The sequence below is a fragment of the Myiozetetes cayanensis genome, unplaced genomic scaffold, assembly GCF_022539395.1.
Source record: "Myiozetetes cayanensis isolate MyiCay16 unplaced genomic scaffold, myiCay2020 scf7, whole genome shotgun sequence".
Lineage (NCBI taxonomy): Eukaryota > Metazoa > Chordata > Aves > Passeriformes > Tyrannidae > Myiozetetes > Myiozetetes cayanensis.
This window is the reverse complement of record NW_026087964.1, coordinates 20,092,029-20,380,386: the sequence shown is the minus strand read 5'-3', so window position 1 is coordinate 20,380,386 and position 288,358 is coordinate 20,092,029. Positions and strand designations below refer to the sequence as shown.

Here is a 288,358-nt window from a genome sequence, read left to right as displayed (position 1 = left end):
AGCAATAATCTTCTTTCTTGTTCTTTTTGTGGCTACAAACCCCAAAGAAGGAATTTGTGTGCCTACCGATTTTAGCTGGGGTGTTGGCACCTGAGTTGAAGTTGCCACCTTCAACACTCAAGCTCCCATTTCTGCCATCAGTCCCTTCCCTTTGCAGTTCTCCAGGGATGACCCTGTGTGCTGTCAAGACCGTGGGGAAGCCTGCAGGCACTCTGTGACTATAAAGTTTCTCAAACACTTGATTTTCCTACAACACAGCAGCTTTGTTTTGACATCATGTCTTCCTCACACCTTTCATCACTCACCATCCAGAAACAGGGTGTTCCTCTGTCTAAAAGCATGGGCACATAAAGGAATTTAATTGATGGTGTGACTTTACATCATGTCATTTTTTCCAAGGTAACTACCCATGCATACACACTCCTACTCAACAAAACATAAAGCAAAAAGGTGTAAATGACTTCAAGTTTCATGAAAGAGCAAGAGCAATCACCCAGAGGTTTTTTAACCAAGCAGCTTACTCCACAGTAAGGTTTGCCTTACTACTGATCTAATCCAGACTAGACTGTGTCTCTTCCTTTCAGTCAATTAGCTCCCTGTCAAAGATAAAGCTTTCATATGTCCTTTAATCAAATGATCTGTCCCCATTTTGAGGTGTCATATTTCTGTTCTGTGGTAGAGGATAAAGAACACTTTGACTCCTTTTTAAATGGTCAGGCTCCCAGTGAACAGGACCTGTTATCTCCTATTAAATGGAAGGTAAAAGGACCCAGTAGCCAAATACTTTTTAGTGCAGGAGTCAGAGTCACAGAGCTATCTAGTGGTTTTACTTATGTGATGGTATTTCTTCCCATCCTAGGTAAGAACCAGCATTTAAAATTCAAAAGAGGAGTGAGATTACACAATCAAGAGCTCTTATCTTGAGCCAAGAGCTTTATCTTCAGACTTGGAGTTGTATACTTGCAATTGATCAGGCTGCTAAGTCAGAAACTTTCCAGTCGCTTTAATTTATGTTAAGCAGCCAATGGCATCTCACCACATTCCTAATGGTTTTGGCTGTGAAAGAGGGGTGACAAATGCTAAGAATGAAGATTACAAACTCTTCTGTGAAATACTTTTTGTTCTGAAATTGTCATCTAAGGAATACTCCAGGAGAAGGTTTAGGTAAGGACTAGTGAATGTTAAAGTGGGAGAAACTATTTGCTGTAGGAGGACAGCAACACATTGTGAGGAGTGCTGATCTGCTGGAAGGCAGGAGGGCTCTGCAGAGGGACCTGGACAGGCTGGAGAGTTGGGCTGATTCCAACGGGATGAAGTTTCAACAAGGCCAAGTGCCGGGTCCTGCACTTTGGCCACAACAACCCCTGCAGCGCTACAGGCTGGGCACAGAGTGGCTGGAGAGCAGCCAGGTGGAAAGGGACCTGGGGGTGCTGATCGACAGGAAGCTGAACATGAGCCAGCAGGGTGCCCAGGTGGCCAAGAAGGTCAATGGCATCCTGGCCTGGATCAGGAACAGTGTGTCCAGCAGGATCAGGGCAGTGATCTTTCCCCTGTACTCAGCACTGGTGAGGCCACACCTGGAGTGCTGTGTCCAGTTCTGGGCCCTTCAGTTCAGAAAGGATATTGAGGTGCTGGAGCAGGTCCAGAGAAGAGCAACCAGGCTGGTGAAGGGACTTGAACACAAGTCCTGTGAGGAGAGGCTGAGGGAGCTGGGGTTGTTTAGTCTGGAGAAGAGAAAGCTCAAGGGAGACCTCATCACTCTCTACAACTACCTGAGAGGAGGTTGTAGCCAGGTCTCTTCTCCCAGGCATTGGGCATTGGTCTCTTCTCCCAGGCAACCAGCAGTAGGACAAGAGGGCATGGTCTTAGCTCTCCCAGGGGAGGTTTAGGTTGGATATTATGAAGAAATGTTTTACAGAGAGAGTAATCAGACACTGGAATGGGCTGCCCAGGGAGGTGGTAGATTCACCATCCCTGGAGGTTTTTAAGATGAGACTGGATATGGCACTGAGTACCATAGCCTAGTAACCACGGCAGTGTTGGGTCAAGGGTTGGACTTCTTGATCTCAGAGGTCTTTTCCAACCCAGTTGATTCCATGATTCTGTGATATGCTGCATCCCTCTGAACACCTTCCCTGTTCTGCTGGAGACCACAGAGCCCCTGTGACTGTTGATAGGTTTTTTTTGTATAGATAACAAAGATGCCAAAATTAATATAATTTGTAACTGCATACTAGGCATACTTTATAGTTAAAAGCATTCCCAAATCATAGGGAATGATGCTCAGCACAGTGATCTACAGATGCACACAGTAAGGGAACAGGAAGTTCATCTGCTATTAAAGGCAGGACTCTGCATCTGAGAGCTGCTGTTTCTTCCCTCATTACAGCCTTCCAATAAAAGCACAAGAATGTGCCCTCATCTCCCCAAACATTTTATGTAGCAAACATTGTCTGGTACACAAACAGCAGATGCCTCTATTTCACTGCAATCTCTCTGAGCAGTTTGTGTGTGGACCTCAGAGGACAAGACCTAGTCCTTTCTAGACCTAGTCCTTTCTAGGTCTTGTCTTCTTTTTATCCTGCATGAAAGTGGGAGACCTCAGCTCCTCCCTGAAGGTACTATGGACTGAATTATTGCTTGAACTCTAAGCATGATGCCCACTGCAGCAGCTTCAGCTCTCCTCCCCCACAACCTCAAATAAAATTACTAAGTGCTTAGCCGGGTAGGAATAGTATTTCATTTTGATAATTCAGCTGGCATGCACTTCTGTAATGAGACCACATCAAAAAGTGAAACTGCAGTCTCATGCGGTTGTTTGCAGAGTAGATGAGTCAGAGCCTCCCTGTTTCCATGCTGCAGCTTGCTAAACCTGTGCCAAGTTTAATAATTTCCATTCCCTTCAGGAGAGAGGGCCACATTCAAGCTGGATGATTGCCCGAACACTCTGCACCATGTAATGAAAGATTTTAAGGTCTTAGCCTTAACTCGTAATTGATGAACAATTCTTCATTTAAATGGTTAGATTTATCACACATCTGCTTTGGCAGAAAAACATCATAGCTAAAAATCCAAGAGCAGACAAGTTTCACTGTTAATTTGGTGTCAAAATAAACTCTGGATTCCTCTCTGGATTTAATTCCAGCTGCAAAGTTAACAGGGACTGGTTTATGAGAGAGCACAGCTAGAGAGGGAAGGCTACTGGGTCCTTTTACCTCCCACTTAATAGGAGATAACAGGTCCTGTTCACTGGGAGCCTGACCATTTAAAAAGGTGTCAAAGTGTTCTTTATCCTGTACCACAGAACTATGACACATCAAAATGGGGACAGATCATGTGATTAAATGACATGTGAAAGCTTTATCTTTGACAGGGAGCTAATTGCCTGAAAGGAAGAGACACAGTCTCACGAAGGCACAGCCTGATGCTAGTGCTGCACATCCCTCACACTCCATCAGTGTCTATCCCTGTCTCAAAAAATCCTGACATCAACTCATCACAGCTGACTTTATACTCCTTCCAACTGGAAGATTGTGAAGTGGTTGATGTGAGATGCCTTAAATGTGCAGGGTAGGATATGCCTGACTTGATGCAGAAGCTGAACTTCAAACCTTTAGGTCCATAAGCTTATCTTTGTCTCTAATTCCTCTGAGTTTTATTTGATTCTACATCAAATATAGATGATCGTACCTTTATGCTGCTTTCTTGCACAAAGTCATTCCTGGCAGTTTATAGTCCTGCCTCAGGTGTGACAGGTGGGGGATAAAACCTTTAAAGTGCAATTAACTTCAGAAAGACAAACAATAGCTGTGACAAGTGCCTCCATCCCTCTCAACGGCGTCATAATATAAAATAAGGTTTAAATGCAAGTAGAAATTTGTTTTGTTATATCTCTGCCCACAGTTTCAGTAGCAGCATCTCAGTCATGTGTGTTATGTTGCTGAATAGGCTGTTTGTTTGGAAGATTTTTCCCTAGGGATCAGAATAAGCACAGAAATAAGGTGATCACTCTATTTGCCTCAATTCCTAAGAAAATGAGGATTATGTGATTGCTTTCTGCTTGTTTCCAACAATTTGTTCACAAATTGGCAAATTTCAATTAAAGTCAATGGAGGAGTAAAAACCTCAGGGCTACTCAGGTCTTAAAAATGTCTTGGAAATGCGAAAAAGCTGTGATCTGACTTGGACGTATCCACCTTTGAGGCACAGATCCCTGGGAAAGACAGCTTCACCTGTTCTGCTGGGATGTACAGGCACCACAGCAGCAATAGCTGCAGCAGGACTCACCAGACCCGTGTCAGAAAGGGCACAGAGGGGCCCACAGCTGTGCTGTGGTCTGTACACAGTGTCTGCAGACAAGGGTGGAATGACCCCTCCCCATCTTCAGCTGTCACAGTATGGCTGAGCACCTGAACACCTATGGCTGACCAAGCTGTCTAGACTCCTTTCACAGTCGAGAGCGAGCAACATATTTTCCTGGGGCATGGTTCACCTTACCAGTGTCTGGAACAGACCAAAGGAATCATATGTCAGAAGTATCTATCTCTGCTATGCTTCTTTTTTTGGTTTGCTTTTTGGTAGAGTGGGTGGGAGGCAGAAGCAGACTCCTTCCCGCACCGTTGTACATCTGCAAACGGCTGGCACTGATGGAGCCCGTGAGAACGCTTTTGCAAGTAGAGAACACAGCCCACAACCACGTTACCTACAGCTGTTGATTGCTAATCTTTCGTTTGTTCAATTCTGTAAACGCTTCTTTCCTGACAATTCTTCTGCAGTGCCACACAGATGGGCACATGGATCTGAAACACTTTGAAATACCAGCTGTTGGTCCAACAGCTCTGCTCTAAGCTATGCTCAGAGTAATGTTGTGCCAAAAGCAAACCCTGCCAAAACCCATCACTATGCAGAGTTTATAACCCAAGGGAACTGTGTGCCATCACAAGCCACTTGGTCACTAACATCTGCAGGACTTCACAGGAGAGTGCAGGTCCCACAGCACATGCTCTGAAGTCTTCCTTTCTGTGTCATTTCATCTTAGCACTAGATGATTTTTTACCCCAGTCACTCAACTGGCAAATGAGATTATGCAAACTGCTGCATGCTTGGAAGGCTGCTTCCCTGGAAACCCAGGCAGCAAACCCACAGCTCGAGTCCCAGCAGAGTGAAAACCTCCCTAAGTTAGATGCAAAGCGTGGCTTGCATGAGGTTGTATCTTGGAAACCTTTTCTTTAGCAACCCAAGTTCACCAAGCCTTGGGTTTCCTTACCAGTTCCATAATGTTTGTATTAAGTATGCAGGCTGCAAAGCACCGAGGGAAATATCAGCAATTTCATTGCCACAATCACAACTGCACCCTGGCTACAACCACTTGGTGTCACTGGGTGTCGCAGATCTGGTGCGTCCCCACACCACAGGGCATTCATAGATGCTCTTCTGCCCTCTCCACAGCCCTCCCAACACAGCACCTCTGAAATAGCCACTCCACTTGCTCCTAAGCCCAGACTTCTCCTTGTGGGCACAGGACCAAGCTCCTGGCCCTGGGTAGAGCTGCACAGGCCAAGGGGCAGTTTCCCCATCCCCTGTGCCACAGTTCCCTGAGCCAGGGACATGTGGCCTGAGCCCTGGACGAGGTCTGGGAGAGGAGCAGGTGGTGGGAAGGCATGCAGAGGACCGTGCACAGGTGTCACAGCCTGCTGCAGCACAGGCACAAAGCGAAGTTGTTTTTTAAGGGAGTGTATTACTTTGCCTTTAACTGCCTGAGAGCTCTGGGTTGAGGGTGGCCTTAGCTGTCCTTCCACACTTTTCTGTATGATAGAGACCGACCTCAGAGGAGAACCCTTCGATTTGACCATCAAATGCAGATCACACCTCATGCTGCCCTTTGATCAATGAATTCCTAGTCTGGGATATCACATTGCTCTTCTGACAGAAGCAGCATCAGAAAAAATTGTTCAAATACCTTCCTGTGCTGTAAACCACACCACAAACAGCTTTTGAAAAGAGGATCACAGAGCTGAGGAAAAGATTCCTTCAGCCACATGGTCTCTTGTCCAATTTCTTCAGTTCTCAGTAACCTTTTTCACTTTTTACAGCCTCAGCTATTTCCTTTAACTACACTTGAGCTTCTACTGTTCTGCTTAAAGCAGCCCACCTCTCTCCCCTCCTTCCCCCTCCTGCCTTCTTTGAAGACCTTTTTGAGAGCAAACCACATCCTTACATTCCTCTCATTGTTAGAGCCTCCACCAGTGTTGCTGTTATTGTTCTTCACTACTTTTTGATAAAGCAGTCAAGCACAGCTCTGAACCTAAACTGCTCTTCAGATCTTCCCATCTGCAGGTGTGCAGACCATCCCAGTAAACTATATTTTACATATGTTTGAACTAAGTTCCCCTTAACTACACCATATACACCTCAAAACTGTAAATTATTCCTTGCAGTAAGTGCACTAAACAAACTGCTGGGAACCTCAGAAAAAGAAAAAAAAAGATTATTCCTGTTTGTGCTAGTTACTGTGGGCTTAATTTTGTGGCCAATAATGATAAATCTGTGCATTGTTGGATCATTCAGAGATTGACTCAGACTTGAGCTTATTAGAGCACTGGCACACAACTGGATCCTTGTTACACCACTGGCAGCATTTGCACTTACCTCCAAAGACCATAGGGAAGTGATCACAAAACAGAGCTGATGTCAGCTTTTGCAGACTGCATCATCTCTATCCTTCATCTTGCCAGTATTTTTCATTCTGTGACCCCGACTCTCCTTGCACTGTAGAATGTTTGGGTATATATTTGTCTTAGGGGATTTGCCTTGCTATGATCAAGCAGCACCTCTGTCACATTCAATTGGTTTTGCAGTTTGATCAGCATTTGCTATATCAAGACAGAGCTTTCTCATTGACCTGGGACCTACTAGAGGCACAAGATGCAGACCTGTTACTTAATGATCTTGCCAGGGTTGTACTGCATATGTGGAAAGATCAACAGTGGAGGTCTTTGGACTGAAATAGATGGGAATCTACTGTGCTAAACTGTGCTAAACTGGGGAGCAACAAGAAAAATGTATTGCTTTTTTGACATCTAGCAGCTGGCAGCTTCTAGTTCATTGTGTTGCTGACGGGTTCAAACCCAAGAATGTGGTCACCATATCAGCAGGTGACACTTCAGGTCTTGTCCCAGAGAACCTTCAGAATATGGATGCAGAATAATTCACAGTGGAGTTTTCTTTCCCAAGTATTTGGCATGGTCAATGGGAAGCATGGTCCTACAGTCTGGCTCCCTTGGTTAAACTCCATGCCTCATGAAGAAGCAAAAATATGACCACATTTTTGAACACAGTGGATGCTTTACACCTCCAACTGGTGTAATGAGGCACATGACAATTGTACTCTCCACATCACCAGCCCTGTGCCCTGATCCTCAATCCACAGAGAAAAACTGAGCTCCTGCACTGCCCTCTATAAGTGACAGTCCTACCCACCCAGCTGATGTTCTGAAGTGGTTACCAGATCCCTTCAGTCATACAGCCAGTGAATAAGAAGTAGTGACAGAAAGCCTATTTTTCCAGACTTGAATCTGACCCTGCTGGACTGTGATTCTGTCTCCTGCTTGCCCTCTGTGTCCTGCACAATATTTGTGAGGTCAAGAATGAGCAGAACTCAGTCCACCACAGTCACTGCCTGATCCAGCTGTGGCTCCTTCACTTGCATCCCACTGGGAGCACCAAATCATGAGATGTGTGCAGGGATGCAAAGTCCCTCACAGCTGCTTGCTGTCATGTAAAGCTGTGCACACACTGGAGGCATACAATGAACTTGTCATTATTTTACTTCAATTTCTTTCTTTTTTTTTCTTTTTTTTTCTTTTTTTCTTTTTTTTACCTCTTGCTGTGAATGCTGTATTATCCTGGCAAGCTTCTCGTGCAAATTCTGGTGCTCCAAGCACACCCAGTGTCTTGCAGCCTGATTCTGAAGCCAACTGCACCCTGTTAAACCCAGGCCAAAGCGGCACCTGGTGTTGCGGCAAGCCCGTATCTCAGTGTCACATCAACAGAGGCACAAGCTGCCTGCTTCAGGGACTAGTGACTTTAGCTCAGGCACCTCTGCCCATGTGGGCTACAGAAGTCCCTCAGAGGCCTGTCTTCTACACCCCTTATCCTCAGCCAAGCCATGCTAGGGAACGGTAAGAAGTAGACTCAGTCTTGCTGTCAGACGTGGTCCTGCCACAGCCCCTGGGACATCTACGGAGCCTTGTGGACCTGTCACTGCCACCCTGAATGTTGACACAGCTCCTCTCTTTTTTTTTTTCGTTGTACCTGCAAGTCCTCAGGGGCTCTGGCACAACTTTTTTTCCACAGCTCAGGGATTTTTTCAGGAGTTACATAATTACCTTTAGCACCACAGTCGCTTATGTACCTCCACCCTGTACAGAAATGAATGTAAATTCCATTCACAATCATGTTGACTTGGTCCATCTCCGGCTGCAGCTTTGTTCATTGCTCTGAGCTCCCAGGCTTTTGTCTTCTCCTTTTCCCACCCCGGGTGTCTTCTACCAGCTCTTGCAGACTACAATGACATGGTGTGGTTTGCTGCTGCTTCTGCATCTCACTCATTGTGCCTGGCACACTCAGAGCTTCTCATGTTCCTCACAGCACACATAGCTCAGCAGACTGATTTTGTGAAGGTAAAGGCAGGGTTTTTTCAAGCCACCCTGCCTCAGGTTTCAGCTTTTCCATTGTTTTGGTTCTTCTGTCATATGTACAATATCAGGGCACTACCCTGCAGACATCTAAGCTCTTCTGCTTGCCGAATACTCTGTTAATTCTGGATCATTCAATAGCATCCCTGAGTGATTTGTCCCAGATTTCAATCAAAACTTAGTCTTCTAACCCAGTTAACCAACCCCTTCTGCCTTGGATCTTTTCAAAACCCATCTCTGTTTTCATATGCTATTTGTACTCTCAGCTTAAAGCTGTATCACTCATGTATGTAATACACAAAGCAGTGATATTTCTCCAGTCTCTGCTGTGCAGTTTCACAAAGGTTTAACTCCATCAGCATTGGCTGTCACCTGTTGCAAAGACTGACTACACCAGAACTACCTATTCTTGATGGGTTGTGGGGTGGAAGCAACTTCCCAACTAACTTTTTGCTAGGCAAGGCTCATTGGATTTCTTTAATCTGTAAATTAAAAGTTAAATTGTGACATATGTGAGAGTCAAAAGCATGTGTCAGCTATGAATGCAACAGCGAAATACCTTCAGTAAAGATGCCTCATTTTCTTTAAATGTCTCTGGATATTCAGGGAAAAATAACAAAGCTCTAGCCCTACACAAAAATAGAGAGCCAAAAACTTGAGAATGCTCCAGAGCAAGGACAGTGCATCTGTTTTCTTGGCAGCCAGATGGAAAGTTGTGGAAGACATGGAGCAGAGTCAGATATTCCTCTCCTTGATTTAAGATCCTTAAGTTGTGTCTTGTACTGCATCGTGAGCCTGAGTTTCTATATGAGTACCCCTGACTGTTCCCACTGCAGAAAAAAAATCTTTACTATCACGAAGGAACAATTTGGGGAACACTGGTGATTTCTCTCCAGTATTTTATCATGGAAGGGTAAAATTCTAAGGGTAAAACCCCCATAGTTACTCACCTCACAGCTACTCTCCCAGGTCACACTAAGGCTAAATTCTTGCTGAGATTGTGTTCAGCCTCTTTTGTTTACCGTAGAGGAAACAGTAATATTTTCAAGGTGATGACATTTCAGTGAAACCTCTTGACTGGGGACTAAATCTTTACGGTAAGAATGTCCCTGTTGCATACATTGAGATTGGTTCATGCCGGAGTGCAGTAACTACTGGGAATGCAAGAGCAGGCTCCAGAAAGAGAAACAGGGATAACTATGGAGAGACCTACCCTCTATTTTAGCCTCCCAGCATTCAGCATAACTCCCTCAGGAAGAATTAGATTTCTAAATCACTGATGAAACAGGTGCTAGCTCAGCCCCCATACCATGTTTTGTGCAGTTAAAAAGATCATTATATTGATTACAAGCTGCTAAAATAGTCAAGTCGTTAATGCATCGTTATATATTCTCCCTTCTCTTTCTGTCCCTTATGCTCACCTACACCCTGTGACTTCAGTGAATTGAAATGCTGGAAAGCCCTAATCCCATAAAGTGTGTTACAAATCCATTCAGAGCAAACTCCTCAGGCCAAACCTGTCAGCAGGAACATTTAGCAGACCTGACAAATGCCAAAGTACCCACCAGCACAAAGATCTTCTATGACTGATCTGAAAGTACTTTAAAAAAGGGTCACTGCCATCTGCCCATATCCCGTGGGGGGCCAGCAGAGCCAGGGCTCAGTGTCACCCAGCTGTGGAAATGCGGCCAGGGACAGCCAGGGTGTCTGTGCAGTAGCATTTCATGCCTGCAGTTCATCTGCCTGCCATCCACCAGTCAGCCACGGGAGCAGGCTCAGGCAAAGTGAATTGATTTGGATCAAGCTGATCATGAATAGGTCAGTCAGACCACCAGTCTGTTTGGAGTTGTGTATCTAAAACTTATTTGTGCAGGCTTACCCAGGCCTGGTCCAGAGTCTGGTGAATCTTGAAAGCGTCCCATTAACCTGATCTAGCCTTGCCAAGCTCTGCACAATGCAGGAGGAACTGAACAGCAAACATTCACTGTCGAAGCCACTGCTCTAATCACAAGCCAAGGATGCAGCTCTGGTTTAGTTGGTCAATAATTCTGTGACGGATCAGATACCAGCACAAATCCTACATACTAGATAATAATTTAAAATATATGTATATATTTTAATGCCCAAGATTCATTAAAAGTTCTAAATCAGTCTCTTAGGGAATCCTGCTTCACAGTGATAGATAAATGCAAGAGTTAAGGTAATAGCCAGAAAACCACTTAGCATTTTACATATTAAAAACCCCGGAATTTTCTGAGAAAGAGAAAATTCATAGAGAGAAAAAATAAAGAGAAAATTATGTGTTGCAAGTGGTTTGGCATGTAAGACACTTAAGTCTCCCTCCATTTACTTCTACATATTTAATTCATATACGAAGTTGAGCAGTATCAGCTTTGGGTCTCTCCCATCACCCCCTGAGACCGGTTGTGCATCTTTGGCCACCACAACCCTGCCTGTGGCTAGCAGATACAGCCTCATCCTGGGCAGCTGACATTTGCAAGGGATCTTGGTTTTCAAAGCAAAGCCAGCACTTGAAAATCTCACCCTTTTGTGGTATCTGAACAGCGATGGAGCACTTTGGGAAGGCAACCCAGGAACTGAGAGGAGACTCCCAGGTCTTGGCATGAGAGCTGCCCCAGGAACTTGCATCCTCCGAGGCAGAGCTGGGAGCTGCTGGGCTGCCCGTGGGAGCCAGTACCTGCTGGAGACTTCTTAGAAACGCTACCAACGCAGGCGAGCGAGCACTTCACACTGAGTGAAGACATCAATCATCATTTCCTTCCTCTTTTCCAGAGACAGAAACAACCATCACCAGGCCTATGCCCTGCTGCTCCACCCCTGCATGAATCATACCCAAGGTGAGAGAAGGGATGACAGAAACCCCCCTGCCAGCCTTGTGTAATGTGGTTGTGAAAGACCTGAGACAGACATGTCACTCATTCACTTCTTCATAACCAGAAAGACAGCAATAACTATTATTTTGTTAGCTACTAACTGATTCACAGCTCATGTAAGGCTGGAGGCCAGCTCCCCACGCTCAGGAAGGGATGTGCACAGGATTTAGCTTGGATTTAGCTTTAAGACCCCAAAATGCAGCAGCTGGAGTCCTGCAACATGCTACCAGCACAACAGAGCCTGGGTAATGTCTTGGAGATTGACACTGATTTTAGAAATGGCACACAAAATAAATCTGTTACTGCGAAGGCACCTGCAAGTGACAGAAGTCTGACTGTGGCAGGACCAGCTTGTTTGCAGAGTAGGGCAGTTGCCTATGATGCAGGTAAGAGGAGCCCTGAGGAGCATCTCTTCTACCCTGCTGAAGATGTAGCATTGCCTGGTAGTGATGCTCTTCTGCCTTCTGGGTAACAAGGACCTGCTGACACACAGCAGCTGTGTTATTGCACAACGATGGAGCAAGAAGTCCAGGACAGGGGAAAGGTCCTCACAGCAGTAATGAAGCACTTCTACAATATAAACATCTAGATATGTAAAAAAGGTTGTTTTGACCTGAATTTTGTTTTCAATAGCTGGCTGCTCAGAGCACAAGATGAAGGGCACACAGGTCAGCTAGGACAGGTACACACAATGAACTCTTGCACTGATGACAGTGAAGGAAATGTCTGAGACATAAAATATGTATTCTCACATCCAGAGACCAAAATTCATTACTGTCGTTTCAGAGCAAGGAAGTTTGGCTAACCTGATTGTGCTCATCTCTGGCTTGTTTCAGAGGCTGAACTGACTTTTCATTAAGTCAAGATAGTTAACTTGCTAACAAAGGCAGAGCAGACAAGTGTTTTGATGTTCTGAAATGAAGCTTTATATTCTTTGTACATTAACCTGAGCCATTAGGAGAAAGTGTTAAAAAGACATGAACTGCTCCATTTATTAGAAATTATTTTAATGGCTGCATTCAGTCGAATGCCATAGTAATACAGGAAAGGCTGAGATGTCAGAGTGCTGACATTTCTTCTTCCTTCATGTCTGATCCCTGTGGTGACTTCTTTTATAATAGTGCCATATATAGTGTCCTTTAGACACATTTTCTTTATCAACATAAGCATCACGTGGTATGTGTTCATACACTTCTCATACACTTCAGGAATCGCAGAGTACCCACAAAAATTACACAAATATTTGCAAACTGTTGATTGCAAATGTCAGGCAAAACAGTACCAGTTATATTTAACAAGCTTGAATAGTTTTCCATATGAAAAATTGGAGGGCAAGATGGAAGATCTGAAACATATTATTTAATCTTACAAAATATTTATATTATCTGATGCATATCAGTAAGTTTAAAAAGTCTGGGAAATCTGTGTTTAAAATAATGCAATTTGTACTCCTCTCATTTTGCAAATTACTGAAGGAAAATCCTGTTCTTTTCTGCTGTAAAAATATTATCTAATTTTAATCATAACAACATATATATTCAACTTTTTTTATCTGACTTGCAGAATTCATTAAAGTGATCCAAAATTACTTTTTCTGTCAAAATGAGAAGTCAGATAGTGATGACTTGCTTCTCTCATTTTAAGTTCCAAGTATTCTCTCCTTTACATTTTTTTTAACTTTTAACCTATGCTAATAGCAAGTAAAAATAAGATTAGCAACAGAGTAACAAACTGAAAGCAATTGGTTAGAGAAAAAAGAAGGAGAATATTTGGACAAGGTCTCTTCCCTCAGCTGAAAGCTTGACCAGACTAAGGCAAGGCTGCACACTGTTTCTGTTTTGCTGTTTTTCAGAGCAAAAGAAGTTGAAACGTCACATGTCATTTGAATGTATTTTGAATTCCAGAGCTGGATTTTAACCCCTAAGCGATACCCAAGGACACTGCTGCCCAAGTAAACATAAGCAAAACTACCCCTACCCTGGTAGGGTTTCACAGGAGACCTCAGCAACACGGATGCAATTGTGCACACGACAGGCAACATTGTTCCACGACAGGCAACGTGGATGCAATTGTGCCAGCCCCGCACCTCAATAAGCCATTTGGCCAGATTTTCATCTGAATTCTGGTGCATCCAGATTTCAGCCTCTGTACTGGGGTTGTCACACCTTTCTAGCCCATCAGTTGTACAGCTGCATAATTACAGGCACTAAAATATGTGTGCTTTACAGTTGGTTCCCAGTGAAAAGTGTGTTTTAGCTTTGAGAGTTTGAAAATAACCAGGCTATGAAAATTTGAACGGTTTTTTTCACAGAACACCTAACCAAAGTCCCCCTGTTACTTTATACTCTTTCCAATTTGATTTTAAAAATCAACTGGCTTTCAGTGGTCTTACAGCCTCTAGGATGTACAATTAAGAGTGTATCAAGCCACCCTAAATTCCCTGTGCATCCTGTATCATCAGTTGAAGTGACTCAGTGAAGCTCTCCACTTTGCTTCACTGAACTGCAACAAACATTGAATTCTAAATTTCGTTAACACACCGTAACAAGTTTTGTGAAGCTTGTTACAGTGTGATTTTGGAGCGCACCTTTATCTGGCTTTGTCTGAGACAGCAAGTCTCTGGAGCCTTCTGGTCCCTGAATCTGGCACCCCGTGGCAGATACCACAAAGCAGCATTCTGACCTAGCGGTTACTGCTCTTCAGCGCGTAAAAACATGAACTGCTCTTCAGCACATAAAAATATGTTGTAAACAAACCTTAACCCCCGAGATTAAAAAAAAAAAAAAAAAAAAATCATGCCACAAAAATATGTCTCAAACAAAGTTGTAACCAGGTATTAAATCCGTTAGCAGAGTGGGGAATATAACAAAAATGTCCCCAGTAGCAACAGGCTTGAAGAGTCACAACATGACATTTTGCATGCAATCTTTAATGTTCGAACAGTAACAATGGATACTTTCAAATTAAGGTTGTAAAACCCAGGACTTTCAGTGAAGAGGCACTGCAGAAGTTGAGATATAGAAACATATTTCCCCCACAGCCAACAGGTTTTTAACCAAGGATAGCAAATACTCAGCAACTTGCGTAACTCCACATAAGTTCTACAGCATTCAAATTCTTTTACAAATATGTCAGTTTTAGTGTTTCAGGGGCAAAGGATTTGCAATCAACACCTGAAGAGAAAGAGAAGCAGGAAAGAGGAGAGTTCAGGAAAGATGGGTGGCGGTGGGAGTCGTTGTCTTGTGTGCACAGGTGCTTGTAAAGATTTAAAGTTGATATAAAAACCTCACATGAGACCAGTATATTTTTATGACCAGAAGCCTCCCTTATAATCAGGTTGATGAGTGGTAAATATTCAACAGTCTAGGAGCTGGTGGGACAATGACATCAGGTGTCCTGTGCACCACCGGTATTTGAGGTGCCAGCAATGAAAATACTTTCTCACCTACATCACAGGTAAGATAATCCTACTGTGCTATGCACCATCTTTTATGGCACCATGCTATAGGGCCCTCAAAGGTCAGTTCTATAAGCCCCTCAAAGGTCAGTGAACTAGTTGAAGGACATGGAAAGGGACAAAGAAAATCTTGCTGTACTAAGAAATCCCCCCAAGGATTTCCTCTACAGGTAGCAGAAACCTTGGGATGAGACAGATCTGCAAGACCTGAGAGATGGTGCAGGGCAGAGGGGACAGATAATCTGAGGAGGAGAGTACTGTACAGGAGTGTGTGTTCAGCCCACTCCATCTTCTAGCAGAGTTCTCTTATATACCTGTAAGCTGTTTCCACCTGCTTAGCCTGACTTTCTGTGCAGGAGGGTAACTTGGCCTGAGTAGGTACGTCAGGATTTGACTCTTAGACTTGACAAGCTCCCCAGCATACAAAGCCTGTTTCAATCTTACTTTGATACAGCCCAGGCAGTTAAACTTAGTATGCAAACTCAAAAAGAAGAATATTGTTTAACCATTCTAAATACACAAATTCAACATTGCCATGTACTTATTTTTTTACTACTGTAGATGACTGATTTCACTAAATCCACTGTTTTGAAAAAAAAGTGTACTAAAAATATGTGAAAATTTTAGTGCTCATGGAAAAATAGCTTTCATCCCCAGAGATTGAAATCTTTTGTGTCCAGAATTACAGCAGGGACAACAGAAGTGATGGTAGGTAGCACAGATTCATCTCTGCCACACAAAACACATCTAAAACAGCCTTGACTGAAAGCCCTTCTGGGGTTGTAACCTGGTGAAGTCTAGGAAGAATCAGATTAGTTTCCCATGTTTGACCACATTGCTGAGGAACAAGATTAATGTTACAACATAAATCTCACAAAGCTGCCAGAGGGCTGTCAAATGCCACTAAGTTTTGATTGTTCCTGTGCTGGATGTACTGGATTTGATGACTGTTATGCAATGACTCGGGCATGCCTAAGAAGCGCTAGGCTTCTCTGCAGGCCACTTTTTATACGGATAGGACAATCTGCTTCTGTGGTTAGCTAAAGGGAAAACCTCCAAAATACTAAAACAAACTTTCAGGATTTCACAACAATGTATACAAGAGTCCTTCAAATAGAATACACAATGGTCAGATTTTATATGCCAAATTCTTAAGGAAAAAAATCCACACGGACAAGGTAGGGGTTGATCCAGGCAGAAGTTTGTCATTAAATAAATGCAGATGAAGACAAACCAACAACTGAGGAACATGAACAGAAACAACAGCAAAATCAGCACAGCTGTTATCTGCAGATTTCCAGGCTAGGCCTGCTCCAGTCCATGCTAGCAAAGTCCAAACACAGGCTTGTGAATAAGGGCACGTACCTGCACCTTTTGTTTTTCAAGATAGTGCTCATGTGTGTTTGGGGGAGAGAATCAGATAGAGAGCACATCTGTCTCATGAGGCACCTGCACTGTGGTCCTGCCAGGAGGCCTCCTTTGATTCACCTCCTATTCTCTCTGCTGCAGTATCTTTGTGTGAAAACAGAAAGACCGAACGTGAGCAAAACCACTGCTGAGAGTCCTCAAAAGATTTTGCACTCGTTAATGGAGAAGAGCTTCCGTCTGTTCCGCCTTTTGTCTTGATTGACTGCTGTCCTCACGGCATACTCAAACACCTGCTGCACCCCTCGGTTGCTGAGGGCAGAGCACTCCAAATAGCCTTTGGCTCGCACATCCTGGGCAAGCCGCTTCCCATCGATCGAGCTGATGCAGGAGGAACGGTAGGGACCCGTTTCACGCTGGTCAGTCTGAGTGGCCACCACCAAAACGGGGATGCGGGGCAAATGGCTGCGGATCTCACCGATCCATTTGTTCCTCAGGTTCAGAAAGGAGTTGTGGTTTGCCACCGAGTAGCACATTAATACCACATCTGCCTGTTGGTATGAAAGGGGGCGAATGCCTCTGAAGGCATCACTGCCAGATGTGTCCCACAGACCTAAGCTAATCTGCATACCATCCATGAAGACATCCACTCCGGTATTTTCATATACAGTGGGTCTGTAGTCATCTGGAAAAGTCTCAGAGGTGAAACGTACCAAAAGAGATGTCTTCCCAACCGCAGAGTCTCCCACCAAGACACACTTGACTGAATCCAGCATTTTATTAATGTCCAGGGCCCAGAGCGCCGTCTCTGTGCAGCAGAAGTGCGATGGAGAGATGCAGTGGTCTCAGAGGCTTTCTACATAACTTCCATTTAGAGAGAAACCATCCAAATCTCTTTACTTCTTATGACTTGATTCTGCCACTTGAGACTAAAATCCCCTTTTGTCCCACATGGCTCTGTGGTGCTGTTGGTTTTTAAATCTTCAGTGAGTCAAACGACGTTTCTGGAACAGTAAAAATAAAATGTAACATTTATAACCCACAGAGAACAAACCATTCCTCAGCAAGATAAAGGTGCTTGGACATGTCTTTGGACAACCATGAGGATGATGAACCTTGCCATTCCCTCCCAGTCGGCTCTGTGTAAAACAGCCACTCACATAAATAACCTGCTTGCTGCTCCACAGGGGCTAGCAGTCTTACCACCATTGCCATTTTCCACTGACACCGACTATTTTTCCCCTCCAATTGTCTAAAAAATAACGAAACGAATTTAACTTTGGTTTAACTGCTACTAACCTGCTTTAAGTGAGACATTTCCTGTCTCTGACCTTCACCAACACCGACAGAATCCTGAATCCTTAAATGATCAATTCAGATTCTCTTGAAACTGTACCCATGCTCTCTAGAGGTAGTCAAGATTAAAAAAAGCCCTTCACTAGCCAATTTGACTGTTTAAGCAATCCTATGTGGAACAGTAACACAGAACCGCTTGTGACAATAAGGAAGCAAAGACTTCAGGTGTGAATCTCAAGAGACATGGACCTTAACAATTTTCAAAAGCAATGAAGGATTCACAGCAAAAATACATCAAAAATTTAAATTTTTTCTTACAAATCACTTTCAACAAGCAAGAAGCACAAGCTATAGAAAGCCCCATTACCTATGCTTTCCCTAGTCAAACCATTTCATTTGAAGAGGATTCAACTGCCCTGACATTTACTTTCTTGTAAAACTGAACTAAGAGTACCTCTTCAGAGTATGTAATTGCTTTTGAGCTCCTGCCAGCATTCAGTCAAATTTTCCTATTTTGAAAGTGTTTGCTTCTTCCCCACTAGCTGTGTGCAAGACTCACTGCTCACACAGGGCGACACACAAGATGCTCCGAAAATCACTAGCGGCAAAACTGAAGGCAAATTAGTTCTGCTCAAAAAAAGTAATTTTAAAAAGTATCACTGCATAATTTCAAAATGTCACGTGTATGTTACTTAAATAATATATTTCTGTTTCCTTCATATATGAAGACAGACATCACAGCAGAAGGTTATTTGCACAGAAATTAATGATGGCCACTGTATGTTACTGTAACACTCCCCAATTTCAGTACCCTAACGCCACCGCCCCCACCCCTCACCCACGTTCCTGGTACACAAAAGCTTTGGTTTACTCCACAAAGGAAAAGGAAAGTGCTAAATGAGCTTAGAGAGAACATTTTACAGTCACTGACACCTGCCACTGGCAACTGGTCTGCTTTCATTTTGTAGTGAGGCAGCGCCCTACCTCCTCTCGTGTTGCTGGCACACCTGCACCTCTCCGCAGCGATGCGCCGGCTGAAAGATGTGTGGCCAGAGCATGCTGCTTTATAGAGGAGGCACCAAGCCCGCTGGGCCCTCCTTGTGCGTGCTTGAGTTACCGACAGCTACGGGAGGAATTGCAACACAGGGCGCTTCCTGGCCTGCCTGCGCGACCGCGCTCTCACCATCTCAGCTTGCTTCGAGGAAGTGGGATGCAGGCCGAGGCTGCTTCGTGACATTCCTGGCTGCCGGGAAACAAGCTGCTCCATGACTTTAGGTTTTGGTGACAGCAGCTGAAAATTTGCTCTTAAAGATTCATTAAGTCTGTCTCCACTCTCTCACCTTCTCTGTTCTCTAAACAAGCTCTCAAGGGAATTAAATAAGACCTTGACAAAATACATTTATGAAAAATTCAAAGAGTGTATGTAGGATACACAGTCCAATTGTTTAAATGCATCATCATCTCTCCTTCAGGGTATTCTACTTAAAAATTTTGACAGCAGTATAGTTTGAAAACACCGCAATTCACTACAAGCCATTAGCATATTATTCAGACAAAACTGCATGTTCCCAGGAGAAAGCTTCCATGTACTAAGTCTCCTTTTCAGAACAAACATTTCTTTGGTGCAAATGGTCCTTAGTGCCTTCAGATTCATTATTTTGAGTATATTGGAATGTGGGGGAAAATAAGGATGTCCAAAGCGTGACTTTTGTGATTTCTTAAATGCCAGAACAGAGAAAGACAGATAAAAGGATTGTTCTGGTACTCAACTTGTTGATTACCAGGTTTGATTATACTGTCTATTTTGAGAGAAAGTATATAAATCATAAAAAATTGAAAGAGATATTAAGGAGTAGTGAGTATGGCTAATTGATAGACAATAACAAAAGCTGAAATATTCCACTGTGACAGTGTGGAATTGTTTCCAAAGCCAATGATATTGTTCTACAATCCATTGCTGAATAATAAAAAAAATCCCCAGAATATAACTAAGACCATATTCTGGTCCTGTGGACAAATTGCCCTCAGTGGCCCTGATCTTGCATTTGTTCACAACTATTTGGAGTTCATGTGCTTCCATATATAATTGGGACTACATATGTGCATATTGAAGAATTATTTTTAATTAAGCACATAACAGGTCCTTGTTGCAGCCTCAGGGTAAGAGCAGTATTAGTGTATTAAAATAAGTACACAAGAGTTCACCTCAACCGACTCTTGATTAAACATTTTTAAAAAATAGTGTCCTTTAAAGGACAGGCCAATATTGGGTACTCCTACACCTCAATATTCAACAAGTTGTGTAAATATTTGCAGAAGTTTTGGTCCCTTTCTCTCATATTCTGTCTTGGTCTGACAGAACAGCGTGCTATGCCCATTACAAGACTGCACAAAACCTTCTGATCACAGATCAGAAGTAGAGTCTAAGGTGATGATGGTTTGGGGTTTTTTTCCAACAATTTGATCTTCCAAATTTTACAAACTTTATTAAGTTCATTCTGTATCTGGAATTTCAGATATAAAGCTGTATCGTCTTTTTTTTGGTTTATGCTTTCATCACTCCTAACAATCGAAGATATTTGAATAATAACATAATAACATCATTAATATAAGAATGCATGTCTTATTCTTGTGTAGTCATTCTGAGTAGTGACTTTTAGTAAACCTCAAATTTTGTTCCCTCTGTCTTTGGAATACCTAACCCTGGCGCTAGTACGTGGTTACAGAGCCCTCGGACTTCAGTGACGACACGAGCGCAAGAAGCCATGCAACAGTCTCTCTCCAGGCACTGTCTGACCTGCACCTCAGCAATCTCATGCACATAAAATGCTTCAGACTTGATTGTGGCTGAATATGACACGGAGAAGGTGAGTGGTGCTACCAACCCGCAATGTGATGGGATGGGAAGAGGAGCACAGCAGCACCAAGCTCTTTCCAGGTAGAGGCTTTATGGGACTGGACATCCCATGAAAATCTAACGTAGTATTGGTTGAAACCATTCTACCAACAAAGGAAAGCTGGACTGCTGTATCAAAAGGGTAAGTTAACCAGCTGAAACAAGCAGGATTTTCATTTATGCTAAGAATGCCTCTGGCATCTACTATAAGATCATTGTGAGCACAGCTCGCTATGGCTGAGCACCTCCATGGACAGCATCTTATGATGGGAAAATAAAAACAGCCAGGAACTTCTAATTTCAAAACCTATCTCGGATGATAGTGCAGCCTCAGGTAGGCTAGTATTTGAAAAGAATTAGCTCGTACGTAAAGAAACCCCTTTCTTTAGTCAAGACAACAGGTTTTTTACATCAGGCAGTCACAAAATGCTTAAGAGAGTTAAAGCAATTAATATGCTAACCATTATTGCCATTATCCAGTCCCTACCACAATTACATCTCAGTGTAGGTCCTGTTAATATCAGAATAAAAGCAAGCGAATTTTTCAGTTTGAGCACCACATATACTAGTTCTTGAAGACATCTGACACTGCAAGGAAATGAAATATTTATACTAACAGAAAAGGTTAAAAACCACTGGAGAGACTTCCACTTGCTGTGCAATGCTTGAATGTACATCTTGTCTTTCCCTGTTTACACTACTCCTGTAAGTCTCACCTCACACAGAGGTTGGGTCTGCAAAACAGTGCCTACAGTTCTCCAGTGTGCTGACTGTAACCACTTCTCTTTCTAACTGCTCTACAGATATGTCAGAACTCCCCTTGCATCTCTTTGTAAGAGGCTCTCAAGGAGAGAAAGGACACATGAAGACTACCCTCACTGACCAGAACAGTGTGCACCTTCACCTCCACGGATGCAGTGAGCACTGCAGGGCACAGAAGGGGCCTGAGAACAACTCCCACAAGTAGAAGGAGAGGAGGAAGGCTGGTAGGAATCAAGATAGGACAGAGATGCTGTTGCCTGGTTAGTGACAGCAGATGCAGCCCCTGTGACAGAGAAACCATGGCTGTTGTGGATGCTCAGCTAGATTACCAGGTTGTCAAGGTCATGCTACCTTGTTTTCAACTCTGTGGATGAGGTGTACTTGCTCCATTCACACACAAACCTCCAGACTGCTGCCACAGCACAGGGCTCCTGAAAACCAACACCTCAGCTGCAGTCCGTCCGGAGGCTGAGCTGGTCTGCAAGCAAAGGGCCCCTTGCTGTGAAGTTTCCCATCATACATTCGATAAGCTGATGCTCTGACATTTGCATTAGCTGCCACCTGCTTTTTAGATTTCTTTTAAGACTATTTTGGCCTATAGCAGTAAGAGGCCCTGTCTTGCCGATCAGCCTCCCACCACCTCAGTGTCAGCGTTCAGTCAGCACTGGCATTCAGTTGTGGTACCACTGCTATGAAAACAGAGCCTGTACCTTTGCAAGATGCTGCACCTTTTCCACAAACTACTCCACCAAAAACTCTGCATTCAACTCATTTGCTCTCCAAGCAGGCTACCACAGGGGCTGTCTCTACTCTCTGACCCAAGAGTAAGATGGCAGAATGCTTCAGCTGTTTGACATATTTCTAATACTGATGGATTAATTGCCAGACTATCTTTCAATATGGTTTTGTATTTCAAAGAATTGAAAGAATGTTTAGAAGCTTGGGTGAGAGGTTTTAAATGGATATTTTATCCTGAAGTACAATCATCTCTGCAATGGCTTCCTGAAGTTAGAAGAGTAAGCAATATGCAGTGAACCTCTATTTTCAAAGTCAACATGTCTTTTCATCTCAAACACAATCTCTTCCAGCATAAAAAAAAAATTTCAGACATAAAAACTTAAAAAAATTTTTTCAGTCCCTTATTCACAACAGTGAAACACTGTTCCTGTTCTCAGATTTCAATGCTTTGTTTTGAAAAACTGCAAAACTAAATTTTGCTTCTAATTTCTAATTTGTGAAATTTAGAGAAAATAGACAATCACTTTCTTAGGAGCCTTGGCAAAAAATCACTTCTGGATCAAGACAACACCTGTAAACACTTCAGTTTCTTTCTTTGGTAGTTTTAACAATTGAAACTGAAGAAAAGGATTTATTGTCAAATATTCAGTAATCTTGTCAACTTTATTACTAGCAAGGAAATTCAATTTATCAGACTTAAAGGAAATTCTCTCATATTGAGAACGTGAAATCTTGCTATAAAATAACAGCAAACACAGATCAATGTCATTTACAAGATGAAATGAGACATGAAGTCCTAGTAAAGGGATGAAAGCTTTCCCTTTAACAAAATTTACATGTTTACACACATGCTTACACACTGCCCATATAAAACTGATTAATGACATATCTTAAATAAAAAATTTCTATTTCATTACATTAGTAATAGTACCTCTAATAACGTATATATAAACAATGGATAAAGACATGTCTACAGATCTATTCAATTTACTATAGTCACTGAGAAAAATTATTTAAATCTCATTTTAATTATCCAATTAGACAACAGAAATATATTTTCATCTTCAAGAACTCTCTTGTTGTGACTAATCACACCCTGATTCAGCTGCTTACAAATTACATATGAACACAAATTATTAGAACCACTCCAAAAATTAACAAAAGCCTGTTAAGACCTCTCAGGTAGTGATCCAAGATCCTAAATTTAGTAGAACTCAGTGAGATCTGGCAATGCTAGGTAACTGCTTAAAGATTCAAGCCACGAAGTAATTTTCCTCCACATGTTTATGGCATGACATGGTAAATTAAGGCCTATGTGGTATTCGTGGCACTATGGCGCATTTTCAAAAATTATCCATTTTCAGTATAAATGCTGTATCCTCTCCAAATTAAAATTTGGGTAAATCAAGCGTAGGAAAGTAATCCTTTCACAAAGGAGCAGCTCATAAGCCATTCTCAGTCTGATCCAGTATCTTCCAAAGTCATCAGAAATGCAGCGGCATGTCGCGCCTGAAGTGTGGCACCCGCCCTTGCGTTTACCTCGTGTTTTCCTTCTGCAAGATACTGGATGGATATGTCACCTTTCTTTTCCACCCTTCTCTGTGATAATTTTTCTTCTCTACTTAAGAGCAGAGAAGAAATTCCTGAGTCTCATCACAGATAGAGCCGTACACGGAGCAGCTGGTGTGCAAATGTCACACACGCGTCTGTTCGAACACAGAAGTTCGTCAACCATCTGTCCGTCTGCCTTCCCTCATAGTCTCTGTACACACACACATGCCTATATATATGTACATACATATTCACCACTGACATGGTGGGGTCCAGATGGGGATACAGATATGCTTGCAGATGAGCACGGATAAAGTGCTCCACAGTGACTATGGCGCTATCACACGTACCTACGAAAAGCCATGCTACGAGAATGGACTTACAGGTCAAAAGCAAATTTCCAGCAAGTCTAACTGCACTTTAGCCAAACTGAAGGACTAATATTATAAAATACGTTAGGTTTAAGTAACTGATTTCAATCAGACAACTGTGTGTGTAGAATTATTCTCATGTGGAGTTGTTTGCAGCTTTGGGCCACAAACCACTTCAAATTTTTCATGCCACATCCTCTTTTAACACAGTTCACTTTTCTTGAAGTTTGAGATGACTTACATTTTTGTAGGGATTTTTTTTTACAGATTTAAGTCTTCAAAATCTCCTCAGAGTCTTTTGGCTGACAAAATGTGAGGTACTCGTTTATTTACAACCTTCAACAATAATTGCATTTTCTTTCCAGAAAGCCTAACCTTTTCACTATTTCTGTTTGGGGTTTTATTTACCATCTGCAGACACAGGTATAATCATAATGAAGTATCCATTTCCTTTTCATACACTACTAATATTTTTTAGTTTTAAAAAAACCTTGGTAATTTCTTGTAGAATGATGCATTATTTGCTAGACTGGATTCATAAAAGTGTATATGCATGCATATACACACATATATATACACAAAAATATTGAAAATAAATCATTGTGTATTTAAAACAGAACTATTTCAATAAGGAATCAATACATTCATGTACCAAAAAATTATATCCATATGTATATGCATGTCTGTCTGTCTGTATGTATTTATATATATATATAATTTAATTATATATATATTTATATTTATATATAGACACATTGAGATTAATTCGTTGCAAAAGACATTGCTACAGATTGATGTACAAAACAGATATATATTGTCAGAAAGATATCTGACAGTCATTTGAAAGTCTACATACATATTTTACATCAAATGGATGCACTACTGAAATGACAATGGTCTTTAAATTTCTTTATTTCAGTATATATGTATGTGTGTGTACTTACATACGCATAAACAGAGATTACTGCTGTGCTTAATGTGGATTTGCAATAACTTAGGTATATAATTGATAGAGTTTTACAATTAAATTTACATAGTCACACATTGTAAACAATTACATTTCTACTGTGGATGCAGCCATTAAATGTTTTAGACACATTTTTACAGCATGTTACAATAATTTGTTGTTAAGGAGACACATGGATTTATATTGAATCCCGCAGATGTGTAGCATGATAAAAGGTTAAAACAAACTAGCAACTCCACATACACACTTGCATTTGCATGCAAAAGGGCTTCCTCTCTTCCAGAGCCTGTGCCAAGGACAGTGGAGAGGGCTGACTTCTGTGTGTTTTGGCTCTAACCTGGGGTAGGCACACACTCCTCTTCCTTGTTTGTACACTACCTGATCTTCTTGACTGGGTCCCTTAAACACTACAAAGTAATCAATATTAACAGTATAGCTAAAAGCTAATATATGAATGATACAGGTCATACAACCTCCTCCTCAGTGTTAAAAGGTGTTAAAAAATTGTCCTCCCATTTCTCCACTGTCCTCCATGGATTCCTTACAAGATCTCCAATGTTACTTTCAGAGGTCTCTTCAGGTTCAACTTCACTCTGGTTTTATAAAATGCCTACCACAAAAAAAAAGGAGTCTCAAAAGTTCACATCTTCTCCCCCCATTCTCAGGGGGAGGGGAAGGCAATTTTCCATGTTCATTAAGTTATGTATTTGCATAGGTTTGATTTCAGTGGGAGGTAAAAGTGGAGGAGGAAAATATTAGTTAGAACAAAATTAAGTAATGTTTAATGGAAGATTATTTTTGCATATTTTGTGATAAGGAAAATATGTGTTGAATATACAGATGTTCTGAACAGCAAACAATGATGTTTCAGTTGACCAAATAATTTATGATAATGCCCTCTTGCTAAAACATACTGATTTTTTTAAATTATTATTTTTTTTATTTAGGAAGACCTGCATGTCACTGTTATGTTTTGCTGTGATGAATGTTAAACTTCTGGAGTTAATGAGCAAAGCTAATAAAGGAAGCAACAATAGTTTGGTTGGTTATTTACTTTATAACATGGAAAGGTTGGCCAGGGGAAGTTTAGGTTGGATATTAGGAAGAAATTTTGTACAGAGAGCATAATCAGACAGTGGAATGGGCTGCCCAGGGAGGTGGTGGATTCACTGTCCCTGGAGGTTTTTAAGATGAGACTGGATGTGGCACTGAGTGCCATGGTCTAGTAACCACGGCGATGTTGGATCACGGGTTGGACTTGATGATCTCAGAGGTCTTTTCCAACCTGGCTGATTCTATGATTCTATGATTCTTTTAGCTTTTTCCCTTAGTTTTGCTAACAACAAAAAGCTTTTTCTTGTCTCTGTATATACCAGTGTTTAAAATCATAGTCTACATTTCAGCCACAGGGAAATGGCTATCTTTACGTTCGTTCTTAAATTTCGTGTATGCACACACGTACATTAAAATGTTAAAAATTTGGAGGGTTTACTCAGAAATAATTTCAATTATTTTTCAAGTAGAAGGTGCAATACAAAACATACAATTCTCATAACTTTTTCTGCATTTGTAGATTTAAAGTCTTTATCCTTCTGATTTGTTTTAAAAATTAAAAATGGAGTTGTCTTTCACAATCTTTCCCATGACTAGTATTCATGCACTGAACCCAGCACAAGAATAAAATAAGAGATAACATGTATATACAGTGCAAGTAGGTTTTTTTTTTCTCACTATGCAGCCTCTCTAGAATTCCTGAATTGTAGCAAATTAAATTAGACAAAATAAACAGGCATGCATACTTGCCTACATCAAACTGCCTATGTCCTATGCATAGTAATGATTAAAGCCCAGTTTCAAAGGAACACGCTGTCAAGATTTCTTCTTTTTCTTCTGGAATTAGCACAAATTATACCTGGTAGCTCAGATTTTACATTGACTTGTATCTTACATCAACCATATGCCAGAGTAGAATATATATTTTAGTGCCTGTTTTCCTTTACCTTTCTCTGATTGTAGTGCAACCTTAATTTCTTGCCACTTTTATATAATACATATAATACTGCAGACAGCAGTGGGTCATATGGAATAGTTTAAGGGGAGAAAAGACTCTATTCTTACCACTGAAATTAATACATAAATCCTTCTCACTCATTCTTCAGCTAAGCATTTTGAGAAGCCATTTCATATACTTATAGCTGACATCTACTTGGCTTTCAATTGGTTTAACGATCATGCAAATCCCCATGCTACGACAAATCTTAATGCAGAGTTCTTCAGTGGGAAGCATAGAAAATTTTCCTTGATTTTCTTGATTTTTACATATTTTGAATGAAAATGATGACACATGTGAAAAGAGAGATATTTTAGGACAGCTATGTTTGAACATTACGAGAACATTTCCCATGCTTTATTTTTTGAATCCTGGTGGACTTGATTCAAACTCAGAGATATTTTACCCAACGGCTTTTCATCCAGAATTAAAATTCCACTGAAAGATATATGAATTAAAAAACTTCCATTTAAACATTTAAACTGATGGAAATGAAAGAAATCACATGAAAGATTTTTATGACAGCTGTTTTATAGCATACTTTTATAATGAAAAAAATACAAGCTCACAGATGATGAGAAGAAGTTAATAGATAACTGAGTATGTTAGTAATTCATTACCTTGGAACTCCAAAGACTTTACAATAACTTTGTACTTAATAATTTTGAACTGTCCAAAGACAGTTTTTAAGCACAATCATTTGATGAAAAAAAAAAAAGGCAAGCTGAAGACTGCGTGTCCACTGGCATGCCTATCAGTGAACGGAATGAATAATTTTCTTACAAGAGCGAGAGGTTTCATATTGTTTCAGTGACCATGGCATAGGAGATGACCCGAAGAGGCCCCCTGCTACCTAGGGGTCTTGGTCTCAACTTTTATATTAGGAGAGCCAGTTACATCTGTGGTTTGACATAAACCAGGATAATCTTCAAAAGAAACTCACTGTCACTCATGAGAAGAAGAGATATCACCAGATGGTACAGCAACCTCCAACTGGGCAAGTGTCGGCTACTGAGATTGGCACTCCACACTCACACTTGTATGCGAGAAGTGACACTGTGCACAGTACGTAACCGCAGCCCTTCGTGCCAGCTTCTGCCAGTAGAGGTGTTCGTTCCTTTTCCAGCATATGCTGAGTCTTTCCTATGTGATAAGTCACCCTGGCCCCCTCAGGGAAACCCCCAAACCATAGCAGAATCCTCCTGTTGTTTCCAGAAGGTTCATACATTTCATCGGGTAAAGACAAGCCTGCCAAGTTCAGCCCTGCCTGAGGAATTTACACTTCTCCTTGGCTTCTGTAACTGAAGAGCAGCATTACAGAGGCTTCACTGGCTCCAAATGTCTCCCCTCTCACTGTAGACTGACACTCCTGGTGGATTAGGAAGGTTTTCCAGTTCTTCACTGCCATAAGAATTGAAGGACAACTAAATTCTGCTAAGCACATAGGCAACTCTATTTGGTTTTGTGGAGAAGAGCTAGTGGTAGATGCAGCCCACAAATTTTGTTGTTACATTGCTTTGTTGTATTTCTGTGATCCTGTTCAGTATTTTAAGGCCATAATGCTGTAATAGTGGGCTTGAGGCAGCTGCAGCCAACTTCCTTTCTTAATTACTATGCCGGGGTTATCCCAAAACATTTTTCAGCTGTAAGCTGTGTCATAGCATGAAAACTGCTGATTTAAGAAAACTACACACTGCTGGTCAAAAAAGCGAGAATCTAATTTGGAAATGATGTCAAGCTGTATGGCATGGTGTCTGAAGTGTCACATTAAGACTTTGAAAAAGGTAAGTTTTACAGTTACTTCTTTTATCTCTTTTCAAACAATAATCAAAAGCATTATAAAAAATCTGCAAATTTTCACTTTATGATCCATGTCAATCAAAATTAAACACTTGAATGGTGCATTCAGTAAAATTCTACTGTTTCTTAATGAAAACTATCGAATCACAGCACCAACATTTTACAAAGAAAATGGGAAGGGTGTTTGCTTTAGAGAGAAGAGGTCTTTTTCACTGAAAATCTTTTTCATTTAAAATGCCTAACCCAGCTGCTGCTATGCACCTAGAACTGCACAGCAAAAGCAAGAGGAGTAACAGCAGAATTTCATCTCCCTACCTCGGTGTCCTCTTGGCTGATTATCAGAAAGCAACACAGAGAAAAGCTCTTCAGGAGCTTGCGATGGTGCAGACTCTCTGTTCAGCGGGATGGGCCAGAGGCTCAGCCTGTGAGACCGCCACTACAGTTACTGCTCATTTCCTGTGTGCTCTGGGTATACTGTAAATCACCTACTTACATCTTTGAGGATTTATATGGCTTGCCTCTCATTGTACTAGAGATTACCTCCCTAATATTACTGGCACCAGCAGCTGTTACCAGTGATGCAACTTCAGCGTCAGCCTCTCGGTTGCTGGGTACATGCAGCAGGAAGAGTGCTTCCATTTTCTCTCCAAATTCACACTGCCACTGCAGCAGCTGAGCCAGAATCTGTTAAACTGGCCATCAGGTTGGAAAAGTATTTTTAGTATTTAATATTTGTAGTAACTTTGTGGAAGTACAGCTACAATATCATGGTTTTACTCCGCTGTGTGTAGATACAGGGATTGTCCTCTGATACAGGCAGTCATGTGAGGCCTGATGATCTTCTGCTATGAGCTGACTTACGCTGTTTTCGCACAGTAAAAATACCTTAATATGGGATTAAATGACTGTAATTTACAGCCATGTTGCCCTGCTGATGAACTATGAATTTATTATATATGAAAATCATGCCCATTTTTAAATTTAATTCTTTGTTCTGGAACTTAGACAGTAAGTACAGGTTAGGTATAAAAAAAGCACAGATTCTCTACAAATACAAAACTACCATATTTCCTGGTTTGCAGCACCTAATCTAGGAAATATATAACTTGGCATTATGCCTCATCAAGGCCTACTCTTTAAACTTAGCAGGAAGCAAGTGCATGTGCGGCTTTTTGACCCTGCAGTTACTGCCCAAGTCTCAAACATGGTATGCACATCACATACCACTTTTTCTGGTATATTGAACTTCACTTGTATGATACATCTTTAGACCTGTCTCTGAAAAATAAGATTAAACCCCATCTAAAGTCAGGTAAGCTTACACATATGGTCCTTCCTACTGGAATATCCATAACCACCCACTGATCTAAATGGTGGGGGTTGGAAATGTGAAATATGAAACAGCACGATAAAAAGCACAATCCCACCTTATTCCAACAGCAGGAGACACCAAAATTTGCTGATAGATGTGCCTGCTAACAACTAACTAATCTCATTTACCCTACCTTTTTCTTCTGCAAGTATTTTCTTCAGGTTAAATCCCATGCTAAAGCTGGCCTTCACAAGACACCACAGCTCCACTTCTGCCCCATCCACAGGTGGAAACACAGCTGAAAGGAGAAGTTAGACAATCTTAAATCCACATTCAGACTTTTTGTGGAGGTCTGTGTCAAAGGGATGGTTCTAGCGTCAGTGTGCTCCATTCCTCATTCATCTTTTATATTAACTGCATCTCATTGGCAATGTGACAAGACCATCCCATTGCCTCTAGAGCATCGTAAGACGAAGGTTTTGTAAGCACAATCTAGAAATGGGTGTACACAAATGTGCACACATGCCTGCACACTTACATGCACACACAGACCGCTCTCTAAGGGGACCCCACACCACAAGCATGACACAGTTGACTCAGAAAGCATAAAAGAAGCCATGGGGGTGAGCTAAAAGCACAAAGTTGCAGACATGGCCATTGAGACGGCAATCTTCCACCTCAGATGGCGGCACACGCACTTGTTAGACCCAGCAGGACCAGGCAGCCACTGGAGCCAGAGACAGATATCTTGGCAAATTAAAAATACTTTGAAAATCACTCCAGAATTTCTCAAATTCTCAAAATAAAATTTTCACTTAAATTTGCTTGAGAACTTCAAGATGAAACAGGACAGTTTTCTCATAAGCATAATGTATTTCACAAATGGGGAAGAAAACCATCCTTTGAGGTGTTGCAGGTTTACACTTGCCTATCAGTCCTTGGTTCATAGTTCATACAACGGCAAAGAGCACAGGAATCAGACCCACCATCTTTAGAGTAATTCCCATTTTCTCTTTTTCTTCCCTCAGCTGACATGTTAAAAAATTGGCATGGCACAGCCCATCACATCCCTCTTTTTACTTTATACAAGGCCTTTTTATGCTGAAGTGGAAACAAACTCTGGAACAAATGAAAATTCAGAAAATACACAACCTAGACCAGTGTTCAATTCTGTATCACAATACTGAGTAGTTACCAGATGATATTAAAAGACTGATTATGTGAACCAATTTCACAAACTTACTAATAAAAGTAATTAACAAAAGTAAACCAAAAGATACTGAATTCAATTCAGAATATCAATTCACATTAAGACTTTTGGGGGAAAAAAAAAAAAAAAAGAAAATGCAATGAACTTACCAGAGACAGGAAGCTGAAAGTGGCTGTTGAAAATAAACGTTACGGAAGTCAAGTATTCTAGACGAGACGGGGGAAGAAAAAAAGAAGAGTGGTGTTCTGTGTTCTTGGCTTTTTCAGATAGACTTTTTTTAGTAGATTAGAAGAATTATATTCTTGAAAGGACAAAAAAACCCAAAATCTCAAGAGGTAACCAGAGACCACTGCACATACAGGCTAAATTAGTCCTGGCAACTGGGTCTAGCTCATCTGGAGGCAGCACAGACAGCAGACCCAGATGCAGTGTGACGAGAAAGAGCGGAGAGGTTTAGCGTAAGTCAGCTTCCTGGGGAGAGCTCCTCAGCTCTGCCTGTGTGGGCTTGTTGTGGGTTGGTATATGAGTGTATCTTTCTCTCTTTGGTGACTACGGGAGCAGATGTAAAAACCTTGACGATGGGGGAGGGGGCCAAAACCTCCAGCCTGCAGAAAGCTTTCTCTTTGCACTCTGCTGCTCCTACAGCTGCCTCGTCTCTGCTACAGGGGCTACTGGCACAGGGCAGCCCAGCAGCTCCAATACATGTGAGGAGAAACGGAGCAGATCAACAGCTGCCTGTAGTGTTACATGCAATTCACACTCCAGTAGCATGAACGAGACTTGGGATACTTTTCTGCAAGCTGAAATATGGCCCTGCCTTTAAAAGGAGAGTATACATATTTAGTTGACTTGGTGCAAAACCCAAGGCAGGTGTATATGGCTTTGTTGTAATTCAGTGAGGATCCCTCTCAAGCGTTGGTTAGGACTGATCAGTAGTATCATTTTATCAGCATGTATGTCCTCTCTTCTGCCAGTATAAGGAGGCTGAGCAGGTGGAGAGACCACAGTCATTGAGACTCCCACCTTTCCCAGCACAGAAAAATTGAGCTGGCCAGGTTCTCATAATTTCCAGATTTCCTACCACAACACTGAAAGCAAAGCTGTGATGATAGTTTCAGGATTTCAAGTGCCTATGGTCTACACTCCAGGGGCTGTCAGCACAAGATGCTGTCCAGTTGGTATGATCAGGCAATCAGACTGCAGGGAGGGCATTCCTGTCCCATAGTCCTTAAGCAGCCCAAGCACACCAGCACAGCAGAAGAGCTGCCCCAGAGCTGAACACGAGGTGCCTGGATGACCAGCCCAGTGCACTGTCTGGTCCTCAGGCAGACTCATGAGCAGAGGGTTCCCACAAGCTTTGAAACCCAGAGGCACAGAAATGGAACCCAAGTCCTTTTCAGTAAATATTTTGGGTCAGTAAAGCCACTTCAGACCATCTCCAGCCATGAAACAGTAGGAACAGGCTGCTTGATCCAGATTGAAAGCCATGAATTTTATGTTCCTTGCAGGATGGGAACTCTCTGAAGACAGCTAATGGATTTTTCAACTTTAACATTATGACAGTTCATTGCATTCCAAGACAAATCTTGCTTCCAAGAAAGATTAAAAACCAACAGAATAATTTACAAGATAAAGCAAAAAGGAAACAAAAAAGATAATTTATGTGTAGATGAAAGGCAATTGTGCCAAAAATAGATGCTGAAAGAACACAACCTATGTAAACACGCTGTAAACCCCTGCTGATACAAAGCTTGCAGAACAGTGCTGCACAGTTCGGATGGAGAATCAATTTGTTTCTTTCCCTAAGAAAGGAAATTGATTCAGTTAATTACCAACAGGGATGAAGGTAAGGAAGGATGGCTTAGAGAAAGCATTTCTGGAATTCTATCTTATTAAAATCTTCAATCTTCCTTTTAGTTTGAGACAAGATTTTGGATAAGTTGTTTTGTTTTTTTTTCAGCGCACTATCAGCTTGCATGAGAACTTGTGTTACTTAATTTTCACATTAAATATCTATTCATCTGGTTTTGAACTGGGTTCGGGTTTTCCAATACCAGCGTATGCAATCAGGCAGTAAGTTTCCAATGCAGTTGTGATAAAGACAATCAGACACCCAAAAACTTTGAAATGTTTCCATCAGAAACATTCAGAACTGTCAGAAGCAGAGAAATAAACACTATTCACAAATTTTACTGATATAAATGTCTTTGGTGATCATCACCAATTATAGGTCTGCCACAGAGAGCAGATACTTAAAAATGCAACTACTCCTTTCTGTTTCGTGCTGAGACTAATCCAGATGTGAGGCCATCTGGCTAAGTAATTTGCATTTTTGGAAAAAGAGTGCATCCATCTGTAAAATACTCCACAAACAACTTTTGAACCGAGTGAACTCAGCAAATGAACAAGACTGTAGAATAAGAAATGTGATCTAACATGTCCTGATTTCCACACGTTTCCCTCCACTGTGCTTCCTGGAGGATCTTGACAGAATAACTTCCAAAAAAAAATTGAATTTGATTAATTTGAGACCTTTCTTAGGGATACACGTGCTTCACACACTTGCACCATGATTTCACTTCCAAATGACCTGAAACTCCAAGAAAAGACCCTCAGCTCCACGGTTTCTGCACAACATGTAGGCAATGCCAAAGTTAGGTGTAATATTGCACCCTGACCTGTTTCACTTGATCCTTGCTTGGTTTGGGCTTTTGTGTGTGTGTGTGTGTGTGTGTGTGTGTGTGTGTGTCTTTCTTACTGCAGTTTTTCTGCTCCCTTTCACCTCTTCATGCTGTGCAATGAAGGGGAACATCTGGCTGTGAGAAAATAGTTAATACATTAAAAAATAAATCACTTCTCCTTTTTTAAAACTCATTATGAGTCATTATCTGCGATTTTCAGAAACAAACACTTTGTTGTGGAAAATATTTACGGGGCAGGGTGGAGGATTGCAATTTGCATTGAAAAGTAAGCTGAGAGCAAAAAAAAATAAAGTCTTAAACTGCAAGTAACTAAGGGTTTGTAACAAATTATCTAAAATTACATGACCCAGAGTTTTGACACGGTTGAGTTTACAATGAAAGGTCACATTTGATCATCATCCACTGATTTCTGTCCTTCTTGGAGAAACCAGCAAGCTGCTGATGTGAGGAAGGTGTTTGAGATTAAGGAAGGAAGCTGCTCCTGTCCCCCCTGCCTGATTTCCTTTTTGTTCTCAGATTCATTCAGCTCTGATTTTGGTCTGCCTCAAATAGTACGGTATGTGCAATGCTCAGGAAGTAAACCATGACACTCTTGATATTCACTGTATTTTCACTGATATTCACTTTCACAGAAGAAAGGCCCTACAAGCCTTTCTCCTGTCCTAGAGGATCATTATGTTATAGAAAATAAAGCTAATTGTTGCTTATATCTAGTCATTGCACAGAGCTATAAACAAAACACAAGAAGAAGTGTGCTTACTTTGTTTAAAAAAGAGCCCAATTCTCTTTTTTTGGTATCCTTTTCAAAGAGAGGCAGGAAAAATATATGTGGTCAAGATGCCAGCTGTGCGTTGGGAAAACTGGGATGTGGCTATTTGCTTTCCATCAAGTTTAAATCCATACACTTGTGCAGGTAAGGAAGCCAGAGATTTCTCCATTTTCTGAGATGAGAGCTTTCTGCTATCTTAACTACAGAACTACTCTTTCGGACTTTTATGTGTTTTCCCACTGTGTACAGATTACTAATTAGCTATTTCTCTGGGATATTTCTGTTGAGATCATATTGTCAGCAACACGTGCTGTGACCAAACTAACTTTTACACATTTTTTTTCTTGGAATCTGATACGCAGAAGCCAGTGTCCTAACTTCCTAGCACAATTCCTCCTGTGACGCCAGCACAAAACTGGCGGTCAGCACAATGTACAGGAAGTGCTTTCCTCCAGAGCAACATGAAAACCTACATCCTCTTTCTTGAAAGTGAAGTGTGCTTAGGAACTGTGCTGAGGGTTACTTAACTGCCCCGTCTCTCATTCTGGGACAGCCTGTGAAAGCAGTCCCATCACAGAATAATAGAATGTTAAGGGGTTGGAATGGACCTTAAAGATCATCGAGTCCCAAGCCCCCCTGCCATGGGCAGAGACACGTCCCACTAGACCCGGTTGCTCAAGGCCCTGTTATCCAACCTGACTTTGAACACCGCCAGGGTTGGGACATCACAACCTCCCCGGACAATCTGTTCCAGTGTCTAAGAACTAATTTAATCTTTCCCCAAATCAGGTACTACTCCCTAAATATCCATCCACTCTACTGAGAAAAGAAGATTCTTTCCGTTGTTATCCACTTGGTTTTTTTGTTTGGTTTTTCGTGTTTTTTTGTTTGTTTTGGTTTTTTGTTTTACTGGAGCTCTTCGGAGACATTTGCTCCCCACCGGGCAGCCCTGTGGCTGAGGGCAGCCCTCTCCAGCGGGCAAACGCTTCCGCACGGAGAACGTGCAAGCCCACATCTGTTTCTCCGAACTTGTCTGACTTCTGCAGTTTTCTCTCTCCCGGGGGACATTCACACTTCCTTCCCCCATCTGGATTCAATACGAAAATAATCCCAGTGGCTTTGCCGAAACCATGGAGGAAGCTCCAGTGGTTTCCTCTGCGAAATCACACCCAACCTGAGGCTGCCCCGCGGCTTTAGGGCCAGCCCCCTGCCCGGCCGAAGGCTCAGAGCCGCTGAGCTGCTCCCGGCGCGCCTGCCGGGGCAGCAAAGGCTGGCGCAGTCGGGCAGCGCTGGGAAACGTTCGGGAGGCGCTCGGCTGTGTCGCAGCAGGGAAGTGCCGGAGGGAGCCGCTTTCCTCAGCAGCCCCGCTGCAGCCGCCCCGGGGCTCCCCGTTCCTCAGCCCCGGTGCCGCGGAACCGCCGGGCACACGGAGCCCCCGCACTCCCCGCTCCCTCCTCCCCAGCGGCTGCTCCCGCCCCAGCCCCCCTCCCGCAGCCTTGCCTTGCCCTGCCCCGTTGCTGCTGCTGTGTGTGCTGTAGCCTTGTCAGGAGAGGAAACGCCAGCGCAAACCGGGCCTCCTGCCCCAGCTGTGTCAGAAGCCGCTGGGGTTCCTCTTGGGAAACTCAGCGATCTGAAGGCAGCAACTGGTTTTGTTTTGAATGTACTTTTCCCACTTGCTCCTGTTTCAAAGAAGTGAGATGGGGTAGTTACACTTTGCTGCCTAAGGCTCTCTGCTGCACCAGCTAGTTTCTTCCTTTCTAATCCATGAACACGGAGATGTTGCCCCAGAATAAGGCTTGGAACAGGAGCCTGACATACGTGCCTCGAACTTCTCTTGTGAAAGCCTCCCTGCCAGCCAGGGTGCATCATCCCTCTGGGGATGTTCTGCTCTCCCTACAGCATATCAAGATAGCTACTTTACATGGTTATCTTGATAAATGCCAAAAAGCTGAAGCTCCCAGTCACCCAAGACTTGTCTATATGGCACTGCAAGACAGCAAAAGGAGATAATCTGGAAAGGCAAGAAGGATAAACAGGGAAAGAAGACTACTTCTGCCCTGATGTTGAGGCAGGAATTCAAGGCAATGCCTTGAGAGTTAGCTGACATGGAGCAAACACCACCATGCCGAACTCCCACAGGCCAACTTGACAGGACTACCATTCCTCCATTTACAGATCAAACTGATTAAATCTGTGGCACAGGCAGATGACTTCCACTGCTTGCTGTGCTGGGCAGTGTGTATGACTAGCCATGAAAGTGTACACAGGAGGAGAGTCCTGTTTCTCAAGATAAAACAAAAATAATACTGATCCATACAGTTGCTACCAAGCTTGTAGAAAGAACAATTGTCATTGCAGCACTGCCACACTCAGATGTTCTACTGCCCAAAGAAAGTTGTAGATATCAGATCCTGATCACACAGAGGAAATGCATCAGCATTTAATATTTAGCTATTCTTTTAGCACTTCCCAAGTCATGTGAGATTTCCGTGGGCAATGTTCCCTACTCACAAGGGCTACACAAATCTCGTTTCAGACCCAACACCATGACAGAGGACACAAAACAACTTGGGACAATAGGGAGGAGAGAAAGCAAGATGGTGGTTTTTATCTTGTGGTCCCCCGCGCAGTCCTTTCTGTTTCCACAGCTTGACTTAAAGGTCAGACAGCTTGACATTACAAGGGTCTCAGGCCTCTAGTGCCACTGGGAATACATAGGTTATTCAACCCTAGAAGTGGCAGCTATTGCCAAAATGTCCATTGTGGATCGGATGCCAAAGCCCTATTTGTTTATCAAAAGCTACCAAAACTGCAGGTCTTCCCCACCACATCCCCATATTTTTTTTTTTCTCAGTCAAGACAAAGATCTGTGTAGTATTCTAAAAATATAAGTGTTACATAAATAAAGCTAAAAAAGGACCTCAAAGCTGAACATGGGACAAAACAAGGATGTTGAGCCCTGTCTACTATATTCAATTCAGTAAGACCTCTGAATGTTGTGTGGCAGTGACAGCCTGCTCTGACAGGCTGGTTTGGATATACCACCACTGCTCTGCTGGAGCTGAGGGAAATGGGCTGCCCCAGCAGTAGTGTTCCATCTATGCATGGTACCCTACTTCATGATCCTGCAGCCCCTCAGGGTCTCTGGGCACCTCTGCTCTGCCCACTCACCACTCGACACCCTTCCCTATCAGGTTTTGCAGATCCCTTCTAGTGTTTGCCATCCTCTCAATTCACTGCCATGTCCTTACTGGTGCCACCATCCATCCTGCAGCATAAAGTCCCTCATGTTGTAATAGGCCTTTCTTCATCATCTCAGCAGTCTCTTGATACTGGTCTGGATCCAGTAGGCAGCCTTCTCCACAGCTCTTTCAGGGCCTGTGCCTGTACCTGGCCATGTGGCCCCTCAGACATGGCCCATCTGCATGCCTCCATAGATCTTCCCCACAAGATTCTTACAGCTTCAAAGGCATCTCTGTACTCTGTAGGCTCCCTCAACATTTCCCTGATGAATTTTCAACCGAGATGTCAGGGAGAAAGGCTGCAGACCTGATTCTGCATCCCAAAGGCTCTCCAGCAGTGAGGGACACAGGGCAGACTGGCCTGGAGAGTCGATTCTCTGAACGTCTTGTTATTTGGGACAAACACAGGCCCCCTTTATAGGAAGGGTTCTCTGAGCTTATCCTTAGACGACAGTGCCTCCCAGCTCCATGCCGTGTAGAAGCCACTCAGGCTATAGGAAAAAGGAAACTTTTAATGATGTCAGCTAAGGAGAAGCCACTGCTAGCCCAGCCAGGCCCCCATGATGCAGAACATCAACCAACATCAAGAGGGTCCACACCCCCATGAGGGTTTTCAAGATGACTGTGCCACCAACAACATCCACAGTGGCACAGGACTTCACCAAAAAATGCCTTTATATCCATCTCCAAACATCTGTCCAAGCAGAAAACCAACCTACAAAAACCAAGACAGGGCGGCCAACAGAGAAACCCCAGTATTATCATCTTCAAACCTGAGTGCAAAAATGAACCTGACTTGCCCATCTTTAGCACAGAGCAGCAAGTATATTTTAAAAACAACCTACCCCACCCACCTGTAAAGGAGAAAAAAAAGTCACCGAAATAATGCTCTGAACGCAGTTTTCTCCCCCTGAGGAAGAAATGAGCAGCACGTGATATGTAATAACATCCTCTAGTGCCTGTCATACAGAGAAACAACAGCTCTGGTAAGGGCACAGTAAAAACTGCTGCCACCATCACTCTGTGCCATTGGCAAGGGCACCACCTATTGTCGAGCTACCTGATATGTTCCAACAGCAGACACAACATTTAATTATGCTTTAATAATTTCAGCTGAAATTTTCTGTTTGCCTCAAACAGTATTTCTATTCAATTTACAGTCTTAAATTCAAATTATTTCCCTAAGTAAGGACACAGAAAAATATTCCATTTCTCATATTTAAATAGGGAGAAAGACTCTCAGAGTCTTTCTCAGAGTGCTGTTGAGGAGCATCTCCCAGCTGGAAGCAGAAAGGAGCTCAGGGCTATTCCAGCACTCAGAGGAAATAAGGGCATGAACTGAGACACAGACCAGTGAATCAGGATAGACTATTTTAGCAAGGGTAGAAGTTAAGCTGGGTCTCCTCGTTGAACTATGGTCCTGTCTCCAGAGAGAAGGCAAGTCCACTAGCAGTACCTCCACTTTAAAACCTCCCAGTTTGACAGACTAATCCCGAAGCTGGTCCTTGAGCCACACTGCCAGAAGAAAGTCCTGTAAGGAAGCAGCATGCAACCAATAAGGCATTCACCAATGTTGTGGTCTACTAACCATGGCTTGGGATCAGCCATGTCAGATCTAAAACCAGATCTGCCAAGCTTTCATGTGTTCCCAAAACCTGCTTTCCCTGCTCTCTTGAACAGTTTGTGAATTAGGGCTTTGCTGTGGAAATGCACAAGCCTGACTTGTTTCTTCAGCAATCCAAGCTACAAGGCAATTAGGTCATAGGAACAATTCTGCAGGAGTCAACTTGAGTCAAAGCCAGTTGTCCTGAAACTGAGCTAATAAAACAGGCTGCACACTAGCCAGCACTTTGGTCTCAGGTGTCTTTCCACACTTCCAGGACAACACAAAGGAATATCTGCATCTGACCAGAATAGAAGCAGCTTGGGAAAAGCCAGCCAGGCTTACTTAGCTCTGAATTCTCAGTGGTACAGTTGTGCTCCCTCAGGATTCAGCCTGTCACTGGCCCTGACCTAAAGGGTGTTGCTAACTCAGGTCTATCCAGAACACTTCCCTCCCCCAAATTCCCATGATTCCTGTGGCCTTATTGGCCTCTCTCCTTAACATACACCACTGCCTTCACTCTTCCACGTAAGTAAGCAAGGCTAGAACAGCATCTCTTCAGCTACTTCAGGCTGAAAAAAAAATCTGACACCATGACCCTCATTTTCAGTAATGTGAGCATTCAGCTCCCACTTGCAACACTGAAATTCAGGCCACAAATCTGTTCCTTTTTATGCCTGCAGATGGTTGCTTCATCTCCCTACAGATGGTATCATGAAGCCAAGGCAAGTGGCTTTCATGAAGGCTACTATTTCACAAAATTTGATACAATCTGAAGTGTGGTTTTCCAAGGAAAGACAGAAGGCTGTAATTGTGGCAAAAAAATTTTTATTAAACTAGATTTTGTAAATTCCTTTTCACATTAGAAATTCTAAATGCAGATTACAAAACTATTTCAGTAAAAAATGAAAGTTATAGTTAACAGCAAAATTACAACTTTATACAAATAAAAAAATCATTTTTCATTTTAATTTAAAAATAGAAATTTATATCTTCCAATATACTTAGTGGTCCTAGCAGCTCTTACAAGTGGTAGCTGCAATACTAAGTCTTTTCACATGCATATTCACATATAGTCATTTAATCCTCTCCACAATTTATTTAGCTGAAATAGCATGAACAGTTGGGCTTTAGTTGGGTTTGGGAGGGATGTACCACGTGATATTAAAAGCAAAAGCCAAAGTATCTTCAAATATTTTTTAATATAACATTTTCTTCCTACTACTTTCACAATTTTTCAACAGTCACGTTACTTCAGACAACTTTCCACATTGCACCTCTGGGCCTTTTTTTTTTTTTACTGTAAGATCACCCATCAATGTTAGCACAAGCATTAATTTTGTACATTAAAAAAAAGGATAAATTTTCCTAAATTAAAATTTGGGATAACTATTAAAATGTTTTGTAAAAAAGACACCAAAAGTCATATATTAAAGTCATCACAATCACATGCTGTTGAAGAACAGAATAAAAAGTGTTACACAAAATAGGTATTTTAACAGGTGCACGTTATTTTAGAGTGCTGGTGGCAATACTGCTGTTTTAATTAAAAGTGAAAGATGATACAGAATTTACATGATACTTCAAGATTCTCACTGATGTAACTGTAAAAGACATCATAAAGGTTAAAACTTCTAAAATGTAACCTACTTTAAAATACCATTTTGAAACAATTATATTTCATAGAATTCATCACAGAATACATTATAAAAATAGTCAGAGAAATAAAACAACTCCAGTGTTGTTTTTCTGGAATACTGGCAAGTAGCTGAAAGCATGAAGATCCTTACTGATAAAACTCTGCTTACTTACTCACTGTGCACTGAACTCCTGCTCCATTCTGCATCAAGCTCAGCACACCTTCTAAGCACATGTTTGAGATCCTACAGAAGAAAAATCCTGAGCTCACTGTATTTTCTCTTGAGTTGGAACTGCAATGCCTCATCTTGAGTTGCTGAAGCTGACAGAGGCTCTGTCACTATTTTCAATAGAGGAAAGACTGGTTCTGCCCATGTTACAATTTTAAACCATCATCTTCCATCAAAGTTCAGCTTGCAGTAAAACAACTTATACTAGGTGAATGATCAACCTGTAACTAGACAGGGTATTCAGAATACTTTAGTGAACCTCAACCTGTACCCAAAAGGACAATTAAAAGAGGAAGAGAGAAAAGTACCCCAAATGGCTCTTAAGCTGTGTATTTCTCTGCTTTGACAGACTGAAAAAAAATTCTCCAAGCAGTGGGTGAAACAATGGAGGTTTTGCCCTGAACATTTTAAACCTATTTATCCAAGTAGGACTAAGAGATGGAAAAATAATATGGAAGGACACTGAAGCTCAGCGAGGACAGCTGCTTTTCTGAAGAGTCCTAACCCACTTTCAGAGACTGTTTATGAACTATGAAATTCTTCAACCTCATTTGTCCCCTTGATCTCCCACTCTTAGCTTGCAGTGGCGATTTTGAAAGATGCTCAGGAAGTGGTGACTTCAAAAATAGCCCCAAGCACATTGGTCAGAGCATTTTCTGGGGAAGTGAGAGTCAAGTGCCATCATTATCATCCACTTGTGAAGCCAGAAGGCAAAAAGCTGAGTGTTTCTTATCTCCAGGGTAAAGTTGTCAACTAGATTATGATGAACAGATGGGCAAGACAACAACTTTTTCTGCTCATCTTTTGAAATAAAATCTGAACTGTTTTTGTTCATGTCGGGAATGGTATGAATATGCTTGAATGAATCAGGCTCCCCCCCAAAACAACCAGAAGTGTTGGTACTTTCCTGTTTACAAGCACATCGCTTGAGCACCCAGAAGTTCAACACTCAACAGCCACTCAGGCCAGTCAACTGGGTTGGTATTTCAAAGAGCTGTCCCAGAGAGCTGCACCCTCATTTGTTATAAACAGTAGCACTACGGAAAACCTGTTCAGGAGCATAAGGAAGTTCCTTGGTCAACAAAAAAGATCCTAGCTCTGCTGGGACAAGACAGCTGGTAGTCTGAACTGTCGTCTTGAGGCCAACTGCCTAAATGGCACCTCCGTCCATTTTAGGCACTGTCACAGAGGATGAAGTGTGGGCTTCATCACACAGGATGTCGTGCAGTGGTAGAAACACCTCTGCTAGTGCTGTTTGGGGAACACAGGTCTTTTGAATTGCACCACTGGTTACCAGAGCAGCCCCAAGAGAAAGAAACAGAGAAAGGACACAATTCAGATGAACTAAGTACCCACAAAAAAATATAAAACTTGTTATGGTAGACTGTTATTTTTAGAAAGAGTCCCTTTGATTAAGTATTACTCAAGCTACTCTTCCACTTGAAATCACCATGAAAACATTATTATATCTGTTGAAGCACGACAAACTCATTTTTAAGTCTACTGTGCATTATATTCACTGTGTATGTATCACAGTAAACAGGGGTACTCAGGAAACACCATGTTTTTCAGCTTGTCAGCAACTTACACAGACACATTTTCAAGTGAAATCTATTTCTGTGGACAGCTTTTCTCACAGAAGTTCCTTGCTTATTAATACCCATGCACACAAATGGCAGAACTTGCACACACATATGGATTCATACACAAACTCTTATGTGTGTGTAGGTCCTGCAAAAATGGTTAAAAACTTTAAAAACGCTCCCATTAATCTTTAACCTATTAATATTATTCCTAATACACAACTCAGACCTGTTCTGAAAAAGCCTTACAACAAAATAAGTATTTTAAGAATATGAATATTTCAAGAGGCAAAGATGTAAATAAAAGTAGTAATGCATTCTAGAAGATATTTCTATTAAAAAAAAGTGTTCTGATTGTCTACTGGAAATACTTGCAGAAGTACAGATGTTTATATTTCATTGTTGGAGGGGTTTTGTTTATGGTTTTTCTATGTTGGTTTGTGGTTTTTTTACACAGATATTTCTTGATGCTGATGCAACACCACCAAAACCAGAACTTTTGTACTCCCAGACTTTCCAGTTAGGCAATTACCAATGCAGTATTAGTATTCACTTTGGTGTTAAAAATACATTTAAAATGTCTCATGATCATATTTTCTACAAGGAAATCACCAAACTTAATACACAGTGAATGAAGACATCACTATTAGACACTTATTAAGTGAAACAGAACTCAATTTGGTTCTCTTAAAAAGCCATAAAGGTAAGGGCAAAAATGTAAGGGCATTTCCTGCAAAATTACAGTATTAGCCATGTGTAAGAAGAGACTGAACTACAGCATTGTGGGTTTCCCTTTAACAGATCACATTAAGTCTGCACAATTACCAAACACACAGCTGGTCTTAATGCACAGGCCATTCTATGCAACTCCCAGACCTGGGAGAAGTTTAGAATGGAATAAAGACCATAGAACAAGTCAACCCATCACAGCAACATAACCACTAAACCAGGTTTCTTTTGAAGAAACCTGGAAATATTTAGCACTCAGCTGTAACTGTATTTGAAATATCAGTAGTTACCCAGTTTCACCTTCTCCTTTTGTTCTTCTGAAGGGTTTAGCACAAAGTTCTGAATCACAAAATAACTGCACAAGGTACTATGTTTTAAAAGCACAGAAGCCACGGCAATCAAAATGTGTGAGAGTCAAAAGAAATAGATTAGGTATGCTGAGAAGACAGTAATATTTAAAAGTTGTACCTTAACTTCCCTTTAAAACATCACATATTTCTCAGCAAAATTCTTGATCTGCATTTCTGAGACTTCAAATCCTTTAAGCATCTTCTTTTTGCACGTTCAAAAAAGGATCCATTTCACACAAAAATTTTATTGGAAACATTTTGACAAAACCACTTACTGTAAATCGAAATAATTTCTAATAAAATATCATCCTTTAAAACAGATTACAAAATACTAGTACAGTTGTTCAAAAAACATCGGTCTTTTTTCTACAATCCGGCTGTAATCCAACACCTCAGTTTCTATATTCCTCTTCTCCACAACTCCTCAAATGAGCATGACTTTCAGGCAGCCTGGTTTTATTTCTGTGAACCTATAAAACAAGAAAAAATGAAGCTTCAACATGAAAGCTACGTGCAATGCCATCTCCTTCAATCTTCAAACATACGGAAAGTGGTAAGATTCTCGGTCAAGTATATGGGCATGTGAGTCAGGAAATCAGCATCATGTCCTCAGATGTGACAGTAAAGGAGGATTTTACAGGATCTGGAGATGCAAGGAGCTGGAAACACCAGAAACTAAGATGAAGATTTAAGAAAAAGCTGCCTGATGTTCTTGGTTATATTAATTTTGCTCCTCTATTCCTGCTCCCCATTCACTCCCTCTTCTTTAAGAATGGATTTTCACCCTCGTATTCTGTAGAAAGTAAGAAGGAAATCAGGACAGAAGTCTGTTTTATTTTTGAGTCACCTTCACACTCACCTTCACATACAGCGCTCTAGAGAAAAAGCAGCAAACACACTGATGCTGACCTAGACTTGCTAAATTGCTATCCCCCGTAAACTGAGCACTAAGGCAGGTATTGAGAACCAATAGAAAGCAGGATTAACAACTTTTCATAGTAAAGACAGCAACCTCGAATGGAAATATGTAGTTGAACTATCTCAGAGGAAAGGATCTAACATTTAATAGGTGCCCCATATGAAGTGTTATTGTGTCACACAACTGCACTGGATTTGTGAAACAGCAAATTTACTTTAATCTGAAACAGACGACCTGCCTTAATCTCTGTAGTCGCTTAATAGTATTCTAAAACTAACTTCAATTTTCAGTTAGTTAAATGTGGGTTAAGAAAAAAAAAATGTATCAGTAACAAAAATCTAAACTCACCTGAAGTTGTGGGTTGTGAGGTATCTGATAGCTGCTGGTCTGATGCGAGCAACTCCTCCCTGACTATGGCTTCCTCTTCCCGTGATGACAGTGAGATATGGTTTACCACCAGTCTGCTGGTGCTCTGTAACAGCAGGAATTGTAACGGTTAAAATTTTCCCTCAGCAGAGACTTGGCATTCAGTATACACCTTCCATGCATTCTTCTGAAAACTCTCACTCTTGATTTAGAGCTTTGTCTTCCCATGCTGGCTATGCATGTTTTACGTAAAAAGAGCCATTTTTCCTCTGTTCTGATAAAGATACTCTGAAAAAACAAATACAGTCAATCTTTTTAAATCTAGAGTGCTTGTAATATGCATGTTGTGATCATGACAGAATCCTTCTAATTTCATAGCAGCTTTACTGTTTCTAGCATCTAATATTTAATTGGAATTTACATCCTGTGATATAAATTTAAATTGCAAAATTAAAAGAGGTGAGTGTAATTTACTCAATTTTTAAGTGACACTGCATTGTTTCACAATGTATCTTATTAAATTAACGTGAGTAAAGAAATAACATTTTATTGAATAAAGAATAAGAAGAAAGAAAACATAAATCCAGCATTTTTGACATTTAAATCACGCTTATTTGGACTATCTTCTGCTACACTGGAGCATGAGAATCAACAGATCAAAACATTACATGAGCTGTATCTAGCCATGAAAACAAAAGAAACTGCTCTCTTCCCAGAGATAACATCAACCTCAATTGATGAAGTGTTTGAAAAAGAGGAAAAAAATAAATTAAACTGGATTCTCAAAACTAGCCAAGATTTGCCAGTTTGGAATTATCAGTTCACATGACATCTTTCCTCAACTACCCCCTCTCTCTCGCATAACTTTATTTAGGTTTTATATCAGTTTACTGCCACCAGAAAGTTCCTAGTATTGATCCCTTTCCCATGTCCATACACTGAAATTAACCCTTTTTTTTTTTTTTTTTTTTTTTTAAGATTTAGGTGAATGGACTGCACAGAGAGCCACTACTATCAATTCCAGGACTCCTGACATAAATGCAGTTCTGGAAATTTAGCTCTAAAAAGCATTAGGTTACAGCTTAAATTACACAAATGTAATTGCAGGAATAGCACAAGATAATGCAATTTACTGCATATTGAAAGTAAAAGGATTATCTAAGGCCCCATGAACACTTTTGTTTATACTCTGTGGAGTAGTGGATTCAGAAAATCAGGTTTGTGCAATAGTATCTTGCGTAAGAAATACTTCTTATAAAAGCATTCTCAGTGTGCTTAAATTTACAGGGTAAACTAGCAACGCAGAAAACGTATCTTTTTACAGCAAGCACACTCATGAAGTACTTGAACACTCCACTGCAAGAAAAAAATGAGCCCTCAAGCAAAACTGCACAAAATGACACATCTGGGAGCAGCAGTACTCTGATCTCACGAGATCCTGCTGACAAACTGATAAGAGAATTTTCTGAAAGATGGTTCAAATCACACACTTTAATGTAAAAGTTAAAGACAATATAATCATTGTGGTTAGAATTCCAACACAATAATTTTTCTTTAAAGATTAAAAAGCAACATAGTCCTGACAAAGTAAAGCAGAGATGAAACAAATGTTTGCATTATCACCTCGGTCAGAAATGTCAGGAAGGACAGACCAAGTGTTCAATTAAAAAAAAAAAAAAGCATAAAACAGGAGGAATATTTACAAAGAAGTACAGGGTTGGGAGTAGAGTGCAAGACAGAAAAAACCAAGAATCATTGTCCTGTCAAAGATAAACAAACCATGGGGTACTTTGAAAATAAGACAACACAAAGCCTGGTTGTTTTTAACAGACGGTATTAAATTAAATCCATTCCCTCTAATATTGACATGTATCATGATTTCTTAGTAGAAAAGGAGGAAAATAATTCTTAGGGAGCAAGAATTATTACCTAAACCCTACCTTCACTTTTTTCCTGCAGCACTCTGGACAACTGATTCACAGCTTCATCCACATGGAGACCATGCAAATCCAACACATTCATAGGCAGCAGTGAAGTATTTACTCTCTCAAAGATTTGCACAGCAGCAGCATGGTTGGCTTCCTTCATCTTCTGCTCATGAAGGCGACTCTTTATTCATAAACACAGTGACTGTTACACACCAAGACATAATCTAAGCTCCACACTGGTCATTGGTTTCAAAACGACAGGACTGGCAGGGTTCTTTTAGCTCACAGTTCGAAGCAGTAAAATTTATAATCGCAACAGAACTTCTGCAAGAGGCTCAGTGAGACCTACTCACAAGGAGATTTCATGAGACCTGTTCATAAGGAACTACTCAAAGCTGGCACAAAGAAGGAATCATAACAAAAGCCTTACAAGGAAAAAAAAAAGCCAGAAAAGGTACATAACCGTAAGCTGGATGTTAAATAACATAAGCTAAAAAGTTACACTCCACGCTGTTCCTGATTTATTTTTATAACAACAGATTATTTTCTGCAAGTATTTTACTAAGATTGTAATGAAACAATGTCACAGAAACTGCCCAATAGCTAAGGAAAAACCTGTTGACTGTTACATTTGAGGTTAAGTCTTCTGAACGCATTCCCTAAATTTCAGACAAGCCAAGGGTAAACACTTTTCTTTTTTTTTTTTAATAGTTGCCCATTATCTCTCCTAATACTTTTCACAGATCTTTTATGACTGACAAGGTCAATATAGCCCCTTCTGGAACAAGGGGCAAGAAGCAGTACAAAATTAGTCATCTTACAGAGTGAACAACTATCAACTACTTCCCACGAAACTTGCAGTGATAAAGTCTGAGAGATCAAAGCTACAAATTATTTCCTTGAAGATCTGTAGGCACAGCGTGAAATGGAATGGAAGACTTAACTCCAGGTATTAGACTGACATGGGCTCAAGAGAACAAAAGTGACAGTCTGTCTTACACTTTATTAAAATGGATCATCTGAAGTGTAATGGTGTCAGAACCAAGACACCAGTTCTGTAACTCTCACTTGCAGAGGATTCCCAAGACAAAGGCCACCAAGCATAAAGTATTTTTCATGAATAAAGGTAGCTTAGTTTGCCTTTTTGTTACCTAGATGAAAGTATATAATAACTACATTTCCAGATTGTATTTGTTCAGATGGCTGAGAACAGTAAAAAAGAGAGGACTTTAAATTAGATTTCAATTTAAAATCATGCAGACCTTTGTTTAGAACCTCTCAAACTTCAAGAATGCATGAATTAAGAACATAAAAGTTCATTATAAAGACTGATAATCAGTATTTTCTGCATGCACAGTAACAATCTAAACATTTAGAATTATACCACTTATGTGAGAGTTTTCTTAATAAAAAAATTCAAGTGATTCATTAGTACATCTTTGTTCTGTTATAATGCAGTTCATAGGTTAGAATTAAATGACTCTATAACGTGAATTCTTACCAAATTTTTATATGATATTAGATCAGGGAAATACTGTTGCCTTTGAAGACATTTGTAAAAGAATTTTTAAGAGTGGTGTGAATAGAAGGGTGTCCTGTGAAGGCACTAAGAAACCAGTTACAGGAATGCTGGTTACAAGAACAGTTGATACTTAAAATCAAGAATATGATCAACTGCAATGATCAGCAGTAATCAAACTGGTATATAGAGAGAAATGGGGCTGAACAAGACCAGAGAGCCTGTGCTCCAAGGCCAGAGCACACAAGACCGATCAGCAGCAGATCTACATGCCAAAACCAGATGGATCGTGGAAAGCCTGACATACCACACCTCCTTTATCCCAACCCAAGACAGACTGTAGCCATAAAGATAGACAAAAAGAAGAAGCAAAGACAGCAGGCAGCAACCTTGCCCAAGATTTATGAGGATGAAGCAAGCAAGATTCTGTGCCAAAAGATCACGTCTTAATACCTGTCTGACTCCTAAACAGTACAAAAGACTAAAAACAGTTCAGCACCAATTAAGAGGAACCCAAGAGATATACAGAGGATTCACAAACTGATGTTTGTTGCAGTACATGTCACACCCCAGTGAACCTGGCCAGACCACATGGACACAAATTTTGGTGCTTACAAGTTTGTGGATGAGAGAGATCTAGGACAACAGAACATGTGTGACTAAGCACTAAGTATCACCTTTTGTGAGGTCTCACACTGAAACTGGTTACGTAGCTTCCTGTACCAGTATCAATTTTATGAAAAGGAGTTTACTAATGATTGTCACTATAACAGTTACATAGGGAACAGTAATTGAGCAAATATATCAGCTCTAGCAGGCACAATGTTTTCCTCATCACTGCCAATTCAGCATTTAAGTACCTCCCTAAATTCAGACAAAAAGCACAATATTTAAGTTTACCTGATGTGCATAAAATGCTGCCACAGGCTTCATACCCATCCGATAGGCCTCCCCAGCCTTTTTCAAACATTCTTTTCTCTTTTGCTGGTGACAAAAAGCTTCTGCTCTTAAATCATCATATTGTGGGTACTCAAAGTCTTGAAATATTTCACTCAAAGGATCATCCTCTTCCTTACTTTTTTTTGCCTGTAGGAATTTGCAATGTTGAAGGTAAGTATGCATTGCAGAATGTTTTCATTAACATAGCTTTGGATATCCTTATAAGTACTATTTAGAAAAAAATAAAAATACCTTCTTCTCCCGATTCTTTGCACTGTAGGAAGTAACAACTTCATTTTGCTGAACACTTTCTTGAGCTATAACTGTTTTTACAGGATCTGCCTCCAGGACACAGTTCAGAAACTGTTCAGTTTGTTCTAAAGAGTAGCTGTAAAGGATAAGTAAAATCTGTGATCTCACTGTCAGAGACTGAAACAGTTAATGATTTACACATTCTAAGATCACCAAAAGACTTTTGCAAACTGAAAAGAAGCAGCTGCTCACCCACCAAAGCCCACCCCTCCCTGAATACTGCCAAAGGACCTTCAGATCAGATCAGTGGGTGCCAGCATCTGCTATCCTGGGTGCAGATGCCTGTCTGAGGAAGGGAAGAGGCTAAGAGGCAAGTCCTGCAAGGCAAGAAAATCCCTTTTCTCATGCCAATGTCCTCATCTAGCCGATTCTTCAGTGTCATTTCACTCTAATCCATCTCAAGGGATTTATTAATAAGAACCTGGGTTACCCTCCCTTTCTGGGGCGGGTCACAACACAAATATATAACAGGCGCTACATTTAACAAAATGTATATTACAAACCTTGATATTGTGTAACAATGGATTACATTGGAAATAAAGCCCTGGAATGGAATATTCCACTGGAACAGAATATTCCACCCTATTGCAAAAAGGCTTGCAGGCTTCCTGGCATTACTGGCGTCAACACACACGCAGTCTTGGTTGACTGAATCGTAATTGAGGGGCACTTGAATATTAAAAGGAAAATGACATACTAAAGTAAATTGCATCCTACCTTGATCAAAGACATATAAGTAAATGCTGCTTTTTGGGTTGGATAAGATACTTTATCTGAAATCTTCTCTGGTCAGGGTTAGATAATACATACTAATTTAAAACTAGCTCAAGTTTTCTGAAACCTTTATGAAGGAAAATCCTTGTATTTTTAGTCAAGCTTTGTTATCAAATTTAATTAAATTCTACATCAGTTGCCATCAGCTTTCTAATAAGCCCTCTTCCTTCTTTATTCTTCTTGCTGTCCAGTAAGCTAACAAGAAAAAGACTGATCAAGAGTAAAGACCGATTTTGCAAAATGCAACACTATAAAGAGAATTTAGAATGTGAAAAACAAGAGATGGTGAAATGTTTGAGCTACAAAGATGGATGCAGGACGTATTCTAAACAGGAAAGATTTTTATAACGACCTGGACAAGCAGAATGACTGAAAGGTAGGCATGCAAACCCATGTGTAGAGACAGACATTCAAATGGCTGAGGATAAAAAAAAGACATTTTTCTCCAAAAAAAGTTCAGTTCTCAGAAACCTGGATTTAAGAATGTAGACATGTACCCCCAAAATATATTGCAAAAAGAGAAAGAGAACATCAGCAGGAAGAGATGGAGAGATGGCTCATTCCTTCAGAGCTCCCGTAGTAGCCAGGAAAGTACTCACAGCTAACATCAGGTGATGGTACTTTTCCTCTTGGGCAGATGCCATTTTCTGTGAACTTATTATTACCACACCCACTAATTTATTCCACTTGATTTAAATCTCAGTTTGAGCAAATATGCAGTTACACTGACAGTCCAACAGGGGTCAATAGCCAGAGACATTCTTCTCCCAATGAAAGAAACTGTCTATTCTCCCCACACACACAAAAAAGGAACAAGTCTATATAGAGAGTTTTTAATGCCCTTTTTGCCTTTAAGACCACCTAATTTTACCTTTATTTAAATTACTAAAAAGTGTGCTAGTTTGGAAAAAGCCAGTTTTTAGCAGTATCTTAACTCTTAATATTTAAGACAATAACTCAGCACTATAGAATGTTACTGAGCACCATTTTTACAAAAACCTGTAAAGATTTCTTACTTGTTGTCCCTGAAGATATCCATTAAGAAACTCTGATTAATAGTTGGAAACATCTCAAAAAGTTGCTTCTCCTTTAGTTTAGCAGCACAGTCTTTTCTAGCCATAGAAGGAACACGATTCTACCCAGAAGACAAAAGAAAAATATTGCAAGTTCTTGATTAGAACAAAATATTGTAACAGGGAGCCAATCAACTTTAGTGTTATTTGTTAAGATTTAAAAAATATCTATCAGCTGGTATGCACCCACAGCAATGACAACATGCCAGTATCAGCCTGCCACACTGATCAGCATAAGTAAGGACAGGTGAGTTCTATTATACACCACTGCAGTACTCAGCAATCATTTGAAGTTATGCAGCTGGAGCTCCCTCATAACTTGGACAAAGTAAGAGGAGGATTTTTTTAGGAGGAATTTAAGTTTTAGAATTTATTCCCTGCTAGTCTATCTAGTCCACTGCTAGGCTTGTGCAAAGTCCACCTCTCTTCACTATACTGAAGGCCTGGGGTTGAAACAACATTTTATTATTAAGCAGCTTAAACAATTTTGGCTTGCTGTATCTGAAGCTCTACTGTAATAAATATTACTTATGAACTCATCTGAGAAGGTGACATAGTTATAACCCAAAATAAATCGGACTCATCATTCCGATATTGACAAAAAAAAAAAAAAAGTGGTCAAAATAAAGCCAAGCTCCATGAATTCAAACTGAAAATAAAGCTGCGGACATGACACTTGTTTTTATCAGTAGGCCACATACATGCAGTTCAAAGAAAGAATCCACAAGCCATTTTTCAAAGTATAGGCTAATCCATCCAACTTTCTATACCAGTTCAAAGCTCCTCTTTTTTAGGACAGCTGCTTATCAGAGACAATTACAAATTGAAACGCCTGTTCTGAACACCAGCAGGGCAGCAGAGGGCAGTATTAGGCATAGACCAACAGGCAGGGTATGGGAACCATACAGAAAATAAAGATCCAGTAAAAACATATTAAAAATTTACTATTTTCTGACAAGGGGGTACAGAAACTTGTTTGAGATTAACCTCAAGTACTTATTTTAGTGTTTCATCTGCTAGAAATGTTGTGGGTTCTCCTTACAAAACATTACAATCAATTCAACACACTTTTAAACAAACAAGGCATGGAGCCAATTAAGAACTTTTTTTTGATATTGCTGTCACAATAAAAAGCCTGGCAAATCACACTGATCTTTGCTTTTGGGTGAGCAATCAAAAAAAATTCAACCAAACACAAATGCTAACCTGTACAGCGAAATGCACCATGATCTGTTCGTGAAACAATCAAAATATTACTTCCTAAATGAGACTGTATTTTTCAAACAGAACCATCTATGAAAAGCAAACTCCTGTATTACAGTAATCAACAATGCTAATTGGCATGCATTTGTCTCAGAAATTCAGGCTGTAATCAGCAGCACCAATATGAGTCACCAAAAAGTCATATTCTGTTTTATTACTAGTAGTAAATCTAAACTGCATAAAAAACAGGCACTATCCATACCATGTCCTGTTTCTCCTGCATAGCTAGTTCTTCAGAAATTATCTGCCTGAGAGAAACTTTCTGAATCTGAGCATTCCAGTGATCCATAAAAGGGAAAACGTCTGATGTTGCTGTTTTTTCATCTGTATGTCATTAGATGTGCCTGAAGCCCAGCTCATTTTTTTCTTCTGTATTTTACTCTCTGCATTCTGAGATAGCAGCATTTCTGAGTCATCTGTATCTATTTGCTGAATCACAGTAGGACCTTCAAAAGCAATAAAAATGAGGTGACAAATAAAATACTTATTAGCTTTTATATACAAGCAATGCAAAATAATTAAGACAAGTTTTCTAACCTAGACAGTTTAAGTTTTGTTAAAAGAAGATTATTAATGCTAAACCAGAAACCAATTCATTGTTTTCACCTTCCTCACTTCCATTTTACAGACTGTCTGATCATCTTTATCTACATTGTGAAACAAAAGCAAAACTGTCATAGTTCCTCACCAAATTTTCAAGTGATAGGATGTATCTTACAGCTGTAAACTACCTTGTAAACACCTTTAGTGTGTGTGTGGAGTTGTCTGCTTTTATAAGAGAATCTCTACGAGTTAATGGCAACAGCTGAATGAAAACTGGGGTTGCCAGAGATGTTAACACTTTTTGAACAAAGCAACCACCTTCCTGCTATGATCATCTTTGATAAAAACATGAAAATATTGCATTTCTGACCTCCCTCCCTCATCTGCAGGAATCTTACTCTGCTAGTTATTCTGTGACCACATCTTTTGTTGTCACAGATATTACAGAAGTCACCAAACAGCTGTCTGGTTCAGCCAGAGATCCTTTTTAAGTTGTCTGAATTACACAAAATTATAGGCTTTATGCTTGCATCTACCTAGTAATAGTGATTCTGCTTATAATTAACCTCTCTCCCCTCCCCCACACCTCCATAAGAGAAAGGTAAATGGATCCAAGGGCAGTAAAGTTTAGCTTAATAAATGAATCCATCATTTTTCAGACAGAATATTTGCAATCTTATTTAAGATTCAAAGAATCAAATATTTTTATAAGGACACTTAAGTATTTTTACAATTAAAGAGAAATACACAACATACTTTCTGCAAACAACTTACATGATTCATCTCTCCTCTGACGTTTCTAAATAAAAATAGTAAAATCATTAGTTATAAGTTATAAATTTCACAGCAAAACTTCAAGTAAACTTTTAAGTTTCTAAGTAAGCCAGCTACAAAATAAGATCTCACAGTATTTCTCAAAGATCCAATATTTTAAAATAAGTATATTTAAGAAAAGTAATTATGAAGTGGAATTTATAAGCTAGAACTATTTTTCTGAAAACACAGACTAGAGGAATATGCCCCACTGCTAAGACTTCAAAACCTTAATTAAATAAACCAAACAAAAACTTTGGCCCAAAACACTCCAAGTTTCATATAGCTATGGAGGAACACAGGTTGGAGAACTCATCTCAATTATGCACATGGAGATGTTTTGTATATGGAATAATTAATAAAAGGATTCTTTTTATATGTAAAAAAAACCCAGTAATAATTTTTGGCCAGTAGAATTTTTGATCAGTTTGGAATGAAATTGTGCACTATCATCCTTCTTTTTAAAGAATCTTGGTTTCAAGATGAGGTACTCATGACATACCTTAAACTTTCAACAGCTCTGATGGTTATGACATAATGATATACTCCATATATTTTAAATTACTATTATATTTTATCACTGTTCTTGCGAAGATCTTACACATTTAGACCAAGAAATATGGAGATGAATGGTCTGACAAAGCACAAGTGTGCCATACCACATCACAAGCAAGAAATCTACTAACCAGAATAGATTCTTTCCATTTTTCATGAATCACTTTTGCCAAATTTAGATCAATGTGAACCACACAATCCTCAACAGTCAGTGATCCTTGTGGGACAAAGAAAATATATTCATTAAAGTATTCTATAAAGACTTATCTAAGCAATTAAAGTACAATAGCTAGGACTTATAAATTCTAGTTTTGGAGATCCTGCACAAACTGTCATGCTTGAATAAAACCAGAAACTGCCAAGTTCAACAATAACAAAAAAAGCATTCCACAGAAATTGTTATCTGGTATTCCAAAACTCAAAAAAGGTAGGAAAAAAGCAGATTAACTTTAATTGTATATTGTCAAAATGTGACTACCTGAACAATGGCATTTTTTCCTTTTTACTATTTTTCTAGCAAAATCTTCTTTTACAAAGCCCTTGTTAATTTACAACAACAGTTTCATTCGTGAAACTGTGACTCCCCCTATTCCACTGCAATCCACATGGCAACTGCTTTTCTCTACCTCATTATACCCACCACAGCCCAACATCAGTCACATCCCTTCTTTCAAACACACAAACTCAGAGAGGCAAATTCCAAATACCACCTCTAACTGAAAAGGAAATGGCAGGAATCACCATGGTATCATAATGATACATCTTTTCCCTAAAAGATCTTTCTGATACTGTTTCTCATCCTTTAAAAAATAAAAAAGCAGAAAGTACTTATGTGTCAAATAAAAATGCAGGGCATATTTCAGACACAATAGAACACTATTCTGCTACAGGAAACAAACTGTTTCTTTTGATGAGGTAGGCATGGAAGGTAAAGAGGTCAGTCAAATCAGTCTGTAACTTTTGAGATGCTTGTTCAAGCTGCTTGTGGCTTCCTTAATCATAATCTCCCAGCAGCATAGTCTGTTTTCGTCTTTTAAGTATAGCCACACTTCATCTTCTCTCTAAACCATTTATCTTCTCCTTCCCCAACTTTACTGATGCCTAAAGCTTTCTTTTTTTCTTTTTTTTCCCTAATCGACCACAATTTGCAAATTCCTCATCATCTTAATATCTCTTCAGCTTGAACAAAGGCTCAAAGGCCTGTTGCTCAAAATGCAAATAAGTCCATATATTTTCTTATTATTTTAAAGGATGTACATGTACAAAAAGACAAAGGCAAAAGGTAGCATTACTGCTACCTGCATTTATATTTTATGCCACGCTTAATTCAGTTCCACTTTTGGCTTAACAATAGCAAACAGTATCATGAAGAATTACACAAATCTATTCCCTAAAACTGAAGTATGAAGGAAAAAAAGCACAGGCAAATAAAGAAAGGTTTTTTCATAAAAACATGGATATAATTATGCCCATACCTGCATCAATGCCAACAGGCCCAAATATCTCTTTCAGCTGGAGTGCCAGTTCAGGAGGTAATGTTAGTTCTAGACAATCTATATTGAAAGCTGCATGTGATCCTGGGCTTTGTCTCTTGGCTTTAGCTGCAGACCAGCTTGGACTTTCAATTTCTTCTTTACCACATAACTCCTCAGTACTTTCCTGGGTTTCTTTATCTACCTCCATTTCTTTATCGCTTCTAGGACAGACCAGAAGGGCATGATCCATCCCCAGTAACGAAGCAGTCACTTTGGAATTCTCTGCATTGCTTTCTGAAGGATTAATGTCACTTTCATCATTTAATTCAGTACAGAAGCCTGCATCAAGTTGTAAAAGTGATGGCTTATTTACAGTTTCTTCAACAAGCCTCTCGGACTCTACAGTTTGCTTTCCTGAAGTGGACAGCTCAGTGACACCAGCTGCTGAGTTGCATGTGTCAGTTCTACGGGCTGCATCCGTGGAATTTTTCAGTTCCCCTGAATCATTCAGTGAGGTAGCAGTGAATGAGTCAGACACATCAGCATCTGTCACAACTGCCTTGGCAGCCCTACTTTCTGCAATGCTGAGTGATGAGTTCTTGTCTTCTGAAGCCTCAGAGATACCACCAGCCCCAATTACTTGTGTCGTTTGTTCACTGTCTTTGAGATTCTCATCATAGTTTGTACTTGCCTTGAAATCAAGGTCTGCGTCAACTGGCTCAACTTCTCTCACTTGAAAGCATTCGGTATCAACAGCTTTGCACAGCTTTTCTTCAGAGTCTAACAGCAAACCTGTGGCCCAGTCTATGTCTTTGTTACATCTTTCATAGAGATCTTTCAGAGCTTCAAATGAAACAGACTCAAAAAGCTTACACAGCGTATCCAGCTTTTCAGAGTCATCAATACTGGTAAGTTCACTTTCTTCTACAAATGTACTTTTATCATACGTAACTCGATACGGTATTTTTTCCTGAGAATCTGAGGCATTATCTATGTGTTTGGGTTTGAAGCCATCTAGTCTGCCATGCAATACTTTGGCAGTCTCAGGAAAAAGCATTTTCTTTTCTAATCTCCACAGAAGAGCAAAGTCCTGTGATTCAGTCTGTGAATAGCTGCTTTTTTGTCTACATAAGCATGTGTCCTGTTTCTCTTCTGTTGCGTTAAGGTTAGACAAGAGGTCCTCTTCTTTGGGATGGGGCAAAATGTTGTTTGTAAAAGTGAGGGCTAACCTGTGATGCTTCTTTGTTCTCTTATTTTGCTGGCTTTTTTCCTCACCTACTGTTTCACTGGCTACTATTTCATCTTGGTGCAGAGGAAAACTCTTTATATCTGGTTGCTCTGCAGGTGTCCCACAAAGCACATCTACAGTCTCAAGAGCATTTATGTCAATGTCACCTTCAGTATTTCTACCTTCATCGGACTGATTTGTCGTTCTCATTCTCCTTGACCTTTGTTGTCTCTGTTCTAATGAGGCTGAGATAGGCCAATGTCCTCCCATTTCCAATTCCAGTGTAACTTTATCTGAACTAACAGAGGAGCAGCTAGAGTCTAGATTTTCTTCCTCATGTCCTTTCTCAACACTACATGTCTCAGGCAGGCCCACTTGCTCTTTACCTATCTCAGTATGCTGCCGACTTTGAGTTTCACCTTCCTTATCACTCTTCAGAGAAGATTTTTCTAGTCTTCTAGATCTTTTGACTCTCTGTCCCATTGTTTGTTCTACAGGCCAGTCACCCAGGAAATTCAGTAGTTCGGGTTTTCCTGATGTGTCAGCAGCTGAACTGCTTGGTTCCACTGTGTTACTAGTTTGTGTTGATTTTGGTTCCACACATACGGAACCCGATTGTTCAACTGCAGTTTGCACACTGACAGTGTTGTTATCACTGTGTTCCTCAGCTCCTCCTGTATGCACAGTCTCTTCAGCTGTGATCACAGCAACTTCATCTATTTCTGTTTCAGGATTTTTTTCTGCTTTTTCTCCCTTTTCTTCTTTCTTCTCCAAGGGCAGCTCTTTTTCGATGCACTCTGATAAACAGACTTCCAATTCATCTTGAACAGCGCTGTTCTCAGAATTGTGTCCCACTGAGTTATTTTCCATTTCTTTTTCCTCTTGCTGAAAATGTTCAGGATCACAGCTACTTTCTAATGTTAGAGAAGTACTGGGAGAAGTTTTATCAACTTCAGCTAATTCAAGAGGCTCCACATCAGAAGCAAAAGGTGGTTCTTCCTTTGCATCAGAATGCGCCTCTCTCTTTCTGAAACACAAAGTGGAATAATAGTGGAATAAAAGATAAATTTGTCCACTTTAACTCCAGTTAGAACTAGAGTAAGAGTTTAACTCTAGTTAGAACTCTAGTGAGAGGAAAATAAATTTACAACAACTTAGCCCTAACTTCAACACTCCTCTACAAAAAAAGAAGGAGCCAAGAAAAGATTAACTTTCCTTGGTAAGTATACCCTTCTTACTACAGCAAAAGACTAAGAACACTTTCTCAGGAGTTAATTCCTCCCCATTCCCAGCATTCAGTTATGTACTGAAGCACTCTGCTGCCAGATATTTCCTCATTCAGATAGCAAATCTGGTAAACATACTTTTATATAATGATTGTTGTTCTCTCCTGATGGGTTAATGCTAAATAAAGTCTAGAACTAGGAGAGGATGTGCCATTTCTTATCAAACCATTCTTCAAAATCAACTACATTCCATTAATTATCAGTGCCAGTGTAATTTCAAATACATTAAGCATGCAAAACCCAAATAAAATAATAACTACAATAAAATCTGGGTTCCATTCCATAAAATGATACACAGTATCATTCAGATTAGCCACTACAAAACAGTCATGCAAACAACCAACATAAGTCCAGACAAGCTTAAATTAAGCATACTGAAGAGCAAATAGGTAGCTCTGCACAAAGAATCCACCTTCTACCACAAAGACAACATCTAATACCAACATACAGATTCAGAAAAGGTAATTTGCTCCTATTTGGGACTACACTCTTCTAAAAAGCATTTTATAGATTTTAAGTGTTTCATATCTACAACATACATACAACAGCATATTTCTATGATAACAGAAAGTCAGTCAAGATTGGCTTCTTGAAAAGTAACACACAGCCATAATGGGAGGTTTTCAAAAAGCATTGGAAAGTGACTAGATCCCTTGACTACTCATTTCTAGAAATCCTGAAATTCCTAAAAATTAGGAAAACTATGTAGTGGGGTTTTTTTAATTATTGAACTGCCTTTTTTAATGCATTCACCATTCAACAGTATTATTCAGGTTCTGTTGCTATGAAGTCTGAATTTATAGCTTTTTATTTGAGGCTACAAAGCTAGTGAAAGGATCTAACCTATGGCTTTCCTCCTGAAAAGGATCTTCACTCCAACCAGCAGCTTCTGATTTGTCTGGAACTGAAGAATCCAGTATTGATCTAACAGTAAGGCAGCGTTCGTATCGTTCCAACATTCTTTTGATCTTTTCTTTAGATACACCATGAATGTTTCGTCTATGAATGGAAAAAAAAAAAAAGAAAAAGAAACACTTCAGGTTTGTGTATTACAATGACAGAAGAGAAAAAAACTAAATAACAATTTCATAAATTTACAGCAAGACTGATCAAAGAATTCATGGGGCCAGAGGAAAAGCTGTGAAACAGCAATTCTTTCTGTATCAGTGCATTCAAGCATTCCAAACAGGGCATCTCAGACAAACTGCTGCTCTGCTTGACTTCTCCACCCCACTTGGTGTCCCTGTACTGCAATGGGATATGTTGCATATTACTAAAATCTAGAACTTTGTCCATAATGCATCTTCTTCAAATAAGTTTCAGAAAAACGCCATATGAGATCCTGACAGTGATGCAGGATACCAAACTAGATATGGAAGATCTCTGAATTTAGTCTTCTTTCTCTGGTTTTGCTAAACTAAAAACTCCTGGAGCCTTGAGGAAAACCTATTCACCTATTATTTTGGACAGCAGTTGGCTTGAAATTTTTACTAACTGTTAAACACCAACTGGCACTGTGTTCTGCAGCATTTCCACCTAAAACAAGTGAATCCTGCCAAGGATGGCCAAACAGAAACTGGAGAGACAGGAGAAAAGGTTTATGATCTATTTTAAGAAAGAAACTAATCTTCCTTACCTCACTTAAAAAGCAACCAATCTTGAGCTAAGTATGCAAATTCAGATGACAACAGATGTTATGACATCACAAAATAACTTATGTTGAAAGGGACCTCTGGAGTTCACACACTTCAATCTGCTACTCAGAAGAGGTACAGGTAGATCAGCTTGCCCAGAGCTTTGTAATGTCAAATTTTGATATCCCAAATGACAAAGTTCACAAACTCTCTGGGCAAGCTCTTTAAGTACATAACCAACTTCAAAGCAAGTTTTAGGTTATTTTTCTTTCATGTAATAAAAATTTCTGAAGTTTCAACTTGCTGATGTTTATTTTGCCCTATCCCTGCAGAGTTCTTTTTCGTCTTCTCTACAACCTCTCAAAAAGTATCTAAAACCAATGTAGTTCTTCCTTAATGTTCTCTTCTTAAAGCTGAATAAACTACCCTTGCTCAGTTCAGTATCATCTTCAAATTTTCTGAGTGCACTCTGTCCCAGAATCCAAGTCATTAAAAGGACATTAAGTAGTTGCAGGTCCTAGTATTCATTCTAGAGGGACATCAGCCTTCACTTTGGACTTTGAACACTGATAATACCATTTAAACCTGGCATCCAGCCAATTTTATACTTATTATTCACTTACACAGGGATTATGTCTTGCTTATTTCAGCTCTAGGTAACAGAAGGTCCTGCTAAAGAAGAGGTAAGCAACAATGGTGATGTACAGGGGTTTGTCCCTCTCGGGCCATGAGGTGCTGATTGCCCTAAACTCAGTGAGAGTAGAAACATTTCAATTAAGGCAACAGACCAGCTGGATGCAAAAACAGCCCCAACCGGACATAATTTTCCCAGGAACCCAAAGAGGAAGTCACTGTACTTTAAACACAAAGAACCTGGAATAATGAAAACATCACATAATAGCTACTGCTAACAGTATCTTTTGTATGTAATTAAACTAAGGTGACAAAAAAATCTTACAATACATACAAAATCCCATAAAAGTTAGAATTGTAGGAAAAAAATGTTTAAAAGCTACTTATTATCACAAAAACCTGGACTGGTATCTTGCTACTTCACTAGCCACTGTGCTAAGCGATACCTTTTTAAAAATCATAGTTTTTAGACTGTGAAAGATATGCTGTCTAATATGTTATTTTCCGTTGAAGTCTTACCTTTCAAGTTCTTTTGGTTTAAACTTCCACCAAGTGTCTGGTTCTCGGAAAATTACTTCATATTTGAACTGCTGAGCCTGAATAAAACAGATATAGAACAGAACAAGCCACATCACCCATTTCTTACTTCTATGACAAAGCACACAACATGCATAGCTTGCTTTTTCAAAGCTGTTTTTTGTATTTTTTGATACCTGTCAAATATTTGGAATAACACTTCCATTCAATGTTTCACTTCTGTTTATATAAATCAAGTTTTTTAAAAACATGTACATGCATCTCTTACTGTACAATTAAATGTGTGCCATGAATTGCCTCCTATGAGACAAGACTGCAGAACATCTCTTTCCAAATACAGCATACACGTCTATGCAGCCTCTCCACGACAGAGAAAACCTCTCTGCCCTCATTCAGAGCTTACCAGATCCGAACCAGCTCCAAAACAAGCAATGCAGTTACATTAACACAGCTATTGTGCACGACCTTCCTGCCATATGGGAAGCTTCAGTGAGCTGCAAGTAAATGGTTCCTATGTGGTCTGTTCTCACCACGACAGAAAGTCTGATCAGGAGAAACACTGTGGAATACTATGCTGTTTCTCCCCATTGCTGTTTCCAGAAAAAATTCTTGTCATAGACTTTTGTTGCATCTTTATTTCAATATACAGCAAAATCAAGGACATAATTTATGAAAGAACTGCTAATCTGGCAATTGTTAATAAATGCAAGGAAACATTTTATTAGTAAAAACTGTTAAGTCCCACTGTTCACTAATCCATTACCACATGCAGCATATGTAGAGTATCTGCTAAAAAGCTGTCAATTCTATGTACTCTTTCTATGCCATGTAAAGAGAAATCCCAGATGTACTTCCTAATATTTCTTCCAATATATTATTTCTTTAATTACAACCAATGTAATAAAATAATGCAGTTCTATAAATACCAGTCAAAACACTGAATGCCCAACAGCAAAATAAGAAGCTAGAGTCTGAACGTGCTGATGCCCATTTAGAAACTATTAAATGAAAAGCTGAGAAGTTCCAGAAAACTGGAGTATGAGAAACTTATAACAGAAGTTCACCAAGTTATTTAAATAATTAAATATAACTTTGCAAGTTAAATGTAGATTGCATTAACTTAATAAACTAAAGCAGGTCACTTTCAGTCACTAAATAAAAGCACCACACTACTACCATAAAATAGTGCAGGTGCATTATTTTGATTACATCGTTTCAGTAAAAAATATTTAAGTAAATCTGCACAGCTTCAAGCAAGCCAGTAACATCTGAGAACTCTAGACTTCCAACTGGTCAGCTGGTATCTGTCTCCATGTCATATTTAGGGTGAAACGGAGACTGAGTTTTCAAGTTTCACATGGCATCAAATATCGTTCTTACTGATTAATGTTGATTATATTTTTTTAAGTAGATTCTAATTTTACTGATCACATGAAAGAGGAACAAAATTCAGTTTCTTCACAAATATTTATTTTTGGCCACAAGTACAAAGCACTTGGCTTTGCCTCTTGGAAACCAGGTCAGGTCAATACTCAGATATGCACAGAATATGACACTGGGTAATATGATTCCATGTAACACTTATTTTACTCCAGACTTCATTGTGGAATAGCAGCTAGACTGAGAAAGACAACCCCTGTTTAAAACAGTGTTGTTGCCATCCCGGTCAACAATCCCTTTTCACATTGGTCAAACTGTAATACTAACCAAAATAACATAAGGTTTCATCTCCCATGCTTGTATGTTTGTGTTGTCTATTATTATAGGAGAGATTCCCATTTCAAACGCTTCTTTGGCTGAAAAACACACATGTACAAAGGAGTGTGATACAGTTAATTTCATTATAATAGGGTGAACACATAGCATTTATACTAATTCTCTAAATTTTATTTTTAAGTAGATAATCCATAATGATTAACCACTGCGTGAAAAACTGTTGCCACAGCTTGGTCTGTTCCAAGACCCTCTATTTTAGAAATCCCCCCTCACACATAAAGCTACTGAGATATGGCATTATTCTTTTGAATTAACGCATGTATGATAATCAAGGAATGAAAATGCAGATGTAAAATGCACCAAGATGACTAATCAATCAGTAAATTAAACTAAAAAAACTACATGATCACCTTAAAGTGGACTTCACTGTTGCATACAAAATTCTTGGCTTTATAACAGTCTTAAGATTAGCCCACTCTGTAAACTGTATAAAATATGAAAAATCAAAAGAATTATTGTAATTTAAATACACAGTAATGAAATGTTTAGAATCACTAGCTTTGAGACACAGCATCTGCTGTGTCTATGTTTCTATAGTTATGTTACGAGTCTGAACAATCACACTACTTGTTGAATCATATATTTCTATCAATCCATTTCTCCACTGGTAGAAATCTGACAGTAGAAAAGTGATCATGATTCAAATTTAGCAAACAAAAGCTTTAAAAGAGCTGTTCTGTGGGGAGTTTAGCTTAAGGCACTGTCAAAAAATAAACTGATTATGGAAAGGGAAAAAAAATATTCTGTCTTGCTCTTGTAATTTAGTTTTAAATTTCCCAACAATTTAGCGTGTTATTTGTATCAACATCCTCATTACTTATTGCATATGCATACTACAATGTATCATCTCAGAAGAAGTATTTCTGGAAGACAGTACAGGTAACCACTTCATCAAGGGACACAACCCAAAATATACCTCATGACCAAACTTGAGGATAAAATAATCTTGTGACAAAAACACTGGCATTTTTAGTTGCAAAACACACAATGAATGGATGACTTCTGAGTTTGTGCTCATACTACTTTTCCACATATATTAAAAAATACTTCCATGATGGGATAAATGCTTGTCCTGTGATGCAGGCATTACAAGACAGGCAGGTTTTTTTTAAACAGTACACAAGCACTGAACTGTAAATGAGCAAGCTAATCCCTTATTTATTTCTCACCTCGTTTCCTGTTCCAGTCATGTGCTTCCCCTAAGCAATTGGGATCATAATGGTATTGTCCATTTTTATTAAAGTAATCATCAGTACTAAGAATGATTCCACCTGGGTTATCCTCAAGCAAATTCCTGTGAAAGATCAAGAAGTAAATAGCTTTTCCCCCTTCTTCTGCCAAGTCCTGATACCTGGTACTGTACATACATATTTTTTAGTCTCTTGCACAAACCCAAGATTATTTGGAATGGAATTAGGTAAGAGGAGAAAAAAAAAAAAAATCACCCTCCAGGCAAATATGGTCTATAATACTTTCTCTCCTTTTTCCAAAAGCTGAGGATTATCTAGGGGAGAGACCTCACAAAGGTTCCCTACAAGTCTCATTTCAAAAAAAAAGAGAATGATTTTTCCATCTACATGAAATGACATACTTTCACATTGACAAATACACAGCCTTAATTGCACCAAATGTTTCAAGTGCCAGCCAAAGGAGTCTAAGCTCAATCGAGGCTTTTGGAGTAAGAAAATAAATCAAAAATTCACCCCAACAAATACTATTTATACAAAAGAATTCCCACAGTGGAAGGGGAATTTCTGCCTGTAAAGAGCTGGCATATTTCCACAGATGTTATTCAAAGGAAACACCTGAAATAAACAGGGATTGGAAGAACACAGCAGACCCAACACTATGGCAATGGTACTCTGCTGACAAACTCTTTCATCCAGTGACAAGTTAAAGCTCACCCTTACTATTTCAATTTCCACTAGAGGTCAAGGAGCTGCAAGTAACTCAGCTCTCAGCAATTATCAGTCATCACGCTGCATGTACTGTGTAGCTGGCAATTAGGGTATAAGCATAACTATTTACAAACGTCAGAAAATTGTCTCTGCCTGTGCTAAATCCTGTACATGATTAAGCAGGTTTTTTTTAGAAGCTCACAATATAAATGTTCTACCTTGCCAAATATGATTTTCCTGATCCTGGAACACCTCTGAGAAGAACAAGTACTTGACCTATAAGATGCATCTTTTTTCTCATCATGGGACAAACACGAGGTTGCTGTACTTGCGAGAGGTTCAATTTTGAGTTTCTATCTTGATTTCCCCATACCTTCAGAGAAGGGTTGCTATCCCAGGCACTTGAAACCACTGGGGAGGAAACAAAAAGTCCTTTTTCCGAAGCCCTGTAGTCTGAACCAGGTCTCCACTGCCCTGGACTGGCAACCACAGGGACTACAAAGCTATGACTTCTACTGGATGGATAAAACACAGGAGCCATGAGATTCCACTGTTGTTGTGATTGACCTGATGGTGTAGAAGAATTTAAGTTATAAGCCAGCTGGGTTTGCTGAACATCTGCAGGTTTTTGTGTTTCCAAACTGGATGTTTCAAGAGAGACACATGCCTCTGGAAGAGAAGGGCTCTGGTAGCTGTTAAAGACAGTCACTACTTCTTTGTGCTGTTCCTGGCACCTTGAACTAGGATCTCCAGTGACAGCTACTCCAAGTTCCAGAGGGCTTTGGGAGGACTCACCAGGAACAGCAGTGACACCACTTTGATCCAAAACACTATCTTGTGCCTGATCAGAATTTTCACATATTTCTCCATTTGATAGTTTATACACTTCTGAAGATACCTCATGTTGATCATGTATTTCCAACGCATCAGAATCTTCCATTATCTGTGTAAAAGTGTCTGATGCAGCTGGTGAGCTTGTCTGGATGCTCAGCTGACTCATTGGTGGCTGAAAACAGAAGTTTTCTAAAACCTCACTATTTGTCTCTGTTTGCTGTGGAAAAAGTAGGGCTGAATCAGATTTTCCCCACTCGGGAAATTCAATTAAGCCATGGTGTTCCACAGTGTGCTTATGTACTGTTTGGTCATTTGCAGAATTAGGTAATTCATCACTCAAGCTGTAACTCTGAAAGGCATTTTCTATTAAGGAATCCAGTTCTTCAGTCAGCTGCACATCAGATGACAGGACATTTTCTATGGCTTCTCCAGGTTTACTTTGTTCTGCAGTACTTTCCCCCATTCTTTCATTTGCAACAGATCTTTGCTGATTAACAAGAGCTAATGATGCTGCTGCTGAATCAAAACCCAAGGTTTTTGAAGATGCTACTCCTTTGGCATGGGTGGACAGCTCTAGAAGATGATCCATAGCATTTTCTACTGTTGAAAAAGGTCAAGAGAATAAAAAAACATGGTCAACTGAACAAACCCAACATGAGGTGTATGCAATTATTTTACTTGAACAAGCATTTATCACCACTAAAGAAACATCCAAAAGACAGTTTACCAATTCATCTTTAAACACATGTTCTGCAATTCCCCCGATCTCATCAGAAGGCAGAACTTAATACAGACATACTGAAAAATAATAACCTAATAAGCATAAAAATTACAAAGTTTAATTAGAAAAAATATCAGCACTGGATGTTTAAATGGATACTTATTTCTCATCTATCTCATATAAGTGATATAGTGTAAAAATAACTGAAAAACACTACTGAGGACGGAAGAGATAAAAGTCCATGAAATATGTTCATTATGGCCCAATTTAAAATGTCCTGACCAATTCAGTATCTGCATTAATCTTTGTAAAGCCACTAAATGGAGCATAGGTTGCCAGTGATCAACAATATGAAAACCTGGCACAAGTATCATCTGAGCCCTAAGGCTAAGTTTCTGTTTTCCTGAAAGACAGTGTAGCAAGAAGTCTAAGTCCATTAAGTCTGACTCTTTCTGCACACACGTTAAACAAAATCTCCATCATTCTTCCACCTTCTCTACTATATGAGAACAACTTATTACTCATATGAAAATACGCTAATCTTTCAATTTTTAAACTACTGTTAATAGTACAACACTATGAATTCCATGCATTTAGTGCATTCTCAATAAGCTTTAGATAAATCTGTTATTTTAATAAAGGTGAATCTTATTAAGTAAGAGTTCAAAGCATAAACTGGTAACTCCATCAAATTCAATTTTGAAAGAAACAACAATCATAATAGTGGTCTCACATTTGTTATTAAGTTATAAATTGTACAATTTAGGCAGTAAAAACAGTCCTTTTAATGGCTACCTAGCTTTCATACGTATAAAAAAATTGCCAAACTCTGCCTTCTCTCAAATATTCTTAGAAAAATCTCAGCTAATCACATCGGATCATATGAATACAGATTGATTAAAATGCTCCATATATGACATTCTCCTGGCAAATAACTCTTCAGACATTGCTATTCAGCATCTAATCCAGTACTTTTTAATTAAAAGCAAATGAACTTGCATATAGAAGAATTTTAAAACCACAAATTAATGGAAAGGACTGGGCATAAACATGAAAACAGTCTGCCAGGAGAGGTGGGTACGCAGCTTGATAGAACACAGGGAAAGAAACACAGTTCAAGCAAGGCTGCAGAGAATTAAACATGACAAACAGAATTTATCCTGCAAAAACTAATCCTCAGTGGAGATGACAAGATGACAATGCAAAATTAAAGTAAAACAAAAGCTCAGTTCAAGTATTAAAGGAAAAACAGTTGCCAAAATCACACATGGCACACCATTAAAAAACTGTCATCTAGAACATAAAATATCCCTCCTGCAGAAACAGTTTAGGCATCTTGCAGATATGCACAGAAACTAACAGGAAAAAACAGATTCTTCTCACAACTCCACTACTGCCTGCTCTGTGTCACAAAACAATCCACTCTCAACTGTACCTCCATTTATGGAGCACACTGCTCCATTTACCTGCCTCACAGAAACGTCATCAAACTTGGAGAATCTTGCCTGGCTGTAAAATTTCAAAATATTATGACTCACCTACTCATTAAAAGCTAAACTCACAAATATGCTTGCATAAAACAAAACTGTAATGCCAACTATATATTATTTACCTTTAAAATCGCATTCAGACAGAACCATGTAAACCACACTAGGATCTAGAATAGAAAACATCTCTGACATGCTGTTGAAAAGCTCTTCCTTATTGACATAATGCACTGCTTGAGACATTGAGTGGCTTGGGTCCCCTTGGGATACAGCAAGAGCAGATCTGTCAGAATTGCCATTCTTCTGAGAAGGACTCCCACCAGTTTTCCTTCTCCGTGGCATTTTGTTGTCTAAAAAACAGCGTGCTTTTTGTTTTGGTTTGTTCACATGAGGTTGACAGCACCAGGTTCAAAAGTCCCAAAAAAAGCTCTCATAACTGGGATAGATATAACAGAAATACCAGACCTGGAATAAAAAAAGAACAGAGAAATTTCAATAAAATACAGTCACATTTCCATGTCTCTTATTTAGATAGCTAAAAGATCAAAAATACATAAGCATACAGGTAAGCATTTTGTAGAAGTCTGCCATTCTTCTTTTCTAATGGCTGAAAGCTAGGGTAGCCTTATTTTCCAATTAACTAGATATTGAATCTGCATCTGGAAGAGAGAACAAGTAAAATGCAGCTTAAAAGAAATCCAGAAGAGTAAAGTTTGCAATGCAAGGCACTCAGTTCACAAATATTCTTTCTGCTCCTGATGGAGGTTAACGTTATGGAAAACCTATAATCTTGTAGCATTCAGAAATTTTACTCCTCTTACAAAAGTACTGGAAAACCAAAGAGACATCTCCAAATCTTCCAGAAGTCTTCATGACTTCCCTCCACCCATGATCTTTTTAAGAGTAAACAGTTGGTGTTCTTCAACATTCAAACACTGGCATAGGTTGCCCAGAGAGGTTTTGGAGTCTCCAACCATGTGGATTCTCAAAATCTGACCAAACGCAGCCCTGCTTGACCCGGGCTGCTTCAGGGCTTGGGCAACCTGCTTCAAGCGCCCCTGCTCGAGCTCCTGGGATGAACCACATGACACCCAGAAGTGCCTCGACCTGTGTGAAGTTTATTTCATTATTAACATTTCGTTGCTTATAAAGCAAGAATAGGCTTCTGTCCAACCTCCAGACTTCTGCCATGAAGCCTTTGAATACATCTAGTTAAAATATTACAGTATCTATAACTGCAACTACTGCCTTAATCTTGTATAGAAAAGGAAACTGATTATTAATTGAAATACACCCACAGAGAATGGCATGGTCTCCCTTTTTTTCTTTATATCAAAATCAAAGCTCTCTTGTGCTCCAGTGATGGTTGAAATAAACTGTATTTTTTACAAATAATTATTCAGAAGACTAGCAAATCTTAGTAAGGCTCAGAATCTGAAGTTAATTACAGCAAAGAGTCACTATTTATTGATAACAGTTACGGATTAGGCCATAAAATACCTGTTTGTAAAGACTATTTTGCCAGTGATGATCAATTCAACACGTGCAGATAAATCAATGGCAGCACTTCCACATTCACTTAGTCCTTCCCACCCTGGATCTCTGGCACAAATGACAATGCCAGATTAGTGGCAGATTCAGGCAGCACATCTCCATTATTCTCTAACAATCTCTTTCAGCAACCAAGAGAAGTAACATTTAGCAGAAGGTGGGCTGTTACATTTCCAAGTCACAGAAATTTATGAAAGCAAAACAGACAACTGCAGAATTGCAGCAGTTTCTACCACATATATATGGACCTTACACAGACAAATGAGACGGATATCTGAAACAATGAAGAGGTCAAGAAGTCTGAAATGCACAACAAGGAAAACAATACACAGGAAAAGGAAGAAGCAGACTTCCAAAAATAAAGGAGAAACCACACTGAAAAATGCTACTTATCCAGACTGTGCTGGGACAATTGCAGTTGTTTTTTTCATCAAACTTTTTTTGATTCACTCTCTGATTAGTCATCCTTACACCATTCTTCACCATCATGAAAAAGTATTCAACAATCAAAACAAATTACAGGAAGTCCCCTCTTTCAAACTTCTATTTCTAATTGATTCATCTTCTAACCAGTAAAAGAGGTTGACCTAACTTCACACATTGTCAATGCTAAAAAATGTGATGGTTCCTACTAAAACAGGTTCAGTGACAAAGAAAAGATCCTGCAAGGGAGAAAGTTATTCCTGTACCTTGACATTACTGTGCAGCAACACTTTAAACAGAACATTTCAAGTGTTGTCAGTGTTTTAAAACAGCTCTCATATAATGATCAATTCTCTAAGGACCTGCTGCTGAAAAACATGCTCTGTAGCTAGGACTTTATATAACTGATTGCCTTATCTCACTGCAGGATGTTCCTGCATGTATTTCCTGCATTGGGCTGTGTATCCCATTATATATTAGGATGTTTTACTCTAAAAATGCCACACACTTCAGTCTGGATTGATCTAAATCAGCAAATTTGCAGTGCATTGCTTCAGGATTATTAAGGCCCAAACTGTCAATCACAACTAATCACAGAAGGGAAAAGATGGCAGAAGGGAAAATGACATCAGACACCTCAGAAATTACATGCAGGTCAAAACCTTGGTGACTCCCACCATGTCCCAGTATTCTAAGGCAACGCACAGATCCACACTTCATTCCATCTCTCCATCTTCAACCTATCAAAAAGATAGATCCTCATTTCCCAGTATTTCTCTTAAATAGGGTATTTATCATGTTCAGTATCTCAGACATATTTTGACAGAATCTCCTTTGTTTATCACAATGTAGACAGATTCCTGGGAGATATCTTCTGTTGATACTACCAAGCACAATGAAAATATATAGAAATAGATGTTGAGGAATACTTCTCGTGCAGGTGGCCTGACCTGCAAGCTGCAGATCGAGACTGAAATGCAGACTGGGCACTATCCCAATCTCTGGCATAACAAAGAACATGAAGATGGGTGACAGCCAGGCAGAGGAATGGACAGTTGAGAGATACAGCAAGAGCCAGGAACTGTGAAGCCAGCAAGGTGGATGGACATGGAACAGCAAGTGAGGGGGGCAGGAGGGGAAAACAGAAAGAAGAGCGAGACTGGTGCTCAGAGGAGACTGTGAGGGTATAAAAGCCTAGGGCTTCTCGGGTTTGGGGCTCTCCTCAGAGGGACTGTCTCGAGTTGTTGCTGTGATACTGTGCCAGGAATAAACTGCCTTGCAGAATGTGATGTCTTAGACACTGCTATAGGAAACCTGGGGTTGAACCAGGAAAGAAACCTGGTCTGGCTGTACCTAAGTGGGCTGTGTGGGGAGCCAAGTGGGGACCAGTCAGCTCACTGGAGCCACCCACCGTGAGGGAGCTGTGGTCCAGCCGATGAAGTCTCTGGCAGTGGGAGTGTGACATCCAGAGAGCCTCGTGAATGGTCACACTGGGAAGTTTCCTTAACACAGGTGCCTACACACAAACAAAGCACACTTCACCGTACTTCCTAAGAGATATAACACTAGCACGCTGAACTGAAAGGAGTAATTTTCACTTGCTTTTAAGAGCATGTCCTGACCTTTACAAAGGGTTTTTATCTAGGGGCTTGCCTTTTTATATACCTAAGTTTCTTTTTGACTATTACCTTTACCAAGAAAGAGGAAATAATTCCAAATAACCCTCTAGCCTGACTTGCAGCTCAGTTATATTCATTGGTTCTGGATAACATAATATGAATCAGTCTGCAGTTTGCTATAGGTGTGTTTGGGTTTTTTTCCACCTGAAGATGAAAATAGAGTTGTAATAACATAATGATTAGGAAGAGCAGGGCTGTGTTGAACACACTTGATTGGGAATTCTAAACAATTAGTGAGAGGCTGCAATATACTCAGAGGTTCACTAGTCAGTTCCCAGTACCACTGTTTGACACAACATCCAATTGGAGCAAACAGCTGTTTCATTTCAGCACAGATTAAAAACAATACTGCTGTGAAAATCTCAACTTCACCTTTAAAAACAAAACAAAGCAAAATCCCTAAGCACTTCTTCATGCATAGTCCTTCAGATATACACATCTCCTGACATTAAGGATCCCCTCACAATGTAATTCAACTACCATAAACAAGCATATATACAAAAATATGCCTGTGAGAAAATTACCTTCCAAATTAAGCAGTCTTACAAATAAAGCAGATACTGAGATACCTGCATTCTCTACAAAGTAAGATAATTTTCAAATTCTACTAACCTAGGAAAGAAGACGTAGACTTGTTTATTTCTGATGTAGATTACGAGCCTCAGGTGATGCCTGTTCCAGTACTGCTACCCCCCTAAGGAGCTGGACAGATGCATCATAGACATTCTGTAGACACAGACCAGATGCTATTACAGGCAATCCAGTCACTACAGAAACAGGTAGGCACCTACATAATCAACCTAACACAACACATTCTTCTTTCCTGTTTGACAGATAGAACAATGAAGTGTTGAGAAGTGGCCAACCTGGCACAGCAAGAGGGTGGACCAAGATATCAAGTCTCAATCTCACCATTTTACTAACAACATTCAACTTTTCTTTTTGGTGAAAAGGAAACCAATCATTTCATAAACTAGTTCTAAGAAAGCACGTTCTAAGAAAGGGAACTTAACTGTAAGGTGTCCTTAGAAATGTTCAAAGTGTACTCTTACTTATGACACATAATCTAAAGAATGCAAAACATTTAAACCATCAAAACAAAAATCTAAGGGGGGAGAAATAATCCCCAAGACCCTCCAGGATCCATTATTTTAAAAATATCTAAGTTTTCATTTATTTTAGGAAATAACCATTAACATACACCTACCACACACAAGTCACCACATTGCTAACCAGTACAGTCATGTCAGCAAACTTGCTGTGAAGAATTCCTAGTACTTTGAAAAAAGTTTAAAAAACAAGGCTACAAATGTATTTTCTAAAATTAAACTAAAAGGCATGAGTGATGTTTGCACTGAGGCTACATTAAATTTCTCCAGCTAAACAGCCTTTGTTTTCCATAGCAAAAGCTAGAAAATTTCCTTGGCTTTCTAAGAACTCCTATACATTGTTAAAGACATGTATTTTTACAAGATCAGACAAAAGTTACTATAAAGAGTATTAGGTACCATGTGACTATTGTTAAATTTCTGGAAAAATAATATAAAACTAGGCTTGTTTCATTCTCAGTGTAATATGAAAATGTTTATGTAGTTGCTGAATAAAGATCTGATGAAGGGCTGACGCATGTCACACATCTCTTACACTGGGATGTCATCTTAGAAACCATGCATGGTAGCTTGCCTTTTCAGGATGTGTCAAAATTCTCAAGTAAAGTGGGCTGACTGCAAGTCCTATTGGAAACCAGTAGTATTCAAGAAGAGACAGAACATACAGAATAAAGGAAAAAATACACTAAACTATTTTTTAAGTGAGTTAGATAGCTGATACCAAAGTATTCACAAAGCTCTTTAAATCAAAGATCCTGCATCGGCAAACAATCAGCAGTTAATATAATTTTTCAAAGTCATTACGAGAACTTTTATTTTTAAGCAAACAGACCAGTAAATTATTCTAACCACTATGGAAGACTTACTAAAAGCACCAAGCAGCACGAGACACTTCTGGTTTAACTGTGATCAAGTTCAAATGATAAATGTTATCAAAATTATTTCTATTCTTCTTTTAAGGACAGGGGAAGTCTCCAGCCTTGACACAATGTAAGATTCAAACAATATGAATAAAGCTGCCTGATTTGCATATCTTTTTAAATTTCTCTGACCAATTTTAGGAAGTTAACTCCATACATATATAGAAGAGGTTAGTTTAGTTTTGCTTCTTTGGCAGCGGTGACTTTTTTTTTTTAATTTTGGTTTGCTTTTGGGGTTTTTGAACCATATTTTAATTTTAAATTATATAAAATATTTCTCATGTAATGTTCACGTTTATTTTCCAGCTTTTAAAAAACACACATGCACATATATAGTGACATGATGGGGACTGAAAAAAAATCTCAATTGGTAATACAAATAAAATAGCAATGGCACAGAACTTACATTTTCAGCTTCACGGAATTGTTCTGCAATAGGTGTCTTCTCATCTTTCCAAAACCACCACTGATGGCACATTTAATAAAGATCTGCTGTTACAAAATATAATCCACTCTTCTGTCAGGAAACCATACCTCCCAGCATAGCAATCAAACATCAGCAGAAGTGGATTCTTCCTCCTGACAAAAGAATAATCAGCATACAAATTAAAATTTGCATTTTGCTCACTTTAAGCAAAGTTTTAAACACTCAGCAATACATCTAATTGGTTTTAGTAGATTAAACATAGCTAATACTTTAAGTAAGTACCCAATATATCAAGTTGAGCTCAAGTGTAAGTCTTCCAAGGACAAGAATACTTATTTGATTTCAGCTTTTAGATGATTTCTTATCTAAAAATGCTGACTTATGTCAGGTAAAGAAATAACATAATGGCAGAAAAATCAGTTAGAAATAAACGTAAGTTTCCTCACTTGCCATTCCACTTGGTTCTTCACCACAGTTTTTAACCATCTTGAAAAGGTCTACATATCCATGCTGGTCAAGAACAGATTTGTTCCATCATGTGGGAAATAAGGCAAAGAAAACCTGGTACATCAAAATAAGATCATGTTACTTACACCACTTATTTGAAATGCTCTGCTGATGCTAAAGAACTGCACTTCTGTTCATCAAGTGCATGTAAACCCCTAAACCACTGTTTACACACCAAAGATGTTTCATCTACTCAAAGTCTGACTTAATTCCAGTGTACATATTAGCCTAAAGCTCACACCTGTCTTGTGCTTTCAAAGTAAAAAGAAACAAAACCAAACACCGAACTAAGCATATACACCTAAATTAGGCAAAGAATATGAAACAACTATTCTGTCACACTCATAACATGACAGGTTGATGGCTCAAATACTTTATAACATTCTTCACTAGAGATGAAGAAACCCATCTCGCATTTTGCATGTAACCTCATTCCACTACTCCTAAGAAGTAAGAACTGCCATCAGAGCATACAGAGCACTTCAAGTGAGCAAGAACTTGATGATGAGTATCCAAATTTATAAGGGATAGGACAGGCTGCAGACACAGAATGTTATTCACCTCACTCTCAAACATATAGATTCAGAAAAACCACACGAGGAAAGGCTGAAAGCCATTCAGTGGTTTTATCAAACAACCTTTTAACAAAGGTTATTTCCACATTTGCTCATTTGCATTTTGAGGTTTCATAAATGGAACAAAACAAGCATTTAAATACCAGCACAAGAAAAAAAGGCAGCCAATGAAATCAAACTGTGACCAACTCATTATACTTCCTACCTGTACTTATATAAAAAAGGAGCTTTTCTTTTGGGACCATATTTGAGTCTCCTCTCTAAAAACCAGAAAGTAAAAAAGGAAAAAAAAAAAAAGGAAATTACTTCCAGCATATTTTTCTCAATAAGCCTAAAAGTAGCAAAGGAGATGGTTTAGGAGCCTTTTGTGTTCTTCCATTTCCACCAGCAGTCAGTAACAGAAAGGGCCACCTAAACACTTCATTATTGAATGTGAAAATCGATACCCAGCTGGAGACAAAGTGCTTCTGAAAACACTTCAAGCGAGTTTTCTGCTCTTCCCTTCTCCCCCTCAGTATTATTCCCACTGGTTGTTCCAAGGGCTTTGGCTAGTTCAACAGTTTGATCTAAGATCCTCTTTTTCACATCAAATTCTGTCAAAGAGCGTGACACCGACACATAGAACTCATTCTTAACTAATGTGCACACACTTGCTTTATACAATCTGTTCTGCTAGGATTTTTTTCCACTTTTGTGATTTTAAAGTCTGGTTCGGACCATACAGATTCTCTTGAAGCTGCTACAAAAAAATCTTCCTTTCAATATGAAACAAAAATTTCATCCAACTACACACACACTTCAAGAGTACCAAACCAGCACAAACTCATCAGAAGTAGATGATTAGGAGGCAAACACAACTTGCAGGAAGAACAGAGCCCTGTTTGCTAGGATGGACTTGAAAGCTCTTCTCCACATGCCAGGTCACAAGGAGAAGTCAACATGCAGTGGCAGTCAGCTGGTGTTTGACAGGTGACAGAAGCTGTCAAACTCTACATCATGCTGTTTCCTTTTAAGCCAGGAAGCTGCTCTTGCTAGAAGCCTTCCACACAGGGAGCACATACAGCACAGGCTCTCAAAAAGGCACAGGCAGATCTGCTGGGTGTACATGATTAAAGTAGCGAGCTAGGAGGAGGAGGAGAGCCACCAGTGAGCGTGTTCTCCAGCACCAAGTCTGCTTGAAAAGAACTACCTTTGTACTCACTCTCCTTTTGCTGTGTGCTAAAGGTCAAAGTTTGGCCTCGGGATTATGGAAAGTGCAGACGTGTAACCTGACAAGCTAGAGAAATCAACAACAGTTGTTTTCCTTGTTTAGGGAGGGAGTGTTGTTGCTTGTTACGTTTTGAGTTTGTGCATTTTTTTTCAGAAAATAGTAATAGAGTATCTGCAAAATGTCTTTCCAGCCCTAGAGGAGTTCAGAGTTAGTTGATCCTTTCATAGCTTCCCTTCTATGTCCTTTGGTAGCCTCTGCTCGCAGCCCTCTCAAGCGTGCTGAAGTAAGGGTTTCCCATGGTGAACTCAGCTTTGAGGAGAGCTCCTCCAGGATGCAGAGCTCTCAGGCTGCCTGGGCTATCCTCACAGCTCAGCTACACTGCCATGACCTATGCCCAGCCTCCAGAGTAATTGCCACACAATGTAACAAAGACCAGACTCGTGTTTATGGTGGTGCTTCTGCAGTTTCAGACCTGCAGTCAGCACTACTGCTTAAGATTATATTCCTACTCCACATTACGAAACACAGAGAGAGGTATTTGGAAAGAGGAAGGAGAACTCTTGCCAGGTGGAGCTGCAACTTGCCCACACGATGACTGTTCAAAACTCAGGCTGAAGGGCAGTGAATGAAACAAACACATCTCTGGAGAATTAACATTTCCTCAGCATCACAGAATTTCCTTTCATGTTGTCTCCAGATGAACTTTCATAACTGTCTCTGAAAACCCTTTCTAAGACAGCAGTGCCTGGATCTTGTAATTCAAGGCTTGGGGCCTGAGTTGCTGGAAATAGTTCGTAATCTTTTATAAACTGCAACTCTGGCAATACCTAGCTAAGCAGCTACGACATAGTATATTTGATGTTGATAAAAAAAGGAAAATGTAATATTATAAAGCTGACACTCCTACTGAGGTGAATTTTAATACTGCTGTATTCTGCTACATTACCATTTCCTGTTTCTTAAAGATTTCTTTTCTGTAACTAAGACCGGGCCAAAGGATGAGCATTTATTTAATGCTTGGAAATCCAGCAAAAGAGTGGAAGCGAGGGCGAGGACTGGTTCTATCAAGATGAGAAGATACTGTAAAAGAGGAGTATTACTGAAGATCACAGATGATGCTTATTATTATGGGCACACATGCAGGTGGCATTATGAAGGAAGAAAAAGTGGAACATTAAAGGAATACTTATTTAGACTTTTCTGTACTGGCAGCAGTCAGGGCTGGCAATAGATGCAAATGCTACTCCCCCAAATCTTGGCTTGCTTTAGCTGTTGATGTAAAGAAAACAGGCTTACCTTCTTCTTATAGATGATGCTGCAACTGTAACACACCTGGGAACAAAGGGAAGTGTCTGTCAAAGGCTCAAGCTCCAGAGCATGAATCTTCAGATCTCTGCAAACACCTAACAGGGCTTCTGCAATGTGCCCAGGTTTCTCAGCTCTCCACCTTTCCTCTGTGTGATACACAGAACAAGTCAAAGACAGCACTGTCTGGCCAACTGTCCAAAATAACCTCTTCCTACCTGAAGGTCAGCTTAAGATGTTCAAGCCCACCATGCACACAGCGCTGCTCTCCAGTGATCCCCAGCGGCCACTTCCCTCCAAACAGCCTCATGCAGTTTTCAGCCCTGTGACTCTAAACGAAGGTTTGCTGCACACTGGGACAAAGCTGAAGCACTGATTGTCCACATGCAACAGCAACATGAGAAACACTCCAGAATTTCCTGAAGAGGAACATACCATAGTGATACATAATAGAGTTCATCAGCTCACACTGAGTCAAGCTGCATCATACAATTACAGCTTAAAAAATAAAGCCAGAAAACAAACGACATAGAGAAGGAATGATAGTATTAGGAATAGTTTATTCATGGAGACACCTCAAATATTTTCAGGGCGGGAGGAGGGGGAAATAAAATTAGGTGTGAGGGCCTAGGCTGGAAACTACACTGATCTTATCAGGGCAAATAGTTCTACTTCATATGTTCAAATGCACTTCTACTGCTGAAACCACCAGGCCAGCTGAATGTAGAACACACACAGCCACTACACAATAAACACTATTCTGAGTTTAATATAACCCACAGATGGATGACCATCCTGATCTAAGTACAATAACAAAAAGCTTACAGCCTCCAAATGACTGTCATTACTTTCTTGATAGAGACTTAAACCTGTCATTTACTTTCAGAAAGTAGTTCACCTGAGGTGACTAAAAAAACATCAGCCAGGACCATTTGAACAGTTTTAAATAGTGGTTTGAGTTAACACAGGCAATTTTTGAGATGCAACAGAGCTTAATTACATAAACCAACCCATGGGTAATCAAAGAATCCCTAATATAATCATGAGAAGAAACCACTGTAAAACAACATCTTCCATGACCACAGCCAGATTCAGGTCAAAACGTACGACCTTATTCAATTCTGAGGCGGTGTAATAATAATAATAATAATAATAATAATAATAATAATAATAATAATAATAATGGCCAGTCTTCGCGAGCGAAGATCCGGGGAAGGTCTTTACACCTTCCAGCCTGCGCATTGGATTTTTTAGGTGAGACACAGTGTGCGCAGAACTGAGCCCACCCTTTAATCCTAAGGTTCATCTGCCGGGGCCAAGCGAGCTTGGACGGTGGCAGCGAGGTCCTTAGGACGTAGGTGGGTTGCCTTTAAGGGCTAACGAGCCCCACCTGCCCGGGAGTGGCCCTGACCGGGAATCGAACCCGGGTCTCCGCGGTGATAGCGCGGCGCCTTTACCACTAGACCACCAGGCTAATGAACGGCCTACTGACATTTTGATAATAGCAGAGCCTCTGGGAGAAAAACAAAGGCAGTAACTTCCTAAAACTCAAGGATTAATAATTTAGAAACTTTTACAGAACTAAATTCTTATGCAAAAGAACTCTATTTAAAATAGTAATTAGACTAATTAAGTCAACGACTTAGCCTATAGGTCAGTATAGACACTGCGCAACACATCAGATCGACAATCCCCCAATGTCCCTAACACAATATTTTTAAATCTTAATTCAAGACAAATTCAAATTCTCTTCTGTAAAATAAAATGGACAAGGTAACAAGTAACAAGCCACCTACACCATAAAGTGAAACAGTTGTAAGTCCGTGATGGATGTTTCCTAACACCACGTCTAGGCTACCATTTTTGTCAGGCAGTACTGCGCTTTCACATTGTACCATTAAGAACTTCGTTTCCCTCTACATCATTAGCTTCCCCAGCTGAAATGGGGAACTTTAATACAACAGAAGGGGAGTTCTCTAAATAAAAAGTGTAAACAAGACCACAAAAGAATTAGAGGGCAACTAAAAGCCAAAACAAAACCCAAAGGCCTTTTAATAGGAAAAAGCCTATTAAAAAGAAAATAAAGGATTTTAAGATGTGGTTTTATACGGTTAAATTTCCCTCACAAGTTCTTCACACAGTCTACATGAACAAAAACTATTGCAACTTGAAAGTGCTGCAAACACGTGCTGCAACCACATGACACAAGCAAGCCCTGCCCTAGTCGTGGTGACTCCACCCAGATGAAGGAGGGCTACAACTTTCAAGCGTTATAGACCTAAACTAAATTAATTTTTTCTGCCCTTCTATAATTTTCGTCATGTTTATATTTCAACTTTTGGCTCTCCACTCACATCCAAAGCCACGTGATCTAAAACTTTTATTCTTTTTGGAGGTCTTTTGATTAAGTTCTTAAGCTTGCTTGTTTTGCTTAAGTTTTATATAAATAGTTTTATATAAATTATGCTCGTCTTTTTACTGCAGGTCCTACTGCAAGAGTGAGATGCAGACCAAACTTCATCAATACACTGTATAAAAGCATTAAAGTGTTTCTTAAGAATCAAACTGTCATAAGTCTTTTAGAACAGAAATTAAGAAAAGTAGTATGTTTTTCATTCTCGCCTTGGAAGTCAGGCTCCTCCCAAGCCCGTGACCTTATCGTACGTGATCAGCAAAACTGCAAACCGTGTCCAGAGCACTCAGGTGTACTACACTATGGAGTAAACACAGGGTAAACACCTTTCAGCGGTTCTCGACTGTTCAGAACGCAGATGCCCTAAGAGTACTTAGAACCTTTTGATTTCATTTTGAACGGGGTGAATTCATACTGCGGGGCTCCATTCCTTACGAGACGAAGTTCACGGGCACTCCGCCCTGTCTGCCCGGGGCAAGCGGGCGAAGCCTTTTCGCCGACTCGCCAACGCTGACCCTTCCTCCAGCGGCCACGGCCGCGGGCGGGGCAGGAGCCGGGACTGCTGCGGAAGGCCGGGCACCGCCGTGACCGCCGAGGAGGAGCCGCGGGCGGCCGGGGCAGACGGCGACGGCCACACGGAGCGCCGCCAGCGCTCACCACAGCGGCGGGGAGCACCCAGGCCACGGCCAGGCCCTGGGGAATTCAGGCTCGAGTGGCGGACCCGGCCCGGCGGCGGAGAGGCCCGACCTGCGACCGCGCCGCCCCGGCCGCTTCCCGCCAGCGGCAGCCCCCGCCCCGCCGCCTCCCCTCCCACCCGCAGGCAACTCCTCTGCAGTGACGCCGGGGACGGGCCCCCAGCGCCGCCGGGCCCGCCGCCATGCACAACGCGCCGCGGGGCCGCCCGCCTCCCGCCCCCGGGAGACCGCGACGAACAGCCCCGCGCCCTATCGGGAGCAGGGGGAGGGCGAAGCTCCTCCCCGGCCCCGCCGCCAGACCCGCCGGCCGTTACCTCGCTCGGCTCGGCTCGGCTCGATCAGCTCCGCTCGCTGTCACCGGCGGCGGCCGCGGGGCTGCGGCCGCGGAAGGGGCGACTCGGGCGGGGCGAGCGCGGCGGGGACACAGCGCCGCTCCCCGGCCGCCCGGGGCAGCGCAGCCCGGGAGGAGGCACCGCCCCCGCCTCTTCCCCGCCCCGGCCGGCTGAGGGCAGCGCTCCTGCGGGGGAGGCGGGCCCTGGCCCTTTTCCCGGGGATTGTCTGTCACACTGGGCTGCCGATCCAGCTTCGCGGGCTCAGCTTTGGCAAGGGTCGCGATGCTCTGCCGGGATGAGAAACCAGCGTGGGAGGACGGAGCTGGTCTGTGGGGGCCGCGCTGCTGGGTACGGCACACGGGTGAGGTCCGGAACAGCGGGAGAGCCTTGACTCAGCCGTGTGTGACAGCTTTCACACGTTTAGTTCCTCGTACTGCTGCCCTGCGCTACGGAGCATTCTCTGAGGTCGAGGAAGCTCCCACAGTCCGGAATGATGCCGTGGGTCTGCGGGCTGCTGCTGAAGCGGCAATGGCAGTAAGCGGCAGAGGAGACGGAGAGTTTTTAAGGAAGTTGAGGGGTGTCTGACGGGATCTGGCATCAGTGATTGCCGTGTAAGAGCTGCAGCAGGAGAATAGAGGAGCAACTGGTTAGGAGGAGAGGGCTTGCTTATTTGCAGCAACCAGTGGATGCTTGATGGAGATGGACAATGGAAGATTATGGAAAGATGAAAGAGAGATGTGCGTTTGACAGACTAAGATGATGATAAGGAGCTCTTAAATTAGAACTGCTGTGAAGCCACCACACAGGGAACTAAGCATCTGGACAAGAGTTTTGAATTTGTCAACACATTTCTTGTGTTGATACACAAGATGCAAAAGACTTTTAGAGGCAGAGCTCTTATAATAAAATAAAATAATAATAATAATTAAAAAAACAACACTCAAGATGAGCAGCTTCTGCATGGAGAACTTTCAGGTAGTTTTATAGAAGATCGTTGATCTGAGAAATTTCATGGTCACCAAACAGGCTTTAAAATCTAGTTGGAAAATTACATGTGAAGTTTACCCATTACTGATTTCAAAGAATAGGACTTCATTACATAGCCATAGGCATCCTTGTCGGCTCTGCCTCCCTGCCTGTCCCAGCAAGATAATAGGCAGGGTCTCCACTACTTCCTGCTAGTACATCTGATTCTCAGACGGAGATGGGTGCCTTCCTGTGCTCCATTATCTTGAGAGATTTCCCTGGCATCTGTATGCAACCAACTCCCATCAGGGCACAGTGCCTCCGGAGGACGTTGGCTGGAGGTGTCCCACTGTGATCCTTCCTCCTAGGGAACAGAAATATGACACTCCTGTGAAAGGGGAGAAGCGTTTTCCCTGGAGGGGTGTCACAACCCACTCGGTAGGATGTGTGATATTCTTTATAAATCTCATCAGGCTGAAGAAAGACACCAGTCCTCATGTCAGGCAACTCTTATGCTTTATTGTATCTTAACTTATTAATCTGAACTTCAGCAAATAGCCCACTATTTAGTCTCAAATGTGTTAGCGAACAAGTCCTTTACTTTTACAACAAACTACAACAAACTCCCAACTCCTGCTGCCCCGCCTCCGCAGGACCCTCCCTCTATTCCAGTCACAACTTTTCTGTAGCAACAGTGAGAACAAAACATGCTTACATTCTTATACCTGGTCCTTCATAAGGCGACTAAAGTTGTCTCCCAGCCCAAAGGTCCTTTATATTGTGCTTCATCCCATTCAAAGGAGGGGGCACCCTGAGCCTCATTTGTTGTTCATTTTTCTTCAAAGAGGGAAACGTGGAAGACGTGGCCTTCAGCAGACTGCTGAAACGCTGCTTGTTTAGCACCTAACCTTACGTGCTTCACAAGAAAGACCAAAAAGTCACATCCAGCTTTGTGTCTGAGTGACTCATACTCCCACTGCTGCTTCCTTAGAGGCCTGGAGAGTCTCCTTCTGCCACCAGGATGCACCTGTTTGCACTAGAGATGCAACTTCAGTTTTAATGCCAGTACTGAATAAGCACGTGCAAAAATAATAGATAGTCCTACTAAGTATGCATGAGTAGCTCACTGTAGTAGTTTTATGAAAACCAGAATGCTGCACAGAGTAATTTGTCTAGAATTGTAGGGATCACAGTCCCAAAGTGCTGGCTATTTGGTAGCAGCAGAATGGCAAGTATGTTTTATATACAGGATTGTATACATTCCTCAATAAAAGTAGTGTTAGAAAATTAGTATTCAAATTCAAAGCATTTAATGTTTTAGGAAATAAATTGATTGCTAGTTTGCCCATCACTTTGCTATTTCAGTACCTATCTTGTAGCTATATAGTGTGCAATATTTAAATAAACAAGGACGAACATTTCCATTTCTAATACAATACATAAAGCCTACACACACTCATTCACAGGATGTGCTGGTAAGCCTCAAAAAAGCTGTCTCTTGCCATGACTCACAAAAGGAAAATAAATAATTATTCAATATGCTGCTATTGTGATCATCCAAAAATCTGCAAGACAAGCCTTGATTGGAATTTGTGTGTGCGCGTGGTGTCAAGTGACGGTTTTGTGGATGTACCGGGAACTGTTTCCTTGCCTCATGTATTCAGTGTCTGGATAAGTATCAGAAACAAAATCGTTTTTCTTTAAGGGTGTGATGCTGGTAATGTGTTAATCATACATTTGGAAAAATAGGTCATGTAAATTCCAGTGTAATGACTGTGTCTTTATATTCTTAAGGTTGCCAAAAAAGAGGAAGAGAGGTTTTCAGTGTGCTCTACTGTGATAGCCTTCATTAAACTGCACTGCTTGGGGTGTTGCTGCTGGCACTTGATGCATGAAACTATGTAGTTCTTTGCCAGTTGTACATATTACAGTATTTGACACCATGAAAATACCAGACTAATTTGGGTACTGGCAGATTTCTCACTACCACAGTTAAGACTTTAAATAGAAGGGATTTGGGTATCTAGAAAATGATAATCACTGTAATAGAGTCCCTTTCAAGTATTTGTGTCCTTTTTTTCAATTTTCACATAACTTTTTCAAACAATACAATACAATAATCACCTATTATTTATGTTGTTGTTGTTTAAGCTTTGGGTTTTTTTAAATTCCTTTGTCTCTCCTTATGTCTCCAGTTGGCTTGTTTTTACTTGGAGTGGTTTGAACATACAGCATGTAATCTGTGCTGTTTGGCTCAAATGTTTAGTCTGGTCTTCACTGAATACTTTAGGAACAAATTTTCCATTTTAGTTTCTACAATGCTGCCTTCTTAAAGTAAAAATACTTTACTATATTCTTGCTTATGTTATACACCACAATAAAATAGCATTATTACCAGAGTTGGGCCATAAAAAAAGGTAGTGTCAGTCCTTATAATGCTTCTGATTATATAAGCCTACGTCTACTCAGCAAACTGTGATTTCCTTTCTTCTATACTCAAAATGTCTTTATAGCTATAAAAGTTATTAGATTTTGATTTGCAAGAACTATTTGCAGCTAGACTTTTGGTTTGAAGAACATTCCGGTACGGCAAGAAAGACACGTTTAACTTTGCCAGTTTTAAATACTTGTTTTTACTTACATGTTGAATATACAATAATAAATACTGTAGGAAAAGGCCTGAGAAATTAGTGGGCATTGAAAATTAATGCCTGCCTGCAGCAAATCTGAAAGAATTTATCTTTCCAGGAACTTAGGGTACAGTTTTTATCATTATTCAGAACTTTACTTTGTACATTAATATACATAATCTAAGCCTCAAATTATCATAGGTTTTTCCTTCCTTCAGAAAGGACAGATGAAGAGCCCTCATCTAGTTCCTCCAGAAACCATTTTCATAAAAGTTAATCCAGTCCCTCCATGCAGTAACCCCTTCTCTTCTATGGAGCCTTTCATATTCTGTTGCCAGCTTTAAGTTTCACTTACCATTGCAGGAAATAAAAAATGTTAGCTTTCCCTCTCTATTTTTTAAATTGATTTACCTTAATGCTGATTTAAGATGTTTAACTTGGCTTCTTGGAATGTCTGTGTCTCCAGTTAATATTACTTTGTTCATGATCTTAGAGTTTGTGTTCCTACAAAAGATAACTCTTCCGTCTGCCAGAATTTGATTTCCAAAGTAAAAATTTAATTCCCTAAGAAAAAAAAAAGAAAAAAAAAGAGGGCAGAAGTTTTATAAAAATAAATGTTTGCAGAATAACTCACATAAGTGTCTTGTCTCCTCCACCTCTCTCTTAGATTTAAGTCAAATGCATAGTGAATTTTGGTGTTTTATCTCCATAAAGGAACTCCATATCTGGCTTCTCTACTTGAAGTATATTGATCTTCTGTTCCATATAACTATCAGTTTCACAGTTAACTGTAGAAACAGGTTGGTGTCACTGCAGTAATGTTAGCAATTTCACATATACATTTTTTATTCCTAATAGTACAGTTTTACTATACCTATATTAATTCCCTTTATACAGGGTTCTATTTCAGCATTATTTTAAACAGGGAAAAAACCAGTATTTAGAAGCAGCAGAAATCTAGATCATGAGGCACTTTTTGCCCCACTGAAGACAATAACAAAAATTCTGCTGGTTTCAATAGGATCACATTTTTAGATGAACAGGTCACATTAATTCCAGCATTATCATAAATGAATACTAAAGAAGTTACTTAAGAAACCAGTACTTTTGTTCACATACCGATCAGTAAACTATCAAAGGAGTTTATAAGGTTATAGCTGAATGTTAATAGTTGTAAATTTTCAAATTCTGGTTTAGAGGCATTCTAAAGCAGCATAATACCAGTCTTCATTTAAACTACTTGTACTTTAATGAGATACTCCAGATATACTGCAGAACAAAAATAGAATTTCCTTATTATACCTGCTATGTTAAACATCTTCAGAATATATGAACTACAAAGATGCTTGGGTTTTTGGAAAGAAGATGCAGAGATATGACAATAAATGCTATAATCCAAGAACAAAAGAATTACACTTAATTGTATCCTCTCTGCAGGCATAGAATGAGGTTATGCCTATGTAGCTGATAAAATCCTCACTGCTACAAGGACCCTCTGAATTTGGAATAAGCTCACACTTCAGATTTGATTTGTGGTGAATCTGATTCCTGTATTGGATGTTCTCTGCTATGCTATTTTTATCAATCTGGTATGTCAAATTCAATAGATATCAAAAATCCATCCTAACCTGTTTAAAGTGCAGAAAGGTAGAATAAACAATGCTTAATATGCCTCCTTGGCATATGATAAAAAGTAATAAGCTGACTTCCATTGTAACTGTCATGTTTTTATCTGTTGCATATCACTGTCTTTATTTTTAAAACTGCACTGATCCTATACCATGGCAAATTTAATATCAGATATCTTAGAAATCCATGTATTTAAGACATGGCCTAATAACAAGGCTAGCAGTAAAATTGTATGTCTGTATTACTTTTAAAAATCAGGTTTCATTTATATCACTGCAGTTATTTGACTAAGCTTAATAGGAAAAAACAAATAATGGTTTATTCAAAAAATGAAAAATGAATTCTGTAACTTCTAGCATCCTCAACATGTCTTATTAAAAAAAACCCAACAACACACCAAAAATATGGAGGATTCTGTTTATACATCAAACAAAATGCAAGAGCTGTGTAACTACACCATGCAGTACCACAGAGTAGATTATTAGGCAGTTACTATACATCTGAAATAGTAGGAACTCTGTAAGCAGGGTGCTGTTATCTGAACTGGAATTTGACCAGGATGTGAAAGTTTACTTACTGTTTTTAACAAAACAAGTATTGTATGCTGATTAAGAAAGAGGAGGCTTCCAAGGAACAGGATCATTAATGGCCTCCAGTCATTGGTAAAGACAGAGTTGTAAGAACAAAAGTGCCCCGGGACTGAAAATCTCCAAGTTTCCCATCTGCAAGGGATCTGCCTTCAGGCAGTTGTTAAGAGGACAGGCAGAGCTGCAGAAGAAATTGCACTGATTTTGAACTGGACTAAAATTTTCTAGGTTAAGGCAGAACTAACATACTGCAAGAATTTGCAGTGACACTTCAGCATTTTATTTTCTTGGGTATCTGAGCTTCTCCTGGGATATATTACTGAGAGTCAAATCCCTAGCATAAGTGATAGTTACTGAATCCAAACCATTCTATGTTGGACTTCGTCTTCACTAAGGAAAAATTAGGGCAGAGGTAGAAAGGAAAAGAAGTTTGTTTCTTTTAGCTAGGACAATAGCATATTATATGTATTAGAGGGTTAAAATAGTCTTATGCTCCTACCTGTTTGCCTTCATTGAAATAGCATGTAATAACTACAAACTACCTTGCTCATATTAGGATTTTATCACATTAAGGTATTCTGTATTTCCGAAAGTAAATGTTTTCCTTAGAGCAAAAGAGCATTTCCTCAATTACATGAATTCCCAAGTTTACTTAATGGGACCAAATTCATGCTGAGATGCAGATGTTGGAAAACAAGCCATTAAAAAGTCAACTTGAAAGAAAGTAAAAAAAAAAAAAAAGTTATGTTATTATTTTCTTTTGACTATGTAATATTCTAAGTAAAAATTTAGCTTATATATTTTCATATTTTATGGGGTTTGTGATATCAAAGGCTATTAGTCCTTTTCCCTTTACTAAAGTACTGGAGAAAAATCATGAAAACTTTTTAGTCATTCTAAATAAAAAACAGTATTTTCATTCCTGTGGAAATTTTGGGATGTCTCTTGCTTGCTTCGATTCAGAAATTTTTAAATGTTAAAACACTGGACCTTGCTGCAGAATGGAATTTCTAAGTAGATCTAATGTTAAGTACGAGCCTGAATTTTAGGCATGTTTCAGTCATCTTGAATGAACTTGAATGAACAAATGCTTTTACCTGTCAAAACAGACTCTTCTCCATTGCTTGTAAAATTCATTTACCAACAGTTAATTGCTTGCCAATCATAAGTGATTTCCAAGCCTGTTTACCTCGGAACGACTGACCTTCAATTAATATAAGATTAAAACCATATAAAAATCTACTTTATTTCTTTCCCAAAATACTTTCATAGAGGCCTTTTTTTTAAGTACAGATCCTATCCAGACCTGTGTATTTTACAAAATTTTCTGATAAATATCTTGCAGGTATCCTGCTTGGTGTTAGTTTTCCTCACTCACCATTTGTTACACAAAAGCTGATAGTTACAGCAATCCTTACACTTGATACCTGTCACAAACATCTGCAAATTACTTCAACTGCTTGTAAAAATAAACTGGGGAATTTGTTATGATCTGAATTCACTAGCACTCATTTATTAATTAAATTTCACTAAGTAGTTTCTGAACTTGAGTAACTTGTATGCTGCACATCTTGTGCTGAAAAAAGAAGCCAAGGAGATGGGGGAAGGGAGCAGGGAGTGAGTGATGTGCATTTAAAAACAGCTGTATAGACTACTTCTTTTTTTAATGGAAATCCTTTCTTTAGGATGTGATTCTTTGTAACTGTCACATGATGGAATCTAATTATTTAGTTAGGAAACCGACTCCATGGCTATTTGGTCGTTGCTGAAAGGGGAACAAGGCCTTTGTTTGCTTTCCTGTAAATTCTGACCTCTTTGGGGTTTTTTTTTGTCTCTTTAAAATCCACCTATCACTTCTATTTTTAACATTTCACACCCTCTTTCATTGGAAATGGGGCCACATTCTTTCCCGATGAATAACTCCAGGAACAAAAGAAACTCAAATTTAGAAAGCCACAGGCAGCTAAGGACCATCTTACAGTTTCAGAGACATAAAAGGACAGTCAATCCTTGTAACAGGACAGTCTATGGTTTCCATTATTTGAGGACTAGGCAAAAATTAGTTAGCTTGGACCTGTCGAATTCATGACAATTCCAAGTTGAAAAAACAAGGGACTCATATCTTAAGACACTCCACCCTGCCCTAGCAGTCAGATTGGTATCTGCAACCAGATTTAGCTGGCACACACAATTCATGATGGAGCAGAGGTGGTGTCATTTGGATCTGGGCCCATCTGTAATAGACAACTTATTAAAAAAACAAACCAAGAAACCCAAAATCCAAAACAGTTGATACAACCATTGGGAAAACATGTTTAAGCCTTCTGAAAATAGATGATGAAACACTGAACTCTCTCAACTGCTTTATTCCTCTGATTACATTCCCCAAAACCTGGAAGAAAGAAGACACTGATTTAAAAGAGCATTGAAATAGGAGTAATTCTGTGTAGTCCTTCAATTTCTGAGTATTTCTTTTTCTATGCAGTGGTGATGGTTAGGACAGAATGATGTGTACCTCAAAACTAATTAAGAATTTTATCTTTATACCAGTTTTTATTATGAACTTGCCTATTTTCCATGTACAAAAAACAAACTATATATACTACAGAGTACTGTAGAGTAGAAAATTGAAAGCAGCAGAACAAATTGCCAATTTTCCCCTCATTCACTGTGCTGGTTTTGGGTGGGGTAGAGTTAATCTTCTTTGCAGTGGCTGGTATGGGGCTGTGTTTTGGATTTGTGCTGAATACAACAGAGATGTTTTTGTTATTGCTGAGCAGCGCTTACACAGAGTCAAGGCATTTTCTGCTTCTCTTATCACCCTGCCAGTGAGGAGGCTGGGGGTCCGCAAGGAGTTGGGAGGGGACACAGGTGGAACAGCTGACCCCAACTGACTGAAGGTATATTCCAGACCATATAGTGTCTATACATGGAGTGTGTGATTTAAATCTGGGGGAAGAAGGAGGAAGGGGGATGTTTGGAGTGGCGGTGTTTGTCTTCCCAAGTCACTGTTAGGTGTGATGGAGCCCTGCTCTCCTGAGGATGCCTGAACACCTGCCTGCCCAGGGGAAACGGTGAATGAATTCCTTGCTTTGCTTGTGTGCACGACTTTTGCTTTACCTATTAAACTGTCTTTATCTCAACCCACGAGTTTTCTAACTTTTATTCTTTAAATTCTCTTTCCCATTCCACTGTGAAGGAGTTATTGAGCAGCTGTGTGGAACTTGGTTGCTAGCTGGGGTTAAACCATGACATCCATACAAATGTTGGTAATTATTTTCCTCAGCAGCATTATGCAGCTTGTGACTCTGATGACTCTTACAGGCACATGTTTTTGGACTTATTATTGCTGGTTATACTCCTATATTTCAAATTCAGCAATTATAAAAGACACAAATTAATCTGTATCTGGATTATGTTTAAACCTACTATAAGAACGAAATAGAAAACAAACAACATTTGCATAATTTAAGCTTGTTTCATTTACCTTCCAAAACTCTACAGTGTCAGGTTCACCCCTTTCAGGATGGAAGGATGTGTCACTCCCAAGTGCAACTGGAGCCACTGTCACACATATGTTCTTCCCCAGGCTCAGCAAGGTGGTTAACCATGACAGCATCAAATCAGCAGGCTGGACATATGCACACAGAAATAAAAGCTCCCAATATATTTTGATGTAGCTCTCCAGTTGACCTGAAACTCCCCTTCATATGTAAACAGGGGGCAAAAGAAATCCACAAGAATCTCCTTTCTAACTTTTAATTTTAATAGTATGCTGTTTTTAAAAATCTGCTTGCAAGTTTGTTCAGCTAGTTTCAGAAAAGATTATTTTAGTGGCTTCCAAATATGCAAAACCAAAATTGAATTTGAAAGAAGCCCTAATTTTAAGTAAATGGAACTGTAGGTATAACTAGTTTTAAGATATATAACAGAACATTCTCAAAATTTTAGCTTCTCCAGTTCAGCTTGAATTTGGCAAACCTGTACTTACAGATCACAAATAATATTCAAAATGTAGTTACAATTCACTCAGTGCTATTTATTTCACCTTCTGTCTTTGCATTTTTTTTGCTCACATGAAACTCCCTAGTGCTCAGCCAGCTTCAGATTCTCTACCACGTGTGTTCATCTTTGCTCCTCCCATTTCTTCTGTTCATTCATACCTTTTCTTGTGTTCCCATTTCCCACACCCAGTGGCAGGCCAAGGGGCCTGTTAGAAAACCTTTTAGAAAGGAGCACAAACACTAAAATAATGCTTTGGTATGACAGACAAAATATTACTGCAAATTTACTTAAATTCAAGAAACTATAAAGGACTTGGGTTTTTCTCGCTCATAGATTATGTCAGCATTTGTGTAGTTCCTTAAGTGTTATTTCATACTTGCTATATGAAGCAGCTTCCTTAGGGGTTTAAGAATCTATTTCTTTTCTCCCCTAGAAGTAACATTTTTCTATTCTGTCTTACTATATTCAGAATCTGATACACTTAACATATTTTTTATTTAAATCTTCTTTACTGTGAAGCTGTGAGAGAACATATTGTTGACAGTTTTTGAATCAAAATTCAAGCCTAACAGTGCATCCAGGCAGCGTTAAGCTAAATGATACTGAAAATGGATGAAAAATATGGTTCACTCAAGTTTTCTTCTCTATGTGCTGGATTAGAGGTGGCTGCTGAGCAGATCTTCAAGAAGGTTTAAAAATTATTGATTAAATATAGATCAATGGCATTTCATAAACAAAAAACTAGTACATCTAAAGTAGTGACTTAAATATTCACATGCTGGCTAAAAGTCTTTGCCGGCCTTATTAAAGGATTTAGATAAATTCAGTTTACAATTTTAGCAAGCGCTTCCCTGAAAATATAAATTATTATAAGTATGCAGTGTCTGGAAGATAAAAAGTACAGAGATAGACTTAAGAAAGCAAGTGTTTATGTGCTTGATACAGTGTAGTTATAGTATATTACACAGAGTACACAAGAGCTGCCTTGCCAATGCTTTTCTCATATCTCTATTTGCTATTGCCTTGTCTGGGCTACTTCTCTCTTTGTCTACTCAATCCTTGATATTCTTTGCTCTCTTTAGACACCAATTCATCATCTGTTTTGTTAAACACCCACTCAAGATCAGGCATTGGAACGGCCTGCCCAGAGAGGTGGTGGATTCACCATCCCTGGAAGTTTTTAAAAAGAGATTGGACATGGCCCTTAGTGCCATGATATAGTAATTAGAGTTGGATCAGGGGTTGGACTTGATGATCTTGGAGGTCTTTTCCAACCCAATCTATTCTATGATTCTATGATTCTAAGTTATTGGCTCAAACAACCTTTGTTAGCCTCCCTGCTGCAACATATCCAGAATTTAGGAAAATCTTCTCCCATTGATACTCAGTATTCCCTGCTGCTGGATCACTATGGTATATCAGTGTGCTACTCTGTTATGCTGGCTGATGACCTGCATGGATGCAAACGCCTAGTCCATTAACTGAAGTAGAATTCTTCTTAGGAAGACGAAGTGACCAGAGGGGCAAAAACCAAAGAAGTAATTTTATTTTATAAATTCAAATGCAAATTTTCCTTTACAGGGCTTTGAAATTCCAATGTTCATATTCAGGTTCCTAAATAGTGTAGTGGTGTAACGTGCTAATGATTATCTCCTCAAGCCATTCACAGGACACATTGCCTGAATCATCATTAGTTGCTCCCCTAGCAGTATAAACCTATATGATCAATATATTTCCTGACTTTGTTCAAAGGCAAACTGTAATGATTCTGTTGCTCACAGAGTCATACCCACACACTTTGATGCTTCCATGAGTTTGATAAATGCAACCCCTTTTTAAGCCTTTGAATAATACACCACATAACCTATCCATCAACATGAAATGACCCCGTCGTTGCAATACAGCTCTGAGGCTGCACATCCATTCATCAAACATCTTTCTTTGACCATAATGGTAAATTCCAAGTTCATATTAATTTGCAAAGTTTCGTATCATTCTTTTCTTTACTGAGAGCAGTAGACATTACATCTGTGAAAGAATTAGGAGCTGCAGCATCACAAATATAATCCTTTTCACAAAGGAGCCTCTCAAAAAGAACTTGTTGCTACCACACGTTCTCATTTTGAACAGATCATAGGACAGTTATCATCTAATGGGGTAGAGGAAGACACTCATATTGTCTTCCCTCCAGAAAGTAGCTGCCATGGGCTAAATATATCACCAAACTTTCCCAATACTCCCAGTGGTATTTCCTCTGAGCAGTCCCATACACTCAGAATTTCCCCAAATCTGCCTTGTTATTTGAAAAAATACCAAATGAACATAAATAGCCATATGCTACTATTAAAATTACAGGTAACTGTGAATTTCCTTGCAGCCTGGCTGGGAACATAAAAAAAAACCCACAAACAAAACAAAACCAAAAACAAACAAACAAACAAATCTGGGAAGGACCATACAGAATGGAAAAGTTTGATTTGAAATGGGTTCATTTTAAGTGACCTTTGGCTGATGACATAGTGCTCTGTCACAGTGGCTTCTGCCGTGCAGCAAATATTAGAGAGCCAATAAAAGGCTAATGAAAAACACAGTGCATTCTTGAGTGTGCCATAAATAAAATAACTTTACTTAATTAATAATGGTGTGAAGCAAGGCTGCGTTCTTGCACCAACTTTATTCACAGTCTTCTTCAGCATGATGCTCCAAAGGGCCACGGCAGACCTCGATGATGAAAACGGTGTCTACATTCGATATCGTACGGACGGGAGCCTGTTCAACCTAAGGCGACTGAAGGCCCACACTAAGACCTTAAATTATCTTATCCGTGAGCTGCTTTACGCTGATGATGCCGCCCTTGTTGCTCACACAGAAGTAGCTCTGCAGCGTCTAACATCCTGCTTTGCAGAGGCTGCTGAGCTGTTTGGACTGGAAGTCAGCTTGAAGAAGACAGAAGTTTTATATCAGCCTGCACCTCAGGAAGTCTCCCATCATCCCCATATCACCATTGGTGAAACAGAACTCAAATCAGTCCAGCAGTTTAGTTACCTGGGTAGCATCATCTCCTCAGACGGTAAGATTGATGCAGAAATAGACAACAGGTTAGCAAAGGCATACAGAGCTTTTGGTAAACTCCATAAAAGAGTGTGGCAAAACAAACACCTGAAGAAAAGTACAAAGATCAGCGTTTACAGAGCTGTTGTACTGTCTACTCTTTTGTATGGGTCCGAATCATGGGTCATTTACCGGCACCACTTGCGTCTCTTAGAACGCTTCCATCAGCGCTGCCTCCGCACAATTCTAAACATCCACTGGACTGACTATGTGACCAACACGTCTGTCCTTGAACAGGCAGCAATCATGAGCATTGAAGCCATGCTGCTGAGAACACAGCTGCACTGGGCAGGGCACGTCTCCAGGATGCAGGACTACCGCCTCCCTAAGATCGTACTCTATGGGGAACTTGCCACTGGCTGCCGCAAGAGAGGAGCCCCGAAGAGAAGGTACAAGGACTGCCTGAAACAATCCCTCAGCCTTGGCCATATTGATCATCACCATTGGTCTACCCTGGCCTCCAATCGGGAGGCCTGGAGACACACCATCTATAACACTGCTGCTGCTTTTGAGAACACACGCAGGATCACTCTCGAGGAGAAAAGACAACGCAGAAAGAATCGCGTCTTGTCTGTATCACCTGGGGAGTCTTTCTGCTGTGCCTTCTGCAACTGGACTTGTCTATCTCGCATTGGCCTTTTTAGCCATCAGCGCGCTTGTAGCAAGCGTGGGTAGAGCCCTTTCAAATCTTCGTTCGCGAAGCCTAGCCATGATGACTTAATTAATAAAAATAGCATGTAAGCTAACTTCATGCTTAATGGTCTAGCTACAGAGACTGTTCATAAATTCAGTTACCTGGGATCAAATTTTTCCAATCAGAACCTGTCCAATAGAAACTGGAAAATTTTGAAGAATAATTGATAAAGCTTCCCTTATAAAAGCCTGGAAAAAAAAAGTAGAAAGATTTGCCTGGTGAAATGCTTAATTTTTTGCTGTAGCAACTTACAAATGTGACTTCTGGGAAATTATTGATAGTGACAGAAAGAAAATTGAAGCTTTTGAGATGTGGTGCAAGCAAAGACTCTTGCATATCTTCTGGACAGAAAAAAAGATAAATGCTCATATTAAATATATTACTGGAGAAAAGTAGACTTAGTTGTCAGAAATGAATAGGTGTAAATGCATGTCCTTTGGACGCATCAGGAGAAGAGATGGAAATAACCTTGAGAATGTAATTATGGAGTGAATGGTGACAAATCATAATTGAGAGCAGCTAGAAAGGAGGTGGATAGATGACATGCAGTAGGCTGCTGTGACTTCAGTTTCTGAATGCTCAAAACTAGCACTGGATCACAGAGGCTTCTAAAAATTCTCCTATGAAGTCACCAGTATGCAGATGCCAATAAATTGATTTTACTTCACTTGCAAGCAAAGGAAACAAGTGCCATCATTCTGTCAATATAGTGGTTTGTAAATTACAAGTGCATTCACGAATACACAGTTTCACAATGACTTTAATGTTACCTACAATGACAATCCTTTTCATTTCTGAATGTCCTGGGATACTACAGAAGTCTGGTGGCAAGTGTAACTGTCTCTGGCAAGTATATAGAGACAGACTGGGGAACTAACAGATTGAGAGCAGCCCTGCTGAGGAGGACTTGGGGGTTCTGGTGGATGAGAGGCCGGACATGAGCTGGCAATGTGCTCTCCCAGCCCAGAAAGCCAACCGTGTTCTGGGCTGCATCCAAAGCAGCATGGCCAGCAGGTGAGGGAGCTGATTCGCTCCCTCTACTCCTTGGGAGACCCCACCTGGAGGGCTGTATCCAGCTGTGGGATGTCCAGTGTAAGACAGATGTGGACCTGTTGGAGCGAGTCCAGAGGAGGGCCATGGAGATGATCAGAGCATTGGAGCATCTCTCTGTGAGGAAAGGCTGACAGAGTTGGGGTTCCTCAGCCTGGAGAAGGCTCCAGGGAAACCTATTGTGGCCTCTCAGTACAGATGGAGACAGACTTTTTAGCAGGGCCTGTTGGGGTAAGAAAAGTGATAATGGTAATAAACTAAAGGAGGGTAGATTTAGACTAGATGTTAGGATTTTTTATAAGGGTAGCGAAACACTGGAATAGGTTACCCAGAAAGGTTGTGGATGCCCCATCTGTGGAAACATTCACGGTCAGGTTGGACAGGGCTCTGAGCAACCTGATCTAATTGGAGATGTCTCTGCTCACTGCAGGGGGGCTGGGCTGACTAGACATTTAGAGGTCCCTTCCAACCCAAACTATTCTATGATTCTGTTACAAACTGCCTTATCTCCAAGCATGTCTTAGAATAAGGACATTTTCAGACAGCACAGATAAAGCCCTCCTTACCAAAACTGGAGCAAAAAAACACATTTAGACAAATCATGGCCAGAGATCAGTTTCAAGGCAGTTTGTCATCCATACAGTATTTGGTCCTTCCCTTTATTCAGAACTGGAGGTACTCCATGTGAGTTGTGGGACTCTTGCACAGCAGCACTTTGCATCTCCAGGTGATTGTCTTAATGAGATCATACACACAAGTCCCCCTGCACTCCTCTACAGATTTTATCTTGTCAATTTAGAACATGGGAGACACAAAAGTCCTTGGTTTTGGCACCAAACTCACTTCCTGGTCTATTCTTAGAGTAATTTCACTGCAAATACCCTCTGGAATGGAACACTTCTGGAGCTTTTTTATTATGGCAATGCACATTGTGAAGAAACTCACCTCTGACCCACCTCAATTTACAGCAGATGTAAAATGCATCAATTATGAAAATAGGCAGTTAAAACAATTAGGTGCTGTTATCAAAGACATGTTACACTACAAAGTTTAATTAGAAATGTCAGGGATAACTCTGAAGGTCCAGGGTAGCAAACTTAGAGGCTATAATTTTAACTGGACAAGCTGCATGCAACTACATGTGTGAGAGACTCAACAGATGGACAAAGAGGAAAGACAACCAGAAACAAGGACTAATATCATAGTCAAAAAGCTATGAGAGAAAGCTTCTGTGTAAAACTGAGGGAAAAAAATTATTTTCCACAGTTAGATTTTTACTGAGTTCTGAGGAATTGGTATATTGTAGGAAACTATGCTTATCACTGGAAAAAGTAAATAAGGAGAGGAAATGAACACCAGCATTCATAATTCGAAGGCAACCTGACAGAAAGCAACCTGCTAGATATGAAGAACTGGCCAGATACTACAGCTGAAAACAAGTAATGAAGCATTTTTTTTCCTTCTTGACCTATTTGACTGTGATAGAAAAAATTTAATACTGAAGGATCACACTCCACCACCTGGTTCTGCAAAGCAGGAGCTTTCAAGAGCATAGCTATTATTAGGAAGACAAGTGCTTTCCTAACCTACCGGATAGGGTTTCTTACTTGTCTGCCCAGCTGACTGATAGATATTCTGCAGTTCCCAACACACTGTCACGCTTTAATAGGACTGTTTAGTTCTTAGTAATTGTTACTATCCATGTTTACTGTACTAACAAAGACCTGAGGACAACCATTAAGCAGTTCCTGGAAACATGTGAGCATAGCTTAATTTAATCAACATGAATAAAAGGATTTTCTGCGCTTAAAGTAATCACTCCATTCTCTCTTCTGTTTCACCTGAAAGCTGTTTTCGCTGCTTTATTTCCCCTACCAGTAAAAACACATTTTTCCTTTCTTGGTCCTTTCCTTGAACCTCTCCTGTCACAAGAGAAAGAAGCACTTCACAAGTGTTCAACATCCTTTATTTCAGTCTGCTTATAAATTACACTTGCAGTCATAGTCTAAAATATATTAATTACCAAACAAACAACAAGCAGATCAGAGTAAATACATTCCTATAACAATAATGTGAACAAAGCTAATAAAATACCAATGGAACCAATAAAATCTGGGAAAAGACTAAAAGGACTCAGTCATATTATTAGACAGTGCTATCCATTAAAACTCATGGGATCATGTGAACCTGGCTACAGCTGTACAAGAAGCAGAGTCCAAGTCAGATCTCAGCTGCTTGCTGAAATTAGAAGGGTGAAGGTCAAACGAGCAAAAGCAACAAACCAGACATTAGCAGCTGTAATCATATCTGCGAGCAGATTTCAGGACTATTCAGATTAAGAGCACCACAGGTCAGATTATCGGAAGGTTTTATGTTTGCACATTCTGAAAATGCCATGCATATATTCAAGCTAATTGGCAGTTAAGTGTTCATTCATACTTCCCTTCATTGATTGCGATATCAGAAGCACACACTCTGTTTCAGCCCTTCAGAATTTCAAATGGTGCAGAAGTATACTGCTTCTCTTCTGAGAAAAGATGGCACCTCTGCCTAATCAGCCCACCATTACAGAATTTGCACCTACTCCTCTCTCAGCCCCTTGCTGATTGTGATTTGTCTAAGACTCACTAAAAGCACCATATATCTGGCTAATATTCTGCTGACTCATTGTTACCTGTGAAAGCAGAAGTCTTGTGTGAACCTCTCCTAGACAGTCAACTTTCCACTGAAGCCTTTTAAGACTTCTTCTGTGTTATACTAACTTCACTATTTATCTGAAGTCTGCAAGAAGAGACAGATGTTGGTCCACAACCAAGAGTACTTCAGTGTAGGGATTCACAAACAACTTGCTCAAGATGAAATACAATTTTAATTGAATGAGCAAACTTTGTCTGGCACTTTCAAGTCAAACCTTTGAACTGCCATATCTAACTACATGTTAGTGTCATTGTATACATACCTTACAATGATCTTATTCTTCAGTGGAAAATAAAAGTGCTTAGAAGTGTATAGTAGAGTCTTTGCACTATGTTTGTCCGTAACTTTGACTAAAATCATGTTGTGGGAGCCCTTCACCTTTTCATTCTTATTCCCACTTCACAGCCCACTGTATAAACATTTATAAGATGGTGTCAATTTGTGAAAAACATGTAACCAAGTTACAACAAGTTACAACAAAAAGTTATTACATTGTAGGTCACTAATTATATCCATAAAACATTGCTTTTCAATGACAAATTAAAGAATACTTGAAAATAAACATTAAAACCCAAGAAGTTCAGAGACTTAGGTGAAGTTTCTGGAATGCAACATCCATAACACTTCAATTCTGCCTGTAAAGAAGCCTGCTCAATATCTTTCTAGCTTTGTGCTTGGGTCATGAAAAAAAACTCAGCAAAGGTCACTTTAAATTTATTTTTCACATTATTTTTACTAACTTATGTTCTCTTTTTCTATTTAATCTGAAGACAGCTCATACAGGGTTTTGATACGTGCTTGCTTTATGTAGTTACAGAATAATCTTCTAAGATTTGTTTCTGATTTATTGTGTTAATAGAAGTGTATTAATAATAAGGAATCTACACCAAATGAATCGTGTATATTAGTAATTTGATTTGGGAAGTAAAGCACCTAATGTAACAAATGTAAGGATAGAAAACTAAAATTTGTTCAAAGTATATGAGTTCTGACTCATCAAGTATATCTTACTTGATTGACAATAAATTAGAGTTGATAGCTAGTCTAAGTACTTCAGCTTTAAGGGAAATCTAACTGGCCCTTTTAGTTTGGATTAGGAAAAAAGGATTACATGCTTGGTATTGGCTTTATTTACTAAAATCAGTACAACCTTGTTAAAGCTGAACCATGTATCCCAGCCTGACAGTCACCTGCCCATTGTGAATGCTCAAATCAATCCATCCTTAAGCCTGGAGAGAATCATTTTATCTAAGTCTAGACTCACAACCAGATTTAAATACCTGGTGTGATGACACCCTTCTAAATTTCAAAATCAGTGCCTGAGATCTTCAGTGTTCCTTGCAACTCTCAGTCATTTTCCCTATAATCCTTCTGAGCTGGTTTCATAGAGGGTATGGACATTCAAGGCTTTAACACCCCCAGGACAACACTGTAGGGAGACAAGAACTGGTGTAGGAGAGCAATTTGCTACCCACATGCTATTACACCAAAAGTTCCAGAGAGCTCCTCAGTCTTTGTACTTTTTCCTCCCACACCTTGTAAAGCTGAAATTCGGCATACTTCATCGTAATTTTACTTACTTACCCCTTCCCGTCCCCTCACCCTCCTGCATCTTTCCTGCTGACTGCCAGGCCATGCCAGCCCTTCAGCTGTGCCCAGCAAGGCCCCTGTCACACACGTACAACCCCTGTGGAGAAACCCATCCTTCTACAGAGACTGGCCCTGGCCTCCTGCCTTCAATTTGCTCTAAAAAATAATCGTTAGAGATTTTCAAAACTGAGAAAAAATTATACTTTCAGCTGGTTCGAATAACCAAAAACAGTCAGCTGAAGGCCCTAAATTAGACGTGATCAGTTAAAAGTCATGTTCCAGCGGTCACACACCTTCTCTGAGCAGCAGGGGCATCTAAAAATCACTTAACAGGTACCTATAATTCAGACACGCAGGACACATAATGCAGACTCAGACAGATATATCCCACTTTGCTACTGGCGACTTCCCAGACGCTACTGGCGACCCCATCCCCTAGAAATATGAATATTAAATTACAAAGACATTTTACACGGAAAGATTTCCTGAGCTGGCTGGCGAGGGCTCCTTTAGTCTGCAAATTAAAGTTTCTCCTGAAGATTTACAAGCCAAGCGTGAATGCTGGTCTTTCCCCACATCTGCCTGGGGAAGGGCTGTTCCCTCCCGCCTGCCACCCCACACGCCGCTTCCCCACGTTTTCTTCGGTCACGCCGACCAGGCCCCAGATGCCTGAGGGACCGGCCAGACGAGCCCCGCAGCCATGAGCGGCCCGGGCTCCGTGAGGCAGCACCGACACGATTCTCGTCCTCCCGCCCTGCAGCCGGGACCCTGCGGGCTCGATCCCTGGCGCTGCCGGCAGCCGGGCATCGCCCTGGGCGCCGGCCGTGCCCGCGGCCGCCCCGGCAGAGCCCGCCCGGCCCGGCCCGACCGCTCGGGGGCTTTTGGCGCTAAGCTGAGGCAGCGCTGCGGCGGCCGTGCCTGGGACCGCCCGCCCTGCGCGGGGCTCGGCGCCCTGCGAGACTTACTGGGCGGCCTCGCTCCGGCCCCGGGGCTGGGGGCTCCTAGCGGGGCGGCGCCGCGGGCGCCGGACGAGCAGGGGAAGGGGAAGGGGCGGGGGCGGCGCGGAGGCTCCTCCCGGGCTGCGCTTCCCAGGGCGGGCGGAGAGCGGCGCTGGGTCCCCGCGGCGCACGCTCCGCCCGAGCCTCCCCCTCTCCCGGCCGCCGCCGCCGCTGCTGCCGCCACCGAGCCGCTCCCCCTCCCCCAGCCAGCGCTCCCGAGCAGGAGCCGCCGCGCCGCGGAGCAGGAGGCGGCGGGAGCCCCCAGGGCAGTGGCCGGCGGGGTGGCGGCGGAGCGGCGAGCACCACCCGGCACGGAGGCTGCTCAATGCTGCACCTTCCGGAGCTGCATGAGGTAAAGGCGGCTCCGGGTCCCGCTTCCCTCCGTGCCCGCTCCGCGCTCCCCGCGGCCGCGGGGGTGTGTGCGCGGGGCCGGGGCCGCGGGGGGCTCTTTGTGGGCCCGGCCGGGTGCGGGGCGGCGGGGCGGTGTGGGGGGGGTGCGGGGCCAGGGCTGAGGGGACATGAAGTTGCGGGAACAAATGGAAAGTGGCGAGTGGCCGGGCCCCTCCCCGGGGGCTCCCGGCGGCGCGGGGGGCGGGCAGGGGGCTCGGCGGGGCGGGGGGGCCGCGGGGGGGGTTTGTTTGCGCTCGCCGCCGCCTCCCTCCCTCCCTTCCTCCCTCCCCCTCTCCTGTTGGCTTCTCTGCCTCCCGATAGTTTTGAGGCCTAACTGTTTAGGCCTCGTCTCCCGGCTCCGGGGCCGGTGTGCCAGCTCCGAACCCCCCCGGGGCCGGGAACGGCGCCGCCGGCCCACCCCCCGGGCCGTACGGGGCCCTCGGCCGCGGGGCATCCTTCGATCGGGCCCCAAATTTCATTGTAAAACCGTCGGGTGCGAACTAACAGTGTTGGGCTGGAACAGCCCGCAATGAAAGGAGGCGCTGAGGGGGGAAGCGGAGGGGCCGGAGCCACGGGGAGAGGCCGCGGGCCGGGCCCCGCTCCCGCCGGGATGCGGCGGGGTCAGCGCCGGGGGGCGCGGCCGGCGGAGCGAGCACCGGGGCCTTCAGCGAATTGAGGGTGAGGAATGGAAAAAGAGGGTTAGAAAGTCGTTTCCATTCTGATGAACTTTTGTTTTCTGACCGATAGAGGCCGGTAGAGGACTGTGGAGAAGGAAAGTTTATAACCAGCAGCGCCAGGATGGACTTCCCTGCTGCCCAACCAAAACCTGCTGCCGACGGTAAAATCATCTACTATCCTCCTGGAGTGAAGGAGATTACGGACAAAATTACCAACGATGAGGTGGTTAAACGGTTAAAGGTGAGCATCCCCCCTTCCCTGCAGCTTCTGCTCGTTAAGGTAAACATTTTATCATTGGAATGGAGAATTTCCAGAGTTTCCTTGTCCTTGTTGCCTGCAGACATTCAGGGAATACCACTTCCTTGCTTTTCCTTGAAAGAGGAAGACTCATTTTTGTAATTCACGACTGTTCTCTTGCAAGTTCTCTCAACGCCAGAGTTGATACATTGCACTTCTAATTTGTACATGAAACACATCCACAGGTTTGGAGAGAGAGAGGTCTGAAGTGCAATCATAGGTAATAATTACAGGATGTGTTAGCAAAATTTTTTGGTAAGCAAGAAAGTTTTTGTGGATTCTAGCACTTTAAGCAAGTATATTAGATCTAGTTAAGGGTATTCTTGACTGAAAAGACAGGACTGTTCACAAAAAACAAAGGTTTATTTCTGGCGTTATTAGATGGAATTTTGAAATTGTTTCATATGTAAAACCTGCAGTTTAATATCATACATATGAAACATTTCCTACTCAGTATAACTGGTGTTTGACAAAGTTGTTAAATTTTCCTAAGTAAGATGGATTGTTATAGATGCATACTCTCTGCTTGTTTGACAGCATCCTGGGAGACTGTGAGGCTTATCTCTGTTTTTTATTTTGTTCATCCCTTTTTTCTCTGGGAAAGAAGTGAAATGCTACTGTGATACAGTGGTATTATTTCTTAACTCTATGCTGAAAATAGAGAATAAAGTTGAGCGTTGATCAAATATTGACACAGCTCGTTTGTTAACACCATGGTCTTTGGACCAGAAAGTTTTTGTAACCTGGGATTTGGTCCTATGCCCGCATTGGATATGTAGTAGTAATTTTTAGAGATCGGAAATACTCTGTCATCTGATGGTCTGTGTCCCATCACAACAGCGACCCCACAAAAACTGTAAAATAGAGATCAGAGTCTTGGCTAGACAATTAATACATTGAAATGTTGTCTTAGCTATAAATGTGAGGAAAATGTACGCTTTCTGCTTTACTTTCAAAGCAGCAAGGCACATGTCAGTTGTTTCATTGAAAATGAGCCTTGTTGTCCTTTTACAGTTATGGGGACAAGTCCTGCCTAGTATTTTTAAGACTCCAGTGGAATATTGCCAGTTACAGGAGAAGATCCTAGATTTGTGATTGTTTAGACAGGCACCTTGGATTGAAGTCTGAATGGGGAGAAGTGCAGTTTTGAGGTACTTGTTGAAACAGGTATTCTATTTTGTCCTAGTTGGAGGACTTGCAGTAGTAAGCTGTGTCATTCCTGGATAATAGGAATAATAGAATTTCAAAATCATGTATATGTGTTTTGCTGAATTCACGTGCATGTGTGTGCGTGTATTGAACATAATTTTGAGGCTAAGAGCAGAATTTTTTCTCTTTTTTTAATGAACTATTGTTCAGGTGGCCAAAAGATTTTAGACTAAATGGGAACAAATACTTTGCTAGTGCACTTACCGTCACTGAAAAGACAGAGAAAGATTTTTCTTACCCTGTTGGTACTGTTTAATATGAGTTTGAGGAAGTTTTTTTGTCAGATATTGACTTTACTGAAGCATCAAGAAAATTGGAAGTACTGTACATTCTAGAATGGAGTGGGGTTTTTTTATGCTTTTGTATAGACATGTATAATCTTTATGTAATCTGTTCTTCTTTATATCAACTTGATTTATAAAAGCAAATTCATTTTGGCATCTGGAATATTATGATGATGCAGTGCTAGGGATGGAAATGCTTGAAAGCGATTTGTTCAGTTAAAAGATAACTTTCCTTTAAATATGATTTAATAATAAAAGCCAGCTTTAGCAGAATGTTACAAACTCAGGCATGAATCAGTTCTCGAAATTGTAGATTTTTTTGCCTGCTTGACCACACATGAGTTAAAGATGCTCTTATACAAGATGTTTCTTACGCTAAGTGCCTGGGCAACTTAGTGATTAACTTAACTTAGTGTCTTGGCCACCAGGCTCTGGGTCAGTTCCCACAGATTTTGGTTCTTTAAGCGTGTTGAAGTCATAGTCAACGTAATTGGTTACAAATTTGTCCTTATTAGCAAATTTTCTGGTATCACATCTGTATCTGTATTTTTGTGTCCAGACCTCTTCTCCTAATGAAAGCTTTTCTTATTATTGGAACTTGAGATGTTCTGGGCACCTGTCCCAGAGTGCCTGAGCAGCAGCTTTTGTGCCAAGGACTTTTAAAAAGAATGTTTTTGTATCCTTTCCCTCCTTTTGCTTGGGGTTTGTGGGTAATAAAATGTAGGCCAGATACTTTCAAAGTGTTTTGATCTATCTGTATGATAACATCATTACTGTCCTGAAAATGAAAATATTGAGAATTTAAAAATCAACATGCATCTTTTGAGTGACATAGGAAGGAAAAGCCTCAGGCTTGCATATGTATGGCAAATGAAACACAAGTTCAGGTGTTTAATGGAGTCAAAGGTAGTTTCTGGTGTGCCAGATTACACTGATGGGTCAGCGCCTTAGAGTGGGACAGCATGTGATGTATCATTTCAGCTGCTGAGGAGGTGATTTTGACTGTGGTGTGCGGTGGCTGGGGGCAAGTGTCCATTTAGTAGATCCAGTTAAGTTTAACCAAACCAGGCAGGTGACTTGTAAGTGTTGAGGTTTACTGTAATTTTGATTACAAAATGATTTTTTTTTTCTTTCTTAGGTCAGTCTTCCTTTTTACAGGGCAACTCTTCAACTTACATAGGGATTGGTTTCAGGGCTGTAAATCCAGTGCTTGCCAATATGGGTAAGGCTTGTGGAGAGAGGTGATAGCTTTTATTTAACCAAGTGATAGAAGGGGATAACAAACAATTCTAAGGCACCCAAGTAGCCCTCCTTCTGTTCCAAACCAAGCCAGCGACTAAATAAAAATTGAGAGCCATCGTACTAGCAATATTACATTTCTTCCCATAAGATAACTGAAGGTTGAAAGAAGTTTTAGAAACTTGGCATCTGCTTTTCTATGACACTTCTCTATGACTATTGAAATTTTTTCAAAATTGACTTAATTTTACTGCCTTGTTAAAATTCTAGACTTGTATAATGCTTCAGTAAACTGTTACATCTGAGATAATAACTTGTTCGATCACAAGAGAATATTTTGATGTCATTTATATAAAACTGTGCGGTAATGATGAATAAGATTTACTGCAGGGTATGTAGTTGCCTAACACTGCCACCAGCCCCATCCATCCAAAAAGTTGTAGGGACTGACTTTTTGGGAGACCGACGTAAACAGCCCTTGTAGGCAGAGCCAGAGCTGCCACCGAAAGAAGTGGTGCTCTCTGGTGCTTGTGCCAACCCCTGCCCTGTAGCCTCTCTACAAGCATTTTGTTTTGCTGCACACCGAAACGGATGGGTCAACAGATCCAGGTTAGCCCTAACTGTGTTCATTTTAACCTAAACCATTTTCTTGTGTGATTTATGACGAGAGCTCACAAATAATTGGGCTGTCATAGCGAAAAGCAACTTCTGTCTGTAGCAGTCCTACCTTAGAATGTTGAAGGAACTTGAGAGTCGATTTGAATGTGAAAGTTTGCAAATGTTTTCTTTTGAGATAGAGATGGGGACTTCTGCATTGTTTCTGCAAAACTGTCTTGCCTGCTAGACTTTTTAACATAAAAGAAATACTTTCAGATGATGAGTTCAGGTACAGCTTTGTACTAAAGACTATACAGTTTGGTAAAGTGTATGATAAGTCTGTAGAAGAACAGAAAATATTTATAGTGCAGGATTTTCTTTTACCTAAAGATACCAGTGTAAGCAACACTGATTCATAAAATCTGTAAAAAGGACATTTAATCAGACATTAAATATATAAAAGTAAAAAAAAAAAGGCAGGTTTTTGTTTTGAGGGGTTTTGGGGTTGGAGGGAGTGATTTTTCCTTTTGTTTTTCAAGCAGTCTAATAGTCTTGTTCCTTTTCCCATGGTGACAGTCTGGCAAGGCATTTTCTGTGAAAGTTTCCTTTGATTTCCACACTCCCCACACCCTTCCATTCTCTCTCCAATAGTCCCCCTGCCATCCCAGCCCAAGGCCTAGCTTGTGATCATCTGGAGAAGTTACCACTCCTGGTGTGCCTTGAAGCCTTCCTTATCTCCTCCCATGGCATTTCTTAGTTATCTGATATGTATTTGTGCCAGAATGAAACAAACACTCCCTCTTCTTCTTCCCATTGTCTTTCTGTTTGTTCCTCTGGATGTTAGGTATTGACCTCTTTGTAGTTGGGCCTGTTACATTTTTATCTTCATATCACTAGAAGTAGCTGATGCTAACAATTTATCTTATCATGCACAAGTGTTTTTTAGTATCTGTTACATCATGTTAAAATTGGGAAAGGTGTATTGTTGCTATTTAAATGTTTTGGAGTAGGCTGTAGTTCTGTGAGCGGGAAAAAAAGCTACTCTTTACTCACTCTGATATTTCTGCCTAAGTTAATGGCCACTCTCTTAAGACTGTGTAATTAGATGGAACTTTGACCTGACCTGGCTGCGCCAAGGTAGTTATTTTGAACAAGACAAAAAAATACAAATTAGAATATCATCTGGGAGAAGAGAATCTGTTTTCTTTTGTGTCGCACACTAGAATTTGGTGTGTTTGAGGGGAAAAGGTATACACATATTAAGTATGTTGGATTGTGTTAGTTAATGAGTGCTCTTTGATGGCAAGACTTAGATGACATGGATATTTTCATGACTTAGACCTCTGACTTGCATGTATTTACATGCTTATATTTGAGAATTATAAGTAATTTTGTGGAGATCATATAGCCAGGTTACAGAAATGATCTGCAGTTAATTATTCTAACAATTTTAAAACTTCCATTAATTGTATTTAAGTGCAGACTGCAATTGCAATGTTCTTGAGCTATTGCTGGCCACAGAAGCCTAAAGCCAAATTTCTAATTTGATTTTGCTCATAGTTTAATCTTTTTAATTAGTTTGACTCTTGTAACAATCAAGTTTTTCATTAACTAGGACAGGCCACTAGTCAGAGAAGAAGAAATTGTGTTCTGATTTTTTTTTTCCAATGGAATATTAACCAATTGCTTTGTAAATGTCCCAATTTTGTCAGCCCTTAGAGGAATAGACCATGTAAGCTCACCCGGTTCACCCAGATATTACTGAATTTCAAACTGATTGATGATGACACCCTTTGTTTTTTATCTGATAATTTTCTTTTCTTACAAGTGCATTAGTAATTAATGGCAATTTCACATGTACAATATTATTCTAATGGTTTCCCAGCAACAATAAGATAAATGTATTGTGAAAGATAAAGAAACCGCAATTTGAAAGAGGGGGAAAAAAGAGGTTGCTGAATTAGAAATAGCTTCGGATGTCTGACCACCAAAACAGACAGACTAGTTCAGAAGTCTTTATGCCCTCATTTATTCTTTTATAAACCTCAAAGAATTATTAATCTTATTCTTATGCTAATGCTTTTTTTGTGAGGTGACTGCATGATGTTAATCGCAGTTAAAAGATGAGGAACTGAAGGGCTACTGAAAGGGGAAAAAACAAAACCCCAAGCCCAGAAAGACAAGGTGGCTTCGTATGCCTGAGTTGGCATTTCTAAATGGTGACTTCTGAAGTGACTGTGCATTCTGTTGCACTTTACATGTTCATACCACAAATTCCTTTGATTTCAGTTACATTTCTGAGTTCCTAGCACTTTAGTAAACCAATCCTCATCGTCTCTCCTTAAAAACACAGAAAATGACAGATGTTTTATGTGAAAATTGTATTGTAGGCTGTTTAACAAGCATTGTATAGAAACTTTGTAATAGGTGGGAAGCTAACTTGCAAGTCTTCAGACTTAAGTGTTTGAAAATATGGCATAAATATTCCTTCTGTGCAGTATTTTTCTTCAGTTGTAGAATTTCAGCTTCAATAAATAAGAAGGGTGGCCTTTGTACAATATGCTTCTCTACCAACAACCTTGATTAACTCCAGAAGATTTTTTTCTGTGAACTGAACCAAGTAATGGCATCAAGTTTTAGGTTGTGGTGTTTTGGTTTTGTTTTTTGGTTTGGTTGTTTTGTTGGGTTTTTTGTTGGTTTTTTGTGTTTTGTTGTGTGTGTAATCACTTACCAAGTACTGCATTAGCATTAGGATTACAAAGACTGACTAAAAGCTTGAGAAGTAAAGGATTATTTACCTTAGGAAAGAGATGAATAGGAGTTGTGATAACAGCATATAAATTTACAAATGACAGATAGTAAATTAGGAATTTCTGGTTTTGTCCCCCTCCCATGAAACTGAAACAAATTGTTGAAGGCTAAATATTTCTTAGGGGCATACTGGAAGGCTGCAGCAGACCAGAGCTTGTACTAATGTTGACTTTAGTGTAGGTGACATGATTTAATCATATAAGTCACTTTAGGTGGGTGTGTCAGGATTTATTTTTATGGTATAATGTGGGAGACTTTTTGTGAATTTAAATATTTTCAATAAAGTTTGGATACACAATCCTTGACATATCACTGCATTCTTATGAGGAGTTTGTATGCATAAGTTTGCAAGATTCATAAAGGAAGTGTTAACCTCTCAACAGTAATACAAAGTGAAAGGAAAAACTATCCCTGGGCTTGCAGACAGGAGATGATGGATAGGACGGGAAATCAAAAGCATCTGAGGTTACTTTTCTACCTCATCTACTTGAATCAATCCATGCTATTTTGTCTGCTTAATGCCTATGTGCATCTTCTTCTGTGAAAAAGAAAAACAAGAGGCAAAATAATTAGCAGATCCTTGGTTCACAGTATATGTTACAGCCATTTTGGTAGTTAAAGAAACCAAACTTTTGTCTAGTCCTCAGTCTGTTAAACATTCTTCATATATGATTTTTTTCTGGACTGCAATACCTTCCTAATCACCACTGTTACCTAGAAATCTAAAACACATGCTTATTATTGGTGTCACTCAAAGCAATATGTGTTTGCTGGCTTTGCAGCTGCAGTAAACTAATGAACTGTATTCCCACTGCTGTGCTGACATCACAATTTGGCTATTGCAAAGATGTCTTAAGCATGATGAAGTACTGTTAAACAAAGATAAAATTGGCACAAAGTGTGTTTCTTCTCAGGAATGAAAACTGAAAACTTTCTGATACCTGGATAGTATGGGGATATTCTAAACTTAGGTTTTATTTATGAGAGACAGAAGATACATACTTAGCTGAGATGCCAGAGGTGCAGTGTTAGGATCAGTTTTGCAGCCACAGTGGGAAGAAAAAGTCATTCAAATTTACTGTGAAGACTGATCAGCTTTTTTTTATGTTGTACTCTGAAGTGAGTTCCTGTGTTTTTCTAGTTGTTTAGTTATGTTATCTAATCTTAATTGTAATCTATTGTCTTCCATGAGTAGAGCCTGTCACCTTTGCTGAAATACAGTTTGGAACTCATTAGTAATTTTAAGCCTTATGTTTTTAATATTGTATACCTAATGGTAGAAATTATGACATGTATCTCCAAGAGATTTATCAAAACTTTCCAAACAGTTTAAACAGAGAAAAAGTTTTGTACTGCCAGGTTACATTGATAATCATTAGAAGATACATGTCTTTTCCATTTATCAATAATTCTTTGAACAGGCACCAATATTGAAGATGAAAGAGAAGGAGAAGGAACATTTTCAAGGGATTTTGGAAAAGCCTAGAGTTTTGCCCCCACACCATTCTTTGCTGTCCACAGCACTTGGAAAGTGCAGATACTTTAAAAAAAAAAGTAGTTACTGCTTAGTAGTATTAACATTTCCTTGCAGTCATTAAAGAATTCCCTTTCCTCTGCAATTGTAGTCTCTGTCTATCTTACGGCTCTCTGTGGAAATAACCTGATTGACCATCAGGGAATAGCTTGACATCTGCAGGTTTACAATATTTTTTTTTAATACTGCGTAACTTACTGATCTTAAAACTGTTGTATCAGTGCATCTAACATGAGAGACCATTGAAAGACCAAGTTGTGCTTACAATGAAAATCTTACTACTGTTGTTTTAAGTACCTGGGAATCAGTCTCTCAAAACCTGGAGGAAAACGTATGTTTTTCAGTTTACTTTGTCTATGTAATAATTCTTTGCCTGGAAAAATGTTTTTAGCTTGCTTTTCTAATGAAATAAGTTTAATTTTTTTGTTAGTGATCTTCCCTGAAGGTACATTAGTTCAGAACTCTGTGGCAGTTCAGCAGAGGTTTCAGCAATGGAACATTTGTCTAATTGGTGCTGAGCAGAACAGAGACATCCGAATCTGGTTTACACAAAGGAAAATGGACCAGCACTGTTAAGCGTTTCAAAAGGCAGCAGCCCCTGTGCTAGCTGGAATATATTCAACTAATTACTGCGTGGCTGTTTCAAATGTTGTAGGGGATGTGCTGCCCCCTCCCCAGTTCTCCAGGCACGGTGTCTGGGGGAAGTGGGCAGGTAGCGCAGGAGGATGAGAGAGGGGCAGCAGAAGGGGGTGAGCTGGAAGCCTACTCGGAGGAGAGTGATGGGGAACAGATCTGTTGGAAATCAGCCAGTGGTAATTTTACTGCTTATGATAAAATTACTTTCATGTTGCAGCAGTACAGAAGCTAAACAGGTAAAATAAAGCACAAAAACTTTTTAATACGCTTTAATCCACAAATTGGTGGGGATCTGTGCATCGTATTTAAAAATATTACTAATTTTTAAACTTAAAGTGGTGTTTCTTAACAACTGAAAATGATACCTATATTCTTTGACCATCTTGATGAAAATTGCTTATGCAGTATGCTATTACAGAAAGGGTCAAGGTAAAAATGAAAAAAAAAAAAAAACCAAAAAACCCAAACGACTCAAAAGTAGCTAAAAATCTCAAAAGATCTTTAGTTGATGTTTTGTGTAGTACTTTTCTACTTAATTAACTTTTTCAGGGTTTTTTTGGCTACTTACTTAGATTCATGATAATGGTGCAAATGCTGAAGCAAAATGTGTGCTGTGAAAGTAGAGTTGAAGTTAGGAAGTGCTTAATATAAAGGAATTTTGCAATTTGAGCGTTATGATGATGTCATAGTGTGGATGTGATAATAAGTTTGTTATAATAAGTTGTTCCTTGAAGAAAATAAGCTAACTGACTTTACTTGTGGTACCAATTCAATGAAAGGAAAATGTTGTTGCATATTTCCCATTAAAATTTTTACTCTATCTTCTTGTAGATAGAGTAGTCAAAATACGGTAAATTGCATTATTTTAATATGATCTTGTGTTTTAAGTGTGTTTTACTTTTACTGTTTGAAAATATATGCATGTACTTAATTATCCAAAATGCAGTAATGGTTCTTCATAATAAACTCGTTATTGAAATTTAATCAAAATATATTAATAATTTACTAGAAAATAATTTGAAAGTAAATTTTGAGGAATATAATTATTGTTCTTTTCTTGTGATTTAAAAGTGTAAAACCTGATTTTTGGTCACTTAACTCTGACTGCAGTGCCTTTTTGTGGGCCTTAGTCCTGTCAGTCATAGAGGAATTAATTTTTGTTTAAAAACTTTGCTTACGCGAAATAGTGAAGAGTAATAATTCAGAAATTAAGCTGCTTTGTTTGCACAATGGCACAATGTATCATGGAGTACGTGAAGGGAGGTTTAATTCTTAAGCTGTTGTACTCATAAGAATAAAGTAAGTAACCTCAGTGCTTACAATTTTGATGGTAGAAACTATTCAGTGTTCTGGGGGGAAGTGGATAAGGTGACCTTGTATGGTTGTTTTTGACAGGTGGTTCTTACCACTGAAGTGCTGCAGAATTACACTCATTCACCTACAAGGCAAAACAAAGAAGTGCAAGGCAGCTTGAAAGCTTTTCTTCTGAAAATACATGTGTATTTAAATTCCTAATTCAGTCATCCTTTGTAAATGTAGTTGGCATATGTCACTATTCCTGAAAAACTTCTAATCCTTCTCTTCTCAAAAGCTCCTACTTTTGCTATTGCCAGTAGAATTCCAGTGGCAAGAAAAGAAGTACTATTTTTGCTCATGTGAAGTCAGTAGAGGAAGGTCGAGGAGCTGTTAGTGACTTTTTTTTCCTTAGAAAATGCATGTAGACTATGAAAGTAGGCATAACTCTGCAGCCTAAGGGAAAGTGGGAAATCTGGAAATAAGATTGCAGCTTTGTTACACTTGGAACTGGTAGTCTAGACTGCCGTTAAATTATGAGAATTTTGCTTTAGGAAATGGGAGGGTTCACCAAGTACAAAAACTGTATCTTTGATAGAATATATACACATTGATACAACTGGAAGTAGGTCAGTAGAAAACCTAATAAGTTGTTAAAAAAATGGGAGCGAAAATCAAGTTTAATGTCAATGTTTCTAAACCTCAGCTTTGGGGAAGTGGAGGTGGCGTGTAATGTTTTCCAAAGTAATGGTCTTTCATTCCTAGCCTGAGTTTCCCTTTAAAGGTTAAATCACCTTCAGTCAAATTACAGATTAAAAAGGCTGCCAGTTAATTTTATTTTGACACTTCTACCTACTGTTCTTAGTTTACGTTCCTGTGCAATTTGGATTATTCTGGTCTGAGTTGGATATATTATGTAGATTAAAGCACACACATCCTAGAATTGCAGCTCTGTGTGTCACTCCATGTCTGATGCTAAAATTGGCTTCTGATACCCATATACATCTGTGAGGATGGAGTTCTCCACTAGCAGTGGAGCTGGTTTGAGAGACATGTTCATGTTCGGGGACTCTGATTCACAGGCTCTGTCTCCTGAGAATTCATACCATGAAACTGCAGTAATTCACACTGTCTTGAGACTCTTCCAAGCAACTCTGACTTCAGTCTGTATGAGAGCTGTTGTGCTTCTCTTTCTGTATACTATCTGAATTCATGCCTCTCAACACTGATTAAAAGCCTGGCATCATTCAGCATCCCCATAAAACTAATTTTAAAAGTAGCTTCAAAATTTTAGAAATTAAGACAATATTAATTGCTAGTGCCTTTAGAGGATTTGTTGAGAGTTTCCCCACTATTTGTCATCATCTTTATCAATTTTCTGCTCAAAAATGAAGCTATAGGGAAAATAATTTCATTAGGAAGGTAAAGATGTGGAGGGGTAAGTAACGATGGGTTAGTTCTGCAGAATACTGCAAGTCAGTTTAGTTATCTGAGTTGACCTGTATAATGGATATTTGAAAGTAGTGAAAAGGAAGTTAGTTTATCACAAAAAATATTTTAAAAAAAGGTAATTCTCTTTATAGTCTTCCAGAATTGTGTTCTGGAAGCTTGTTATCCTGACACTGTTGTACCTGACTATTTTGAGTACTCTTACTTTGCTGCTGCTACTGAAGGAAACAGTTGCTGGTCTTCACTGCAGCTGCCATTGCTGGTCAGAGAGAATAAATGTTCAGAGCTGTTTTCCTCATTTGCATCAGCAGCACTCTTAAGTCATAGAAAATGAAGTTTGTGAAGACTAAGAGGAGAAAAAGTAAAAAATAGAGACACATAGAGACTAGGGAAGGAGGGGAAACTAGTATGGTTGGTAAGGATGGAGTTGCTACAGCCAAAGCTGGAGAATTGCACTGAATCAAACCATGGTGTGTGGAAGCACAAACACCAAAGCCAGCATTTTGAGCGAGTGAAATACTCTTGCTACTTGTGGGCCATCTTTTTCCTCATGCCAGCCCAGGTGTGTCTGTGGCCTGCAGGATACTGCATCATGGAAGTGATCCAATTCAAAAGCAGTCATTTTTTTGCAAGTTTTCATTTGGAATAGTGTGACTTACACAGTCACCTACTACCCCCTCCTTGCATTGGCAGAAGCCACATGACAATCTTGGGGTGGCAGAACTGTTACTTGCAGTGACAGCCTAATTTGGAACACTATGTTCATTGGGTCTGACCTTAATAAATCAACTTTAGGTTTCATTGAACTGCAACCTGAGATTAGGCTGAAGTAATATCACCCTACCCTATCCATTTTTACCGCCATGTAGTGAGCTGGTTCAAGAAGCAGATGAATCTGAAAAGTAACCTGGCCAGAAAAGGGGATTTTTCAGTAGTATCTCTGATCAGTCACATGCAGGAATAATGGAGGGACAGATCTGACAGATTTGGGTTGACTCACACAGCCATGAAACTGCACCCTAAGAAATTCTACAAACATCCACCCACCCCCTCTATTTGTGAGGCAGTATCTGTAAAAAAAAAAAAAGGTCCCTTGTTTTGGGGAGCTGCAAATGTGTGTGCAGTGAATGATGTACTGATCTTCCATGTCTGAAAAAAGAAACTAAAAAACAGAGGAGAATATTCTCCGGTGATAAACAATGGAAATCAGTGCTGTGTTTGTACACAAATGTGTGTATTTTGCTGGTGTCAGTAATTTTGAGCTAATGTGAATGTTGTGGAATCCACATTAATGTTCTAATGTTTATCTGCTGTAATAGATCATACAATTCATCCTAATACATGATTGCTTTAAAAATAAGTTGATTTTTATATTGGAATTCAGACTTGATGGAGTAGTAACTAGAGAGAGATACCTAGATACACCTCCCCTTTCTCTAGGATTGTTAAGTTTCCTCCTTTTGTCTTTCCCATTACTATACGAGAAGGAACTTGAGTTTCATGTTTTTGAGGCTTCCCTACATCCTGATGGTTCACAGTTTGGTACCAGTACTATGATAATGAGATGTGATCTGCAAAGTTTAGGCTGGTCTTTTCCTGTTCTGCACTCCAAACTACTGAGTCTTGTGCTGTGACTTGAACTAGAGTAGGCGGTACAGGCCAGTACTTGCAAACAGATTTGTCTTCATGCCAGCTCTCATTCTTACTGTTTTTCTCTTCCTAATCCCTCCTGTAGCTGATTGTTCTTTAAACCAAGACATGTGCTAACTTACAGGATATGTGTGTGCATATGTACACAGAGATGAATCTTTTATTTCCAGATAATCGTACATGCAAAAAAATTGTACTACCCAGCAGACAGCCACCATAAATAGCTTTCTCCCCCCAAGCATGAACTGATAAAATGCAAGTAGTAGAATCATTTCGTGTGTCATCCCAAAGGCAGCATTATTAACACTCTGCAGGGCTCCTAGCAGGAATAGGTCACGAGTTTACTCCTGCACATGAAGCTCTTCCAGAATTATTATTATTATTTAAGTCATTTAACTAATATATTTTACACTTCAGGGCCTGAGAGTTGAACAGAACATATTGTTAAGGATTCCTTGATAGGCCAAAAATCCAGCTGCTGTTGAAAGATGTCACATAATTTTGTTTATTCTTTAAAGAGACAGTGTTTACAAGGAGCTTGCACTTTTATGGTGGTTATATGCATGGAAATTCTGTAGCTGCCAAACTTCATCCAACCTTAGAACTGAATTTTTGCCTGCTTTTCTGGTAGTAATTTCTTTGTATATGGAAACTTCTATGAAAATAGCTTTATGGGAGTGCTGCCAGAAACTTTTGGATGAAGTTATATGGATAATTTTGATTATACAAATCCTCCCATTGAAATAATTTGATTTCACCTCATGTTATGGGGTTTGTGGCTTATTGATTTTAGTTGTTTCATTTTTATATTATTATTAAAGTAAGCCTTTGCTTGTACTCTTCAATTCAGAAAACTTAAAAGTAATGCTTAAGAAATGAATATGTGGATATATTCACCTCTCAGTAGCATATTGGGACTCCTGACTTCAGTCTTTTTGTTTGTAAATAAGTTTTGGATACCTTAAGTGAGTCTTGATTCAAAATCTCTAATTACCTCTCAAGTCTTTAATACTATATAAGAAAAGAATTGTAATTGGTACCATTCATGACCAGTGGATCAAATGTTCAGAGGTTTGACTAACACAAAGAAATTTAGATACATTTATGGGAAGCTAGATGGAGGCTAATATCAATTTTACTATAAACTACCTTTGTGCCGTCTTAATTCTGATGAGAATGCTTAGAAAACCATCATACTGCAAAGGAGTGGTGAAGATGTTCTGGGTTTCCTGGGCTTCTCTGAGGCTGCTGACTAGAAAATACTGCTTTCTCATCCTAGAGAGGCGATAAGCATACAGGATACAAAATGCTTAAATTAGAGGAGTATCTTTAGTGATGGAAAACTACTTTTCTACCACTTGGTCTCAGTACCTGATTCACACAGGAATCAGCTGTCTTCTGACATCTGAAAAGCAGCTCCTAAGCAAATTCAAAACAAATCTTGTAGACACAGTGTCAACAATATGCAGGTGGCCAGTACCTGATTTGAATGTTATGCTGTGATATTACCATTTTTGAACTCTATGTGTGAGCAGTCAGAGCTCTGGCAAAAGAAGGATGTTTGAAGTTAAAGCAGAGCAAGGCAATGGTTTCAAGCAGGCAGCAGGAAGCATTTTTCTCCATCCTTCAGTTTTCTTTGCTGGATGTTTCCCTTTGGTACTTCTTTTTGGTCCTTAGTACAGAGCAGTACTTACCTTTAATTAGGAAACTGCCAATAGTGGTATCTGGGAGTAACACCTTTCCACCTCTCTTCTTGGTGAGGAATTTCAACCTTATCCAAATTATGGTTATTTGTTCTACTCTCAACATCTGGAACAGAATTCTGTGATTAATCTCATCATGAATGTATCATTATTTTGGGACCATTGAATATAAATACTGAAGCATTTTCCTCGAATAAGTGACTTGGTCAACGACTGCTTGTTGTTTCCTCCTACACTACTTTTCCGTAAAATTTATTGTCCAGTATTAGGTCTCAGCCATTTTCTTTAAGGTGCTAAATGGCCTCAGCTTAATGTCTTGAGTTTTAGGCACTAAAGATTGTAGTTGACAGGTTTTATTTCACGATCATAAATCTTAGCCAGCAGCATTTTTCATTTTCAGGATGTCCACTGAACTCCTGCAGCTATTGAAGAGTATTGCAAACTACACAATCTGTAGGTCAAAGTGCATTTCTGAATTCTTCCTTCCTCACTGTGAAGATGCTCTGCAACATGTTTTGATTTTGTGTTAAGAAAAACAACAAGACCACCAATTCAATCATAATAAAATATTGTAGTGTTATATTTTTCATTTTAGGATGGGAAGATGAGAAAGCAAACATAGCAAGGTGCATTCCATAGGGGCTTTTTTTGCAAATGGGTTCAGGATACCAGTACATGGTCTGCATGCTATGATCGTGAGAGTGATTAAAGTAAAATACCCAAAACCCAGAAAAATCCAGAAAAACAACTTCCAGAACAGGAATGAAGAATTTTCATCCTGTTTTGGCTTTTAAAGCATAATAACAATGGAGCTTCATGTATTTGAAGTCTTGTATGTGCAAACTTAAGGGAAACATAATACCTTTATGAGGGATTCAGGACCAAAAGGCAATAACTATACTATCTACAATGTTTTTAGATAAGTGTGATGGTTTGGACTTGGCTCCCTGCCAAATGCCCGAAAGTCACGACAGCAGCCCCCTTCCTCCCTCCCTTCTCCTCTCAGGGCAAAGAAAAAAAAACTATAAAAAATTAAAGAACCCAAAGTCAAGCTGTTTATATAAAATATATATATATTTACGTAAATTAAAGTTATATACAGTTAAGATGCTATATACACAGTAAAAGGGGATCCACTCCCCGAAGGGATAGGGAAAGGGGAAAAAGGGACACCGAACAGGTATATTTGATCAAATTCAAGAACTATACTAGTAATTAACAAAACAGATCTCACTACTTCCCTTAGAAAAGCAGGATTGGCAGACACAGCCAGCACTCTCCAAACCCCCCACGTGGCAGGCCAGCGGTCGCTGCAGGCCTCAGCTTTAGATAAGCGAGACCAACGCAAGGACCTACAGTTCCCGACCCTCGTTGGAAGAGAAGAGAGCGAGAGGTCTCTAATCTCCAACTTATTTATACTCTGGTTTACGTAAAAATCGTATGGAATACTGGGTACTTGGCCACTTCCTTGGTTACAAACTGGTTACCAGGAAGGCCTAGATCAAAACCATCACAATAAGAAAAATTAAGTTTTGTGCTTATGTGTAATGTCTCATGTGTGCTTAAGAAAGTCTAAGTGGTTTATTTTGACAGTCACCTGGCCAATTAGTTATCATTCTCCTGCAGAGTTGGTATGTGAAAGAGATCTGTTGTATCCTTTAATAGGTAACATTTCTCCTTTCTCAAATTTCCCAGTCATTGTTTTTTAGGATATTTTATATGTATTAGCTGCATTTTGAATCTCCAGCACGTGCATGTGGAGTACTGTTTTGAGATCACTGCAGCTGAGCAAGTGAAGTTGTCTCTGTAATTTTTGAGTCATAAAAACAAAGATAATTTTTAAATAAGGTGTTATTTTGGCTTCAGGCCACTTCAGTCCAGTGCTCTTGATGAAGTGTGTGCTTTCTTTTGTTCTGGGCAATCATAATTTTTTAGGCTGAAGCTCACTGTCTCCTTTGTAAGCTTCTCAGATTTCTCTTTGACACTGTCTCTTTGTCACAGATGCAGATGTTTGTGAAATGACCAAATCTTCTGCCACTGGGTACCAAATTTATGTTCATGCTTGGGGTACAGCTTGGCATTGTTTTGGGTGTCTAATTTAAATATAAAGGGAATCAGCTGCATCTTCCAGCTATTTAGAGCAAAGACAAAAGTTACCAGACAGTGATATTGTTGTAGTGGTAGAATTTATTGAGTGAGTTTAACTGTACTATGAGACTCAGAAACTGTAAAATTTAATGGGTAACAAAACATTTTATTTCTAATGAAGTATTAAACTAGATGCTAAAGTAACTTCAGGTGCATAACCTCAAGAACCTCTCTCTAGTCTCATCACCTCTGTGGTTTTGTACTTTTGACATTGAAATTTCTCAAATTTTGTCATGGAGATAAGTGATTTTTCTGAGTGAATATCCCAAAGCATTTTGCCAATACAGAACTACTGAGTACTTTTTAAAGTATTTTGGACCTTTAAAAATTTTTGTGTGATTCCTGTTCTTTAAGGATGTTGCTGGCAGCTATTTAAGTTATCTTTGCAGGTTGCTGATTCCAGCAATGTAGTTTAGTGCAGTGTTATTTTCAGCTAGATTCAGAATGATCAATTCTGAGTCTGGGCTTAAAAGAAGTATTTAAAATATCTAAATTAAACATTAACCACATAAATAGTGTATTTTCTAATAAAAAATATTAAAAGAATTTCCAGCCTTTAGCTTTGAGAAGTCTGCCCCATTTGAGTTCTTTGTTACATAGTTATATGATTTTATTTTTCCCCAGAAAATTTATTCCCAGATAGTGAAATTATTACACTAATTAGAGAACCTCAAAGTAAAGCAGAAGTTAATGTAGGGGTTAAAATGAGAGAACACTGCATAATGCAGGTGATGTGAGTAGATTCACCAAGAAGGGACTGGGAAAACTGTCTAATGGTGAATATCTGATGTCTGTAGTGGCAGTGGTTGTACTGTCACTATATATATGTCTTTATCTGAACTCTGTTTCTAGCAGAAGAAGGAAATTGAAGAGCTCTATGATTTTTGGGACATTGGTGATCTTTATGTATTTCACAACTGAAGTTTTGAAACAAGAAGGCTCCTTAGTGCAACTTTTAAAAAAAGTCAGTCATGTTTTGAAAACAAAAAGACAAAAACAACCTTGCATTAATGCTTTATATCTGATATACTGCCTACTTCTTATCTTAGCAAAATCAGTAGCTATAAAACTGTGTGATTACATATGAGGAATGTTGAGGGACAGGTACAGCAGTTATGGTCATTCTCTAGCTATCCACAAGGAAGGAATTTGATGGAACCGATAGGCAAAATAGTTGCAAGAACTCTTGTGGTGGAAACCAGGAGGTATTTGAAGTTCTCAAAATATTAGAGAATTTCCAGACGAGACTTTATTAGCCCATAATTAAAATAACTACCTAAAATCAATGAAGTCACCACTACTCCGGGGTGTGACATACTGTCTTGTAAAACAGTATTGCTAATACAGAAAGGAATAATAATGCTCTGTAAAAGCAGTAATTTGATTGTTTTTTCTTCTGTTAGGTAAAAAGACAGTCATGGTTTTGTAAACAGAGTACATATTTTGGATGGGAGATGATTTTCAATCAGCTCAAGGCAGCAATGTTGATTGAAAATATCACTAAAACGTTTAGCAAAGTTAGAAACGAGGGAAAACATAGTCCTATTACTTGTGATTGGGTGTCACAAGAATGTCAAGACCCAGCAAATAAAATTAGGTATGAGATAGAGACATGATGGGAAAACCTGTTTTTTTTCTGTCTTCCTCTCTTTTCCTTACTCCCCTGCCTCCGTCTTTTCATTTTTCATTTTTACTTTTTCTTTGGGCATACAACTGCCATTATTACCATACCCAAAATGGAGAAGTCTACATTCTAGCGTGACGTACTATATCATAAAATGACCAGTAAAAACACTAAACCCAACATTTTAAATACTTGTCATGTAAATAATATATTAATTTTGAAATATTTCTCTGCTTTTAATATTGGAAATTATGATGGTAATATGAATTTCTTGAAGAATTTTCATATTGTTCTTTACTACTTACATTATAATAAAATGCACAAACTTACTAATTTTAAAGGCTTATTTCTCAGAAACTGAATATCCTACACATAATCATTCTGTCTTTACCACCATCCTGTTGCTGAGCACTGTGGATGTGACTTTCCTATCCTTATATGAGCAATAATAGTGTCTTTTATTTTTCCTTTAGTCTCCCACCTCATTTTAATAACAATTTTTAAAATGGAAAATTTCTTAAAAATATTTTAATTATTATTTTATTTTAATTATTATTTTATTTATTGTTATTTTTATTCATTTCACAGGTATCAGAAATCAGTCTCTTAATCAGGGATACTTGTCATTATTCACAGTAAAATAATTTAGGCTTACTAAATGAATTCTACCAATACAGTACTTTCCATACACTTATTAGACATCATTTTCTTCCTCCTCATTAAAGAATTAAATAAGACTTACAGCCAGGAAACCATTCCAGTTTTGTTTCAGGTCCAGTTTTTTAGGCACCAGTTTTTTCCTGTGCTTTAAGAATTTCAAGAAACTTTGTTTTTAATGGGGCTACTTTAAAATAAAATGAAACTTTAGGATACACGCAGAGTAAGGAAGTTGTTGCATTTTACCTTCAGTCCATTCTGTAGTGCCTTAGTTCTGAGCTTGGTCTCTGCCTGAAGGCAAAGCTAGAGGGTTTTTTTGTATGTCTAATGCAGATAATAGTGTGCAACAGATAGCCAAATTTTCTGGTAAAATAAGGCTTCGTTGGAGAAGGTTAATTCATCTGAATAGAAGTTCTTTGCAGCAGTGCATCTGGTTCGGGAGGTGCAGTAGCTGGTTCCTCACCAACTACTGGCAGAAGTTTGCTGTAATGTCCACGTCAACCAGTGCCTTCTGAGGAGCTTGTTCTGGTTTGATGTGCTGTTGGTTAGGGGTTTTTTGTGGTTGTTGCTGGTTGGTAGTCTTAGTTTTGATTGTGAAAGATGAAGGCTTTTTACAATTTTACAATTCTGATTTTTGTCCATCCTTTTGCATGGCAGTGGGAACTCACAGCTTCTGCATTCTATGTAATTATGACAGTCCTGTACTGTGACTCCAGTAGATGACAGCAAGATAGACAAAAATCTTTAGTGCGGTTTTGTCACTAGATATGGTTCATGTTGGAGTTTCACGTTATTTGCCCCTTGATTTTTCAGTCCTAAGGCACAGTGGAATCTGGCTCCTAAAGAAACCAGAAAAATGAATGTTGCAACTAAAGAGTATTTTCTTGTTGACCTTCTGATGCTACTGAGTGTGATGGTATTATGTGTAATTGCTGGACATTGAATGAGTTCCATGAAAGAAATTTTAATTCCTGTATTCTCTTACTGCCACAGACTGTGCCATCAGAGTTGAAGATTGAGGCACAAATATTTCACATAGTTTTATGCTTCAGTAGATACAGCAGGTTTTCAACTCAACACAGTTTACAAGATTGCTGAAATAGAAAAACTCAATTTTCTTAGAAAAAGTATCTTTTTTTGGGCTCATTTGTTGGTTGTGTTGAAACACAAGCAGGAACATGCGTGGTGTGCTTTATACATGCCCCACTTTTGGATGACTGAGTCAGGAAGACTGTATGATGCACCATGGGATGCATCTGCACCGTGGTGTAGAAAAAGACATGGATATAGTCTTATTTAAAACATCAGTATTGCTGGCAGCACAGCTCTCTAGTTGTGTTTTAATGTGAAACTCTAATACATAATTGTGTTGTGAGAACTGATCTTTAAATAGTTGCTTCAAAATGAATCCTTACAGTCAATTCACAGTAGAAATGCAAATGCCATTTTTGTTCTTGTCCAGCACCACCTTCTCTTTGGAAGAGGAAATGAATTATCACACAGCAGTGAGTTGGTTATGAAGAATTCTCTCTCTAACATCTGGATGCTATTATCAAAGTACTTGGGAAACTTCATATGGAAATAGAAACTACTGCACCATGAGGAATATGATTTAAAGAATTTTGGGGGTTTGCCCCAGCCATATATAACACTTGCCAGTATACCTAGGGAAAAAGGACTATATAATGAAATGCTTCTAACTGATGATGTCTTGAATTATCATTAGAATGTTTAAAAAACAGACTCTTTCAAGTCCCTCTGCAAATACTCTTATGTATCTACGTATGTGGAAGTGAAGTTTCTGAAAACTTAGATGACTTTCAGTGTTTTAATTTATGAACCTTCTTAGAGTATTTAAACAATTGCTAGTCTTTGGCAGGGAAATTGTAAAGAATTCCATGGCAAATCTTCCCAGTAATGAAGACTGGTAATAAATACTGCTGAAGACTGAATTGCTTAAAAAAATTAAAATAAAAATTGGTGCTGTGGCACTACACTTAAATCATGGATGTAAGAGATCAAGAGGAGTATTAATATGAAGAGATCATGTGCTGATAAATACATGCATTGTCTTTTTATTATTTAAGAAGTATACACACATTGTTGAAGTGGATGATTTGATCCACAGTATTATAGTTTGTGTCATAGAAATATGGTGTGAAACAGTTTAAAACTGGCATAATAAAATACTTCATGAAGTTGTAAAGGACTAAATCAGGGGATATTTAAGTATCAGTCTAGGCTGCTTAGTGAAATCTTTGACCCAAGAGCTTCCGTTGAAAAGTGCTATAGAATTTAATGCTGGTTAAGGAGCCAAATGGTAAACAGTATAGGCATTATGCATCCCTTATATAAATCAGATAGGTGTGCAATACTCAAGTTATAGTAAATCTTTGCCTCCAAAGGTGTGAGATGAGGATGTGATGAGAATAATAAGAACCTGGAAGGCAAAGAAAACGGTGGCCTAGAAAGGTAAATGGGGAACCTCTGCTGTCTCAGGTCATGATACAAACCCAGGAAATACATAATTAAATTAAAACGAGTAAGTTGATACATTGCATACAAGTTTTGAAAATTACCATAACAAGGTATTTTGAGACCTTGAATTTAAAATGATAAGTGATCACATCTTATCTACTCAGTTTCTACTGAGTATAGGTAAAGGTAAGTTTTCTGGCAACCTAGTAGGATTTGGATATAGCTACCCATTTCAGTCTTTATGTGCTTGCCACTATAAAGTTTAAGAATTTGTGTCACTTTTAGATTGTTTGTTAAGAGTTTGTGCACTGGAAGACTAAGTAGTCCTTCCCTTCCTGGTCTGGGTCTTTGAATCCTATCTACCTTTTCTTCTGCTAGCTCTGGAATGTATCAGATCTGTCTGTGATCTAACTGTGCTTGTCAGAAAACTGTCCAGGACTTTTTCAGGGGAGTTTTTCAGACAGATTAGTCAGTTAAATTGACTCATTTTGTTATTCATCAAGTGTTGGGTCCAGTGCTAAGTGTGCACTGCTGAAGTGTCCACTGTGTGGCCAGAAGCAGGACAGGGTGAGTAATGGGAAAGGGCGGAGATGGTGGCTGCAGGTGGTTAAACTGGATCTCCATGTCACAAGGAACCAGTACCATAGCCACCTGGAGACTGGTTTGAACTGTGTACTGATGTGACTCCTGGTTGGCACACAGGTCTGAATTTCTGTCTGTGCGTCGTCTTCCTTACACCCTGTCAGTGTGTACAGAATTGCAAGAAAGATAGAGCTCCAGCCAGCCAGTTACAAGGGAAGTTCTGTTACATTTCAGGCCACTAAAGCTGATTGTAAGGAGGCAGGGGGTGTTTTGGTGGATGTGTTTTTTATGTTTTCTTTAGATTTATTTTAACAGCCTCAAATAGTCCTCATTTTGAAAGAAAGGAGAGATGATAAAGATCCCATATTGTTACAACAGTGTGGATATAAAGGAACTTAGAGGATGTTCTTACATGAAGCATGATGGTACCTGCTTAAAGACAAAAGAGAGAGACTTGGCTTTAAAGTGTCATTTGACTTGAAGGAGGAAGCACATTACTATTATATATAGTAATGAAAGGGGTACAAAAATGATTTTGAATCTTCCAAATCCTACTGCAATAAAATGTATTATAATAACTTAATATTTAATTTATAATTTAATATAAATATAATATAATAAAATTTTAAATCGATGGTATTGTCTGAAATACTCAGTTCTAAGCAAAATGTTGTCTTTTGCTAAAGCTGTAGTGATGACAAAGGGCGTGTATTTTCTTTGCACATCGTGAGTTTGATTTTTCCCATGGGCTTGTTCCTAGCCAAAGAGGACAAGATGCATTACATGCAGAGATAACAGCATTAGGATTCTCTTCTGCTGGACAGGAAAGACAGCGGTTTACTCCTTTTGTGCTGTTGTGATCTTGAGAAGCATACCTTTTTAGAACCTTTCGTTGCATCAGTCCATACAAGTGACTGATGTCAGTGTTACGTGACTGATTTTGCAGGGCAAAGTATTCCACCACTATTTAAAAAGCATGTTCTAGTCTGTGTCATGAAAAACGTTTTGGATTAAGGCATGTGATTTTTTTCATTTTGTTTACCTTCTCCTCCTGCATCTGTTGCATTTGTTTTACTGTGAGGAATCTTCTACCTTTACAACAGAACTGGAATTGTGCTGTGTGTTGATTATGAAGATGTAAGGTGTGGATAATTGAACAACCTCTCTCACAAATTGGTAACATTACTTGTCCTGTTTTGATTAGGATGCTGTATGTGTATGATGTTTGCATTCATTATGTAGTTAATTAAAAATATATATCAAGGAAGTTACCTCAAATAATCCCTGAACTAACCACTCAGTGTACTGCTTTTATTACACATAGTAGCCAGTCTTTCTTCTTTTTCATACGTTAGATAAATTTAATATTTGGGCTCTTGGAAAATAGTTGGAGTTGCTTGATGCAAGGAAAATAATACAGAATATGTTGTTTTACCAGTTTGAAGATAGTGGTAAGTTGCAGATCTGTGACTTCTTTGTGTGTGATCTGTCAGTTGGCAGAGCTCTCAAGCTTAATGTAGGTTAGTCCCCAGGGGAAGGATAGCCAGTTAAACTGTTTGCCCAGTCAGAGGACTATATCACTGTACAGGCCACCATTGGTATTCCTGCATCACTTTTACATGTCCTATGATACGTTTGTAATCGCATCTGGAAACCCCGGTCATTGGCTTCACTTGGTGAGCAGGATGTAAAGAAGAGTTTTGCCCCAAAGAGTTTAGAATATGCTTTATATAATCTTTTATTCAGCTTTTCATTCCCCCCCCCCCCGAGTTATTCAAAACCGGCTAAATGTCTTGTCAGAGACTATAGATTAAAGCCTTTGTAGTGAAAATCAGGCAATAAAATTTATTTTTCAGGTGTTACTAATAGTACTAGACAGGAAGTGCTACTTTTCATTTTACAGCTGCTGTGACAGCAGCAGAACTTCATGAAAATGTATCAGGTCCTTTCCATTTCATTGATTCTGTGATTCTCATGTCATAGAATCATAGAGTGGTTTGGGTTGGAAGGGACCTTAAAGATCACCTAGTTCCAAACCCCTGCCGTGAGGGACACCTTCCACTAGACCAGGCCACTCAGAGCCCCATCCAACCTGGACCACTTCTAGGGATGGGGCATCCACAACTTCTCTGGGCAGCCTGTTCCAGTGTCTCATCACCCTCACAGTAAAGAATTTTCTTCCTAATATCTAATCTAAACTTACCCTTTCTCAGTTTAAAGCCATTCCCTGTTGTCCTGTCACTACATGTCCTTGTGAAAAGTCCTTCTCCAGATTTCTTGTAGGCTCCCTTTAGGTACTGGAAGGTTGCTATAAGGTTCCCCTGGAGCCTTCTGTTCTCTAGGCCAAACAGCCCCAACCCTCTCAGCCTGTCTTCACAGGAGAGGTGCTCCAGCCCTCTAATCAACTTGGTGGCCTTTTCTAGACTCACTCCAACAGGTCCATGTCTTTCCTGTGCTGAGGACCATAGAGCTGGATGCAGCACTCCAAATGGGGTCTCACCAGAGAGGAGTAGAGGGGCAGAGTCACCTCCCTCAACCTGCTGGTTGCCCTTGTTTTGATGCAGATCTGGATACACTTGACTTTCTGCTCGGCGTTGTTGGCAAACTTGCTGAGGTTGCACTCAGTCCCACTACCTGTGTCACCAACAAAGGTGTTAAACAGTGCCAGTCCCGATACCAGCCCTGAGGAACACCATGCTCCAGTTGAGAGACAAGAATGTTTTCCGGGATAGTGTCAAATGCTCAGCACAAGTCCAGGTAGATGACATCATTTGCTCTTCCCTTGTCCACCAACACTAACCCCATCGCAGAATGCCACCGAAATTGTCCCCTTAGGGAAACCGTGCTGGCTATCACCAGACACCTCCTTATTTTCCATTTGCCTTAGCATAGTTTTCAAGAGGATCTTCTCGATGATCTTAGAGGTGAGATGAGCTGTAGCTCCCTGTGTGGGTCCTGAGAAGGAGCTGTTTGCAATTAAGTGAACCCTGCAAGCAGATGCTGCTCCATGACACATGCTTCCATGGTCAGAAAGCAGCCCCAGTTCGAAACTAGAGATCCTGCAGGCTCATTCCTACCCATTTCTACTTGCAGCTTTTTTCCAGAACATGAATGGCACCCCTGTATTAAAAGCATATTAAAAGGATTATAGAATCATTAGGTCAGAGAAGACCTTTCAGATCATTGAGTCCAACCACTGCAATGACAGGTGACCTGTCATGTTCACCACTAAACCATGTCCTATCTACACACTGACCAACTTTCAGGGATGGTGATTCCTACTTGGCCACTCTTTCAGTAAGGATATTTTTCCTAATATTCATCTGAACCTCACCCAGCACAACTTGTGACTGTTCTTGTCCCTTTGCTTGTTACCTGGGAGAAGAAAGTGACCCTCAGCTCACTACAGCCTCCTTTCAGGTACTTGTAGAGAGCGATAAGGCCTGCCCTCAGCCTCCTCTTCTTCAGGCTAAACAACCTCAGCTCTCTCAGCTGCTTCTCATAACACTTGTGCTCCAGACCCTTCACCAGCTTCACCAACTTGGTGGTCTGTGAACTTACTGAGGGTGCACCCAATCCCCTCGTCCGGATCATCAGTACAGATACTATCTACACAGGGCTGGCCTCAAAGAGAGGCCTTCTGCCATTGTTTCAGTAGGTTAATTAGCACAGTCTGGTAAATGTTGTCTTACAAGAAAAGGCTTTGTGACTCCTTTGGTACCACCTTTTGTACCTTTCAATTTTTTTTAATTTTTTTTTTTAATCAGTGATGGTAATCAGGCCTAAGTAATGTGTTTCAAATTAGCATTTAGTATTTTTAGCATTTCATGAGTTGTATCGCTGTTTTTTCCTTTCCTCCGTCATATCCTGCAATTGCATTTTCATTGTTTTCATGCACATAGCCTGTTGCTGGCTTGTAATTTCCTTACAATTGCTTAATAAATGTCCATCTTTCCTCTCCTGTTGTTTCCACCTGATAAGCTCTTAATAGCATGAATTCTTGGATTTAAGAGCTAAGCATAAGATCATTTACCAGCAATGAATTTTTAGTGTTTCTGTTACCATATAATATCCTATCCTTTATTGCCGGTCTGTAACTGTGTCATTACCATCCATTCCTACCATTCTACACTGGTAAGTTCTTTGAGGTCCAAAATGTCGTTTCACTTTAATGCTGAGAAGCTAAGGAGACAATTTTCATCTCTTGCAGCATTCTCATTTTCCATGTGGCTCAGTGTGATGCTATTCTTGACACTTGGACAACTTTCTTGTCATGGTTGATGTTGTGTAGAGTGTTGATTATCTTATTGAAGGTATGAGCTGTTACAAGATGAGGGTTAGCAAGGTAATTTATTTTTTATGTGCTACCCTTTCTTAACTTCTTTGTTTACCCTTCCAGATTTTGTTTGTATTTTGAAATTCTGTTGATGTCAACCTATTGGTTATATTGGCAAGATCTCTTTTCTTGATCATTATGTTAATATTTGATAATTTCTGGCTAGTTGGTAACTTCCTTGTTTGGGAGTGGGGGGGTGTGGTTTATTGTTGGGATTTTTTGGTGGTGGTGTTGGGTTTTCTTCTTTGGGGTTTGTTTTGTTTTTGTTTTTTTAAGAAAAGCCAACAAAACCTGTGGTGTTAAGTTTGTGATTTCACTTGTTGGGTATTTAAAGATTCTGGAATAAATTATCTGACCCTCCTGATTTGAATACTTTGAGATCTTTTCTTTTTGTTTCTGTCCACACAGTAATGTCTCTTCCATGTTTGTTTGGTGCTTCTGGCTGACAGATAGGATTGTATCTGAGGGAGACCAAAACTTCTCATCCTAAATCTGCACCATGTAGAAGTATTTTTTTCAAAAATGCGTGTTGGTGAATTTTGTTGTGTTTTACACTGAGCTCTTAGACAAAGAATATAATTTATTGTTAATAGTTAATGGCAAGAATCACCTATAGTACTGCTTAAATCTTGTGAGGAAAAATGTAAAACCACTCTGATGGCAGTTTTTGGGTGTACTGTAATTTTAGCCTTTTCTTGGCATCTTTCACAGAGTTGTCTAAGCTCTTGAAGTGTCATCCAGGCTCACATCCATTTGGTTATGTTTTGCTTTCAAATATCTTTTGTATTTAACCTTAGTAGTGAAGTTAGCTTCTGATATTATTCCCATTATAACAAATGGCATCAAATTCTCTCAATTGCTAAATTTCTTCTTTGGATGATTGCAAAATTTTTAAATACCGAGTATCTTTTCCTGGTCTTTTTACAAGGTGGTGGTGGTTAAATGTTACTACTTTGGAATCCTTTGAACAAGCTATTGTAAGAAGAGTGCAACAAGTGAAACCTGCACACACCTTCCCCCTGCTGTGACTGGCTTGGAGGTTGGTGTTTAGCCCTGCCAGCTGCAGCAAGGCTTTTGTAGATCTGCCTGCTTCTTCCTTTCTGCAAGCGCTGGTCTGTCTTCTCCCTGCCAATTACCCTGTCCTCTCTCTCGGTGTTTGTATGGCTCTCCTCCCTGTAATACTGGAGTCATCAGTAGGTTTCAGCAGCAGCTGATCTTCCTGATCCCACAAATCGTGTGCCCAGATCTACAGGATCTGAACAGCAGAAGTTAGTATTTCCATCTGAGGCATAGGTTTTGCACGAGAGCCACATGCAGCTGAGTCACATGAGGGCAAGCTACGGTGCTGATTTAGTGTCTTTGAAAACAGGCTGCATGTAAGCTGCCTGTGAGGTGTGGGCAGTCTGTGAGCAATGCTTTGGCAACCTCTGGTGTGTGTTTCAATGCAGCTGAGAGGCCGACAGCCTCACAAGAAGCTGCAAGTATTGTTCATCTCACCTCTTTTCAGGCAACCAGTCACACTGAGCTGCTTTCATGGTCGACCCAGAGTTCCAGGGCAAAACTGAGGTGACATCTGTAAATGTCATTATGGACATCTGTGCTTGAGCTCAGTCGGGATCTCTGCATTTCTCTCTAATGGGTGAAAGGGTAACCCAGAGTGACTGGCTTGCACACTGCGTGGTTGGAGCAATCAGATGAACACCTCCCTGAAAGCTCGAACTTCTTTAATTTTCAATATGTTTGCAACATGCTAAGAGTGATTTAAGCAGTCTTCATTTAGCTGTTCTCACTAGTTTGAATGAAGGCTTTTGCATTTCTTCGATGTTGGAGTCAGATGATTTCACTTACATGTTTGCAGATCCTGGGAGAGTAAAATCTTGATCTGATAGTTAGAATTTCAAGGTAGTATGGTAAAAATGGCAATAATGAAAATTTCTAGAATAGTTTTAACAGTTTTGGTTTTGCAAGCTAATTAAAGCACAAGTATGTGACAACTTAATGAAGATGCATTAAATCAAAAGCAGTAAAAATTAATTTAATAATAAATGCACATAGCTGTATTTTGTTTACGTTTCTCCAGCAATTAGTACTTAAATTGAGTCCTTAACTGTTTGGAAAAGAATTGATGATGTTACATTAATGTGTTTAAAGAATGCTTTTCTCTCTCCTGCTTTTTGCACAGAGGACACTAACAGTTTTTTGTGGTGAAAGCTGTTAAGTCTGTAGGGTTTTATATAACTGAATATTAGTGTTCTAGTTAGAGTTGTTTTGATTGTACAGCAGTTAGACAATAGTACTGTAATTTAAAAAAGTAGTGAGTTCCTGTTACAATTTGATCACCACTTCTAGGAATAGAAACTGTCTTAGCATGAGAAGGAGTGATTTCCAGTTTGGAAGTTTGACACCTTAAATTATTTGAACCTTTAGTCTTTTTGTATCTGTAAAGTTTATTTTAGATTTTCAGTTTCATGAGCAAATTCTTTTAGTGGATAAATTTCTGTCACAATTAATACTGGTATTGCAGTGTTCAGGCTAGAAAAAATGTAACTGTAAAAATATTTCTAAACCAGTTATGATCAGTTCTTCATAAGATGTTAAAACTTATTAAGAGGTTATCAGTATTTGTTAGGCATCATGCAGCTTGCATACTGCTACTTTTTTTCTTTAATTTCTTTGAGAAAGCTCATGATTTGTAACAGGAAATGTAATGGAGTTATAGGAAATGTACAAAGAACAGGACCTATGTGCAATACAATTTAAGGAAGATTTTTGGAAGGGCTGGATACATATGCTGAATTTTATGTGTTCCTTCTGAATACAAGAGCAACATAGGAAAATCTGTAAGGCTTGGTGTGTTTTCAAACAGGCAAAACAGTGTGAAAGACTAGTTTCTTTACTGTAATCCCAGAATATCCTAACATTTGTTAATCAGGTGGCAAAGTTGTGCTGCTTTACCTCATCTGTTTTTGACATATCAGAAAAGGGATAAATGCAAGGTTTGTGCATATTGTCATATGAATATAAGACTAATGAAAGATCTCAGGGTATGGAGATCTGATGTAGGAGGGTATGGAGAAAGGAGATTGGTTTTATGGGGAAGATCAAAAGTTTACTTATATAGGTAATCTATAAAACCAGTAGCATGACTAATAAGAACTTTGGAGAGATAAATTGATATGGTACAGAAACAGTTTATCTATAGATCCTTTAGACCTTTCTTCCATTTTTGTAAAGCCTTCCACAATAGTTGTCTGAATCCCATGCTGCAAGTCAAGGCCATTATTTCTTGCCCTGCCACCAGCAGAGAGCAAGTATGTGTGGTGTGGGTTTTGTTTTTGGTTGGGGGTTGGGATTTTTCTCATCATGTCTTTTGATTTGATGATGGTATTAGGTTTTTTAATTTGATTGTGATTGGATTTTTTATTGTTGGGGCATTGGGGTTTTTTTGAGGGTTGTTGGGGTTTTTTATAACACCTTCCTGATTGAAAGAATCTGGTAGGTTTTAAAGAGTATGTTATCTGCTTTTTTAATTCTTGAATGGGACAGGTGATCTAGGAAGGGGACATGTAATCACAGAATACACTGAGTTGAATGGGACCCATCAGCATCAAGACCAACTCCTGTCCCTGTACAGGACAACTGCAAAAATCACTCAACGTGCCCAAGAACATGGGCAAATGCTTCTTGGGCCTCTGTTCTAGTACCCAACCACCCTCTGGGTGAAAAACCTTCTAATATCCAACCTAAACCTCCCCTGACACAACTTCAGGCCAATCCCTCAGGTCCTGTCACTGTCACCAGAAAGAAGAGATCAGTGCCTGCTCCTCCTCTTCCCCTCACAAGGAAGTTGTGACTGCAATGAGGTCTCTCCTCAGTCTCCTCTTCTCCAGGCTGAACAGACCAAGTGCCCTCAGCTGCTTCTCATACAGCTTTGCCTTTAGACCCTTTATCATGTTCATTGACCCTCCTCTGGTCACTCCCTAATAGCTTTATATCCTTCTTACATTGTGGTGACCAAAATTGCCCCCTACTCTCGAGGTGAGGCCACACCAGCCCAGAACAGAGCAGGACAATCACCCCTCTGCTTGATCCCAGGGCATGGTGATAAGTGGCCCTGTAACAGACAGATCTGTGCTGTCAGAGGGATGGTTTTGTGCTCTCAGCAGAAAACACGGCTTAAGAATATTTTTAGTGAAACAGACCAATACAGATAAAATTTGTATCTTTATGGGCTGTGGGTGCAAAGTTCTCTTCTTTTCTCGGTTTGTTGTGGGGAGTTTTTCTCCTCTCTCTTCCTTTCTTGAATTTTGTTTTTGTGGTAAGTTGCTTCATGAAAGATTGTATTTGTACATTTATAGAAATTAAAGAAGAGTTTTAAGTAATGTGCTGTAGGAAAGGTTGCTGTCAAACATTTCATTTGTAAGATCTACTGAGTTTGAAACTGTATTTCAAAACTCAGAAAGGAGATGAAGATGAAAGAGCATTTCCGATGGTGGAGGCAGGGACATGCTTAATAGCAGAGAAACAACCTTAGTGTCATTTGAATGACACAATAACAAAAAAAATCTGTTTAGAGTGAGAGATGTGTTTATTAGTTGTGTGAGCTTGTTTACTGTTACTATTCTAGAGGTGAATTTGACCCATCAGGATTTATCATTTTGCGTTTTCTCAAGAATCTCTTTAATGTGTGTAATGTGTATACTGTGTCTGTAGTGGGTATGCTACTGGTATGCAGTGTGAGTGTCCTTCACAATTTTTACTCCAAGGATGCTCAGGTGACAAGGAGGAATGGAACACAAAGAGCTATTTCACTAACATCATTCTAAGACTCTCTGGAATATCTACCTGTTCTTTGCTGACATCCTTTAACAAGCTCATCCTTTAACAAGCCCTATTCCAAAAATTAAATCTGCAACTTTGTATTTCTTCAAACTAAATTTTCACCTCCAATTTTGCCAAATCATTATGCTGAGAAGTTGCTATTAAGTTGTATAATAATTAAAAATAAACAATTCTGGTGGCATTTCTTCTTATCCATGCTAGAAGAAACAAGGAGACCACATAGTTAATTTTTTTACATTATATTGATAAGGGTATAGATGCAGTTCTCAGTATGCAGAAAGAAAAGATCTGCAGCATTAGACTAATTTTACATGAGGGATTAAATTATTATCTGGTATTATAGTTTATTTAAACCAGATAGAAAGACTGTGCATATGTAAAGTACTTCTTGAGCTCTGTGTCTCAATACAGGCAGAGTGTTAAGGGTGACCTCTTCGGCTCCTCCCAAGTCTTGCATCGCTCTTAAAACAGCAGCATTATAGTGTAGCCCTGTGTTAGGCCAGATGGCATACAGCCCCTTGGAATATTTATGCTGAGGTGAGTCCTCACTTTAATTGCAGTGGGACTGCTTTGAGGAAGAGATGCTGCCATGTCAACCCTCATCGGTGTGCAGCAGTTTCTGTGCTCTACCTCAGATCAAGATTGACAGAATGAGTAGAGCTGCAAAGCGGTTTTCAGTGTCTTAATTTAAAATACCAAGTTCAACAAACCTTTACATATCATATTAACACTTCTCTTTTTCTAATACTTGTCCTAACAAAAAAAGTGTAGTACTAACTGTGATTATGCAGCGGAACATGTATTGATAGCGCTGCATCCTTTTAAAAGGTATTGTTTAGTAATTGGGAATAAAAGCAGAAAGTACTCCAATTTTTTTTTTTCTCTTTGTTTTTCAGATGGTGGTAAAAACCTTCATGGATATGGACCAGGACTCAGAAGATGAGAAGCAGCAGTATCTCCCACTAGCCTTGCACCTTGCATCTGAATTCTTCCTCAGGAATCCCAATAAAGATGTGCGCCTCCTTGTAGCATGTTGCTTGGCTGATATCTTTCGTATCTATGCTCCTGAAGCTCCATATACTTCCCATGACAAACTTAAGGTAAAAATGCTTTCTAAAATAAAGGCTTTCTTCCTATCTCATTCTCTTACTGAGGAAAGTAAAAGCCACATCTCCCCTTCTCCCTCTGCAAAACAAAACCAACCAACCAACCCTCCTCAAAAAAACCCAAAACAAAAATAAAGCCCAGAAAAATAAACCAAAAAAAAAAAAGGGTTTACTCCGATTTATACTGATATTCAATTGTACTAAAGACATGTTGCTTTAATCCTGTGAGTCAGTGTAATAATGTAAAGGAACACTGGGTGACATGACCAGTGTCTGTGTTGGTGATAGCTTTCTGTCAGTGCCTAAAAAAGACAATTTAATGTTCTCATGAGTTTGAAAATATGGGTAGATGTCATTACTAAATGGTTGTATTTTTATTCTCTGCTGAATCAAGCTTGTAAACACTATATTGTTTTTTTGACAGGACATATTCTTGTTTATTACAAGACAATTAAAAGGCTTGGAGGACACGAAGAGCCCTCAATTTAACAGATACTTTTACTTGTTAGAGGTAACGCAATAGTTGTAACTTTCAGAAGATGGTATTTGCTCTACGAGCCTAAGAAGTGTAATCAGTATTTTTTCCAGTAATTTTTCCAGATGTGGCAGTATGCCCTGGAAATTTATTCTGTAAATCACACCAGTCTCATTAAAGTTCAGTGAATTACTTCTTTTAGTAGTTATAATTCTGTTTGCATTTAGTAAGTTCATTAGCCTGTAGTAGAGAACATGTTGAAATGATTGGTATTTATTAACATTTAGCCTTTATCTTACAAATTTATACACTTTTTCATATCAAGAGGGAAAATTTTGAATGCTGATTAAAATGCAGATGTGCTTATATTAATGATTGGAGAAGGGATATAAGATTTTTGCTTTTAAAATGTTGCAAATTGATGCTCTTGACAAGAACTGGGGGAGGGTTCAGTGTGCATTCAGAAATAGTATCTTCTTTGTAAATCTTTTCTTGATACATAAAATTGTATGTCATATCATGAAGGAAAAAGTCTAGAATATATTAACAATTTCTATCAATTGGGTTTTATATGTAAGAAATCAGATTATTCTATATGTAGGTTTTTTTGGATATATCTGGCAAAACCCCTTTGTATTAGGAGTTCTTTAATATGCAAAGCAAATATCCAGTCTCTTTCCCCAAGGGAGTATTGTATATTATTTTTCCTTAAACAGAAAAAACCTGTAACTAACGTGATTATATTTATGTGACTTAATATGAAGTTGCAATAGCCTGAATATTGTATTTTTTGTTTTAGAATTTAGCTTGGGTTAAATCTTACAACATCTGCTTTGAGTTGGAAGATTGCAATGAGATTTTTATTCAGCTTTTTAGGACTCTTTTTTCAGTTATCAAGTAAGTTGAATTACTTCCATTATTTTAAACTGTCAGAATATGGGGGTAGACCAAATCCTATCATAGTCTACAGATAAATATGTCTTAACAGAACCATTCTTTATTTCTCCAAATGAAGAGATACAAGGAAAGCAAATGAGTGTGAATTACTGACAGTATGGAGGGGTGTACATCTGAAAGTAGATGTGTTTTAAAATTTGCAACCCGCGTTCTAACAGTATACTTCATTCTGATTCATTTATCTACATTTTTATTTTCGTGGTTGTGATTGTCTTTTTTGTTTTGATTCACTTGAATCAGAGCTAGGTTTTTCTAGGTTTTTGAACCTTCCTGTAAGAGAAGAAAGTAACGTAAAACAGTTTTGAGTTTTGAGATGTGGAGAGTCTAAGGGAAGGCAAACTGGACAGCGTTAGACATTGTTTCTTGGCCATACTGTTAATAATTTGTCAGGGTCTGAAAATTTAATATTGATAACATTCTTTATGATCTTAGTAATAGCCACAACCAGAAGGTACAAATGCATATGCTGGATTTGATGAGTTCTATCATCATGGAAGGCGATGGAGTAACTCAGGAGCTGCTGGACTCGATTTTGATTAACCTCATTCCTGCACACAAGGTCTGCAAAGTAAAATATTATAGTAGTAGTATACCATTATAGCAACATCAATTTTTATTGCCTTTTGCATGTTGTTTATCTCTTCACGCACTTAAGCTATCACAACTGTTTTATTTTCCCCCAGTCTTGTAAGAGTGGATTGAAAATCTCCTTTGGGAATTATTTGGTGTTCTGTGTCTAGATTATTCGATATCAAGGGATTGTACCTACTTGCTACCTCAGAATCTTTGTATTGAAATAGTGTTTTCAAGTAAATAGAAAAACATTGTATCTTAAGGATCGTGGGTTGTCGGTTGTTTTGCTTTTGGGATTTTTTGCAGGGTTTATGATTGAAAAGATGTGAAGTATTTTTTAATTGGAAAAAAAAAAAAAAGGAAAAAAAAAAGACTTCCCCAGGGCTTCTGTGGTGTCTTGCTGCTCCCCTCAGCTCGCCTGTCTGACTTCCCTCCACCTCCCTAGCTCTGTTTCCCACCACTTCCGTGTGCTCTACCCTCTTAACTCACCTCTAAGGGACCAAGTGACACACACACACATACACACATCTCCTTCTTAGAGGAATTTTATATGAGCTCCTCCTCGAAGAGTACATCACTGGATCTGCAGCTGAGCTTTTGAAGTACCTTTATTGTAATGCCAAAATAAATTTGAAATGAGAATGAACACAACTCTGTGAAATAAGGGAAAATGAGTGCAGGCTGGTGTTGCCTTGTGTTGACCAAGAAAATTGCCTTGCTAAAACACTTGTTCTTCTTACTGAAAATTGTGTGGAGTACAGGAGATTTCAGTTATTAGTTAGAGTAAACGAACTGTGCTCTGATTACCAAGTGTGTGTTTCTGTTTGTTCATTTATTAATTTAAAATAATGACAAAATTAGGGCAGCTCTGTCCATGACTTCATAATTAAATTAGCAGATAAAAGTTAAGTTAGCAGGAATTATTCATTTGGTTACTTGAAGAGGGAGAATTCATGGGAATGCATTGCACAGGAGTGCCTAAGCTGTGACCATTGTCATTTACCTGTGGAATTCAGCATTGGATATATTACAGTATCTGTGGTCTGAGATGAGTTTGCATTCCTTCTGTCATGATCATGAGACAGAAATACCATTCTGGCAAGTAATTTTGATCAACAGCAATGAGAAAATGTCTTACTAAAACTGCTAACAGAGAGGCCTCTTATAACAATAGGTTCTTTTTGAAAATACACTGCACTTTGTAAGTTGTTTCTAATCAATTATAGGCAGTAGATATCAGGAATGGAACAGAGGAGTGGTGCTTTGTGTGTCAGGTGCTGGGTGATGCTGTTGGCAGTGGTGGGCATTGCTCTGACAATACAAAGACCTGGTACAACAGAACAGTGTGTTGTGACTACTCAGTTTAGGCAGAGTAAAAGCAAATATGATTCTTCAGCATTAATGTTGTTAGCTTAATTGTATAGTTTTGCCTAATGAAGGAAATGCTCAAGCAAGGCTCTGATAGAGAGGTAAACTTGGTGTAAATATTGGGTTGTACTGCACATTTGCTATCTTTTAGAGGACTGGTGCCAGTCCTTACCAGCTCTTGATCATGACTGAGCAAATAATATCCTGTAGTCAGTGCTCAGTATGGTACTTTGGTCAGTATTTTGGTCCAATGTAATTAGTTTATTTCCTGTAACAACAGAACTTAAACTACTGTTTTACCATGGTAGTTAAAAAAAACCCCACAAACAAACAGAAAGTTCTTTTGTCTGATCCACCTAGCAGAGTTTGACTGTCGTAATTATGTTCTCCTTTTGTGAACAGAGCTCCTAGGAAGTTCTGTGATTATGTTGTTTGTCCTTGCTGTTTTGATGTTTGGTTCTTTGGTATTGTGAGGGGGGTTTTGTGTGGAAATCTTTGAAGCTGTGTTGAAAATCCAAAGAAAATATGTTTTCCGTGTGAAGTTGGCAGTCCTTTAGTTTAATACTGGTATACCTGCCAAAAAGATTTTCATCCTGGTTTGGTTTGGAAAGAAAGTGTTGGGTTATTTATTTATTTATTTTTATTTGTAATTTGAGAAGAGTTGATACATATCTGTCTGTCTTTCTATAATGACACATCAGTTCAGTGCTTTGGTGACTGAGGAGGTACTTGTTTGTTTGAGCCTTTGGCCATTTGTTTCTCTTTACTATCGGTTGATGAACTGTCTTTCAGTTTGTCATCTCATTAAAAATACATGAGGAGTGTCGTTCTCAATATAGACTTGCCAAATACCATCTTTCCAAGAATCTGTCATCCCTAGGCTTTTCCTGCGGTTTTGTCTGCAGTGATTTGTAATTTTCAGGGCAATCAGCTAACCCACCTTTCTTTTTTTTGACCCTTTCCAAGCATCACTAATCCCTAGATGATGTGAGATACTGTGTATTGGATTTTTGGAGACTTGGACAGTCAGATTTTTCAGATGTGCAGTTACATTCCTTATCTTGCTCAATAGTAGTAAAAAACAATGTTCAGATTCGTCATGTTGCAATCAAATGTTTACTTGGAAAGTTTACAGCTAACTCTGGCCAAGTGTTAGTGCTTTCTATGGGCTCACTGTGGGCTGGCCCAGAGCATATGGTACAGACCATGGAGAAATCAGGGCAGTTTTACCCTCTAGACAAGGCTGAACTTTGCTGCAGAGTGTACCTCTTATGGATGTGTGAAGGAGAAACAAAACTACATTTAAATATTAAGTTAGACTTGTTCATTTTTTAGTGACAAAGTTTGGTGCGCATTAATTTTCAAAGTTTGGTAATGTTTCTTCAAAATTTTTGATGTTATTGCATGTGGAAACTTTTTATAGATGTGAATGCAGTGTTAAAGGTCACAGCTAATAAAGTCTTAATGTGCAGGAAGTGATGGTTTGGGGTTAAATTTCTTAAGTGTGTGAAAAAACAGTTGTAAGATTTCATTATATCTGTAGTTGTGGAATTAATGTAATTTAATTTGGATAGCTTTGGAAACAAATAGATTGGTGGTGAAACATACCTTTCTAAAGTCATGGGCTTTTAAGGTTGGGAGGGAAAAGTAAAGTCATCTGAAATAGTTTGTCTCTATAAAGTGTTATTATGTTTTCTTTATTTCAGAACCTTAATAAACAAGCATTTGATCTTGCAAAAGTTCTGTTGAAAAGGACCGTCCAGACCATTGAACCTTGTATTGCCAATGTATGTAAAGTAGTTAATCCACGTTACCTACAAGTAGCAAGTGGTGGTGTTACTGTCTTGATTTATTGCAAATTTGGTGGGATTTTTTTCCTTGTTAATACTGTTTATAAAAACCACATTTTGTAATGCAGCTACAAGAAATACCATTTTCCAAATAGGGTATTGTTAATGTGGTTGTTAAGGATGTGGGATGTATGAAATAAGTGAAGAGGAAATTGATTTTTGCCCATCTCAGTCTAAAGTTAGCCTAAATCTAGGCTGTGAAAATAGGTGAGCACCAAAACTCGTGTTACAACAAAAGGAATTACTAGTACTTCATATGTCCAGTAAACAGACAGCCCAATTTCATACCAAGCTTTAGGATGAAGCCTTTCAAACTCCCAGCTCTTTGCTAGATTCCCCCCTTCCCCCAAACTTGCTGTAGTCATAAAGACCGAAAGAATTATGTTTTGTACTTCTACTGTAATTCCTCTTGTTGAATGTCAGTGTTGTGTGTTCTGCCTGCTAGTACAGCTACTGCAGTTTTTGGGGAATGTGGTCTGATCCATTCTGTTGCCTTTCCTTGGTGCCGAAGCCAGTAGAATTCGTAAAAGTCAGTAGTTTAAAAAGGAAATTAGGCAAATTCATAAAATTTAAAAGTGAGACAAGGAGTCTCACTAACAAGTACCACTTTTCAATTCCCCTCCTTCTTTAAGCTTTTAAATTAGTCAGAGCTGGAAACAGGATAGTACATAAAGTAATGTTTGAGTTGATCTAATACTATTCTTCTTACTTTCAAGTGTGTAATAGCTTTGTAGCATTTGCACTGCTCAAGTAATTTTAACCCACAGAAGCTAATAGGAAGTATATAAAGTGTATTAAAATTTAACAAATCCAAAAGAAATAATTCATATTTTAGGCTACTTTTGGTTTCCTTCTGTTAGATCACTAATGACCATGATAACATTATCATCAAATATCACAAGAGATAACATAAAGCCATCTGACATTCTTTAAAAGGATTTGATTTGGGGAAGCTTTATTTTCAGTATCTGATGATCTTCAATTGGATTGGTGTTAAATTAAAATTAAAAATAAGATACTGATGTTTTTTTCCTCAATATCTACTGGATGAATATGCATTTTAAATTAACAGTTCATTTGTTATCTATTTATTTTGTTTGGGAGATGGTTATTGATATTTTAAATTATCAAATTATCATGAATGAAGCTGTCTTGAGTGAAGTATTAGAACTGAACTGAGAAGGATGTTTGTAATTTGCTTGAGCCAAAATTGTAAGGGTGAAATGCTTTGATTTAATGAACATATTGTGCATTGAGTACCTTCCATTATGATAAAAGTATTAATGATATTATGTTAAAATAACTTTTAAAAATAGTTTTTCCTTTAATGAGTGACAATGTACCAAATAATAATGTTTGTGTTCTAGTTTTTTAACCAGGTTCTGGTACTGGGAAAGTCTTCAGTAAGTGACTTATCAGAACATGTGTTTGACTTGATACAAGAGCTTTTTGCCATAGATCCTCACTTACTGCTGTCTGTCATGCCACAGCTTGAATTCAAGCTGAAGGTAGGTTACGGTGTAGCTTTGGACAAGCAATAACATTCGTGTGAATATTAAGAGTGCAGAGCTGTAGATTAGTGTTCTACTGGAGGGATAAAAAGCTTATATTTATTGCTTTATTTTAAAGATAAATGTAATATTAAATGATACTGGCAATTTGTATATATTTATATATATGTTTATAATTATGTGCCTTTTTTTTTGCTTGTCAATGTATTATGCACACAAAATATATAATCGTTATAATGATAATACACTCTAATGCAAAAGTTTTACGTACCTAATCTTTTGAATTCATCTGAAATTTATGAAGTAATTAGGCTGTAGTTGGCTTATCTCATGAAATGCCAATCTGTCAGCTTCAGTATTGATTTGCGGAATTTTCTTTTATGAAATGTTTCCTAATATTTTCTGAGATTTGTCATAATTGGCTATTAAGTCAGCTGACTTCTTTTGAATCCTTGAAAATAGTTAATTTATCCTGATTTGGAAATTTGTTGGGCTTTTAATTAAAAAGCTCTTTGTCTTTCATAAGATTGTAAGTGAATGAGAGAAATAACTTTATATGTGTGCATGTAATGCTAGGTAGGCTATGGTAGCAACAAACAAAAGTAACCAAGAAATAGGTATTTGGTGAAATGATGTATCACTTTTATTAGTGCAGATCTGTTTATAACATCTTAATTGGTGTCTTTTCTACGCACATGGAAACATTCTTAAAGAATGTTTTACAACAAAAATATCATTAATTGTTGAAATCAGCAAAGATATGTTATTCAGACTACTGTGTATGGGTTTTTATTCCTGAAAGAGAAGGAATTTTCAAAGCACAGCCGTCTATTCAGCATCTGTAATATGTTAACAGGTATTTGTATATTTTCACTCATATTAATCTAATATTCTAATTGGAGAGACTGAGGATTATCAAAAATTATTTCAGACTCAGTTTTTAATCTGTTACAAAAACAGAAAGAAAAGGAAGCCAGAAATTATAATTGAAATATTGTGGATAGTGATTTACAGTTCCTTTTTCATGTTTTGATTTTTAGAGCAATGATGGAGAAGAGCGTTTGGCTGTTGTTCGACTTTTGGCTAAACTCTTTGGCTCCAAAGATTCTGATCTGGCCACGCAAAATCGACCTCTTTGGCAGTGCTTTCTTGGACGGTAAGAGAAATGGGATAGAATTCTAAATTTCTGTTCTTTTTGTTCTGAATTTTCCTATAGTATTGCATTTGTCATTGGGATTTTTTAGAGGATATAACTGTTTATATTTGAATAAGTTACTTCGTTAAATCTTGAAAACAGAGAATTGCACACAGTTATATTTTGGAATGAAGAAGCCTGAAGAACTGCTGCTATTTTGCTACAGGCATATAGTTTAGAGAGACAGTACATTACACACACGGCAGAAATTACACAATAGCTGTGCCAGCATTGTCTGAAATTTCATACTGTTCAGCTGTATCTGCAACTGTATCTGTTTTGTTTGGCATTTACCTTTTTGAGTGAAGAGGTACTTCCTTTTCAGTAAATATAGAAGTTTATAATTTTTAAAAAATGAATGCTTTTAAGTGATACATATTACGTGACAATTTACATTTTTATAATTTTGCCTTTGTGTGTATATATGCACATACACTATTGACAGTGTATGGAGAATTGTGTTCCAAAGTCAGTGGACAAAGTCTGTCTATTCAACGTTGCCTCCACATACAGCATATTCATGCTTTAATTTTAATCCTGACTTAATTTCACAAGAAATAATAAAGATTGGTATTATGGAGATAAATCCCAAACATTTATATTCTATTATTTTGCCACATAGAAGTATTCTAATAGTTAACAGAACATACTATCAATGCATGTTGCTACATAGAGAGTAATCATGATTTGCAAGGCTAATTAAAAATTAACATTCATCATCTTCTATCCCTCTAGGTTCAATGATATCCATGTCCCTGTGAGATTAGAGAGTGTGAAATTCGCCAGTCATTGTTTAATGAACCATCCAGACTTAGCAAAAGACCTCACTGGTGAGATGCTCATACAGGAGTTTAGAATAATTTACGAAATGAGCAAGGAAGTGTATAATTATTTTTGTACATAAAAGTGTGGTTCTAAAAATGTATTAAGTCTGATGCTTGATGCTGGACGGAAGAGCTAACAACTGAGTAATTTATTTCTGCTGAAGACAAGTGCTAGTTAGAGTAAGAGAGGAGTGTGTGACTTTGTGTAGACTTTGTCAGAGTGTGTGTTTATGAAGCTACCCATTGCAGAATGCATTTTAAAGTAATTTCAAGTTCTAAAGAAACTTGACAAGTCAAAGGAAATATTGGTGCAACATCTTGACTTGTTTTCAAGAACCATCACTGTGTTCCCCAGTACTCTCCCACTGAATTCAGAAAATGCTGTTTTGCTGATCTAAACTATGAAGTGTCTTCCTTCACTACAGCATCATTTAAACTATGAGCAGATTTTCAGGCTTCACTGAAAAACTGTTCTTTTTTTGATGCAGGCTATCCTATAGCAATTGTCAGTATTTTTCATTTATTATTTACCTTTTTAGCTCTTTGGGAATGAGAGTTTCTGCTCATCTTATTTCTTCTCATTCCCTGACCCCCTTTTATTTTCAATATCTTCTAATCAGTTTTTTTCACTTCCATTTGCTAGCTGCAAATGAGGTTGTCATAAAAACTGTTCACTTTTATATTCTCCTGATACTTACAGTTATCTGATTGTTTTATATTTAACATAGAAAACGTTGGAACAGATATTTCCTGTGGGGAACTAGAAGTTTAATAGGTGACATGGTTGTGATATATGACTGACATTTAATTGTTTTAACATTATTAATAAATCAGAATATGTCACACCAACATAAATAAACCAAGCTTTTCATTGTTTCTGTTCATAACAGAATATTTGAAGGTTAGATCACATGACCCAGAAGAAGCCATTCGACATGATGTTATTGTTACAATTATTACTGCAGGCAAGAGAGATCTTTCTTTAGTCAATGACCAACTCCTTGGCTTTGTAAGAGAAAGAACCCTAGACAAACGGGTAAGTGTTAATATTGTATTTTCAGAAATTACCTGCTTCTAGTATACCTTGGTAAAAGTAAAACCAAAAAACCAAAGCCACAGAATCAGAGAATCTTCAGAGTTGACTATTAACAAGAATGCTGCAGGGGAAAAATAATCTTGTTATGAGAAGATCTTAATGTAGATTCCATAGTATGGTGGCATCAGTTGAGTGTTACCAAGCAGATAGGGTCACTGACTTGTGAGAAAGAGAGTCATATTGTAAGAGTAACAATTGTCATATATGTTAAGGCCAGAGGTCCCTATAATCCATTATAATTCTCACAGTGGTCAGTTTTGGCTTCCAGCAATTTGTGATTTAATGATTTCTTAAATCTGCTTGATAACGTACATCATAGCTTTCAATGGAACTTTATTCCATGTATTTATCAAGTTCTTTCTTGAACTTACTTGTACTTCATAATCATACATGGTATACATCAGCAAATTCAAGTTTAATGCACATTTGGAAAAAATAAATTCACTTGTTTTTAAACTTGCCTGATAATTTCACTGGATATCTCATAGTTCTTGCATTATGTAAAATGATGAATATTCTTTGATGCACTTATGATTAATAAATAAGTATAGCCCATCTTTTCCAGTTATTTGCTCTCCAGTTTAAAGAATCACCTGATTAACTTCCACTCAAATTCTTCAGGTCACTCTTGTCTGGATGTTCTATATCCTGTTGTAGCTAGGGTGACCAGACTTGGCAGTGGCATTCACAGTGTGCACCGTGTTGTGTACATACTTTGTGATGACAACTCTTTTTCCTTACTGTGAAACATTCTGTCTCTTACGCTGTGTCTGAGCGCTGAGCTGACAGTTTTGACTATAGTGTCTTTCCTGAATAATTTTAGATGATATACTGCCTAATGCTGTACATGTAGAGTTAATGCTGGTGGGAAAACCTGGCCTTAATCTGAAGTTATTCCATTTCACATTGTAACAATTCAGTAGTGTGACATATTTCTGCAATTCTTCATTAAAATGTTAGATCTGACTACCTCAGTAAATTTTATACCCTCTGTTCAGTTCATTTTCTAATTTTTCGTATGTTAAGTGTCAGAGATTTCTTTTTGACTCTGTCAGTAGGCTCCCTTTGTTCCCTTCATTGTGAAAATCAGTCATTTATTTCCACCCATTGTCCCCTGTGTTTTAGTTAAAAATTACTTCACAACACGATTTTTATGTTAAGATCCTGTGGTGTGAGACTTCATTGGAAGTTTTTTTTGGTATCCTAATGCATTCTACTGATGTACTTCTGGATCTGCTAAAAGTTATTTTTTCGTAGACAAAACTTCACATTCTGTAAGGTGCAATGACTCATTTCCATAACTTATTTTTCAGTCATGTCAGCTCTTTGTTGTTTACTGTTCTGTTTCAACCTGTTTGCCCATTCAAAATAAGATGCTCTGATGAGTGGCACATTGTTCCTCTTGGAACTCTTTGGATTCTTTCACATTTGCTGTCTTCAATCTGTTCATTGATAGATTGCAATAAGAGAATAATTAGTATTTGCTATATCATTTCCAAATTCCTGTAAAACTCATGGATGGGATGCCACCTGGTCATAATGATTTTGTTACTGCTCATTTTATTAATTTTTTTTAAATGTCTCCTAATGACACTTTAGAAACCTCTTCAGACCTCTCTTTTGGAATAAATCTTGTTTGTCTTTCAGCCCTACAAAAAGGGTCTGGAAGTCTCCCTGCTTATGGAGGCTTTGACGATGTTTAGTCAATATGCTTTTAATAATTTGGTTTGAAACTTTTGCCCGTACTTCATCAAGGATTTACTCTCAACTTGACAGAGTTTAGCTCTTTCGTGTTTACAGTTTTTCAGGTGTGGCTCCATGGTCTTTGGAGAGTGATGTTTACTAGCAGATTTCTCTGGGCCGTGTAGCCACATTGATTCTTTTTTTTTTTTTGTCCCTATTGTTCCTTTGTGATAGGGGGCATCCTTTCTATAGCCTATGTCATTCTAACTAGTTACTTTAATTCTTTAATTTTATCTTTTTATTTGTTCCCTTTTTTAAAAGAGAATGTTACTATAATGGACTTTGAGAAAAGAGTGTGTTCTTTGCAGAGAGAAATACTGATTTTGAGTATGTTCACTATTATGAAGCAGCTCTTCAATTAGTTGTGCCTGCAGCTTGACCTTGCATGTTTCTCAGGAGTGATTCCTTCTTTTTCAGCCACTAAACAAACATGTTCAAAAAGTCATTTATGAGATACAAAATCTTTTAGTGTAACCACCACTTCCCACTGGCACTTCCATCTAGTGAGAATGGGATGATTGTTACTGTGTCTTCTACGTAGTGTCTCTGTTCTCCTTTACCATGTTGCCATCAGTCAGAGGCTGTGAGTTGCACAGCTATACTTATTAATTTCTCCAGAGCTAGGTCTTTTCAATTCACATAGCTTTAAATCTGGGGTGGTGGTACTTAATGTTCCTAATAATATGTTTGGCTAAGTCATTTCACACCAGTCATAGGTTTGATGATACATTGCATTTCAAGGTTAGGTGCTTTTTTAGGCAATCCTCAGTGAAGAATAACTTCATCTGGACAGGATGTTTCTCGTATAAAAATCTCTGGAGAGAGCTTTAATGAAAACATAACCTGAGGAGAGATTAAAATTGAGCACTAACTAGAAATGACTACAGAAAATACTTAGCATTTGAAATAGACCTTAACAATATAGCATGTCTTTGTAAATATTGACCTTTTCTTATTAACCCCTTGTTAAGTACTCTGCTTTCATTTTAGGCTTAAATTTGCTAGAAAAATTTCTTGCAATCCTTTTTTGTTGTCTTCTGACAATAGTTTTACCATCCTTCCTGTGTCATACAGGGGATTTGATGAAGCTATCAATTGCATTGGAAGGGTATATTTGAATGCAGAAAAATATTAATACTTTTCTGAAAATGTTTCTCCTTCAGACCTTTATTTTTTTAAGATATGCTTTAGATTGCAACAGGTGTGAAGAGATTCCTGCAGAGAAGTTAAACAGCAACATCTGTTTATAGCTAAAGTTGTTGGGTTTTTTTGTTTGTTTTTTTGAAAACTAAGTATTAGACTGTATACTGGCAAAGTCAGTAATTTCTTTACCTGTTACTTGTTTTAACACTTAAATATGCCAGCTGTGTCCGGGGGGGCATCAGGCAAAGCGTCGCCAGCCATTGAGGGAGGGGATTGTTCTGCTCTGCTCTGCATTGGGGCAGTCACCTTGAATACTGTGTGCAGTTTTGGGCACTACAATATAGGAAAGGTATTCAGCTCTTAGGGAGTGCCCAAAGGAGGGCAACAAAGATGATGAAGGGCCATGAGGGGAAGCCGTATGAGGAGTGGCTGAGGGCACTTGGTCTGTTCAACCTGGAGAAGAGGAGACTGAGGGGAGACCTCACTGCAGTCACAACTTCCTTGTGAGGGGAAGAGGAGGGGCAGACTCTTCTCTGTGATGATCAGTGACAGGACCCAAAGGAATGACCTGAAGTTGTGTCAGGGGAGGTTTAGGTTGGATATTAGGAAAAGGTTCTTCCCCCAGAGGGTGGTTTAGCACTGGAACATGCTCCCCAGGGAAGTGGTCACAGCACCAAGCCTGACAGAGTTCAGGTGTTTGGGCAATATTCTCAGGCACATGGTGTGCCTTGGGGATGGTCCTGTGCAGGGCTAAGAGTCGGACTTGATGATCCTTGTGAGTCCCTTCCAACTCAGCATATTCTGTGGTTTTGCGAAAATACAAGTTTATTTTTTCCATCTTCTTGACACAGCTCTTCTTTGATATCCCTTCATGAAAAGGAAGTCACTCAGTAAAACTGTGAAGGAATGAAATGTACATTATCTCAGTGTTACTGAGACAAGCCATTATTTTAGTAAGATTGAGGAAGTTACGCATAGTATGAATAATAATATCTACGTTTATGCTTCATAAGGTGAAATGATCTGAGCATTGTTAGTCCTTGGAGTTCAACGCCAAAAGTGGTACCTAGTGTGTTCTGGAAGAAATGATCTCTTTTGTTTTGAATTTCGTGTATTTATTTTAAATGGTGTGGGAAAACAAGTTTCTTCAAGGGTTTTCTGTGTAAATCATTGTGTGAGACACTACTCTGTCTAAGTTAATCCTCAATCTGTTTTGGTATGATTCCTTCCACAAGTCAGCATCAGAGAGCTCATGGATCTTGTCTGTTAAATTGTTTATTAATGGGGTATTTCCTGTTTACATGAGGGGATGAAGTAGTGACCACCAAAAGCAAGGATGAGAACCCACAAACTCCTCCTGTGGCCATTGTACTCTTTTTTTTTTTTTTTTTTTTTCCCTGAATTTCTGGAGTTTTAGAGCAATTGCTCTGAGACTTCAGCAAAATGGACCTCCTCCACTGTCCTGGAAAGCGGCCTAAGAGTTCAAACCCTATCAGGTTTAGATAGGCCTAAGTTCTGGATCTCCCATTTCTAGATAAAGGTGCTGTAAGACAGTGTGAGGCAATGGGGTGGGGAGAAAGAAGTCTACCACCTCTGATTGGTGCCTGTCTGAATAGATAAGCCTTTCAAATCCTGGCTCAAGAAGACACTTATTCAGGCATACATATTAAGCTGTATTTAACTTTTTTGTGCTGCCTAGCTCCCAGATTTTCTTTGCTCAGCAGAGAGGAGTAGTGGATTCCCCTGTACTGACAGTACTTAATCTGCATAGTACAGGGAACAAACCCATTATGGAGACTTGGCAATGTCTCATTTAGGGGCTCTAATCTATATTTTTCAGCCTTTGAAGTGGCTAAATATAGGAGACCAGAAAGTGGCTGTTCTGTCTTTCACACTTCTACGTCTTTGCTGTATTTTGTGTATGTTTGATATTTATTACCAAAATCACTTCCCCACCTCCTTTTCATTTCTTCCCCCTCAAGTGGCGAGTAAGAAAAGAAGCTATGATGGGTCTTGCTCAGCTATACAAGAAGTATTGTCTTCATGCCGAGGCTGGAAAAGATGCTGCAGAGAAAGTGAGCTGGATAAAGGATAAACTTTTGCACATATATTATCAAAATAGCATTGATGACAAGTGAGTCAACCTAAGCCTTCCTAATTTTAATTTTATAATGATAAGAGATACTCTGAAAATGTGCTTATCATATGAAAGCTGTTATATTCGTTATGTGTGGGTTTATGTATTTAATTAATGATCATTAACATACATGCTTATATATTCAGGATTGTTGCATTATCTGTTCATGGATTCATTTTATGTACTGATGGAACTAGATCTGTGGTCTAAATCTCTAGTAGATTTTGATTAACTAACCACTGTGTAGAAAAATATTGTCAAATTTGGCGTTTACTCTGCCCAGTTCATGTTTGCCTTACTGCTTTCTAGAGGTGAGGGTGTTAAAATCTGTGATCTGTGAGTGTCTTGCGTGTACACACCAGAGTACCTGCACAGACCTCTCCTTTCGGTGTGCTGTGTAGAAATGGACCTTTAGGTAGAACAAAAGCTGAAGAAATATCAGGGGTGCTTCTGCTGTTACCTTGTCTTCCTTGTTTTGTCACTCAGTCCCTTTAACTTTTGAAATACCATTTTGGTGTTGAGAAAGGTATTTTGACCGAAGTTTTGGAAGGTAGTTTTCAACTCTCACTATTAATTGTGTCTCACGTGGAGAGCCACATGGTGAGATCGCACAAAGGTAGAATTTCAGCCTTGAGTTTTAATGTGGCAGACTTGGAAAATTCTTTATACTGTTTCTTAGGACCTTGCTTGTACAGTCTGCTACCTCAGTATGTCTTGTTATCTTGATGACTAGTCTGAATGGGCTAGTAGCCCCTGTCAGTTGCCACCTATGGTAGTGAATTTTTAACCACTGCAGTGGTGAAGGCTCTTGCTTTGTTCTTCTGGCTGATCATAAGTGGGTCAGAGTTATGTATTTGATTAGTTGCCACTTCTTTCTTTTTTTTTAAGATTATTAGATTGCACACACAGAAATTACGGTGAAAGTCTACTGATACAGAAGTATCAAAATAATGAAAAATTAGCAAATCTTCACATAGTTTATATGAAGCTAATTTAGCATGTGTATGTGCATTAAAGTATACTGTAATTTGCAGTGAGAGGTTTGTGTTTTTTCTAGCATGTTTGTCTCACTGTCAGTACACAGGTCTGATAGCAAGCAGAGAATGAATTGAAGTTGTACAGTGAATAGGGCAGATGTTTTCTGTATTCCTGTTCACAGAAAATGCAGAACACTGACGGAAATGAGGCAAGGAATTTCAAGGAAACAGTGTGTCACCAAAACCGAGTTTCTTTCTCTGACATGGTTTCTTCTGAAAGTCTGATTAAGCTATTGAAACTAGTCTTTTCATGAGTAGGCATGGATTGTGTGCTGTTTGTTTTCTGGGTAGCCACACTGAAAGATTGGTGGCTTGATTTTCAATGTTCCTATAGTTCAGTTTGGTACCCTGACTTTGAATTCAAATTGTACTGGTTTTAAAGGCTAACATTTAAGTTCTTGCTCTGTCATGTCATTGGATTGGTTTCCCAGTCGAGAAATAAATGCATTTCAGTGTTAATATTGTAAAGTTTTAGCACCTGAAGAGACATGGGAGAGCCATGTTCATAAATTGGGAAGAACTGATGCCTCCAGTATCCTGGTGTGTTAAACAGGTGGATCCCCTGAGATCTGAAGATCCTGTTCCCCAAACAATTTAGTTCTTGGAGTTGTCAGTAGTAAAATGTACATTTAAAGAGAGAAAGCCAAGTTTTCTTTATTACTGATGGGGTGTCTTGAGATAGTTGTATCCATATTCATGATCGTCCTGTATTCCTCTGCCTTGCCATCGTGTGTTTTGGAATTTTCTTTGAACAGAAATAAGATGTGTGAACAGAAATAAGGTGTATTTGATCTGTGCTGCCTTCCTGTGGTTTTTGTTCAAGGCACTTCTGGAGTACTTACTAGTACTAATGTACTAGTGTACTAGTGCATAGTGGAAAAAGTTTTAAAATTCAAACACACACGATATTTGTCCATAATCAGCAAATTGTATAGCTGAACATTGTGCACAGATCTCATTGCTATGAATTAAATTAATGGCTGAATTTGCTTTCATTTCAATTTTGTTGTTCAAGGTTGGTATTTTATGTAAAACTTTAAATATGTATTTTTTTAAAAAAGATAATTGGAGAATGGTTTTGCTGATTAGTTTTGTTCTCACCTAGATTTCCTTTTACTCCTTTAGTTGTATATATTTTAGTGTTCCTTCATCTCCACTGTTTTAATGCTGACTTTTACCTTGTGTATTAGAATAACAAGTAGTTTCTCAGGTACTACAGTTCTATCTTAACTGTTCCCTTGAAGATGCTTCAGATTTTTACTTTTCCTCCCCTTTGAGTTACATTCTCTGTATTCTTTCTCCTTTATTTGAGCTTTTTACTGTCTGTATTCCTTTCTTACATATGAGAGTGAACAAAGGGAGATTCTCAGATCCTCAAGAAAAAGGATAGGTTGGATGGTGACAGATAAAGCAATTACTCCCTCTTATAGGCGAAAGTGAAAGAATATGGAAAAGCTCTTAAGAAGCAGTTCTTGCTAATCTTTCTGTCAGCAGTGGAAGGGATCTTTAGAGCTGAGATAAAAGCCACTACTTTTTTGTCTTCTTTCTTTGCTGAAAAATCTGGTTGCATTGACTTCTACTATTTCTTGCCTTTTCAGCTTGACTGAAAGGTATCACCACTTCTGGCTATGTACAGTTTTTCTCTTCTTTACCTGCAGATTACTGGTAGAGAAAATCTTTGCTCAGTATCTTGTTCCACACAATCTGGAAACAGAAGAGCGAATGAAGTGCTTGTACTATTTGTATGCTAGCTTGGATCCAAATGCTGTCAAGTGAGTATAGTTTGTATTCAACAAATACTTGGCTTTTCTAACAGGCTTTTCTAACATTTATGTCATCTTACTTGTATTATCAGGTTTTATATAAAAATATTTAAATAAAATTACTTCTAGATTTGCTCTGTATTGAGGACCACAGTGAAAATATCTGTCACTGAATTCTGTTTGATCGTGGCCTGTTTTTCATTAGGGTGGTTGTAAGAGAGACTACTACAGCTATCCTGTGTAGATGAAATTGTTCCAAGAGGAATAAGACAGAGATGATGTTCTGTAAAAAGAAAAAATGAGTTCAGCCTTGTAGGATAAATAAATAGCCAATGAATACATTGGTAAGCTTTACTTTTCTGGTTTTGCATTTTTTGCAGAGCACTGAATGAGATGTGGAAGTGCCAGAACATGCTAAGGAGTCACGTACGAGAACTGCTAGACTTGCATAAGCAGCCCACTGTACGGTTCTGAAAATACTTACACTTTATCCAGTGGACCCATTAGACTAATTTACTGGGGAGTTTTAATACTCTATTATTTGTTCAGTGTGACTTCATTATTCTGCTCCTTTCCATATGTAGACAATGTTCCATTTTCCTTAAGTAAAGTTGCTTGTGGTAATGCTTAAATCTGTATGACCTCCTTATGTTGATCTTTCTTTTACAGTATTGCTCAGTAACTCTGGAAGAAGTTTTAAAAAATTTTTTTGCTTTTGACAGATCTTTTTTCTTTCTCATGTTCTAATGTATACTGAGAATGGAATATCTTGTAACAAAAAGCAGTGATTTCTTTGTTGGTCAGAAAACACAAGTTTTTAAGTATTTCTACTGGAATTTTACTTTCAAGCGTATCTTCAGACTAGTAGAAACTTTAAATAGAAGGGCATTGCTTTGGGGTTTTGGTGTGTGAGTGGGCTTCAGGGAATTGTTTGTTCAGGGGTCTTGGGGTCTCTTTCTTAGTTATGTTATGTGAATTAGTGAATTGTTGCAGTTCTTTGGTATTGCAAGATGATTTCCTGCTAACAATAGTGTTGCCCTATTCTAGTGTCTGTTCTTAAAACAAAAGCGTAAACCATAAGATTTAATGGTGCTGCAGAACAACTAACAGATCGGCTTAAAGATGTATGTTATAAAGGAGATATTGCTGATTTACTTGTTTATTTTTGCTGTTGTCCTCAGTCAGAAGCAAACAGTGCTGCCATGTTTGGAAAGCTGATGACCATAGCAAGTAAGTGTTAATAACTTCTATAGACTGTTTACTACAGCATTCCTGGAAACTGTATTTCTGTGAATCTTGGCATGCTAAAGTGGCAGATCTATCTCATGTTAAATTGTGTTTATTCATACAGAAAACCTTCCAGATCCTGGAAAAGCACAAGATTTTGTGAAGAAATTCAATCAGGTTTTGGGCGATGATGAGAAACTTCGGTCCCAGCTTGAACTGTTAATTAGCCCTACATGTTCTTGCAAACAGGCAGATGTCTGTGTGGTAAGGCAATGGAAAAGAAAACTTTTATGCCTTAAGTATCTGTGCTTAAAACAGTTATTTGGAAGTAATGGTCTCTTTTGGTACCTAGACATGGTTTTCATATAGTTCCAATTTTTATAAAATGCCTTTTTAGTTAACTTGTGGTGATTATGGAAAAGATAGTTTACAATCATCATCTCCCTTCCTAAGAAAATGTTAGCTGTAATCCTTCCTGGGATTGTGAGCAACAAGCATAAAATCTAAAAGACTAATTTATTTCTTTAAAATACTTTATTTCAAGTGTCTCTTTTGTGGTAGGGTTCCTAAACTGTCTTCTCACACTGATGCAACTTATTAGTACCAGCAAGTCAAATATTATACCCTTTGCATATTATTAATTTATTTTTCATCCTAGAACACTGTTTGAGATAAGTCTTTGTTATCTTTTTTAACGTCTTTGATGAAAATGCACATATTGATATTAAATTGGACTTTTCCAAATTCTGCCAACAATCACAGATTAATTTTTTTTTTTTATATGGTCCCAAAGTAAAGTAAGCAATTTCATTGACAGAAATCACAAAGATCATCTATAAACAATCACAGGCTTATTGGGTTTTGTCTAATGGCTTGGAAATGGTGTGGGGAAGGGAGCAGGATGACCTTTGGAATTATGTCCTGAACACTTGATGTAGAGAGTGTTTCCTTCCAGACTAGTAAATTTTGCACTTTGCAAATGCAGTGTTGCAATTTCAAGAGAAAGGCTTCTTCCTTCTCCCTGAAGTTAATAGAGCATAATGGAACATAACAGCAGAAGTTTGTAGGTCTGCACCATCCAACCCTTTCAGAAAAGGAAGGTCAAGGAGTCATTTATTTGAGAGATTTTTTTAGACTTTTGTTTGAAACAAAAAATACCTTCCCATCCACTCTTGAGTCTGCAGCTGAACTTAATGCACTTAAAATTTGTACATTCGGAGGGGAAAACAGATTTTTGGATCCAGAACGTTCCTAGGCAAGTACATACCATTTGAGATCTGTTGTAGGCAGGGTAGTGTACTGCTTCTGCACATCTTCAGTCATGTAGCTTTTAGTGCAATTTTTTCGTTATTATAAAGTCTCGTGCATACTACGGGGTTAGCCACAGTTTCTGGATTACACTTAACAACCTGGTTATTTACATCTTGTGTACTGCACTTAGCTCTTCCTTGATTCGATTTTGGATCTGGCCTGCAATTCCTTAAGAACCCCTGAAGAACTCTTAACTAGAAACCAATTTAAATAGTTTGGTAAAAGATGTTTGCTGTCAATATTAATATGATAAAAGAAAGATTTGGAGATAACAACAGCCCCCTTTAGAATATGTTTCACTGATTTTACAGATAATCTCTGTGACAAAAAGAAGTGACTATATTTAGCTTCTTCAACATACTTAACAAGTGAAATGAGTGTAATTCTTTTTTGTATCTAACATTTTTATAGAGAGAGATAGCCCGGAAACTTGCAAATCCTAAGCAGCCAACAAATCCTTTTCTGGAAATGGTCAAATTTCTTTTGGAAAGAATTGCCCCTGTACATATTGACTCAGAAGCCATTAGGTAAGTTTGAAAGACCATAAATGATTGACTCATGAATGATCATACAGATGATGGAAATGACAAAAAAAAAAAAAAAATTCCTTGGGATTTAGATTGGTCTGTCCTAGCAGTAAATATGTCCTTTTTAAAAAAAATTGTGTGGAGTATTAATTTCCATCAACCTAGGGGATGCAACTTTTCTTGACGCTGTCTTCAAATGATTTTAAAAGTATAGGAGTTCACAGTGAATGTTCACATCGTTAACTGCAACACAGTCTTCCATATAGCATCTGAATTAGTTAGCTTTTGTGGGACTGTGTAAGAGAATGTTTTGATATCTTTTGAGAGTTCACTGGCAACCTAATTACATTCTGAGACTACTGCAACTATGTGTTGATCTAATCCTACCAGCATGGTGGGGTTTTTTGTTGGATTTTTGTTGTTGTTTTTCCCTGAAGAATTATATTTGCAGAAAGTGAAGTCAGATGGAAAAGGAATAATGTAATAACTTAAATGAAAATAACAAAAAACATCAGCACCAGCCCCGAAGTTCTATTGCCTTTCCTTTATTTATTGTCAAAACCAAATAATCTTCCTTGTATCTCCAACCTTCAGCGTTGTCATACTTATAAGTTTGTTTTCTTTTTGTATCTCTTACTTCAGTGCACTAGTAAAACTAATGAATAAATCCATAGAGGGGACAGCTGATGATGAAGAGGAGGGTGTAAGTCCTGATACTGCTATTCGTGCAGGACTTGAACTTCTCAAGGTAATCTACATTAATGCACCTATAGTTTGTAATGGAAGGGGCAAAAGTGGTATGACTAACAAGTTAATGTTAGCATGGCTTTAATAGTTATTATTTAGATAATTACTTTTTTAATGTATGAAACTGTTTTGTTATTAATTCTCCCTTTGAAAAAAGAATGAAGAGATGGTTTGTTGGAAGAAGTATGTGTTGAAAAGGGTGCTGAGAGTTGAGATGTGCATGTTAAAGCACAAATTGGTTTCTGCTTAGGGAAATCATATAGAAGAAGGTGCAGAGGTAAAGTGAGAGGAAAGGAAATGGGGAAACTGGGAGAGACATCTTCTTTTGGGCCTGTATGATACTGGAAGGGAAAGCAAGCAATTAGCTCAAGAACCAAGTTATGTGAGAAAAAAAGGGAATTTGTGTTCTCAGTGGTGCTGTGAAGTGGCAGGGGGGAAAAGAAGGATATCTGGAAAACATCTGTGATGGATTTGCATGGTCACTAATGAGACTATTTTGAATATGTTACAAAGGGGAGTATAAAATATAGGAAGGAATGGTTACATAATTAAAGTGTGAATGAACACGGTGGAGTTTATGGAAATATATTACATCAAATTTGATAATGGCAGCCATGGTAGAAATAGTAATACAAAAGTATGCAAAGAAGTAATGTCTGTCTGCTAATATAGATCAGAAAAGAAATCTGCCAAAGTTGAAGGTTTTGTTGCTGTGATGTGGAGAATGTTATTTCACACACTAATAATCACACAAGTGGGCAACTCTGATCAAAGAAACCAAGCTGTGTCCAAAGAATTCACAATATATATGCAACTTTTCATTGTACTCCCTACCTTATGTTAGCTCTTGTTATCTTCCTAATGTTCTCCCTACCTTATGTTACTTTATGTTATACTTAATATGGTTCTGCTTTGGGATAACCTTTTGTTGTCTCTTGTCCTGCCTTGACTCTCTGCATGTTTAGTTTCTTACTTGGTGTTTCTCCTGTTTAACAGACTGTGTTATATATTTCATTAGCTTTAGATTAAAAGGACAGTAGCCTATGTTTTGTTTTATCTATGTTTTGTAGATATCTTAACCTTCTAGGTTTCTTTTCTGCTCAGGGATTATAGATTCTGGAGAAATCAAAATTTCAATTCAGTTAAATTAAGTGAAAAGAAGCATTCCTAAGTAGATTGAAATATAAACAAATACTCTTGAATAAGTATTCGTTTTAAGAAGTATGTTTATATATTCAAATAATGTCGTGTCCTGTAAAATATTTAGAGGAGGGGAGGACCTGAAGAACAAAACATACATGAATTTATTTGAAAATTTTTATATAACCTTCTTCAAAATGCAGCTGTTGAATGCAGTAATTTCATATGAACATGTAGTAGCTATGTATGTTGATGGTTAATGCGCATAAACAGCCATAATTTTGTTTTCCTGATGTTTCATTTACCATGAATAAATATACCTTTGTTTTGATTGTGTATATACAGGTTCTGTCCTTTACACATCCTACCTCGTTCCACTCTGCAGAGACCTATGAGTCCCTGCTGCAGTGCCTCAGGATGGAAGATGATAAGGTAGCTGAGGCAGCCATACAGATTTTCAGAAACACGGGTCACAAAATAGAAACAGACTTGCCACAGATAAGATCGTGAGTATTCCCTTGTGTTCTGCTTTTTAATGTACATGTATTTACAGCATGAAAACTGTAGATTAGGCATTGAAACTTATTTGAACTCTAGGTTTTACTGAATTCTTTACTGTTTTGGTTCTTACTTAATCCAATTTATGGAATCTTAGCAGGTTTGAGAAGAGATGTTGTCCTACTTCAGGATACTGTCCTATCAGGTTCCCCCCACCTTATATTTGGCTTCCTAAATGGCTTATTTTGATCATTATTTTCTTCCATGTTTGATTTTTTTTTCTCCTGTGGGCTGTTTTCTACTTGTGTGTGCACAGATCAGATGTTCAACAAGTATTACTAAATACAGTTCCATCCTGCTTTTTACTTCATGATTGTGATCTTTCCTGAACAGACTTCAAAGGAATGCTTGATTTATAAGACAGTGAGGATAGATTTGTATATGTGAAGATAGTTATTTATTTGAAGATTGCAAATTGCATTTTGAACTATTCTGTTTAATGTTTACAGAACACTAATTCCGATTTTGCATCAGAAAGCTAAAAGAGGCACTCCCCATCAGGCAAAACAAGCTGTTCACTGTATACATGCCATATTTTCAAATAAAGAAGTGCAGCTTGCACAGATCTTTGAGGTATGTCTTGCTTTTTTAAGATTTGTTTCTATTCTTAACTGATACTAGTAATTAACATTAATTCCTACTGTTTATTAACAGTTTATGAGGTCAGGAAACCTACAGGTGTATCGTAGTCAAGATATGTCATTAATTTTACAGTAGCAAGTTATTAATGTTTATCTTAAAGTTACAATTTTGTAATATTCTGATGTCAGATAGATAAGGTATTCCTTTTTCTCTACATGGGATAAGTTTGGGGTAAATAAGCTAAATATGTTGGAATGATCCACAGCAAATCCCATGGGGACACATTTAGCAGAGACTAAAATAAGGGATGACATCCTCTGCTTTCCAGCTGTATTAAATTATCGCGCTTTGCACATACAGCCTTTCCTCACTGAGGAGGTTAGTGCAGAACAACTTGACTGTAAGCTCAGACACCAGCTTCCTGCTCACTTACTGGTTGCTTAGACAAGTTGTTAAGCAAAAGTTGTCCTATACAGAGCAGAGAGGTTATTACTTCTCACTGTAGTCTCTTAAATAATAACATTCTTAACCTGTACTTGTAAAATATCTTAGGTTCTTAATCTTGGCTATCTTTGAGCCAATGCATAATTTGGAAGTGTGAAAAGCTTTGAATCAAGCTTTCAGAGTTTGATGTCTACTTAGACTTCTGTGAGAGTGCTTTTTCCCTCCCTAGTACCAGAATACAGTGCAGTGGTGTGGGGTGATAGAGCAGCATGGAGGTGTCCTGATGAGTGTTACCTAAAAGGGAGATACTGATGGCTAAAGGAAATGTCCCTGGTGGTTTCCAAGCTTTTGGGTGCTGTTTTCTACCATTGGCAGTTATGATTCAGGTTTTCACAACTTGTGAACAGAATTTAGTCAGAGTTTTTTCCCATGTGTGAATATGTTTCACAGTTAAAACAGGGAGAGAATACAGCATTTGTTTCGCCCTTAACTCATGTGAGATTTTTGGTTATTCTGTTGATTAGAAAATTGTATTCTTTCTCCATTTTGATTTGCTAACTTTATTAATTCTTATGGAAAAACAGTGAAACTCATCAGTGCTCCAGCAGTAAAATAAATGATTTTTAGACATACTAGCTTACTTATCTGAAGTTGATTTTTGAGTTTGTTTGGTTGTTTTTTTTTTTTTGCTTCCTCAGCCTCTTAGTAGAAGTTTGAATGCTGATGTACCAGAGCAACTTATAACTCCCTTGGTCTCTTTGGGTCATATTTCCATGTTGGCTCCAGACCAGTTCGCTTCTCCAATGAAATCTGTTGTTGCAAATTTCATTGTGAAAGATCTCCTAATGAATGACAGGGTAAGATTTTCTTTTTTGGTAAGTTCTTACTATGCTGTTTGCCTGTTACTAACTCTATGGGGAATAGAGCTTTTCTGTTAAATGAGTCAATAAAGTAAAATTCTATAAGTGGCTAATACAGCGATAATTGTGTTACAAAAGATATTTTTGTGAAAGAAAGCCCAGTCTGTGACTTTTTTCCATTTTTACTTCTGCATTTTCTGTATGGGTTGAACCAGTTCGTAAACTTACATGAATGTCTATAGTCAACAGGTGAGAAAAATGGAAAATTGTGGTCTCCAGATGAAGAAGTCTCTCCAGAAGTACTAGCAAAGGTGAGTGTTCTGCTATCAGTAATAACGTGTATCTCTGTGATTAAAAATTTACTTTTTTTCTAGTTGTGCAGTGGGGAGTATTAGGATAAATCCCTTTGAGTACTTTTGTATTGGTCTTATTAGAATATGCATTTGTTTTGTGGATTGTACACACAATTATAGAACTGAGAGAAACTACGCATTTTGTTGTCTTCACTTACTGATATTAGTTATACTGATTGTTGAGAAAATCAGGAGATTCAAAAGTTTTAGTTTTCCATACAAGAAAGCTAATTTGACTTTACTGACTTATAAACAGATTTGAAATAAATTGGGACCCTTATCAATGTGAATCCAATTATGGCCATTTCTAGAAATGTTTATCTAGTTGCTCTTATTTTTAATCATGTAGCAAGTATCCTGCATCCTCTAAATGCACTTGTGCGAAGACACTGAACCACAGTTGAAATGTCCTGGGGTCACAAAGACTGCCTCTTCCTTCTTTACTCTTTAAATATTTACTGCTTTGTTCTGTTCCTTTAAAAATGTACCAGCTATAATAAATAGGAGTATATGGAAGTTTCAGTTTGCCAGCAGTAGGTCTTAGTGCCTCATCAGCTTTGGAAAGTAAGTTGATTGTTGATGTGTTTGTGTTCATTAGGTGCAAGCAATTAAACTTTTGGTACGCTGGTTGTTGGGTATGAAAAACAACCAGTCGAAATCCGCAAATTCCACACTCCGGTTATTATCAGCTATGCTCGTCAGTGAAGGAGACTTGACAGAACAGAAGCGAATCAGGTCAGATTTTGTTCCTTTCAGGCTTCCATAATTTTTGTTGCAGAATTTCAAAGAACGTTGGTTCTTTTAGAGTGCTTTTGGAATGTTAAGGTCAGCACAGTGTTGACTAGTGGGATGATAGAAAATAGATCTGATCAGAGTTTTAATATTAGGAGTGGAATGGCAGTATAAAATTATGCTTGATACTCCTTCTTTCTTGTAATTTACTAACAAGCCAATTCGGTATCTTGATAGTAAAAGACATTCTAGAGAGTAGACTTCCAGGAGTGTCTTTGAAAACAATTGAGTGATGAGGTTTAACATACTAGGGGTTGGTGATCTTGGGTGGAGCTTCTTCATTCTATGAGGTAACTGCACCTCAACTTCTTTGTGAAGGTGAAGGAAGGAAAGAAAATCTGTGGCAAAATTATTGCTTTCATTTAGATGGTGATAGGAAAACAAGAAACTTGATTCCTCTCAGGTTTTTTTTTGTGGGAAGGTAGAGCACCTTACTTTCACAACAAGTTTGGTTGGGTTAATTTAGCTTGATCTGGAGCTGTAGAACTGTGGCCTCACCTGACAGAGAAAAGCCTTGCTTGCTCATTGATCTTGTAAAAAGATGAAATTGTGACATGCAGGTAATTTGAGGGTAGTTGTGATGAGTTGTGGTTTGGTTTTTTCTCTCTTGTGTTTGTATAGTAAATCGGATATGTCTCGCCTGCGATTAGCTGCTGGTAGTGCAATAATGAAACTTGCACAGGAACCCTGTTACCATGAAATAATTACCCCAGAACAGTTCCAGCTCTGTGCACTTGTCATTAATGTAAGTAACTACATTTGAATTGAAGTGACTAATTAATTGAGTTCAGAGTCCTTACATCTGAGCTTTTGTTGCTGCTGCGCTAAGTATATTCTATTCCTCACTGCAGCTTTCACAAGAGTTGTTGAAGTTTCGACTTCAAATACTTATTGTGCTGCACCTGTTGGTATTTTTAAAATGCCTCCTCATAATTCCATCTTGAATGCCTTTTTTTTATTTTATTTTATTAAGACCAAGATTTTGATGGTTGCATTTTTATGTTTTGCGTTGCTGTAGGATGAGTGCTACCAAGTGAGGCAGATATTTGCCCAGAAATTGCATAAGGCACTTGTGAAATTACTGCTCCCTTTGGAATATATGGCAATCTTTGCTTTGTGTGCCAAAGACCCTGTGAAGGAGAGAAGAGCACATGCCAGGCAGTGCTTGCTCAAAAACATCAGTATACGAAGAGAATATATTAAGCAGAATCCTATGGCTAACGGTTAGTATTTCAGTAAAATTGTTAAGAACACAATAGACAACTACTAAACTGGAAGGAGTAAATTATTAAGTCGTAAGCAATTGGCTTTTGTGAAGAAACCCTGGATAAGTTTGTTTCCTTGTCTTTATATTAGACATACTCAAATCTAAATTTACTTAGTCCAGTATTAGCATCAACCATGAGATACTTCTTTGTACATTGCTGAGAATTATACATGTAAAATATAGTGCTGTTATAACTGTAGTTGTTTCGCTGAAAAAATAAAATTTTGTTTCCTGATATTTTTAGTCTTGATTACCTTCTTCCTGAAGCAAAACCAAGTAGTTTTGTAGTAGCAAAACTTGTTAATTTATTTTTAATGATGCATTAAAAGTAAAGTTTGTAGGAAGAAAATGCAAGTCAAAATTTTACATTCTGTGTTTGAAAAAGTAGTACTTTGGAAAAGTTTTTCTTATGGTGTATGTGTGTAATACAGAGGCAATTTTCCATTGTTGTTGTTGTTACTGTAGAAAAATTGCTGTCTTTGCTGCCTGAATATGTGGTACCGTATATGATTCACTTACTGGCACATGATCCAGATTTCACAAAACCTCAGGATGTTGATCAGCTTCGTGATGTCAAAGAGTAAGTGTCAAGTGATTCTATAATTGTTATGCTGAGAATTTTTCTGTGCTTAGAAAAAACTGATTAGAAAGACGAAATACTTGTTTTATTAGCAGTATCTTGTAAAACAGTAATATTGGAAATGTGGAACACTGAAACCAAGGGAAGAAGGCATCAACATCTGCTTAGCAATATATTCTGAAAGCCTAAATGTTAACCTGTAGGTTGTACTGTCATATACCAAATTAGTGAGTTGTCTGGGCTTTTTTAAAATAAGTAATTATTTTAGAGTCTTGGTTTTGTGCCTAGGAATATCTGTAGGACTTCCAACACATTTAAAAGATGTCAAGTAATGTCAGTTCAAATATTTTTGGAACTTACAGAATAGAAAGCTTCTTCAAGACTTAAAAACATAATGCCACTGATGCTGGGTCAGAGTCCTGCCTCACTGAAATTTTTTTTTCCCTCTTCCTGTGCAAACCTACTAGAATTCATTCTAAGTTTGCTGCTGACATATCATTTGTACTATACATCAGCAGTGCAGGCTTGGTGCTTCTTAATGTGTTCAGCAAACATTATGGTACACAATCCTGTCACACAGAAGCTTGTTTTGTGCTAGTTCCAGTCTCAGACCTTCTTGTATGCCTCAAATAATATTTCATATCTTAATTATAACATCTGTGTTCCTTATGTCTTGTGATGAATTTTAAAACATAGCTACATTTGAACACTTCTAAAAATTGTTAAAGCGTATTTTCTGTCTCTACCCGCACAGCTTTGGGTTTTGCTTTTTTTCTTGTTTTCATTTTTGGTGGAACTGAGCTATGTTGTTTCTGTATTAGAAAAGCATGTATGACCACATACTACAATATGCATCATCCGAAAAGCAGTTCATTTTTGGCACAAATAGACCAGTTCACATCTTAAATTCTTTTTGCACCTTGAGCTGTGGCAGTCCAAGTCTGATTCTTTCTCTAAATTAAAAACTTGGTTTGTTCAGATTTCTGAGTTCCTTGATTCACACCTGGTCAGACCTGAAGTCAGTGAAGACTTTTGACCTGATCAACAAGTCTTTTTGTCTCAGGACTCCATGTTCCTGGCGACATCTGAAAGCATCCTCCAGCATGTACTTTATCCAAAATACATGGGAACAAGTTCTGATTTGCAGTCACAGAGTTAATACTTTCTTTGAGAAGTGTTTTTTCAGTGCACAAAACTTTTTTGGACACCCCTTGTATAGCTTTCCTTTGTTGTCAAATTTCTTCCCTTAAGTTTGTCACAGACTGGCTGAGCTAGCCAGAAAGGACTGCTCTAAACAAAGAAATACTCTGTATGGGAATTTTGGCAGGAATACTTCTCTGAAGAGTCTCCTGAGATATATGAGAAAAATGTTTCCCATTTAATGTGATACAGTGTTTTCTTTCAACAGTTCTGAGTCCTGGTGTTCACTTTTAAAGTGTTAACATAGATGCTTGCAAACTTGGAAAAGACTTGGCAGTGTCTTTTGTAGGTGGCTCCCTAGTTCATCTTGGCTTGCATGGCCTAGATACAGTCATGTAAAGTAAATACATGCTTAGCAAGTTCCTTAACCATAATCTGTGCTATCTACTGTTACGAAGTTTTTAAAGCTTGTCCTACAGAGGTTGGGGTTTTTTTTTAGATCTTGAGACTGTGTCTTTTTCTTCCTAATTCATATTCCAGAATTACTGAAATGGATACCAAGAATGACTTGACTTTATATGACTGTTCCTCTAGGTGCATATTTTTTTCTACATAAAATCCCACTGTTGTTTTGGGCAGGTCTTGTTCAGAGTTGATAATTATTTATTTAATTTGCTATCTTAGTGAGAAAGTCAAGCTGTTTAAGTTGACATGAGTTAACTGGAATTAGCAGAGTATAATTTGTTCTCAGTAGTAATTTTTGGGTGACACTGGATTTTGAGAACAAGGGTAAGTGTGCTATGTTACCAGTTCTGTTCATCCTGTTCAACTTCTTGAGAATAGTGAATAGAGGGGTGTAAATCTATCTAACAGATTGATTTACTATCATCTTTGTAGTTCTTGGATGCAAATCAGAATACAGATGTCTGTTGTTTTTGAGCACAGCCCTCTGAATTTTTGAGAAAAATGTTCCTTCATCCCTGTTTTTCTATTTTTTTATTAGCCTATTTCTACAAGATAATCTCTCTTCCAAAGCTTTAGAATTTAATTAGCTACTGGCAAAGCCTGCATTTCTCAGAACCACCCATATGTATTTCTCAGCTAAGAATTATTTTAACATGTTGTGACTGTTGTTGAACCTTTAACCACATGCAGCTGTGGAGCTTGATAGCAAATGATAGTGTGGATGGACCAGTTGTGCTTTATATCATAATTGAAAATTTTTAAAAATAAACTTTTAGTCAAAGTATAATATATTCTCACTATAGATAAACTAAAGAAAGAATCCTAATGAAAACTAATTTCTTTATATCTGTCTGGGAGAATTTACCTCCCATATGGAAAATTAAGAAGAATCTGACCTGCTCAGTTTTTGGATCTCCTCTCCTGTTTGAATTGCAGTATTAAACCACCTGATGCAGGCAACTGTTTAGCAGCAGTATGATTTGTTCAAGCCTGTTTTGAGTGTGCTCATTGTTGATAGGGACATAGGCAGTGCCCAAGGTAGCGATTACAGAATTTCATGTGGGTCACGGTAGCACCAGAATTCTTGTTTCTATTCACGTATGGAAGAGAAAATGTTGATTGGCTGGGCAGTTTTTACAGATGTAATAGTAAGCAAAATTACTTGGTGGCATGTTTACTCCAAGGGGTATGATTAAGATTGTGTGTGTTAAAGGTCTAGACGCTGTTTATACCTTTGGATGATGTTATCTGTTTAAATCTTCAGATTGACTGTGGTTTCTTAAGAAAAAGCTAGTACAGCTGACAACATTTTTTAAGACTTCACTATATGTAGGAGCTGCAGTATAAAACCTGGAATGTAATTGCTTGTGGTTTTATGACATTTTAGGTGCCTGTGGTTCATGCTTGAAGTTTTAATGACAAAGAATGAAAACAATAGCCATGCCTTCATGAAAAAGATGTCAGAAAACATCAAGCTTACCCGAGATGCTCAGTCTCCTGATGAGCCAAAGGCCAATGAAGTAAGAAATGCAATTCACATTAGTGCTGGGTGATGAGCTGAGGGTTTCACAAGCAGTTGATGAGCAGGATTTGCAGGAAATCTGAAAGCACTAGCTCAGACATTTTTATGGTCTTTTAGAGAGAGTGTTAATTGCGAGCATTGTCTGTATGTTTTCAGTCTCATTCTTTCAGGACCTTGCTGACCTTATCCAGTACATAACATGTAATAAAGTTGATAAACAATTTTTAAAAAATATTTCTGTTACTGCCTGCCTTATTTTAACTCCTACACTCTAGTTCTCTGTACATGTATCTTCTGCTGCTGGGGGAGGAAATACTGTATTATACAGATGCTGTTAAACCTGTTAGTTTCCAGAAGAGATGAGAAACCACTTATGGTGATTCAGCTGAGCAAGAGCTTCAATTGCAGAGTATAGGCATGTAAATTATTACTAGTTTTTGTAAACAGTGTCATAAGAAAAATGAGAACTTCTCTATGTGTTTTAAGAGCCAATTGTATGGTTAATGATGTGATTACAAAATACATCCTTGGTGGTTATTTAAACACATAGTTTAAACTTTAAGAACTACATTCTCTGTACTCTGTAAAAATAGTAAGTAATTCCTAAAGCATGCTTTTCTTTTTTTCCTTCAGAAACTTTACACAGTATGTGATGTAGCACTGTGTGTAATCAACAGCAAAAGTGCTTTGTGCAATGCAGATTCACCGAAGGACCCTGTATTGCCAACCAAATTTTTTACACAACCTGAAAAGGTAAATTTGTCAGTTTAATTTCTGAAGTAATAAGGGGAAATATATTGTTTTTTATAATTTAGAGCTGGTTATCTCCATAACATACTGAGTGGGAAAATACAATTTTTTGTCATCAGCAGTTAATTTTTTAACATCAGCTGTATGTATGCTGTCTATTTATTAAGAACGTGAGGCAGAAATGTTTTTAACCAGGTGAGAGCTGATTGAAATAAATACCAATGATGTTAGTATGTATTGCTGGATCATTTAATTAATGTGTTTTACAAGTGCATCTGAATATATGAGCATATACATGTATCCTGAATGTATATCTGAATTGGAATGCAAATCAGACAAAAAAGGGAACTTTTTTTAATGTTATTTGTGTTGTGTTTCTATCTGTCAGTAGCTTGTCAGTTTGGCTGTTTTGCTTGCTGTATAAGTCAGTCCTCTTATTGCCTGGTAATAGTCTTGGCAAGTACAACTCTGCTGTCAGCAATGGCACTGCTGCTCTCCAGGAGGCACACTCTGAAAAGTAGAAGTGGAACCCAAGTAATTCTCTGGATCAGACCTGATGTTTTGGTTGTCCAGGAGAATATACTGTCTGACATTTTTCAGTGCCTTAGACCATTTTAACAGCCTTCCCAGAGTCTGTTTAAGCTAAATCTGGTTGCCTGTTTAATTGTGACAGGCAGGTGCCAAGTAGTAAACAGTACTCAGGGTGACAAGGGTAACAACTTTCAAGTTGTTTAGAGAAAACGGCACCTCTTTTCCTCTGTTTGGACTTCCCATTAAAAACATGCAAATGAACAGATAGGGCAGTTTTGCATCATCTCAAACAGTTCATGTTCACTTTAGAAGGAAAGTTGTTAATCGTAACTTCAGGTATGACATACTGTCGTTCAGTAATGCTCACTACAGATCTCCTCCAAAGTACTAGTTTGACCTGTCTTTACTAGGTTGATTCATTTGTCAGCAGGTTGCATGGTGTGAAATATCTTTAACACTTGACAGTAGCATCTAATTTGGTAAGTCGTTGGGTGTATATAAAAAACCAACAGCAAGACTGAAACCTCAAATACAAACATTTTTACTTTTATACAGGATTTCTGCAATGACAGGAATTACATTTCAGAAGAAACAAGGGTTCTTCTTTTGACAGGAAAGGTACTGTATTTTGTCAAGTTGTGAGTCTTTGAATATTAGTTCTGATTTCTAAAATGTTCTGGCCTGCAATACTTTAAAAATTATATTAAGAGTTTTTGTACGGTAATTTTTGATTCTTTTATTTTATGACATAATTAATGTCTTGAGCATACTACCCGGTGAGTACATAACAGCAAGATTGTTAGCTGTGCACTGAGGCACTGCTTCTTGAGTACAGTTTTTTTCCATTATTGACATAAGTGTAGCCTGAAGTTATGATGCATTTACAGAATTGTGATACCAACAGCATTAGAGGTCTTAAATTTTCAATTGTAATATTTTTAATATAGCTGTTAATAAGCTGCTTAATTCAGCTGCAAATGTCTGTACTCTTTTGAACTGGAGATATTCTATGATTCTAACATCCTACATTTGCAAAGCACCTCTGGGAGAGGCTTTCCAGAATGTAATGTAGAATTAGGTTCAATACAACAGTAGGAAATATCATAGAAGCATTAAGGTTGAAAAAGACCATTGAGTCCAACCTTTGACCAAACACTACCCATATCAACTAAACCATAGCACTAAGTATTTCCTGGATACTTCCAGTGATCATGACTCCACCACATCCCTGGGTTTGACAACTCTTTCAGTGAAAAAAATCTTCCTGGTGTCCAGCCTGAACCTCCCTGGTGCAGCTTGAGGCTATTTCCTCTTGTCCTGTTGCTCGTTGCCTGGGAGAAGAGAGTGACCCCCACCTGGCTACAGCCTCCTTTCAGGCAGTTGTACAGAGCGATCAGGTCTCCTCTGAGCCTCTTTTTCTCCAGGAGCTCCCTCAGCTGCTCCTCATAGGACTTGTGCTCCAGACCTTTCACCAGCTCCATTGCCCTTCTCTGGACTCACTCCAGCACCTCAGTGTCCTTCTTGTAGTGAGGGGCCCACAACTGGACACAGCAGTCGAGGTGCAGCCTCACCAGTGCCAAGTACAGAGGGACAGTCTTGGCCACCTGGACACACTGCTGGCTCATGTTCAGCTGCTGTCAACCAGCACCCCCAGCTCCTTTTCCACTGGGCTGCTTTCCAGCCACTCTTCCTCCTGCCTGTCCCAGCACTTGGCCTTGTTGAACTTCATGCCACTGGCCTTGGTTCACTGATCTGGCCTCTGCAGATCCCTCCGCAGAGCCTTTCTAACCTCCAGCAGATCAACACTCCCACACAACCTGGTGTCATCTGTAAACTGACTGAGGGGATATTTGATCCCTTTGTCCAGATCATCAGTAGAGGTATTAAATAGGACTGACCCCAGAGAGAGGGCCCTGAGGAACCCCACTAGTGACCAGCCGCTGCTGGATGTCACACCATTCACCACCGCTCTCTGGGCCTGGCCATCCAGCCAGTTTTTAACCCAGTGAAGAATGCACCTGTCCAGGCCATAGCTGCCAGGTTCTGCAGGAGAATGCTTTGGGAGACAATACCCAAGGCTTTACTGTAGTCCAGACAGACAACATTTCCCTCATCCACTAGGTGGGTCACCTGATCATAAAAGGAGAGCAGGTTGGTCAAACAGGACCTGTCTTTCCTAAACCCACACTGGCTGGGCCTGATACCTTGCTTGTCCTGTACATGCCATGTGATCATGATCAGGATAATCTACCCCATAACCTTCCTGGCCACCAAGGTCAGGCTGACAGGCCTGCAGTTCTCCCAGATCCTCCTTCCAACCCTTGCTGTAGATTGGTGTCACGTGGGCTAACCTCTGGTTATCTGGGACCTCCCCTTTTAACAGGACTGATGATAAATGATGGAGAGTGGCTTAGCAAGCAATTCTGTCCACTCCCTCAGTACCCTCAGGTGAATCCCATCCAGCCCCATAGCCTTGTGAGGATCTAAGTGGCACACCAGGTCACTAACAACTTCCTCCTGGATTGCAGGAGATCTATTCTGCTTCTTGTCCCTGTCTACTGGCTCTGGGGCTGGGCAGCCTGAGTATATCTGATCTTTCTATTAAAGACTGAGACAAAGAAGACATTAAGTACCTCGACCTTTCCTCATCCTTGGTGATGGTGTTCCCTTCTGTCTCTAATAAAGCATGAAGGTTTTCCTTGGCACTCCTTTTGTTGTTAATGTATTTGTAAAAACAATTTTTATTATCTTTCATGGCAGTGGCCAGATTGAGTTCTAACCTAACTATTATATTTACATATTGGTGATATATTTAAATATTATATTTATATAGTTATATGCAGAAAGCTACTGTAGAAGTAAATGCTGTCTATTTGGGGTTCTCTGATACAGTAGTGGTGGTTTAGATCTTGCTACAGCTGGTGAATTGACTGATGTGATGAGGCTGAGTAGGCAGCAGTAAGTTTTTTATTTTGTCTCTGGAGAGGAGTCAAGGAAGTTTTCATAACTGGCATGTCACATTCTTCATGTAATTTTACATTTCTTTAGAGACACAAGTTAATAAAATAAGACATTCCCACAAGAAAAAGTCATTCCCATGTGTGGAAGTTATGATGGAGGAGGCAGGAGGAAGAGATTACAGACACTGGAAAACATTTGGCTAACAAAAAAAAGCAACAATCTCTGTTAGAAGTGACCTGTGCAAGTTCAGTAGCTGCACCTTTCTAGTGCTAATTCTGCACAGCATTTACTTAAACATATTACTCTTATAATACAATATTTTATTTGCTCAGTTTACTGAGTAGCTCAACTTACTGCATGTCCAGAGAAGGACAAGAAAACGAGTGAAGGGTCTAGAGCAAGGAGCAGCTGAGGAGAGCACAAGTCTTATAAGGAGCAGCTGAGGAAACTGGGGTAGTTTATCATTCTCCTCAGACATTTATCATTCCCCTCTTTCAACACAGGGCTCTGGGGGTCCCAGGGCCCATCATCAGTGTTGAAGATGGAGGCAAGGATGGCGTTAAATGTTTCTGCTTTGTCACCTCCTGCTTGTGAGGTGACCAGCCCCATCCAGTAATGGCCCAGTGTTCTCTCTGATCCTCCTTTTGCTATTAACATATTCTAAAAAGCCCCTTTTGTATCCTTCACAGTGCTGGCCAGCTTGAACTCTAATCAAGCTTTAGCCATGTGAATTTTCTCCCTGCAGTGGTGAACAGCATCTCTGTAGTGCTCCCATAGTGTCTGTCCTTGCTTCCAAAGGCTGTACACTTTCCTTTTCTGCCCAAGTTACATAAGAAGATCCTGCTCAGCCAGGCTGGCCTTCTGCCTCACTTGCCTTGACTCTTTAGATTTTGGAGTTGTCTGCTTCTGCACTTCTAAGAGAGGATTCTTAAAAAGTCGCCAGCATTCAGGGATCCCAGTACCTTTGAAGGCAGATTCCCACAAAACCTTACAGAAGCCCAAATTCTGCTCTCACCATATACAGGGCCGAAGTTGGCCATAAGGCTGAGGGCAGTTGATCCAGAAAGATCCTGTAATTCCTTGTAGACTTACTCATGGGTGGTGGTGTCCTGACTGGGTGGTTGAAAGTAGACTCCCACAAGATCCTCTTTATTTACTTTTCCCTTCATCCTTACCCAGAGGCTCTCAACTCTAATATTACCTAACATTTCAGCTGTTGTTGAAACTTCTCCAACTGCTATCCCTTCAAAGCATGAGAGAGAGCAAGACAATTGATGAAGTGCTGTTAAACTACGAGAAATAAAAGTAGGATAGACAGTGGGTTTTAAGTAGAGATGAGGTCTGTAGCTTTAAACTGATGGCATTGCGATCAAAACGTTTAATCCAGAAAAAAGTATTTCAAAATACTCAAAATATTTTAAAAATTAAATATTGCCATTTTTAAAGATCTAAACATTTTTTTCCAGCCAAAACCAACTGGTGTATTAGGTACAGTAAACAAACCATTATCTGCAACTGGAAGGAGACCATATATTAGAACTACAGGATCAGAGACTGGAAGCAGTGTGAACTCTGAGCTGAGCGCTTCTGCAGGAAACAGGTCAAGGTAACAGAGTTTGATATTTCTTCCATCACCTCTTTACTTCTTTTTCTTGCAAGTTTAGGACAGGAGATGATTTGGTTTTAAAAAATGTATTAGTTCTCAATAGGTAAAGTCTCCATATTAGCTTTTTGGTTCAGTTTATGGGGTTGGGTTTTTTTTTGTTTTGGGTGGTTTTTCTAGAAGGCAAAAATTCAGTGCAGTGTTCAGCTATGTCTTGCCTGTAATTGCATATAATACCACGGAGGAGACACTATGCTGCCTGAAATTTTGGTGGTTAATACTAATTTTTACATCAGAAAATGTATTAATTGAAGAGACCAGCCGTAATTAGTACTAAAAAGATTTTGCAACTTGCATATTTTTTCTGTAGAAATTATGATTAATCCTGATTGGTAACAAGAAAAACTTTGTAAATTAAATATTTTGACGTATTTAAGACTGATTAAAAAGAGCTTGGCAAAGCAGACCAGGATCTCATGGAAAGATGCAACATATGGTTGCAATATTCAGTGTATCTTTTAATAAGCATTATTTTTATGTGGATCCAGAGTTTTAAAATTTGTTGTAAATCTGGAGAAACAATTTACACTTTCAGATTTTAAGGTTGTTTAATTTGTTTTGCAATTAGCTGCCGGGCTAAGATAAGGGGTTAAAGAAAGCAGGGAAAGTCAGTTCTAGGTGCTACAATTCATAAGGCCAAAGGGAAGTGTAACTTCATTCAGAATTTTTCCTGTAAGTGTGCATGATATATATTGTAATAGTCTTGTTTATTTTTTTAACTATTTAAGTTTTAAAGCTATCATATGTTTGTGTAAATTAACTTGAAGTTTTAGCATTGTTGGTGTTTATTCTTCACTACCTTTTCTAGTACCGGCTTTTTCTCTCTGGAAAAAGAACACAGCCTCTTTTAGACCTCTGGTCTTAAGTTTGCAAAAAGCATTATATGGTGGTGTGTCTGTAATAAGGGATTTGGCTCAATGACTAGCCAGTTCCTTTCAGACCTTTCCCAGTTCTGGGAAAGAAAATATAAGTGTGATCTCTGGCAAATTCAGTTCTTTTAAAACTAATTTATCATTTAGCTGGTTTGCATTGATCCCCCCCCCCTTTTTTTTAAATAATTCCAAACATTTTTCTTCTTTTCTGTATATTTTGGTTTTATTTTGTACTCAATTATGCTACCAGGGAACAAAGTTCAGATATATCAGAAACCGGGGTCAGTGAAAATGATGAAAATCCTGTGAGGATTATTTCAGTCACACCAGCAAAGACAGAACCTGTGAAAAACAAGGTATGTTTGGGGGTTTTATGGACTGTATGTCAGTAGTAAGCTTGGCATTGGGGATTTATTCAGTACACATCACTGCATGTGATCTCTGGGGAACTGGTAATGTCCAGTTTCATCTCATATAGTTCTATCAGTTTCCAAGCCTAAGAGAAGAGCCTTTAATTTTAAAACTGCTGTTTATTTTATCCAGAGTAATTCCTAGAGCTCGTGTGGGCTTCATTCTTCTTTTCTAAAATTCCAAAATATTCCTACCTTTATTCTGCATTTTCCAGTATCAGGAATAGTAAGGCTGGGGTTCAGAGTGAAGGTTCACACCTGTAGTAGCTTTAACTGCAGATACTCCCAGGAAAATGTCAAGTGGTCCTATGGCATGAAATAAACATCTAACTTTTGGAGTGTGTCACAACTAAAATGTTATTTAAACTTTACAAAATATTTTTATGCTTCTCCCCCCTTCCATTAGAGAGAGAACAACATGTGTAAATCATGAATTTTTAACTTCTCAAACATACAGTAGAATGAAGTTTAACACAGTTGAGTCCTGCACCTGGGATAGAGTGAGCTCAAGGAGCCGTACAGCACGCTGGATCTGCCTGGCTGGAGAGGAGGTTGGCTGGGAAGGACCTGGGGGATCATCTCCCGTGGACAACCAGCAGAGTGTGGGTCGGCAGAGTGCCTTGGCAACAGTGAGGGCAAGCTGGGTCTGGGCTGTGTCAGCAGGAGCACAGCCAGCAGAGTGAGGGATGCTGTTATTCCACCCTACTTGGCACTACCAGGCATACCTGGAATGTTGTTTCTGGAATACTGCATCCTCCCAGTTTGACACAGATACTGAAAAACTGGAGAGAGCTCTGCAGGGAGCCACCAAGGTGATAAAGGCTTGGAGATGATGTCATGTTGAAAGGTGGAAAGTGTTGGTTTTGTTCAGCCCAGAGAAGAGAAGCCTTGGAGAGGATCAATCAGCCTTTCAGTATCTAAAATGTGTTTATGGAAAAGATGGAAGTATTCTTCTCGAGGCTGCATGCTGGCAGAACAAATGACTACAGCCAGAAGTTGCTTCAGGGAAAATTCTATCTGGATGCAATTTAAAAAAAAAATTTAAAAAAAAAAAAAAATTTACATGGTGATACTGGTATAGGCTGCCCAGAAAAGTGGTGAAATGTCACTGTTTACAGCTTGGCTTGTCAAGGGCCCTGGATAACCCCTGAGGCCCTGCTTTCAACAGAAAATTTGACAAGATGATTTCTAAAGATCACTAAAGATCACTTTCTAAAGATCACAACCTGGATGATTCAGTTATTCAAAATAGATTTTGGTAATAATGTAGGGATACATAAAGGGATTATGCTGTACACATTTTAAGAAGTTAAATATCTACTCAGTCTCTTTTTTGATTAGAAGAAATCAGAGTAATAAGCAGGTGTTTGGGATCTATACCACCACATAGGAAACTTAGGCAAAGCGTATATAAAGTAAATTTGCAAAAATGCTTTCTAGGTTCTTGAAGTTGAAATTTCAAAGAGTGAAATTCTTACGAATAGCAATTGTAAATGTCTGCTGTGAAGCTGATAGAACAGTAATAAAGATTACAGAGACTGCCTGACTCATTTGAACACTTAATGGTAGAATGTTTAACAAAAAAAAGTCCTGGGTTCAGACACAGCGCTTAGAATAGTGAATGACGTTAATTGGTTTGTTTGAAATTGCTAAGTCATCCCAGCCAGACTTCTTTAGTACCCTTTTCTCTCCCCCTTCTCCTAACTGTTTTGGAAGTCAATGTTCAAATGAAGGTGTAGCATCCATTTCCTTCCTCTTTGTTTCCATGTGAATACTGCTCTGTGTAGAGATGTACATTGCCACCACCCTTTCTGTTTCATGTGTACAGACATGGCTTCGTGGTCTTTAATCATGTCCATTGCTGGTCTCAAAATTTGCACAAATTGAAGTAAATATAATTAGCTGTATTGGAACCATTGTTTTTGTTCCTCAGTTCTCTCCTGTCATTTGACAAAGAGGCAGTAAAAGGAGCTTGTCCAGAAGAACCGTCATGGGAGGAGCTGAAATTATTAGTCTTACTGTAATCTCTCTCAAGCAACTAAAAGGTTCACTGGATGCAGATATTACAGACAATTCAGAAAATCTTTTTGCAGGAAGAATGTCCAAAATCCCATCTAGTAAAAACTTCTTAATAGGTCTAAGACCATGTGATGTGTTTTATAAGAACACTTACGAAAGTTTAAAAAGCCCTCATATTTCTGTTGGAGGGAGGTCACAGTTTGAGTTTGCCCTTGGGAATCTCTTTTTCTTCACACTCATGACTTTTATTTTCTAGGAGATTAATTCTGATCAGGCTACACAAGGAAACAGCACTGAACGTGGGAAAAAAAGAACAGCAACAGCATCTGGAACTGAGAATATTCATCAAAAACCAGAAGAAAAAAGCGTAGATGAAACAGGCCCATCGCTCGCAGCAAAAACCAGAAGAGGGCGACCAACCAAACCGGAACCTCAGGGTACCACTGCAAAAAACGAGGAGACAAACAAACCACCTGTCAGGGGAAGGAAGAGAGCAGCAGCCAGTCAGGAAAGTCCAGGGAGTTTAGAGGCAGGTAATGCCAAAGCACCAAAACAGCAAGACACAGCAAAAAAGCCAGCGGCAGCACAGAGACAAATTGATCTACAGAGGTAAAAATAAATAAATAAATAATAAATTGCATGGGTGGGGTGGTCCTTTCCTGTCTCAAGACCCTGAATTTGTGATTATAACAAATCTAGAATAGCTGAGGGCACAACTAAACCACAATGGACACCGTGGTCCACCATGTGTCAGGCTGAGTTCTAACTTTCAAAGTAAGTAGGGGAGGGCAGCTGGGAGAATGAATTTGTTTGGTCAAAAAACAGGATAAACTTACCTGTTTTCACCAGTTCGGGTTTTTTTGTCTGTTGCATCCTGGTTCCCCTTACTAGCATTGCTGTGTAAAAGAACAAAGAGCTAAAGATGTTTCAGTGCATTCGTTAATGCCAGGTACAGAGGCATTCAGGTACTCTGCTCTGCTTCATTGATAGCAAAGACTTGATAAATGACTATCTTTAATGAACAGAAAAAATTTGTAATTCTAACTGTAATTATTTTCTGGTCTTTTGTGTCTGTGCTTGTTTAATATTAACAGGACTTTAATATATATTTTAAGTAAATCAAAATATGGAACTGTATAAACTACAAAACAGCTCTTGGATGATAATTTATTTTTCTATATTCTAGTGTTTTAAAAGTGTAAATTTGATTTCCAGTATAAGCAAATTAAAAATGTGCATAAACACTGAGAAGTTTGTTTTACTAGATTTGGTATATTAATAACTTGAATGCAAAATTGTCCAAAGTGGTAGAGCAATAAGGTCAGCAAACCACTGTGCTGTAAAAAATCACAACCTAATCTAAAGGAAGAAAGTATAATTGGAGTAGTTTCTTTCTGGAGATTTTGTAAGTTGAAGATCTTGCAGAGAACCTTGATCAAAAATAATTACCTTTTCTTCTCAAAGCAAGGTTCATACAGTGGTAAAATGTTCAGTCTGTCAAGAGTGTAATGTTTGTGTACTGCTTTGCAATGCTTGTTTTATACTTCAATTTGTTTTAAGTCTTCAGAACAAATTGCACTATCCATAGCCTTTAATAAGCCACCTGTATCAGATATCATCTTTAAAATATGTAATGTCTCAGTGTTTCTTGGACAAAATACCAAAACATTGTTAACGTTTTTCAGAAGCCAGGTGCTTGGAAGTGATGGAGATTCACTGTTGGAGATAGACTCAAGTCCAGAATACTCCCAAAATGCAATGGATCTTTTTAAGGCCTGTGGGAGCAGCCAGGAAGATACTGAGGATACAGAGATAGCAGAGGGAGGCTTCCTTAAGGTGTAGCAGGCATCTTATATAGGACAATTCTCTGGTTTTTTTTATTGTAGCTTATACAGTAAGGAATCAAAGAAATTTGTGTGTCACCTAGAAAAACTGCGTGTAAAAATAGCTGTCTGATAGGTTTTTTTGCTTTTAAGTAGACATGTACAAGTTACTGTAAATACTTTTTGAAGTAGTGCTTGTTATGAAATAAGATGGACTATTTTTATAAACCTGGGTAATTATAGTTATTTAGAACAAGTTACTGTTCTTATTCTTGATTCCGGTGACAGCAATGGATAACTGTGTTTCTGTTTATGCTGAAAAAACATTACTCAGTTATGGAATTATAAAATGCACAATTTCACTTGTCTATTTCCAAGTTTATCAGGAAGTTGTGCTGTAGAGTAAGGAAATTCAGCTGGATTCAATTAATTAATTATGTAATTGTGGAGAAGATATAAGACAGAGTTGGAAGAATCACAGTATAAAGAGGGTAAAAGCTAAAATGTAAACAGTGTTTGGTAGGATTTGATTCTGAACCAGTTGTAATTTCAGTGTCCTTACGGTTAACTTCCATTTCCCTTTCTCCCCCCATATAGGTAAAAAGAAAACTTGCTCGAAAAGGGAGGAAATGAAGGCCAAATAAAGGCATGCTCCAAGCTTCTGCAAAACTAGGATTCAGAAATTTCCTGTACAGGAACTGAAATTACTTCAAAACACACAGCTTTCAGCTCTGAAACCAGAAGGAAAACTATGCTTCCCTTTCACATGAAATTAATCCTTCTCAATGGAAATGTAAAGCAGAAACTCTTGAGAAAGAGGCTAAAAGCATCTGTACTTATTTCCCCAGAGACTTTTTTTATGAAAAGTCAATAATTAAGCAAATTGCTTAACACTTGGTTCCAGTTCCTGCATTCTGGAGTTTAAAAGTGTATTTACACCATTAATTTTCATGCTGCATTTTTTTTTAAAGAAAGTCAGAGAAAGTCCTTACACTGACATTGAAAATTCATGATCCTAGAGCCAGGTATTCCCATGTTTCACAGAAAAGGTAGAAGTCTACTGAATGGATTTTAAACAAGACTAGAGGAAAAAAAAAATCACAAAAAAATTTTTTTTGCTTTACTTTTGGAGACTGTTTTATGTATAATTCTTTCTGCCTGCCTACTTTTCTGCAAAAATAAGATGTACAGATTTCAGTTCCCTGCTATGAAAAGTCATGTGGTGGCAATTTTATAAATGTTGCTTTCTGATTTTTATCAGAGTGGGAAAGTAATCACTTAAAATTATTATTAATTCGCAAGTAGACATTTCATTTTTTAATTTCCCCCTCCATTTTAGTTTAATATAATTTGCAATAATTGTACATATTGATGTTTGTTTTATAAAAACATATATCACTTTTAAGTGTTTTTACTCCTGCGGTTCTGTTGGAATATTCTAAATTTTAAAGGAGTAAAGACAGTCCAGCATTTGATTTTATAATGTTTGTCACCAGATTTTTATTATTGATGTAAAGAAAAAAAAAATCAATTTTTAAAAATAGTTGGACTTTGGCAGCTTTGTAAGGAAAGTTGGAAATGTTTAGGATTGCTCTCAATTTTAAGCATTGTGCTGATTGGAAGTAAGTCTGTTTTGCATTTTGTCTTCCTGTCCAGGCTCATTTTTTAATGTTTATTTTAGAAGATTGTTGCATCAATATTATGTTTCCTGGCATTGTTCAGCATAGATACAGTGTACACTTTTATGTACACATGATCATATTTAAGTTTGTTGCATAAAATAAACGCTTCTAGGTGTCACATGGCGGTCTTTTTTTAACTTTATTTTTTTCTTTCTTTCACAGAAAACTAATTGCTCTATCTGTGCCTAGACTTGGACATTCATAGAAATACTGTACGGAGCAGAGAAGTTGTAATGCAGACAGTTACGTAGCTTAAGAGACGAGTTTTTTAGGTAAAGGTACAGTGCTTTATCTTCTGAAGGGGGTTGGTCTGCAGAGTCACAGTGAAGAGTTTGCTTTGTTTCCCAGTGCCTCAGTTCCCCATCTCTCTTCTGCTAATTGTTCTGAAATCCCTGGATTCATTATAGAAGAGCTGGATACTGGTGACAGTATTTAAGGATTACTTGGCCTCCTGAAATGGGTTGTGTGCTCTTGAACAGTGACTGAGTCTCTCTTACTAAGTGTAACAATGAGTGTTATTTTTCCTGTCTAACAGAAAATGAGACTGTTCATGCAGTGGTGCGTGCAGCTCTCCTTCTAAAGCAGTCTGTGATGCTTCGACTTGAGGGGTTTGAAATGCTTTTGACAGAGGGAGACCAGGAGATTTGAAAAGCATTTAATTATGCATCCATCAAGAGCTTGATTTCTAAAACCGAAATCATTTCACAAGATGGATTTTCTGACCATAATGCAGTTTCTTCTTAGTGCTCTGGTCAAATACTTCCCTCTCGTGAAAGTTACAGCACTTCAATTTAAACTAATTTTAAAATGTTTTAGTTCAAAGTTTTTAGGAAACCTGAAAAAGAAACTTGCTTTTAGAAATGAGTTCTGATACTTAGTTGTGTGCTGCTAACAGTGATTCGAAATCTGGACTTGACAAATCTTGCCAATATTCAGATTTGTTTCCAAAAGCTTTGATTTTTGTGAAGTGGATAATTTTTGGATTTTTTTCCTTTTTTTCTTTTTTGTTTGGTTATTAATCAGTTCAAATGTCAAGTTACTCAGGGAATCATCATAGAATAATTTAGGTTAGAAGGGGTTTCAGGAGGTTCAGTGTCATGCTCAGAGCAGGGTGTGCAGTTCTTTCTGCAAATCATAGAATCACAGAATCATAGAATTAACTGGGTTGGAAGAGACCTCCGAGATCATCAAGTCCAACCCTTGATCCAACCCCACTGTGATTACTGGATCATGGCACTCAGTGCCACATCCAGCCTTGTCTTAAAAACCTCCAGGGACGGTGAATCCACCACCTCTCTGGGCAGGCCATTCCAATGCCTGATCACTCTCTCTGTAAAGAGCTTCTTTCTAATAGCCAACCTAAATGGAGTTATGTAGAGTCTCTTTCTCCTGTGTTTAAGTGGACATTTGAGTTACTTCCATATGTTGATTATCAATGGAATTGGTTGGTACATTCATGAAGCGAATTATGCTGGGCATAACTGGCCAAGCCAAAATGCAGCTTACAAAAACCACAGGAAAGGTCTAGTGGTGGTCCACTGGTTTCTTTTCAGATCTTATCCCAGATAGGGTTACGTACAGAATTTCTCTGCCTGCCCCCACTATTCACTTGCACCCGAGAGCAGCCTTGGTGCTGTTCAGAGTTGCCTCAGTGATGGACACCTTTCTGTCAGAGCAGTGTCCCCTAAGGCCAGGGGACACGGAGCAGTCACAGCACATTCACAGAATCACAGAATATGCTGAGTTGGAAGGGGGGACCCACAAGGATCATCAAGTCCAACTCTTAGCCCTGCACAGGACCATCCCAAGAGTCACACCGTGTGCCTGAGAGTATCATCCAAACACTTCTTGAACTCTGTCAGGCTTGGTGCTGTGACCACTTCCCTGGGGAGCCTGTTCCAGTGCCCAACCACCCTCTGGGGGAAGAACCTTTTCCTAATATCCAACCTAAACCTCCTCTGACACAACTTCAGGCCATTCCCTTGGGTCCTGTCACTGGTCACCAGAGAGAAGAGATCAGTGCCTGCCCCTCCTCTTCCCCTCACAAGGAAGTTGTGACTGCAATGAGGTCTCCCTTCAGTCTCCTCCAGGCTGAACAGACCAAGTGCCCTCAGCTGCTCCTCATGAGGCTTCCCCTCAAGGCCCTTCACCATCTTCATTGCCCTCCTTTGGGCACTCTCTAAGAGCTTAATACTCTTTCTTATATTGTGGTGCCCAAAACTGCACAATATTCAAGGTGAGGCCACCCCAGTGCAGAGCAGAGCAGGACAATCCCCTCCCTCAACCGGCTCAACCTGGATACAGAAAGCACAGACATAATTTTTATAAATAATATAAATAAATAAATAATAAATAACGTTTAGTTACTTACTTAGGCCAAGTTCTTACCATCTTTAAGTTCCCATCTTCATGACAGTGTGGCTGTGTTTCTTAGCAGATGTACATTTCTTTCTGTTTCTCTGTGTCCTCTGATGCCTGGACTCCATGGCTTTCATCACAGTAAGACAGGAAGGCTGTTCTGAGAACATGATTCGTAACATACTAAATAAAACCTCTACACTCAACAAAACTAAATCTGAATAGTTGTTTTGGATAAAATAATAAAGTTGTCTAGAGCAATCTTAAAGAGGAAAAATAATATTCATTGCAAACTTTTTCTGCACATGCTGACAAGCCCTGTGAGTTTTAGAACTGATAAACAAGAAAAACCTTATCTAAAATGTGCTTCCAGCTGTTAGATACTTGGCTCACATCGTTGGACCAAGTTCAGCATTAGACTGACTCTTGAGTGTCAAGTTAACTAGTGGGGCTGTCACAGCTGAGCTGTTTCCTCTAAAGATACAGAAAGATTTGGTATCACCAAACATTTGCAATATGTAGGAAACTTGCTTCTAGAAGAAATCATCCATGTGGATCCTTGTTCACTTGCATGTGTGCTCCATTACTGACTGTATTTATCAGCAGTCGTAGTTCTGTTTGTGCTGGGAAATCAAGTCCCAAACCGGTGGTCAAGGAAATAGCCTGATTTAAAGCTGGCCTATGAAGTCTGCTTTCCAGCCAGGCTGCAGGTGTGCATAGCTGATAACCAAGCATTAGTCACAGAGCAGCTGGTCTCAGCCCAAGGAACAGGTTTGCACAGGGAATAGCAAGGTGTTAAAAGGCAAAGTCCTTCTGTACAGCAGCACTTGGTGTTCCCCTTGAATCCTTCCCCTGCTTAAATTACTGACAAGAAGGGAATCTTCCTGCTGATGAGTACCCCAGGTACTCAGATGGCCAGAAGAAAGCTTAAATAGTAAGATAAAATACTCCTAAACTTCAAAAGCCAGCAACAGCTTCCACTCCTTAGGAGTTTTTAATCCGGACATTCCCTGGATTGATTTGCCTCCATTCCTTCAAGGAAGTAAACAAGACCAGACTTCCTCAGGAGAAGAATGTAGAAGTCTGGGTACACAAGCAGAGGTGATTGCTGACAGCCTCTCCCTTCCCTGCTGCACAGCCTGAGTCAGGAGAGTGGGTCCCAAATTTCCTGTTCCTGTAGTTCACTACGTGAGAGACCAAAGGGTGTGAGTGACTCAGTTTCTCTCTTCAGTCTCGCACTTTGTTATCTGCTTCTAACTGCAGGTGGCCAGTTCCACAGCTCTCATCAGAAATGCCTTAGCACCAAGTCAGTGTGGTGGCCCACAGGATGACTACTTCCACAAATCTGACTCCCTAGTATACTTCAAATTCAGAGTAGGAGCATCCCTCACTCCAGGGAAGTTTGCAGCCTTATTTTTTTGCAGTCTAAAAGGAGATGAGCAAGTTTTTGGCACGTGCACCTGCTTATAAAGAAATGAGTGGGACCACAGGCAAAAGCTTGTTGCAGTTCAGACAACCTTCTGCTCACCTGGGCTGCAAGAGCCGAAGGCACGGCCACACTTCCTCCGGTCGTTGGTGGGAGCAGCGTCGCAGCTGCGCTCAGACAGCGTCCCACGTGCCAAACGGTGCTGTGAGCGTGATCCTCAGCTTGGTGTTACTATCAGGCAGTGTGCAGTCATCATACCACTGCCCTGGAAAAAGTCCCGGGAACCTGAGGGAAACACTTTTCTAACCCAGAGCAGGGCATCTTCTCCCTGCCTGGTGAAAGTCATGACAGACTTACCAGGGGAATGTCAGGCGGCAGTGACAGGTGGTGTGAGCCAACAGGAGGTCAGGCTCACGGTGACCCCTTCAGCTTTGGCAAGAAATGATTCTAAGAAGCTGTTCAACTTTGGACCTGGAAGGTTCCTCAAGTGCCCAGCTGCATCCATGGTCAGCAGAGCGGAGACATCCACAGGCAACACAAATGGACAGCCAACAGAGGACACGTCTGCTTTTCGTTGGGAGCACAGAGGTTATCCAAGCTAATTTTTAACTTGCTGGAGTGGTGCTGGCAGCAGTGCAGTCTCAGCACTGTGCCAGCTCAGGCAAGAAGCATGACCAAATTGCTTTGGTACATTGAGCGTCCTCCTGCCACCCTGCCAGCCACGAGAGCTCAGACCTGTGTGCATAATGCTGCAAGATGGGTGTGTTCCAGAACAAGAAATACACGTTTTCCTTTTAAAGTTCAGGCATTTAATTCTTCTCTCAGTGCCCTGGAAGCAGAAACTGATGAGTTGCACCAAAGCTGCTGAAGAAAGAGATGGTGGGTGATTATGGCTGAGTTTCTTTGGTATTGGGTCCAGTGGCTGTAAAGCAGGTGGGGAGTCACTGCGTGCTGTAGAAACTTCACAGGCAGTCATCGGGTTTCTTGCCTTGGCACGGCACAGTTGCAGTAGCCAGTGCCAGGCTGGGCAGCAGGCACGTAGTCCTGCACCCTGCCCCAGGGAAAACTGGGACATTCAGAATATTTTGCCCTGTGGTGTGAGTGAAAACTCAGAATACCATTTACTTTGGCATATATTCAGGTGCCTCTGCATCATTCATTTCAGCACTGCCCCCAAACCAGAAACAAGCCAGGTTTGTGCTGGTGGCCAAGGTCTGAGCCATCGTTACGTGCTGTCTCCAGAGGGCGTGCAGGGTGCCCTGTGCTCCCTGCTGCCCACAGGTAAGCTCTTCACTTCCTGTGAAATCAGCAGAGGCTATCACTGCTCAAGTGATTCAGGACATCACCTCCTTCCATCCCTGAGTGTTCTCAGGAAAGGGGTGAGCAATCTGTAGTCTGGATAAATTATTCTGGATGGTGATAGCAGCAACCACTGTTCATCCTTCCATGGACTGTTACACCAAGACAGGATCAGGGTGGGACATGGACAAGGAAGCTGCTGTGCACACCCGTGGTGTGGCATTACCACAAAGCTCTGTACCTTTCCTCAGCGCCCTTTCCAGTCACCTTTCCTCAGTCTTCCAGCTGCAGTGCATTGATTCCCAGCTGTTCCTCCAGGCTCCCTTTGCTGTATCCAACCGTGCCTGCATGTTGATCTTCTGCATTACTTTCTCATTGCCGTCTACGTGAGCTTAAAGCATAAAAGGATTTGGGGAGAAAGCAGACTCCATGCTGTGATCCATTTCTGATGCTTTTGGGACCTGCACTTCACAGTTTGTCAGGCTCTGCTTTAGTAACAGGCTTTTCAACTCTTCCCACAAGGACTATGTGTTCAGAGCAGGTATCTTCCCTAGGTCAGCACTGGTTGTTGCTGTTACGCCCTTTGTCAGGTGGGATGTTTCTCACAGAGCACCTGCCATGCAGGTTCTCGTAACTTGTGTGTTACTGTGTGTTACTGTGCTGTCACCCACTCTGTGAGCCACACTGTCACCTCAGGAGCTGCCTCAGAGCCTGTCAACGTGCACAGAATAGCCAAATCCCCAGATGCTTTAGGAAAGTTTTTCTGGTTGTCTGGACTATAACAAGCTATCAATCACAGGAGATCCAGCATCCCTCCACCCAGAAGCAGGGTGTATTTTCAATCCTTTCTGGTTTCCACAGTGTGTGACTCACCAAACCCTCATACACTGTACATAGAAGCTCACGGTGGCATTTACAGTCCTGTTGACCATGAGGTAGACATGGTCATCTCTGTGGCTTTCCAAGTTTCAAAGCCTGGTTACAGCTAAATGCCAGTTGCTGCCTCCAGCCCTTGACTCATCCTCCCCCAGGCTCTCTGTAAACTACTGCTCCCTGAGGCTTTTTTTGTGCCTGTGGAGAGGGGGATGGGCACCACCAGTGCTGTGGCACCACTGCATCTCCTGCACGCTTTCTCCAAGCATGCTGTGTCTGACCAGCACAACACCTTCCAACATAACCAACAGGTATTAGATACTGTTTGGCCCTTTTTGAGGGCACTTCCGCCCCCAGAGCTACAGGCAAAGGTGTAGGGACCTTCCTATTAAATTTAGTAAGACCGACTTGCCGTCTTCTTCAGATCTCAGGAGCTCAAGTCTATATTTTATTTGGTCACTCTTCAGCCTTGAAATGCTAATGGGTTCCTCCTCCAAAAGACCACTTACCCAAATGCCCACACCCCTTCCCCCTGCCACATGGGAACTGCACCACATCCAAGGTTACTCTTTGTCTTTGCTGGGGAGCAGGGCAGAGTTCCTACTCTAAGCATTTTCCTTAGTAAATTGTTTCTTGAGGATGGTTTTGGATGCTGCCCAAAGCAGTTGGCCAAGATGATACCAGAATGTCATTTGATTCTGCATCATTGAACTGCTTTCTTTCCAAAACATCATAACTTTAAGCCAAAATGTGGGTTGTTTTTTTTGTTGGTGGGGTTTTTTTTAACCTTTTTGGTATTAAAAGGGCTTTGTCATTTCACATCTACAGGATGTGGCCTTTTTGTGTCTATTTGCTTCTTTTGCAGTGACATTGAACAGACACAGACCCCTTAGTCCACAGTTGCTTGTGTGGACAGCCAGCTGCCTGCAGGCCAGCCCACTGGCGCAGGCACTCCCACTCTTATGTGGCCTCACCAGGGCTGTGCAGAGGGGCAGGATCTCCTCGTTGAGCCTGCTGGTGACACTTGGCTTAATGCAGCCCAGGACAGTTTGCTGCCTTTCCCACAAGTGCAGGTTGGTGGCTCATGTTCAGCTTGGTCCAGACCCTGAATCCCCAGGTCCTTCTCTGCAGAGTTGCTTGCAAGGTGCCCCAGCCTGTACTGGTGCCTGAGATTGTTCCTCCCCAGGTGCAGGACTCTGCACTTCCCCTTGATGACTCCTCACAGGTGAGAACCATTCACAGATGAAAGGAATGGCACTTCAACAATACAAAGAACTTCCCTCTGTTTTTAAGAACCTTTTGGGGTTGGTTTGTGCTTTTTTGTCCCACCTCAGTATAGTAACTTTTGGTTACTACTTTGTTCATACATGTCTGCTTCTGAACAGTTCTCTTTCCTGACAAGTATGGCCTGGAGACAGTTTACCCTGGCATTTTTGAGGTGGTTCAGACCACTGAAGGACTTCAATGTAGAATAAATCATAGTGGGCAACATGTATGCCAAGCAAGAGGGAGAACATGTCCCCCTTGCCCCCATCCCAGCAGGTCGCTCACTTCTAGGAAGTTCATATACAGGATTCATTTCTTTAACAGTAAAGCCATAAATATCAGGTGTTTTCATTCTGTTTGAACTGACAGCTTTTTAAACCACTTTCTACGCAGATAAAGCACTAAACACACAACAGTTTTTCATAGCAAGGTGAAGACGTGATGGCCACCATATCCAGCAACACCTGGGACCTGCTTTGTGTCTGGTGTTTGCTCTTCAGCCTTATGCTGAGGGAAGGGTAAAGCTGTGGCCATTACATGATTTCCAGTTCTTTGTTATGACTGACTGCAGTGGGAAATGGGACCAGCCAGTTCCAGGCCTGTTTTTGAACCAAAATCCATCTTGGAGCATAACTGGCTTTTATCTTTTTGGGCTGTAACGAGCAAAATGTTCCTGCTTCAAGAAAGCCACTCTCCTACGCACCTCTGCACCTGGGCAGCAGGTGGATGTTTAAAAATAGGGACAGCCAGCTTTGCCCTGAAACAGGAACATGGCTGAGCTGCAGGGAACTTCCCAAACCTCTTCCCAAAGGATCAGCAGGAGCTTTGACTACTCACCATCTATCACATTCTTAAACGGCCAGCTGCGAGAAGAGGATTTGGGAAAGATGGAGGAAGGGAAGAGACAGGACAGGGAAAGCAAAGCACTGTCCCTTTTCCCACCCGCTGTAGGTGCCCTGCACCACACTTGCCAGCGAAGGCATTTGTACATGGAGGACTTGGGTTGCTAAAGGGTCTGGTGGCTCAGGTAACATCAGCACAGAACAGCTTCTCTCCCGCTTTCCCCCCCCCACCCCAGCACCACCACACTCATATTTTCCTCACCATCCCTGCTGCTTACCCTTTATTTTATATGAGGTTGTCACAAACCCACCTAAAGACTTCATGTATTTCAACACAAAGTAGCCACTAAGTGAAGCAATGTAATTTATTTGACATTATACCAGACACGGGTGCTCCAGATCCAGACTTGACCTTAAAAACAATTTAAAATCCTGGATTTGCTGTATTGGAGGTATCAGTTACCCGCCTGAGAGCCAAACGTGTCAGTATTACAGCCACTGAAACAGAAAAGTAAGTACAGGACGAGTCAAGCTAGCAAGCACCATCAGTCCATTTCAGCTGTGAACTCACTTCCAGTTTTGGGGCGCTGGAAGAAATGACAAGGCTGTTGGACAACTTCACAAGTATTTCAGTATAAAGCAGCTCTCAGTTACTCATGTCAAACTACAGGAATTAGGAAATATGGATTTCATTTTTTTTTTCATTTCTCTGAATTGATGTCAGGCTAAGAGAAGCCCCCACCCACAGGAGAGGGGGGCTGGGGAGTGCTCCCTCTCCCTCACCCCTCTTAAAGAATGAGGTACCACAACACGACACAGCTGCCAGTGACAGTAAATTAAACAAAAACCCCGAACATTATCTTACACCATAAAACTGCAGCACTATCCCAGCTGGTAGAGCCTGCCCAGAAACCTGCAAAACCTGCCCAGGACAAACACACACCTGAAGATGGGACGTAGATCTGAAACTGAATTACAACCAGCTCCACAGCAAACTCGTTGCTTCCACTGCACAGCCACTGTCTCCAAACTGCTTCACTCCATTTAACAAATGTTGACAAATGCAAAAAAGTGAATAGTTTGTGCTGGTAGCAAATCCACAGCCGTGATCTCCACTAGATTCTTCTACAGCTGAACACCAGGGCAGTGTTACTACCCAACAGGCTGCCACCTCCACCTCCAGCGCAAGAACCAACTGCAGTTTGTGTGAGGTACAGAGTTTAAAATGCACAAAGATGACATGAACAGCAGTGGTGCTGGAAAATCCAAAGAGAAGTTTTCCCTCTGTGAGTTTTTGGCTTTGTTCCTTCAGACGCAGCCTTTGAAAGGAGACACGAGGTGTTGCAGCTGTACCTGTTATTTCCCAGACCATCACGAGGCAGTCCTCACTGAAATAACACACCCTTCCATTACATAACTTATATTTACACAATTTTCTTCTTCAAAAACTATTTATATGCACCATAAAAATGATCATCCCTTTCTCTCTCGTTACTGACATGGAGGCAGTAGACCCTGTAATCTCAGAACAATCTAAATCGCCAGAAATAAAATGAAAACTGTTTTCAGGGAAACATGCATTTATTGTTAAGCATTCCCAATGAAAATCAACATCTTTTAAAATGTGTGTTTATTTTAAAAATTATTTGTGTACAAAAGTGTTTGTGTAGTTTTTATTTTCAAGACAAAAAACACTGATGCTGCATTCCAGCCCTCCCCCCCCTCCTCTTCTACAGGAAGTCTGATGCTTAGGAAGCAACCTCCTGCAGTATTTATTGGTAAATATGTATTTACTAGAAAAGTCAAAACTTAGGATGGAAAAGGTAAGAGAAAAGCAGGGTTCTTCAACAGTTGACATCAGCATTCCTATGATGGCAGCCTCCTTCAGACACCACACAGAGCACCAGCAGTTGCTGCAAATTGCAAACCGGACAAGTACAGCATTTTCACAGTACATTTCCTCGTCTGTCGAGTCACGGACCTGAACTTACATTATCGATGAAGGGCTCAGCACCATGAGCGATCCTGTAGTTACTTTAACGCCTACAAAGCAGGTAACGGCAGAGAAGGAACATCACAGCACAGTACAGGGCAAATGATTCGCAAGAGTTTGTCCAGTGAGAACAAATCTGCAGTTGCTGCCAACAGAGCGCTGCAGCTGGAATAACCAAGCCAGGAGCCAAATGCGTCGATGGCAGTTGGTCTTGTGAGTCTGATGATGAGTCAGCTGATGACACTAACACCACAAGTGGGAAGAGCAAGCTACATCATTCACAAATAGGTTTGGAACAGATCAGAAAACTAGCAAGAGAGAAAGCAGCTGCCGCTTTGCCTAGCCCTAGGAGGAAGCTGTGCCTGGAAAACGAGGATGGTACCTGTGAAAACGTCTATATGGTCTTCCCAGAAGAGGCCTTAGGCACCCAATAAGCATCTTGACTTCCATGCTTTACTTCTGTGATGCAACAGACGATGATGAAATGCACTTTTGCTATCTCCCATTGAGCCAGCTGCTCATCAAAACCATACAAAACTAAGCACCTGATGACAAGTCATCACTCACCAACTCCATCAACAAACCAGAGCAGGAGAGGACACCTCATCTTCCTGTTGCCTCTGCTCATCAGCAGACACTAAGTAAAACCAGCTTTCTCTGCTAAATTATTTAACATTTCCCCCTTTGGGCAAGCGTCCAAGACTAAGCTAGCTTTTGTTGGTGTTTTGGAAGGAAACAGGACATGCACAGTTAGGTTTCCCCTTGCACTAAAAATGGAACACTTCCTCATCACAGGGCATGACCAATGCAGTAAACAACAAGTCTTGCTTGAGCATGTGTTTTGATTTCCCCCCACTCCCCTTCTCCCTTTCCCGATGACATAAGCAATCCATATACTCTGAAGTGCCTAGTCTGAGTCACAGCTGTTAAGCTTAAATTTGCATAGTTTAAATGTTTCTGTTACCCACATCATCTAATGCAGATTTGGTGTTACAAGGTAAGATTCTGGCTCTTTAATTCCTCCTTTTAGACAAAACAAAAAAAAATCCTATATTCCTTATGTCAGTGTTCCAGTACTAATTTACATGGAAAACAGTTGAATACAGTGATAATTAAAAAAATCCTAAGACATGTTCATACACCAGTAGTACCTAATTACTCGGATAAACACTACCAAACCAATTATAGCCAAGGCCCCATGTACTCTGTGGTAAGCTTAAAAAAAAAAAAAGTTTAGAGTATGCAGAATAAATAGCACTGACACATCTTTCCAGAAGGGTATGTATCTAAGTTTTTTGTCTTCAAAATGCAAGTTTGTCGTGCTGAGAACACAGCTTGTTCACAGAAGCAATGGGAGGAAGCTGTGAATTTGGCAAGGGGGTGGGATACAGTCAGAGCTTTTGGTACTCATGGGAAAACAGAGGCTTTTGGCAACAGGAAAGGGCATTTCTCTACCTCTGAACAGAGCTGAACTATGCTCTTGGAGGAACTGGTAAGATAAACCACTTTGCTGGATCCATGTTAAAATGTTCAGCAGTGAAATCCAATGGATGCTCTGGCAAGCCATAGTCATGACCAATATCTCATTTAGAAAGATGGGGCCATTTAGGCTTCAAAATGACCGTCTGAAGCCATCCTCTGGCACAATAGAGGAAGACAATGGAGGGTTTATCTGTACTTGGAAAGCAACTGTACCCATGTTTCGCGTTCTTGTTTTTAGGAAGTGGTAAATGTGCATTCCGAGTCCCCAGCTGGAGAGGACTGCGTGGCAACTCCACGTCCTGTGGACACACAGGGCCCTGAACAGAGTGACGTTCAGCGATGCAGAAAACAGAACTACCATTTGTATGTACAAACTCACAATGATAAACTGAACACTAAAAGCAAAATTCCTAGGGCTCAGCCCCAGCTGCAGTTAAACTAACCTTGTGCAACATTATCCCTATACTCAACTCTGATAATTACCGAGAATACAAAAACATTCCTTATAAAGGAGTCACATGTCAAAATTCAGAGGGACTTCAGACCACAGGTGTCTCCTTAATGCTGGGTCACGTTTCCTTCCCAGCTCACTTCTTGAGAAGCTTCCTGCCAGCACCTGAGCTAGCATTAAGCTACTGAGCACATGGATGGAGGGCAAAACCCACAATCCAACATTTCTACATAAGGGGGAAGGGGAAGACAAGTATTCTGCAGTAGAGAAGAAAATGAGGTAACTCCATGAGAGAAGTAAAACTTAACAGGGCATTCTTTCAGAGGTGACCATGCTCACCTAAGAACCATTTCCCCTTTTCTCCCTCTCCCCCTTTCCCCAGCTTCATTCCTCCCTTTACATACTGTTGGAAAAACCTGCTGTTCTTAGGAAACTAGTCTTATCAAAAGACACGTTCAGAAGCCCGTAACTGAGAATTTTTATGTCCCCGACAATGATTTCCAAGTTCTTTCTTTTGATAAATAGCAGCGAAGAACAAAGGAAAGTAGTCAGCGATTCATATTTACCACCAGGGTAAAAAAAAAGGTGTTGATGTAATCAAGAAGTTCTTAGCCTGTATAACAGAAAGACAGCAACTTGAGATTAACACAAGTGGCATTTTGCCAGTTTCCTACTGTCCCTGGTTTCCACCTAGCAAACCAGCTGGACAGTAGCAGCTTTTTGTTTAAAAAAAATAAATAAATATAAGGAAAGTCAAAACAACTCATTTCCTTTGGCATCATTGCAAATGATTTACACTAACTCAAGAAAACTGGTCACTGACTACACCTTAAAAAGCAGTAAGTATAAAGACTAAGCAAATGCATTTAGTATTGCACTGATATGAGTTCAAAGTATTTACTGTCTGTGCCCTATTTTAAGTTTGGACACATCAGACAGAGCAGGGCAGGGAACATCCCTGAACTAGCCAGGTGTCTACAGCTCTCTTTTCTGGTTCTGTTCCCCTACAACTATGCTCCAGGTATTTAACAGATACCATAATGTTCCTGATTTCCTCTAGTATGAGTTATAAACAGACTATGAAGTGTGAAACTATTTCAACTTGAACTTCACAGCTCTAGAAAAAACCCAAAGAGGCATATATTTCCCCACCCCATTAGTCCACAGTTTAGGAGAGAAAAAAAACCCAGCAAAACAAAGCAATCACAGAAAAGATGACTTACACAGTACTCCATTATCCACAATCCCCGCTCTCTAGTCTCAGGATTTCTCTGAACTTGTCAGATATATTCTCAAAAGTTAGCATCATATTCACAAAGACATTACAGCTCTCTTTAAATAGATGTACTAGTGTTTGAAGTTGCAAAACTAATAATTTTCAAGCTTTTGCACTCGGGATGAAATGTCATTTTAATACAAATAAAAAGACTGACTGTATGTACAAGCCAAGGTAAGATTTCAGTTCTCGTTCATCAGAAACATCAATCCAAAAGAAAAGCTAAATTGAGAACACACTTCGACTTCCATGAGCATTTGAAGTATGTACAGTAAAAACACCGCCACAGCCTCCATGTGTTAACCAGAGAAAAATGCAAGCAAGGATGAATTTTAAAGTACCTGGTAAGCAATCCTTAAATTGAAGCCCAAAATAAAGCTAGAAAACTGCTGCAAAAAACAGCTGATTGCATCATACCAAGTACTCTGAAAAAAATCTTTTTCATTCTCAGAATCAGCTTTGTCCTCCTTCAAACACTGTGAAATCGTATTATCCAGAATGTACTGAAGAACACTTTACAGCTATTTAAGACCAAAAAAAAGGAAATGAAACCAGCTCCATCTTTCTGTGCTGTATCGAGGCATACTCCTTACATGATTGTGTAGAAAACATGATGGATGAAAATCATTACTGATAATTCAAAATATATATTTTTAAAGGGGAGCCTAGACTACTGTAATGGCACAGATAATACCTACTGATGATGAAACATAATCAACAGTATGATGTAAGGGAGAGGAGAATCAGGTTTCCCAATTAATAAGCTAGAAAGAAAATGGTTCTGAATAGGTCACCATTTGGAACTTTGGGTAAGTCTTGAAAGTCTGTCAGGAAAAAAGTTACAAAAGCAAACGAGTATTTCCATGGTGCTCTCTTCAGCGACCCTACCTAATATGTCTATTAAGTACAAGCATGCAAATATAGGTCAATCCACAGGCACATAGGATCCATGTTAAAAACAGTAAGATAACTGTGATGAGTGGCACCAACAATTCTGATGACTAACACTCAAAAATGTTGCTTTCTGAATTACTAAATCAAAATCCTGAAGCAAGTTCCTGCTAGTCTTCGTCACACTGCTAAACACTAAAGTAGGCATGTTTTTTTCCCATTATCTTAGCTGAGCTCAAAGAATTTTTACAATATTTAGTAAGAAAAAAAATTAAAGTATTTCCCCTTTTTAAATTTACACAGACGTTTAATTAGCTTTATTTACAGAGCGCTTTTTTCAGTCTCCAATAGTGCCTAGATAGCATCATCAGGCAAGAGTGCCAGTTTTGAAAGAGAATCTATATAGAATCCTAGGATAACAGATGGTGATGCTCCTCCAGAAGGGGCAAGCTGGACTACAGAAGCAGCTCTCTCTATATGGCTCAGTTACTCAGGAGTAATTCTGTTGCAGTCTCTACATCCCATGATTTTGAAGACAAGGCCACTATTACTGCATTCTGCAATGAGAAAACAAAAGCAATAATATTTTCAGTGTGTGAACCTGCAGCTCCGAGAAGTGGAATGAAAAGTTCACAGATAATTCAGAACATGTTAGTTTACCATTTATTAAATTCCAACACATAATTTATAGAAAAAATTGTTTCAAAAAGGCAGGGGTAGCTCACGAGATTCATCAGTAACATAGTGTTTTACTCCAGTTCTTAAAAATAAGTAGCAAACCAGAATGATTAGACCAACAAAAGGTCACAGAAGTAGCAAGTCTACTTTAGTATACTGATGCATACTGTATTTATACACATATTCTTGCCCTGCCCCTACGGAAAAATATTTAAGTCATATATACTTACCCTATCAAAGCCCATAGCACAAAGGTTTTCTATTTTTTTGGTGTATTCTGGACTAGAAACTGGTGCTCCAGCATACACATGTGCCCAAAGTCGAGCTGTCTGTTTAAACATTTCTGGGTTTTGTTTGTACTACACAAAAGAGAGAGGAGGAGAAGGGAAAAGTTAAATCAGCTCAGCAATCCAACCAAACAGCAAGACGATATGGAAGACTGCAATCCATCGTTCTTCCTACAGTATCTTCAACAGTGTTTCACACTGATCATGCTGCTGTTTTCGAAATAAATTTAGAGGTGAGGATTACACACAGAGTAAACCCATCCAAGCATTTGATACAATGAGTTTGCCTTCAGGTTAAATGATGCACTCTGGGTATTTCACGTGTACAACCAGGTACTGCTCTCAACTGCAGTGATCAAAAGTAAAGGATCTATATTTAGCACAGCTACTGAAAATTTATATTCAGTGTGGCAAAGCACAAATTATCCCTATGTTAACAATCTCCTGAACATGGGTACTGCTTACTACTCTAATGCATTTCTCTGATCACTTAAAAATACATCTGGTTTTATGCACTGAAAGTAGGTCTGCAGTTTTTAGTCAGGACTAACATTCTACTACCAAGCTTCTTCCCAAGAATAAGGATTTGGATCACACAGGTGACAAAAGAAGGACTGAAAAACAGGTGAGCAAAACCAGGGAGCTGCAACTCTTCAGGCAAGCTATTATTTACCAGAAAAAAATCAAGCCAGCCTGTATGTTATTTTGCACCAATCTTGTGACTAACAAGTTTCCTAACAGACAACTAAACGGACCATATCACAGAGAACTTTCTCCATGTGCCAAGAACTCAAAACCCAAGAAAGTGAGTCATCTGTCATAAACTGTACTCAGAAAAGTTAAATGAGTTAAATGAGTTTCCTATTTTAGCAACCTTTGTATGCAATATCAAGTTTTTGTCTTAAAAGAACTCTTCCTTGAAATCATCACTTGAAAAAAAAAAAAAAAAAGGTAGCCCCATCTTAGATATTTAATAAATTTTAGCTAAAGAATAAGACAAGATAATAGGAAATATATTCTTCAAATATTTAGATGCATTTTAAGGACAGAAACATGGCTGACTATAATTCTTAAGCATTTCATTCTTATATGAAAATGTCCTTAAATCTATAAAGCATGGTCCAATGCTGTGCATTTCATTTTGCCTCTCCTACAGAAACACACGAACTACACCACTCTGTGTGCCTCCTTTAGTTCTGATCCACATGATGTAATTTGGATATTTACTATCTGGTTATTAATGGCATTAAAACAAACACGGGAGGCAATCTGTTGTTGGAAATAACTCACTATTATAAATACAATGGTCCATAATAAATTTCTTTTGTGGAAATGGCTAGAAAAGAGGAAGGATTAAGTTAAGCATCAGTAGCATCATGAAGTACTATATTTTTCTGCTCTTAAGGGATCTTCCCCCAATTAATTTTTTTTAAAAAAATTTTTGAGAACACTGCCAAACCTAGAAAGCAACTAGCTGAAGTGCAAGGGATTAGTCATAACTGCATTTTATTCAGAACTAGCTTTCAGTGTGCTATTAATAGAATTCCTTTACTCAGGTATCTATAAATAATCTAGCTTCTCACTGAATTGAGGAAAGCCTAAAGGCAACTTTTGCTGATGTCTCTGTATCAGGAATCTGAGGCAGTTAATGTTGCTGCACTGAAAAAAACCCAGCAGCTAGTTGAGGTAGTTTTGACAGCAGACAGCTGGTGTCTGAAAATGCTGCTGTTATTCAAGCAGTCCTTCCTGGGATTCAGCTCAAGAGCTTGCAGAATGGTGCCATTTACCTGGACAACACATCGTTTAGTAAATTAACTTAATGAGTGTAGAGGATAATTATTTCCTTGTGAATTTTTGTTTTGGGAAAAGCAATCAACCTCAAAGCAAGAGACCCCAACACCAAATAAAACACATGAAGGAAGTGGGAGTTTACTACCACACCTCTCAAAACCATTATAATCACTTTCTCATTACATCACATGCCTCTAACTCAAGGCCAAACCCCAATGTAGTTTTCGTGCAGGTATTTGCAGGAACAGGATAAACTGAATTCTCCCCACATCAGCCATGCCACAGTCCCACTGGACACATCCCCACAAGCAGCTGAGGGGCAGGAAAACTGCTCTTTGGAAACTACAAAGTTTCATGAAGTTTTTTGCCTGAGAAAATATTCTTTCCAGCTCAAGTGCTTCTACAAGACTGTTAGGATTCCCACACAAAAGCCTACCATCAGGGCCAGAACAGGAAACACTGTTTTGTTCTTTAAAACAAAAAAAAAAAAAAAAAAAGTGTTTTTGTTTAATGAAGAGAGGGTGTGACAGCAAGGGCACACATCTGGCAAGAAAAGCCACTACAGGGACATGCCTGGTGGCCTTGCTGGCCTTGGCAACACTTCTCCCTGGGCAGAGTAATTCAGCCTGACAGAACCATTCAGGGACATTTGATGAGAGCAGCCTTAGTGCAGAACCACACAAATAAGCTTTCTGTACCTACTACTGAGCACAGTGCTAGCAAACAACTCTCCCCCACCCAGCAGTGCAGTGGGCTACCTCTGATCTCCGTGTTTCCCTTCCAACCCTGACAGATCTGAGAAACTGCCTATTTTTACAGGTAAGGAGGGCACACTTAGTCACCCTATCCCAGTGGGTCCTGATTTACAGAGATGTAGATGAGATAGAAGGTTCTCCAGCATCACCTTGCTTTGTTCCTCAGTTCCTGCAATACACCCTTACTGCCAGTCAGTGGGAAGCGAGGCTGCCTCTCTCCCCAGAGTAAAAAGGAAACCTCACACATACCCGGGGCTTTGTTGAGCATCGTCAGACTATGAAGCTATGGAATGACTTTCTATCTTTCATCTACACTTTAAACAGAACCATGCCAGTCCTGGTATGGCATAACATCCAACTGATATTTTATTTATTGGTATTGTAAGTTATCACTACTGACTGAAAACTAGTAAGTCCTGTTGATTATACAATTTTACTGATACCAATCCAAACAGTGATTAAAACAGTTATCCCAAGTTACCCCAAGGCACTATTCATAAAATTTTGACATTAAAAAATACAGTGCTCAACAAATGAATATTAATCTGGAAGAGGAACTACCTACCAAGTTAAATCCAATGAACACCATCAAGTTAAAAAACTCCTTTTAAACCAACACAGTATTGCTTTTCTTATACTGGAAGTGTTAGATTTTAAAAGGTGAGTTATCCTGGAATTCATTTTACTATGCTTTTATCTCCTGACATTTCTCACAAGGTGATATAAATAAGGGATAAAGCTAACACAATAAAACTCCTGACACTGTAAAGTAACCGCTACTTACTCTGGAGTCCAAAGAGTAAAGAGCACAAAACACTGTAGCAATAGCAACTCACACTTACTATATGGTTATTTTCCAATAAACTGTTTAAAATCTTTATCTCCCATAAGGTTTGGGGCCTAACCTGAGTCAGCAAAGGTTACAGAAATGTCACAAAATTACGGTTAACTGATTATCTTACCTGGTTTGCCACTACTGCATCTTGTGGATCATCTGGTTCTGCAGCTGCCAACAATGCTTGCAGTGATAACAACACTGTTCTTAGAGTCATTGCTGCCGCCCTAAAATTGAAAATTCAAAAAATATTTTACCAAATCATATGCCTGCACTCATCTTTGTGGCTGTAGCAGTATCATAGAAGATATGAGTTCATGTACAGCTTGTAAGTCCAAGAATCATAATTTTAAACTGCTGCAGCTTATAGTTATTAGAATACCGTTGTCTCTCTATATTTAAATAGGGTTTTAAATGTGGCCTTTCCTATTAAGAATGCTTTCTTGAGCTTTTGGAAAGCAGGGTCCTTGACACGGACATTTCGCCAAGCCCACTTAAGGTAATTCATTTAATCTGAGACACAAATCCCAGCACCCAAGCGGCCTGTGCCGCGCTGCCCCCCTGCCCGTACCCGCACCTCGCTCCTGCCGCGGGCTGAGCCGCCAGCCCGGGATGCTCCCTCTGCCGGCACTCCCCGTGCAGGAGCACTGACCTACATTTTAGATACTTGCAACAGGTAAGGAATTCTATGCATTAGAGCTCTTTTGCACTGCACCAGTTTTAACGAGACATTTTTCAATACAATTTAACAATTAGCATAGTTTTAAGTCAGAACTGCTAAGATTTTAGGTTCTCATAATTTACCTTCATCCCCAAGTGTATTTAGAATAAGAGACGTCAGTAATTTAGTAAGGGAACACCAAGTTTGATCACAGAAGTCAATAAACCCTCAAAGTAATCGTATGAAAGTTTTACACACTGTAAGTCTGGAAAGTTTTGACATTTATACAGTTAATTAGATTTTGATCATAAATACCATCTCTGATCTACCATTTCAGCTGGCATACACTGGAAACCAAATAAGCACCCCACAGAACTGTGAAACCGTATTTCAACTGATTTCAAGAGTTAACTGGACTCTTAATTGTGGTAGCAAAGGCACTGACAGATGTTCAAACCAAAACACCAAACTGCTTACTCTGCTTAAGAACTAGTAGCAAGGTGAGTAGGGAAAATGTGACATCTTAGATTTGAGCGAAGTGGTTATGGCACCTGAATGCCAGAGGAAAGTTGTGAAACACAGGCATCCAATTTCTTACAGACAAACTTAAATTTCTGATCAAGAGAAAACAGTTTCTTCTTTTCAGAAGACTGAAAGTAAATGTAGAGAATCTGTTAGAGTAGGTGGGGGACAGTTTGACGCGAGGGTCCAGCTACAAAGCAAAACAGTGTGCAAGTCTATTTCCAGGCTCCAATTCCAGAAATTTATGTATTTTCCAGTAGTGAGTCACTGTACTGAGGTACTAGGGCAGCACATATTGATGCACAGAGAAGAGGTGCTGGTAAAATGTCAGAGGTACATTTGTGATACCCAAATATTTTGTTCCTAGATGCTTACATTAACAGCTTTCTTGCTATGTCATTAACCATTCAAACACGGCATTCTTCCCTAATTGTTTCTAATTCTGTAAGATTTTTCCCAGTAACTTATTTTTTAGCTCGATAATTATCTCTGAGCTTTCACAGTGCAGTATTCTACATCAAAACACAAGTGAGAAACATCCCAAATGATAGATTTTAATTAGCACATACTGTCTCATTCCAACTGCTGTATCAGCTTGAAGTCCCTCAAGCTGAATTTTGTAGACTTAAATCTTAAAAAAACCCTCATGCTTTTAGATCTCAATTCTGACAAATCACAAAACCTTCACAATATATAATTCTCCTTTTCCCAATCTATTCCTTAGTAACTAAACTTTTTTTCCTCAGAATTTCAGATTCCCTTCTAGTTAAATTTAAGTATTTCAGGTTCCAAGATGAGTGATTCCTCCAAGGCAAACAATGTTTCTTTAAATCAGAAACAAAGCTTGGAATTAACTGGTGAGATTATATTTAATCAGATAAAGAACACCAAGTTACTGAAACATGTCCTCAGTTGCATGAGCCTAGCTAGTCTAGAGTACAAACCGTCTCCTTTGTCCACACCTAAATCACACACACCAAGACCTCAGTGAAAGAGCAGAGAAATATTTTTGCTTTACATGTACCTTTGCTATTTTACTCTTATAGTTTCCTGTGGTTTGTGATCTCTACTAGTTTATACTATCTTGAAATTGATCTATTTATTGTATGCACTGACAACAATTCACAGTCTTATCTGCTTCTATTAATGTAATGCAACATGTTTACTATTCCAGCCTTCAAGTGCCACTAAGTCTTTCAGGCCTTACTGTGCTCAAATGGACTTAACCACTTTTATTTTCATACAGTGAATTTCAGGAACCATCACATCCACCACACATGCTACAAAACCTAAAGTCTTTTTTCCCACGTAAGTAATTTTATTATGCTATTTAGTGTAGTTTTAAAGACAGACTTAACATGAAATAGCTATCAACTGTAACTAATACTGTAGTTACTTTCTCCAAAAAAAATTGTCCTTTGCAGAAATCCTTCTACTTTAGAGACATCTGAAAATGTAGAGAAAATGACATAAAAAGGGTTGCAGCCTCTTGTGCCACTTTTACATGCAATTTACTTTCATTTACTTTCCAGGAGTGTAAAATATACTTTGGGGAGCAGGTGGCATCACTAAGAACCAAAAGTGCCATGGACACCTAGAACACAAGTTCTGAGCTGGCTCCAGCTGTCTCTGGCTTTTAAGACTGCCAGGCCCTTTCAGTCTCTGTTCATCTGTTATGCTTGTAGATTTTTATACAAAGCATACTAGGACTTGATCTGACATTCCAATTTCAAGATAAGTAATTAAAATAAACAACTCATTCAGTTGGATACGCAGATGGTTATATGTTCAGGGAACTCAAACTTTAAAATAGTAAGTTTCAGACAAGACTGGTTTAGCTACACATGTAAAAAGGTTTAAAAATGTAGCTCACAACTTATTTTCAAGCCTCATGTCTCAAAACAGCTTTCACATCTCACGCATAATAAGACAGTTTTCATTGGAAGCAAACGTTGAAAGAAGAAGTGTTCTTAAATCATACAAGAAAACCTTGTTACAGCTTCAGTTGCTCTTTGTATTTAACAAAAAAAGAAATTAAAGCTTGTCAGTAATGGCAAAGCAACACTGACATATTTCGTGTAACTACCATATAACCATCTAAAATCTTCTACCTTTAGGACACCAATTAGCTTTCCTGATCAAAGAAAGTAAAAAAGGTTTGTTATTTTCTACATAGCTTAGTCTTGATTTTTCAGACATAAATTAAGATTCCCAGAAGGAACTGAACAGACTGCTAAAAATAGATTCTCATTTCCTATGTACTTAAAAGGCTCCTCTTCCTTCCCATTACCTTCTTTTGGGGTAATTCAGTGAATGGAGATGACTGCCCAGAACTATATTTACAGACACTAGTGAGGCAGGACCTTTTTCTGATCACCCAAACCCAAAAATAATCTCCATCACCAGTTCTGGAAGAAAATCTAGGCTGATAAGTGGCACAAAACTAAAGATCCCAATACACACACACACAACCCCCATGTGACATCTTCACAAGCTAGAGAAGAATTTCAGGGGGAAAAAAAAAAGCTGTATTCCCTTAAAACAAACTTCCAGTGGAAAGATAAAGGTCCTCTGAATTTTCCAATGCACTTCAAAGGTTTATTTATCCAGAACAGAACCCTGAAAAAAAATTAGATATTTCCAACTCTCCCTACATTTGAAGTTTACTTCCAAGTGTGGATGTTTGTGCAACATCTCACAGGGGTCAAGCAATACCCTTTGGTAACAAGCTAACTGCAAGCTTGGTATTTTCCTTCAGTTTTTCCCCTTCTCCTTGCCAAGGGCAAGGTTTTGTATTGTTCCTGATAGACTTCTGTCTGATCTGTTCTTAACTGGAGCCTCACAAGTTTCTTGGAAACTGTATTTCAGTGCTTCACCATGCTGGATATTCTGCACACTGAGATGGCATTCCAACCTTCCACTGTACGTCGTATCTGCTTAGACCAACATTCATGTTACTTTACTCTGGACTTTTCCTATGGTTCCCATCTTTCCTGTACTACAACTCTCTAAGTGGGTACACTACTGCAATGGAAGCCTAACCAATCATCAGTAACAAGCAGCCACCTTATATCATGAGTTTTACAGGTAAAAAACCCTCCTATTTGCCTTGGACATGACATTACATTGCCTTTGTGTCATGACATTACTGGTTCCTGTTTTCTCCTGAAGTTTACAATAATCCTTGACTCCCACTCCCATCCCAAAATGTTGCTTAGCTATTATGGGAGTTTGCAGATTTGCCATCTACAAAATTGGAGGAAAGGACAAGATCATCTACCAGGGAGCTGCAGAGAGCTCACCACAGAGGAGCACTGTCCCTCCCTTTAAAAGCCTCAACTCTGGACATCCAAATCAAAAGCCAGGCTTTCTATCGGCATTGCATTTGCTAAACTGCAAGCGAAACCTGAAGTGAATCGGAACAAAGAAAGCTGATATGTATTTTATTCACTTACAGTTTTTTCCTCTTTTTTTAGGTAATATCTGAGGGCATTTCCATTAAAAAAGAGCACCTCTAGTTTGGGTGAATATAGTGATAACATTAGGAGGCACAGCAAGCCAACTGTGCCCAGCATGCCCGAGGAAAGAACTCTCTTACCTTTTGATGAGCTGAGAGAGTCCTAAGAGGATTATGAAACACTAGCAGGTTTTATTTTTCTTCTTCATTTTTAAAGGCTAAGTAATTTTCCATTTAGAAAGTTTTTACTTATGTTCTTTACATTCCTCTGTGGAAACAATCTCTCTCATGACTGAGAGGTAACCCAGCAGAACAGGAATAGCTGCAGCCAGCAGACTGCTGCTCTGCTCTGTCAAGCTATAACCAAGCTAAAGGGAACAATTTTTTTCTAAATCATCTGCAGTATTTATTCCATTTGTGAAATAACTAAGCTTGTTAATCCAGCAGAAAATCTCTGGGACCTTGTACCAAAGGCTTATGGAATCTGGAAGGAAATGAATAAGGCCTTTGAGTGGCAGCCCATTGCATACTGACAGCACAAATACAAGACTGGACGCCCATGAGAGAAAATAAAAAAAAGAGAATAACAGAAGGGCTCTGACATAGCACAGAGGGGAAAAACAGGTTGCTTGCTGAAGAGTTCCCTCAAACAACGTTAATATTCTCTGCATTTTTCCTCAAAGCTTTAAGGAGGTTCAGTGTTCCTCAAACACCCTGAACAAAACCTAGCAGTTTCAGATGCCCAGGAAGATAATTACTACAAGCTGGCTGCTGCTTATTTTTCTATTAAAATTGTATTACCTCTTATAATGATTTCTGCATCTCAACTAAAACTGAAGGGTGAATCCTCCAGTAGAGCCACTATGAAAAAAATATTATTATTCATTTTCATTTTTATTTTGATTGTCAAAACCACAAAAGCCAAGAGGTTTTTTTTGTAGCCATACACACAGCCACAACACATTCACTTAATTACCACTGCTCAAGGGATTTATGCAGAACAGCTTTCAAGTAATTTAGTTCTCGGGTGTCAATGAACAGTACTAGATATGTTATATATTTAGGAACAAAACTTTGAGACAGAGCAGTAGCCTGGAAGATAGATATAGGCCACAGTAAGTGAAACTGCATACAAAAATTATGTTGGATAAGCATAAACAGTACTGCTTTTACAAAATCATTTTAATTCTACCAGCAAAGAGTAGATACAGTAGTAGTTTCTTTGCAGACAAACTGGCCTAACAGGTACTTAAAAATCTAAACACGATGAAAATCCACAGCTGCAGAGAATTTCAGCATCAAGCAAACAATGTGGAGAATAAACTTCATTAAACTCATTAAAAATAATTTAAAGACATTAGTTTGCAAACTGATAAAACCTCCTGCCAATACACAGAATATCATCTCAACTATGCTCATTAGAATACGAAATAATTATCATGGGATGGGTGAGTAGGTAAGGACTTTTTTAAACTATAGAAAAACATTAAAATCTTTGTATTTATATTCAGCATCTATAAATTAATATTTTATCAGCTTATTAACTCTTTCAGAAATTCGGCCCATAAACCAAAACTCTCCAGTCCTTTAACAGCCACTGACCTCACTGAAAAGCAGAGATATGCACCGGAATTTGAGACTTACATTTAAACTCAGCAACAAGAGGAGCATTATTCAGTTAAGAGTATTACAAATCAATGAAGTGGCAATTCAGAAACAGATCTCATTGCTAAAAGATTTCACAGGAGAAACTGTGGAACTAAATATATTTTCTAGAACACAGTCACCAGAATATTTCAGAATTGCATTTGTCCCGTTTACCTTTGAATACCTGGTGAAATCCATTAAATATTAGATTATTAAGTTTGGGGGGGGGAGTTTGCTTAGATTTTTTGGTTGTTTGATTCCTAATGAAGGTATTTTATTCATGCCATTTTTCAACCTAGACATGCAGAAAATATAAATATGGTGACATGTGTTGGTCACCTCCCTCCCTGGGCCAACTACATTAAGAATAATATTAAAAGAATAATTTGATTACAGTACATAGAAAGCCTCACCCCTTATAACCACCAAGTTCTATGAAATTTTTCCTTCAGTGCTTCCAAATGAAGATAGTGTTTTAAAGGAAGAGCTTAAAACTATATAACTGGCAGAATATTGGTGCTCCTCATGCCAGCCGATTTAAATACACAGAAGGTAAGTTCTTATTCCAATACTCCTATTTTGTATACATCTTGGTGAGGGAAGATATTAATGTTTTTTTCATCAGGTAGAAAGAAGACACAGATTAAGTTATCTGTGTTGACAAAACTTTCAAATATTACAAGAACAAAGGTCAAATCACCTCTCCTGTTCTTCCTTTTCAAATCTCAATGGTTTTGATTAAGAAACCAAAAGCACATAAAACTGTACTTGCACAGTTAAAGAGTCATTCATCTCCAGTAAAATTACAGGGTGTTAAGACAATTAAATGCAAAGTGTACTGGTTTTACTGATAAGAAAAATGATACCATGTACCATGGCATGTATGTTGAAAGATTCCACTGCTGAAAGAACATCAAGTGCTCCAAGACAGTAAAAAACCACAACATGCCGTTCTACAAATGAGAAAGTCAACAGTTTATGATTATTCTGATGTCATTTCAGTAGCTGACACTGTCCTGTGCCAGATGATTTGTACACTGGATGCATCACCTGCAAGACCTCAACTCATGAGTTCTGCTCTGAAGTTTCTGTTTCAAATTCAAATATCTGCTTAGCCAACAGAAGTCTTCACAAACTTACGGACTTTACAAGCATTTGAAGTTTGTATGGATTAGTTACTGATATGATGTGCTAGGAAATTACAGTCCTATTCTTCTGAGGTAGACATGGAGGAAAACACCTAACACAAATAACATCATCTTGGTTATCATTCTATCATACAACTGGTGCATATGATCTTCAAACCACAGGAAATGTATTACTTTGGAAAACAAACAAACAAGGAGTGCAGCTGTTAGTTTGGACACTTACAAGTCTATTTCACAGATTCTGGCTATTAAAGTTTTTTTCGTAGCATTAAGTGATCAAAGTCAGCAACTGATCAGAAACTAAACGGCAAATGGTTTACAGAGGTGCAAATCTTCTATATTATCAGTGATAACTGAGAGACAGAATCAGCACAGTCAGCCTCTTCTACCTTTCCTACTGTTGACCTGCTACCTTTTATAATCCCATACTCACTTCATACCTAATTTTTGTTCCATCAGAACTAAGTTTTATTTGGAAACAGAAGTCAAGAATCAGAATGAGGATAAGCACTTGGTGTTTTTCTGCCTACACCTCAGAAGGCTGAAAGGACAAAATTCAAGAGGCAATAGGTAGCATTTGTTAATGGAAAAGAACTAAGTCAATAAGAAAATTAACTTCTACAAAGACATCCAAAATGTCAAAAATAAAACATTAATCCTAGTGCAAAAATGTTTGAAAGAACTCTCTGTGTACATAGGATCTACTTGGTGCTTTCCAAAATGATCACATAATCATTTCATTTGCATACTTGCACCTTAGAACACTATACTGAAATACTGTATGCCTTAAGGACATCTCAATTTATAATTGTGAAACAAAGTGAAAAGCAGCATGAACTGCTGCCTCCTAGTCAGGGCACCAGGGCACATGATTTTGCACATTTAAATCCATATGGAATCTTACCATTGATCTTTCAGAATATCCAAACAAATGGCCCCAGTGACTGAGCTAATATTAGGATGCCATATTTTGGTGATAAACCGCACCTAAAAAAACAAGACAATTTCAAAAAGAAAAAAAATGTTATTAAATGCAGTATACTAAGGAAGCATTTTAAATCCACCATTTAAAATAATATTATAAAGAAATACTAACTTAGAAAATGTGAAGATAAAAAACCAAACTAAGACGTGATACTGCTTATTTCATGAGGCTTCAAGTTTGTAAGGCTGTTTCTTAGAGCTTTGCTTTACTCAAAACAGACTACTGCCCATTCCAGCACACCAAACTCACCCCTGTTTTCCCACACACTGTCATGTGTGCACACCCCTTCCATCCCACAAAGTCACTAGAAATATCCTCCAGCAGTACCAGTGTTTTGAGAAAAGCAGATGGTCAAATATGCTTAAAACTTCCAACATTATTACAAGCAGACTTTCTAGATTTCACAAAGTGAAACAAGTCCCTGAACTCTTAACATAGGAACTGGACCTCACTGTTCAGCTATTTGTTGGTAGCTACAGAGGTATCACAAAAATTTCCTTGGTGGATGCTACTACTTCTACAGCCATTCAGTCTCGTTACCTATGTGCAGAATAACTTGACTAGATTACATATTTTTCTTTCCTGTTGAAGGGATCTGGTCATAGCATTCACTCATTGATCATGTCCATAGTTTTACACTAATGTGTATTCATGTTCACCAAGCATGAATAAAATCCAGGTTTTGGTTGGTTCGTTGGTTTCTTAAGACACTGAGAAAAGGTAAAACCAGCATTTACTCTTGAAGGTCTTGGAACCCAAAGCTGTTCTCTGAAAGGATACACATGCCTTGGGAAATTCCCTCCTTCACATTCTTCAAACCCCTGATTCCAGGTTGCACTTTAACTGCCTTCTAATGACTTTGACCTGTCCGTGTTTCTCATCTCTACTTCCTCACCCCAAACTCCTGACAAACATTTTATGTATATAGCACATATCTTTCAACTTTTGCCCCTCACCTGCAAGCAAATCAGTGAAAAGAACATGTTATCTGTCAGGCACTACAGCATAAGACTTAACATACAGGGCTATATAAAATCAGTGCAACGCTGGTGTATAAATAGGCAAGATCATTCTTTTGCCAGTTCTGCTTTCCAGGACAGAAATAAGTGATCATGTCAGCTGAGCCACTTATTAACTACCTCAACTCTCTAAATCACTTGCAAAATGTAAAAGCAATGTAAATATTGGGTAATTTCTCACAGTGAATGACAGCTAACAATGGCTGTCAAAGCACATACTGAACAAGCTAAAGAAATCTTTCAGATGAAAGGCAGGGCAAAAATGCCTCCAATTCAAGACTCCAGAATAAGCAGTACTATGGTACAGTGCACAGAGTTTTTAACAGCTGCCTATGAACTCCGGAAATGGAGACCACTAAGCCCTAAAGCAGCAATTAAATCACGGTCCATAGACTCATCTTTCAGTGCCTGCGACCCGTTTTAGCTCTGCTCATTTTATATTCACACTAGAATACATGCAGATGAAAGAGCTGAGACCTATAGACATTTCATTAAGACTTTTTGTGTATTTGCTCCAGCCTCAAGGAAGTAATTTGAAGGACCTGTGAGCTACTGGCACCTCTCCTCTTCCTCCTCTTCCCCAGCTCCTTCCCAGTGTTACATATCAGGATGAAAATAATCAGGATCTAGGATATGTTCTTAGTTCAAAGACATCTTTCAGACAAACAGAAAACCTATCAAGAGGTTGAGTTGGACAACTTAGGAGTCTACTGATTAATAAGAAGCCACTGAAGAGAGGACTAAATCAGGGCACATGAACGTACAGGTGCAGCTGCACATGGCTGGGGAGAACGCGATTCAGGGTAGAATCACACATCTGAAGTTTCAAAAAGATAGGGGAAAGTTAAAAGGCCAATAAGTTGTGGAAAATGTACGAGTGACTTTACCACAGCCATTTCTTGTCTCTCATCAATGTGCACATTTTATCCATTCCTTCGACAGAGTTGCAGTAAGACCCATTACATTTCTCCGCTGGTTTTTCAAGACACTCAACTCTACACCTCACTATTCAATTATTACCAGAAACTTGGTAGGTTACATTCAAGACATTTAAGTATCACTTAGGGAGCCCAAGAAGCTAAAAAAATCAATTTATTCACCAATGCTGAAGGGGACAGAAGACAGCTGTACTCTCTACATCATGTAAACTATCTGAAAACTGTATTTATCCTGCCAAAAAGATATTACATTAGGATAAATAATAAGGCACAAGTTTCTCCCTTTCTCCCTAGAATTTTGTCAGTTTGAACTGCAAATCAAAATAATCAGAGTGTACTTCTGATTTGATACAGCTATGCCTCCTGCATTAGCTCCACCTAAAGACAAGAATGCCTGTCTAGAGGAAAAAAAAAAAAAAAAGGAAGACTACACACAGAAGCAAGTAAATAAGAACACTCAAACTTGCTAGCCAAATTATATTATCCAAAAATGTGTCTGCAGTACCTTAGGGGGATTAAACGGATATGTTTCTGGAATTTTTATCTCTAGCTGATACCTTCCACCTGCAAAAGACAAGAACAAGTTAGAAATTAAACACAAGAACGTTACTCAAGCTCAGTCTTTCATGACAATAAAGCTTATACTTCTAAATGAACAGGTTTTCAAGTAATTCCAATTTACCCAGAAGTGTTAGTTAGAAGATATATTTAAATTTTGTATCATTCATAAATAAATATGCACAAAGTCAATCTAATGAAGTTGTATTTGCAAATCAGAATCTATACTTCTTAAGTATATTTAATGTGCACATACTCATTTCCAACCTTGTCATTTCCATGCTTGATTTTAGTAGAATATACCAAAACATGAATCAAACATCCTCCAAACAGATAAAACAATAGGAAAACAAAACAGGAACATTTAGGCTGAACATGGGATATTATACTATTTTGACTCTTCTGATACCCCATGTCAATAAATTTTCTTTAAATTACACAACCGAAATTACTACGTCATTTTAAACTTTCTGGAACTCAAGTACATTCAAATAAGTCTGTAAGAAAAGCTCTCACACTTTGCAGAAAAAGAAAATGAGGCACCAATGTAACTTTCATTGTGTTCTACATTACTGCTTGAAGCAGTTACTTCCATTCCAATTCTGCAAACACTTTAGCACAGCAGTACTCAGAATATACTCTGCAGGACTACAGCATGCAATAAATGAGCTCAGCAGACAGAACTCCCTCCTACTGCCCCGTTTTAAACATTTCTGCTTTTCTGTCCCTGTTACGTATGTCTCTTTCAATTACAGTTCTGCTGACATTCAAGCTCACTGTCAATACTTATGTCTTCTGGAGCAACCTCAAACTATCTCTGCCTGCCCAGTGAAGGCCATTTGCCAGGCAGTAGTTCAATGATAAAAAGAACAGGGTATAACAAAACATACACACTAATCTGAACCTTTAGTTTTTATAAAAACTGAAAGCATTTCTCCTCATTTGCATTTTTTTCCTCATCCCGTGGTTGCTCTTTCTGGAAGAAACCTTTTCCCTCCCTCAGTATACTTTGTTACAATTTATAAATTTCCTTGTATTAAAGCTGAAGTATCTGCAATCTATTTTCTTTGAGATTTCAAGAGTGATTTACTCTGCAAATCAATTCATACAAAACCAGCTCTCAAGTAGTCACAATACAAGCAGCATGATACACATACAGGGGAAAAACCCTCAAAGCAATACTCTCAAGAGTTATAGTCTATGGCATCGTTTTATCTGTGCCAAAAATGCACATTAGTAGCTACTAACACCTCTCACTTTCAAAATGTGTTTCAGTCTAATACACTCCTCCTGAAACTGGTTAGTATCAGTTTGATATTTTACACTACTGTCTACAGCTGTTTATTCTCACTTAACACTACAATAACTTGAGACGTTTTAACAGAAAATGCAACAGAAGAAAGGCCAATAATTCCAGAATTATAATAGCCAATGTCTAAGTTGACAGCTTGTCTGCTTACAGGACAGCACGAGCACAACAGTTTTGAAGACACATACATCAACAGCAGACCTTAAGTAAGTTTGTTTTTCCCTTTCCTCTGAATTCAGCAGCAATTTTTTTCTAAGAAGCAAAACAATTACACTGTGCCTAGATTACAAAAATTCATCAATCCCTTTATGATTTTACTGCCACACCATTTTGTGAGGTAACATTAAATTAAATAAATTTAATAAATTAAATAAAAATTAGGTATTACCATTTCTTCTGCTTACCACAGACTATTACAGTCTAATAGGCTATTCAGCTACCAATAGTTTTCACTTGAAATGCACAAGTCCTAAAGATTTTTAAATGGCTGGACTAGTGAGCTGGTGGTATTATTTATACAGTATTGTTGTGCAATGAAGTTTGCAGTTTATATAATATAGGTTTGAAGACTTCAACTAAACATATCTGGATTTAATTTCCTTAATACTACATTTAAAATGCAAGTAACTTCTGCATGCCAATATTTTTGCAATTTTTTAAAAGGAGTATGCATATGTATGGTTTTTTGCAGCTATTTAATGCCTGAGATTGAATTAAACAGTAATGGCAGAATACTCCTTCTCTAAGCCTACTGGAGCAGGTCTCACAATAGAGTTAGAGCAATGTTTAGCTATTTTCCTTGAAGAAATACCCTATTATAAATTTTGCAGTTACTCTGGCTCACATGCAAGCTTTGCTTGAAATTCTTACCATTGTTACAAAGGCTTTAAAAACAAAAACAAAAAAACCCACCAAAACCCCAACCTATCTTTTGAGAAGCTCTTAAATCAAGTAAATCCCAGCAGCCAAAATCTAGGCTTAGTCTTTCAAAGGTCCTCTCTCCAAAGACGTATGTTTTAATGTGTGAGGTAAATGTGTTTCAATTAAAGTTATGTCTTGCAATATTCCCATGATTATCAATATGAGTTGACACTACTACCAGGAAAATAAAAGCTGTCAGTTTTGCCAATAATAGATGGAATTCTTCCCCTCAGTCATTCTTAACTGATGTCCCAACATCACCTATAACAGAATTTTGCAACAGCAGTTTGTTTTCAGACACCTCACCAATTATGGTCAACAACAAGCACTACTGTTCTCTCACTTCACAGTGGTTCTAGAAATCCCTCCTGTATCACAGAACTGTCTGACCTGAACTACTGCATTAATTAGTTCTTCTTCATAAAGCACTTCTTGCTGTGTCACTGTTCAGACTACAGATGACAAGAGATCAGCCTGTAATTATGCAGCATGCATTACTGCATTAGTCATAAAGTGTAGACTACACATACTGGCATGCCCTTCATAATTACATAAGGGAATAAATGCATATAACTATATTACAGAAATATTAACATTCCAAAGTAAATTACTCAAGTGTCAGGAAACACCAGAAACTGGGCTGGTGGTAACCTTCATTTTGCTCCTCGATATGCCCTCTAGATTAAAGTAAGCATACAATCACATTATGTTTCCATGAGATCCCTGCCATAATCAGAATACAAAATAAGTTTAGCTCCCCAAAAGGGACATTTACGATATCCCCATAATGAAATGTACTCAAAGGCATGTAAGTATGCATACATTAACAACCCTGTGCTAAACACGTACTGCTGAGTTTCATTAGCAGGATATGCTGAATATGTGAATACACAGTGCTTAGCTCTTGAAATTCTGGTCTACCTGAATCATCCAGCATCACACAGAACCCAGTTCTGCTAACAGCCATTTAAATCTTTTTCACCCTCTTCATGAACTGCTATATCCTTTTTCACCCCAGTGACAAATGAATACATCTTTCCTTTCAAATAACTCTCAAAATAATCTCCAGAAAAGGCCCATTTTATAAGCCAAAGCAATACTGACCTGAAGGGGGGGAAAAAAATGGCAAGCCATGCCATACCAGTTCACCTGAAAAGGATTCATTCTGCCTGAATAGAAAACAAACACCAAAATGCCCCAAAACAACACCCTTCTATCACCATTCAGATGTTTCCTCGTATCCAATTACTAAATTTTGCAATAACTTAACATCTGTATATAAGATTTGGTTTTACAAGACAAACCATATTGTTGCAAAACAGCAATTATACTAAATCCTAAAGAATGATTCACTTTCAAATAGGTCACCAGCACTACTCTGTATTTTAGGTGAACAGTATGGTTCTCGTTTTAAATTGAAGATCCATGTTACAAACAGAAGAAATTATCTTCTTTCCAGACATCTTCTGTCAACTATACATTGGCAGCTGATGAGATGAAGATACAGACACATGGGAAAAAGGAGGGAGAGGGGAAAACTGCCATTAGTTGCTACACTGCTGAGGAACTCTGGAAATCCATTTCTGCAGGGCAGTACCCCTACCATTACAGAGGCTTCTACTTTCCTCCTCTCTCCCTTCTAGGCTCATTTCCCTTTTCCTCATCTTCTGACATCTTCTACCCCTGCCCAATATTTTTCCATGGCAACTTCTGTTAGGTTGTTTCCTCGTTCTTTATCTGTCCTGGGCCCCAGAGGGAGAGGAGGGGTGGGTGGCACTGGGAAGGCTCTCCCTGTGCTCAAGCCCAATGCTGCTGCACCAGCTCCCAGCCAGAGAAACAATCACAAGGGATGCTCTTCCTTAGGGAAGACATAACAACCAGATTTTCATCAGCAGTCACTACGCTTCTGAGTGCATACACATCCATACCTACGAAAAAAATTTCAGGTATTTTCACCACCTGAAAAGAATTTACTTGTCAAAACAATGATAAACAGCACGTTTCTGGTCCCAGGAGAATACTGAAGTCCCACTCCTAAAGGCATGGAGGAACTAGAGCAATTGAAAAACTTGGAAAACTGTTTTAAATTCCAACAAAACAATGTATATGCCTGTAACATTCCTTTCAACTTTTTTTGTTGAAAGTTCAAATTCAAATCAAAGTAGATACCTGGCATGGCCTATCTGAGTAAAACGAGATTTTAAAGCTTTCCAAAAGTTTAAGGATTTTTACTTTATTTTTTACTTATCCTCAAGGAACTTTAAATAGAAGGTGTGTCTCCATATATATTCTACACAAAGTTGACAAGTACCAGCACCATTGAGTAATTCTGTGTCCCTGAAGAGGCATGCTGTATTAGCTCCTGTTAAAGCTCCTTTATGGAAGTTACCTTGCTTTTCATAGGCTGCAAGAGGTGCACAATTACTGATACCAGCTTTAATAAACAAGGAAGTCAATAAGGTAATTTTTGAAGACAGCTAAAGAGATGAAGTTCTACTATAGTCCCCCACTTCAGTATAAATTAAGTATTGGGGCCCACGGATGCCCAAGATTAATCCCAAATTTAACTTGCAATGGCATCTCTGCTTGAGATAGGCAAAATGCAACATTTATGAATGATCACCACATCATGGAAATACATGTACAGTCTGAAGCTCAGTTTCTGGATGCTTGATGGTTAAGAAGCTTAAACTGCCGAGACAGTAAACAATCAACTAAAAGGCAGAATTATACCAATTACACTGCACGGCTTATACCTGTAAATTAATCTTTGATATAGAATAGCCTATCCTACTGTTGAACAGATCTCTCTTCAGGCAACACAGAAGCTGAACTAAAATACTTTTAGAGCTTAAAATCTGGTTTTTTTAAAAATGTCAGACTATTTTGAAACGTATATCTCTATATTTTATGCTGTAAATTAATTTTACAAACAAAGCATCTCAAGACACATGATTTGAAGGGTACAATAATTGCATACACAAAAGCATTACTTGCCTTCATATGGTGTATCCGGAGGTCCTGCTATTTCTCCTCTTAATTCTGTAAAATTTTCATCTACAAGATCTACTTTAATTTGATTTTTGCTGGTCTTAAAAATAAACAGAGAAACAAAGAATCATAAGTAAGCATTTGACATACAAATTTCCCCCAAAATATGGTATTTAAAAATTTCAGCAGTTTAAAATAAGTAAGCATTTAAAAATATAGTAACCTAAAGTTAATAGCTATCTTCTAGCTAAAATTTTACTTCATTAAAAGCAGGCTAATTGTGAAGCATTGCCATATTATTTTTACTGTCACTAAAATATGCAAAGCAATCCAACAATATCTCAAATTATATGTTTAAGTTGACTACATTTTAAAAAGACCATGATCTTTCAAATCAGCTATTCTACATATCTTAAATTTAAATTGACCAAATCACACATTAGGTTTTTTTCTTGTTTAGACCCATTTAATTAGTAAGAGACATGTTTGTCACTTTCAGTTGAACATGGAAAGACTTCCCCAGATGGAGTGGTATTTTTAACAATACAATGATCTAAACAGAATAGTGTAGTCTTGCTTAAGATCATGTTTATCTTTAATATTTAGGCGTAAGATACAATGTATTTATACACTTGAATTTCATTTTCACCTCCTCAACATTTTCACACCCCGTATCAACTTGCCTACAAAATAAAAACACTGTACTTTGATATTGAAGAAAACATATGTTTTCCAGAAATGGATCCTCAGAAGTGTTCAGCCAGAGCTACTCATTCCACTGAATTTGCTTTCCAGGTCCAGAGAGTAGTGTTAGTGATATTCATACAAATCTTCCAGCCAGTATGTTTTTTGGAGGGATTGCAAAGAAAATCTCCTTCTAGAAAGATGTACCACCAAGTTTTTAGAGATAAGTAATTACAGATTTTTCCATTCTGCTACTTCTGCATACTGTGCTCACTGACTCCAATACAGATTTCCTGAATCCTGTGTTATTTTTCAAGAACTCTTCGCATCTTCCCAGATCTTTTAAAATTGTTCCAACTTGTTCTACACCAAAAAGCCCTGTGCAGCTGTGCTTCTCTTCGCCCTCAGAGTAAACCTGGTTGCTGACAGCTATTGGAGAGAAGTTAAGTCAGAGAAAGCTGACGGCTGCCATCAGCTGATTCTTGGATCTATCACAGATGTGAAGCATTAAGGATGCAGAACTCACTGGACAACAGCTGGGAAATTACCTCTTTCCTTCCTGCAAGTATGCTATAGATTCAGCTCCCCCCAAACAAACAGAGTGCTCTTCTGACCAGATATGCTCACAGACAGAGAGAAAAATCAAAGATTAGGTAAAAACTTCACTACGTAAAAAATCCTAATTAAAGGCTTCACTAAATTAATCCAGTGGTGAATTGGGAGCTTTTAACATCTGTAGTTACATACATTTGTCTTTAGAACTTGGGTAAAACCCCTTCAACCCACACAAATGAGGCAGCACCTGCAGACCTCTCCAACAGCCAGAACTGTAACAAACCTACTCTCTGAATCCAAACTCACATGGCATATGCTTCTTGCAAGCTTTCCAACATCCCTTTTAATTTTTTTTTGCTCTCACTATTCCAACTGGCAGCTCATTCCACCACCTCACCATTTTTGAAAACTTTATAGTAAAGTTACAATCTATTTAGGCCCACTTGTGACGGCATTGTTTCCCAGCTTCAACAAATTTCTTTGTATCTCTACTATTTATTCCCCTTGTAAAATATGTTATTTACTCTGATTTTTCAGCCTTAAGTTTACTCTAAACAAGCTGATATTTTAATCTCAGACTGATTTTTTAAAATTTCTCCACTCTACGCCCCTGATCACCTAACCAGCCCTCCATAAACTGAGACGAAGCCTCAGAATCTGTGCCACGAGCACTCTGTTGAACTCACTGAAAATACATCACAACCAGCATAACCCAGGAAAGACTGAATCCGCCTTTTTACGTGGCAGCATGACACGAGGCTCAGATCAAGTAACAAGAGTCCCAGCAAGGACTCCTGCGTAGGTTTTTGTCCTCTCCAGTGGCTGCACTGTGCTCTCACACAGGTACTGCCCCGTGCATGACCACTCACAAAGCAGCACATTGGTTTAAATAACCAATACAGTTAATAAGTCACCAAAACTATCTGTGTGGGTACTGCAGTCACTTTATCTTCTACAGAGGTTCTGCTGCTCCCCCTCTGCCAACCAGTAAGCTGTCAACATCACCTGGCAAGCTCCACTGACAGCAGGAGTTCTTGTGCTTTGCAAATAACTTTCCATTTCGAGGACTGTGGCAATAGCGAATGGGATGAATTTCAATGACACAATCTATGGTTAATCCATGCTGCAGTTTGCTTCATTTTCTATTATAACTCCGTTTTTCCTCAGCAGCTACACTGTTGTAGCAGCCTAGATATTCGCCTTCATATTCAATTTCAATTAGTACCACACTAGCTGTTTTTCACAACAAATCCTTCCCAACTCAATAGATTTGTTAAAAATCAATCAAACACACCCCCTATTGCTAAACTCAATTTCTTTCAAGAGTCAGTGATCCTGGTTCCCCCCTTTGAGGTGACTGCTTTTATAACTTCAGCTGTAGCAGTCTCCATATCTTTATTTCCTTCAACAGAACCTTAAGGAAAAACAGTAGGCTACATTACACTGTTCCAGTGCAAGAATTAATTTCGTTTTGCATTCATACTTCAATGCTACCATGCCCTCCATATAATACATTCATTTTTTTATTTACATAGCTGAAGATCCTTTTTTCATGCTATTCTGATACTTTTCAATGTCCAGCTCAGCTTGACCTTGACAATTATTGCTTTATCCTTCATCCCTGGAGAAACAGAACCAAAGTAGTTGTTAATCAAATTAAATCTGGAGTATTTTCCTATAATATTTCCCTTTAACGAGGATCACGTAGAATAAAATTACTTAATTTTAACGCAGTTCTACAAAATAAATCCCTGGCCTCCACACCTACCAACAGCAGAGTTCTTTAAAAGTTCTCTGACACCAATGATCTTAGCAAAGAATTTATGAATCAACTTGTGATCTCACATCCCAAGTTGATTTTCCAGAAGCAGTTCTACAAAGACTTCATTATACTTTCATAACAAGTCTAAAACAGTATTATCTCCTGTTAATTCAGTAACAATTTAGTGACTAAATCCCTTGCTAGCAATTCCTGAAATATTAGCCATGCTATTACTAACAGCATTTATTTCCACAATGTCAAAGTTAAATTCTGTAACAACACCCAAACATCCATCAGCAAAATCCTTTTCTAGAAATCTACAAGTCTGACACTATTAGAACTTCCCATCACCAGACCTGAAAATTATTTTGATCAAGACTGACCAAAAGAAAAAAACAAACACCAAAGCGACCCCAAACAAAAGAAAAAAACTCCCAACACACAGGGAAAGGAGCATTGATGCAACATATTATATAATGCATGATGCCATTCCCTCATTTTTTTCCTTCATATTCTAGATGGATTATGCCTACCCTTTTTTCTTTTTAAATGCATCCCCTACTTCACACTAAGGTTCTAGTCAAAAGATTTGTCGTCATGTAGACCAACCCAACTGCTGAGATTCTTTCTGCACTGCTACAGGTAGTCATGCTTAACCAATTTTATTCTGCCTTGTGGAAACTAAACCCAAGCACAGAGATTAAACTAAAACAACGATGCAGACAACCTGAGGAAGATTCAGATGACAACATTTTCATCCATTACAAAAGCCTTATCTCTAAAAAGAAACTCGAAGGAATCACAATCCTTCACGAAGCATCACTCTGTGAGCATCTTCAAAAGTTTGGACACTCAATCACATTTACCACAGTAGCCACTGATCAATAATATTTTGACTTGTCTTCACCTGCCTCCTTTAAAAAAAAAAATCCAGAATTATAGTGCAGTTTTATATTTGAGTATCTTCCTAATGCAGAACACACAACTCACAACTCACTCCAGCAGAGACTTTAAAGAGTATGTTCTGCCACAGACTTGTCTACAAGCCTTAACAAGGAGCCCCCCATTCGAGGGCCTGTCTTCTTTCTGCAGTTAATGCCAACCTTTTTCCTGAGCCTTCCATACCACCTCTTTCTCTGTTCTCCAACCTGCCTTTAAAAACCTAAAAAATTAAAAAAATGTTATTCATGGCCTATTTTCCTCTACTTGTCCATTACCTCTACTCTTAAAAATCCAGTTTTCCTTCATATGAGATAAAAGACAAAACCATTACATATCAACACCACAGGAGCAAATTAAGATATTTAAAACTGCATTGTTCTAAATTTTTATTTCCCCACATGCAAAATACTATTTACTATATTTATTAAAAGCAAAAGAAAATTCTATATTCAGAGTTTGATCTTGAGATAAGTCTACTTCTTGAAGATTGCAGGTAGAGGAAGCTACTTTTTTTAGAAGCAGGAATTACAATTGCATCAGAATTCTTTATGCTTTCTAAAAAAGCCTCCAAATTCTGCAGTTATTTTGATAAAAAGACTACCAGAGAGTTAACCTCAAGTAATCAGCATAAAAATGCCTATTGTCAGAGCTGGCAATGTACAGATAGATACTGCTAGGTTTAACTAAAAATGAAGGAATAAGAAGTTTTTAATTTTTTTTTAATTACAAGGTCAGTAGTTTTGACATCTATGTGGAACCCTCTTGAGTGGAAAGAAACAAAAAAAAACAAACCCAAACCCCAAATAAATCCCTCACATTTCCATGTCAGCCATGGCTACCAAACATTAGAAACTTAATACTGGATGATGATGACAAACAAAATAGTTTTGACTGAGGTCGTCCTAGAATCAACCAGCTCTACTTACTCCTCCATGACAACACCTTAACATTAGATCTTTAATTCTTGTACAATGAAATTACTCTAAAGAAATGTAAATGCAAACATACTATGTTTTCAACTACTGGGGTCAAACAAAAAAAGGAAAAAACCCTATGTTTATTAGCAATATTAGTAACTTCAGTTCACACTAGTTAAGAATAATAAAGTAGAGTCAAACGGAATTATTATTTGCATGTTCTAAGCCAATCTATCTCACCTTACATATTCAGACACCATGTGTAAAATTCATATCAAATGTCTTTGGATATAAAGGCCAAGATGGTAAATAAGGATTTACAAAAACAAAAAACAACACACACACAAAACCACCTTAAACCGAATTATATTTGAAATTTTAAACTCAGTGGTTAGTTTTGAATTACTGTGTACAAAAGAAACCAAACACAAAATCATGAAACCATGCCACTCCATACAGCAGTCTGTGATTTCAGTGGGCCTATAACATGATTTTGCTCCATCTCAAAAGGAACAAACTCTGTACTGGGTTAACTACTTCTATTTTCTGTTAATTTACTTGGTTTTTAAAGAAAAGAACTCATACAAAACTCTAGAAACATATGTATGTATGTATGAATATATATGAATAAAACAAAACAAAACCAGACCAGAAAAAACCTAACCTGAAAAGACACATATGTAAGTGATAAATTATGGATAGAGATAAACAAGTCTAATTGCAATAAATGCAGCTAAGTATTAAAACTCTCTAATAATTTAGGGTTTTAAAACCAGCAGCTTACACATTAAGGAAGAGTTTTAAGAAAGTAATAAAAATGTTAAAGAATGCACATGCCAAAATTTCAGCAAGGATTAAGGAAAAAATTTGAAAAATTTCTCTAGAATTTTCTCAACCAAGGACAAAGTCCACTCGCTAGTGAAGGAGGGTGTGCATTTAAAACAAAACATTTTCTATCACTGATTGTTTCCCCAGTCACAGCAACAAAATAAAATAACTTCTTTATCTTTCAGGATAGGATTTTTAAATTACTGTTTGATTCTTCTACAAGGTAAATGGGCAATAACCACTTTTTAATCTACCTAAAATCTAGTAAAAATTTAGTTACTTCTTTAATACACACACAACATATGAAAATGAAGTACTTTTGAACATCTAAACATTTTATACTGACATTATAAGGTTCAATATTTAACAGGACAATTTAAGTAAGAAATCCTTCACCATAGGCTGAGGCCATGCTAGCAACATTAACTTATGGTAACTACATATACAGTAACTACAAATTACTAGTGTCTTATAAAACTCTTCTTATCCTCCTCCCTATTTTATATTCTACCACAACAGTCTTACTCTGCACCAAAATCTGGCATGAACATATCTCAAGAGACTTACAGAAAAAGATCACCTGATTGACTATGACAATGAAATCCACAATGCTATTTTAGCAGAAGGTTGCAAGTACTCTGAGTCAATATGTGTTGAGCACAAGACTCCAATCTTTCAGTAGCAGCTCACTCCATTAAACAATTATTTAAATTAATAACTTAAAAAATAAAACCAAGTTCATCCTCATTTCTCAATGCCTTGTAAATCTGTGGATAAATATTCAGAGGAATTTTGGTTTGCAGTAACTGCCCCATTATTTTCTTATGCTCTTTTGCTAGGGTTCCATGACCTTTCTCAACTCAGTCCTAAATGATTCGGCTCTCCTCTCTTCACTGATGTGCCAGACAGGAACATTCCTAACAAAAGCTCACCTCTTAAACTGCCCTCTAAGAAGTCAACTACCAGCCTCTCCTCTCATCTCCTCGGGCATCACTTCTTTTCAAATCAAGTTTGCCTTTTTAACCCCTTTGCTACCGCAGAGTAGCTCAGAGTAAGTACATTGCATCCCCTTGTTCACTCTTTTCCATGAAATGGGAAAACAGCCAAAAGGCAGAAGGCATCACTCAACAAGGAAGCAAAGTGCAGCACACTGTCCTGCAGCAGAATAGCAACTTCAACTTTAAAAAAAAAGTTTTATATTTCTGCTGCTGCCCTCCTCAAAGAGCTATCAAAGCAGAGGGAGTAGATCAATACTTCCAAAATGTTCCTTCACACTCACTCCAGCGTAAAAGCCAGAATAGAGTGCACGTCAGTGCATCTCCAGAGCCTGAGGTTGTTATTATTAAGAGAAGCAAAAATGTCACACAATTACCACAGGGCTATGAAGTCTATGAGCTGCACTATCAGCTGAGATCAGCAGATCACATTTGCATTCTCAGAGAGAGGTCCTGCTGACCTTCAAAGCACAGAGCAATGCTACGCTGAAACAATCCAACGTTGGGGCAGGGCAAGGAGAAGAGACGAAACACTTCTATCTAAAGCACACTGAAGAGCAATGTTCCTAGATAAGAAAAGGTCAATACCAAGAAACCGATTTTGATTAAAATGCTCCCAAGTCCTTTGAACATACTAACAATTTCAGTCATGGAAGTTCTTCCTCATTTCACGCTCGATTTCATTCCACTGTATCGATATATATTTTCTAGAATTATGTCTGTTTCAGTAAAAGTGACATTATTTTTGCATACTATTTTTTTCATTTATTGATCAAAACACTATGTTACTAATAAGTAACTCGTATTTTAATGTATCTAAGGAGCTACAAGGATGAATACTGTGTGAGTTCTGTATTACTGGAAATTAGACAGTCTAGAATTTTCATATTTATCACAATTATTAAATCCATCTTGTTATCACATTTTATTAAATAATCTTATCAAGAGATTAAATCTGTACCAAATTTTAAATTTGGTATTATTAAATGTTTACATACAAGCACAATGCTGAGGGATATTCTTTTCCTGTCAGGAATACATCTCAAATATTCACTTTAAATATTAAAATCTCAAATATTAAAAACATCTTCATTTTGCAAGAGTCTGACCTCGAGAATCACTAAGTTCTAGCAAAACTTTTATTTTAGGTAGCTAAAAACCTATTCTTGCTAATGTCCAGCCTGTTAAAACATCACACTACCAAAAAAACTTAAGAGACTGCACTTCCACAGCACCAGCCTGACAGTGGTCAAGATCCTGCTTTCCTTCTGGTCCTGGTAGAACTAATGTAAAGCAGAGGGTAAGATTTTGTGTCAGCATTCATACACCTGCACAGCAGAAATCTGAAGTAAAACTACATTATCGAGACAGTTCTTTCATTTTAAACCAACCCATTTGTTTCACCATGAACAACGCAAGTAAGAGAAGGAGCACAAAAGCGGGAAGAGGAGACGAGGCTGCAAGAGGAATGTGATACTGCTACTTGGCACTGCCTTAGAACAACTTAAAAGAATTCTGAAACTTCAGCTCCAGTGTCTGTCTAAACTACTTCTGACAAAATCACTGCATCAGCCGCAGACACACAGAGGTGTAACCCACACAGCTCTCCTGGCATAAGCCCTAAGTGCAGTTACACAATCAGTGCTTGTCTCCAGAAGGGATGGTGTGGTTCAGCTGATGAAGCAGGACCATGAGAGCCGTGTAGGTATCTGCAGCCTTACATCAGCACAGGAGTGTAAGGGCTCCTGCATAGCACAGGCTTTGTCCAGCTATGCAAGACACTTACAGCACCTCAGAGCATTAACCATGGGGCAGGAGTTGTCCAAACCTGACGTGAGCACCACTGAGATACTCGACGTCAGAGCAGGCACAGTGCAAAGGACTCCTGTTCTGGGTAAACCCCTTCAGGAAAGCCTAAATGAATAAGCAAAATGGATTTTTCTTATCTTTTTATGCACAATTCCATTTTTGATGCAGAACAACTGAAAAACCCTGCAGATAAAGGTGCTTTAAGAATCCTTTTGAGCCACACTTCAAATTAGTAATTTTATAAGCATACAAAGCCATTTGATGCAGACTCTGCAGTCATTCTGTGTGTCTACCCTACTTAGGTTGTTAGCAATTCTACATATAAAAGAATCACAGGATTCAGCTCATTTTAAATTGATTATGCTAATTCACTCACAGTCCCAGAGCTTGAAGACTTGTGGAAGTAGCTCAGAACAGTTTTCTGTACTAGCTTTCCACATGGACACCCTTATTCCAAAGTGGAAGACCTTACCAAAACAATATGAATGTTCTAAAAGGTTTCCAGAAAGGAGGCAAATACAACACAGATACCATGATTTCCATTCGTATGTGCTACCTCATTTCATAAGAGCCTCCTGTACTTTAACACATCCTAACATAGCAAAGTCTTAAAAACACTTTCTCACAGCTTATTTTCAGTTAAAAATAAAAAGTGGTAAATATTCAGCTCGAACTAAACTACCTGTTTAAGTAAAACATGGACTAATGTATTTGTGGGTTAGGGTTTTTTCCTCCCTTCATAAAACACTCTACAGATTTCTTTTAGGATCTGAAGACACATTACTTTAAACCCGTCTTTTTTACAGTAACCAGACTTATACAATCATTAGTCTTTCCTTTCTCAATGAGTTGTTTGTCTTACTGGCTATTAATGAATACAAATTATGAAATAATGAACTTCAATTAGTTTCCTATGTGTTCTGTGACAACAAAGGGAGACAGGACACCCCTATTACCATTCCCACAGAAGAATGATACACAGTATGAGCACAGCTCTCTCAGACATCAGCACAGCCAAACTAGAGTCACACTGCAGGACTGACTTTTACGGTGTCCAATAAAGCATAAGCACCGAATTAAGCTGCTTCTATAGCCAGGGATACTCACAATATCTCCCTCCTGTGCAGATACTTTGAAGACTAGACAGGAGCAATAATAGAACTAAATTGGTTACTTTTCTTAACTTAATTGCAGCAAAGTTTACTAAGTTTGTCAAAGACAAAAAAGCCTGCATATTAATGATAAAGTTTAACCAAAAGTATTTACTCAATTTAATACCAGAAGGAATTATTAGTGTAAAGTGATGAAGGATAGTGATGATAATAATCCTTATTAGGATTATGAAAAAAGCTAGAACCATTTAACAGGTGAATAATTTAAGAACTACACTAAGTACCTGTACTAGCTTAATGCAAAATAAAGACCACTGGACAACTCATGGTTGGATTGTTAACTAGCACTGTCTTACAGTTTATACAAATTTACTATGATAAAATGTTAACTTTTTAAAGATTTCATACTAAGTAAAGTGAACTAACCTTAGGACTTGTACACTTCTTTCCTATTAAAGTCAAACTCCTGGAAGCAAGCACAGAAGAATGAAGGGAATTTTTAAAGGGTTGGCTAACTCCTAGTATCCTTTCAGGTCCACAAAGTTGTAGTCAGAGGGTACTATCACCAGCTGCAGTCTAACCCCTAATCCTAAACTGAGTAACCCACTCCTGTAATCAGTGACTGTTCTCTTTTCTCAGGTTTTTAAGAGATTACCAAAGACAACCAAACGAGCCTGACTCCAGTGGAGACCAAGGGGGTTTTTTCTGTTTCCCACTTAGTCCCAAAATCTTCAGGACTCTGCCTGATATGCAGACCACTTACTAGAAATCTGGACTCAGTTGGATTTTCATTAACATGAAAAAATGCCACCAACTGAACAGAGGAATAAGCAATGGATCTTGCCTTCCCTACATGACTATTCCCACTATCAACACTTGGTCAACTCATGGGCCTGGGTCAAATGATCACTAACATTGTATGGTAAGTATTTTGAATCACAGATTTAAGTAACATTCATAATACTAGTACTGACGAGTGTCTACACAATACTGATCCTAAAGAGTTGGAACCTCTGTGTTTCTTTCACAAACAGAAAACACCACAGTAATTTAAAAACAAACACATACTAGAAATACAGAATAATGTAGAAAGAGGCACCTGGGTAGCCTCTAGTCCCTACTTCTGCTCAAAACAGGTCCAGTGAGAGCAGGCTGCTCAAGAACTTGTTGAGTTTTGAACATCTCCAAGGAGAGAAATTCTGCAATCTCACTGGTCAATCTTTTTAAATGTTTGGCTACTATCATTGCAATTTTCTTCCCCAGTGCCTAGTCAGAATTTCCCAGTTTGTGTCTGTTGCCTCTCATCATATCCCCATGCACTTCTGAGACATGTCTGGTTCTTCTCAAGAGCCTCTCATCAGGTATTTATGAATAATAGGAAGATGTCCCTTTGAATAATTCTCAAATCTTTTACCCTCTTCTCACACATCTTGTGCTCCACTCCCTTAACCACCTTGATGGTGTTCTGCTGGGCTCACTCCAGTATGTATCAACATCCTACCCTGGAAAGCCCAAAACTAGACACAGTACACCACATACAGTCTCATAAGCACAGAACAGAGGTGAAAGATCACTTCTCACAACCCACTGACTACATTCTTGCTAATGCAACCCGGTGTGTGCAGGGCTGCCTTTGCCACAAGAGCACTGCTGAATCACGTTCAACTTGACGCCCGTTAGGCCATGAAGTTCTTTTCCTGCTTTGTTTCCAGTCAGTCCCCACATGGTATGTACTGATGCACGGAGTTACTTCCTCCCAGGTGTAGGACTTGGTACCTACCTCAGTTGAACTTCAAAAGGTTCCTGTCAGCACATTCATTTCTCCAGCCTACTAAGATCCCTTTACATAGCAGTCTCGTGCTCCAGTGTGCTGACACGCTCCCCCACACATCTTTTTAATCCTATGCAAGCCTTATGAGAGACCGAAGAGAGACTGATACCAATATAATGACAACAGTTTAAAAGTTCTTATCTTTACACCTTTTTTTACCTTTATGCCTTTCAATTAACTAAGCACACTCTATTCACACAAACAGTTTTTCTGGTTTTGGCTGGGATAGAGATAATTTTCTTCCTAGTAACTGGTACAAGGCTGTGTTTTGGATTAAGTATAAGAACAATGTTGATGACACAGATGTTTTAGCTGTTGCTGGGTAGTGCTTACTTTAAGTCAAGGACTTTCCAGTTTCCCGTGCTCTGCCAGTGAGGAGGTGCAAAAGAAGCTTGGAGGGAACACGGCCAGGACAGCTGACCTGAACTGATCTGACTGGCCAAAGGTATATTCCGTACCACAGAATGTCACACTCGGTATATGGGCTCGGGGGGTTGGTTGGTTGCTGCTCAAGGATGGGCTGGGTATAGGTGAGCAAGCAGTGAGCAATCCACTGTGCATCCCATCTTTCCCTGGTTTTATTCCCCTCTCTCTTTTTGTAATCTCCCTTTTCATTACCATTACTAAAATATTTTACTTTATTTCAATCATTAAACTGTCCTTATCTCAACACGTGGGTTTTACCTTTTTCCAGTTCTCCTTCCCATTCCATCATGGGGAGTAGGGCATCTGATCAGCAGCTGCACGATACTCACTTGCCCACTGGGATTAAACCAGGACAAAAATTCCACTGCGCTCACTAAACCTCTATTGACTTCAACGTGAGTATTCTTACAAACCAAAAGTTAAGCATATGTATCAGAATAAAATGGATACTATTTAAAACACGGCTCAGGAACCAGCATAGAAGACATCTCATTCTTATATATCTGAATTGATTCTACATGATAAATAGGAGGAAAACCAAGAATTCTTCTGTTAACACTAAAGCACAAATACTGCTAAAAGTTTCCATCTTAGTGAATTCAGTATCTAGCACCCAGGACTGCCCAAATATAAACAAACCAAAGTAATGGAGTTTTTCTGAGCCTGAAGATTAAGTACCTAAGGCTTTTCCAAAAAGCAAGAAAATTTCAGAGATGCCACTTAGTATCTTACTATAAACTGACATAAATCACAAGATTGCTATAGGCCATGATAAAAGGCAACACCAGAGGTACTCACTAGATCTTTAAAAGTCTAAGAAGGGATACAGTATGGCAGACTACTCTTACTTCTCCTGTAAATCACTAAAACACACAGCAGACTCCAAAACAAATACCCACTTCCTTCTTGGAAATTAAGTACTTCAAATTTTTGTCATTAACCTACTGTCTCTGCTTGAATGCTACTTTGAGTTCAACCAAGTTACAAATTTCATCTGCACCTTCATGGATCTGTTTATGCAGATATTCGTATTGCATAACTGCAGCTGAGTTTCATTTATTCTAAGCTTTACCTGGGATTACCTCCCATAAATGTCTGCCTCTTCGTATCTGTAAGAGAACATTTCACATACACCAGCAATTCTCTTCTTGCTAGGAGGAAGCTATGCTTCCCAGTGTGTTACTTTCCATATCAGAGCAGAGGTTTCGCTGTAAAAGGTGTCAAGTAGTCTCTGACTTACAGGTGGTTAGAAAATACCTGACATTTCCACATGATAAAAGAAAGTGGATGGCCAATTAAACATTGAATCATTCAATGCTAGCACAGCATAATTTTTTAAAGTGTAACACTGATGCTCTATTAAAATATGAAAACAAGTCACACATAATGTTTAACATACCTGATGAACTACAACACATCTCAGCATCAGTCTTTAAGTGACCACAAGATTTTTCAACATGGTTGTCATTTAATAATGACGAGAATTCCCTCTCATATGACAGCTGCTTATAAACAGAGAGCAGGTAAGGATCTGGCTAGCCAATGCAGCATTCCAGTAACTATTTTAAAATAATACCAGCTAACCTTCACTGAAACTTTTTACTACTTACTAAAAGTGAGATGCTATTCTTCCACCTATTTTTTGGTTCCTCCATCACGCTGCAGCTTCATATTTCTATTCCAAACACATTTTGTGGCTTTAAAATTTCAGCCCATAAAATCAAAAAGATATCAGATTAATGAAGCAACAGGACAAAGAAAGAGGTAAAGGTGAACAACTGACCCCTTGCCTAGACTAGAACTTGGAGCATGATCTGATTTAATGGACTGTCTACTCATTTTAGAATTTTAACACAAGCTTAGCATAATACAGTATAGTACACATATTTAACCAGTCAAGTTAGTTCCTAGACTAACTTAACAGCTTCATCTTTGTTAGAGATACACAGTACCTTATCTACCTTAGAACTGTAAAGGTTTCTTCACACACAAAAGTAAAAAGTGTTATTAAAATCATACCTTGGAGAGCACCCCTGATAAAGAAACTATTGTTGGATTCATCTATTTAATTCAAATATTTAAGTAATGCAAAGTTGCAGGGATGTCTCTTAAATACACAATACACTACTTATTAAGTTAATGGGTAGGGTTTATGATAAAAGTAGAAATAATAAAGCAAGTAGAACAAAAATACTTCTCTTGCTTAGGTGTGAAAATACTTAAAATATCTTTACAAACACTAAAGAAGCCTCAAACTCAACTTACAAAAAATTAAACATCCTTCATCTCTTATCTGTAAACCAAAGAGCAAGATAATATTTCATATTTTAGTGATTTCCCAGAAATGACATTTAAATCAAGGAAACAAAGTGCTAAGTAATATGAAAAGTATATTTAGTCCTACAAGTAGTGAGGATTCATAGATCCTTATCCATAGCAAGGATAAACACACACTTTTCAGAATTCTTTAATTCTGAAAAGTGTGTGTTTATTATTCCTATGGGTAAATACCTTCATCGATATTTAGAAGTGGAATTTAGTGCTTCCAATATATACTTCAAATGCAGAATGACTTAACTGCCATCCAGCTGTTCCCTTTTAAAAACATTTCTGGTTCCACCACTCTATTTCAGCTCAAAGGCAAGTACTGGAATAAGACAGAGAACAAACTTCCTTGTACTTTTTCCCAGTGTGCCTGCCCCCTCCCCCAGGCATTTGTGCTCTTACTGCATCTACAAGGAAATGGGGGAGGGGGCTGCTCTTCAAGTTCAAGTGTAGCTCAAAGCATTAAAGCAAGAATAAATTAGGTACAGGTAATGTGAGCCACTTTGCCTTCAGAGGGGGACTTAAAAACTTCTAAATAACAAATTTAGCATCAGTATTTAATAAAAAGTTTTCTTTTTCTTTTTTAAAGAAACAAGGACTAATAATAATTTTAGTACATAGAAAGAAAACCTTTTTTGTTCTTTTGTGATTTGTAGTATTTAGCTGGACTTTCATTCACTGTCTCACTCCATGTATTTTCACACTCAGTGAAAAGTGATACTGACACCATGGTTTGACTGCCTTGGAATATACAAATGTTCACAAAAAACCTTTGCTTGCAACTTTGATAACCACTGAGTAATGCTGAATTTTGCATTCAAGACAGGGGAGCTAGTATAGTCTGTAAACAGCAGTTTTATACATACTGCTATATCAGTGTAACACTCATGTGTACCTTGCTAGTGGCAGAAAAAAAGAAGAAATATCAGAGTCTTCTGTACCATAATTTTTAAATTCCATAAATTGAGTTTTATAAGAATTATGGTCTTATTTCTGAGAAGCTTTAGGCAGCTTAAGGACTATTTCATAATAGTATTCATTTCCAAAATTCAGTCCTAGGACCTTCAATGCACAGACTAAACAAAGAGGAATAATGAAAAATGCACACACTAAATGCAAAATTTACAGTAAGAAAATTCAGCATGGACCTCCCCTAAAACCTATTTCAGTTAAGGCTTCTTTTTTTTTTCTACATAAACCAAAGAAAAAGGGTCTTGAAGCCTCTACACAGCACTTCCAAATAGAGACTTCTTTGTTTCCACAGTATCAGCTGGTTATATGGGGTATGAGGTCCAGATTTTCTAGCTTTGGTATAAAGGTATCCACCTAGAAATTTCTCTTAAGTCTATACGCAATTCTGTATTTGCAGTCCAATAGCTTGGCAAAATCAGCCTGGGCTGTGAAGGCAGCTGTAAAACAAGGCCCTTACATTTTTCTAGGTGCTAGTTCAAGCTGCATAGCAACAATGCTGTTAGAACACAATTTAAAAGCACATCAACTACTGCTACCCTAGCATGTTTTTTGTTAAGACATTAGTACCTTTCAAAATTATCCCCTCAATTTTTCCTCTGTGAATACATCCAGATTTCTAAAACACCATCTTTAAGAGTTACATATTCACATTAATATTTCACAAGCATCTAACCTGCAACATCATCCCAAGTAGGACAATGACGACACAACCACTAAAACCTATCTGGCTGACGTCCACTAACTCAGACACAGACACAGCAAAACCTGTATTGATATAACCCTGCAAACACTGGTATATATTCCCACAGACTGATCCGAACTTCTTTCCTGTCGCCCTGAAGGTAGTCAGCCTCTCTTCCTGACCACCACATACCCCCGAACACACTGTTCAGGAAACGAGGTAAAATGACTATAATGAGTGAAGCTTTAAAAGCATCCATCTGAAGGTGAGTAAGCCTGCAGTGGGATAAAGGAAGTTCTGTATACAGGCAAGCCAAATACATGGGGTTTTAATGGCAACCGTTCAGAAAAATCCCAAACATTAAACCCGTCCCCGGCAGCCTCTGGTACTGGTGGGCCAGAGGAGTCAGCTGAAGAGTGAGGGGGATGCGTGGGGTCACATACCCCCACCTCGTCCTCACCAATCCAGCCCATCCATCCATCCACCCACCCATCCATCCATGCTCCCTCCGCTCCCGGCCCTGCCGGCGGCGCGCGGGCGGACGCGGGAGGGCGCGTGCCGGGGGTCCCCGCAGGCCGGGCCGGCCCCGCCCCGCGGCCCCGGCCTGGCGGCGCTCCCAGGCACCGGCCGCCGGCAGCCCTCGCTGGGGGCCGGCCCGCCCGGCCTCCTCGGGCCCCGCCGCCGCGCTTCCTACGGCCCCCTCCGCCGGCTCCCAACGGCCGCTGGGCCCCGTCTCCCCGAGAACCGCCGTTCCCCTCCCTGAGGCCGCGGGACGGGCCCACCCCCGGCACGGGGAGGTGGGGCCGGGAGGGGAGCGGGGTCCCCGCGCAGGCCGGCGGGGCACCCGCACCGTCCCCCGCTGCCCACGCTCACACGGGGGAGGGTGGCGGCGGCGGCGCGCCGGAGGAGAGGGGAGAGGCTCTGACCTCCTCGCTCTTCAGCACCTCCTTGAACTCCCGCTTGATCCTCTGCACCGCGATGTTGGCCATCTCCGCAGCGGGCACCCCCTCGCCGCCCCTCCGCGCCGGGCCCAGCGAGCTCCAACGCCGCTCCGCTGGAGAACTCCCGGCCCCACCAAAATGGCGCCCGCGCCGAGCATGCGCGGTGGGGCTGCCGCTGCTCCTCAGGAGGGGCCGCGGGAGCGCGGCCGGAGCGGCACCGGGGCGGTGGCGGGGACGGGACGGGACGGGGCTGGGGCCGGGCGGTGCCGGCGGGGCGGCTGCGGCGGGTGCTCTCTCGGCCGCCTCCTCCACGCTGCCCCCGAGGGGAAGGGTGCGCTGCCCACCTGGGGACGCGCGGGGTCCACCCCGCTGGCGCCCGCCCCGGGGGGCGATACCTGCCCGCAGACCGCTCGCGCCGCGCTTCCCGGCACGGGCCGGGCGAGCCCCGGCGAGAGCGGGAGGAGGAACCACCGCGGGAGGGCCCCGCGGCACAGCTGGGGCCGTGGTGTTGTCACGGCTCCCGCCCGGCCCTCGGCCCCCGCCAGGTGAACCCCGAGACACCGGCCGGGGAAAGGGTGACGGAGCACTCTCGGGAGGGCTGGGCCGGGTCCGAGGTAGCGGGGGAGAAGTCTGAGGTGTCCCAGAGGAAACAGCTGGCTCAAGGAGCAGTTGGCATATTTGCTGGGGGAGCGCCCGAGCAAAAAGAACCAGGGGTGTCTCGCGTGCCTTGAGAATCTGCTCAAGCTGGCCCATACAGCTGCTCCCATCCCTTCTGCTCCCGCACCAGCGCCTTGCCCTCTTCCCACCCTCGCCCTTCCCTTGGAGACGCTGGTGTCGCCTCCCACGGGAAGGGGGTAACTTGCAGGCCGAGGAACGGGCAGCTCTGAGGGGACAGTGTAAGGAACTGTTTCTTTTTACGGATTCTGCTACAAGATTTTGAAAGTAGAGTAAAAGCCGAACGTCTGCTCTGCCTAATGGACTGTTACTTTTTATTGCAGAAGCAAACACGAGGACCCACAGATGTTGCTTCTGTTCTGGAGTCTGAAATAATACTAATCATCCCTGCTAGCCTGAGCTGTGTAAAGTAAGGCATGCTATGCAAGGGCATAGATGGATTTTCAGAGGGGAACATTAGACTGCATTTAGAGCTGTTGTTTATTCAGGAACTAGAGGCTTTCAAGACATTAAGGTTTATAGAAACAAGTTACAGGGCCCCCTTTTAACCGTGCATTGCAGGACAATGTATGACACAGACATTTATCTCAACAAATGTCTACTTCTAGAATGGCTGTCATCTGCAAGTGCTGTTTGTTTATCTCCATAAGTATACATAGCATTTTGACTTTTATATACACAGTAAAGAAAGTATAGGCCAAACCAAAAAAAAAAAAAAAAAAAAGGCAACAATGTACAGAAGCATCTAGTCCTTTCTATGTGTGTTTACTCTTCCCCTGTGGTTTGACTGGAAAAAGTCAATTTTTCTGCAAAAATGTTTTACCATGAGTGACATTCATCAGATTAGGTCTTCTTCAGACTGAAACTTGTTTTAAATGTATTATACAATGCAGTTTTTCAGATGAGGTTTTCAGTACCTTTTTAAGAAGGACCATTTTGCAGTAGGTCTGATTTCTTTTTAATGACTAACAGTATGATCTTGGACCTTCATCTTCAGAATAATTTAGACATCTAAGTCCCACCGATGTCTTAAGTTCAGGTAGGCTGTGGTTTTCTGTGCCACTGGGTCTCACCAGTAAAAGAAGGGTAATAACTCTTTTCTCCCTCTTAGAGCTCTTAGATGAAAGTTCAATTTATGGTGTGCTGTGCTCCTATGAGTACTATAAACAAAAATTATAAAAGTAGTACATAAAATCTCTGGGTTAAATGCCTTACATATTTTCAGACAGCTCATACAAAGAAGCTGAGCTTCTGATGCTCAGATTTTGCACTGAATGAAGTGGAAAACATGACCTTTATCAAGTGTCAGAATCCTTTGTGTTCCTGTGAGTATGCTTGTATGTTGTAGGTAGTAGACATCTAGTAAGGGCCATAGTAAAGGGCAATGATTTTGCCTGGTTTGTACCTAGGTTCATTTTCATGTGCTCATTTGGATTACAAATGTCAGAGTCTGTAACTGCAAAAATGAAATCTGAATGAATAATATGAAAGACTGTATCTCTTTTCTTTAGTATACCTTTCTCCTGTCCTTAAAACACATCTTTCACTTATCTCACAGCTGTTTCATAGTCTCTATATACTGTGTTAATTTTCTCTTGCTGAAAGATAGATATAGGAAGGCTTTTTAGGTGGTAGAACAGAGCAATGATGAGTTTTGACAGGAACAAAATTACATAAAAATCGGTACCTTATGTAATCATCATGCTGGGGTTACCATTGTACACCTCCTATATTTTATGCTTTATTATAGTTTACTATTTTACAAAAGACTCTACAGGGTCTTAGGACAGAACAGGACCATAGATTAGCTGTCTTAGAATAGGGGGGTTGAGTTTTTATTTTAGTTTGGTTTAGGTTTTTTTTTGTTTGGGGCTTTTTCTTTATTTTGGGGTTTTTTTGGTTAAATAAGAAAATGCTTGGGAAAAAATTATAACATCCCCTCTTTGTGTGATTTCAGTGACTTCCATGTCTGACTCCATAGCATATTTTATGGTATGTTGATAATATAGTCCTGTGTCCATCCCCTGAATTAAGTTGTCATTAGTCTTTTGCCCTTAGAAAAATCCATACATAAAATGTAAAACTGAAGTCCACTGAACATAGTCAGCTCACATTTTGAATTATAAAATGTAGTATATCTGATTTCAGGAGATAGCTCTTTCAATGATCTTATCATCAATTCAGCCTAAAACCAAACAGTTCTTTCAATAGCAAATTTCACAAACCAGCTGCAGATTGGTCTATGCTTTTGTCCATTGGTGTTGATCATAACTTATAGAAAGGGAGATACAATTCTGAGTATCCGTATTGTTTACTATGTTTGGCACATTGCTTTGAAGTACTTCTGGAAGTGGGGGCAGGAGATATGGTATATAAATGAAGTTCAAACTATGTAAGATTACTGCAGGAGCCAAGTTAATAGGATCAGTGCCTGTAACATAAGATCAGTGGTTGTAAGGCCTCAACCCAAGTTCTCAGTAGGGAAAGGCTGACAATGTTCATTAGCCAGTGCTAGGATAACCAAACATCCTAAGTGATGTATCCTGTATCATATCCCATGTCATATGGGAAGTATTGTCTATCACACAACCTATATATAGGACACAGTTGCCCAGCTTGTCATGGAAAACTGTTGGTTGTTGCTCATGCACAGTTTGCACGTGTTGGGCTCGCTGTACATCCGAATAGTCACCATGCGCATGGTTCATCTCTCTGAGACTGTGGGTGCCCCACAACCCATGTACTGCCTGGGGACTCCAACATGTTTATGACACCACTAAGTATTATTAAATACACGTACATCAAGTTAAAATTCTTGGAGATCTTTTTCTCATTTCCATATTTTTCTAATTCTATTCTGTTCATATCAATGGGATATTTTTCTATTAGAATTACTCCTAGAGAATTTGGAATTATTGAGATTGTTCCCTGTGATTACAAGAAAATTATGTTCTTGAAACGATAGCTTTCCAGTATGTAGCATTCTGTTCCTCTTTTGCTGTTTTATGTCTTGCATAACAAGACTTCCCCCTTCCTCGTCTTGGCTTTAGTTTAGAAAAATCAAAAATATCAGGCTTGATCTTCTCTCATTAATGCTGGAGGATTTCTTATTGGAGAGGAGAGCTGTCTAAAGAGAGATATATATTGATTTCAATTCCTTTAGAAACAGATTGAATCTGTAGCATTTTTAATTCTTAGTTTATTTATTTAATGAGCTATCCATATGAGTATTAACTTTAAAGGCTATGTTAGTATTAGATTATATGCACTTTGCATTTAAATGTTCATATGCTCATTTATAGGAATGCTTTATTTTAAAAAAAATCAGCAACAAGTAATATTCATATAACTAGGTCAGTTTTAAATTTAACCCTCTTTTTCCACTGAAGTTACACCTACAGCTTTCTTTTTATGATCCCAGTTTTTAACAGAGAGGCCTACATGCCAGAAATTGTCTTTTTTAGCGGCATATAATTCAGCACATTTCAGAAACTACGAGTAAATTTAGTCCGCACGTTTATTGTCTGTCACAGTGTGTTCCTGTTGTAGCAGCATCTGGATGACTCAACTTATTGCGAAGATCAGCTTTATTTATAAAAATAACTAACTGGTCGTGCAAGTTGACCGAGTTTTGTCATCTTAACTTTCCTGTTCCTGCCGTAGGTGCCCACGTCCGGTTGCGTGGCCAGGTGTAAGAGTGCCCTCTCCTGGGTGGAACAGGCAGTTTGGCTTGTTCGCGTGAGACGGATCCTCTGTCGGGAAGCCTTTTGCCTCGGTACTGTCACCGCCTCGAGGAAGAACTTGCAGGAGTTCTGCAGGCAGAAATGCCAGAAACAGGAGAACAGAAGCTAACCCGACGTTACCGAGGAGAGGGGAGGTATTCACTCATGATGCTTGCACTTAACAATTTAGATTTTTCATGTAATTAGCAGCTGACATATCCATGCATTAAAAGGCACTAAGGGTTCTAACTAAACATCAGAGTGATCTGAAGTCATTCAGTTTGAATTCATATGATGCAATTCATCTGACTTAGTGGAGTTAGATCAGAAATCAATTCAAGTATTGATTTTATATCCATCTATGGTTTAAATAAGATACAACAAAGTTTTAGTTAAATAATGAACGTGCAGAAATTTTTGGTAGTTTAATAACACCCTATTGTTCTTCACTGGTAATGGGCTTCTGTTAGAAATTGACAGGACACCCTGGACTTTACTCATTTGGTGGCCTGCCAACAGCTTCTAAATTAATGCTACATCTGAATCTGATGTTTCTGGTAGGAAAACATAGATATAAACAGACTCAATGCTTTTAAGTCTGTTTGGAAAATTACTGTGTTTCTAAGCTTCCATTTCCTTGTGGAGGAGTGATTTTCAACTAGTGGTACACACACCTCAGGGTCTAAGAGCTATTTCTTGTGGCTTCATGAAGAAAAAAAAAAAGGCAGGAAAAAAAAAGCAGGTAGAGCTGTGAGATAGTTCTTGTAATTTTGCAGAAGGTCCCCAGTTTATTAATATTCTTAATGAGCAAGCATCTACCTTGAAAATTTGGCATCTACAGACTGACAAGTTGACTACAGGGAACTAAGAGCTTTCCTAAAAGGAAGATGTGTAAAGCTATGCTACTTTCTTCCTATTACAAAAAGAAGGTAGCAATCTTTTTGAGGGTCCTTTCAAAGTGAAAGGAAGTTGTGATATAGAAATAGTTTTCACAACCAACCATGGCTATTATTAGTAGTTCTATGAATATTAGAGTTATAAGGAAAGAGATGACTTGGTCCATGATACAGAGCATTTAGTTGTTGCTGGTATATTGTTCTCCACTCAGAAACATTTTCTACACTGAGTGAAGAATTTATACAATTTTAGGTATTTTGTATTACCATCTATTAATGTAATAACTTATAGTACCTTATTTAAAATCTATGTAACTTTATGTAAATAAATATGGTGATCTTCCTTTCATAGAAAGGTACAAAAGGGACTTAGTGATGCCTTAAAAGGGCAGCTGGACAGCTTTTCCTGGCCAGCTGGACAATAATATCTTCTCCTCATGTCTTGAGGATCTGTTACTGAATAACAATTACTGCTATTTTAATAACTATAGGGGCTGAAATCAGTTTCAGGCTGATGCGTCAGAAAAACCTCCATTTCGTAAATGTCTTCAGGACTGAAGTACATTGGGCCTTGATCCTGGAAGCCTAAATTTGTTGTTGTGCAGTAAAATCAGAAGCCAAACCACAGACAGAACATACTCCAGTATACTTTACATCATCAACTGTTAAGAATTCCTTCAACAATCTTTCTGTTTTGTAAAGCACAAGACATTTTAGGGATCCTGAAAGGTAGGACAATACCATTCCTTTTAGTGAAAAAAAGAAATCTGGAGCTCTTGAATTCAGCTATTATTGCTCAAACTAGCAATTTTTGATTCTGAGGCTTTTTAAAAATTGTAACTGGAATTTGAACTTATTTCTAATGAAATTGGCCATCTTGCTAAACTACAGTATAATCTGTCATGATGGGCACCAAATCCAACGAGGGAAGTCTTTTGTAACTGTCTACAATAAAAATTTACAAAATAGTTGAGTTTGTCAGAGATCATCCAGAAAGAGCTCAGCCATGACAGATGGGTAATTTGTCAAGCTGTATGGCTGTTGATATGTTGATACCATCCTAAAATAGCTGCATTTTGGAGACTAGAACAATTTTGTATTAGGAAAAAGAAAACCCTAACTTTTCTATTGATCTTACTACCGTAGAATAATAATTTAGGGTTAAATCATTAAGTCTAAATCCCTAGTCACTGTTTAGACCACAGCTGTGTAAAATTTAATTGAACTGCATTTGAAATCATAGAAACTGGTAAGGACCAACCAATTCAAGAATACAAGTCAAGACAATCTGATTTGTTGTTCTCCTAACCTGATTGTCTCCAGTTCAGCCATATGGCTAAGAAAGAACATAACACCTGGTAGGTTATTAGAGAACATGGAGGATAAAGTCAAGTTAAACAAACAAGGCTCAATTAGTGTTCTGTATTGGGTAATGTACAGTTTCGCTGAACACAGCACATCCAAGCCATTTCTCTGGTCTGTGGATCTCTGCCAGGCACAAACTGTGTCACAGAACAGTATCTAGAAAATCCCTACTATTCTGTGTCTTTCTTTTCAGTAGTAGCATAAGCCTTTGTTTAGGTGAAAGATCTAGTTTACAGGTAAGGAGTTTCTTGCCTTGTACATTTTTCTCAAATGAAGGGTGGCAATTATAGCAGTTTCAGTGAAGTATAACCCATCTCATAAAATTCCCTATTACAGCTTTCCCATCTTTCTGATGGAGTGCAAAAAGACCCCATGGTAAATTGGAACTAGTCAGCTTTTAAAGGCAGTATTCTAGACTGTATCTTTCTTTCCCAGATTAGTCATGCTGGGAGATGGTCAGTCATGCTGTATGATCGCCTCTCAAGATTTTACAGATTCTAACTCTTAGTCCTAGGAATTTTGTGGTGTTACACTGTTGGTCCATTCTCCAAACAGAGAGCAGACATAAAAGATATTAACACTTGCTGCAGAGCTATTTCTAGGTATTGTACCATCCCTGTATTTTGATATCACTCATTCCAAATAATTTTCCTTCTACTGAAATTGTGGTGAAGATGCTTTGCAGATGTACCTACTCCTGGGCTCCCTCTTGAGTGGCACTATCACACAATCACAGCGTGGTCGAGGTTGGAAGGGACCTCCTGAGACCATCTAATCCACCCTTCCTGTTAAAGCAGGGTCAGCCAGAGCAGGTTTCCTAACAGGACCAGGTCTACTTGAATATCTTTAAGGATAGAGACACCACAGCCTTTTTGGGCAGCCTCTACCAGCATTCAATTACCATCAGAGTAAAGAAATGTTTTCCTGTGTTCAGCTCTTGCCCTGTCACCAGGCACCACTGGGAAGGGTCTGGCTCCCTCAGCAGTTTCTCTGCTGAGGAATTGGGCTTCTGCTGTAATATGGCTTTGGCCTCAAATGTTTCCATCCTTATTTTCAGTAATTACCTTCAGTTTTAGAGATGTTATATCTATGTCCACTAATTACTTTAGTCACTTAAAAAAGGGTAAGAACATTTAAACACTGAAATGGTTTCCCTAATCTGTGTGGTGTTTCTGCAAAATTTATAAATTGTGAAATGTGAGCTGAATAGTTCCAAACCCCTGCTATGGGGGACACCTTGCACTAGACCAGGTTACTCAGAGCCCCATCCAACCTGGTCTTGAACACTTCCAGGGATGGGGCAGCCTCAGCTTCTCTGGACAACCTGTTCTAGTGCCTCACCACCCTCACAGTAAAGAATTTCTTCCTAATACCTATTAAAGGTATTGTAAAAAGTCCCTTTCCAGTCTTCTTGTAGACCCAGGAAGGATGCAATAAAGTCTCCCCAGAGCCTTCTTTTCTTCAAGCTGAACAACCCCAGCTCTCAGCCATTCCTCATAGGAGAGGTGTTCCATCCCTCTGATCATCCTCATGGCCTCCTCTGAACTCACTCCATCAGATCCACATCCTTCTTATGCTGGGGGCCTCAGAGATGGATGAAGGAGTCCAGGTGGGGTCTCAAGAGAGTGGAGTTGAAGGGCAAATCACCTCCGTTGACCCAGAGACCACACTTGATGCAGCCCAGGATACGACTGGCTTTCTGGCCTGCAGGTGCACATTGCTGGCTCATGTCCAGCCTCTCATCCATCAGTACCTCTAAGTCCTTCTCAGCAGAGTTGCTCTCAATCCATTCTTCTCCCACCCTGTATTTGTGCTTGGGATTGCCCTGACCCATGTGCAGGACCTCACGCTTGGCTTTGGTGAACTTGATAAGGTTCACACAGACCCACCTCTCAAGTCTGTCAAGGTCCCTCTGGAAGGCATCCCTACCCTCCAGCATGTTGTTGACTCTACTCAGCTTGGTGGTGTTGGCAAACTTGCTGAGGGTATACTACAGAATTCTTTTTTTTCTGACCTGACAGTGCTGTCAAGTTCCTAAAGCCTAATTTTCTTTCTTATACTAAACCACTTGTAGGGTTTACAGCTCCTCTTCAACCGTTTTGACGTACTACGGCAAATATCCAACTGCATCATACCACATCCTCAAACAAAATTTGATCAAAAACAAATGTGCACAGGTTAAAACCCTTGCATTATGTCTACAGAAATCTTGCCCAGTTGAGAAAGCAGTCATTTCTTGTTCACTTGTCAGTATTTATGTTCTGATTTCTGAAATAAAAAGTATGGTTGAATGTGCTAAAGAAATCAGATCAGATTCTTTTCCAACAACGTGCGTTAGTTCTCTGTAGTCCATACAGAAATGCTGCCATGTTTTATGTTGTAGAATACTGCTCTCCAAGCCCTGACTGGCAAAGTTATGCCTTTTAATACACCTTCTCAGTGATGTGTGATGTCTTCTCTTTTTGTTATCTCTTTTTTCTTGGTAAGTAATGCCTTGGCTTTTTAATGGATGGTTACTCTGAAATTTCAGTCATATACTGAGTGCTTAATACTAACTGCAAAACTGCATATATCCATTTCAGATCAGAGTAATTCTCAGCTCCCAACCAGAAAAGTTTAACTCATTGCTGCTTTTTAGTTATATGTAGTAAAGTGTTAAAAAAATCCTTTGGGATCCTATTTTCATCTCTTTCTCTCACATCTTCTTCTGCATCCAACATTCATCAAATCTTCTCTCTCGCATTTTGAGCTTGTGGTTCATCTATTAGATATGGCTTCTATTAGAGGTTCACTTGGAAATGAACAGGGAATTCTTTTTTTTTCAAGTCTGTGAGAACTGTAACAGTTGAGGACTCTGACTCGTGTTCAGAGGCATTTTGAGACTGAATGCTGAAATAGCTCTGAACATAGAGGGTGACAGGAGATGTGTTTTTCCCGCATAGTAGCAATTTTCAGATGAATACAGCAATGTTAGCTGCTGGTAAGTTTATGGCTGTGAACTACAGTTGCTTATGAAGCATTTACACTGTTTCTTGTCTTTCCTTTGCAAGAAAGTCACCACAGTTGTGCAGCTGCTATTATGATTTCTGTTCCAGAGGAAAAACAATTTTTTTATACCAGTGTTGGTTCACTGAGATCAAATTTTTAGAGGGAATTTCCCAAAGTATTTGCAAAATAATGTTCCCAACATGGATTGAATAATTATCCATCATAATGAAATTTAGTGGACCATTAACTTAAATGGTTACTGAGAACTTACTGTTCTAATACTTCAGAGCCATTTCAGCCTAATTCAGATGGTATATCTTTAGCAGCGAGTGTTATCATTAACAATTCGGTGCTTCAGGACTTAATCCTCTATTTTTAAATTATTTTTTGCAAGCCTGATCTTGTAAGTGTCCCAGTTGGCCTGCTTGCATTTCATAGTTACTCTAAGTTACTAGTCAATATTTTAGGTAAGTGTAAAATAACCCTTGTCAACGCCTCAACTTCAGATTTCCTTCATCCATTTCCTTGTTTGAAGGACTTCACTGGCAGCTGTGATCTGGCAGCAGTCCTTTGTGATCATTTTCCCTGGACTGTGGCTAATTGATCCCAAAAGTCTGCGTTGGTGTGTTGATGCTTCAGGAGGACAAATGATCCTCCATAGATCATCTGACAATTTCAGTGGAGTTTCTCTTTTCCACTGAGCCATATTTTTTCTGTGAGTTCTGACAATTGTGGTTGAGTGTTCATTAAGCTTGTATCTGCACATTGATAGAAAATCTGGCAGTTGAAATTTGTTTCAGTGGTGATCACATGACTAAATAAATATCTGTTAAATTAACCTAAGTACACGATATAGTCTTTGTGCCAGCCAATTCACAGGCTTGCTGCCTAGCACTAGTCCCAAAGTGCTTTGCAATTCTCTAGTGCTTTGTGAGATGATAGCCCAGCTGAATTCTAGGAATGTTTGCGAGCAACTTTCCTAAGGACTTGGCTTCTTCTTCCAAAATTAGATTTGCCTTTCAAAAAACCCCAGTGTTGCTACCAAAAGGCCTCTCTTACCTTGCTACTACAAGGATATTTTATAATCTTCTCCTTTCCACTGCCTGGTTGCCATTTTCCACCATTCTGCAGACCTCTTCAGTATCAAAATTTACAGCAGAGTTTCATGCGGATTCCTTCTGGAAACAGCATTATCTATTCATTATGGACTGCATACAGGAAAAGAGGGAGCAGACAGAAAAGGAGTTACATTAAGAGAATTTGCCCCATTTCTACATAATATTTCAGATCTGATAAAATTGCATGAATTGCAGAGGAAGAATTTCCACTCCACAGAGTATCTGGATGTCAGCAATGCAATGCCTAGTGACATCACTTATGCAACAAAGCTGAAAAGAACATCAGCAGAAAAAGAACTTCAGAATGGGAAAAGCAATGTTCTTGGGTATCTGTAAACAAGCTCATCCACTATTTGGCAAGTTAGATCACCAGCATGACTCCTGCTTTTCCATCACCTATTGGAGTAGAAAAGTTGAAAACCAGCACTGTGGTGTGGAATGTGACATCTGCCTGTTGCTTTACAAAGTGCCCAATCCACACTACTGTCAGATGATGGATGTAGAGAATGTCATACTAAGTTTTGCTCAGCTCCCACCTTCTTCCATTGTACAGGGTTATTGGTGAAAGGAACATTACCATCTTCTGCCCTTCAGGCAGAGTTGTCTTCATAGTTTTAGCTTGGCAGTGGGCAGCACAATTATTTTAGGGTGCCAAATCGGTGGATTTTGGATATTCTGTCCTTGTTACTAGCTGATTTTGAATGCATCTCATGCGTTTGTTCATAAAGTAGTCTAAGTCATCAGTGTTTTCATCATAGTTTGACTGCCAGAAAGGCGACTTCATAGAGTGAGTCTGAAAACAGCCTCCATATCCGGATCTTGTTTTACTGTATCGTGTGCTAAATTTGTGAGTATAAGGGGGAGCAGATGGCTGAAGCCTGGGAGTAGGAAGATGAGATAGAATCAGTGCCTGCTACGGCTTGTTCATTTGCCCGTGGGAACCAGGAGGGACAAATTCTGAGGGATGCTCTGGCAAAATCTTTTATGCAAAATACCCAGCTACTTTCTGCTTAAGTATATGTTCTTGCTGATTTGAAAGCAAAAAGCTTATGCATTGTTTCTCCTGTTCCTGGTTTCTACTTTCTGTAGCTCCTATTGCCTGCCCTTCTTCCTTGATAGTTCATCGTCTGAAGTTTCATCCTTCATTAGGCCCCTTGGCTTTCCATATTTCCAGGAATGCCAATAGAAACATATATGTTGAACAAAGAAAAATAATCAGCAAAACAGTTGTTATTTTGCTGTCAAAAAGGCAGTGCAAATAATGCAGAATACAATACTGAAAAAACTCTCAGCTTTTTACTGAGACCAGTTACGTAAAACTATTTACAGATATGCAGAACTTTGTAGTAACAACATGGGGTGAAGAAACCAGAGTAGGGAGGGGTAGCTTGTATCTCACCTAGAGGTCTGGCTGGCCAGATAGTGCTGCTTGCACACCTTTTCAAAGCAGAATTCCAAGACATTACCTGAATGGGGTGATGTGAGAAATGAGTCAGAAGGGTGTAATGTGCCAGGGGTTAAAGAGGCTGCATTTGATTCAAGGAGAGGAAGACGTCACAGCTATAGCTGTGCCATTATTGCATACTGCTTTCTTGTTTTCACTCAGTTGTCATCACCATGAGCTTCTGCCTCTCCTTTATAGACTCTTTGCAGGCTCATATTATTTCTGACAAGGAATCTGATGCTCCTGGTCCAGCTCACTTAGTCTTGCCCTTCCAGTTCTAGGATTGTTCAAATTCAGTTCTCCAAGAATCAATCACTATGAGACTCCCTTCTAAATTTCAGTGGTTGGTCCAAGTATGCTTGCCACCCTTTTAGCAACAGCAGGCTGTTTGACTTTGTCCGAGAGCTGTTTGGCAAGAAAATAGAAATGTTTGGCAAGAGAATAGAAGTGTTCGGCACTCCTGCCTCAGCTTGGCAGGAAGAACCTTCCTCTCTGCTATTGTGTGGTTGCCACTACTCTCCTCTCTTCTTTGAGCCAGGACTAATGGTAAGCTGTGTCTGGTTTTAGGATTTCAGGATCTCAGATCCATTTTCTAGAACAATGGCTGGTCTTGTGTGCTCTGTGTGTGAGACATATAGGCAAGGCTGCTTAATGATGTTGGGAAGCTGCCTCTGCCTATTTTGAGGGTGGCTTGTTCCTGATGAAGGGTTAGGAGGATGGCTGAGGGAGAGCTGGGAGGAAGGATGCAGCTAACAGTTGATCATTCTGCCTCTGACTACCCTCTGATGCCGTTGTCTAGGTTAGCTCAGTGTTTGACCAGAACAGCCAAAGTATATTTCAAGCCAAGTGTACCTTGATGTTGCTGATGTTCATGGTTTCTATTGCAGTCTAAACTCCTGGACAGGTTGTCAAGAAACTTGCTCTCCCAGGAAACGTTGTAGGGATGTAGTTCCATATTTCCAAATTAAAGATAAATTTTAGCATCCTTAGTGCCTTACCAGAGATTCAGTTCACTGGATTGAGGTATATAAGATGATACAAGCCCTGCATAGTTTAGCTGTTTTGTGGGATGGCCAGACTTTGTGTCAGTGCATTGCCTGCCTTTTCAGTATTGCCACTTGTTATTTGGGTGCTAAGGCAAACGAAAGGGCTGAAATATGGGAAAAGAGAGGCAATATCCACAGCAAGTCAGTACTGCGTGGCACACCTAGACAAAGGTAGCCTGCCTGCTGCCTCTCAGGAAGTGGAATGGTTATGTCCTAACTGAGCAGAGTTAGCCTACCTGTGTCTTTCAGAGAGAGATGGCTCTGCACACCAACGATGGCTGGACGTGCAAGGCTGCCAAACTGGCAATGCACGTGAGACTTGGCAGAGTAACGGAGGCCTGACACCAAAGACTAGAAAAAAACTTTCAGGAAAAAGTCTGTAGCCATGAAAGGAGGCTTGAAAGTCCCATTACAACTGCAAATAATAATGAGAACAGCCAAGCTTGTCCCATATGTTGGTCATATGAGACTGTATGTGGCACTGGTGCCATGAGGAGGTATCAACTTGAAAGCGCTCACAACTTCCATCCAACCTCCTTTTCTCACTCTGATTTTAGTATTGTCCTTGTTTCCTGGCTTGGAGGAGGTAAGCCAGCCTTTGAAATATTAGAGGACAAGATTTTCTTCCCTATAGAATCCCAATTGCATCACTGCATGGTATTACTGTCCTCAGGACAGGATGTGGTCCATCTTTCCATATTGGAGTACAACACCCATCCTTGGCTAGGCACAGGTAAAAACAACTGGCTGAGAAGCCATGATCTGAAATTTTCCTTTTTAACTTCATTCCACAGCATCTAATTGCATATTTTGAGGGATGCTTTAATTGCTGAGAAGCCCGCGAGTCACGAGCTCCTTAAAAGGCTTTAGATTTCTAGATGAGAAACTCCCCTGTAGATTCCCTCGTACTTCGGTGGGGATGGCTGGGGGCAAGCGGCCGAAGTGACCGTGTTTGTGACGGGGGCGCGGAGCCCTGGCGGGGGTGCTGCGGCGGGCCCCCGGCTCACCTGGCCCCGGAGCAGGCACTGTCCCCGCGTCCTCTCGGCCACGACCTACTGGAGCTTTGTTTGAAGGCCGACGCGTGCCGGGAACTGCCCCCGCCCGGCTCGCACGGCGCGGCCGGGCCGCGGCTGCCGCCGCCCGCAGCAGGGCTCGGCTCCCGTGCCGGCGGAGGGGCGGGCGCGGGGGCGGGAACGCGCGGCGCCGCCCCGGCCCCGCCGCCGCCGGGAGCCGGGATCCGGCAGATCCGGGTCTCGTGGCGAGGGCTGACGTGTGAGCCGGCCCGAGCAGCGGGGCCGCGCCGCGGGGCCGCCCCTGCCCGCCCGGCCCCCGCCCCGCAGCCCTCCCTGACGGCGGCCGCAGCACGGTGAGCGGGGGCGCCGGGCGGGGCGGGGAGGGCGCGGGCCGGCGGCGGCCGAGGGTTTGCGCGGACACCATCCCCGACCCCCGCCCGCCGGGCGCGGCGCGGGCCGGGAGCGGCGGCGGAGCCCCCGGGGGGGCTGCGGGGTAACTTCAGCCTGTTGAAGTGCAGAGACGTCCCCGCTGCCGGCGCTTCGCCGGCTGCCCGGGAAGGTAAACACTGGGAGAGCCGCAGCCGCTCCGCTCGGGACTAGGCAGCTCTCGTTTTTTAAACCAGAGAAACGTCTTTACAGCTGCTCTGATTTGGGTTGTTCTGGTGGTTGGGGTTTTTACTGCGAAGTGGCACTCTTCTGTCGATCCTTGTTTTGTTTTGTTTTTTCTTTAAGGATCTCAGTCTGATACTTTGAGCCAAAGGGGTTTAGTTTTCACTCTTTAAAGAATCTGGAAGGGGCATGCTGACACCAGGGTATGTGCTTCCAGGCTGCTCCTTGCTTTTCGAGCAGAGTGCAACTGAAGTGAGAGAAATGGAATAAGGTCTTGTGAAAGATAATCTCGGGAAAAGGACAGTGTCACACTGCCATTAGTTTATTAAAGATAGAATTCCTGCCAGGAAGTCTTCATATGTGTGCTCCAAGATGTGATTCCTAGGGAATCAGTGGGGAAGGGGTATATTGGCCTTGGAGACAACAAGATATGTATGGTCATTCCTCCACTGCTATCATCGTGCTGGGTTCCCCAGCTGTCCTGCCCTGCAGCTCAGCAGCTGCCTTCCATGGCAGTTCTGAGGCCTTAGCTAACCACTGCTTCTGCTGAATGCGGTGTACAATCTGCATCAAAAACTTGTTTCCTGGCGAACACCTGTTTTTCTAGTCAGGTGTCTTCAGGATTGCCTTTTAGATTGTAGGCTGTTTGTGTGGTAATACTGAATGAACATCCACATCTATGCATAAAGATAAGTGTTGAAAACCATCTCCACTTTTTAGACATGAGGACATCTGACTTTTTTGGTCTTAATAGCATATTATGTTAATGTTGTTAGTGTGCCTACTGGGGAAGATATGTATCTCCAGTGAGTGTTAGTGGGTTATGTATTAGAAGCCTTTACATGCCTGGCTATTTGAGTGCCATCCACCTTTAGTCATTGCTGTTCCACTCCAAAAGCAGACATTGGGTCAAGAAATCACAAGTGGAGGACATCAGTTTTACTTTTTTATTTTTTCCTATATACAGAGAGAGAAAATCCTTGATAGATCCATCCAATTCCTGTGACCTAGTGAGATGAAAGAAATTAATCTTTGGTTTTAAATAGTGACTCTGTTGTTGACAGTGAAGTCATTTCAAGTGGTAGAAGCAGTTGGCAAAGTCAAAAGGACTGTAATGTTAGCAGTACATTAGTCTGTTCAGTTCTGAGCACTGTTACTTCCCCAGCCACTGAGGTGGGCAATTCCAGTGTCTTTGGGTTTTTTTGCTGTTTGTAAAAGACAGGATTTACAATGTTTTCCTAACTTGACTGATAGAGTTCTGTATTTTAAGTCATTTATGTTCATTTGTATAAGGATCTCAGTAAATGTAAAGTCATACTGGATGTGTTACTGGTAATTCCGCAGTGTATTGTTGCATGTGCTTCTCTAGCAGGCAGGGTCATCCCTGACCCACGCAGGTCCCTAAGTCAGGGGGTCTGCTTTAGAACTGAGTAGCAATTCTGTAGCTCTGGGTGGATCTTTTTTTAGCCTAGCTAGCTGGATATTATTTTGCTGACTGTAGAAATAAATATAATGGAAAACGTTCTATGAAATTCCTTATATTGTGCACATTGTGATGATTTTGCAACACCTTACACAAACCACAAGCAAGTCCATTAAATTCCGAACTGCATGGCCCAGTTACATGGGCAACATTCTGCAGTCCATGTTCTTTTGTTCTAAGGGGAAAATAAGAATAATAATTGTTAAAGAACTAGTCTACATAAAAATTATTTCAAAATGCATTGTGGTTTTAATAATTTTTAAACTATTACCTGCTTTCAAAAAGTTGGTATTTGGTTTTGGAGAAAGTTTCTAACTGACTTCTATTTTGTTTATTAACTTCTCATTTCCTACTTTCATACATTTTGACTTCAGAATTAGTGGTGTGTGAATGTTATTTGCATAAGAGATGTGTAATAAAACTATATTTGTGCTTCAGAATTTTCCCTCATAGGTATTTTAGGTTCTTGACGTACATTCTTAAAGACCCAGGTTTTGTCTCTGCTGAAGTTTGTCATACAGAATTGGACCTAGCAACATCATGAGTCTTCACAGGGCCAGTACAGTGAAAGTAGCCAGATCCTCTCTTCTTATAAATGCATATGAATGGAGAAGGTTACAGTGCCCTGACCACACCAAGATTCAGATTCTTACTCCCTATGTGTTGAGTGTTTGTCAGATTACTCATCGCAACAAATACAAAAGTGTTTTGGCAGATGCATTTGTACAAAGGAAAATACATGTCACCTGCCCATATTCTGCTTGGGAAGAAACTCGAGAGCCTTTGAGCCTATTTTGCATACATGGTATTACACACTCTGCATCTTTACATACATGCTGTTGATGCACATAACACTTGATGTCAAACAAGCTTTCTGTTTTAACTTTTTAGGTTAGAGATTCAATTTATCAATACATACAGATCCATCTAGTTGTTAATGAGGCACCTGATTCTGCAAAATGCCTGTATGTCTTGGAAAATCCAAGTGCTCCCAAGCCCTCTGTAAGTACAGTGGAAGCTAAGAAAACTCTAAGGCTGTATCACAGAGCTGAATCTTTTAGTCCTTGTTCAGGTAAAAAGAAAAAGGAATTATTCTCCCGGAAGAGCTCCTTCAGCTTGTATGCCTTGATTCATCAATAGTTATCTTCCCCAGTTCCCAAGGAGCCTCATTTGAAGAAAGGCTTTTTAGCTCCTCATTATGAAGGAATACAGTTAGGGATATGAGAAGGATCAGTGTGTGTTAGCTGTGCTAGTCTTACTTCTACTGACAGAACATGCTATCAATGCAGTGGAGAAATATGGTCCTATCTGCCTGTTTCCATCCCATCATGTATTCCACAGTATTGGCTGAGGCTGGGGCAAAAAAAAAGGTCCCTTAGTGAAGATTGATATGGCTTTTCATGAAAGATTTGAAGACGCTTGGGGAGCAGCCTCTGGCATGATTGAGTGGTTGTACATTTGCATGGTTATTAATTGAACAGATACGCTTCAGAAGCTTTAGTCAAAGTGTCTAACTGGTATTTTGACAGATAATGGAACAAATTAGTCCCATTTGGGTGGGAGCTGATAGAATTACACTTGATAAAAGTTTTACTCATTAAGATTAGTTCTGATTCTACTGCAGCTTTGTATGCATTAAAAACCATGCCTTTCTGAAGCTAAATATAGTTTATTTATAGTTTGTACTTTATAAGGCTGCTAGACAAATGTCAGATCCAAAACACTGATCTCTCCTAGGAAGGACAAGATTTTAGTCAGAAAATAAACCAAATGTAACACTGACCATTTACATGATATAAGCAGCTGCAATGCTTTATTTGCTGAATCTTTGTCAAATACAGACCTCTAGTATTAGACCTTTGGTCTTTTTTGTTCCTATATTCACATATGAATGTTCATGTATTTCCTGTTAGTTAATCATAAAATCTTTATTTTTAGCAAGGCAGTACTTTTAGAGAGCTTCATAAAATAGTTTATGCCTGTTTTCATGTGTATAGAAGTTATTTAGGGAAAAAAAAACAGCTGTCTGAATGAAATTACATGAAGATATGAAGGAAAGTTTTGAGTTAGCTCTTCAAACAGCTTGAACTAAATCAAGCGTGAAAGAAAGCTTCCTGGTGTGAGTGGCCTTAGTTTAACTAGAACTCCTGTGCAAGTGTTGTTAGGGGTTCCTCATCTTCATATCTAGGTGAGGCTGATCAGATGCACCTGTGATTAAGCACACCTGTTTGAAAATACTAGGTAAGCCTTTTATCAGATTGCCCTGTGAAATGTAGAAATAATCTTATACATAGACTTTTTTGAGCTGTGGAAGTTGTTGGATGCTTCAGCTTCAAGTTAGTACCTAGAGTGAAAGTGTGTAAAGATGGAAAATACTTTATTTTCTGTGGTAAAACTGTGGATCTGAAAGTGAGATGTGTGCGGCAAACAAATCCTAATCTTGTAAGACAGTACTATAGATTTTCCTTTTGCAAATTAGTGTAATGGATTTAAAAATCCATTGCTAGTAGGTGCAGGAGAGAGTTGTATAATTTGCATAGCACTTTCCTTTTGAGAATCTAAACTAGTCTGTGAGTCTGCTAAATTAGATGGATGTTATTCTCTGGTAAAAACTGGGTCGTCTTTTAGCTAAACATATGTAAATAACCAAGTCCAGAAATCCTGTTAATTGCTACAGATTCCCTCTGGTATAAGTACTGATTAAAAATATTCTAATTGATAAGCTTCAAATTGTTTACTGCAGGTATGTAGAAAAACTGATTCAACTTCCATTGAACTTGAAGACAGGCACCCGCTAGCTTCAGATAAAATTTGATCTGGCCTAAAGGGGTTACAAGTAGGGCTGCCAGGGAATAGAGCTGCTTTCATCTGAAAATTGAAAATCCTGCTATCTTTCTCAGCATGCTGCTACCCTGCTAAATCTGTTTGCTCTGTGGCAAGTTATTAGAAACATATGTCATCCCTGGAGAAAAAAATAATGAAAATATTTCAAAGAATTTCAGTATAATTTAGTGTTTGTATGTGATTGAAATAACATTAAAGAATAGTGTATTTTTACAGTTTTAAGGATTTAGTAAGGTATTTAACAGTATAAACAATTGTACTCTTACTAAACTAGTATCAAAAATCTTTGTAGCTCATGGTTTAGGGCTGTACTTGGTGGCTCAATATGGTGGAAAAGTGGAAAAGGTTTCATTTTTATTTGTTTTGAAACTGTACATTTTTTGTAAAGGATTGAAGAAGAGGTGTTTTTTTTTTATGTTTAGTTTTGCAAAGAGATGAAATGTCTAAAAATTCCTGAACGATTGACCCTCCAAAAAAAAATAGTTCAAAATAAGGAGTTGTTGCAGGCCAGCTGAGCTGCAGTAGCTCTCTGGGTGCTCAGCATTACCTCAGGGCAGCTCTGAAGTGTCTCAGCATAACCTTTTTCTCTTACAGGCTGAGCAAAGTCACGTTTGCCCAAAATTCCCATGGGCTGAGGGCGTGTGCAGGGACTGTTTGTCACAGCTCAGCTGCACTAGTGGATTTGTTATTGGTAATTTGCTCATGGGTTTGAATCCCGAGCTTCATTGGGTGAGCTTTAAAGTTGGTTCCTCTTTGGGCTCTCAGGTTGCTTTGATGCATTTGAACATATCTTGATTCATAAATCTCAGAACAAGAGTAGAAATGTTCTATAGATAGCTTATATAGCTTGTTACAGGAACATACTTTTCTTTATACTTAGTCTTTTCAAGTAAATTATTAGGTTTGTATTATGAAACCCAGAAGTTAAGTGCAAAACATCTCTTGGGTGGGATAACCAACAGCAAAGTTGGGTTCCCTGTTCTACTCCCATGGTGAGACTGGCGTGAGATGCTCACCTCTGCTGTTTTCCATCTGCAAGGAATACTCTCTATTCTAGATTCCTTGCAAAAGTAAGTCTGCTCCCTGGAAGGCCCGGTCCTCTTCCACGTGTAGCCATTTGTTCAGAATCAGGTCTGCCATAGCACTTAAACAGAAGCCTTTGGCGCTGGTTGGCGTGGCACAGCGTGGGTGTGCTCTCGGGACTGGTGCACAAGTGCTCTCAGCAGGGGTTTCAGACTCAGTGTGTGGCTTCCAGCAGCAGCATGTCACTCATACAGCTGCACGGGTGCTGAATTGAGGAGATGGGCAATTGTTTGGGGAGGGGAAGAGTAATGTCAATAAGCAGTTGTGACCAAAAGCAGGAGAGTAAGCAAATTTGCCCAGGAGCTGGCTTTTTTACTTACTACTCAAGTGGAAGATCCCGTGAAGGTCAGTGAGAGTTCTTGCCCTACTGAAGACCACAGGAGAGGGCTCCCAGTTTGCTCTGTACACTGGCTGAAATACAATTTGTTAGTAATTTTACAGAGGATAGCTCACCCTTTTGCTTAACCTATGTGAAATAAAATTATTAAATATCCATTAGTCACTCAGTGCAATAGGAATAACTTTGTTGTCCTAGACCATTGCCATGGAATCCTACACTGGAAATAAATACTAAAATGAAACTGAAGTGTTTATTTAGCAGAAAGAGGGTATTATTTTTGGACAATGTTCCATGTCGTTGACATCTTCTCTTAATTAGCTTTCATATTCTGAGAGTCTTCTTCCAGAAAAATGTCATCATTTTAACAAAAGGATGACCAAAGCTGACAGCTGGAGTTTGATAATGACATTCTATATCAAATATCAGTAAATGAATTCTAAAATAGCTGGACTGCTTTTTTGGTCCATGGCTGGATGTGCATAATTAGCTCCTTTCTAAGTGTTTTGCCCAGAAGAAATGTTAAGCCACCTGCATGGGAATAAATAAATAGCTTTTTTTTTTTTATCTTGGTGGATCTTATTTAGCTCCCTTGGGGAATTCAGTTTTGGTCACTGATATTGGCTTTGCTGCCTTTAGAGCCTGAAATCTCTCCTTGACCTCACATGTTGGAGTCATGGGCATAACGGGCCATGAAAGGGAAGGCATGAAACAGCACTGGAACAGTGAGGGATTTCAATGTGTGGGTTCTTGTCCTCTGAGAGTTGTACTTGTCACTGACAGGATTTAACTAAGCTGAAAGAAGCTTCTGCATCATCTTCTGTATTTCCCTGGTACACCATTCTGTGTTGAACAGATGCACCTCAGCATATGTGTAACCTTGATTAGCCCAGCCCAAAATCAGTAAGTTTCCTACCAATTTGTTGTTAGATCCTGAGTGAGTGAACTTTTTCATGTACTTCATTGCAAGAAGAGTTGTGATCCTTGGCTGTGGAAGGGCTTTGACCATAATTATAAGTTTTTGTGCTGTGGTTCCTTCTTCATTGCTCTGGGTGCTAGTGCTGTTGGCAGAGTCACCAGAAGTTTCCTTACCCAGTCTGAGCAACTCCAAATGACCACTTAAGGGTGAAAATGCCCAGCAATGCACATAATGTTGTGGTGGTCATACAGTAGTAGAGTTGTGCTGTGGGGCAAGGGGTGGTACCAGTGCTCCAGCAGTCTTGTGAGAACTTAGCACTTCTCAGTTCTTAGTCTGCTCAAAAGCATGTCACAGTAGTATCCTTCAGTGGTTGGCTCAGTATTTCTTAGTTTCTTTGGCTTTCCTCCTATTTTTAAGGAGTTGTTTTGTACTATATTAGGATTTGTAAGAAGCACCAGATGGATGACACTGGAAAATTAATTCATTGTTTACTTACCAAGTAAGTGTCAGGTGGTAGCAAAGTTACCCACTTGTGTGCCTTGAGCAGGATGTGGCTGGGTAAGCAGTTCTCTTGTGGAGCTCTTACTGGTATCTCAAGCTCCTATTTGATTGGTGTCAACTTGGTGTCTGTCGAAACCAATAAGAGCACCACCAGTTGCATCTATCTGTGTGTGTAGTTTAGCATTGACTTTTCCATGAGGAAAGGAACTGCCTCAGTTTAATCTGAGTTGAAAAGTACATCTAATTGTTAATTATCCCAAGAAAAGTTGCAGTGCAAAAATACACTTGCCAACTCATTAGGCTACAGCTAGAAGTCCAGGGAGACGTGCTGATTCTTTGAAATACAAAATACAGGAGAGTGGAGATGATTGGTTTATACCCTGAGAATGTTGCTATGTCTAGGAACCCACTTTGGTATCAGCCATCAAAATCATTGCAGCTCTTTTCCCTAGAAAAGCTAAATGAGTGATCTGAGCTGGGACAAATAGCTGAAGAAAGCTGTAATTGGAGCCACACTTTACTATGGCAGTGCTCCTCCTGGCAGGACCATTTATAGCCTGCTGTTTTGCTTTTGCTGCCCAGTCAGCCAGTTGGTTTTCTTTTGTCCTGAAAACTCAATTTTATGTCCCCAGGAGGAGGTCTGGTAGAAAAAGATCATCAGTAGTCCTCTAGAGATCTGTGGCCATGTAGAACTACTGGATCCTGGTGCACTGAAGCCAATGGGAATGCTAGTATTTGTTCTAGTAAAAGTAGGATGCAGGTGTAAGCGTGAAAGAGATGATGGGAGAACCTCTCTTGCGTTGTTAATAAAAGGGATTAAAAATTAGCATTATAAAAAAGGCAAGTATAACGTTGCAGTGTGTAGTACCTTTCAGTCACCACAGCAGTGTTTCAGACTAAAGGCAATATTTACTTGAACTATCTAAATTACAGTAATAGAGGAGAATGGATCCTTGGAATGTTTTAATTAGTATAATTTTGTATACAAGATTCTTCTCTTTTACAAAAGCTATTTTTAGCCTTGTTTGAACAAAGGAAGTTGCTTTGTAAAGGAAGTTTTCTTAGAAAATTTCAAGCTTATTTTTGCTAGCTTTGTAACATGGATAATTTAAAACTTTTGGACAAAAAATACAGACTACCTCTACTGGTTACTTATGTCTTGAGGCCCTTGGCTTCTGGCTTAATTTTGATTTAGTGTGAAATCTATGTCTTTAATGTGGATTCTATCGCCTTAAAATCCTACATTTGTTGAGTTCAGACAGAATACTATTTATTTAAAGTACTGCTTATTTTTCTTTTCATTTTTTTCTCTATTCCTGTATTTCCTTTTGTGATGTTTCTTTCCTATTTAATTACTAATGCTTTTGTTTTCTTTCACGGTTCTTTAACTTTATCCTGTGTTTAGTTATTCCTCACCTTTTTTAATGGCTCTGTTACCATTTCTGCATTGTTCCTCTTTTATATTGCTCTGGTGATAGGAAATGTGCTGCATTTCTGGTAGTAGTAATTTAAAAAACTAGAAATTTCACAAACCTATTTGCAAGGTTAAATCAGCCAGTCCTACATACACAAACATCTAGTTTGTTTTTTAAGAGAAAAACCCCAAATCCATGCATATTGTTTTTCTTCTCTATGCTCTAATCCAGTCTGAAGAGACACATGATGCAGCCATAAGTGGATAAAATTCCCTGGGCTGTCTTACTCAAAAAGTTTAGCTGCGCAACTGACATAATGGGAAGTTAAATAATAGGTTAGTGAGTTGGATGTAGGTAGTTCATCAAAAGACTAACAAAAAACTCAGGATTCTGTGGGAGGGTGGATGTACATGAAGTACAAATATTATAGGAGATGGAAATTAACAGGGAAATGCATTATATAACAAATACAAAAAATTCTGAGTTTGTTTTGGATTTGCTGGTTTTGAATGTTTTGACTCCTCTTGGTTGCTTGGACACTAGTAAACAATATTTCCCTATTGCAGATACCTTTTTCTATTATTTTACTGTACACCTAATTGATACTGAATTGAACTTCGTATGACTAGAGTTCAGTGAGCCCAGTTACTAGAAGAGGCAGGATTAGAACCAGATTTTGGAGTAACCACTTGTACCCAGAGGCATTTTGAATTGCCCAGTCAGCAGAGGTGCCAGTTGCCCCTGGAGTGCTGGTGGTATCCAGGGGGACAGAGGGGCCAAGGAGGAGAAGAGAGTCCTGTAAAAGCAGTGATCAGGAGCTTTATGAAGAGCTGATCACATCAGTCTCTTGCTTTAACTGATGCAAATTTTCACCCCCTGGGTCAATGGGTACTACAGTGACACATTCCTAGTGCCTGGGAGTTTCTTTGGGACAAGACCTGATGTGCAGGATTGCAAGGGTGTTATGTTGAGCTATGTGAGGCCAATGTACAGGATGTTTTAGATTCTAGAAGAGAATACTTGGAGGTCATTTGGAGACGAGTATACAGAAGAACCAAACTGGGGGCATGCTGTGAGTATAATAATTACAGAAAGGATCAGGTACTGTAAGAAAACATAGATGCTAAGATGGCTTAGATGCAGGTAAAAAGGCAAGAGAACAAATTCTTTTTAAGGAAACCTGGATCCTTTAGTAGATTATGGAAAAGTATAGGAGAGAGGATTTCTGCCTCCAACAGTAAAATAAAAGTGAACATATCTTTGGGACAGTGAGTGGTTCATGCTTTGTGTATGACTTTTACTCTTTTAGCCCTTTATAATTTTTCAGAATGCCTGCTTTCTTTAATTTTTTTTATTTGCTTCCTTTATATATTTTTATTTTACATTTTATACATATTTTCATTTGTTCTGACACACTTCTCCCAAACTGAACTCAGAAGCAAAATTAACTTGATGGCTTCTTAGAGGTATTTGCCAATTGAACTCTGAGTTATTGCAGTTGGCTTAAAAACAGTAATGAGGAATTGAATAGTGTTTTGTTTCTTTTTAAAGTAGAAGCAATATTCTGTTACTTGCCTACTGTACTGTGAGGTATTTTGCTCCCAAGGTTTTCTTACCTTCAGTCTTCAAGAAAATACTAACACAGCAAAAGCAGTTTTTAGCAGAGGAAATCTTCAGCCATTCTATTTATTGTGTGACGATAGTCTACATTTTAGAAGTGTCTGGATCCAGGAAAGATAAGGGTTAATGAGCTTAATGCTGTGATACTTAAGATGCCCAGTTTAGTCCAGGACAAATCTGTAGTTATTCTCATTTATTTATCATATAGAGTGAGTTTTTCTTTGAATACCAGAGTGATAAATACTTTTACAGTCTTTTATAGCAAAGAGTAGAGAACACCAATATGTAAACTTTGACGATCTTGCTAATGAGCATCCATCATATTCAAGTTACACTGGAGGGCATCAAGCACGTGGAAGATTGGCAAAAATTCTTGTTTACCTTCATGATGGAAAGGAATTTGGTTTTGTAATTATTAGAATGGAGCGAGGCAGAGTATAATTTCTGTCTCCCAGAGCTCACTGGCTGCCTGCTATTTACTCAGGAGCAGTGTTGCTGAATTGGGAAATAATGTATAGTCGTTGCAATAATTTAAAATACTTTTTTTGTATGTTGCCAGGTACAAAAAAACCCCAACCACAGTGTAACCATAAAGATTGTGGTTTTGATAGTAGGGTGTATAATATGTAACACACCTCTAGGGCTGGGAGTGGGGAAGATAATAAAAGAAGAAACTATTTACAGTAGTTACTAGAACTGAGAATGCTATGTTTTAAATCACGACGGGCTAGAAATATTTTCAATATGGTTTCATTGCCTACAATTTCAAGTAGATACTGAAGTCAAAAGGTGGGCTTTTATTTCTGTCTTAAATCATCAGAGACCATCCTCCGCTTTTGCCCAGAATTACTGTAATTCTAACTCCAACCACAGTATTTTAATTTCAGTGGTACTGTTTGTGATTGTCTCTCTAGGCATCTTTACACTGGAAAGGTCATATTGACTCTTAGATGGTACATCACGTTTGTCTATGTTTACTAGTTCTCTCCTTTATTATGCTCTCTTATGAGTTTGCTTGGTGTAGAGGCCATAATATATACCTTCTCAGCTGTTATCAGAGAGAGCTTTGGCATATTTACCAACTTCCAGCTGTTTGTAATCCCTGTGCTAGCAGTAATATGGCCAAATCATATGGTAATTTTAAGTAGAATAAAAGTAACTCTCAGCCAGAGAGCTTGCAGGTGTTTGATACCCTAGTCTTACCAATTGCTGTGGTCTTACCAGTTACTCTATAAATTCTAAGGAAAACAAGGTGACAATAAACAGAGAAACATACGGGGGAAAAAAAACAAGTAAAAGAAAACTACAAGGATTTTCTCTCTTTATCTAGGTCATGAGGAAAAGAACAGAGCACATCTTCCCGTTTTCTGTGATAGATTGTATGTAGAACAACTGTATTTGCAGAAGGTGGAGAGCTCGTGTGACTCACAGCGAAGAGGTCAGAGCTGGGCAGAGCAAGTTAGCCGCTGACGTGAGATCAGACAATTGCAAGTACCGGGAGGCAGGCAGGAAGCACACTGCAATTCTGGAACAGGATTTTGATACAAACAGACTGCCTAAGAGCACACAGTGGAGCCAAGAAATCCTGCTTCATGATATATAAAAATACTGGTCTCTTATTCTTAGACAGAGTCACAAAACGTCAATAAGCTTTAAGATCTGAGTATAGAGCTTAGTTGATGTTTAGTACTTTATGCATTCGAAGTGTGTTACAAATAATAGAGTTCAACCAGGAATGTTTTAAAGAGGAATACAAACATGAGAGTGTAATTTTACAAGTCAAAGTCATATAGTGTTAGGGTGTTTCTTCCTCCAGTTTCATGAAAAAAATAATTGCATAATAGGGAATTAGCTACCTGGATTTTAAGCATAACAAAATAACCCAATTTTAGTATCTTTATCAGGGAAAAACCTAGTGCTGTTCCCAAATTACATGGTCTATCTTCGGTCCTTTGCCAATGGAAGAGTTTGTTATAGGCTTGGAGGAAAGAAAGAGAAAGGATTATTCCAGTCAGCATCATGTGAAGGTGGGAAAGCCTGTGAGATCTTCTGTTGAATGGTTGGATGGCATTTTCCTTGGCGATACGTGTCCTGCTTTAATATCTCATTAAGGTAACTGATCATGTACAACCCAGGTGCCTTGGGGTAAAATCCTTCCAGCACACCTCTGCTTAAATTTACGTTGTTATATGACAGATTAAGTTTTCCTATTTATTGTCTAATCTTTTTCAGTTGTAGGCTCTGTAAAGAATGTTAGCCTGGTTCCGCTGGTCATGACTCGTATGTGATGTCTGGTTTTCTTGTAGTCTTCTATAATATAAGCACTTGTCTGTTAATTGCTGTCACATTGCACACAATGTGTTACTGACTCCTAAATTCTTTGAAGTTACAACTAAATATTGTTTCACAACCTCACTTGTTCCAATACCATCTCTTGGATGTCAGCATCATATCCGGAGAAACCATTTTGCACTGTTTAGAAATCAGTGCTTTTATCTGTTCCTCGTGCTAAGATGGTTTTAGAAAGGCTATTCTTCTTGACATGGTGTATCATCCAGGGAGCTTGTGTAGTTAAAGGGTTTTTTCTATTGCTGTCGTGTGGTTCTAGTGACTCTGAGATAATTTCATGAAAGTTAGTGTGGTAGCTTTATAATTAACTCTCAAAAAGAGTCATTAGATCGTCTGCTGTGATCTCCTCTATATTGGAGAACATACCTGAACTTGGGGTACTCCTGTACTTTACTCTGTAACCTGTATTTTACTGAAACACATCTGAATGCATTGAGTGATGGAAAATCCATTCCTCCATGGACAGTTTGATGCACTGATCAGTTACTGTAATGGTAAAAATGTGTGCCTTGCTTCTCTTTTAAATCTAGGTGGTTACAACTTCCGATTATTGATTCTTGATCATCTCTTCACTGAAGAAGTTCTCCTGTTTTTCTGTTCAAAGCTACTTGTACACTACATAATCAAGTAATTTCTCATCTTCTCACTACATTGCCAGATTTTGCTTTCTTAGCATCTGGACAAAAAGTCTTTCCTCCATCCCTTCAATTTTACTTTTCCTTTTTCAGTTTTGTTTTTAAAAAATGGAAACCCTAGGAGGTTAAGGGCAGTGATGTTTTTTGAATTCCATAATGAAGATGCAGATATCTCTTACCTTCTTTTACTATCTGGCTCTCCCCACCATGGCAGAGGGTTATTCAGAAGAGTGATAGGCATTGGCAGAGGAAGGACTTCTGAAATGCATTTGCTTTCTTCTCTCTTCCCCCAAGAGGAAAGAACTACTATGGTGATATATTCTGTTGAATGAAGATATCTTATAGAGATGTAGGTTATTCCTCTTTCTTCTAGTGACATTACAATACTTACGTGTGATCAAGGCTGTAAGTTTTTGTAGGCAGTGACTGCAGAGCACATTTGTTGATTCAGCACACTGTTATCAAATGCCTGGTACCTTCATAAACTACTTGTTTTTGGAAGTTGAGAGGTTATATCTGCTCTGAGTTGCTGCATTTATTAAGCTTGCCAGTTGTGTCCCAGTAGGGCCCCAGTGCATTCAACACTAGCAACTGATGGCAGGTTAACAGAAATATTTTCAAAGTATGGTTTTGTAGCACTAAAATATACCCCAAGAGTCCTCATTTGAGAGGAATCAATCCCTGATTTGACCACGATGAGTAGAAACACCTTGTAGTCTCCTACACATTTTGACCCTCAAGTCACCGAGAAGTTATTGGTAAATAGTAAAGATACATTTGTAGATGCTTGACATTTCTAGCATGAGTGGTTTCAGCAGGTGGATAACCTAGAATTGATTTCCCACCGTGTCCATTACAGATTCTTCGAACGTTCTGTATTACTGAGTGATTGGCCTACTTTTTTGATCTAAAATTAGTGTATGTAGCTCCATTTTTAACATACTTCCAAGTACATTCACTTTTGCACCCCTGCTGCTTGCCTTCATTATACAGCAAGGATGATTATTTCCTTTAGCAAAGAATTTAGTGGGTTTTAAATTATTTTCCTGTACATTGATCTAGACGGAGAATGCCAGCAGTTTATTAGGGTTTAGGAGTACAAGTTCCCTTGGCCTTTCAAATTGTATATATACACTTAAGAGCCCCACTTTGCAGATGAGAGACAAAAATTTAATCGTTGTGTTTCTTGTTTGTTTGGATGTATTTCATTGTGGTATGTGGGAAAACCCAGGGGAGACACACACAAAGTCTTGCAAAATATTTATTTGGCTCTTTAAGGAAGCCTGTGTGAGACAGTAATTTCAGCAACATCAAAATGTAACTGCACATACCAGACTTCTTCATTCAGACTGCCAGAGGAATAATAGGATTACCCTGCTTTGTTTTACTTTTTCATCCTGGCATTAAATGAACTGAAACTTGATGTGTGAGTCTCTGGAAAATAAGGTCAGTTGAAAAAGAGTTCATTGTCCTTTTATTCTTCTTAGGTGTTCACAGACAAGTTCAGGTTTATCCCGAGAACCATGGCAGAAGGTGGATTTGATCCCTGTGAATGCATTTGCTCGCATGAACATGCAATGAGAAGACTGATTAATCTGGTAAGGATAACATGAGGATATTTGGAAGGGTGGTTATTCAGACATTACTTCAGCTTTTGCAGATTTGCAGTTACTGATGCTTTTGATTCTGCTTATTCAGTAGCATATACAGTTAGAATCTGTGTATCCAAATTTCTGATGAGCTTTTGAATAGTCCATACAAATTATAGCTTTCTGTTTATTTCCCAGAACTTCATTTTGACAGCATTGACAGTGTTTCTATTTAAATGTTTCTTTATATGCCTTTTTGAGTCTGCATAAAACCAAAGAAATTACCCTGCAACCTCTTTGATATCAAAGTGATGCCACATATATGAGGTTCCATGTAATCATATGGCAAGATAAAAATGTTAAATTTTTAAAACTACGCTTAAAAAAATTCTGAAATTGAAAATGCAGTGATTTTTGAGTTTGGTTTCTTGATATGTCATTGATAGGGTTGAGCAACTTCAAGCAAGTTATTTTACATTGTTCTAACTGTAACCTGTAAAATGGCAATGTTTCTTTGTTTCTGTATTGAATTTAGTTCAGTGTCTATTGAAGAATAAGCTACAAAGTACTTCTTTTTTTTCCTAAGTAAAAGTATATCTTTTTTAAAATACCACTAACAATTACGAACAGTGACCAATTAGGTGAACTTGATTACAACGCTAATTTGATTAAACTGTTTTTTGAGATGGTGCTATACATCAGCTTCGTTTGATGTACTTCTGCTTGTTGATATTCATAAATTTGTTTTTATCATATTTTTTTTCTTGGGGCCAAAATTAGTATCATTTTAAGTACATCAGCTACTCAAGGCAATATGTATGAAGAGCATTTTCTCTAGGATCGGGCCCTTCTTCAAGAGGTTTCTTGTCAGTATTTTAGGAAGGTTATCAGGAAAACATGGCATTCACTAGTCTACGATAAGAGTAGAGCTAATATGTAAATCCCCAAAGAATTTATGTCTGGCAATAAGGAATCATAGAATCAGAATATCCAGAGTTGGAAGGGATCCACAGGGATCATTAAGTCCAGCTCCTGACTGTGCACAGGACAACCCCAGAAATCACACCATATCCCTGAGAGCATTGTCCAAATACTTCTTGAACTCTGTCAGATCTTGAGTGTCCACACTTTATTAGCTTCAGAGTGCATTGTTACACCACCTCATCTGGAATGCCAGAGGAAGAACCTGCAGTCAGGCTCATACTGTACCTGTGTGTACTGTTGGGAAGCTTGACTGACCACATTTTCCAGAATTACTCTGCTCAGAGTAAGCAGAGTTCACCACCCATGTCCATAATGTAGCACTGCAGGGCTTGTGTCATCGTGTTCTCACATTGCACCCCATGGCCTATGCAGAGAGAACGCTGTCTCCAAAACACACAGGCCATACTGGAGCCAAAATACTCCAGACCAGGCTCTCTCAGTGGGAGGGCTACATCAGTGGCTGCAGCAGAAGGCAATTGATACAACACAGTACAAGAGGAAATGACAAGCACTTGCCATCTCACAGACCCTGAGACCCTTGGGCTAAGCATCAAAACTGGAGTGGCCAGAGAGCCCAGATCTGTGAAGTGACCAGCTGCACCAAAGTCTAAAATGACACCAGACAAACTGAGCACATCTGCAGAGCCAATTCCATGTGCTTTATAGGAAATTATATCATTTCCCTTTGGTAATTCCCAAGTGTGGTGCAGCCGGTGCTCTCTTGATACTCAGAAGTCATTAGATGTCAAAAAACTTTCTTATTGCTGAACAGTCAACAGGTTTGGAGAGGCAAGAAGTGAAAGGATGTGAGCCCATTTGCTGGTGTTACCAGAATTGTTCAGGATTGAAGGCACTTCAGGAGATTACCTAGGCCAACCTCCTGCTCAAAGCAAGGTTAACAGTCACCAGGTCATTCAGTGCTTTTATTCCAACCGAGCCTTGAAAACCTTCAAGGGGTAGCAAGTCCACAGTCTCTTGGGGCAGCCTGCCCCAATATTTACCAGTCTTTTTTTTCTCCATCCATTGTTTTAGTTGAGTGTGTCCTACCCTCTGCCATACTGTGCTGTGAAGAGCCTGTGTCTATCCTCTCACTAACTTCATTGTAAGTACTGGGGACTGCTGTTAGATCCACCCAAAATCACCTCTTTCCTGGGCTGAACAAGCCCAACTCCCTTAGTGTCTCTTCGTAGAGCAAGTGGTCCAGCCCCTGGAGACCCTCCACTGAATTCAGTTCAGTCTGTAAATGTGTTTTGTGTAGGAGAGTTCAAGACTGGATGCAGTATTCCAGATACGGGTTTAAAGTGCTGAGTACATGGGTATAATTTCAGTCTACTTACACACTGTTTAAAGGTCAGTGCTGCTGACACAAGGACCCAGAATATTGAGGCTTCTGTGGAGAACAGTTGTCTTTTATGTGGAGCCTTTACTTCAGGCCCAGCCATCCTAGCTCATGCTTCCCAGTTAGATGCATAATTTCAAAATCTTCTGAGATCTCCCTGCTATCCCCATATGGATACTTGTACACATGTTCTTTCCCAAGAAGGATTTTTTTTTTGTCCTCAGTGTGATGTTTGTGCCATATCCCACAGTTGTGTTGATTCTGGACCTTGAGGTTCTGGACACATGCTGAAATGGTGACAAAGGAACTCCTGGGACTAAGTTCAGGGAGTCTGGAGGAAGAAAGGAGGATCCATGTTGAGTACCCTTTCACCTGAGGCTTGTCAGATGCAAACCTAAACCACTACGGTTCAGAATTTCGACCTCCATTCGGCATTTTTTATCTTTGTTGTGGCTGAAGGATTCTAGGTATGAGCAACATCATAGATGGGTTTTGTCTAAAGTCAGCAGTGGCACAAAGATTTTGTTTCTGGGTACTCCATGCAGTGTAAGGTGGGTGCAGGTGCATCATTTGGGGTCATACTAGTTCCTGTGTTGTGAATGGGCAGTCCTGCGTAGTTGCAGAAATGGAGTTTATTGCTCAGTGCCCATCTTCCAAAAGGATCAGTGAGCACTTGAAACTGTGAGGAGTAAAGGGAAATGCCAGATTGCATCTATCCTAAAAAGCAAAGCAGGTGCTCCTAAATATTTATAAGACCAAATCACTAGCTAGGGGAGTTCAGCAGAATTTAGAAAGGAAAAGTCTCAGAAGTCTCAGTCAGCAGCCAGACTATCCTCAAGTAACCTGTCACATGATTTTAGCAGCAGATTTGCTAAACCATTATTATTGCATCTGTAACTTTTATGCTTCAGTAAGAGTTTTTAAGCTGTTGCTTTCTCACTCAATCTTACACAACATAACAGGAATTTTACTATTTGTGTTAAAAAGAACATTGGTTCTCAAAGTTGCTGAACCCCACAAGTCTCAATGGAGACTGGGTGCCCACTACTTCTTTTGTTGGATCTTTTTGTTGAACCTTTACTCCAAAATCATTGTGATAAAGAAAGCTAGGCAATCTGTTGCTGTTCAGTCTGTGGGGGTGAAAAAGATACTCAAACATGCTGTGTGCCCAGAATGGTTCCCTATACCTACTTCGTGGTTGATTCTTTTTAACCTATATAGGTATAAACCATATCAGAGCACATTTGAATTGTGTTATAGCTGGGAGTACTTGTCATGATTTTGGAGCAAATTGTATAACAAGGTGTTTGCAATTATCTCCAGTCTGAGCATTTTAAATCCAGAAGTTCAGAGATGAGATCAAATTTAATGGAATAATAATATATTTATAGGAGATGCCCAAATGTGAAATTATACTTTTAGGATCCTTCAATCCAGTAATGACACTGTGCAGAGCCCCCATGATTGATGTAGATTCTTTAACGTACCTTTGGGTTAAAGTAAACTAATTTTTACAGACTAATTTGTTTATACCAATCTAAAACAACATTGTTTAGAATTAAGGCTTCTGCTAATGAAGAAGGAAGGCACGATGTATTCAGTCATGGCTATTATGTGTAAAGTTAAAAATACATATTCAAATACACAGGATTTCTGTTAGAATTAACTGTATGGGAGATTTGAATGACACTGCTATTCCAGGATTAGCAGGAGGTCAGAAAGTCTGCCTCTGGAACCTGAAGTTCTTGTTTTAATTTCCAACATGATACTTTTAACTTCTAATTTAATTGGTGTATTTACTTTGAAACTTGTAGAAAATGTACTTGGCATTCAAAGTATAGCTTGTGGTTGAATAGATTACTTTTGGGGTTTTGTATAGCGTATATTAAATCTCTACTTGAAATGCAGACTTCATCTTGTAGTACAATTAATGCTTATACAGTGAAAAAAGGAAGCTATTGTCATTTAAACACTTCTTCCTTTCTGCTGTTAGCGACACCACAGAAAAATACCCACAAGAAAGCTGCTTGTTTTTAGAAAGTCCAACTCTTGCTAACTTATGTGACTTGATTATTTATCTGTCTTTCATTTTGCTTGACTAAGCAGGACTTTGTTTTGTTGGCTTTTTTTCTTCTTAATTCATAATACCATGAGGGTTTTATAGAGATACACAGTTCATGAACTGTATATCTCTAATGCTCATAATATTTTTAAAATATATTTTGCTGCTTATTAGGTTAATTGGGAGATATTGTTCATACACACCGTTCTTAGAATTTTTATATACATGCTTAAGTGGCATTGAATTATTTTTTGCTGAGTTATTTTATGCTGAATGTCATTTTCCTCAAGTGGATTTTTCAGGGTTTTTCTTGGTGTAAAATATGAACTTTACACACATGTAAATTTCTGTACTATGGCCACTGTAAATGATAAGCAGATGTTATGGTCTCTAAATATTCCTACAAAGCTCTAGAAATGTGAAGTTTTTGGCTGGGATTTCGTAAATATCATTTCTAGTATGTAATACCCACAGCACCATCTGTTACAATTTGACTATTGTATGTTGAGTTCACTATTTACTCAGTGGATGTAGCAGATAATTGGAATGTCCATAAGAGGAAGTAAGTATAGAAGAAAAATACCACAAGGCTTTAAATCCTCTGCAGATACACAAGAGTTGTCAAAAGACAATGACAGGTCTGTTAGTTTGCATGATTTTATCTCCTATTTGGTCTCCTCCATCTGCAAAACTTATTTGGACAAGACGAGCCAAAGTTCAGGAATGAAGAACAACAAATGACATCAAGTAATTTTGTTGGGAAGAATCTATCAGACAAGGGGACAGTTGTTTTCAAGTCACAGTGAAGAACATTCTGTGGTTCCAGAGGCAGTTGTTCCTGTCTTAGTTTTGGCAGAAGAGAGCAGATCTTTATATGAGAATGATGTTACCTTTATATTTTCCCCTTTTTCACTTACTTTGTAATACAGAAATCTGATTCCGTTATGTTATTCCTCTGGACATCGATGCTCTCTGAGTAAGCATGGCTGATCCGTGACTGATCATAGCTCAAGGCTCAGTTCAAGTCTGATAACTAAACTGAAAACACAGTTTGTGTAGTGGAGGGGGTATTCATAGAGTATATTCCATGAAGCCTGAAACCTGCATATAACTGCTTAGAGTGGTCAGAAATGTCGAAGCAAGCCAGTAACACATGTGACTTTGTGTTATAGAAACATCCTTTTTCTTTCCCCTTCTGGCACAGTATTATTTGCTTTACAGAAATTGCGGCTACGGACTTCTCTCATACTAGTTTTTATAAAAATGAGCAATATATTCTTTAACCCATAACATTTCTAATTCAATAATACAAAAGGACCTATTTTGATGAACTGCCAGCAGTTCTACTTACAAACCACTGTAGGAATTACAACCTTGAGTTTGGTTCTTCTGTAGCTAATTGAAAAGTGACGGTCAATGTCCCATTATGTTGCTATATCAGAAGGCTTGAATGTCTCAAAAAATTCTTAAGGAATGCAAAGAGATGTGTCACTAGATTTTTATAGCAGAAATTGCAAATTCGTGAACTATTTCAACACAATTGGTTCAAACGCTATTTTGTGAACCAAATTTCCACGTAATTCTCTTGGCCAGGTCATTTTAGAGTCTTACTATTATGAACTGGCATAGTCTGAAATAGTATCCTGCTTAACCACAAGTCTCAGCTGAGGGAGACTTCATGTAAACAGCACAGAATAAACACAAATGACTAAAATAGATCTGTGTTGTGTGCTGTGAATGGTTGAAAAGCTCTCGGGGTGTTAGCACAGCTAAGCCCAACTTAAATAGTCCCTGAGGCAACCAGCAAAAGTGAGTTACTCCTTTAATGTGGCCATCTACTGAAAGCACAGCAGAACTATACCAAATACGTTTGTGGTAAAGTGACCTTTAAATATGAGTGTTACCCTGGAGACTTCTTGCATGTGTTCCATGGCATTTGTGTTCTAATTTTTTTTTATGGCAGGTGCTACTAATTCTAGTCTATAGTCCTTCTTAGCCAACCATCCCAAGTGCAGGAAACTGCATTTTGCTCTCACTTGCCCCTTTTGTCCTCGGTGTTGAAGCTGTCTCAGAAAGGACCTTTCCCAACTGCTGAACCTTAGGTTGTTCATTAGGACAAGAAGTATCATTCTTTGGAGATGTGGGGTAAAATACATGATGCCCCCCTCCTAAGGCACTAGGCCAGAAGAGTAAAACACAGCATTAAAACACATTCTAGATCAAACAGTGTAAATGGAGACAGCTCTCTAGACAGGTAAGTGGATATTAACAAAAACAAACCAAAGCACGAAACCAAAAAAGAAAACAAAACCCATGAACAATGTTGTCCACTCAAGACTATGTCTCATGAAAAGCCTATTTTCCTGTAAGGGGTTAGGTATCAGGATTTAACTGAAAGTTGAAGGTGTCATTCTTAACATTTCCCATCCCTGAGCTTTGTAGTATGCTGAAAACTGCTGCTTCTTAACAAATACACATTTAAAAAAAAAACAACACCTCAGTCATGTCCCGTGACCATCTCAAAGCATGCGCAGTGTATTGCAAGCAGTGTAGAAAATCATGCATTGAAAAATCTGTCAGCTTGATATTTCCTAAGTAATTTATAGCTATAACCTGTACTATGAATGGCTGAACTCTGATGATCGGAGAAGTATTACGGCCATCTCTTTTGAGGAAAAAGACGAAAATTGTGCTTTTTCTCTCAGGCCACATGTGGATGTAATCAACACTTAGAGCAAACTGTACTTATCTGTTGGAACTGCTAGTTCTAAACTTTTTCCTCAAGGCTGTCTATGTGGAAATACCCTTTTCTTTTGCTAATATGCATCATTTTGCAGAAGATACTCAACTGTTTGGTCAAAAAGCCTACATGTATTCTGGTTTTACATTTTAGATATAAGTTTGCCGGTGTCCTATTGGGAGATATGTTTGTTGATTGTGCATGTTTTCAGATGCCTCTGTGGTAATTCTGTGCAATATTCTGTCTCACCTCTTTGTTGTCTGGTACTTCATGTAGTCAGAGATGCTGTGAGCTCCATGTAATGATCCTGATCATCACACTGTTTTATCTCCTTTTCCCTGATTCTCCCTGTTCTGCTAATTCATTCTGCTTTGCATTCACTGAAAGGAGGATGTCAATGATATCACAAGTCCCCAAGGCCAGCAAAATTTTGAAATGAAGTACTGATAACAGTCATGCAATCATAGGAAGGTGAGGGAAATTTGAAAAAGGAAGATCTATATGACACCAAGGTAAAACAGCAATCCCTGGGCAAAGAAAATGAAGGGAGAATGTGTTCTTGTCGAAATTAGGGTTCTAGTTTGCAGTAGTCTCTGTGACATTTTATTTGATGCATCTTCCTCCATAAAATGCCGTGTTTTTCACCATGAAAGTTAGTGTTTTCCACTATGAAAGTTAATGTTTTCCTGTCATAACTTCCTGATGATTCTGGGTCTTAAGAGTTGGTTTGTAATCTAGGAATATTACTCTGAAATGTAGCAACTATCCTTCTCAGTCATTTGTGATGGGAGAGAAAATTACTTGCCACCTCATAGGACCAGACTCTGTATTTTTATTGCAGACTGTTATTCTGTCCTTGTGTTAACATCATTTTATTTTAATTCTGCATATACACATAGAAAATGAAGGAGTGGGGAAGGCAGTGTTCACTTCTTCCTTGTTTGTTACACTAAGAGAAGCTAATGTAGTTTAAGACAATCAAATTCCATCAGTATGCCATTCTTTTCCTCTTATTTTCCTCTTATTTCTCTTTGTTGGCTTGTAGCAGAGTAATGTGTGTAGGTGTCAGTTTTTGCATCTTTAAATCTGAACTCTACAGATAATGCTACATTTCAGTTTGCACCCTGGTTTGTATTCAGGACTGACATAGCCTACTGTAGCAATTTATTTATCATGTTGTTTACTAAATCATGTATATACTTTGGACAGAACAGAAGTGGCTGCCAGCAAAGCTTAAACAATGATTTCATTACCCAGAAGTATGAGAATGCAATCAGGAGTATGCCACAGTGGTGTCATCTCCTGGCATCATTGGAGAGCAAAACCAGAGCATTCAGCTGGTTTAAATGGCAAAAAAGTATTTTCACAAGGGATGGTATTTTGTCCTTGTTATCATATAAAATTTTCTATCAACAGTCTTTATGATTCTTTTTAAATTCACTTTTGTTCATGGAATAAAAGACCCTATTGAGTTAGTTATTTGTCCTTGCTTTTCTGCTTATCTATCCTTTTCATTTTGCTCTCTTATCTTTGTACCTATTTTATCTGTTTCTTTCACATATCTCTCTGGGCTTTCTTCCATCACAATTTATTGTATGGAGGTCTTTTCCTGACCCGTTTCATGAACTCACTAATTTTTCATTCATGTCTTTTCTATGGACTTATTTCTGCTTTGAGCTGACTCAAAAATTATTATGAAAGGTAATTATTTTAATTATCACTACATAAATAATTTACTTTCGTCTGCCATTCACTCTAGACTGTATTGGTTATTGCACTTTGTTCCTGCCACTAGTCCTGTTCTTCTCATTTTGTTACCTCTTTAGTATACCATTTCTGGAGTCGGGAAGTGCTTTGGACAGGGAGTTATGCTACTATTTCTTCTGAAAAGTGACAAACTGGTGATCATTGATATATTCCTGATATTTTTTATGCTCTGTCTTTTTATTTTTTTTTAATTCTGAAATAATACTTAACCCTTATAAAGAAAAAGTGTCACGGTGGGTAAGAGCTCTGAATCTTTCTTCAGGCAGTATGCTAGTCATGTTAATTTAAAAAAAAAAAAAAAATTGTCTAAGCAGAGACTCCAGGACCAGTCCCAGAGGTTGTAGGACTGTTGAACTCTGGGGTTGCAAACTTTGAAAATTCATCTGAAGAGTTTTGCAGCAAACTCCTCTGAAGAGGAAGCAGAGTTACTGTGAAGGCAGACAGAAGTCTGAATTTCCTTCTCCACAGTAACTATCTGTGATGAATGGTAAATGCAAAGTAGCTTAACTTCTTTCATGGGAAGACTGAAATGGTCCCAGTGGCTGAGGTCACTGTGCTGGAAAAACAAGTTCTCTGTTTAGCCAGATGTTTTCAGTGGGCTCGCTATTTCACTTGGACTTCAGTGGTTTTGTGCAGCAGCTAACACACGTTAGAAGTTCACACCCTGTCTTCACCACACAGACTTGTTTGTGTGCCCATAGTAGGTTTGCATGTGGAAAAAAAAAGCCAAAATAACCAAACCAGAAACTTCACTTAATATGGTGACATCACAAAGAAGTTTCCAGACGCTGATAGCAGTATCCCTTTATTGTGACTGTTCACGTTTTGTTCACAGCTGGGGATTGTAAAAACTGTGCAGACTGCTGTCATAACATGGCATCTGTTCAGAGTAACAGCAGGACGCGTTTCAGGTGTTTGATTGGTAGATGCTGTTGATCCACAAGATGGCATGTTAAAACTGTGCTTGGTGTCTCAAAGGAGCAGGATCTAAACACTGTTGTGTTACTGTGAACTGGGGCTAAAAGCTGCGTGTTTTGGGAAAGGAAAAGAAAGGAAGAGCTCTTTCAAATTGGAACTAGGAGCCATTTGAAAAGTGCTACCTTTATTTTTGCAATGCAAAATTTGAGTGTCACAGGGAGAGAGTGAGGAAGAGCCCTTTTCTCTCTTACCACTAGAAGTAAGTTGGTTTCTTTTTTTCTTGGTTATTGAATTGGGTTTACATTCACGATATGTCAATAAGTGGACACTGATTTGCTACCTCTTCCAGAAAATTTTGAAGGGCTTCATAGAAACAAAATACTTATTTTGACCAAGAGTTCTTGTTTGGGGATTATTAATTTAAATAACTTCAGCTTAGGTTATTCAAGATTTTAAATGTACTCAGAGGAAAGAAAATTCACAGTTGTATTTTAAGTAATATGTGTTTATAATTGGTATTTTTATGTGTATTGTGTGCAAGTTTTTACTGTAATAAATTGAAAATTTTTCATTCTTGTTAGCTTTCTTTTAGCTTTCACACTATTTACAATTTGTGTTTACTTAATTTTGGACAAAGATAATTTATTGTTTGGCTCACATGTACTGAGCCTTTTAGTATATTTGAATGACAAACTGCACAGAGAATGTTAAATTTCAGATACAGTTCTCTTCTTTTACATGGAAGAAAATAGTATAAATGATCAGTTTTGTAACATGTTACACTCTCCTTTTGTTGAATATGCCCTGATGTTTCACTCACCTAATTTCTGTGTTCTTCTTAAGAGTCTGTTTTAGAATGTACAGAAAAACGTGAAAAGGCTGTTGCTGACTTTAGCAGACGTCAGATCAAGCAGTCAACTATTAATTTTCCACTAAACTTCTGACGGCACAAAGATCTCTGAAATATGAATAAAATCAAAATCATCATTGATATTACTGTCTTTAAGTCTGTTAAGAGTTAAAATATTCAAAAAATTACTTCTCTATTCAAAATTTTCTCATCAGCTCTGTAGTGTTCCCAGTCTGAAAAACATTGAGTGTGTTTGAATAGTTTTTTGGAGGGTTTTGTTAAGAACAGGTAAAGTCTGGTTCAGCTTTTCACCATTATTTCACAAACTTTCATCGAAACTCCCCTTCCACATCAGAACAGAAAAATCTGAATACAAAGGGCTATTTTTTTTCAGTCTCTGATAATTGCTCTTTTTTCAGTTACCTGACTATTGAAATGTCTGAAATGTTGCACATACAATTTTTTCCCAGCAGTTGCTATGTTCCTTAAGGGTGTAGTTATGAAGAGAGAGCTAATTGGCAGAAGGAACATTCTTCTCTCAGCGAAAGGCATTACCTTTCCCAGCCATTCAAATTATGCAAGCATTTCATACACGTGCCAGAATCGTTTCTTATCTTTTGACTAAATGAGTGACCACAAGAGATCAGATTTGTATTGGGTTACAGAGTAAGGAACTCGAGTGAATTGAGAAAAACCTGTTTCTGCTGCTGCTCGTTTTCCATCATCTACCGTGTTTCATCCCAAGAGGACGATATGCAGCCTCTCACTGAGCTGTTGGGAACAGATTTGTTCCGTGGCTCCCCGGCTTACAGAGCCATCCTGCAGCTTTCAGAAAGTTGTATTTGGATGGAGTGTAACACTTAGAATGTGAGATAACTGCTTCTGTGGCTAGAACAACCCAAGGCAGTGTTGCATATCTATGCTGTCCTGGGGACAGAGGGATAATGAGATGCTTTATGCTTGTGCAATGTTTCTGATCATATACCTATTGCCCTTTTTATTTCTGGTCATGGTTCTATGTTGAATACCTGTAAACTGTGTTCTAAGTAGGGATTATAAATTAAGCCCCCTCCTCTCCCCTGAATTAAACCCTTATACAAACAGAAGATAATTATGTTGATCTCTTTAAAACATGGGTATAGCAATATCCAGTTTCCCCAGTTCACAAATCTTTCAGTGTAAAATATTCCATAGTGGTACTACTGCTAATGTAAAACCTCCCCTTTGAAAATTAATTCCAAAGTTTTAAAATAACATGAGCTTTTATATAAGAAGGGCAGGAAATATGCATAGTTTGATAGGTTTTTTTTTTCTTTAATAAGGCAAATATTTTGTTTGAATTTCCCCTGCTGTTGTTTTTAACTATAGAAATAGTGAAAAGTTACATCCAGCCTTTCCATTTCCTTTCTAAGGGACTTCTTTGTAGTCTCAGTAAATTTGCTAGTAGATCTTAATATATTAATGAAAGAATGAACGTGATCAACCTCCAATTACTTTTTATTTTTCTTTCTCAAATGTGGCAATCGTTGAAAATGGTTATGATAAAAGAAGGAGCGTAGACGTTTCCAAATGTCTTCTTTGGTTCCTTGTCTGTTTCCTTGATGTGCTTTGCATAACATGCCTACATACAGCAAATCAGCTATGCCAGCACAAGGAGAAATTGGTTTTGTGGAAATTATTCATGTATTTCTTACATAAAGAGCATCATCTTTTCTTCTCTGTAACATTTGTGTATTTACACTGATAATAAACAGATTAGCCTGTTGTGACAAAAAGCCTTGGATTTGTGACATTACTATGTCATAAAACCTATCAAAAAGCAAAATGTCAGTTCTAACCAAGGCATTGTAACAATTTTGTTACAATGTTACAATTTTGTATTTAAAGCTTTTATTAATAATCCATATAGTTTACTTAAACAGAGAATAGACTCTATTTCCATAGTACTGCAGACTAAATCCCATCTATTTAACATCTCTGAACCCAATAAAAAACGTGATATTTGTCTTTCTTTTCTGGCTCTGCCACCTCTAAAATAATTATACTGATTTGCAGGTTTGCAGTTGGCAAGCTTACCTAGTCTGTAAATGTAAATAGTCATTACAGTCGCTAAAAGTGTTTTAAATTTTACCCATCAGTAAAGAGAAAAACCAGTAAAATATATATTAAAACCTACTTTAAAAAATCTCTTAGAGAGGAAAAAATAGTAAGTACTAAGTTTAAATAGGAAATTTAATTCAATTTATCTGTGTATAACCATTATCATAGTCTGATTATTTACTGTGATGTAATCACAGCATTTTAATGTTACTTGATCTAGATAATAGTAGTAGCACCTGTCCATTATAAATCCCAAATTTATGTGTGGAGAGTATACCTGTATATAATAATGTCTATATCACTATAGATTTTTTAACTTGAGTTTTGATAGTTATTCAGTGGCTGAAACTTGTGCAGAAGCAATAACACTGTAGTTGGCTGATTTAAAGGTATTATATAAGTAGTGTTCAGAAACCCATCTCCATATCTGGAATTCTTCTCATACCACAATCCACATGTGATCCAATAAAGGATCAGTTAAAATCTTCCTTATCCTGAACTTGTGCTCTGACATTATATTAAATCACGATTTCGGTAAAAGCTGACCAAGGCTCATTGCTAAGTATCATGCCTTTCTTTTTCTCTGTTTCAGCTGAGACAATCCCAGTCATACTGCACAGACACAGAATGCCTTCAGGAATGTGAGTAACTGTTCCGATTAGGTGCATGGAGGTAAAATAAACAGCAGTAATTAAAATACAGTCTGACAGGTCTTTAAAATGCAACAGTTGATTTAATGTTATAGGAACATATACATTAGAACAAATACTATGGTAATAAAATTCATATGTTGGGAAGGTAATTTCTGAGAATCTGTGGTGCGGGTGGACTTCCATACACTGGAAGCACTGTGTGGAAACAGCATTGGTGAGAAGCCTGGAGGTGCTGATATGCCAGTACAGTCATTAATCAGGTCCCAAGCATTACTGAATCTTACCATTAGCCTCCAAATAGGATGATCTGGGGAATGATAGGGGAAAATTTGGAGGGGGTTTTATTTGTCCTCCTTACAGCCATAGCAGCCTAACCAGTGAAGACTGGATATTGAGCACAGACCCTGTCCCAAATACACGTGTTCACAGCTAGATCACAGCTGGGTGATTTACTGTCAGTGCTGTGAACCCTCTACTCCTCTGTGAAGAGGAGTTCCCCCACCGGCTCTGACTCATAGGGCGACATGCACTGGGACTGCATTTCTGTTGACTTGGTGGCTGTGTAGCTAATGAAACAGAGGACTGAGATGTGCAATTCCTTGGAATTTGCTGCGAAATACATCAAAAAACCTCTCCCAAACAGTGGGACAGTCAAATGTTACTAGCATCTGCAGTGAAGCATAGCTGATCAGAGGTTATGCAGTAATGAAAGCTTACCCTGATGCACTGTGTTTACACTTTCCATGATCTAGAGAGAACATTGCCAAATGTTTATAAATAAAAATGAAGTGGATCTGTTTTTCCTATATTGCTTTACCAATTGAGCATATGAACTCACTTAATTAGCTTGCATGAGGACTACTGTAATGCTAAGGGAGCAGTGAGCACCTGAGCAGTGTTCCTGGAAGCCAGAGCTGCTGGTGCCAGTGTCTCCTGCAGGTCTAGGAGCAGTGCAGGCAAAGTTTCCAGGATCCTGGGAAGAGAGCATGCCTTTATTCGCTCCTTGTTCCTCCCTCTTCACTCCCGTGTGAAACCTGTTTAGCGATGAACATCTAACTCGGACTTGCTCTGTGCCCTCCCAGTGTGAAACAGCTGCAGACCCATTGCCGTGCTGGGCTGAGGGGAGAAAACTATGAGCTGTCCCATGTAAAACCCGGAAAAAAGACAGTGGGGCCCAGGTGCTGTACAGTACTACTGGTTTACTTTTTCTTTATGGGCTTTCCAAGTTATGCAGTCTGTGACTTCCAGCACCCCTTTTCTTCCAGACGCACCTGTCCAAGGCCAGATTTTTTAGTCTCTCAAACCTTAGACTTCTCTATGTCTTTTTTTTTTTTTTAATCAAAGACATGTAGGAGAGGGAAAGGAGCAGATGACGAGACAGAATATTTTTTATATTGGAAGTAGACATAGACAGGCTGTGCAGCTTTCTTAGCTTTAGTCCACAGTCAAAATCAAGCAATGGTAGGTCATTCTCACTTGAGCCTTGGGAGTCTTGTGTCTCATCAATATTTATGAAGCTCTTAGACGAAAGACTGTATAAATTAGTAAGTTCTGATATGTGTGGGCACAAAGCTTGTGGGACAGCTTTCATGTTACCAAGCTGTAGTACAGTGGAAATTTGAATGGTTTGCGACAAATAGCTTTCCATCCTGAAAGAGATCCTTGCAATGACTGTGCAGATGCAAGCAATTTGACAGCAATTGTTCCTAACCAGTGGTTTGTTTCAAAAACCAAAGCAAAAATTATAGAGTAAATCCTCTCCTATGTTATTATATTGCCTTAAATTTAGTTCCAGCAAAGGTATTTTTCTGCTGATGCAATGGTACTGCCTGCCTGTTTGTTAGATTATTTTGTGATGCTTCTGTGATTCTGTTCTTGCACCAGTCTGTAAGACCCTTGGGAGTCAAAGGCAAAAATAAACAAATTGAGCCTGGAGAAGCTTCTAGAGATGTTTTCAGAGACAGATTAAAAGAATTCTGGGCCAGTCTTCTGTCCATTGCTTCATCCTGTTCTGATGAGCTGTACAGTGATGAGCTTATGTTTGAGGTGGGTCTCTTTTTCCCTAAGTCCCACAGCTCCATTTCCTGTTACATGCTGACTTTGATTCCTCATTTCAGAACTTCGACATGAAGAAGCTTGTTTCATTCCCACCCATTTGCTCATTTGCAGGATTTGGTCTTCCTTTTGGAAGCGCAGCTGGGAATGTTGTCATACAGATTCTTAAATTACAAGGTTGTGGAATAACTGATCAGATCTATGTGGTTTTGTTTTGGGAGACGTCAGGGCTGGGGTTCAGCCAGTGTCACAGCAGTGTCATGTGTTATGATGTTGCTACCAGCTGGAAGTTCTCAGAAATACCTCAGTTGATTCTTCCTGAGTATGCTTTGTTTTTTCAACCCTTGATTTCAGTTCTTTTTGAGATTTTTGGAGCCATACCAAAGCAGTAGTACCAGGGCTTCCTCATTCACATTTTTATGTTATCTATAAATTCTTATTTATGGTTGTTAGCACCATTATGGCATAGTGACTGCCCTGCAGAGAGTTTCCTGCCGAAGTCAGGACCGCTGCTTTTGGAAGCATACGGAAAGATGTGAGCACCATTTCAATAAGCACTTGGGCACTCTGCTTGATGGCTGTTCCTCTGCTGATTCTCCATCAGAATATCTGCTGTGACATTACAGTTTGTATCAGTCTGGTGACTGTTCCCTCAGTTTCAGTGGCTGCCTTGCATTAAAAAAAGGCTGTAAGTTTTGAATAGGCAACACATTCAGTATTCTGTTGGGAGTGTTTATGCTCAGCAAATCTGAAGATCTTACAGTTTCCCTTGAAGTGAAGAATTAGAGTGATAATTCTTTTCTGAATTCTGTCTAATGCAAGTGGAGTATGGAAGTCCTCTGACGTGTGTGGCAGTTGCAACATCAGCGGTTCATCCAGCCCAGGGAGGATCCCAGCTGGTACTGATCTGCTGTGATGGCTCATGGCCCTTCACAGTCAGCCTTCTATGTCAAAGGAAATGAGGGGCTACTGCCTGAGTTTTTTCTGTGTTCTAGCAATTCCCAGATGTCGTGATCTCGATTTACCATATTCGTATTTTCAACACTGTTCTCAGTGCTCTGCTAGCTTGTAATGTGGTCAGAGATGACTTCCTTGAATGTTGTCTACTCTGCTTCCAAATTTCTATGTAATTTAAAATGAATACATATCTATGATTCATCTTGAGTTGTACTCATCTAGGGGAGTCACAGCAGCTAACCTAACAGCACGAAACATCTGCCAGCTCTTCCCTCCCTTTTCCGGTAATTCCCTTCTCCTTTTCTCTGCTCAAGTCCTTTTTGGCTTTCTTCAGGTTCCTTATCCCTGCCTTTGAGAGTGTCAGCTTGCTGGCATTATCTGCTGAAGATCCCACAAGCTCTTTGTTTTCCCTGATGATTCATTTGTAAGATACCTCTCTTCATACAGTTTCTTACCCTTCTTTCACAGAACAGGCCATGCTTAAAACACCATGAAAAGAGGAAGACACAAGTCAGAGAGCACACTTTTGCCTTTCCACATGCAGATGTTAAACAGTAAAAAGATCCAAAAGGAGATATTTCTACCATGAGAGGGCAGACAAAAAACACCACATGGAATATACTTTTACAGTAGTAGAAATACAGTCTCTTCTCTTTTTCTTTACAATGCAACCTTCCCAATTTTCCCTGAGAGAAGACTCATTTAGGTGGCCTAGTCTCTCTTTCTGTAGGAAAAAGCAAGTCCAAGAACTATATCTCATACATTGAGCAACAGATAGGATCCACCATAGTCATTAACTCCCGTGGGAGTTGATCCCATAATCTCAGAACAGCTCCTAATAAAGCTTTCTCCTGCACAGAAGTAATTCAGCCGTGGTGTAAAAAAAAATAAAATTCCAGGTAACCGCAGGGGCACAGGCTCATTCAAAAGTGTGTGGGTTTATATGTATACTGAGCCCAGGGGACCAGATACTCTAAAAATAAAGATCTTGGGCTTGTTTCAATGTTGTATGGAAAGGTAGGTTAGAGACTGTGTTTCACGTCACTCAGTGACATGAGAATATGTACTGCTACGTTCTGTACTAGTGGGTGTCTCCTGGGCATTGGAGGTTAATAACCAGATCCATCCATCAAAATGGGTGGTAGCAGGAACATTCATCTCAGAACAGGACAATCTTCTGTCTGTCAGAAAATACCATCCACTGGTGCTCTTAGACGATAACCGTTATTCTTCAGGGAATCAAAAAACCACTTCTAAATCATCTTACAAAGAACATCCATTAAAATCACTGTGGCTGTGAACTATTAAAAAAATATTTTTTTTTCTTCTGACCATCAGCATGAATTCCATCCTGCTTGGTTTCAGCTTCGCTCAACTGTTCTTTATCCATAAGATGGCCTTATCTGATTATTTTGTGATCTCCAGGATGGAGGTCTTTGTAGCAAAAGATTGTTGTCTTCAAACTGCTCCCGGTATCTGAAACAGCTTCTTATCTGTTCTCTTGACTGGGGACACAAAGCTTTGGAAAGTGTGATTCACCCCAGCTATATGAAACTTTGCTTATCCTCATTTCCTTAAGACATTAAAGGAACAGATTCTGAAATACCCCACATCCTTATTAAAGCACGTGGTCATTTGTGAGAGATGTGAGTTTAACGGTTCTTGAATAGTGTAAACAGTCTTGTGGCTGTTTCAGTATCTGGCGTGCCTTGACTAGGTAATACTGTTAGATCAGCAGTTGTCTTGCTTAACTTAGTTCAGAATGTTTCAGTGCATTTAGTTCCATCCAAACCATATTGCAGTGCAGGCTGGAAGAAACTGTGTCTTGCATGAATGCCTGTGGTTTCCCTCTGTGGTTCCTTCTGCTCCCTTCCCTGACCTGCAACATGAGTTGACCCAGCAGCATGTGCTTGGGTCCAACTTTTGTTTAAAACCCCAACTTTTGTTTAACCACAGACCCTAAGTGCCCTAAGGTTCAGAAAAAATTCCAGAAGGCAGTCTAACTAGTCCCTGTTTCTCTGCTTTTTATGGGAAATCCTGACTAGCAGATGGGCTTAATTTTCAGTGTTCCACCAAACACTGAGTTTAGCTCAGGCTGGTTAGAGCATGGTGTTAAGATCACCAAGGTTGTGGGTTCAATCCCTCTAGGGGCGATTCGTGTGAGGGTTAGGTTTGATGATCCTTGTGGGTCTTTTCCAACTCAGAATATTCTGTGAAATCTGTGAAATTTCTACTGGACTATGTATATGTATGCCAAAGCAGGTACTTAAGGCTTTCTTACTTGTTGCTGAAGGTGGTCTCAGGGTGGCTGTTAATGTTGTCTGGAAGCCCCAGATTAAAGCAGTTGTTCTTTTCATGCCAAAGTATATACTAGTTTCCTGGATTTCATATATAAAGGTCATTCAAGATTTAAAATATGAATATACAATAATGTTCTGCTCAACAAGACTGCAGGTCTAAACCCTTACTTTCACAATTCCATATGCTTTCTGAATCAATTATGTATAAGACTTCAATGAATCAAAGGCTGTAGCATTCTTACTTATTTTCTCTGCACTGTGCCTTCTCATATACAATGCCCTTTATTCACTGAGATCATCAAAACAGTTGTCACTTGTAATTGCATGTACTTCTAATCATAGAAGTCCTCTACATTAGCAACTTCTCAGGTTTTGAAATGTCTATATTTTGGACACTGAAAAGGCAAGAGCAGTTTCATTTGCTCATACATGTTAATGGTAGTGTTTGTGTTGTGAGAAGCATGAACTTCTATAATACATGGGGTTTTTTCTTCTTTGACGTCAATTTTTAAATGCATGTGGTGTCAGTAAAGGACATCAGTCCAACAGCCCCAGCTCATGTGACCTTATTCCCAGGAGAGCAGTGTGGTCAATGGCACTGCTGTGAGCTTCCTCACAGTGCCCCTCTGCTGTGTTAGGAACAAACCATTTCCACAGCAGAGCCTCTGTTGGAAATGCTACCCAGTAGGGCGGTGATGAGGGTGGTTCTGTGGTCTCAGCATCAGCCTTCAAGGAAATGACTCCAGAAGCTCACTGGGTGTAAGTCATCTAGTAAATGTTAAATAAGAACAACTTCCAGCCAATACTGAATCCAGACTTAACTCCATAGTGAGATGATCCACACAAGTTGAGACAACTGAAAAATCTGACAGATACTAGTGTCTCTGGGGAGTTTTCTGGATATTAAAGTTTTCAACTTGGGTAACAAAATAGTACAGCTCTTCTCTTTCTGAAGGTTATTCATTATAGCTCTCTATTTATTGCTCTGCATTAATTGATCATCTAGATCATTAATGAAGCTGTTAGAACTTTACGTACTGTGATAAAGATCCATGTAAGCACCATAGGTAATTAACTGTACATTGGTTTACACTTCAGCTGACAACATTAATTACTGTTTTATTATTTGAAATTATGTTTCAGAGGAGAAAAGTTGTTTTAAAATGTACAGGTATTTGCAAGAACTGTTGATTTGCCAAAAAGACTAATTACCCATTTCCAGCCTGAGGGAACTTTCTGGGCTTCACTTTTTAATGTATCTCTACAGCACTTTTCCCCTTCCTGGCAGATACGTTTTTCTCGATGCTAACAGAAGTGCCACATGAGCTGGATGATCAGTCATGGAGATCTGGCATATTGACGCTGACACTTGTTCAAACAAACTCTCAAGAAATAACTTACAGCAGTCAACAAATTGATAACCATTACTTTGCTCCCTGCTTGTAGAATTAGAATGTCCTCTGTGTGGGGCCTAACAATGGAGTCTAAGCTCTCATCTCTTTAGTCATTCTTTCAATTGTTTGAGGCAAAAAACAAAGACCAACATAAATATGGGGTTTTTCCCACATAAATATATTTTGCATCAAGTTTGATTTCTTAAACACAAAGTATGCATTTGTCATGTCCAGGTCACTAGTAGTTAATATGAACTAGGAAATATTCATGATGATTCTGAAAACACCAGTGAAGTCTTATGTAGTAAATTCTGTTTTCAAATGAATAAGAAATGTGATAAAAGAACACTGTAAGGCTAATGAAGAATTACTATCTCAAAGTGAAAATGAGGGACTAATCAGAAAACTCAATTGAAAAGTACTTCAGAGTTTTTTTCTGAGACTTAGAGTGCATTTTTGTTTTCGTTTGGTGAAAAGAGCTCTGCTGTCACTCTGTGTTATAACTTGAGTTTTTCTCGTCTGTAGTGCCAGGACCAAACTCGTCCAGTGACAGTGGCATCAGCTTTGCCATGATAATGATGGCATGGGTGGTGATTGCACTTGTCTTGTTCTTACTGAGACCGAATAATCTAAGAGGATCAAACACAGCTGGAAAACCAACCAGCCAACATAATGTAAGTGCATCTTCAAGGGAGATTCTATAACAGTAATTAATTTTTTTCTTCTGTTTTTTCCTCTTGTATTTTCTTGGAGCTCCATTAGAAATGAAAAGGAGTAAAACCAAAGTGAAAGTAGAATCACGAAGGCCAAGTGTGAGGCCTGCCATGGGATGGAGCAGGCATGAGTGACTAAGTGTGGATCATAATGTTCTCATAATGTCCTCTGGACACCGTCTATCCCTGATTGGAACTACCTTCTTATGTGCGAGGGGACAATCACAGCTTTAAGAGAAGTCAGGAAACAAAATTACAGCATAAAACTGAGAAGGTGATCTTTAGAAAAATCCCTGTTGATGCAGGAAACAGTATAGTTCTTTGATGCTCCTTCACTCTAAATATTTAAAGACACACTGAAAGATCATAAAAGAAAGCACAGTGTAACACTTCTGAGTTCTTTTATTGCTAAATCCTCTTATGTGAAACACTGTTTCTAATTCTGTACCTGCTTTTTTCTTTCTTTTCCTCCTTTCTTCCCCCAAGGGACAAGAACCACCAGCCCCACCAGTGGACTAGAGCATTCAGTATTGGAAAAGTTCAGCACTAAAACCTTGCATGACCAAATGAACGAAGTGACCAGATTACTCCTAAAACCCATTCGATACTGTTTTCTTTACTCATTTATATAGAGCAGACTTATCATTCAGCAGTAATCTTCATGAACTGCTTTTAGCAACTTCAATTTTAAGTTAATTTTTGCTTTGTATGTTATTACAATTCCTAGTAGATTGTAATTTGAATAATGATAAGGCATTGCAGGGGTTTTTTGGTTGTTAATGTTACTATGGACATTCCACTCAGTCTCTTTCTGTTACAGTGATCTTAATTTCTTTGATGTGATTTCTGATATTCATTGAAAGAAAAAGAAAATCCCAGTGCATCTATAATAATGAAGGGTTACTGACCTTTCTTCCGATTAATTCATATTTCTTCTCCAGTATGCTTTTGAGAGTTATATTATGGTTGGAAGCATTAACTTAGTTATGTGGTGAAAAATAGAAATTATTTTATATTTGCCCTGGGTTCAGAGCAACTTTTAGTCTGGTCTTTGGACCACTAACATAGTTTTCAGGGTTGTTGTCAAAAGCACAGATTGTCCAGTAGAATTATAATCTCTGTGTGTGTGCACACATAAGTGAATGTGACAATTGCCACTATCAAAGCTTTGACCTGTATATTGGGAACTTCACACAGAAGATTATACCACCAAAAAAGAAAATTAATTTAGTCTTGTTCATATATATGTCTTATTCAATATGTTGTCAAAAAAGATATTCTAAAACCAGATGTGTTTACTTATAGACTTTATGAAAAGAGAAATCTAGTAAGAAGAACTTGGTAGAATTTTTTGTCCTGATATAGTCTTTTAATAATTAGTACCTTAACAAGTTTTTAGCCATGATGTAATGTATATTGGACAGGATGAAATCATACCAAGAAGTTACCAAGGTTACCAGCTTTTGGTATACAATATGTACTGAATTATTCAGGTTTTTTCACCTGTATGTTGTCAGTAATTCTTAACATTTCATCCTTACCTACTAGTTGTAATTGTAGAATAACAAACTTGCAGGTGACCACATATGGCATGTCTTTTCCCTCTAATGTTTGTGTGTGTGTGTGGTATGTTTATGTGTGTGTATGTGTGGCTGTGCACACACCTGTGCACATCTCCCATTGTAGCAAGTGGGAATGACTTTTTTTATGTACATTAATTTAAAATCATTTTAAAGATGTACAGAAAAGTGACACTGTATATTTTTCTTGTTCAATTTGAAAAATTGATGAAAATAATGTAAAGAACATTTTTATGTTACCAACATGAAGCTTCTTTCCTTAAAGGTCAGTAGAACAGACATATGGGAATTCAAAGCCTTACTCTACAAACCTTTATTCCATGAGGACTTTAGTTATGGAGCTGAAGGGACTAACTGTTAAAATGCAACAAGGTTTGTATTAACAGGCTCTAAAAAAATCTTGCACCAGATCCCTTGGTTGACAGATACAGGGTTTTCCTCCTCAGGGTAAATGGTGGGCCAGCTAAGCCTCCTGGTAAAGGTACAGTGTAGACTTGAAGAAAGGCTTCTGTGATTTGGTGTAATTGACCTTTGAATTTCTGTGAAATAGTGTGCTCCTAAACATAGGAGCACATATAAAAAATTAATTAAAAAAAAAAAGATCGGGCCAGGTGCTCTCTTTGACATCAGTGCAGTGCCATGTAAAGTAATGGATCCGCAGCAGAGAAGCTGAGAGAATTTGTCCTATTATGTCTAATGGTGTACAGGCCACAAACACTGTGTAAAGATGTCACTGGGACAAGCACTCTTGTCTGTGCTTGCTTTTTGCCTTCCATGTACATTTATGTTTGGGATACTATTTTGAACAGAGCAAGTAATACAGCATCATTTTGTTGAACCAACAAGGAAACATATATAATCTCCAACAGTGACCTTTTCTCCAAGGATTTTTGGCCAGAATTCTTCACTATTGGAGGCATAAAACAAGCTTCCAATTGATTAAAAAGCCAACTGAAACATGCTTCTATTCAGACAGAGCACCACTCCTCATCCTGTTTGCAAGTTGGTGAGATTTACAGGAAATGCTCCTCGCTTGTGAGGATCAGTCTCCCTTTACTTAAATGTCTGTGTATGTATGTATAAAACTCACCCTGTGCATCCAGCTCTAAGATCCTGGCAACTGAACTTTCTGTTCAGAGGAATGTTGTGTTTTACCTGTTAATGAACTATCTTTGCTTGATTCCTCTAAGTAATTGTCCCAGTGATTTTATACATGTATGCTTTCCTCATGTAAATTGCTATTTTAAAATTTTCTATGTAAAAGAAAAAAATTGGTAATATTTTATTGTAAAGTGTTTTACTAAAGATCCAGGCCACTATCCCACATCAAAACATATGCCTTTTAAATTCAGATACTATCTTCAAGATAAAACCTGCAGATCACCACTCTTAATTAAAATAAAAGTAACTAACAGTAGGACTGTATTTTGCCACTCTTATTTGTGTTAAATGGTGCCTTACTCATCAAGTAGTTGCACTGAAGTTTGTGGGACTACTCTGAGATAAAGTACTAGTAGCAGCTTTAGTAAGGGTGGCAGAAATCTGGCCTTTAGTTATGTAATTTGTGATTAAATAATTGTATCATGGTTACAGATGTTTATGGTAAATTTTGAGAAGTGTGGAAGAGATTAGTGGTATGAAAAGCTCCAAAATACGATCAGTTCTGTAATGATGGTTTTAAGCTTGGTTAGTAAAAGATGCAAGTTTTAGCAGCTTGGGAAATATGGAGGGAAGTTTACAATTATACCTTAGCTTAGAACTTTGTTAAAACAATAGTATTTTTAGAGTCTGCTTAACACAATTATTATACTCTGAAATGAGAAATCATATGTATTCATGTATTGTCTGCAGATCACTTAGCCTTGTAATATTCATGATTGAAAAAGGAAGAGTGATGATGTCATGTACTTAATGTAAATCGGTGGTTTAAAATATCTGAATTATGCCAAACAAAAAATCATCTGTGCCATTTGCGGTTTCCTAGTAATCTTTTACTGAGTACTTGGATTGGGATAAAGGGCTTGTACTATGCACTTTTTATTGACTTAACAAAATAAATAGCAATCATTAGTAAACTTCTGTCTTTGTCTTTCACTGCAACAACCTATCAATTTCTAAGCTAATTGGAAATCATCTATAACTAAGTATCAATAAAAATAGTGTGTCACCTGTGTAAGTTTTAAAACATAAATTCTAACTTTTCTAATGGACACTTGTCTTCTGTATGTATCTCAAGCAAGTCAGAACAAATTACAAGCAGTTTCTAAGATACTTTGATGACCAACATGGATGTCTCTGCCTTTTGCTGTTTGAAGTAGTTATGCAACCTAAGGAGTTAGAAATAGTACAGTAAGAAAAGTGATGACAGAGGCCAAATATACTGATTATGTTGCTTCGTTTTAGATCAAATCCTACTGCTTTGGAATTTTCAGTCTATTTTCTAGTTCTGTATCTTGGCAGAGTTGAACCCAGAGCTGCTCTGAGGAAGGAATATGCTGCAATGGATCCAAGGCAGCATGTAGGAGTAGCAGAGACCTGCTGCTTCCTCGCTGTTCCCGTGGAGTGCGGCACTTTTCTTCCTCCAGAATCAGACCACAAAATGCTGAGCACCACCTCAGCAGGAACTCAGATCCCTCATTAGGGATTCCTGTGCTAATCCAAGGAAAAAAAGGAGAACCAGGGTAATGCCAGGGTAGCATTAAAGTTTAAAATATTATTATTTAAAATAATATACAGGTATCCAGAGATAGTAGCAATAAATACCACTAATTCAGAATTAGAGACAAAATCAGAATGTATTTTTAGTAACAATGGTAGTAATAAAAATTTGGTAACAAATGTCTTAGGCATTTGAGTTGATCTAGAAAGTATATAATCTTAATCAGAGATCATTAATGTCTGCTCATCAAGATTTACCCTTTCACTCAAACATACGTTATAAATAACCCCTAAAGCCAAAGCTAAACTTTACTTATAGCTACACTTGTTAAAATGTTGCCAAGGTTGCAAGTCTATTGAGAAAAGTGATGCAGAAAGGAAATTACCACAAATTTCCATTCACTTTGTTGATTGGATCTGTGCAAAGCCTAGCTGTTCAGGATCACCAGGTAACTGGAGAAGATTACTTTGCCTCAAAGCCTGACAAAAATTATCCTATCTAGAATATTTGGGAGAGATACACCAAATCGTTGCAGCAAAATATTCCATTGAGTGGGTTCCTTGCAAAAATGGACAAGTTACATTCTTTTCTCCTTCTACCCTTCCTTGTTCAGTACCAGCCAACAGCCTACAGTGCTATTCACTGCGAAGACGTGGACCCTGGGGTAGGGGAAGAGGTGGAATTTCCCATGCTGAACCACATCCTCACTTGTAAAACAACACAACTCTTACAAACTTCCAGGGAGTTACACTCGGAACATCAGCTGAAGATTTGTCTCTTCATACAAAAAGAGAAACTGAACACGTGGTACTTGATGTTGTATGAAAATTATTGCCAACTGCCATAGCAAGCGCTTTGTAGTAATATATAATAGCTAAAAGAATCTGGCTTCCACGTTACCTTGTTAACGTGGTTAAAGAGTGTTGATCAAAGGGGCTGTCTGAAACGAATGTATTTCGGTATTTGACCATGCATCCAACTTTTTAAAGGTTTCACTCTTCTTGCTTCTATGGAAAGTGATACTGTAAAATATTTTATAAAATGTTACTTGAAAATACAGCAATACTTTGTAATCAAAGATCACAAGTAGCAGTGTTTAAAAAAAAAATCTTTTGCATTTTTGGGTTTTGTTAATACATCCTCCAAGTTATAAATGATGAAACAAAGGAATGATTTCTCTGACTGTAGTTTTCAGACTTATACCTGGCTTAAAATTCATGAAGATTATTAATTTCTTCTGGTGCAAAAAAATACCTTAAAGTGTAAAAGAAGATACTAGAGATGAGAAAATACGTTTCCTAAGCAGACCAGCAAAAAAGCCCATCACTTACAACATTCTGAAGGTCACAGCCATTGGTTCAATATAAAAAGCAAATCTTAGAAAAGGTATAAGAGTTAAGTTTAGGGCACAACTTGTAGATGAAACAATAAATGATAAACTGAATATGATTAGTAAGAAAGCAGTCCAAAGAAGCCCCCACAGGACTGGACACTGTTACACCAAACACTGTATGTAGCACATCACAGTCTGCTTTCTTGTGATGATGAGTAAAAATGTAGTTTTCTTCAGCTCTCCTGGTGATTTAATGAAGCCTTGTTTGAAATAAAAATCCAAATAATAATTTTCTGACTTCATCAAATATTAGCTTGCAATTTGAATCACAAATGTATCTTGTCTCTGACACCTCCTGTGGCTGTATGGCTTCTGTTTGGCTTCAGTATGTAAGGGAAGAGATTCAGCCAGATTTGCTTGTAGCCATGCTGTAACAGTGGATCAAATCTTCACCTTATGTTATGTGAACAACTCTTACGGCAATGGGGCAGCTCAGCTGAGTGAAACCCTATAAAGAAGGGGCTCAAGGACGACTTCTCTCCCATGGGGCTGTGATGAAAAGCCATGCCTTATCTGCCTGCTCTTACTTCCACTGCGTTCATTTTAGCATTTAGGTTTTCTTTATTATGTTATTGAAATGGCTGTTACACCTGAAATGGCTCTTCTGTTGGGAGCTGTAGGATGCCCTACGTTTAGAAAAACGATGCTGTTTGGCCCAAAGCACTGCTTCTGAAAGAATAGCTTTGATGTCTGGTGTGAAGTACGTGGTTTCCAGAAGAACATCAGAAGAGAAAACAAAGGGGAAAAAAAAGGCATTTACAAAACAATAGACAAGGCCATCAAATGTAATCATACCTGGGAGGAAGTGTGAATAATTTCTGTGTATACTGAGAGATTCAAATAATCTAATTAGAGAAAGGTCATATACTGGAGAACAAAACATTGTCATGCAGTCCCTTTAAAGAAGAGGGTCTGAGAGGATGTTCTCATCAGAGTTTTCAGGGTGACCTTCCTCTGACTTTTAAACATTGTTTTAATCCTGCATGGCTTTTGTTTTTTGTTTATATTGCGATATTGCCTATGAATACAGCTGAAATTATTGTCCATATGTTCTGGGCCTTATGCAAACAGGCACATTGAACCTGACCGGAAATTCACTGCGTTTTGTGACAAATTTTACTAATAATTGCACTTAGAGGTACTGGGTGTCACTAACAAAAAAAGTACTGTGTTATATTAATCATAGTGGGCAACTGTCAGACTGTTTAGCATTGTTGAAGTTCCAGTGAGCCAGAGAGGTGGAGATGAGGAGAGAGTGTAAGTAGGGACATGCCAGGCAGAAAATGTCTCTTGTAATGACACATAATGTTGGCTCTGAGCACACGCAGGAGCTTGGGTTCTCAGCTGCCTGTGTTCAGAAATGGTGTAAGGCCTGGTTTGTGCAGCTGTTCGAGCCTTTTCAACACTCATGCCCAGTCTCACAAGTCCCACGTAATCTCTTTGGCTGTGTCTCCTTCCTTCCTTTTAGTGTTGTAAAATACAAAGCATGGATTCAAATGCTGATCCAACTGGTCTTCTGGGCACTTCTGCACTTC

General features: G+C 39.2%; 6 protein-coding genes across 11 annotated transcripts; 3 read left to right on the top strand and 3 right to left on the bottom strand.

Moving 5' to 3' along the window:
• Positions 1-14,580: 14,580 nt before the first annotated feature.
• RHOH (ras homolog family member H) lies at positions 14,581-31,832 on the bottom strand. The gene is made up of 3 exons (XM_050338452.1): positions 31,515-31,832; positions 30,349-30,453; positions 14,581-17,416 (listed from the first exon to the last, which is right to left on the bottom strand). The coding sequence occupies exon 3, from the start codon at positions 17,186-17,188 to the stop codon at positions 16,613-16,615; it is 576 nt and encodes a 191-aa protein (XP_050194409.1). The 5' UTR covers positions 17,189-17,416; positions 30,349-30,453; positions 31,515-31,832; the 3' UTR covers positions 14,581-16,612.
• A 12,604-nt stretch (positions 31,833-44,436) lies between these two features.
• N4BP2 (NEDD4 binding protein 2) lies at positions 44,437-81,949 on the bottom strand. The gene is given in 20 exon segments (XM_050338423.1): positions 44,437-44,681; positions 45,479-45,602; positions 47,437-47,605; positions 49,844-50,029; positions 50,135-50,270; positions 51,985-52,103; positions 53,507-53,619; positions 53,622-53,750; positions 54,622-54,646; positions 55,347-55,432; positions 56,691-58,945; positions 60,048-60,203; positions 61,991-62,067; positions 63,716-63,804; positions 64,954-65,078; positions 65,901-67,116; positions 68,850-69,189; positions 74,813-74,985; positions 75,280-75,394; positions 81,853-81,949. Coding segments are annotated over 17 exon segments (5,268 nt in total). The 5' UTR covers positions 69,067-69,189; positions 74,813-74,985; positions 75,280-75,394; positions 81,853-81,949; the 3' UTR covers positions 44,437-44,635.
• Positions 81,950-101,912: 19,963 nt separating this feature from the next.
• Positions 101,913-179,386, top strand: PDS5A (PDS5 cohesin associated factor A). Of its 2 annotated transcripts, XM_050338424.1 has the most exons (34): positions 101,983-102,179; positions 102,965-103,135; positions 135,161-135,364; positions 135,795-135,881; positions 136,645-136,742; positions 137,235-137,361; positions 140,450-140,530; positions 141,961-142,101; positions 143,145-143,260; positions 144,035-144,129; positions 145,014-145,159; positions 150,088-150,239; positions 152,938-153,051; positions 153,423-153,504; positions 154,224-154,272; positions 154,394-154,533; positions 155,992-156,107; positions 156,750-156,855; positions 158,340-158,500; positions 159,002-159,125; positions 160,277-160,435; positions 160,681-160,749; positions 161,390-161,526; positions 162,205-162,328; positions 162,602-162,806; positions 163,316-163,430; positions 166,423-166,555; positions 167,191-167,310; positions 168,394-168,456; positions 172,266-172,405; positions 173,585-173,690; positions 176,020-176,372; positions 177,449-177,599; positions 178,184-179,386. In XM_050338424.1, exons 1-34 carry the CDS (start codon positions 102,153-102,155, stop codon positions 178,217-178,219), a joined length of 4,248 nt encoding a protein of 1,415 aa, XP_050194381.1. In that variant the 5' UTR covers positions 101,983-102,152; the 3' UTR covers positions 178,220-179,386. The 2 variants fall into 2 exon arrangements, with proteins under 2 accessions (XP_050194382.1, XP_050194381.1); XM_050338425.1 differs by lacking the exon at positions 177,449-177,599 and having other exon boundaries at positions 101,913-102,179.
• An 8,297-nt stretch (positions 179,387-187,683) lies between these two features.
• Positions 187,684-230,831, bottom strand: UBE2K (ubiquitin conjugating enzyme E2 K). 2 transcript variants are annotated; one of them, XM_050337586.1, is made up of 7 exons: positions 230,694-230,831; positions 213,934-214,027; positions 208,654-208,712; positions 206,111-206,193; positions 197,899-197,998; positions 194,334-194,462; positions 187,684-193,982 (listed from the first exon to the last, which is right to left on the bottom strand). In XM_050337586.1, exons 1-7 carry the CDS (start codon positions 230,754-230,756, stop codon positions 193,908-193,910), a joined length of 603 nt encoding a protein of 200 aa, XP_050193543.1. In that variant the 5' UTR covers positions 230,757-230,831; the 3' UTR covers positions 187,684-193,907. The 2 variants fall into 2 exon arrangements, with proteins under 2 accessions (XP_050193543.1, XP_050193544.1); XM_050337587.1 differs by lacking the exon at positions 213,934-214,027 and having other exon boundaries at positions 230,694-230,827.
• LOC126651614 (translation initiation factor IF-2-like) lies at positions 230,746-235,186 on the top strand. Of its 2 annotated transcripts, none has more exons than XM_050337588.1 (2): positions 230,746-231,792; positions 235,047-235,186. In XM_050337588.1, the coding sequence occupies exon 1, from the start codon at positions 230,746-230,748 to the stop codon at positions 231,340-231,342; it is 597 nt and encodes a 198-aa protein (XP_050193545.1). In that variant the 3' UTR covers positions 231,343-231,792; positions 235,047-235,186. The 2 variants fall into 2 exon arrangements, with proteins under 2 accessions (XP_050193545.1, XP_050193546.1); XM_050337589.1 differs by having other exon boundaries at positions 230,746-231,604; positions 235,047-235,118.
• Positions 235,112-284,846, top strand: SMIM14 (small integral membrane protein 14). Of its 3 annotated transcripts, none has more exons than XM_050337591.1 (5): positions 235,112-235,260; positions 260,258-260,368; positions 273,712-273,760; positions 281,004-281,152; positions 281,678-284,846. In XM_050337591.1, exons 2-5 carry the CDS (start codon positions 260,294-260,296, stop codon positions 281,708-281,710), a joined length of 306 nt encoding a protein of 101 aa, XP_050193548.1. In that variant the 5' UTR covers positions 235,112-235,260; positions 260,258-260,293; the 3' UTR covers positions 281,711-284,846. The 3 variants fall into 3 exon arrangements, with proteins under 3 accessions (XP_050193548.1, XP_050193547.1, XP_050193549.1); XM_050337590.1 differs by lacking the exon at positions 235,112-235,260 and adding an exon at positions 245,194-245,328; XM_050337592.1 differs by lacking the exon at positions 235,112-235,260 and adding an exon at positions 245,510-245,534.
• The last annotated feature ends 3,512 nt before the right edge of the window (positions 284,847-288,358 follow it).

Excerpts from the sequence above, each read along its gene's own strand:
- RHOH (XM_050338452.1), bottom strand. The coding sequence starts at position 17,188 with ATGCTGGATTCAGTCAAGTGTGTCTTGGTGGGAGACTCTGCGGTTGGG.
- PDS5A (XM_050338424.1), top strand. The coding sequence starts at position 102,153 with ATGCTGCACCTTCCGGAGCTGCATGAG. Across the intron at positions 145,160-150,087 it reads AAAGAACCCTAGACAAACGG|TGGCGAGTAAGAAAAGAAGC; the intron begins GTAAGTGTTAAT and ends TTCCCCCTCAAG. Across the intron at positions 159,126-160,276 it reads AGCTTGCACAGATCTTTGAG|CCTCTTAGTAGAAGTTTGAA; the intron begins GTATGTCTTGCT and ends TTGCTTCCTCAG.
- LOC126651614 (XM_050337588.1), top strand. The coding sequence starts at position 230,746 with ATGTTGGCCATCTCCGCAGCGGGCACCCCCTCGCCGCCCCTCCGCGCC.
- UBE2K (XM_050337586.1), bottom strand. The coding sequence starts at position 230,756 with ATGGCCAACATCGCGGTGCAGAGGATCAAGCGGGAGTTCAAGGAGGTG. Across the intron at positions 214,028-230,693 it reads AGGTGCTGAAGAGCGAGGAG|ACCAGCAAAAATCAAATTAA; the intron begins GTCAGAGCCTCT and ends TTTATTTTTAAG. Across the intron at positions 197,999-206,110 it reads GATATTCTGAAAGATCAATG|GGCGGCAGCAATGACTCTAA; the intron begins GTAAGATTCCAT and ends TTTCAATTTTAG.
- SMIM14 (XM_050337591.1), top strand. The coding sequence starts at position 260,294 with ATGGCAGAAGGTGGATTTGATCCCTGTGAATGCATTTGCTCGCATGAA. Across the intron at positions 260,369-273,711 it reads TGAGAAGACTGATTAATCTG|CTGAGACAATCCCAGTCATA; the intron begins GTAAGGATAACA and ends TCTCTGTTTCAG. Across the intron at positions 273,761-281,003 it reads CACAGAATGCCTTCAGGAAT|TGCCAGGACCAAACTCGTCC; the intron begins GTGAGTAACTGT and ends TCTCGTCTGTAG.